This window comes from Zingiber officinale, chromosome 6A (assembly GCF_018446385.1).
Source record: "Zingiber officinale cultivar Zhangliang chromosome 6A, Zo_v1.1, whole genome shotgun sequence".
In the NCBI taxonomy this organism is placed as follows: domain Eukaryota; kingdom Viridiplantae; phylum Streptophyta; class Magnoliopsida; order Zingiberales; family Zingiberaceae; genus Zingiber; species Zingiber officinale.
This window is the reverse complement of record NC_055997.1, coordinates 103,333,597-103,621,954: the sequence shown is the minus strand read 5'-3', so window position 1 is coordinate 103,621,954 and position 288,358 is coordinate 103,333,597. Positions and strand designations below refer to the sequence as shown.

Below are 288,358 nucleotides of genomic sequence, written 5' to 3'. Positions count from 1 at the left end.
ACCTATATTACATCATTTCTTTTAAGAAGTTGTGGGGTGCATTGAACATTAAACATATGATAAGTCCACACGTGACGCTCAATTTGGACTCTTGTCAAATTTTGGCTCCGTTGTCGGAGAAGCTAGATAACTAGTGGTGTTTGTTTGTTTTTGGATTGTGTATAGTTTTATCTTTCTTAGTTTATATTTTTCCTGATTTTATTGTCTATTTACTTAAATTCTCACTTTAGATTTCGCATGCTTGACCAGGACTTCAAGTGACAAATTATTTGAACTTGATCCATAGATTGAAAGGAGTTTTAGAGCTTTGTGGATTCAGGAGAGAATATTAGAAGTTTCTGAAAGAGTTTCTTCTCACTTAAACACTTCCATGGCAGAGAATAACTGAACTATGAAGGAGCTTATAGCTCTAGATGAGGCCTACAAGTATTCTTGCATTACTTATCTAGACTTGGTAGGAGACTTCATGCTGAGATCTGGTTTGATTCATCTGCTTCCCAAATTCCAAGGTTTATCAGGAGAAGATCCCAACAAACATTTACATGAGTTCCATGTGGTTTGCTCTACCATGAAACTGCAGAGTATTTCAGAGGAAGACATCAAGTTAAGGGCTTTTCCATTCTCTTTATCAGGGACAACTAAAGATTGGTTGTATTATCTTCCAGCTAAATACATCATGAGTTGGATTAATATGAAGAATGTATTCTTGGAGAAATTCTTGCTAGCATCAAGAACTGCAACTATCAGGAAGAGTATCTGTGGAATTCAATAAGTGGTGGGAGAGACTCTTTATGACTACTAAGAGAGATTTAAGAATATATGTTCAAGTTGTGCTCAGTACCAAATCAGTGAATAGTTACTAGTCCAGTACTTCTATGAGGGTTTATTATCTATGGACAGAAGTATGATAGATGCAACAACTAGAGGAGTTTTAGTGAGCAAGCCTCCAGAACAAGCTAGGGAGCTTATTTCGAATATGGTAGAAAACTTGCAACAATTTGGGAGTAGATCACTTACTACAAGAGGAGTTGGAGAGGTTTAAATGGTTTCTAATGAGCAGAAGGAGAAGGAGATTAGGAATTCATTGTTGAAATTAACATCATTGGTCAAGCAATTGGCATTGAACAATACTAACCAAACCTCTACTTTTCCTATAGCTACATTTCCATGTCAAGCTATGAGAGTTTATAGCATATGTTCAAGTCAAGAACATTCTTCAGATTTGTAGTAGTTCCAGCACATTCAACAACCCACTCAATAGAATTTTCAACAACCTCCTCAACAGAATTTTCAACAGTAATTCCATCCATTTCAGCATTTTCAGCAGCAGTTCCAGCCATTTCAGCTTTCTAAGCAGTAATATCATCAACCATCTCAGTATTTTTAGCAGAATTTCCAGTCACAAGGTCAACAAATTAGTAATCAACAGTTCACATAGAATTTCTAGCCTGCATAATCTTCACATAATTTCCTGAACTTTCAGCATCCAATTCTTCATTTTCTTTTCAATCGAGGTCCTACACAAATCAAGGTAGCTATAATAGTTCAAATGCAGTAAGTGTACAACAACAACAGAAGATGGAGGATTTGACGCAATAAATTTTGCAATAGCAACAATTGGTTTTACAACAACAACAATATTAGCAAAGGACTGATTCAACTTTGTAAAACATTGAGAGAAAATTGGTCAGCTAGTAAGCAACATAAATCAGATGCAAGCCCAAGCATCAAGTCAATTGCCTTCACAAACAACTCCAAATCCTAAGGGAAATGCTAGTGCATTGACTCTTAGAAGTGGGAAGACAATTTCAGATGTGGTTTCAAGTTGAGCAAATTTTGCTGGAAAAATTCTAGCAACTCAAATTCCAGCTTCAAAGGGCACTGTTCTAGATTTTCCAAGAAACCAATTTTCTCCAAATTCATGCTCCAATCTGATTCATATTGATCTAATGATTTTAGTTCAAGAACAAGAGAAGAGTTGCATGAATCCAAAAAATTCTAGCAGGTCCATTCCAGTTGAATCAGTTTCAATTCCGGAAGCAATTCCAAATTATAGAAATTCCAGCACAGCAAAATTCTGAGCATGAAGGAGCCGAGACCTATATTCCTTTACTTTTTCCCCAATGCAAGGTTCAAGCTAGGAAGAATGTGCAAGAGGAGAAGGCTAGAGAGTTTCAAGATCTTGTGAATTTATTTAGCAAGGTGGAAGTCAATGTTCCTTTGTTGACAATGATTAAACAAATTCCAAAGTATGCAAAGTTTCTCAAGATTTATGTATGCATAAAAAGAAATTGAAGGGAAATGAATTGATTAGCATGGGAAAGAATGTTTCAGCACTTATTCAACCGGTTCCTCATAAATGTGAAGATCTTAAAATTTTTTACGGTGCCTTGTGAGATTGGGAGTAATTTATTTGAGGATGTCATGTTGGATTTAGGAGCGTAAATCAATGTCATGCCAAGATCAGTTTTTCAGACTCTTGGAATTGGACCCTTACAACCAACAGGAGTGATAATTCAGTTAGCTGACCACGGTTAAGCTCACCCAGCTAGAGTGATTGAAGACGTATTAGTAAACGCGAGAGAACTCATTTTTCCTAGAGATTTTTACATCCTAGATATGGAGGGAGATTTTCTTGCAAACAAATCCCCACTTATTCTTGGAAGACCATTCTTGAAGACTGTAAGAACAAAAATTGATGTTCATGCGAGCACACTTTCTATGTAAATAGGAGACACAGTGGTCCAATTCAGTATTTTTGATGTCATGAAGCACCCTAGGGAAGATCACTCTATTCTTAGTGTGGATATCTCAGAGGAGTTGACTAGCATGAAATTATTTTCTAATGTTGATTCATTTTTGGATCTTTCTGACTTTCATGAATGTCAGAATTGCTTCGAAGCTTTAGAGGATGCTATGGTACTGAGGGCAGATGATTCAAAACTTACTTGTAGTTTGTGTTCAGTTTAAAGAGAAAAGGATGAAAGTGTAGAGGATTACTTAGTGGAAGCATTACCTTAAGGATCACTAAGAGAAAAAGGATGAAAGTGTAGGGGATTTCTTAATGAAAGTACTACCCCAGGGATCACCATCTATTAAAGAGTCACAACTTAAGTTAAAACCATTGCATCAACATTTGAAGTATGTATATTTGGGAGATAATCAACAACTACCTATTATTATAGCTCAGAATTTAGAGCTTGAGCAGGAGAAGAGATTATTAGATATTATGAGGTAGCACAGAAGAGCCATTAGATGGACACTTGCTGATATTCTTGGTATCAGTCTTTCTATTTGCATGCACCGGATTTATTTAGAGGATCTAAAACTAGTGAGACAACCATAGAGAAGACTTAACCCATTGATACTCAATGTTGTGAAGAACGAGGTGACTCGACTTTTACAAGTTAACAACATTTACCCTATTTATGACAGTAAATGTGTCACGCCCCGGAGGAGTCATTGTCCGAAGAAATTTCGGCAGTATCTCCCCTGTACGGCAGACAATCTGAAACTTTTCTACATCCTCATATACCTTAGCCACATGTGGCTGGAATAAAAATAATAATAAAATACAACCACACAAACATCCACGTAGTTTATATAAATTTCAGCCTCTGGCTGACAAAACCACGCAGTTTAATAATAAGTAAACAAAACAGTAATACCATGACTCGAAAACAACCCTACTCCACTACACCCATAAAACACAAATCTGACAAACTCACATCTTCTGCCGTCCAGGTAGGCATGTAGTAGAACAAATCCAAACCATACGAAAATTCATCAATCATAAGAATCCATACAATATCCAAGTATCAAACAAACCAAGTCTAAATATAGTCAAATAAGAAGAAAAACTAAAAACAAAAAGTCAACAAGTCCTCGTGGTCTGCAGGGGACCAGCAATTGGAACTCTCTCCTGACAGCACCAACCTAAAAAAATAACAACAATGGAGGCGGGGTGAGTCCAACACTCAGCAGGTACAACTGATATACAAAGTAGGGAAATAACACCTCGCACTAATCATGCGTACAGTCTCCTGATATAAGAAAGATAAAAATGCAACTGAAGTAAACAGGAGAGAAATTGTACTAACCAGGACCTGGGTATAAGGACAAACAATCCGAGTGGTATAGAAATCCTGTATGCATGTCAAACATAGGTATCCAAACAATATGCAACATATAAATGCAGCAAACACAAACACAAGCAATAAATGCATCATGCATATGATGCCAATGATGCGTCCTGGTCACCCCTGACGCCAGTCAATCATCTCACACACAATAGTGAGGTCGAGTGGGTAGGGCTGTGACAACCGTGCACTCTGTCGTCACTACTCCTGATGAGTGACCGAGTGGACGGGATGCTGTCGGAGTACACATATCCTCCTACCCCAAATCATAAATGAGGGAGCGCAATGCTCTCATCTCCCGGTATACGATGACGGGGAGGAATCCCTGCCGGCTACTACGTTGCATCACGCTACCCATGAGCGGACCAACGGAGCCAAACAAAGTCCCTACTGCAACACACACTGCCTGAATCGACCACTAACCCATGAGTGGTGGTGTGTGCAGATCCATGTAACTGGCGATGTGCTCAACAATAATGGAGCGGACTATCACACAGCATGCAATCATGCAAATGGTGCATGACACTAACCATAAAATATCCTGAACTAATCCATATATATATAAAAGTGCGCCATAGGTCAACGAATCAAATCAAAGGTACACAGAAGGTATAAAACTTAGGTCATGAACATGATGAAGCATGGTATATCACTACCCCTATAAGCATGTATAAGCAGGTAAGGAATACATGAGATGCAAAACAAACAATCAATCAATCATGTAACGGGTATCGGGTAGTGATTAACCGAAACAAATAAGAGAATATAATTATTGCTACTTGTTAAATTCACTACTATGCATATCAAAGACATAAAGTCAAAAGTACCCGCCTCCAATAGGAATGTCCAAATCCGACATCGAGATACTCGTCTCGCGTCAAAGTCCTGTATCAATACGACATACAGGTTTAGCTAATGATATACAAATTAATTAGCTAAATCGAATCCCTGAAATCTAACTTAAATACAAACCCAATTTATAAACCCCAATTGGATCATCAATTAACTTATCCAAATGGAATACAACAAACTCATTTATCAATCTAATATCAACTAATCAACTAGTACTATCCATTACTATTAATGAAATTCAATGTAGAATGGAATCACCTCTAAACTCACCTAAATCTGGATGTATCACTATTAATCCAAGGTCGAAGAATTTCCAATTGACACGGCTGAAAACCTTGCTGCCGGAAACCAGAAACAATTAACACATGATCCAACTCCAACATCCAAAATCCAAACACCTCTTTATTTGCCTTACCCAACTCGATAGCCCTTGTTTTTCTCTCTGCCGGCAGCTGGTGGCGAAGCAGGAAGACCCGTCAGTGGAGTCTAAGGCACAGCAGATGGCTGCTGGACCTGGCGTCGGCAATGGACCAAGGCTAGGGCACAGAAGCAAGAAATCTCCAACGATGGTCGGCGCTGCTCCGTGCGGCGGCGACCACGCATCGGAATCTAGGGCACAGCGAAATGAACACACGGTGCCGGCGCGATCATCTGACAGAGAGATCAATGAAGGGGGTGCTCTGCCGAGGTGCGTCTGTGCGGAGATGGCCGAAGAAGAGAGGAGAAACGAGCGGTCAGCAATCGGGCGGCGCCAGCAGTGAAGTTGGCGTCGGTTGTTGAGTTCGGTGGCAGCACAGAGGGAAGAAAAAGGTTGGCTAGGCACGCGAGGAAGAGGAAAGATCCGGCGCAGAGGAAATAAGGCACGGCGTCGGGACTTAGGGGAAAGAAATAAAAGAAAAGGAAGAAGAAACCGCCCGCGACGGCGGTTAGGGCAAAGGAGGAGTCGGCCGCGGCGTCGAGCACACGGGGGAGGAGGCGGAAGAAAATAGGAAAAAGAAATAAGAAAACTAAATAAGAAAACATAAAAGAATTTTAGAAATTAAACTTTTCCTCACTTAAATGGGTAGCCTAAACAGGCTTTCCCGGAACCCAAATTTTATCCCCATTAACTCGTCCATACGAGCTCCGAAAAATTCCCGAAAATTTTTCAAAAATTCCGAAAAATTCCCTATTAAATATTTGCCTATTTTCGATATTTTACATTCTACCCCACTAATAAAAATTTGGTTCCCAAATTTCGGTATCTATCATCAGCAAGTACTAACAACAAATAGAAAGTATGAATGCTGAACGGTATATTAAATCACATATCTCAAGTGAAAAGATGGGGGTATCGAGCTCGGATAGTATCCTTGAGCTCCCAAGTAGCCTCCTCGTCCGAATGATGTTGCCATCCGACTTTAACCAGCCGGATAGTCTTGTTCCGCAACTGACGCTCTTTCCGGTCGAGAATCCGTACCGGAACCTCCTCATAAGTAATGTCAGGCTGAACTAGAACTGGGATATCTGCCAGCACATGTGTCGGGTCAGGTACGTATCTCCTCAGCATAGATACGTGGAATACATCGTGCACGCCTGACAGGGACGGTGGTAGTGCCAGTCGGTAAGCTACCGCTCCGATCCTCTCCAAGATCTCGAAAGGGCCAATGTACCGCGGAGCTAACTTACCTCTGAGGCCAAATCTCTTCACCCCTTTCGTGGGTGAAACTCGCAGAAATACATGGTCGCCAACAGAGAACTCTAGTGGTCTGCGTCTCCGATCAGCATAACTCTTCTGGCGGTCCTGCGCCTCTGACATCCTCCGTCTGATAGTACGGACCAACTCTGCATCCTGCTAAACTCTATGAGGTCCCAACAACTGGGCCTCTCCAACCTCATCCCAAAGGACGGGTGTCCGACAAGGCCTACCATACAACGCCTCAAACGGTGCCATCTGGATAGCCGAATGAAAGCTGTTGTTGTAGGCAAACTCTACCAACGGCAGATGGTCCTCCCAACTACCTCCGAAATCCATAACACATGACTTCAGCAGATCCTCTAAAGTCTGAATGGTCCGCTCTGACTGTCCATCTGTCTGTGGATGGAAAGCTGTACTGAGACGGAGCTGTGTGCCCAAGGCCTGCTGCAGACTCTGCAAGAAACGAAATGTGAACCGTGGATCTCTATCCGAAATGATACTCAATGGAACACCATGTAGTCTGATGATCTCTCGACAATACAGATCTGCTAATCGATCCAGGGAATCAGTCCTCCGGATCGCTAAGAAGTGCGCGGATTTGGTTAATCGATCAACGATTACCCAAATCGCGTCATGACCTCGTCGTGTCCTCGGCAAACCCACCACAAAGTCCATGGTAATGTGATCCCACTTCCACTCAGGAATAGGAATCCGCTGAAGTAATCCTGCAGGTCTCTGGTGCTCAGCCTTCACCTACTGACAGACAAGACATCTAGCTATGAAATCCATGATGTCTTTCTTCATGCCGTTCCACTAGTAGGAACGCCTCAAGTCTTAATACATACGGGTCCCGCCTGGATGGATCATAAATCGAGAGCGGCGAGCCTCCTGAAGTAGCTCCTGTAAAACCGGATGAGATTGAGGTACGCATAATCTGCCTCGAAAGTATATAATACCCTCCTCGTCTCATGTGAACTCGGTCTGCTGCCCGGAAGCTATCTGACTACCAATGAACTGAAAATGCTGATCACCGACCTGAGCCTCTCGGATCTTCGTCCTGATCGACGACTGAGCAACCATAGTAACAAGAATACCCTGCTCTGTCTGTCCCTCCTCCTCAAGGTCTAACTCAGAGAAGCCCTGAATCAAGTCCGTGACTGAAGTCCGGTGGCAAGCCAAAGTCCCTCTGGACTTCCTGCTGAGTGCATCGGCAACCACATTAGCTTTCCCCGGGTGGTAGCTAATGGTACAATCGTAATCCTTCAGGAACTCCATCCATCTCCTCTGTCGGAGATTAAGCTCCTTCTGAGTAAAAATGTATTTGAGACTCTTATGATCAGTGAGAATCTCAAATGTAATACCGTACAGTAGATGATGCTAAATCTTCAAAGCATATATGATGGCGACTGACTCCAGGTCATGAACTGGGTAGTTCTTCTCATGCTCCTTCAGCTGACGAGAAGCATAAGAGACTACTCTGCCGTGCTGCATCAGAATAGCACCCAAACCCTGTAGAGAAGCGTCGGTGTAAAGTACAAATCCGTCCTCTCCAGAAGATAAAACCAAAACTGGAGTCGACACTAATCTCCGCTTCAGCTCCTGAAAGCTGGTCTCGTAATCCTCGGACCACGTGAACTTCACGCCTTTTCTGGTAAGACGTGTCAGCGGCATAGCAATACGTGAGAAACCCTCGACAAAATGTCGGTAATATCCGGCCAATCCCAGAAAACTATGGATCTCCTGAACTGACTTCGGCTGCTCCCAACCGGTGACAGCCTCGATCTTCTGAGGATCAACTGAAATACCTCTGCTAGAAACCACGTGTCCCAGAAAACCGACTGAAGATAGCCAGAATGCACACTTGCTGAACTTCACGTACAGCTGATGTCGTCGAAGAGTCTCCAAAACTGTACGAAGATGCTGTGCATGCTCCTCCTCGGAACGAGAGTAGACCAATATATCATCGATGAAAATGATAATAAACTGGTCCAGATACTCCAAAAAGATGCGGTTCATCAAGTTCATAAACACCGCTGGAGCATTGGTAAGCCCAAATGGCATTACCAAAAACTCATAATGACCGTATCTGGTATGGAAAGCTGTCTTCTGAATATCTGAGTCTCTGACTCTTAGCTGATCAAACAAATCCTCGATCCGTGGTAGAGGATATTTATTTCTGACGGTAACTGCATTCAGCTGTCTGTAGTCAATACATAACCTCATAGTCCCGTCTTTTTTCTTGACAAACAGAACTGGAGAACCCCATGGTGAAACACTAGGGCGTATAAATCCCCTATCCAAAAGCTCCTGGAGTTGAACCTTCAGCTCGTTCAACTCTTTCGGTGTCATACGATACGGAGCTTTCGATGTCGGCGCGGTTCCCGGAATCAACTCAATAGCGAACTCCACTGGCCTTCTGGGAGGCAAACCAGGTAGCTCCTCAGGAAATACATCCGGGTACTCACGGACCACAGGAACGTCGGAGAGCTGCGAATTAGTGTTGTCTTCAGTACTAATCAGAGATAATAGAAAACCGTGACAGTCGTGAGACAGCAGCTTCTGCGCCTGAATCGCCGAAATATTCGAGATGTCGTCGTCTCTGATGCCAGTGAAACTCCACGAGGGTTGGTTCGGAGACCGGAAGGTGACCACCCTCATCTGGCAATCAACGATAGCATGATATACTGACAGCCAATCCATGCCAAGTATGATATCAAACTCGACCATCTCCAATACTAGAAGATCTACCGTAAGTATCATGTTGCCAAAGTCTAACGGGCAACCTCTGACCTCCTGGGTGACGTCTAAAGTATCACTGGACGGTAGAGAGACGGTCGGTCACTGGGGTTTGAAAGTGGTTAATCTACAAACCTCCCGCATAAAAGTACAGGATATAAAAAAATGCGAGCTACCAGTATCTATCAGTATATCAGCGGAAAATGCATAAATGGAAATCATACCGCGGAAAACGGATCCGTCGACTCGCTGCGCATCCCCTCTGGTAATCGCATGAATACGTCCAGTCTCTGGCGAAGGAGGAGGTGGTAACACTGCCAGCGGCTGCTGCGGCTGGGCAGAAGCCTGCCACTAAGGCGGTGCTGGATAATGTGCCAGAGAAGACTGAGAGGACGGTGACTGATACTGTGTAGATGGCTGGGACTGAGTCTGGTACTGGCCTAAAGGCTGAGGCTGCATCTGATACTGCCCCTACGTCGGATAATAAGGTCCTGGAACAGAACTCTAGGGTGCTATGGAAGCACTGGAGTACTCCTGTCCAAGCATGCCAAATGCCGCTGCTGCAGGTGAAGCTGTCCCCTGCTGACGATATGAAGACTAGGCTTTCTTCCCTCCTCGATATGCCCCCGTCTGACTAGACTGTCCCCTCTGACCTGACCCTTTGGAAGCCGTGTGCTGAGCCTTCATCTGACAATCTCGGCTCTGGTGCCCAGGCAGTTTGCAATAAAAGCAAACTGGCTGTCCCAGAGAGCAAGCTGGGGTGAGGTGATCTCTGGACCCATATCGGAAATAGTGAGTATCGCTGGGAGGTGTTTGCCGGTTCTGCTAAGAAAACCAGGAACGTCCTGAAGAAGACTGTCCTGACTTCTGAGGCCTACGAGATACCCTAGAAGTACCCTGACCTGGTTGACTGCGACCACCCTGCTGCTGTCTTGTCGCATGTGTCTGCTGGATCTGCCCGGATGCCTGACCTGTATGCTTCCTCTTCCTGTTCAGAAATGCTCTCTGCTGAGCTAACTCTATCATCAAGGCTTGATCCAGCGCATCTGAGTACGATGTGATCCATAAACCGGCAAGCCTTACTTGCAGATAACCATCTAGTCCCTGTATAAACTGCATCATGCGAGATCTGTCCTCCTCAACTAACTCTGGACAAAACTTAGCCAACTGATTGAATTCAGTATTATACTCTGTCACCGTGCGATTGTTCTGACATAGACTCATGAAATCCTGTCGGCGAGCCATCTGATATGCTAGTGGAAAGAAGCGGTTCTCAAAAGCCTCTCTGAACCTGGCCCAAGTAACGTTCCGCTCGCCGATGATGGAACGCTGGGTAATCCACTAGGCGTTAGCCTCATCCCGTAAATGGAAAGCAGCCAGCTTTGCTTTCTCCCACTCGGAGCAAGCCATATAGAAGAAGGTCTGCTCCATAGTCTCTATCCATGATAGAGTCATACTCGGATCAAGGTCTCCTTGGAAGAGTGTGAATCGAGTCTTCATCGACTCTGCTAATACTAGAATCCTAGCTCGTGCCGCGATAATGCCAGTGAGGTGTGTCGGGACGGCTGCAGGAACTGGCGGAACTACTGGAGCTGGTGCTATAGGTGGTACCGCTGAATAAACCGGAGGAGGTACTCCCGGTGCTGCAGTATAAACTGAAGCATAAGCCGTTGGTGGCTCTGTAGGATGAACATAGGTGGCCGCGACTGGAGGTACAGTAGGTAGTGATACCGGAGGTGGAGCAGCCGGCATCACTGGTGCAGGTGCTGCTGGGTATACTGTAGGTACTGGGGGCACAGGTGCCACTGGTGTCGGGTACACTGTAGGTCCAGGTGGCGGTGGTGCCGAGTACACCGTAGGCTGGGCCGGAGCAGATGCGGGGTATGCCGGTATTACCCCTGGTGGTACCGTAAATACGGTAGGGGTGGATACAGTCGGTGCAGCTGAGGTAGGAACCTCTAAAGGAGCCATCGGGATCTGAAAGCCCGATGCGCCCGCAGCATCCTGAGTCTATCCCTGACTAAAAGACTCAGCCCTAGTAGGCATCTCTGGCAAGTCCAAAGATCCCACGGTCCTCGTACGTGGCCGTCCAGCACCACGTCTCGCAGCAATACGTGTAGACCTCCTCATATCTGTTAAGTTATATCTGTAACAACCACCCTTCTTAACTATTCTATTACACTCTAAGGATGACCGTTACTTATCTACTAACTCTACTTAACCGGTATAATTAAAATCCTCGAAGAAACCCTACCGAAAAAATTCCGGCAGAGTCTCCCTTGTACCGGTGACCATAATCATTAATACATGACATAATATACACAGCCACAAGCGGCTGGAACACATATCAATCAACCACGCAGTTTATATATCAAAAAGAAGCACAATACCAAGGAAAAATCAACTCTAACAAATACACGACAAAACAAACCAAATAATAACATGCACAAGTTCTAAATACGTTAAACACTTAAACCAAAACATTCTAAATAAATTCTGGTTCAATCTCATAGTCTACTCCATAGTCCAAACATCACACACCATCCACGCCACCTTGTCGCCTTCCTTGCTATATCTTTTCCTTTCCTATATCTGCAGTAAGAGGAAGTGCAATCTATAAGCAAAATTTGCTTAGTAAGCGCTATCTAACTCACAAAAACACGAATATGCATGTATACAGAAAGAACTAGAAACTATATGCTCTAAAAAGAAATAAAGCATAAACATAACTGCTCATGTCAAACTAATAGCAAAGAAAAGCTAAGGAATCTACTCATGTAATTCTAATAGCTAATCATACTACTCATCTAATAGGTAAACATGGAAACTACTCATCCACTAGATAAATATGGTAGAATAAAGAACTGAACTTACTGATTTTTAGAACTATATGAAACTTTATTTCATTTGTTCTAACTTATTCTTTAATACTTTATGTTTATGTAAAACTCGTTTTACTTGTTCAAAAACTTATACTTATAATATTTCAAAATAATAATCAACTTCTTCTTGGGCCCAGGCATAGTACCATCTTATGCGCGTTCCCTAATAGGTTGGGGTAGCGAGCCACCAATCCTAAAAGAGCAGACCTCGGTCTACCAGGGCCAAGACCTCAGAATTGGACACCTGGATTTGTTTAACGACAACCTCGGAAGTCGGGTACTAGCCTCTTCTTAAAAGTAAAATACTTATAATCTTAATTACTTCTTCTTTAAATGTCTTGGCATTTTAATAGGCACCTTGTGTGCCAAAAATCCCTAAAGTCTTGACTTTGGGATCTACTTAAGGCCTTGGCCTTTCTCTTTCTTTTCTTTTTCTTTCTTATACTTTTCTTCATCTTTCTTATACTTTTCTTAAACCCAAAATACTGTTAGGGTATCTTTCGTATGCATCTATGAATGAAACTAACTATGTAACACATAATCATGCATAGAATACAAAAGAAATCTGCATACTAGCTTAATGAAAATCTACATAATAGCTTAACAGAAATCTGCATACAAGTTTAAACAGAAATCTGCATATTAAGCTTAACTAAAATCTGCATATTAAGCTTATCTAAAATCTGCATACTAAGCTTAGCTAAAATCTGCATACTAAGCTTAACAAAATCTGCATACTAAGCTTAACAAAATCTGCATACTATGCTACTAAAATTCTGCTTATTAATACTTTATAGAATCTACATTGATCAACATGTAAATCTCTTTTCTCATCTTCTAAACTAAACTTCTATTCTGAACTTATTACTTGCATAACTAAATCACTCACATACTTCTCACCTTTAGACTAAACTAACCTCAATAATCGGTACAGGAATTATCTTCCTAAATATAGAACCCACTTGATCTCTTGAATAAACTAGTATAACAGAATGTTATATCTTACAGACATCTGATCATATGTAGTGAAACCCCATTGAAATAAATCATATAATCTTCTACCCAGCAGCTCTAATGCATGGACTCTTAATCTAGAAACATAGCTTCAAGTTGTCCATCTGCTTCAAACCTTTTCAAAGCATAATCGATATCCTGCAAACAAAAGGATTAGGTTCTCTTCACTCTTCTTAATCCGCTGATTTAGTTCTAAAATCTCCATCAAAATACCAATCATCAAGCTAAATCCACCGACAGAATCTGTCCAAGATTTTGGAAGCTCTCTAAAGAACAAAACCTCAAACCATTGAATCTTAACCTACCAATAATCTGTACCTTCCACATTAATTCCAATCCAGCAAAACTTAAGCAAAGGATGCAGCAAATGCTAACAAAACTGGAAGGCTAAAACTGTGATACTAATTAAGGTAACAAGGAGATCTATGTTTGATACCATGTAAAACCTAAGTAAAACTTACACTTGATACACTTACCCATTCTAAATTAATCCTTACTAAGCAGAGCATAAGGAAAATTGCTGCTGTTATCACAAAATTAATACAGTGATGTACTAAAACATGCACCTAATGAATCTACACAATCTAATTCTTCCAACTACGCATAGCATAAAGAAAAGTTGCTCAATAATCTATACCATTACAGATTCATCAATTGGCAGCAAAAATTCTGAAACTTGCAAGGCTCAAATGATCTGAAAACAGAGAAAGCAAGAAACTCATGCAAAGCTTCAGGAACAAGGAGAAAATCAAGGATTAAACGTCGGAGCTATCTTACTGCAGGTGAGTAGCAACTTACCTATCCTTGGACTCAAAACCGAAGAAGAAACTCCTAGGGCTTCGAAGATGCTTGCGTTTTTTACTCTTCCTTGTGCCCACGGTCCTCTTCGGCAAGGAGGTCTCCTCTCAGAGAAGGACTCACGGAACCAGCCCTTCGCCAACCGCCGGAGACTAAACTAGGGCTTCGTTCTTCTCTTCTGCCCAAACCAAATCGCCGTCGCTGTTCGTGCGAGAGGAGAAAGGGTGAGGAAAGAATTTAGGTTTTTTAATTAATCCCTAAGTTCTTCCTTTTAATACTCTAAGGTTTCTGTTAACTAGTTCTACTTAAATATATTTCGATATAGGTTTAGTTAAGAAAAGTTCGGCTGGTCTGTTGGTGGGCTGCGTTATGCTTAAGGCCCAGCTTGTGGGTTCGAATCCCGGCTGCAACATATTTTCTTCTTATTATTTCTTACTATTAACTTCTATTACTTAAATAAAATTCTTCCTTTATTTGATCAAGTAACAACTGCTAGCCCAGTTGGTTAGTCGGGTTTTGCTTGGGTCAAGGGTTGCCGGTTCGAGCCTCGGCTTGGATATTTTTTGTCAAAACTTCTTTCTTTTGGTAAAAATATCAAACGACCTCCAAAAATTCCATAAAAATACTCTAAAAATTTCTAAAAATCTCTAGAATTTTTCTATAGCATTTAAAAATATTTTTGAATTATTTTTGGGGCTCAAAATGACGAAATTTGGGTCGTTATAATTCCCCACACCTTATAAAAAGTTCGTCCTCGAACTTAGAATAATTCTAGATCTCTCTGTCTCATACTGTCCTTACACTCCTAAATAATTTCCTCGTGCTTCTGGTTCTAAATAACTTTCACTAATAGTACTCTTTGTTCCTTAGTCTCTTAACTTCTCGGTCCTCTATCATTCATATCGAATCATATTCATTAATGGTCCTTGAAAGGCTCGTTATAAGTTCTCTGGAGACCATAGGTGCATTAGTCAAACCAAATGGCATGACTACAAATTCATAGTGTCCATATCGGATACTGGAAACTGTTCTGGACTCTTCATTCTCCTTTCACTTTCAACTAATGGTTCCTAGAACGCAGATCTATTTTAGAGAACACTATTGTCCTCTTTAGCTAATCAAATAGATTATCTATTTTGGGAAGAGGGTACTAGTCCTTAACTGCTACTTTGCTCACTGCTCTAAAATCTATGCACATAAGCATGGATCCGTCTTTCTTCTTAACGGACAACTCTGGAGCTCTCCGGGTTGAATGACTAGGGTGGATGAAACCCTTGTCAAGTAGCTCCTAAAATTGTTCTTGTAACTCTCTTAGCTCTGCTAGAGAAATTCAATACAGAGCTTTTGAAATTAGGCTGGTGTCAGGAAACAATTCAATTTCAAACTCTACTTCTCTGTTGGAAGATAGTCCAAATAGCTCTTCTAGAAATACCTCTGGGTATTCGCAGATTACCCGAACGTCTTCCTGCTTGGGTCTTTCTTGTTATCATTGTCCTTCTAGTTCTAATTACTTAACTGGGGCTTCTGACTCCCCACTGTCTTGTCCTCTATCTTAACATCTAGTTATGCCAAGTATAATACCTGATATCTTCTCTATCCTTTCTAAACATACTTATGTATATATGAATATAAGAGAAACAAAACTAAAATTGTCTGTATTCTTTCTAAGCATATATATCACAACATAGAAAATTAAAACATGAATTTTCTTCTTTCCTAAGCACATATAAGCAGATACTCTATACTGCAAATAATAAAGAAAGCATAAAAGAAAATTAAATACTTTCTTACTTGAAGACGGCAAGGATGATGCTGATGTGTGATGCTGGAGAATGGGACCTGCTCTGATACCAACAGTAACAACCACCCTTCTTAACTATTCTATTACACTCTAAGGATGACCGTTACTTATCTACTAACTCTACTTAACCGGTATAATTAAAATCCTCGAAGAAACCCTACCGAAAAAATTCCGGCAGAGTCTCCCCTGTACCGGTGACCATAATCATTAATACATGACATAATATACACAGCTACAAGCGGTTGGAACACATATCAATCAACCACCAAGTTTATATATCAAAAAGAAGCACAATACCAAGGAAAAATCAACTCTAACAAATACACGACAAAACAAACCAAATAATAACATGCACAGTTCTAAATACGTTAAACACTTAAACCAAAACATTCTAAATAAATTCTGGTTCAATCTCATAGTTTACTCCATAGTCCAAACATCACACACCATCCGCGCCACCTTGTCGCCTTCCTTGCTATATCTTTTCCTTTCCTATATCTGCAGTAAGAGGAAGTGCAATCTATAAGCAAAATTTTCTTAGTAAGCGCTATCTAACTCACAAAAACACGAATATGCATGTATACAGAAAGAACTAGAAACTATATGCTCTAAAAAGAAATAAAGCATAAACATAACTGCTCATGTCAAACTAATAGCAAAGAAAAGCTAAGGAATCTACTCATGTAATTCTAATAGCTAATCATGCTACTCATCTAATAGGTAAACATGGAAACTACTCATCCACTAGATAAACATGGTAGAATAAAGAACTGAACTTACTGATTTTTAGAACTATATGAAACTTTATTTCATTTGTTCTAACTTATTCTTTAATACTTTATGTTTATGTAAAACTCGTTTTACTTGTTCAAAAACTTATACTTATAATACTTCAAAATAATAATCAACTTCTTCTTGGGCCCAGGCATAGTACCATCTTATGCGCGTTCCCTAATAGGTTGGGGTAGCGAGCCACCAATCCTAAAAGAGCAGACCTCGGTCTACCAGGGCCAAGACCTCGGAATTGGACACCTGGATTTGTTTAACGACAACCTCGGAAGTCGGGTACTAGCCTCTTCTTAAAAGTAAAATACTTATAATCTTAATTACTTCTTCTTTAAATGTCTTGGCATTTTAATAGGCACCTTGTGTGCCAAAAATCCCTAAAGTCTTGACTTTGGGATCTACTTAAGGCCTTGGCCTTTCTCTTTCTTTTCTTTTTCTTTCTTATACTTTTCTTCATCTTTCTTATACTTTTCTTAAACCCAAAATACTGTTAGGGTATTTTTCGTATGCATCTATGAATGAAACTAACTATGTAACGCATAATCATGCATAGAATACAAAAGAAATCTGCATACTAGCTTAATGAAAATCTGCATAATAGCTTAACAGAAATCTGCATACAAGTTTAAACAGAAATTTGCATATTAAGCTTAACTAAAATCTGCATACTAAGCTTAGCTAAAATCTGCATACTAAGCTTAACAAAATCTGCATACTAAGCTTAACAAAATCTGCATACTATGCTACTAAAATTCTGCTTATTAATACTTTATAGAATCTACATTGATCAACATGTAAATCTCTTTTCTCATCTTCTAAACTAAACTTCTATTCTGAACTTATTACTTGCATAACTAAATCACTCACATACTTCTCACCTTTAGACTAAACTAACCTCAATAATCGGTACAGGAATTATCTTCCTAAATATAGAACCCACTTGATCTCTTGAATAAACTAGTATAACAGAATGTTATATCTTACAGACATCTGATCATATGTAGTGAAACCCCATTGAAATAAATCATATAATCTTCTACCTAGCAACTCTAATGCATGGACTCTTAATCTAGAAACATAGCTTCAAGTTGTCCATCTGCTTCAAACCTTTTCAAAGCATAATCGATATCCTGCAAACAAAAGGATTAGGTTCTCTTCACTCTTCTTAATCCGCTGATTTAGTTCTAAAATCTCCATCAAAATACCAATCATCAAGCTAAATCCACCGACAGAATCTGTCCAAGATTTTGGAAGCTCTCTAAAGAACAAAACCTCAAACCATTGAATCTTAACCTACCAATAATCTGTACCTCCCACATTAATTCCAATCCAGCAAAACTTAAGCAAAGGATGCAGCAAATGCTAACAAAACTGGAAGGCTAAAACTGTGATACTAATTAAGGTAACATGGAGATCTAAGTTTGATACCATGTAAAACCTAAGTAAAACTTACACTTGATACACTTACCCATTCTAAATTAATCCTTACTAAGCAGAGCATATGGAAAATTGCTGCTGTTATCATAAAATTAATACAGTGATGTTGTCACGCCCCCAGAAGAGTCCCTGTCCGAGAAAATTTCGGCAGCATCTCCCCTGTACGGTGGACAATCTGAAACTTTTCTACATCCTCAATACCTCAGCCACAGGCGGCTGGAATAATAACAGTAAATAAAATCAATCACCACGCAGTTTATATATGTATTCAGCCTCTGGCTGTCACAACCACGCAGTTAATAAAATAAACAACATAGTAATACTCTGACTCGAAATCAACCCTACTCAACTACACTCGTAAAGCCCAAATCCGATTTTTCTTACCTCTTCTGCCGTCCAGGCAGGCATGTAGTAGAGTACATCCAAACCATACTAAAAGTCCAAAACAAAACTAACACAAAGTCTGATAGCGAAAAGCTAAAATGAAACAACAACTCAAAAACCAGCAGCGGAGTAGCACTACGTGCAGTGGGGACTAGCGACTGGAACTCCCTCCTGACAGCATCAACCTGAAAATAACAACAATGGAGGCGGGGTGAGTCCAACACTCAGCAGGTACAATTGATATGCAAAGTAAAGAAACAACACCTAGCACTAATCATGCGTACAGTCTCCTGATAAGAAAGATAAGAATGCATCTGAAATAAACAGGAGAATACTGTACTAACCAGGTCCTGAGTATAAGGTCAAACAGTCCGAGGGATATAGGAATCCTGTATGCATGTCAAACATAGGTATCCAAACAATATGCAGCATATAAATGCAGCAAACACAAACACAAGCAATAAATGCATCATGCATATGATGCCAATGATGCGTCCTGGTCACCCCTGACGCCAGTCGATCATCTCATACAAAAGTGAGGCCGAGTGGGTAGGGCTGTGACAACCGTGCACTCTGTCGTCACTACTCCTGATGAGTGACCGAGTGGACGGGATGCTGTCGGAGTACACCTATCCTCCTACCCTAAATCATAGATGGGGGAGCGCAATGCTCTCAACTCCCGGTACTCAAATACGGGGAGGAATCCCTGCCGGATAACACGTTGTGTCACACTACCCATGAGCGGACCAACGGTGCCTAACAGAGTCCCTGCTGCAACACACTCAGCCTGAATCGACCACTAACCCATGAGTGGTGGTGTGTGCAGATCCATGTAATGTGTCAACAATAATGGAGCGGACTATCGCACAGCATGCAATCATGCAAATGATGCATGGCAATAACCATATAAACATCCTGACCTAATCCATGTATATAGAAAAGTGCACCCTAGGTCAACGAATCATATCGAATCAAAGGTACACAGAAGGTATAAAAACTTAGGTCCTGAACATGGTGAAGCATGGTATATCACTACCCCTATAAGCATGTATAAACAGGTAAAATATACCTGAGATGCAAAACCAATCAATCAATCAAGCATGTAAGATTTGGGTAGTGATTAACCGAAACAGATAAGAAACACCATTAATGCAACATGTTAATTTAATTACTAAGCATATCAAATGACATAAGTCAAAAGTACCCGCCTCCGAAAATAGAAAAGTCCAATCTGGTCCACGACGTCGAGATACTCGTCTCGCGTCAAAGTCCTGTATCAAACAATATACAAATATTTTATTTAGCTACTTCATAAGAACAGCTAAATAAAATCCCTAGGACTAAATATAGGGTAAAACTCTAATCACATATCCTCAATTTACCTTTTTAAATCTAATAGTTAATTAGGGTTAGCAACTAAATCCCCAATCAACCCATTAGATTAAATCCAAACCAAATTCCCTTAACACATAAACATCTAACTACAAAACGCATCAAATTCCTACCCTTACCTAAATTCACAGCCTTGATTGTTGATCCACACACACGGTTTGTTGTTGCCAGCAAAGGTATATTGCTGCTGTAAACAAATAAAACACCAATGTGATCAATTAACCCACTAACACAAGAATTTGCAAACACAGAACCCTACCTGCCTTACCCAAATCTTCTTCCTCTCTATCAATAGGCTATAGAAATCTGTTGATGCTCGAAATCTTGTGGCCGACGACAATACAGAGGGAAGAAGGCTTGTTTACTGACACTAGGCAGAGGAACAAATTGGCTACCGAATCTGGGCAATTGAAGTAGGGGTATGCACTACTCCGTCCGGCCTCAAGTGATGGCATCGCCTGGTGCGGCTCAGGAAGGAAGAGTCGGCCAGAGAACTAGGGCTCGACGGCGGCTCGGCGCTAGGGCAGAGAGGTACGACGGCCCGGCGCTAGGCAGAGAGGTGCGACGTCGGCACCTAGGGCAAGAAATCGCTCGGCTCCTGCTCGGTGTCAGCAACGGTGGCTAGGGCACTGAGACGGCGTCGCTGAGTCGGCAGTACTCCGGCGGCGTCGGCTGTGTGCTGTGGCGCTTGGCGTCCCGACGGCAGTGAAGAGGAAGGCGTCGGGAAAAAGTCGGCTAGGGCACTCGTGACAACGGCCGGCGCTGGGGTTCCTGGCGGCTAGGGCACAAGATCGGTGAGGAAGAAGATGTAGCGGCGGAGGAAACTGCCGTGGCCGGCGGTTAGGGCAAAGAGGAGAAGGAAGGTGTCGGGCGTGAGAGGAGAAGGGAAGAGAGGCGCGCGGGAGGTATAAGAGAAAAGAAAAAGAATAAGAAAATAAAAAGGAAAAGGATATATAAACATTTCCTCACTTAAACGGGGTAACCTAAACAGGCTTTTCCGGCCTCCGTTTTTGTCCCCGTTAACTCGTCTGTACGAGCTCCGAAAAATTCCCGAAAAATTTCCAAAAATTCAGGAAAATTCCCTTATTAATATTCGCCTCTTTCCGGTATTTTACAGATGTACTAAAACATGCACCTAATGAATCTACACAATCTAATTCTTCCAACTACGCATAGCATAAAGAAAAGTTGCTCAATAATCTATACCATTACAGATTCATCAATTGGCAGCAAAAATTCTGAAACTTGCAAGGCTCAAATGATCCGAAAACAGAGAAAGCAAGAAACTCATGCAAAGCTTCGGGAACAAGGAGAAAATCAAGGATTAAACGTCGGAGCTATCTTACTGCAGGTGAGTAGCAACTTACCTATCCCTGGACTCAAAACCGAAGAAGAAACTCCTAGGGCTTCGAAGATGCTTGCGTTTCTGACTCTTCCTTGTGCCCACGGTCCTCTTCGGCAAGGAGGTCTCCTCTCCGAGAAGGACTCACGGAACCAGCCCTTCGCCAACCGCCGGAGACGAAACTAGGGCTTCGTTCTTCTCTTCTGCCCAAACCAAATCGCCGTCGCTGTTCGTGCGAGAGGAGAAAGGGTGAGGAAAGAATTTAGGTTTTTTAATTAATCCCTAAGTTCTTCCTTTTAATACTCTAAGGTTTCTGTTAACTAGTTCTACTTAAATATATTTCGATATAGGTTTAGTTAAGAAAAGTTCGGCTGGTCTGTTGGTGGGTTGCGTTCTGCTTAAGGCCCAGCTTGTGGGTTCGAATCCCGGCTGCAACCTATTTTCTTCTTATTATTTCTTACTATTAACTTCTATTACTTAAATAAAATTCTTCCTTTATTTGATCAAGTAACAACTGCTAGCCCAGTTGGTTAGTCGGGTTTTGCTTGGGTCAAGGGTTGCCGGTTCGAGCCTCGGCTTGGACATTTTTTGTCAAAACTTCTTTCTTTTAGTAAAAATACCAAACGACCTCCAAAAATTCCATAAAAATACTCTAAAAATTTCTAAAAATCTCTAGTATTTTTCTATAGCATTTAAAAATATTTTTTGAATTATTTTTGGGGCTCAAAATGAGGAAATTTGGGTCGTTACAATATCACAGATATCACTACCAGTATAACAATCATAAAATAACATCATACCTATATGCCGTCTGAAAATGTTCGGTCGCTGTCCAGTCCCCAATTTTGACCTCAAAATTTCAAACGAGAAAATCACCGGAAATTCATATAAATCCGTAACTGAAGTCCGAAACATAACCATAACGGAAATCCGTACAAATCAAAATAAATATCCAAATATCCAGAACACCAAAAGCAGGTATCATAACCCGCTCTGATACCAATAAATTGGTATCAGATAAATCTCGAAAATCCAACACACGGAAATCAAACAAGTATCGCTAACCTTTGGCGCTCTGATACCATATAAATTGGTATCAGGTTATCCCAAATATCCAAAATATGAAAACAAAGATCGTAAAACTTAAGCTTTGATAAAATGGGTAAGTTTGACCCATGTGGTTCCAAAGAAGTCAAGCATCACAGTGGTAGCTAATGAGGATAATGAGTTGGTTCCCACTAGAGTTAAGAATTCATGGAGAGTTTGTGTAGATTATAGAAAGTTGAATCAAGCAAGCAGAAAGGACCATTACCCTTTGCCTTTTATTGATCATATGTTAGAGAGGCTAGCGGGCAAATCACATTATTTCTTTCTGGATGGATATACTGGTTACTTTTACATTTGCATCGACCCAGAGGATCAGGAGAAGACCACTTTCACTTGCCCGTTCGGTACGTTCGCTTATAGATGTATGCCATTCGGACTTTGCAATGCACCAGGGACCTTCTAGCGATCTATGGTAAGTATTTTTGGTGATTTATTATAGCATTGCATGGAGGTTTTCATGGATGACTTTTTAGTTTATGGTTCATCTTTCGATGTATGTCTAGAAAATTTAGCTCAAGTTTTGAGTCGATGCATTGAGACTGATTTAGTTTTAAATTTTGAGAAATGTCATTTCATGGTTGAGCATGTATTGTTTTAGGTCATATAGTCTCTAAGAGAGGAATTGAGGTAGATCCTGCTAAAATAAGTGCTATATCTTCTTTATCTTACCCCACACGCGTGTCGGATGTTCGAGCTTTCCTTAGTTATGTAGGTTTATACAGGAGATTTATTAGAGACTTCAGTAAGATTGCTCTTCCATTGCCTCAACTATTGCAGAAGGATTTAGTTTTCATTTTTATCTGAGATACAAGGAAGCCTTCAAGAGGTTCAAGGAGGCTTTGATTTAAGCACCTATCATCAGGCCACCAGATTAGGCTCTCCCTTTTGAGTTGATGTGTGACCCTTCAAACTATGCTATAGGAGTTGTACTTGCATAGAGAGTAGATGGAGCACCACATGTGATTTGTTATGCTTCAAAGACTTTAGATGCGACTCAAGCAAATTACACCACGATAGAAAAAGAGCTTCTTTATATTATTTTTACTTTAGATAAATTATGATCATATTTACTTTACTCTCACATGGTTGTATTTTTTGATCATGCAACGTTGAAGTTCCTCCTAAAGAAGCCAGATGGCAAGCCTAGATTGATAAGATGGATGCTTCTGCTTCAAGAATTTGACGTAGAGATACATGATAGGAGTGAAAAGGAGAATCTAATGGAAGATCACTTGAGCAGAATCAAGGGAGAAGTTGATTACACAGCTATTGATAATGATTTTAGGGATGAGTAGCTTTTTCAGTTGCATGGTGAGTCACCATGGTATGCAGATTTGGTCAATTATTTAGTAGCACGTATTTTTCCCATACAATTTCAAAAGTTCAAAAGAACAAATTAAAAAGTGATGCAAAATTTTATGTGTGGGATGATCCTTACTTGTGAAAATTTTATAGTGATCAAATCATTAGAAGATGCATACCTAATTATGAGTTTCAGTCTGTACTTACTTTTTACCATTCATCTGAGTGTGGGGGACATTTTGGACCACAAAGGACTGTGAGGAAAGTATTAGAGTGTGGTTTGTATTAGCTTACCCTTTTTTGTGCTGCCTATGTTTTTTATAGATCATGTGATAAGTGTTAACGAACTGAGAACATAGAACCTAGAAATGAAATGCCTCAACAATTCATATTATTTTGTGAGATTTTTTATGTTTGGGGTATTGATTTTATGGGTCCATTTCCTATTTCTTTCAGACTTGCATATATTTTATTGGCAGTTGATTATATTTCCAAATGGGTGGAGACCATTCCCACCAGGACTAATGATTCTTCTATTGTTGTTAGTTTTGTCAAGTCACACATATTTTATAGGTTTGGAGTACCTAGGGCAATCATCAGTTATCAAGGGTCTCATTTTTGTAATAGGAACATGAAAGCTTTGCTAAGTAAGTACGAGTTACACACAAGGTTTCTATGCCCTATCACCCTCGGACAAATGGGCAAGCTAAAATGTCCAACAAGGAGGTTAAAAAAATTCTTGAAAAGACTGTGGGACCTAACAAGAAGGACTGGAGCAAAAGACTTGACGATGCACTGTGGGCTTACAAAACTACTTTTAAGACTCCTATAGGAATGTCTCCATACAGGATGATATATAGAAAAGCTTATCATCTTCCAATAGAGATTGAACATAGGACTTATTGGGCAGTTAAGACTTGCAATTTTGATGCTAGTATAGCTGGAGAGGGAAGGAAATTGCAACTTTAAGAACTTGAGGAGATTAGGCTAGAGGCATATGAGAATTCACGAATCTATAAAAAAAAGACCAAAAATTTTCATGATAAGCACATTGTGGGTAAGGAATTTCATATTGGTGATAAAGTGCTTTTATATAGGTCTCGACTCAAATTGATGAAAGGTACATTGAGATCTCATTGGGAAGGACTATTTAGTGTGACTAACATTGTTCCTTATGGAGTGGTTGAGATTAGGGAGGAGTCGACTGGCCGGATCTTCAAGGTGAATAGGCATCGACTCAAAATATTTTATGAAAGTGTCAATAGAGTGGTGGTGCAAGAAATGGGCAACATCAATGCTATCTACCCAATTTGAAAGGGGAGTTTTGTTCTTTCTCATACTTAGTGGTCATTGTAGATGTCCATTTCTTTACTTCTTGCATGAATAATTCTCTTGTCCATTTAGGGTCTTTATGATTTCAAATAATTACTTCGATCATTGTGAATATCATTTATTTACTCGGTGGCATAAATAATTTTTTAGTCTTCTTAGTAATCATTTTGCTTTCACAAATAATATTATAGATTTTGGGAATAAATTTTTCAATGTAAATATCACTCCTTTAAGCTTGATCATCTCATTGTAAATATCATTGTATAGAACTTGGTAGCTTTGGGATTAGGAATAAATTGTACCTCCTTTGCAACTCTTTTTATCATTTTAGAGATCTTTAAAAATCAAGTTAAATTTGAGAGTTAAGTTTTGGGAACTTTGTTGCATGAATGGATTCTTGAATTGCGTAAGGTTAATACTTAGTGATGGATTCTAGATTGATAATTGAGATGATAACTTTTGCTTACCTAGTGAGGTTTGAGCCTAATTGTGTGATGCACTTGTGGTTTTTGTCACTCTAAAACTTGCTTTATGTCTCTTAAAATAACACTTGATCATGGATTGAGTCATTTTTATGAAGGTTATTTCATTTTCACATTTTCCCCACTTGTTATTGCTAATTTTCTTTTCAAGAATCATCATATCCTTTATCTTTTCTCATATTTTATTATTTTTAGATGTGGTTACTTTGGATGTTATGTGATGATTTTGTTTTGGCTGGGACATACAAAAGTTTAAGTGTGGGGGAGGAAACCTATTTGATTTTTAGAAATCTTGAAGATTTTGACAATGTTTCATGAAGAGTGGTTCATTTTATTGTTGTGACCTTGTTGGTTGAGTTGTGGAGCTAAATTTCTGATGCATTCTAATTTGTCTTGCTCTTGTTAAAGTTAAGAAAGTATTGAATACATTACTGTGATGATAAGCAACTATACTATTTTTGTGCCAATTCCAAATGCTATTTATGTACATTCTGTAGCAGTAAGGAATTTGGAAATTGACTATCACTGTCAGTTTGTGCCAAACTGATTAAAAGTAGTAAAAGATCAAGTGGAGTACTAGATTTTCCATTACCATTCAGTATAAAAGATCAATCCTTCTATGATTAAAGCATGAAACTACAATAGAAGTTCCTGAAATTGTTTAGCTCCACTGCAGTGTAACAAATCATCAAATTAGCATGATGATGGCACTGAAAAAGTTTTTCAATGTTAGTATGAGTTAATAGCATTTGGAATGAGGAACTCTAAATAGTGAACATTTGATTATCAAGTTGGAATTGAAATGATAAGAACAAAATTCAAGAGACAAGATTCGACTTATCCATGTGCTATTGCTTTGAGTATTGAAAGTTAAATTGTTAGTGTTGATTTTAAGGAGGGTGGTTGAGAGTGAAGTCTGATAAGAAGAAATGGAGAAGAATTGCTAGCAATTTGGTAAAACAGTGATGGAAGGTAGGTAGGAATGTAGAACTACATTTAAGATAGAAATGAATGGAAGCTAAGTGCTCTCTATGCAGAAATGGGTTGTACACAAAATGCTAATTTAATTTGATTGAAGAATGAATTGGTTGGCACCTTAACTACACTAAACACTAGAAGTTATCTTTGAGCTGATTTGAGGAAAAATAGTGTCAAGGAAAATGAAGAAACTAATTGAAAACAGGATTCAGTTTAGAGTCAAGTAATAGTGTACCAATTTATTATAATCAACTTTCAAGTAATGAGGGCAAACAGTGAATCTCTTACTTTCATAGTAACAAATGGTATGTAGTCTTTTCATGACTTCCATGAGCTAAATATACTTGAATTTAGAAGTTTTGAATTACTGAAACAGTGGAATAATGAAGGGAATTTTAGAAACTAAATTGAGGCAGCTGGACCCTAATCACTATGGATTAGAACTTGAGATTTAATTAGTGGCTATTATTGATTAAATGTTAATTGTGAAGTCCAACAGAAATGAAATGTTGAAGCTTGGTGAGAGGAATCAGTAACATCATATTAGGAAACCAAGTATGCCAATCCAAAAATTTAGAATTCTATGAGATTTAAATCTGAGCAGAAATGAAGTGAGTGCAGATTGCAGAATTGTAAAAGCTAAAAACTGTCCCATGCATTGAATCTATACTACTACTTTAATAGACATCAAGTGTTGAGAAAATGAAATGTGATGAGTGCTTTTGATAAACACAATGTGTAGTAATGCAGAATTCTGTTAACTCAATAGCAGGATGTTGATTAGAGTGCACAATGAATCTTTTCGATTACAGAGAATTGAATGGCAAGCTAACTGAGAGTGAATGTTAAGAAGATAGTCTTTTTGAGGTTCAAGTTAAAATTTTGGCCGAAAATTCAAAGAAGATTAGAAAAGGAACAAATGTAGAAATCCCTGCTAGTGAAGCATTTTTGTGCCATCTTGGAATGGGAGTTATGACCAGCTAGAGTTGTTAAAACCTGGGAATTTTTGGAGGATGAGCTGAGGGGGATATTAAGAAGCTAAGTGGAAAGGAATTGAGAATTTGTGGGGCTAAATGATGATTACTTGATCCAAAGTAAAAAAAAAAATAATTGTAGAAAATCAGGAATCAGAGCCTTCCTGTGCTTAATGGAGTTTAAATCCATCTTTTCACTGAAAAATTGAAAGTTAGTTGTTGATTTGATTGTTGATAGATGTTGGTGCAGGGAGCACCAGATGATCGAACATAAGTTTTGATTACGAAAAGGGTCCAAAGTTAAGGTTACTTGCTGTCTAACAAGGTTGAATGAGCTTGTAGGAAAAGTCTTAAGTGTTCTTAGGCAAAAGTCCTAGCTACGGTTAGACAAGTGGAAAACCCTAGGGGGTGGTAACCCTAGGTGGAAAATCTTGGCGGGTCGTATACTTTGGGTGAAATCCTAGAGTCGGAGATTCTAGGTGAAAATCTTGGTGGTCGCAGACCAGGTGAAAGTCTGGACGGGTCATGGAGTAGACTTCCAGCATGAAGACCTGAAGTCTCGGGCACTGAGCAAAAATCCAGTCGGTTTGGAGGACTAGACTGGCAAAAGATAAACTCTCCTGAGAGGAGTAGGTGAGGACGCGTTCCCTAAAGAGGGAACAGTAGGTGTCAGTTTGACCTAGGATTTTTGGAGGAAATCTGAAAGTCAGAACTAGACAGTCCGAACACTGTCAAAAGTTATTCTTTCTTATTGCTTTATTTACTATTTGTCTAACTCTATTTTACAAGAGACTAACACTTTTTGCAGGGTTAGATTCAACCTTGATCAATCGATCGAATGCCTCTGTTCGGTCGACCAAATACTCAAACAGAAGGATCAGATTTCCAATGAGCAGATCGGGTTCGACCAAGGGATCGGTCGACCGAAGCTAGGGTTCATTCGACCAAATAGTGGATAAGCATCAGCGTGGTTAAGCCGAGTTGATCGTATCAGATAAGTTGGGGATCATCGACCGAATGACGGAATCGGTCGACCAAACGAGGACTTATCCGAGCAGCAGAACCTGGACGAGAAGTCAGCTCGATTCAGGTAGGATCGGTTGACTGATCCGGGGGATCAGTCGATCGATCGAGGTTAGGTCCAACCTGATCCCAAGATCAGTGGATCTGGATCAGGCCTAAGGTGGCTATAAAAGGAGTGTCGACCAGTAGATTCAAACAACACTTTTTTGAGATTAAGAACAAACAACTACATGCACTTCAGAAACATCTAAACGCTGCTCCAATGATGATCAAGCCAGAAAACTGATTTCACCAAGTCGTCGATAACAAGTTATATTTTAGATTTGTAAGGCATCATATTTGTATTTTTCTTTTGTAAAGCTTTTCCGAACTGATAGTTAATTGCCTAACGAATGCGATCAATGATCGCGGGTCTTGGAGTAGAGTCGCCAAAGGCTCCAAACCAAGTAACCAAAAGTGTTAGCGAATGTTCTTGTGTTTCTCTCTATCTTCTGTTGTGTTTACTTTGTGTTTTCCGAAACGAGTGAAAAAGCCACAAGTGCTATTCACCCCCCCCCCCCTCTAGCACATCTCGATCCTATAATTGGTATCAGAGCGGGCCCGCTTCGAATTAGTGAAACCACTATTCAAGTAATTTTTTTCTTTTTGTGGTATTTTCAATAATTTCAGAGTCAATCAGAATCGGTAAAGTTTTCGTTCGCCAATCAGATTTATCGATCGAGTTTTTTTCGCTTCTCAAATTCAGTGCAAACACCACTCGAGTTTTACTATTTTCTCTCTCTCTCTCTCCCACACTACTAATCCAAGACCAAGTCTTGGAACATTTATCATTTTTTTTGTGTACGAAATTTCTCCTTAACAATGGCCCACAAAGAAGGCTACAGCACAGCCCACCCTCCACTTTTATTCGGTGAAGATTTTAGCTACTGGAAGGGTCGAATGGAATACCACCTCAAGACGCAAGTTGAGATGTGGATGGTCATCCAAACCGGCCTCACACTTCCACTCCACAACACTAGAAAACCAGTATCATGCGAGAGCTGGGATACATGTCTGATGAAGAAGATCGAGGTTGATGCTAAAGTGACACGCACTCTCTAATGTGGCTTAACAAAAGAGGATCTAAACTGAGTAGGCACATTCTCAAGTGCCAAAGACTTGTGAGAAAAGCTGATCGAGTTTCATGAAGGTCTTGTTGGATCGCAGCGGCCGGCTAGAAGGGGGGTTGAATAGCCTGAAAAATTAAACACAAAACCTTTCTTGAACTTTCTTAGACTAACACTTGCATAAATTAGCTAAGCAGAAAATAACAAAAAGAAGAGGCACCGGATTTGACTTGGTTACAACCGAGAAAGTTGTTAATTCAAGGAAGATGATCGCACTAAAAACTCCTTCAGGCGGAGAAGCCTCTTACAACGATGAAGAGCAGAAATAAAGAAGCTAACTAGAAACTGAGCGTACAAGTGTTGGAAGTGAATTGCTTGAGTTGTTGAAAAGCTTCTGGACCAAGGCTGTATTTATAGCCTTAGTCGGGGTGCCCCGAAGGGATTCCGGGCGCCCTGGGGGGATAAAACTTTATCCCCCAACGTTCATATCGTGTTTGACGCGATCTGGTCAAAAAGTCAACTCCGGACGCCCCGGAGGGAAAGTCAACCCCGTTGACTTTTTCCAGCCCGGGTCTTCTGCTCCGGCTTCGTTTGCCTCAGACCGAGTCTTCCGCTCACTTGAGTAATCTCTGCCATCCGGAATAGATCTCACCCGAACCCAACTTCCGGTCTTCTCGAGCAGGCTTCTGCTCCGACTTCTCGTCCCTCGAAATCGCCGCGTGATTCTTTCTCGTCCGCCAGCGTACTCATCCGCAGTCTTCGTCCCTCGGTCGCACCCCGTGCCGACCTTCTCGCTAGCTGCGTCTCTTGCTCCTCGAGCAGTCTTCCGCTTCGGCTTCTCGTCCCTCGAAACCACCGCACGCTTCCTTCTCGTTCACCGGTGTACTCTTCCGTAGCGCCTCATCCCTCGAACGCACCGCGTGCCGTCCTTCTTGCTAGCTGCGTCTTCCGCTCGACTACCTGTGCTCCTAAGCTCCTGCACACTTAGACACAAAGTTAAAAACACATAGGACCTAACTTAACTTGTTGATCACACCAAAACAACCTTGGGGTTCCAACAATCTCTCTCTTTTTGACGTGAGCAACCCAAGTTAAGCTAGGGTAACTAGACATAAAAAATAAACTAACTATTTTTGAAATAAAGTGCAAAAAGATAGAAAATTTAAATTTTGGTTTATCTCCCCCTAGACTTATACTTTTCTTTCTCCCCTTTGATTACAAAAAAAATGGGGTTCCGAAAAAAATCTAAGGGTAAAAAAAAAAATTTTCTAACTTTCTTAACATAAATTCTAAGTTAGAGTATTTGTAATAATTTTCAGCAACAATATTCTAAGTTAAAAAAAAATTCTAAGTAAAACTTTAGGTACGAAAATTTTCTAAGGAAAAACTCTAAGTATAAAAAATTTCTAAGTAAAGCTTTAAGTAAGAGAATTTTTTTAAAAAAATCTAACTTAAGAAATTTTACAAAAAAATTTTTGAAAATTATTCTAAGTAAAGGTTTCAAGCAGAAATTTCAGAAAAACTTTTAACTTTTATGTAAAAGTTTTATTAAAAAAATTTCTAAGTAAAAAAAATTCTTACTTAAGAAATTTTGCAAAAAATTTTTGAAAATTTTTCTAAGTAAATATTTTAAGCAGAAATTTCTAATTTCAGAAAAACTTTTAACTTTTAACTTTTATGCACAAAAAAAATTTAAAAGAAATGTTTAACAAACTTTTCAAAGCATTATTAAATTTTAATCTTAATGCTTTATCAGAAAATTAATTAAACATTTTATTTCAATATTTTGGCTTCCAGGTCATGGCGAGACACTAGACCTTCTTGGTTATTGGAGCAACAGCCACTTCCTTAGACAAAGCTTCATAGAGAAATTTTAATGTTTAATTTTCTCGCCGAAAGCTCTAAATTCGATTAAAGATTTAAGTTAAACAAGACTTAGGAACCCAATATAGGTTCTGGCCTACTGGATTAACTAGGAATTTCTTAGGGACATTTTTCTTTGAAATAATTCTAATCTATCCCTTATGATTTCGAAAATACCAATTTAAATTGTTGTATTTTCTAAAATATATTTTATTTGAACATGCATGATTTTTTAGACTATCTATTTGCATTTTCAAATTATTATTTTCTGATTTTAATTTTTCATTTCTAATTTTGATTTGTCTAAATCTTCTAGAGGGCAAGATTTAGCTAGTATTACTTTTAAAATTTTATTTTCTCTTTCTAATTTGCAGCAATCTTTTGTTAATAATTTAACAAATTTAAAAAGTTTATCGGAACGAAGAGGTCGTACCTGACTTACCTTCACTACAACAAAAATGACCTTTCGCAGCGTACAAATTTACTTTCCGCAGCGCGCATTGCATGCTGCACAATTAAAAGTTGTTGAAAGTCCTATATTATTAGCAGCGTGCTTTGCGTGCCATGAAAAATATTATCAGCAGCGCGCAACGCACGCTGTGAAAAATAATATCCGCAGCGTGTATTGCACGCTGCAGATAATATTTTCCGCGGTGCACAAAGCACGTTACAGATATTATTTTATGCGGCATGCTTTGCGCGCTGTTGATGGTTTTATCTATATTAAAAAAAATAAATTTTATTAAAAAAATAATAAATCAAAATTTTACAACAAATTTAATGCAAATCTAATCCACACAAAACTAATAAAAGCTGTCATTTTTAGTTATACCAAAACAAGGTCTGAAGATCCAAAACAAGATACAAAACCTCTGACAAACTAGCTATTATAGAATATTGTAATTCATTGTAGCACCCAACAGAAATACATCATTCCATAGACGTTTAGGTAGAAGATATCTCAATGCTAGCAGCACAAACCTGACGCTTCTCACCATCTGCTATCTGAGGAGATACTCCTAGGCTAACTGTGATCTAATATTTGGACCAATCACGCACCCGGAATGAAGCTAAAAAAACCTATCTCAGTAATTCACTTCATCGAGTATTCATTAGACAGACCAACACACTTTAATAACTGAAGACCAGTGTCAAATGTTCACAAGAAATGCCAAATGTGCCATCTGGGTTGAAGTGGATCAGAATAGTATGATTTTCAAGATCAAGAGGACAAGCATGATGAGGCACAATAAAATTAGCAGTGGCACACATGACCATTCCACCTTTTTTCTATGTTTTCTCTGCCTGCAGAAATCCACAACTGATTAGAGCAATAGAGTTGCTTATTCTATACGGTTGAACAACATCAAATTCATGTGACAGAATACAATTTCTATAAATGTAGGGAATGCAGTTTAAAACAAAGATGTAGAAGCAAAATTCGAACTGCATGTATGCTTCACTAAGCATGTATTAGAGGGTTCAAACATTAATATCTTCTCTAGTGTCCCAAAACATTAACTTGAAGAGTACATATAAAGAGGTGTATCTAATTGGTCAAGAAAAGATGTAGGCAATAACTAGCTTGTCATTTCTCTTGGTTCAGCTGACGTGCATGTTCTAGAGTCTAGACCATGAAATAGATGTCGAAAGTTTGTTGAGGTTTCTTTCTATCTATAGCTCACAGGACACTAAATGTTCACTCTTATAGACAGTTAATTTATCTTTTATTAGAAATAACAGTATATAAAGATAATACTGATGCACAATAATGCCATTACTTCCAAAAAGGCATCATTGTTGGGAGAAAAAGAACACTAATAAAATAGCAATTCATAAGAGTTAGGCAACTGATAAAACTTATAAAAGTGTAATATAGAGTCAAGATTCAAGAATGTGAAAATGAGTAGAACAATAAAAAGAGATGCACGGGCAAATATTTGCTCATGATAAAAAGCATAGAGCATGAACCAACCAAGGTATATGTTCCATAGTTTAAGTGAAAGGGCCACTATCTATTCATCTCCATTTGGCTCATGGACATCAAACAAATTCCTTTTATGGCATCAACCAAAATTTACTTCATAATCGCAAATAACCAGCAAAAAAGAGGTCATTTTAAAATATTTTCTATGACTAACATAACCAACTCACATCTTTTAGATATCTAGACAATTAAAGAATGACAAAGGACAGAGCATAAGACAAAAAAAAAAGAAGCAATAAGAGAGAGAACCTTCTTTAACTGTTTAAAGCCATCTTCCACTGAACTTGCAACATTATGTACATTGTAATCAATCCATCAAACATGGTTCCCTGTTAATATCACATGTATCATAACATGATGCATGGTATCCACATAAACTCCAGGTCACTAAGTATCATAAGAAAAGCTTACTTGATCTATGACAAGGACTGAGAGATCTTTCATGATTTGAACAAGTTCCTTCACTGATTCTACAATCTTTAACAAAAATTATCCATAAAGTCCTAAAACATTTAGATGATACTAATACGCATAGCCATTGAACCTCATAACACCAACCCACAAACGAATAAGATGGATTTACTGACCCAGGCAATCCAAATGTTTCAAAATATGTTACCTGTATAATCTCCCTTTCCTTCTCTCTTGTCAATGCTTCATTTTACTTCAGTGTGGAAATTTGAACATCACTAAAATCCTGCAAAAAGGGTCAAAACCAAAGAAAAAAAAGATCAGAATAGAAATTAAGGTATTAACATGTGAGATGGAAACAATCTTATGCTTAATCACGGAAGAAAAAAAAAATCCGCACACTTGAGTCAACAAATCATTAAGAAGTTTTGCACTAATAGTTGTCTAAGCTGCCCATTAGACATTCATTTCATACCTAAACTCAGACCTACTGACAAAGAAAAAGAAAGAATTACCACATCAATGAAGGCATCTTCTTTAGTAAATGGTGAGGAGGCGGCATTAAAGAAACACTAGCAGAGAAAGTCGAGGCGGCACTAGTGAGGAGGCAGCGAAGATGGATGAAAGTCGAGGTGGCGAGGAGGAGGCGCTGGTGAGAAGGAGGTAATGAAGATGGCTGAAAGTCAAGGCGACGAGGAGGCGGCGGCGAAGATGGCCGAAAGTAGAGGCCATAAGGAGGAGGCGGCGAGGCCGAAAGTTGAGGCGACGAAGAGGGCGGCGAGGAAGGAGGCAGCGAAGAGGGTGGTGAGGAGGGAGACGGCGAAGAGGACGGTGAGAAGGGAGGCGGCGAAGAGGGCGGTGAAGAGGGTGGTGAGGAGGGAGGCAACGAAGAGGGTGGTGAGGAGGGAGGCAACGAAGAGGGTGGTGAGGAGGAGGCGGCAAAGAGTAGGGTTTTGGGAAAGAGACAGAAAAAAAAACAAGGCAGAAATAACATCAGGAGGTAGAAAAAATAATAAAGAAAAAGGCGGAAAAAATAGAGGACGGAGGCGGAAAAATATAAAGTGCTCATTGTAATTCTATTTACAGCATACTGTATGCCGTAGATAATATCATTGCTATTAATTATTTATATCGCATGTTAATGTATATATAGTTAATAATAATATTAACAGCTTACTTTTAATATGCGCCTTTAATACATCTTTTTTCTCCAAATTTATACTATTAATAGTGCACATCAACATGCACGTCATTAATAATACTATTAACGACGTGCTTTTAATGTGCGTTGTTAATAGCACGCTCCGAAAAGCTATTTTTGTTGTAGTGTTTGTCGATCTCGTTGTCCGTGTCTCCCCCTGAACTGTTGCTATCTTCCGACGTGGCTCCCCCTTCATCGATGCTCTTGATGCTCATTTCGGAAGAGCTTGACTCGTAGTCGTCGTCTTGATGACTCGCCATTAATGCAAGTCCGGAGAACGCCTCGACTTCTGATTCAGACGATGTATCGTCCCACGTTGCCTTTAGGACCTTGCGCTTTTGGACAGGCTTCTTACCTTTATCCTTGTCCTTGTTCTATAGCTTGGGGTAGTTGTCCTTGACATGCCCTTCTTCGTCATAGTGGTAGTAGCGGATGATCCTTTTCTTTTTCCCCTGCGGATGGTTAGATTTCCTAGATTTACAAAGATTCTTAAACTATCTTACCATCATTATCATTTCTTCGTCGTCGAGAGAAGACTCTGACTGAGGTTCGTCTCTCGATGCTTTGAGAGCGACGTTGTTCTTGGGCTCCTTGGTACCTGCACATCTTGATTCGTGCACTTCAAATGTAGAAAAGAATTCTTCTAACGAAATTTTTTCTAAGTCTTTTGAAATATAAAAGGCATCTACTAGTGACACCCATTTTGAATTTCTCAGAAAGAAATTTAACGCGTACCTGAGTGAATCTCGGTTACTTACCTTTTCCCCGAGATTCGAAAGTCCGGTGACGATTTCTTTAATTCTCGAGTGCAGATGTACAACTGTCTCGTCTTCTCCAAGTCGCAGGCTGGTGAGCTGATTGTGAAGTAGATCTCATCTAGCGAGCTTGGCTTCGGATGCCCCTTCGTGTAGCTCGAGGAACTTCTCCCAAAGTTCCTTCGCGGAGTTGTAGTTGCTGATTCGGTTGACTTCTTGTGGCGGAAGAACGCTTAGCAGATGGTATTCTGCTTTTTCGTTCGCCATGTAGTCAACCTGCTCCTTTTTCGTCCATTGATATTTTTCTTTGCCCTCTGTAGCTACAAAATCAAATTCCATTATTAAAATTAACTCAAAATCTGTTGTAAAAAATACCTGCATTCGCTTTTTCCAGGTAGCAAAATCCTCTTCGAATTTTGGCAGGTAGACACTTGGTCCGGCCAATATCTTTGCTTCGATTGGCGGTTAGTCCTCCTGAAGCGCCTTGGCTCTGATACCATTTGTTGGATCACGACGGGCGGCTAGAAGGGGGGTTAAATAGCTTGAAAAATTAAACGCAAAACCTTTCTCAAACTTTCTTAGACTAGCACTTGCATAAATTAGCTAAGCAAAAAATAACAAAAAGAAGAGGCACCGGATTTGACTTGGTTACAACCGGGAAGGTTGTTAATCCAAGGAAGATGATCGCACTAAAAACTCCTTCAGGCGGAGAAGCCTCTTACAACGATGAAGCGCAGAAATAAAGAAGCTAACTAGAAACTGAGCGTACAAGTGTTGGAAGTGAATTGCTTGAGTTGTTGAAAAGCTTCTGGACTAAGGCTGTATTTATAGCCTTGGTCGGGGCGCCCCGAAGGGATTCCGGGCGCCCTGAAGGGATTCCGGGCGCCCCGAAGGGATTCCGGGCGCCCCGAAGGGATTCCGAGCGCCCTAGGGGGATAAAACTTTATCCCCCAACGTTCAGATCGCGTTTGACGAGCTCGGTGCGTCTGAGAGACGAGGTGCCGCGGAAGAGTACACCGGTGGACGAGAAGAATGTACGCGATGTTCGAGGGATGAGAAGCCAGAGCGGAAACCTACTCGAGGAGAAGGTCGGAAATTGGGTTCGGGTGAGTCCTATTTCGGTTGGCCACAATCACCCAAGCGAACGGAGTAGTGGAAGATCCAAAGGAAAGCTGGAGCTATTTATACACTATAGGTAGAGGGCGCCCTCCATGATATAAAGGGTGCCCTCCATAGAGGGCACCCTCCATGATGTAGAGGGTGCCCTCCATAGAGGGTGCCCTATGATATAGAGGGTGCCCTCTATAGAGAGCGCCCTATGATATAGAGGGTGCCCTCCATAGCATTGAGGGCACCCTCCATAGCCTTGAGGGCGCCCTCGACTTCGCCAAAGTGACCGTTCATAGCGGATAAAATTTTATCCATACCGCCTCACTGGAGGCACCCTCCATACCCTTGAGAGGCGCTCTCAAGTTATAGATACAATTTTCAGGAGCTATAAAAAAGCCCCTGGAGTTAGGAAATAATCAATCAACTCAAGAATTCAATTCCTAGTAATAGTCTGAGCGTTCAAAGATTGTAAGAGGCTTCTCCGCCTACACGAAGGAGTTTTTCTAGTGCTGTCATTGTCTTGGATTAACAACCACCCCGGTGTAACCAAGTAAAATTCCAAGTCTCTTCTTTTAGTTTTTTGTATTGTTTATTTCTATTATACTATTGTTGCTAACCCGAGTCCAAAGAACGAGAAAGGTCTTGATTTATTTTTTTTAGGCTATTCAACCCCCCTTCTAGCCGACCTACTCGGATCTACAATTGGTATCAGAGTCTGGATTGCTAGAAGGTTTAACCACCTACTGTGCACAAGAGAAATGGTCTGATTGAGCCATGTGGGTACAATATTGACCTCGAACAAAGAAAGTGGGGGCTCCTATGTTCTAATCAAGAGGATCAGACACCAGGAAGGAAGCCCTAGTTGCGGCTAGGCAAAGAAGTCCTAGTAGGTCGGGTGGACTGAGGGGCCGGAAGACCTAGTGGGTCGAAGATCGGACGTGGGAAGCCTGTGGTCCTTTGTTTGGGGGGGGGGGGATTGTTGGGGTTGCAAGGTTGCAAACATAGTTCCACATTGAAACACATGGCAAAGATCATAGGTTTATAAGAGAAAAGATATCTCCATTGGCATGATGCCTTTTGGGTAGAGCCCAAGAGCAAAACCATGAGTGCTTAGGCCCAAAGTGGACAATATCATACTATTGTGAAGATATCTAAATTCTTTTCGATCCTACACATTTGAGAATGGTTTTCTATATTATTTCCTTTATTGACATTTTGGGATTTTAGACTTGGTTATGTAATAATTTGACTTGGTTGTAATTTTATCCTTGTGGCTACCTGTATTTAGTTATGTGGTTTATTGTGTTAAGCTGAGTCGGCTCGCAGTCATTTATATTTTCTGTATTATGTGAGGATTGTGTAAATTCCTCTATTGAGATGTTTGATTATTTTATATCTTTCGTTGTATATTTATGTCCATGTTATGAACTCATATAATATTGTATTGTACATTGCCATTAGAGGATATCGTCTGATCTGTCAGATAAGTATACCTCTGGGGCGTGACAAGTATGATTCAACTGATGCATAATAATTTCACCTTTTAAATATTCAAACTGTTGGTTGAAATAAAATTTTATTTTGTTAAGATCTTTTAAAAAATAATTCTTTTTTCAAATAATTTGTTGTACTTTGAAGCTCTTCGAGAGTTATAATGATGTTCAAATCACCCATATATTTAAATTATAACAAATTAGTCTTCCAAATTTATTGATAAAGATACATGGATATATAGAATTACCTTTTTAACTTTTGTTCAATAAATATTTGATGAGACGATTATACCATACATGTTAAGATTATTTTAATCCATATAAATCTTTTTAATTTAATATTAGCTCTGAAAATATGAGTTACATGCTTTAGACATCTTAAGCCCTTCTTAGACTTTCTTATAGATAGTGTTATTGACTCGACGATATTGGCAATTTGTAACTATATCCATTAACTATAAATACAATTTTCACGTGCAATCAGTTTGATAAGATAATGAAATATAATTACATCAATTACAAGGAAATTGCCCTTATAGCCAATGCTAGGTATTTGTGAAAAATCTTATGCTAACAGTTTGCCTTGTATCTCTCAACCTCATTTTTCTCATTTTATGTTGACACAAGCATTCCCATTAGTAGTCCACTAGTTTAACAATTTCAAGTGTTTTGACTATGAGTCCAAAAACTTTACGCCATGTAATAGAATGTAAATATGCCTAAATTGCATCTTTCCATTTCATCCAATCAATTTTATGTTAACATTCTTCAGTAGATATAGATTCAAAATCCTCCTTTCTTTTAACATATTAACTATCACATTATATCTAAAGTTATCATCAACAATTTTTTTTTTATACCTTTTGCTTCCTATCAACACATTATTTATCAAAATTTCTAATTTTCTCATGTATTTCAGGTGCTTGTGCTTCTAGATGTTTATCTTTCAGTTATTCATTGGATCAATTTGTAAATATCTACATTATTTGCATCACTTTTCTTTCCTATATTTTTTTATCTTTGAACTAATTAGTATTCCATGGTCCTTCTAGAACATTATTCTCATAGGAGCATTTTCAACAAATACATATGATTTAGTTATTCTCTTAGAATCATAAAATACATTTTGGAGCAGTTGGTGTAATCCATTAAATAAATGAATTATTCATTGACTTCAAATTTGCAATCTTTTGAATGAAGATCCATGTAACTATCCAAGAGATGTCCTTGTTGCAAGTTGTGTGATAGCCATGGCTAGCTACTCCCTTATCATTGACTGTTCCTTCTATATCATTAATCAACAGAGTTTGTCTCCTTGATAGCTTGAATTTTTCTATGAATTTTTTTCTATCTTTTTTTTTCACTATTTATTTTCTTCTCTTATAGGAAATTGGGCCTTAATGTAGGTTTGAATGTGTTTCAAGATTCAACTAAAGATTTTTTTGTGTACTTAAGAAGATTTATTTTTTTTAACATAAAAAATAAATTAGTATGCTTAATTAAGAATATTTGTCTTATCATCAACAAGAGTTTAATCAACAAGATTAAAGATTCCATCTACTTAATTAACTAATATAATCAGGTTGATCATTGTAATCCCAACATTATTGTGTTCTACAAAATTTAACTGGATTCATGCATTATAACAAGAACAACTGGACTTTGATTAAACTTCTTGAAGAAGAACTAATTAAAATGTGTTTGTAATCATAACTAAATATTGTTTTGTAAATTTTGGTGCAACCTTGTTTTCAATTTAGGTATGTGGATTAGTTATAATTTGGCTCATGCATTCTACCACTAACTCCATAAAGTAGAATAATTTAAAATGTATGCAGTACTTTAATTAATTTCCTTGAAAATTTTAAGTTATGGTTGAATTGGTAACGGTATCGAGCTATTATTTTTTTCATAGATATGGAAGGTTGATTTGTAGTCCAATTCATGGTGGAAATATTACTTGAAGTGTTTGACAAGTAAATAAGAAAGTGATCAAATTCTTGTGGCTTACTATGATATGCCAACAACTAACATTTTTTTAGTGTTAATTAATCGCCACATAAAGCTCTTTAATAAATGCTCAATTGTCGATGCTATTTGGACGTTCTGGATGTAGTTAATGTAGACTCAATATGTTGAAAAATACTTCTATTTTAGACTTTTTGAAGAAACTTAATTAATATATATTTAATCATTTTTAAACAAAAATTAGAACTAAATGTCTAAGTTACCTTCCTTTCTTATCTTTCTATATTTAGGAATAAAAAAGAAATTTAACAGCCCCTATGGATAAATTAGACCAAGAGACATATGTCCGATGCATGAGATATTACCTTATTATTTGAGAATGACAAGTCTTTTCTTGCTAAAATGACTTTGAAATAGTTGGAATAATGGAAATCCTAATTCCATTACCACATAGGACTATAAAAATAAACGTGCTAAGTATTTCAAGTTATTGACGTATATGTTTTGGTATCGTAGTTAGTAAAAAGTAGCTGAAGATACATGCAATCATCCATATATAGACTTTCAAAAGGAGTTTTGTTTTTCTTTAGTATTGTGATAGTGTTGCATTATTGCATTTAAAAAGTATGAGATAAAAAAAAAGGGCATATATCTTAGAGAGGTAGAAAGCCTAAATAAATTGAACTAAAATTTGGCACGGTGATCTATCATTTTTATCTCCTTAGCTTGTTTTTTGATGGTGTCCCTCGAATATATGGATTTCAAATTATACCTGCTAAAACATCAATTAATTAGTAGAATTTGGCATGCTTGATTGAACGATATCTACTAACAATCAATTTGCACATCCATAGAAATTTGAAAGAAAAAGAACAATACTATTTAGTTTCATGATAAACTCTACTCAAATTTGAGAATGCGTTGGTCATGAGCTAGCATGATCTTTTTAGTTGAAAATTTTGACAATTCAAAGACACAAGTTTATGTATTTGAGGTGTCTTCAAAAACTTGAGGACTAGCTGAAAGTTGTCTCTTTCAAAAGGTTATTTATATGAAGTATAATTGGATAAGTAACCTAAGAGAAAGGGATATGTGTCATTTGCAATGAAGGCATATCTTTTTATTTTTAAAGTAGATTGCCATGCATGCTAGATATTGACTGGGTCCTTCAATCTAATTAAATGAAGATATTTAGTTAGCTAATTTCAAAATTGTATATCATGTTGAAAACAAAATAATTCTAGAAGCTCTGATGGATGAATAAGTCGGCCGGGCAGAAAAACAAAGCAGTCGAATGGACTGAGGCTTATGATGGTCACAATTTCCTTGAAATAGATTCGCTCTACCTTCGACTGTGCTTCGAGGTTTACTCGGATCGTCTGCTTCCCAGGATACAATGATTAACCATGATTCCCACCAAGCACTAATGATCACAGTGAGCTGAGCGGTACCCGACTGTTATCATGGGCACTCCGCCAAGCAAGAGTTGCACGACAGAGAAGGAGAGAAATGGAGGTAGTGAGCTACTTCTTCTTTTCTGTGTGTGTAACCTTTTCTACTAATGATCGTTGTAAGTACCTCGTGGTAGTTTTGATGTGATCAACCAAGTAAAGTTAGGTCCTATTGGTATTTAACCCCTGTGTCTAAGTGTGCAGGAACTTAGGAGTACAGGAGGTAGAGCGAAAGAGGCAGCTAGCGAGAAGGACGGCACGGGAGAGAGCCGACGGGCTCGATGCGTCCGAGGTACGAGGTGCTGCCGAAGAGTATGCAGGCGAACGAGAAAGAGGCGCCCGGAGTTTCCGAGGGACAAGAAGATTGAGTGGAAGTTTGGTCGAAGGTCGGAAGTTGGGTTCAGGTGAGCCCTATTCCGGATAGCTAAGATCACCCAAGCGGAGCTGGAGCCAGAGTGGAAGATCTGGACCCAAGTGAGCGAAGCCGAAGCCAAAACCTGGACTAAACAAGTTAACATGAGGTTAACTGTAACGACCCACCTTCTACTACTAAGCTGTAAGGCGAATCGCTACAATTCTGCTAAGCTATACTGCGCGGAAAGCTGGGCTAATTAAAATTTTTGCTAACTAATTGATTCTTATAAACTAATCGCCTTACAGACCGATCTACTGATACTGGTACGGTCACAAGACCCTGGATCGGTCTGCTGTCCGATCCTGAAGCTTCATTGCTTCTGTTCCTGGCTGGATCGGTCTACAGACCGATCGAGTGCACTGATCGGTCGGTGAGACCGATCGGTGGCTCGGCATTGGATCGGTCGGTGACCGATCCTTAAACTGGTCTGCGGTTCGCTCCTGCGTCTTTGGATCGGTCGGCGAGACCGATCGGCAGCTGAATCGATCGGCGACCGATCGGTATAACTGGATCGGTCGGTGGCCGATCCGTACTAATCTCTTGAGGCTCTTGTATCGTCTTTGGATCGGTCGGTGGCCGATCGAGGATCTGATATCTCTTATCTCCTGGATCGGTCGGTGGCCGATCCGATGCTTCTCGAGCGATCGGTGCAGAGACCGATCGATGTCTATTCGGCCGGAACTCGATTTGGGACTCGGTGTGCCAAAATACAATCCAACAACTACCTACTGCATAATAAACTATTCTAATAACAGGTAGTGGCAATTCTAAACTGGTTCATGGCATTTCACTCACTAAAACACATTTTAACAACTTAACGTGCATGAAAACGACAGTATCAAACTAATAAACTGAAAGTGCTGAAAGTAAATGCTAAAGAGTTCTAATGTATAAATGAAGCTCGTTAGATCCCTAAGATCTTTCATTCCAGTTCCTGCCACACACACCGTCTTCGCATTGCCCTCCAGCTTCCTCTGCTAGTCCATCTTTCCTTTACCCTTATCTGCAGTATAAGGAAAAATAGAATCTGTAAGCTTAAAGCTTAGTAAGAAACCATCTACCTCACAAAAACATGCAACGATGCAATCATGGATTTAAATCATGCTATTTGAAAACATGCACTGAAAAGCTAAACCATGGCATACTGAAATCTAATGGCATAACATATAAGCATGACATATACACTGGAATCATGGCATAGCAAGTAATAACACTAAGCTAATCATAAGTTAAGCTAACTGGAACTAAAGCTGTAACTGAAAACAAACTCCACTAGCATATCTGATTTTGAGTTTGAAACTAATACATAATAAGTGAAAATAATAAACATCTTGTTTGGGCTTTCTGTGCGCGCATCCCTACTAGACCGGGGTTGCAAGTCCCGAATTTAGCGGGGTTTACTAGGTTAGAACCTAGGGACGACGATGGGAGTCCAACCCAATGGATATCTAATCCAATGCAGGTGCCACTGAAAATAAAATACTAATATCTTTAGCTAACTGATATAACATGCTGATTCTAGGTTATCCGAACCTAGAGCTAGGTTATCTGAACCTAGAGGCGTCTGGGAGCCTACCCATTGGACCATAGTCCCATATAAGGTAGTGAGCAAAGTTACTAATTTAAATGCTACTAATGCATTTAGCGGGCTAATAAACATAACTGAAGGGTAATTAGCTAAACTAACCCCTTTTTCGAACACTTGGTGTGCTTCAACCCCTCTCTGCATTAGGAAAGACACCTCTAGGCACCCAACCGCGTCTATGATCTCCAACTGAAGGAGAATAAACGTGTCCGGCCCATCTAAAGGTGCTAACTAAATTCCTAATCTTCGAGAAGGGTTAAAACACATCCTAGGTGCCGGAAACTACACATATAGCTAATAACTAATGCATATAAACGAACGGAGCTATTATACCGCAGGTGAGGGGTTTCTTACCTCCTGATCTTAATTTCTTACGATTCTATTCGCTAGAGTTCCGGTGGAGATGATCCTCTCGATGATCCGATCACGTCTTCGCGTTCCTCTCGCGGAGGAGAGCCTCTTTCGTGTAGGAGTCGTCGCCGGAAGATGGCCCTAGGGACCTTGGGGCTTGGTGTGCCGTGCGTGAGGGAGAGGAGAGGGTGGCGTCGGCGTTGAGGGTTTGGAGAGGGAGAAGGTTGCCGAACCAAGCAAAAATAAACCAAACCCACTTAAACCTTCTATTTATATTAAGTGGTTAATTCGGCTAAACCCAACTTAAATATAATCGTTCCCCTCCTCTTTCAGCACAGCCCTGCTGGGTCAACTGGTTATGACATTGTCCCTCTAAATCATAGGTCTCGGGTTCAATCCCCGCCTAGGCCGTTTTACGCTTATATTTCTTTTTGCTACTTCCGCTACTCGGAAAATTCCGGAAAAATATCTAAAAATTCCAGAAAAATCCTAGAATATTTCTAAAATAAATTTGGGAATTTTTTTCGGGCTTTACATTAACTTTGGTCCGGGCGCCCGGAACCCTTCTGAGCGCCCGTAGTAGATTTTTATCCGGAACACGACGTGGGACGTTCTGTTGTGACAGGGATAAAAGTTTATCCCCCCAAGCGTCAGACACTCCGACCAAGGCTATAAATATAACTCTGGTCCCAAAAGTTTAGACAGAACACTTGTAATCATTTTTCTTTCGTTTAGCTTTCTGATCTAGTACGTTAATTGCTATAAAGAGGTTTCTCCGCCTGAAGGAGAGTTTAGTGTGCTTTCAACTTCCTTGGATTAACAACCTCCTCAATTGTAATCAAGTAAATCTCGTTGTGTCTCTTCCTTTCTTTAATTAGTCTCTTATTTTTTTATGCAAGTGTTAGATTTATTAAAGATGTAAAAGTTCAAGAAAGGTATTTTTGTGTTTTTTTTGTGCAGGCTATTCACCCCCCTTTAGTCGGCCGTCAAAGGGACCAACAAGTGGTATCAGAGCCCAATCGATTCAGGAGGACTAACCGCTAAACAAAGCACATGAGATGGCCAGACCGAGCATCTGCCCACCAAAGTTTGAGGGAGAATTCGCAAGCTGGAAGAAAAGGATGGAGGTATTCTTTAAAACATATTTCAATTTGCTTTTAGTAATGAAATTTAGTTTTATAGCACCTAAGGGTAAATAAGAATACCAATGGATGAAGAAGGAGTAGGCCGACTTCGTGGCAAATGGCAGAGCAGAGTTTCATCTGCTAAGCATCTTACTGCCACAAAAAGTCAACCGAATCGGAGCCTACGAGTCAGCAAAGGAGCTCTGGGAAAATTTCCTGGAATTACATGAAGAGACCTTATAGGTGAAACTTGCGAGACAGGATCTATTCGGGAACTAAATCAGCAACATCAAATTAGAAGAAGGAGAAATTGTTGGACATCTTCACTCAAGAATAAAGGAACTCATCACCGAACTCATGAATCTCGGAGAAAAGGTAAGCAACTGATATTCGCTAAGGTACGCGCTTAATGCATTTCCTAGGACTACTGAATGGGCATCATTAGTAGATGCTTATTATATATCTAAGAATTTAGAATCAAGTACTTTAAAAGAATTATTGTCAACATTTGAAGTCCATGAAACAAGATGTGCAGATCTGAAGAAGGAGTCAAAGCACAACATTGCTTTAAAGGAAAAAATGGACAAACGAGATTCTGAATCTTCTCTCGATGACGACAAAATGACACTAATGGTAAGAAAATTTAAAAAGTTATTTAAAACTAAGAAATTTAATCAAGTGCAGGGTATAAGAATAAAAAGAAAAGTAAGATGCTACTACTACAATGAAGAAGGGTGTGTAAAAGATAACTGTCCAAAATTAAAGGACAATGACAAGGAGAAGAACAAGAAGCCAACATAGACCAAGTATAATCGGAAAGTGACGTGGGATGAAATATCGTCCGAAATGGAGATATAAGCCCTCGCCGGACTTGCACTAGTGGCAAGTTACCAAGAAGATGAAGACGAAGCAAGCTCATCCAAAATGAGCATCGAAAGCATCGATGAAGGGGGAGCGACATCAGATGAAAATAACACTTCAGGGGGAGCTACAAATTATGGGATTGACAAGGTAAGTTAGGTACGGTCTTTTCCTCCTGACAAGTTATTTCAGTTTATAAAAATATATCAAAAAATTACTGTAAGTTAGAAAAAGAAAATAAGGAATTAAAATCAAACTTAGCCGGTTATTGTCGATTAGAAGACTTTGACAAAGTAAAAAAAGAAAATGACAAGTTGAAAACAAAAATAGAATATTCAACTGAGTAAGTCGTGCAGGGGCTAATTTTTGTCAAGTACTAACTGTGGAGTGGCTGAGTGATCAAAGAGTCCGAGCAGCAAAGTCTGAGTGACCGAGTCCATATGGACGAGAAGCCGTGCAAGCGATTCCAAGAAGATAAGTGTCGAGCGAGCAAGTGAACGAATAAGTCGAGCGGCCTAATGTCCCGGGCGACTGACAGGTCTAGCAATGGAGATTGCCGAATACCAAGTTTCAGTGGATGAGTGGAGCAGAGCGGCTGGGTGGACTAAAGGGCCAGGTGGGAAAGCAGTAGATTGGCCAACCAGGATGAGTGACTGACCAGGTTTATCATCCGAGCGACAAGGTTGGTAGAGCGGTCGAGTCACCTATCAGATTGAGTGACCGATCGGGCAGAGCAGCCAAAGGTAGAATGGTCGAGTGAGCATACGGTCGGACAAACATGCAGCCGTGTGGAGGAAGAGGTTGAGCGAGTGTGTGACCGGATGAGTGTGCAGTCGAGCGGACGAAGAGGCTGAGCGAGTGTGCGGCCAGACAGACGTGCAAGAAAGTGGCATGTGTAGGACCGTTGGGCCGGCTAGAAGGGGGTTGAATAGCCTAAAAAAAAATAAACAGAAAAGACCCTTCTCGAACTTTCAACAGAACACTTGCATAGAGTAAATTAGCAGTAAATAAAATGCAGAAAGAAGAGGCTCACAACTTGACTTGGTTACAACCAAGGAGGTTGTTAATCCAAGGAATGAATGTGCACTAAAATATCTCCTTCAGGCGGAGAAGCCTCTTACAGCAGTGAAAGCACAAAAGACAGAAGCTAAACTAGAACAGAAGTGCACAAGTGTTTGGAATGTAAATTTCTGAGTTGATTCTAAGCTTCTGGACCAAGGCTATATTTATAGCCTTGGTTGGGGCGCCTGGAAGGGTTCCGGGCGCCCTGGGGGTATAAATTTTATCCCCCAACGTTTAGATCGAGTCAAAGCTCGATCTGGTCAAAATTCAGGTTTCGGGCGTCCGGAAGGGTTCCGGGCGCCCCGGGCTGCTCAGGGCGCCCTGGACTGCTCTGGGCGCCCTGGGCTGGTCCGGGCGCCCCGAACAGTTCCGGGCGCCCCGAACAGTTCCGGGCGCCCTGGATGCTGAGTCAACTCTGGTTGACTTTCGTCCCGGTCCTCTGCTCCGGATCCGCTTGATTGGTTGATCTCTGCCATCCAGAAAAGGGCTCACTCGAACCCAACTTCCGGTCTTCTCGAGCGGGCTTCCCTCCTGCTTCTCGTCCCTCGGAATCATCGTGTGTTCCCTTCTCGTTTGCCAGCGTACTCATCCGCAGTCTTCGTCCCTCGGATGCACCGCATGTCGTCCTTCTCGCTAGCTGCGTGTCTTGCTCCCCGAGCAATCTTCCGCTCCGGCTTTCGTCCCTCGGAACCACCGCAGGCTTCCTTCTCGTCCGCCGGTGTACTCTTCCGCAGCACCTCGTCCCTCGGACTGTCGTCCTTCTCGCTAGCTACGTCTTCCGCTCGACTACCTATGCTCCTAAGCTCCTACACACTTAGACACAAGGTTAGAAACACACAGGACTTAACTTAACTTGTTGATCACACCAAAACAACCTTGAGGTTCCAACAATCTCCCCCTTTTTGGTGTGATCAACCCAAGTTAAGCTAGGGTAAAATAGACATTAAATAAAATTAAGTAAATTAACTTAATTTGCAATTAAGGGCAAAAATAAGTTAATATTTTGGTCTATCTCCCCCTAGACTTATACTAATCCTTCTCCTCCTTTGATCACAAAAAATGGGGTTTCAAGAAAAAAAAATCTAAGGGTTTAGAAAATTTTGAGATCTTTAAAAATTTGCAATAATTTTCACACAAAGAATTTCTGAAAAAAATAAGTAAAATTTTCTAAGGGAAATTATAAAAAAAATTCTAACTTAGGCATTTATAAAAAAAAATTATTTTCTAAAAGAAACTTGAAGCAGAAATTTTCAATTTCATTATAACCTTTAACTCAAGAAATCTTCTGAGAATTTTTCTAAGTGTTAAAGAGAATTTTTTAAAAAAATTCTAAGTAAAAAGAATTTTGAAAAAATGTTTGAAAAACTTTGAAAGCATTAATTAATTCTAATTTGAATGCTTTGACAGAAAGTTAATTAAACATTTATTTCAATATTTTGGCTTTCAGGTCGTGGCGAGGCACTAGGTCTTCTTGGTTATTGGAGCAACAACCACTTCCTTAGACAAAGCCTCATAAAGAAATTCATTGTTTAATTTTCTCACTGAAAGCGCTAACTTTTATTAATATTTAGATTAAGCAAGATTTAGGAACCCAATAAAGGTTCCAGCCTACTGGGTTGATTAAAAATTTCTTAGGGACATATTTTCTAGAGATATTCCTAATTTGTCCCTGGTGATATCTATAATACCAATTTAAATTATTAAATCTTCTAACATTAGTTTTAGATGAACATGCATAGTTTTTCAAGTTATCTACTTGAATTTTCAAATCATCATTTTCAATTTTCAATTTTTCATTTGCTAGTTTTAATTTATCTAATTCTTCTAAGGGACAAGACTTGGCTAGAATTACTTTTAAATTTTTATTTTCACTTTCTAATTTACAGCAATCTTTTGTTAAAAGTTTAACGAACTTAAACATTTTATCGGGAGGAAGAGATCGTACTTGACTTACCTTGTCGATCTCATTATCCATTTCTCCCCCTGAGCTGCTGGTTTCTTCCGACGAAGCTCCCCCTTCATCGATGCTTTCGATGCTCATCTCGGAGGAACTTGAATCGCAATCGTCGTCTTGATGACTCGCCATCAGTGCGAGTCCGGAGAATACTTCGACTTCCAATTCGGACAATGTATCGTCCCACGTCGTTTTTAGGGCTTTGCGCTTTTGAACAGGCTTTTTCCCTTTATCTTTATTCTTGTTCTTTAGCTTGGGGCAGTTGTTCTTGACGTGCCCTTCTTCATCACAATGGTAGCAGCGGATCATTCTTTTCTTTCTACCCTGTGGATGGTTAGTTTTTCTAGAATTATATAACTTCTTAAATCGTCTTACCATCATTACCATTTCCTCGTCGTCGAGAGAAGATTCCGACTCAGGCTCGTCTCTCGATGCTTTGAGGGCGATGTTGTTCTTGGTGTTAGAGTGTATACTAAAAGCCTAGCTTTTGGTATAAACATTTATCTAGAAATAAGAATCACATTGGTCAAATGTCTACATTTGTGATAAATGTAGTTGTTCAATTAATTTATATTGTAGATAACATGGTGTGTGGTGTCACACACAGAGGATCATGTTATCAGTACCTTATAAATTATAAACAGTAGCTCACGACCAAAATGGAAAGGAACAAACCATTAGAAGGTCGTAGTGTAATTAGGTATCAGTTTATCTTGACTGTATAATTACACTAGTACACTTAGAGTGTATTGAGTAGGACCATTTGAGGTCGTTTCTTTTATACTGATTTTATAAAGAAACAAAGACCTCGGTTATTATGGAAGTGTGTGCTCTTAATCCTAATATAATAACAAGCACATATATTTGATATTTATTTCTTTAATTTATCAATGGGTGAGATTTAGTTCGATGAATCAATAAGCCCGATAAGTTGGGAAATGGTATCACTTATAGTGTGTGTTGTTGATTATAGAAGGAAACTGTGTCCTAGAGATACTAGGTTGATAATGTCCTCAAGAGGAGCTCATAAGGATTGTCATGTTAAACCCTGCAGGTGGACCTAGTCCGACATGATGATAAGGTTGAGTGGTACTACTCTTGGACTAAGATATTAATTAAGTGAGTTGTCAGTAACTTACTTAATTAGTGGACATTTGTTATCTTAAACACAGGGAGACTAACACACTCATAATAAGAAGGAGCCCAAAATGTAATTTGGGATTGGTGCGGTAGTTCAATAATAGTTCTCTAGTGGAATGAATTATTATTGATAAAATTAAGTTGTGTGTTCGGGGCGAACACGGGATGTAATTTTATCGGGAGACCAAAACCAATTCCTCCTCTCGGTCCCTATCGTAGCCTCTAGTATATAGAGATTTATACCCACCGCATACCCACCTTCTTACCCATCCAATGGGGCCGGCCAAGCTAGCTTGGAACCCAAGCTAGGGCCGGCCAAGACCAAGTGGATGAGCCATGAAGGTGGCCGGCCAAAGCTTGGGTCCCAAGCTTAGGTGGCCGGCCACTAGAATATTAAAAAGGATTTTTATTAAAATTATTTCTTATGTGGATATCATGTTTTTAAAAGAGAGTTTAAAAATTAAAAATTTCCTTTTATAGCTTTCTACAAAAGATTAAGAGAAGAGATTAATCTCTTTCCTTATTTGTAGTTTAAAAGGATGGTTTTAATTTTTGGTAAAAACTTTCCTTATTTGTAAATCATCTACATGATTAAAAGAGAGTTTAAAATTTGAAATCTTTCCTTATTTGTTGATTAAAGGAGGATTTTAAATTTTAAGAAAACTTTCCTTTTTAAACATGTTCATGATTTAAAAGAGAGTTTAAAAATTAAATATTCTCTTTTATAAGTTTCTACAAAAGATTAAGAAAAGATTTGATATCTTTCCTTATTTGTAGATTGAAAGAGATTTTAATTTTTAGAGATAACTTTCTTTTTATCCACATGTTTAAAAGAAAGATTTTAATTTATTAAATTTCCTTTTTATAAACCAATCATGAAGGGATAAAATTATTGGAGAAATTTTTATAAATTTCCGGAAACAAATTAGGAAGTTTTAATTCTTGTTTAATTAAAACTCTCCTTGATTTGAGGAAATAAGTGGCCGGCCATGTTTTAGTGAGAAGAAAAATTATTTTAATAAAATTTTCCTTTTCATGGCAAAAGAATTAAGGAAGTTTTTTATTAAAATTTCCTTATTTGCCAAGACCAAGGATTATAAAAGAGGAGGTAGAGGAGCCTTCAAGGGTGAACAACCTCTATTATTTTCTCCCTCTTTTCTTCCTTGGTGTGGCCGGCCTCCTTCCTTTCTCTTCTCTCCATCTTGTGGCCGGACCTCTCTTCCTCCTTGAAGATCAAGTGGTGGCCGGATTTTAGCTTGGAGAAGAAGGAGAGAAAGCTTACATCCCTTGGAGCTTGATTGATGGAAAAAGATCTTCATCTCTTGGAAGCATAGTGCTTGGCCGAAACTTGAAGAAAGGAGAAGAAGGTGCTTTGGTGGTTTCTCATCTCGGAAGATCGTTGCCCACACAACGTCCGAGGTTAGAAGAGGAATACGGTAGAAGATCAAGAGGTTTTTCTATAAGGTATAACTAGTAATTTTTCTTTCCGCATCATACTAGTTATTTATGGAAATAATACCAAATACAAGAAGCTTACGATTCTAGTATTTCGAATATGTTTTTCGAAGTTGTGTTCTTTTATTTTTCTTTTCCTTGTGATTTGATTGTTCCTTTTGGTTGACCTAAAGTTATTTTAGGAAATTAAATATTAGCTTTCCATAAAAGGTTTTGTCTAGTCAGTGGTGGTTGTTCCCATATCCAAGAAGGCCATGTGCCTCGCCACGTCAGTACTGGGAACCAATTATGGAAATTAATATTTAATGGAATTAATAACTTAGGTGATTTGGATCAAACGTGTTAAGTTCCGCAGGAGATCCAAGTCTAAACCTTAAAGAACAAATAGATTAAGTTTTGGATCAAACGTGTTAAGTTCCGCAGGCGATCCAAAATTTAATTTAAAAGAACACATGGTAGCTAGGAAAAGGTTCAGACCTTTGTACAAAATTTTTGTACAGTGGAACCTCTAGGTTTTCCGAGTAGCAACCAACACTTGGGCTCCTTCGAACCTGCACATCTTGATTCGTGCACTTCAAATGTCGAAAAAAATTCTTCTAAAGAAACTTTTTCTAGATCTTTTGAAATATAAAAGGCATCTACTAGTGATGCCCATTTTGAATTTCTCGGAAAGGAATTTAAAGCGTACCTGAGCGAATCTCAGTTACTTACCTCTTCTCCGAGATTCGAAAGTCCGGTGATGAGCTCCTGTATCCTTGAGTGTAGATGTGCAATTGTTTCACCTCCTTCAAGACGGAGGTTGGTGAGCTGGTTGCGAATTAAGTCCCGTCTCGCAAGCTTGGCCTCAGATGTTCCTTCGTGTAGTTCAAGGAACTTCTCCCAAAGCTTCTTTGCCGAGTTGTAAGTGTCGACACGGTGGACTTCTTGTGGCGGAAGTACGATTAGCAGATGGAATTCTGCTTTCTTGTTTGCCATGTACTCGACCTGCTCTTTCTTTGTCCATGAATTTTTCGCTTTGCCCTCGGGAGCTTCAAAACCGAGTTCCATTGTTAGTAATAAATCAAAATCGATACCGAAAAATACTTCCATGTGCTTCTTCCAGCTTACAAAGTCCCCCTCGAATTTTGGTGGGTGGATGTTAGATCCGGTCATCTCGTTGCTTCGTTCGACGGTTACTCCTCCTGAAGCGTCTCGTCTCTGATACCACTTGTAGGATCGTTGGACCGGCTAGAAGGGGGGTTGAATAGCCTGAAAAAAAAATAAACAGAAAAGACCCTTCTCGAACTTTCAACAGAACACTTGCATAAAGTAAATTAGCAGTAAATAAAAAATAGAAAGAAGAGGCTCACAACTTGACTTAGTTACAACCAAGGAGGTTGTTAATCCAAGGAATGAACGTACACTAAAATATCTCCTTCAGGCGGAGAAGCCTCTTACAGCAGTGAAAGCACAAAAGACAGAAGCTAAACTAGAACAGAAGCACACAAGTGTTTGGAATGTAAATTCTGAGTTGATTCTAAGCTTCTGGACCAAGGCTATATTTATAGCCTTGGTTGGGGCGCCTGGAAGGGTTCCGGGCGCCCTCGGGGGATAAATTTTATCCCCCAACGTTTAGATCGAGTCAAAGCTCGATCTGGTCAAAATTCAGGTTTCGAGCGCCCGGAAGGGTTCCGGGCGCCCCGGACTGCTCCGGGTGCCCTGGGCTGGTCCGGGCGCCCCGGATGCTGAGTCAACTCTGGTTGACTTTCGTTCGGGTCCTCTGCTCCGGATTCGCTTGATTGGGTGATCTCTGCCATCCAGAAAAGGGCTCACCCGAACCCAACTTTCGGTCTTCTCGAGCGGGCTTCCCTCCGGCTTCTCGCCCCTCGGAATCATTGCATATTCCCTTTTCGTCCACCGGCGTACTCATCCGCAGTCTTCGTCCCTCGAACGCACCACGTGTCGTCCTTCTCGCTAGCTGCGTCTCTTGCTCCCCGAGCAATCTTCTGCTCCGGCTTTCGTCCCTCGGAACCACCGCACGCTTCATTCTCGTCCGCCGATGTACTCTTCCACAGCACCTCGTCCCTCGGACTGTCGTCATTCTTGCTAGCTGCGTCTTTCGCTCGACTACATGTACTCCTAAGCTCCTGCACACTTAGACACAAGGTTAGAAACACACAAGACCTAACTTAACTTGTTGATCACACCAAAACAACCTTTGGGTTCCAACAGCATGTTGGGCAGAGGAGCAGAGAGACCAAACTAGTGAACAGGCGGGCAGAGATGTCGAGCTAGAGAGTAGCCAAACGAGTGAGTGGCCGAGCGAGCGAGTGGACGAGAGAGTGAGCGGCTGAGCGAGCGAGTAGCTGAACGAGTGAGCGGGTAGCTGAACGAGTGAGCGGCCCAACGAGCGAGTGACCGAATGAGGATTCGGCCGATCAGGCAGAAAAATCGAGCAGCCCAATGGACTGAGGCCTATGATGGTCGCAGTTTCCTTAAAATAGATTCGCCCCACCTCCAGCTGTGCTTCTAGGTTTACTCGGGTAGTCTACTTCCCAGGATACAACGGTTAACCATAATTTACACCAATCACTGATAGTCACGACGAATTGAGCAGTACCCGACTGCTATCATGGGGCACTCCATTAAAAAAGAGTTGCACGACATTGGAGGTGGAGAGCTACTGCTTCTTTTCTATGTGTGTAACCATTTCTGCTAATGATCGTAGCCTCCTTATATAGGATCTCAGAACAATGACTAACGTTAATGATTAATTAATGATCATTACATGCCGAGTTATGAAACGCCAACGTTTCACTCAGTCATTTATATTATGCATTAATCTCTAATTTAATGCATCCGTTACACACTTAAATAAGTAGCAAAAAGGTTTATGTGGTAAAATGTTGGTTGTTCCACTTGGGCAAATTTTGTCCCGGTTGGTCTGGCATTCAGCGTGTGCAGGTCATGCTCACACAAGAGTCAACATGGTTCAGTGCAATCCAGGCCTTGAATTTGCACCCCCTACGCACCCACGCATGAGAGAGAGAGCTTCTCCTCATGCATTTGTTTACATCATCAATGCATGTGAATCAATATAAATCAACTAATATGCATTAAAGCTCCCAATGTGGGACTAAAGTCTCATTCATAATGAAGCTTCATGCCTCTTCCACCTCTTCTCCATTCACGTATATTCAACAATCCCCCGCATGAATGAAAATAGGATATGTGATAGCATTCAACAGTTGAGTCCAGTATAGGACATGTAGGTTTTATCCTTTGAACCTTCCCTTGTAAAGATATGTTTTCTTACTGGCTGATAGTAGATGCGATATCCTTAAACCATTCTGTTGTCTCTACAAACATTGACATATCTCACCCAAGTCTCTCCCTAATACAACTCAGTTCTCATGAGTGTGCTCATTATTGGCCATGAATGCCTGGTTATGTGAGAAATTCTAAGAATTATGCCTTCAATTCTGTTTGAAGCGACCCCACTTCTTTTTCACATATGTGATCTCTTAAGAGTATTCCTCATTACTCTACTTAGATCATTAAAAGTCGTATGCTCAATCTCTATCCTTCACTGATCCATTGGGTCATTCCCCCACAGTGAGCAACTTTGTTGATACAATTAGGTTGTCCCTTTGAACCTATTTCTTGGGATCTCCAGTCTGCCTAGGTTGGGTTTTCTTTAGACCAACATTTCTCATTGGCATCAAGCTCATCCCTCCCGATGAGCTTATAACTAACTCTCTGTTTAACCTTTTGGTTAGCAGATCCACTAGGTTATCCTTTGACTTCATATAGTCAACAGTGATGACTCTAGTTTAGAGTAGTTGTCTAATGATATTATATCTACGATGTATATGTCTAGACTTACCATTATATAGATGACTCTGTGTCCAATCGATTGTTGATTGACTATCGTAATGTATGCAAATTGTCGGCACATGTTTCAACCATCTTAGAATATCTTCTAAGAATTATCATAGTCATTCAGCCTCTTCACCACATTTGTCAAGAGCTATAAACTCAGATTCCATCGTGGATCTAGTTATTACAGTTTGCTTAGAAGATTTCTAGGAAATGGTTGCACCTCCTAGAGTGAATACATATCCACTCATAGACTTAGAGTCTTTTATATTAGATATCTAACTCACATCACTGCATCCTTCGATCATAGCAGGATATCTCGTATAATGCAGTCCATATTCCCGAGTATACCTTAAGTACCTTAGTACTCTTGTTATCCCTTTGCAGTTCTCAACACCAAGATTACTCGTGTATCTACTCAATTTACTTATTGCATAGGCCAAGTCTGGTCGTATACAACTTATCAGGTACATCAAACTTTCAATCACTCGAAAGTACTCTATCTGAGAGATACTTTCACCTTTATTTTTCAATAGATGTGGACTCGTATCTATCGACATTCGTGCCAACGTAGTATCACCCTTAGTGAATATTCTTAAAAAATTTATCCACATAATAGGACTAACTAAGAATAAGTCCTTCTATTATTCTAAGAATTTTGATTCCTAAAATCACATCAGCTTGGTCCATGTCTTTCATGTCAAATCTTGAGTTCAACATATCTTTAATAGATTTGATTATCTTATCATTACTTCCAATGATAAGTATTGTTGGAACCCCAAGGTTGTTTTGGTGTGATCAACAAGTTAAGTTAGGTCCTGTGTGTTTCTAACTTTGTGTCTAAGTGTGCAGGAGCTTAGGAACACAGGTAGTCGAGCGGAAGACGCAGCTAGCGAGAAGGACGACAGTCCGAGGGACGAGGTGCTGCGGAAGAGTACCCCAGTGGACGAGAAGGAAGCGTGCGGTGGTTCCGAGGGACGAAAGCCGGAGCGGAAGATTTCTCGGGGAGCAAGAGACGGTGCGTCTGAGGGACGAAGACTGCGGATGAGTACGCCGGCGGACGAGCAGGAAACACGCGGCGATTCCGAGGGACGAGAAGCCGGAGGGAAGCCCGCTCGAGAAGACCGGAAGTTGGGTTCGGGTGAGCCCTTTTCCGGATGGCAGAGATCACCCAAGTGAGCGGATCCGGAGGAGAAGAACCGGACCGAGGCAGGACTGAACCAGAGAAGAGGTCCCGGACGAAAAAGTCAACGGCTGTTGACTTTGGGCTCCGGGGCGCCCGGACCCAGTATTTTCACCAGATCGAGTCAAAACTCGATCTGAACATTGGGGGATAAAATTTATCCCCCCCAGGGCGCCCGGAACCCTTCCAAGCGCCCCGACCAAGGCTATAAATATAGCCTTGGTCAAGAAGCTTTTCAATAATCACGATCATTCTATTTCCAAACACTTGTATACTTTAGTTGTTAAGCTTCTGTTTTCTGTGCCTAAACGTTGTAAGAGGCTTCTCCGCCTGAAGGAGTTTTTGAGCTTAATCTTCCTTGGATTAACAACCACATCGGTTGTAACCAAGTAAACATCTGGTGCCTCGTCTTTTCTTTTATGCTTTTATTTATCTGCTTAATTCATTTTACAAGTGTTAGCTTAATCGTTCGAGGAAGGATTGTATGTTTTTAATTAACAGGTTATTTACCAACCCCTCTAGCCGACCCAACGGTCCTACAAGTATGTCATCTACATATAAGCAAAAGATCTAGAGGGGATGCAGCATGGAACGAGCAGCCGGTCCTGAAATAAGTTTTGGGCCCAAAGATCTAGAGGGGATAGAAATACCTCATGACGACGCATTGATAATCAAAGCTGTAATAGCCAACTACGCCATCGCTCGTACCTTCATAGACACTGGCAGCTCAGTCAACATTATATTCAAAAAGGCTTTTGATCAGCTGCAAATTGATCCAATGGAACTTCAACCGATTGCAACTCCTCTGTATGGATTCACAGGCAATGAAGTGCAACCTCTGGGGCAAATAAAGTTGGCCATTTCTTTGGGGGAGGAACCCCTGATGAGAACCAGGTGATCTTATTTTATGGTGGTAGATGCTCCATCTTCTTATAATGTGATATTGGGTCGGCCCGCCCTGAATGAGTTCAGGGCGGTCGTTTCTACTTTCTGTCAGAAGATTAAGTTTCTCGTGGAGGATCAGGTCGGAGAAGTACGAGGCGATCAAAAGACAACCCGAAAATGTTACGTAGAAATTATTCGAACTGAGGCCAACACCGCTCGGAAGATTCAAAGAATGGAAGTTAATGTCATTCGCGAAAAGCAGCCCGTCTTGGTTTATGAAGAAAAGGAAGAAGTTCAAATCCAAACTAGGCGGCCAGAAGCTACCACCTACGTTGCAGCCGATCTTGATCCTGATCTTAAAGCTGAGTTGGTGCAATGTTTGAAGAAGAATAATGATGTGTTCGCCTGGACTCCCAAAGAAGTTTCGGGCATTTCTCCTGCCGTCATGGAACATTCCTTGCATGTCTTCCCGGATGCCCACCCAGTCATGCAAAGAAAGAGGAGTTTTGGTGCGGAACAGAATCAGATTATCAAGGAAGAAATAGCCAAGCTTATGGAGGTCGGATACATCAGGGAAGTGCAATTCCCAAGCTGGTTGGCTAATGTGGTGTTAGTCTCTAAACCTGGGAATAAATGGCAAGTATGCATTGACTTTCGAGATCTCAACAAAGCTTGCCCGAAAGATTACTATCCTTAGTGTGATTGATCATGGTTGATTCTACTGCTGACTATGAATAATATCCATCTTTGGATGCATATCAAGGTTATCATCAAGTCCCCTTGGCCAAAGAGGATCAAGAAAAGGTTAGTTTTATAACATCTGAAGGCACTTATTGTTATAATGTTATGCCCTTTGGACTAAAGAATGCAGGAGCAACCTATCAAAGGCTTATGAATAAGGTCTTTTAGAAGCAGATTGGTAGGAATATGGAAGTATATGTTGATGACATCTTAATTAAGTCTCTTTAAGCTGCTGATCTGTGCAGGGATATAGAGGAGACTTGCAAGACATTAAGACAGTATGGGCTCAAGTTGAACCCAAGCAAATGCTTGTTCGGCGCGAAGGGAGGAAAATTCCTAGGATACATGGTGTCCGAACGGGGGATAGAGGCCAACCCGAGCAAGGTCAAAGCATTGCAAAGCATGGAGCCACCCCGCAACCTGAGGGAAGCTCAAAGATTGGCAGGTCGAATCACAGCCTTGTCTAGATTTATTTCTAGATCAGCTGATCGTAGTTTCCATTTCTTTAAAATACTCAGAAAAGCTAATAAGTTTCAATGGAATGAGGAATGTGATAAGGCTTTCCAAGAATTGAAAGATTATTTGGCTACCCTCCCTGTATTGGCTAAACCTATAACAGGAGAAACTCTGTGGGTATATTTGTCGGCTAATGAAAACACCGTAGGCTCTGTATTAGTCAGACAGGAGGGAAAAGAGCAACAACCTGTATATTTTTCTAGTCATTTATTAAAAGGAGCGGAGTGTAGATACACTACACTGGAAAAACTGGCCTATGCTCTAATATTGACTGCTCGGAGGTTGCGCCCATATTTCTTAGCACATGAGATTATTGTCTTAACCAATAGCACGCTCGGACGGGTATTGCTCAACCCAGAGGCATCAGGACGGTTAGTCAAATGGACAACCGAGCTTGGGGAATATGACATCCAATATCAACCCCGCTTGGCCATCAAGGCACAAGCTCTAGCAGATTTCATCATAGAGGTTCAAGGCCCAGAAGAAGAAGATTACTGGAAAGTTTATTTGGATGGCTCTGCAACTAGGCAAGGCAGTGGAATTGGTATTCTTCTTATATCCCCAAGAGAAGACAGACTTCAACTCTCCATTAGATTAAATTACAGAGCTACTAATAATGAGGCAGAATATGAAGCTCTAATAGCTGGTTTACAGGCTGCTCGGCATGTAGGAGCAGCTCGAGTCCTTATATATTCTGATTCTCAGCTAGCAGCTCAATAATTATCAGGTAATTTTGAAATCAATAATGACAGGCTCAAGTTATATGCTGAGGCATTCGATAAGTTGAAATCTCAATTTCAAGATGTGAGCATACAAAAAATTCCCCGATTGGAGAATCAGGTGGCGGATGAATTAGCTAAACTAGCCTCTGCTGTAGTACCATGGAGTCTTGATCGACCAGTGGAACAGACCCTGTTAATTTCCTGTATTGAAAGACAGACTGATCTAGAAATTCAGGGTGATTGGAGAGCTCAAATTATATTATATTTACAGCAAGGTCTTCTTCCGAGAGATACAGAACAAGCCAGGGTATTTAAGAAACGAGCTGCTCAGTATACCATGGTGGGGGAGCAATTATATAAAAGGGCTTTTTCTAGACCTTTGCTCAAGTGTGTAGGCACAGAAGAAACCCAATTTATTTTACAGGAGGTGCATCAAGGCTCTTGTGGTAGTCATATAGGAGGAAGATCTTTGGCTCGTAAAATCCTCTTAGCGGGATATTTCTGGCCCACTCTACATGAAGATGCCGCTAAACTGGTAAGTGTTAGGACCAAAAGTAGCTAGAAGGGGGGGTGAATAGCTCGTCGCGTTCGCTCGGTGCTCGGCGTTGCTTGTTCCTTCAAGAATATGCAGCGGAAATACAAAGAAACAATCACACAACGCTAACACGGTTGGTTTACTTGGTATCCACCTCACAAGAGGTGACTAATCCAAGGATCCACACCAACACACACACCCTCCACTAAATAAAACTCTCCTTTATGGTAACTACCAAGGGCGGAGAAGCCTTACAAGACTCAATACAAGAAGAGAGGGAAAGGATACAAGAAATACAAGCTTACAATGAGTATAAACCCTAACCCTAGCTTCTCTTCTTGGCTTTGATCCGCCTCTTGACTTGGAAAACTTCCAAGATCCTTCAAGAACTGGCGATCTGAGCTTTGTGAGTGCTGTGGAGGAGGCGAGAGATCCGGTGAATCGAGAGAGAGATGCTAACGCACGCCTGCAGCTCAAATACGACGCAGCGGTCGGATCCGATCGATTCGAATATTCCCATCGATCGGCGAGGCTTTGGATCGATCCACGGATCGATCCGGAGCGCCCCGGAACGATGCGGATCGATCCACGGATCGATCCGGAGCGCACTTCTCCCCAATCGATCCATCGATCGATTTGGACATCTGCTACGATCGTGGGAGGCCAATCCCCCGATCGATTCAGCGATCGATCCGGATCTCGATCGATCGATCCAGCACTCGGTTTTTGCCCAAAACCAAGTCCCAAGCCTCTCAAACCAACATCCGGTCAACCTCGACTGTTGATACATCATGCCTAGCATCCGGTCACTCCTTTGACTGCTAGAACTTCCCACCAAGTGTCCGGTCAATCCTGACCCACTTGGACTTTTCTATTCATGCCAAGTATCCGGTCACTCCTTGACCTACTTGGACTTCCATCGATGTCCGGTCAACCTTTGACTTCCATCAGATTTCCTCGTGCCAAGTATCCGGCAATCCTTTGACCTACTTGGACTTCCCAACACCGGATGTCCGATCATCCTCGATCCATCTGGATTTTCTGCCCGGCTTCACTCACGGGACTTTCACCTAGCTTCACTCACTAGGGTTTTCCATCCGCCTAGCTTCACTCACTAGGGCTTTCACCGGCTTCACTCACGGGACTTTCACTAGCTTCACTCACTAGGGTTTTCCTTCTGCCTGGCTTCACTCACCAGGACTTTCACCTAGCTTCACTCACTAGGGTTTTCACCTGGTTTCACTCACCAGGACTTTCACCTAGCTTCACTCACTAGGACTTTCACCTAGCTTCACTCACTAGGGTTTTCCTTCTGCCTGGCTTCACTCACCAGGACTTCCCTGTCAAGTATCCGGTCAACCTTGACCTACTTGACTCTTCTTCAATCAATTTCTTATTGTCAAACATCTAAACTCAAACCAAGACTCAGCTTGGTCACCCAGGTCAACCTTGACCTGAGGGATGTTGCACCAACAGTAAGAACTTGTATTTCTTGTCAAAAGCATCAGAATATATTACATCACCCTACCCAGTTATTAAGAACCTCTATAGTCTCGTGTCCCTTTGATCAGTGGGGTATGGACATAGTAGGTCCATTTCCTATGGCTGCTGCACAGAGGAGGTTCCTGTTGGTGGCCGTGGATTATTTCTCTAAATGGGTGGAAGCAGAACCACTTGCTAGAATCACAGAAGATGCGGTCATTAAATTCTTATGGAAAAATATAATCTGCAGGTTTGGCATTCCTCATAAGTTGGTCTCTGATAATGGAAGGCAGTTTCAAGGCGATAGAATCCTAGACTGGTGTCAGAGTTATGGGATTACCCAGGCCTTCACCTCTGTGGCTTACCCGCAAAGCAATGGTCAAGCAGAAGTAACTAATAGGGAGATTATTAGAGGACTGAAAACTAAGCTAGATCATGTCGGAGGTAGCTGGGTAGACGAGTTACCCAGTGTTCTCTGGGCATATCGTACTACGCCTCGTGAAGCTACAGGAATCACTCCTTTCCAGTTAGTCTATGGAGGAGAAGCAGTAATCCCCATTGAGGTAGGAGTAGAGTCTGACAGAAGACAATTGTATGATGAGGATAATAGAGACCGACGACTTATGGAGTTGGACCTGATCAAGGAAATAAGGGATAAAGCTGCTACTCGTCTTATATCATATCGACAAAGGATGAGACAGAATTATAACAAAAGGGTCATCCCCAGATTCTTCCAAGTAGGGGATTTGGTATGGAAACGAGTTAAGCCTGTGGGAGATGTTAGCAAGTTGGCACCACAATGGGGAGGGCCTTATAAAGTGATAGAAAGCTCGCGTCAGGCTCATACTATCTCCAAGATGCCGAAGGAAGAATGTTGGAACGCCCTTGGAGCGCTAATCATTTGCAACCCTATCGAGCCTGATTTGATCATATTACTTTAAATATGTTCACAGTTATTGGTATTCCCAGGCGAATTAAAATACTTGCAGTTTATGTACTTTGTTTCTGTGATGAGAGTCAAGCAAGATAAATATTGACACAGGAAATAAATGTGGTTCATACAAATTGATAAGTATCAGGAGAAGCCTCCTTTCTACTTTTTAAGCAGTAAAATAAGGGGAAATCATAAAGGCCTATCCAGTTTCCCTCAAGGAATTACAAGCCAACACGAGGTTAGCCCAAGTATTATACTTTCGTATGAATCAAAGTCGATCGAGAAAAGCCTATGAAGTAACCCGGTCGGGCCTTCGTAGGAAGACTCGGAGACTATAAACCAAAGTCGATCAGGAAGATTCTATGAAGTAACCCGGCGGGCCTTCATAGGAAAAACCGGAGACTATAAACCAAGACAGATCAAAGTCGATTGAGAAAAGCCTATGAAGTAACCCGGTCGGGCCTTCATAGGAAGACTCGGAGACTATAAACCAAAGTGGATCGGGAAGATTCTATGAAGCAACCCGGCGGGCCTTCATAGGAAAAACCGGAGACTATAAACCAAGACAGATCAAAGTCGATCGAGAAAAGCCTATGAAGTAACCCGGTCGGGCCTTCATAGGAAGACTCGGAGACTATAAACCAAAGTCGATCGGAAAGATTCTATGAAGCAACCCGGCGGGCCTTCAAAGGAAAAACCGGAGACTATAAACCAAGACAAATCAAAGTCGATCGAGAAAAGCCTATGAAGTAACCCGGTCGGGCCTTCATAGGAAGACTCGGAGACTATAAACCAAAGTCGATCGGGAAGATTCTATGAAGCAACCCGGCGGGCCTTCATAGGAAAAACCGGAGACTATAAACCAAGACAGATCAAAGTAGATCGAGAAAAGCCTATGAAGTAACCCGGTCGGGCCTTCATAGGAAGACTCGGAGACTATAAACCAAAGTCGATCGGGAAGATTCTATGAAGTAACCCGGCGGGCCTTCATAGAAAAAAACCGGAGACTATAAACCAAGACAGACCAAAGTCGATCGGCAAAGTCCTATGAAGCAACCCGGACGGGCCTTCATAGGAGAAGCCGGAGACTATAAACCAATATGAAGCAGAACCATCGGGAAATTATATGAAATACATCAGATGAGTCTTCACAAAAGAGATCAAAGATTCTAAATCCGTGCAAGATATAAATAATCAGAGAATCTCCTGGCTTCGAAGCCTAATGTCGAGAGGGGATTCCATAGAGGAGCCCAAATATGTGAAAATGAAAGTCTTTACTCAAAAGTCGTCCGGGATATTATATTCAGCTCGGAGGCCAATAGTTTTATACAATTTCATATCCAGTCTCAACTGAGATTATTCATCCTCGGGGAGATATAAAGCACGCAGGAGGTTACTTAAAAAAGAATCCACCAAGATAAGGCTCCGCTTTGAAGGATGAGCAAGGAATTTTTTAATAAAATTTATATTCAGCAAGCAATAGTATTCCAAAAGGGGTATTCTCAAATTGGCATGAAGAAGAAGCAAGTAAGTGTTAAAATTTCCTTATACCTTACAAATACTTAGTTACTCAGTACCAACTGCACCTTTTTTCTCATTGTCAATTCTTGCTTTACAAGTTTTTATGAATACATTCTTTAAACATTCGGGAAAGGGCCTTTCAAATCTGAGGGTAGTTCTTCATTAAGCCTGCGGCGATTTATGAAAGAGAGGGGAGGTTCCCTGGGTAGATATCCACCCTCTTTTAGTTGTTGAAGAACCCCCGATACGGAATGATTTAGCGCACCCACTATCCTGCGAATAAATTCCCGGGCAAATGTCGATGACTTTAAGTAAGCTTGCTGCCATTCTTCCCATCGACTCTTTTCCTGCTCCTTATAACGCTGGAAATCAGCTTGTAGTTTTGAATTTTGCTCTTTTAAAACATCCTTCTCCGATCTTAGCTGTTCCAATTCCTTCTGGAGCAGTGACAATTCGTTATCTTGAGCTTTCCTCAGCTCTTGTTCCTGTAGAATAGTGAAATCATGAGAAGCCAGGTCCTGAGCTTGGTCAGAAAGATAGGCATTATGAAGCTTCTCTACTTTCTCTAAGATAAGACTTTTCTGAGAAGCATCTAAAAGAGCTTTCTCTTTTAAAGCGATCTCCAATCGAAGACCTGAATGCAGTCGATCCACCTGTAATTCTAAGGTTTTTTTCGCAAGCTCTTTCTCTTTCAACAGTTGTTGACTTTCCTTCAATTCTTGCTTCAGGGTTCCCAATTGTTGATTTTGCAAGGCCACCTGCTCTTGCAACTGAGCCCTATCACTACTAGAAGAGGGCGAGGCAGCCTTCAATGTCTCTAGTTGAGCTTTCAACTTAGTGTTCTCATGATCTTTAGCTGTGAGTAGCTGATCGATGTGCAGACTTGTGGCTAGGAACTAAATGAAAGGATAATGTAGGTTAAAGATAAAGTTACAAAGCTAATAAACACATAACTAGGAATACTTACAGCCACTGCCTGACGACTATGGCGATCCGCTCGATGTGGGAGACTAAGGCCTCGTAATTGTTCATAACCTTGCGACCAAGATTCAGCCAATAAACCTTGCAGTTGCAAAGTGCTATAGCCAGGAGGACTAGAAGGTTGTCCCAATTGAGAAGGTAAGCCCGCAGCCACTCTAAATAAAGGAGGGGGACTAGAGGAAGCCGGAGATGGAGAAGAAGAGGAGGCAATGGAAGGAAAAGGGATAGTAGAAGCAGGAGGGGCAAAGTAGGAACTAGATGGAATAGAAGGTAGTAGTGTAGGAGGGGTTGTTGCAATTGTGGAAACACTAACGGCTGAAGGGCTGACAATGGTAGAAGATCTCCGGCAAGGCGTTCGTTTTGCTCGGGGCCTATAAGCCAAGGGAGGCAAGGTCAATGCCAAGGATGTAGAAGGCACAGGAGAGATAGCGGCCATCTCAGAGGCAGAAGCAGGAGAAGCTGAAACAATAGAAAAAGAAGAGATAAGCAGACCGGGCCTCATCAATCGAAGAGCAGGATTGGAGATGATATTGGTGGGAGTCATCGATGCCTTACCTCTTTCAAAAGAAATAGGCGCCGGAACAAGAGGAGTTTGTACAAAAGTACCAAAGAAATCACCAAAGGGAGAATCCTTGGTAAGATTTGGCTTTTTAACTAAAGTAACAAAAGGCTCTTCTTCTTCCTCTTCCATGAGTGCGACACCCTCTGCTTGTCGTTCTTCTTCGGAAAGCAAGCCCAAGGTAGAGGGATTGGGATCGGATCGGCGAGCCAACAACCATTGTTCTCCAAGATTATTGATAAAGGACTTGGTCATAGCAGAATTCCTGTACATAAAAGCCGGAAGAATAGCATCGGCTGAAAAACAGAGGTAAACATCATTACTATAGAGATATACTAATCAGCAAAGGCGAAGTAAAATAATTATACTCACCAAAGGAACTATCCAAAGGAGTGTTAATGTTGCCTATCCCGAAGGGAAACATTAAACCCTCTTCAATTAGATGTGGCAAACTGAATTTCGCTCCCTGCAATTTAGGTAAGGCAGAGGCAACAGAGGGATCATTGAGGAGACCTTGAGTGTCCGGAAGCAGAGGCAGATCATGTATCCATTGAATAGGAAACGGAGGTGGAGAAGGTAGACGCATATAGAAAAATTTACGATACCATTCGCCTTGAGGAGGAATGCAGTTAAACAGAATGGCCTTAGGATGAGACTGAAATTTAAAAACGCCCACATCTACTCGGCGAGGAATGAAGAAGTGATGAAAAAGACGGGGAGACAAGGGGAAATCTAACAGTTTGGATACTCCAATGAAGCCCACTAGAATGGAAAAGGATTGAGGGATGAACTGGTTGAGCGGGATAGCAAAATACCGGCTATCCTCACAAAAGAAAGGGTGAAGGGGAAATCTGAAACCTTGCAAGACTTGGTCCCTGAAGATGGAGATACATCCTAAGGGAGGAAGGTGAGGACCTTCATGAGGAGCAGGACGGACAATGTAAGAGGGAAAACCATAGGTTGCCTGTAAGTCCACTTCTTCTGTATCTATGAGGTCGGAAGAACACGAGAGAAACCATGCCGGAGAAGAAACCACCATGAAGAGAAGGGGTTAGAAGAAAAGGAATTGAGAAGCGAAAAGATGGACGGAGGGAAGCAGAAGAAGACTCCGTAAACCCTTGTCCCTTTTCCAGTTCTGTGCTAAAACCTCTAAACAGAAGAGACGAAAGGGAAAAGGAAAATAAAAGGTGCTCGGAGTATCAATCGTTATAAATAGATAATAATATTAAAGGATAAAATCAAGAGGAAAAAGCTACCTCGGAAACAGGTGTGAGTTTCCTCAGAAGTGTTCTTAGGAAATCCTGGCAAGGACAGATAGAAATTAGTATGATAAACTATAAGGAAGTCAAGCGTCGGATAGTAGTTAATAAAATGGAAGTCAAGCGTCAGATAATAGTTAATAGACAAAATCCGTGGATGAAAATCGGACGGTTTTGACAAACTGGCCGAACTAAAGATCGTTCAAAATATATTGACCAAAGGCTTATTATAATGAGGCAAATAATATACGTTATGATAAAACCCAGTGAGACTCAATTACTATGCGGAAAAAGACATATGAAGATACAATGATAAACCAGTCTAGCAGAACAAATCGACCAATATCAAGGATAGCATGACGCAGCCGTGTTAAATCGGACGGGATGTAACTAAGCTATAAAAAATCGGGCGGTATCTATCAATCTTAATATATATCGGGCGATCATTAAGAAAAGACTCATAGGGAAATCTCGCGCCATAATATCAGATACATTTGTAGAAAACAGATATTAATCCTGAGAAAGAGTAAAATTTACAACCCAAGAAGAGTAATCAAAGTCACACAAGCTTATCAGTACTGAATTACAATAACTCGAACTTAAGTTAGAGTCAGCTTGGGGTACAGATCAGGAGGTTTGTTTTCAATTAGTTTATGTTTGTTTAAGAAATTAGGAGGAGGATCGCGAGATAAATAATGCTCTTCTTTTAATTGTTGAATCACCCCTTGAGCTCCTGCAGTAAAAGCGGATAGAATGGACCTCACGATCGGTCTGTTGAACTCGGGGGATTCAATCATGGCTGTGGCTCGCTCCTTATAACGAACATCCTCACCCCCTTTGTAGACTACCAGCGCCATCTGAGAGGTTTTTAATTCATCTTTTCTGGCAGAAGCCTCGGCTTTAGCCGAATCAAGGGAGGTGGTCAAAGAGGCTACCTCGTCCTCTTTCAGCTGTAAGGCTTTGAGTTTCTCAGTCAATTCTGCTTCATAATTCTCCTTTAGTTTGCCAAGTTTTGAGGTCAGCTCTTGATTGAGGTCCGTAACCAATTTGAATTGGGCTTCAAGGTTCTCAATTTGAGTTTCAAATTGCTTCTCGGCGGCAGCGGAAAACTCGGCAGAAGACAATTCGATAACCTGCTGTCGCAACCCCTTGTTCTCCGATTTCAATTTCTCGTTCTCAGTGTACAGATTGTGCAATAGTCGGGAGAAACCCATTTTTTCTAGCCACCGCTGGGAGCATATTCAAAACCATAAGACGATACTTCATAAACAGAAAGCAGGAGTATGTAAACATACCTTATTCTCTTTATTAGAAAAGCGGTCAATCGCTTCAGGAATGGAAAGCCTCTCAAAGAGGGGACGCACCTCATCCCAGGAACTAGCGAAAGAACCCCCCAGTAATATGGGGAGAACAGGAATGGTAGAAGAGCCAGTTGAGAAGGAAGAAGTAGGGATAGATGGTGGAGCAAAAACCAAGTAAGAAGAAGGCGAAGAGGGTAGAGATCCTGAAGTCGGAATAGACAAAGGAAAAGTAAAAGAAACGTCGCCAGAAGTACTAGTTTTAGGAAAAGGAGAGCCAGGAAAATTCAAGGAAGGATAAAGTTCTGCTAATGTGGGCTCATCGGAAAGAAGGTCAGTTGACACAAAATCTTCTGAAGCAAGCTCATCAACAATAAGAATGAGCCTCCGTTTTGGAGGAGGAGCCCTGGTCAGCTTGCGTCCCGGACGCTTGCCCGTAGAAATCTCAGTTAGGGGTTTATCAGAACTACCAGGGAATGTAAGCTCAATAAGAGGAATAGAGGCAGATGGGGAAACAGTGACAACTGCGGAAGACGTAATAGCGGGAGCAGAATCAGCGAGGATCTGCGCAGCAGGATCCCTAGAAGAGCCTCCTGGAGTCTCATGAAGCCCAGAAGAGCTAGGTATTTCGGCTAAGGGAGCCGACTCTTCAATTGACGGTGGAGGGGCGATAGCGGCCAAAAATTCGGCCTCCTTGGCGCGAAGCAATTCTTCTTCCACGCGTATTTCTTCATCAATCAAAGCATCATAGAAACTCTCCACTGTATAGAATAGAGAAACAATTTAGGCAGTTATAAGCAAAAAGAAAAGAACAAGACGTTACCTAAGGAAATGTGAGTATCGGGTTTGACGGGGCTTAAACCAAATAGGTATAAAAGCTCGACCTTCAACCATTTCGGGATCGAGAGCCGGTGACCTAATAACTTCTCATAATAAATAGGAAAAGCAGGAAGGAGATGAAACTCTCTAACATCGGGTAAGGGAGGCAAGAAAGATTTCCAAGCATGAGACCAAGGAATAGGTCCCGGAAACTTTAAAAAGAAAAAACGAGATTTCCAGACTTTGAGAGACGATGGCATATCTCCAAAAAGGACCATTTTAGTTCTCGACTAGAATAAGAAGACACCAGGTTCCGAGAGCTTGGGGTAGGAAAACATGAAGAAATTTTGAGGAGTAGGAGGAATATCTCGTAGACGAAACAACATATAAGTACCGCATAGATAACGAAATGCATTAGGAGCAAATTGTTGCAAAGGAATATCAAAATATCGACTTATTTCAATTAAGAAAGGAGGAATGGGGAACCTTAAGCCCCCTATCAACTGGTCCCTGAAAAAAGTCACGTAGTTATCAGGGGGATGATGAGGTCGAGCATTTGGTGTTGGGAGTATGATTTTATATTCCTTAGGAATTTCATATTGGCGACGGATGGATAATCTAGCATTCTTATCAAAGATAGAAGACATATGGACATACCAAGGAGCAATTGCTTCTTCAGCCATGGACAAAGGTATGGGCTAGAGTAATAATGGATTACTTACTGAAGACAAGAAAGGGGATCGTCGTGAAACGGCGAGCACAAGGACTGGTTGAAGACAGCAACAGGAAAAAAGCTCTAGAGAAGGAAAAAGGAAGGACGAGGTTTAAAGAGGAGACGAAAGGTTTAGGGTTTGAAAAACGCAAGACGGTCGTCAGATTAGGACGTTGGTAGCTCAGCAGACGCTGAGGATTGCAATAGAAAGGCGAAAGGCCTATGTGACGTGGTGATCAGAAAAGGCATGTGTCAGAGGGCCGTTTATATCGGACGTGACGAATCGGATCGCGATGGGGTTGGTAGTGCCTCGAACATTCTCTCACCCGAAGGAGAGCCAATCACCAGTTCATAAACCTCGAAAGGAAACGTGATCGACTGGGCCTAATTAAATAGAAAGGACATAACTTTTTGACCATACTCAGGCTAAAGACAAAAATATTTTAAGGGTAATATTTTAGGAGAAGGATAAATTTTAATTTGGGCGTACGAAACATAAGTTAGTATTTGTTGAAATAACTTTATGTTTACAGAGATAATTGCGGGTATGAATGTTTCAGTCTAAGGAATAGCATCCGTTGATGTAGAAATACCGAACCATGCCAACAGGTAAGATAGTGTTAGCCATGATGAATAGCACATAAAATACCCGAAGAAATGATGAGTGCAACACAACATCTTGTAAATAACAGAAGATTTAGTAACAAGAACAAAGCATCTGATCAGATACACAATATTACATTCCCCTCAGGAACAACAAACCTCAAATAGAAAACAAATATTACAAGTACACACTCTTGGAGCACGCAGAAAATTTCAATCACCACTGGATTCAAACTTACCATGGAGCAGAGATGGACATAGCTCACTTCGTCCGAACTTGTCAAGGCACATAAGAGGCATTATTTTGCCCTGGACGAAGAAAGCAACAAAAAACAAAAAAGCTCAAGGGCAACGAGACAGGGGGAACATTGATTCATTCCATGATGGAAAAGTAAATGTAAAAACCACTTCCCCTCTCAAGTCGTATGAGCTCAGCGAGTGGAGCAGTCAAATTCAACCCAAGGGTAACATGTGTTGTGCCCTTCACACAACACCCAAGGGTCATTTGGCTGCCCCCCTATAAGTAGTAAAAATTTCTCTGAAGTTTCTTGGGTCCTTCAGAGTACCTGCATCTTTGGATAGAAGATTTGAACTGTGAAGCTTCCTCTCTTAAGACGATCCCTTGTACCCATGGAGTAACCGGAGCAAAAATCCCAATAAACTCGTATATAGATCTCACCTGGTCCAACAAAAGTTGCCTCCAGAGAGGAGGATCCACGACCATGGCCTTAGCAACAAAAAGTGGCAAGGAAGAAAAAAAACTGAGAAGGGTTGTGGGTGAAGAGAAGGTTGTAGGCTGGTAGCCCTATTTAAAGGAGAAAAAGGCTCACGGGATTGCTATACCTAATTTATTAAGACAGTGGCACACAAAATCTGTGATGTCATTTCAAAATCTAGAGCAGAGGCACGGGTAGGAAAAGACAAGACCATACTTATGTCTAGTCAGTCGTCTACACCTCCTTCGACTAGACTTAAGGGGAAGGCTAGTGATATGGGTTAGGTTTTAAGGGTATTCAGATGAGGAAAGAAAAGGAAGAAAGAGTCAAAGAAGGTAAACCAATAACGGTCGATACCTTCCTGCCGAACGAAGGTAGGCCAATATCGGTCGATGCATGTCTGCCGAACGAAGGTAGGCCAATATCGGTCGATACATGCTTATAAAGGTAAGTTAATAACGACCGATGCACACTCCAGAGCAAAGATAAACCAATATCGGTCGATACATGCCTGCCGAACGAAGGTAAGTCAATATCGGTCGATACATGTCTGCCGAACGAAGGTAGGCCAATATCGATCGATACATGCTTGCCGTATGAAGGTAAGTTAATAACGACCGATGCACACTCCAGAGCAAAGATAAACCAATATCAGCCGATACATTCCTGCCGAACGAAGGTAGGCCAATATCGGTCGATGCATTCCTGCCGAACGAAGGTAGGCCAATATCGGTCGATGCATGTCTGCCGAACGAAGGTAGGCCAATATCGGTCGATACATGCTTATGAAGGTAAGTTAATAACGACCGATGCACACTCCAGAGCAAAGATAAACCAATATCGGTCGATACATGCCTGTCGAACGAAGGTAGGCCAATATCGGTCGATACATGTCTGCCGAACGAAGGTAGGCCAATATCGGTCGATACATGCTGGCCGTATAAAGGTAAGTTAATAACGACCGATGCACACTCCAGAGCAAAGATAAACCAATATCGGTCGATACACACTCCAGAGCAAAGATAAACCAATATCAGCCGATACATTCCTGCCGAACGAAGGTAGGCCAATATCGGTCGATACATGCTTGCCGTATGAAGGTAAGTCAATATCGGTCGATACATGCTTGCCGTATGGAGGTAAGTCAATATTGGTCGGGACATACTTTCAGAACAAAGGTAAACCAATAACGGCCGATACATGGCCGCCGAACGAAGATAGACCAATATCGGCCAAAAAGGTTAATGAATACTTCAGAAACATGTTTGATAAAATATTATTCTGACACAGTAAAGATACAAATAGAAGTCACGTGAAGAAGAATCATACATGAATATATCGAATAGAATAATTCATGATAGAGAATATATATTTTTTGGCGGGAAATATGGTTTCAGCTTATCTTGCAGGCGCTAAACGACAAAGAAGGTACATCTGGGGTATAAAAAAGATTCCTTAAAAATCATCTTTCCGAAGTACGCAGCTGATGTCATAACGAACTCTAACAAACCGGGGTCCACTTCATGACTACGGAGGTTATATGAAGTGGTATAAAAGGGGGAATCCTCTCCGTTGGCTAGGTAAGTTCAGAACCCTAATTTTCTGGCTACTGTTCACCTTCTTTTCTTCTTTCCTTCACATCAAAGGAGATCACTGACTTGAGCGTCGGAGGGCCTAGCCAGGGATTCCCACCCCGGTCTTAGGTCGCTGACGATAGCGTTGGTTGGCCTCTTATGCGCAGGGAGCCGCAGGAGCTTTGGGAGTTCGACTTTCTCCTATCTGGACAGGGATTTCTTCCTACTTATCAGATTTCCTTCGGTGACTTTAGTTTTCTTCCGATCCGCTTTGGGTTTCTCGGGTCGAGGTTCTACCGGCATTATTCTTTATCAGTACGGTGGGTTTCCTTCTGTCGGATCTCCTTCACGGTCAGCTTCTCAGACAGGATCAACTGACAACAAAGAGATTTAGTAGAGATTTGATTGTCGGTTGTCAAAGCAATGTTACAGCATTGTCGAGAGCTTTTCAAAACAATGTTAAAAAGAGTGAAAGTCATTGGACTTGATGTACTAAAGCTATTTCTCCAAGGCCTTTATATAGGACCTCTCTGGGTGCCTGGAGTGTGTTGACATGGCTGCACCTTGTCGAAAGTTTATCCTATAAACTTTATCCACCACCGGGCGTCTGAACCGCTAACATGGGTTGGCCAGTCTAAGCGTGCAACTACAGCCCATCGTCTGGGTGCCTATCTGTTGGAACCCCAAGGTTGTTTTTGATGTGATCAACCAAGTTTAGGTTAGGTCCTGTTATGTTTTGATCCCTGTGTCTAAGTGTGCAGGAGCTTAGCAGCATAGGAAGTTGAGCGGAAGACATGGCTAGCGAGAAGGATGGCATGGGAGAGAGTCGACGAGATCGATGCGCCCGAGGGATAAGATGCTACAGAAGAGTATACCAGTGGATGAAAAGGGTGTGTGCGACGTCCAAGGGACGAGAAGCTGGGGAGGAAGACTGCTCGAGGAGAAGGCGGAAATTGGGTTCAGGTGAGCCTTATTTTGGTTGGCCGAAATCACCCAAGCGGAAGAGCAAGAGGAAGAGGAAAGAAGCTGAAGCCTTCTACTAGAAGGCGCCTTCACTGTGCATGGAAGGCGCCTTCAAGCCTTCATGGAAGGCCCCTTTCCTTACGCATGGAAGGCACCTTCAACTCATCATGGAAGGCACCTTCCATGGCTACGGAAGGCGCCTTCGACCAAGCAATTCTGGTCATTGCGAAAAAGGATAAAGTTTTATCCTTAGCCTCGCTGGAGGCGCCTCCCATCCCTATGGAAGGCGCCTTCAGCCTGCGGATAAAATTTTTCAGGAGCTATAAAAAGACCAATAGACCTAGAAAAGTAGTAACAACTTTTGTATTCATTTCCTAGCAATAGTCTGAGCTATTAACGAGTGTAAGAGGCTTCTCCGCCTTCACCAAAGGAGTCTTTTTAAGAGCTTTCATTTGTCTTGGATTAACAACCACCTAGGTTATAACCAAGTAATTTATGGTGCCTCTTTCTTTTGTTTCTTATTGTTTAATTTCATTTACTATTGCTGCTAACCTGAGTTGAAAGATCAAGAAGGTGTTTGTTTTAGTGTTTTAAGCAACTCAACCCTCTCCAGCTAGCCTACCCGGTCTAACACTATCCACCTGTCTGGGCACCTAGAGCACCTCTAGGCGCCCAGACCTTCAGGTGCCTAAAGAAGCTCTAGGTGCCTAGAGCCCCTTTTTCCAACCTTTGATTTTTTTGCAATACAAAGTTAGTTCTACAAGTAATAATATGTAAAGCATGATAATATTGGACAGTCTCCAGACTGTCCGGTCCTAATTTTGAGTTTCACTAAAACTCTAGGTCAGACCAACGCCTACTGTTCTCTCTAGAGGGCTTGCATCCTCATCTACTCCTCTTAGGAGAGTTTACCCTTTGTCAAACCGGTCCTCCAAATCGTTTGGACTTTTGCCAGCATCCGAGACCTCAGGACTTTCCACTGGACGTCTGAAACCTGACCCTGCTTAGTGTCCGCGACTTCTAGGACTTCCACCTAGTGTCCTTGACCCTAGGATTTTTGTCCGATATTCTTGACCTGCCAAGAATTCACCTAGTCAGCTAAGCTAGTCCTTCCTTGCCTAGCCACAACTAGGACTTTCCACCAGCCTAGTGTCCACTAGGACTTCTTTCCCTAGCCTCAATTAGAACTTTCACCTTGTCTAAGATCATTTAGGACTTTCCTACTAAATTCGGGACTTGCAAACCCAGGTCTAGTTAGGGATGCGCGCATAGCAAGTACAGTTGTCGGGCCCAAACAGCATGATTACTATTTTCACTTACTATGATATTAGCTTTCAAACTCTTAATCTAATCCAGTGATTATAGTTTAAGATCAGTTTTAGTGCAGTTCAGTTTCAGTTCAGTATCATGATCCAGTTTAGTTTTCCCCTGTGAATATGCATGATAACTTTATGTGCAGTTGTTATACATGTTTTTATGTTCAGGTTTAGATATGCCATGATTGTATGCTTATATGCCATGCCATGCTAGTTTATTCAGTATATCCAGCATATGTTTCAAACAGCATGATTTAAAATCATATTTGCATCGTTGCATGTTTTTGTGAGGTAGATGGTTTCTTACTAAGCTTTAAGCTTACAGATACTATTTTTCCTTATACTGCAGATAAAGGTAAAGGAAAGATGGACTAGCAGTGGAGGTTGGAGGTCAATGCAGATCAAGATGTGTGTGGCAGGAACTGGAATAAAAGATCCTTAGGGAGTTAGCAGATTAAGAACTTAGTTTTTGTTTTAAGATACTTTTATGCAGTTCTAGTGGTTTTAAATGCTATGAATTAATAAGCTTTGCACTAGATCATGTTAGAATGCTAGTTAATAGATATTAGAACGTTTTACATGCATTCTATAACTGTTGTGTGATGTTTTAGCACGAACAAGTGCTGAAATCAGAGTTCCAGGAGCGAAATCAGAACTCTATCGTTGTGGGAGACCGGATCGAGACAGCGACCGATCGGATGAAAGCGAGGTATGTGCGACGATTGTCGCTTGCTCGAGCTCAAGTGTGGAGGTTTTGCCCCGCTCGAATGAAAGATGTCGGCGTCCGGTGGGAGTCAGTGTAGTGGAGGTAGTAGATCGGGTGACAATCTCCATGTGACGACAGCCTATGGAGCGGTCAGCCGACCGATCCAGAGAGTTTTCTTCCATGCCAGTATCAGCTGGGTCGATCACGGGATCGATCCGACAGCCCAATCGATCTAGGGATCGATTGAAATGCCTGATTACAGCTAGCAGGTCATCTGAGAGGCATAGATTGTCTTCCCTAACATGTGTACAACCCTTAGGTACACCTAGAATGTTAAGTTTAGATTTTATAGAAATCAGTTTAATAAGATTTTCATCAATCCAGTTTTTCCGCATTAGTCATTTAGCACAGCATAACTGTAGCGATCGGCCTTACAACCTAGTAGTAGAAGGTGGGTCGTTACAGAGTGGTATCAGAGCAGTGTTCCATACTTCCTACACACACATCAGCATTGTACCTGCAGCTTCCAAGTAAGGATACCTCTACTCTCTTTATTGTTTCTTGCTTTCTAGTTACAGTTCATGTTTATATGTCTATTGCCTGTTAGTCTGTGCTAGTCTTTTAACATGATATCAGTAGTTATATAACTGCAATTACCTTAGTTATGTTATGTTCTCTATGTTGTTAGAAACGGCACGAGGACGCCCAGCTAGAAGGGCACTAGCTACTGAGCCCCAGCAAGAGGCAGGCAGTTCAGTGCCTCCTCCTGACCTTACAGCATTAGTGACTCAGTTACAGCAGCAGCTAGCTGAATAGCAACAAGAAATAGTCACCTTAAAGGCTAACCAGCAGAATACCCCCACAGTTACCCCGGAACTAAATCTGATGACTCCAGTAGTCTTAGAGGTTCCACCAGCTCAGCCTACAGCACCAGCACCAGCACCAGCAGCTCCAGCAGCTGAGCCAAGAAAGGAAGCCTATCTGATCCAGTGGCAGCGGGTCAAGCCAGAGAGCTTCTCAGGCACTAGTGAACCATGGGATGCACAAGCCTGGTTCAAAACACTGGAGAGCACGATGGAGCTTCTGGACTAGCCAGAACACGAGAAGGTGAAGTGTGCCTCCTTCTGCCTGACAGGAGACGCACGCATGTGGTGGGAAAGAATCAGAACGAAGCGCCCAGTGAACCAGATGACATGGGCTGACTTCGAGAAGGAATTCTTCGAGGAATTCTTTCATATGCGGGTTACAAACCGCCACTACGACGAGTTCACTGAGTTTCGCTAGGGCAACCTTTCAGTTGAGGAAGCCGTGAAGAAATTCAGGTTGGCTCGTCATGCCCGAGCTAGTCGGCCTGAGAGAAGGAGAGATCGGTTGATGCTCAAGATCTGAGGCCAAAGATAGCGATGAGCGTGGTGGTGGCATACATAGGCCACAAACCACAAAGGAGTTAGTGAGCAGTGCCTTGACCACAGCATAAGGCAGCAAAAGCAAGTCCCTCAGAGTCCAAAGGCCAAGGAAACTCTCACACTCAAAAGCAAGAAGGCCTAACTGGAAAAGGAACTCCAACAACAAGCGCAAATCGGGGAGTGACTCAAAAGGAGGACCATCTAGCAAGCGACCCGGTTATCCAAAGTGTGCCACTTGTGGAAATTCCACCAGGGGTTTGTCGCAGAGGCACACGAGGATGCTTTGAATGTGGACAAGAAGGGCACATGACCAAGCGGTGCCGAACAAGACCGGTCTTCCTCGGCCATAGCAGATTCAGATGCAGGCCAGCCGGCTCAGCTGATGCAGGCCGCTCTAGAGGGTCCACATATCGGCGGGCGGTTAGAAGCCCCTCGGCTATGGCGAATCGAGGATCTACTCACTCACCGAGAGGCGTAGCCAATGCCTCGGCAGTTGTCACAGGTCAGATTAGCATTTTTCAGTATAGTGCTACGGTTCTATTTGATATTGGGGCAACTCATTCATATATAGCCGGTGTTCTCCGAAAAATTAAAAATACCCTCAGAGGTACTCGGTGGTCGACGGCACTACCTTCAGAGAGGTCATGGCATCCACGCACTGGCTCAGGGTGTCATTATAGCAGGCAGGGAACTCTTTTGCGATCCGATCCGCTAGAAATGACCGACTATGACGTCATCCTTGGAATGGACTTTCCGATCGATAAGCAGAGTCGTATTCGACAACAATCACGGTTTGAATACCTCGAGAACCAAAGAGAAAAGCGAAAATTCCTCTCAGCAATGAAGGCACGGTTGATGGATTCGGGATGTACGGGTACCTAGCACATGTAGTCAATACCGGCCAGGACAAGGACTAGCAGAGGTCCGAGTTGTATGTGACTACCTAGAAGAGTTACCTAGCACCAGTCAGGGAGATTGAATTTGAGATAGAGCTTTTCCCCGGCACCAATCCTATTTCCAAGGCGCCTTACCGCATGGCTCCAACAGAACTGAAGGAACTTCATGAGCAACTACAGGAGCTACTTGACAAGGGTTTCATACGCCCTAGTCACTCACCATGGGGAGCGCCCGTACTGTTCGTGAAGAAGAAGGATGGAAGCATGCGGCTATGCATAGACTACAGAGCACTGAATCAGGTCACGATCAAGAATAGGTATCCTCTTCCCAGAATAGATGACCTGTTCGACCAGTTAAAGGGAGCAGCAGTGTTCTCTAAGATTGACCTCAGATCAGGATATCACCAAGTCAGGGTCAAGGAGGGTGATATACCGAAGACAGCATTCAGGACCAGATACAGACATTACGAGTTCGTAGTCATGCCTTTTGGCGTGACAAATGCTCCAGCTACATTCATGGATCTCATGAACAGAGTATTCAGGGAGTATTTAGATAAGTTTGTTATTGTATTTATCGATGACATTCTTATCTACTCAGGAACTCAGGAAGAACACTCAGAGCACCTGAAACTAGTATTGGAGACCCTTCAGCAGAACCAGCTATATGCCAAGTTCACGAAATGTGAATTTTGGCTAGACCAGGTGTCCTTCCTGGGTCACATCATCTCAAAGGATGGTATTATGGTAGATCCCAGTAAGATAGAAGCAGTAAGTAACTGGAAGAGACCTAAGAACGCCAGCGAAATCAGGAGCTTTCTGGGATTAGCAGGATATTACATAAAGTTTGTAGAGGACTTCTCCAGGATAGCCTCCCCACTGACAGCTCTTACCAGGAAGAACAGGAAATTTCAGTGGACAGAGGACTGTGAGAATAGCTTCAGCGAGCTAAAAAGGAGATTGACCAGTGCTCCCATTTTGGCTCTACCAGACAACACCAGCAGCTTTGACATCTATAGTGATGCCTCTAAGTTGGGACTAGGAGCAGTACTGATGCAAAATGACAAGGTGATCGCCTATGCCTCCAGACAACTCAAGGATTATGAGAAGAATTACCCTACTCATGACCTTGAGCTGGCAGCAGTAGTGTTCGCTCTCAAAATTTAGAGACATTACCTATATGGAGCTCAGTGCAGAGTGTATACAGATCATCAGAGTCTGAAGTATTTCTTCACTCAGAAGGATCTGAACATGCGACAGCGCAGGTGGCTTGAGCTGGTCAAGGACTATGATGTAGACATCCTCTACCATCCAGGGAAAGCCAATAAGGTAGCAGATGCACTTAGCAGAAAATCCAGTGCTACCTTATTATCTCTTACAGTCATGTCACCGCCCCTACAGAAGGAGATCGTAGATTTCGGTCTCGAACTCATCGTTGGACAGCTCTCTACTATGACTTTAGAGTCTACCTTGCTTGGTGATATTCAGTCAGCTCAGGAGCAGGACCCTGAAATTCAGAAAATCAAGCAAGGGCTAGCAGAATCAAAAAGTAGAGAATTCAGAGTGTCCGATAGCGGAGTGTTGTATTTTGGTGGCAGACTCTGTGTTCCAGATCAGGAGGAGCTACGGAGACAGATTTTAAATGAGGCTCACAGGACTCCCTACGCAATGCATCCAGGTTCCACCAAAATGTATCAAGACCTGAAGAAACGCTTTTGGTGGCCCGGGATGAAGCGAGACATCGCCAGATATGTTAGCATCTGCCTCACCTGTCAGAGGGTCAAGGCAGAACATCAGCGACCAGGAGGAGTTCGGCAGCCTATACAGATTCCAGAATGGAAGTGGGAGGATATCTCTATGGACTTCATAGTGGGTCTACGAACCACGAATGGTTTTGATGCCATCCGGGTAATAGTTAAGTTGACTAAATCAGTCCACTTTTAGCTATCAAGATATCCTACTCCATGGAGAAGCTAGCTCGGTTGTATCTCCAGGAGATCGTCGACTTCATGGAGTCCCACGTACCATTATTTCAGACAGAGGGAGTGTGTACAATCAGCATTGGGCACGAAGTTAAAGTTCAGCACAGATTCCATCCTCAGAAGGATGGTCGAACAGAGCGAGTAAATCGGTACTCGAAGATATGCTCCGAGTGTGTGCCCTAGACTTCAGGGAAGTTGGTGCAAATATCTGAGCTTAGCAGAATTTGCATACAACAACAGCTATCGTGCCACTATCGGCATGGCACCTTATGAGGCTCTCTATGGGCGGAGGTGTAGATCTCCATCTCTTGGTATGAGAGTGGTGAGCAGAAAGAACTAGAGCTTGAGATGGATCTAGTAGCGAGATACCACAGCGACCATACAGAGATTCGCCAGAGGATAGAGACGACCGAGCCGTCGAAGAGCTATCTTGATACAGCCTTGAACCCCTAGAATTTTCAGTTGGGGATTCGGTGTTCCTCGAGTAACTCCCATGAAGGAGTAATGCGTTTTGGGAAAAAGGGCAAGCTAAGTCCCGGATATGTGGGACCATACCTTATCGCCAGAAGAGTGGGCAAGGTAGCATATGAGCTAGAGCTACCCCAGAAATGTCACCGTCCACAACGTATTTCATGTCTTTATGTGAAGAAGCATACCCCGATGCCACCCAGGTGATTGAGGTACAGATCCGCGAAGACCTCGGCTATGATAGTCGGCCTATTCGGATAATAGATCGAGCAGTTAAGAAATTGCGGAACAAGGAAGTACCATTAGTCAAAGTCATTTGGCACGGTCACACAATGAAGAGGCAACTTGGGAGCGTGAGGACGAGTACCAGAATTATTCTAAGTTCAAGGACGAACTTTTTATAAGGTATGGGAGTTGTAGAAAATTCTCAAATTATTTTTAGAAATATTCTATGATTTTTCTGGAATTTTAGATATTTTTCCGGAATTTTCCGAGTAGCGAGTAGCAAAAATAATTGGAACCGTAAAATAGCTTAAGCGTGAATCGAACCCGAGACCTATGGTTTACTGATAAGTTTAGTAGTGAACCCAGCAGGGCCGTGCTGAAAGGAAAGGGAATCAATTATATTTATAATTGGTTTGGCCGAATTAATTATTTAGTATAAATAGGAAAACATAAGTTGGTTTGGGTTATTTTCTATTTGGTTCGGCAACTTCCTTCTCCTCACCCTAACTCACGTCGATTCCCTCTCCTCCTCCTCCTCTCGGCGCACCAAGCCAAGGCTCAAGGGATCATCTTCCGGCGATGACTCCAACACGAAAAAGATTCTTCTCCGCGAGAGGAACGCGAAGACGTGAGCGGATCGTCGAGAAGATCATCTCCACCGGAATTCTAGCGAATAGAATCGTAAGAAATTATGAATAGGAGGTAAGAAACCCCTCACCTGCAGTATAATAGCTTCGTTTGGTTTTCTACGCATTAGTTTTAGCTATATGCAGGTTTTTTCGGCACATAGGGTGTGTTTAAACCCTCCTTGAGGATTAGGGATCTAGTTGAGCACCTCTAGACGGGCCGGACACGTTGGTCTCCTTTAGTTGGAGATTCTAGACGTTGTCGGGTGCCTAGAGGTGATCTCCCTATTAGAGGAGAGAGTTGGAGCACACCAAGTGTTCGGTAAAATGTTAGTGTAGCTAAATACCACCTCAGTTATGTTTAACAGCTCAGTTAAATGCATTAGTAGCATTTAAATCAATATGTTAGTCTAGTTTCAGCTTACATGGGACTACGGTCCAATGGGTGGGCTCCCACAGTCGCCTCTAGGTTTAGATAACCTAGCTCTAGGTTCAGATAACCTAGAAACAGCAAAATAAGCAATTAGTAGCTATATTCAGTATTTTATTTTCAGTGGCACTGTACTGGATTAGATATTCATTGGGCTGGGCTCCCATAGTCGGTCCCTAGGTTTAGATAACCTAGTTCTAGGTTTAGATAACCTAGTTAACCCTACTAAATTCGGGACTTGCAAACTCGGGTCTAGTTAGGGATGCGCGCATAGCAAGTACAGTTGCCGGGCCCAAACAACATGATTACTATTTTCACTTACTATGATATTAGCTTTCAAACTCTTAATCTAATCCAGTGATTATAGTTTAAGATCAGTTTTAGCGCAGTTCAGTTTCAGTTCAGTATCATGATCCAGTTTAGTTTTTCCCTGTGAATATGCATGATAACTTTATGTGCAGTTGTTATACATGTTTTTATGTTCAGGTTTAGATATGCCATGATTGTATGCTTATATGCCATGCCATGCCATGCTATGCTAGTTTATTCAGTATATCCAGCATATGTTTCAAACAGCATGATTTAAAATCATATTTGCATCGTTGCATGTTTTTGTGAGGTAGATGGTTTCTTACTAAGCTTTAAGCTTACAGATACTATTTTTCCTTATACTGCAGATAAAGGTAAAGGAAAGATGGACTAGCAGTGGAGGTTGGAGGTCAATGCAGATCAAGATGTGTGTGACAGGAACTGGAATAAAAGATCCTTAGGGAGTTAGCAGATTAAGAACTTAGTTTTTGTTTTAAGATACTTTTATGCAGTTCTAGTGGTTTTAAATGCTATGAATTAATAAGCTTTGCACTAGATCATGTTAGAATGCTAGTTAATAGATATTAGAACGTTTTACATGCATTCTATAACTGTTGTGTGATGTTTTAGCACGAACAAGTGCTGAAATCAGAGTTCCAGGAGCGAAATCAGAACTCTGATCGGTCTACAGACCGATCAGAGTCTGTGCTGTGCCACTGGATCGGTCAGCCGACCGATCCAGATGCAAACAGAAGGTGGTATCTGCCACTGGATCGGTCAGCCGACCGATCCAGTCGCGAACAGAAAGTTGGCCTTCGCGAACAGAGGTTACCAAAGCTTGCTGATCGGTCTGCCGACCGATCAGTGAGCCACTGGATCGGTCAGCCGACCGATCAGTGCACTTCTGGATCGGTCGGAAGACCGATACAGCCACGTACAGAAGCGACAGCCTATGGATCGGTCAGCCGACCGATCCAGAGAGTTTTCTTCCATGCCAGTATCAGCTGGGTCGATCACGGGATCGATCCGACAGCCCAATCGATCTAGGGATCGATTGAAATGCCTGATTACAGCTAGCAGGTCATCTGAGAGGCATAGATTGTCTTCCCTAACATGTGTACAACCCTTAGGTACACCTAGAATGTTAAGTTTAGATTTTATAGAAATCAGTTTAGTAAGATTTTCATCAATCCAGTTTTTCCGCATTAGTCATTTAGCACAGCATAACTGTAGCGATCGGCCTTACAGCCTAGTAGTAGAAGGTGGGTCGTTACAACAGAGGCACTCTGGATCGATTGGTCAATTGATCCAAAGCCTCCCCAATCGATTAAGAGCAATCCAATCGATTGGGATTCGACCGTTGGCGTAGAATAAAGTCGTTGTCGAGCTCTTTGTCCGAAAAATGCTTGCACTATTCAGCTCCGATCTTCACAGCGATTCCAGAGCTTCTCCACAGAGTTCTCACCGCCAGATCTTGAAGGTTCTTGGAGGTATTTCCAAGTCAAGAGGCGGATCTACAGCAAGAAGAAGAAGCTAGGGTTAGGGTTTATTGTGTAAACCGTGTAAGCTTTCCCTTGTATTTGCTTCTCTTTGTTTCTTGTTGTATTGATGGTATTGTAGGGCTTCTCCGCCTTCGATAGCTACCGAAAAGGAGTGTTTACATAGTGGAGGGTGCATGAGTGTGTGGATCCTTGGATTAGTCACCTCTTCTTGAGGTGGATACCAAGTAAATCCCTAGTGTTAGCGTTGAGTATTGTTTCTTTGTATTTTTCGCTGCATTTCACTATAAGAAACAAGCAACGAAGAGCACGAGATCGCGCCGAGCTATTCACCCCCCCCCTCTAGCTATATTTCAGTCCCAACAAGTGGTATCAGAGCAAGACCGCTCTTCACCGGAATCGTCGCCGGAAGGGGCAACAAAGCTAGAGGGTGAAGAAGTTGAAGCAAATTCATCAAAGTCAAAGAATTCAAGAAGCTCAACTTTAGGATGGAATTCCGAGATGAACTCAGATTCGACACGAGGGTGCCTCCACCATTCACAATGATGAGCTTCAATCTTTGGAGATCAAGGATCAAAAATTTCTTGATGGTGGAGATAAAGCAATGGTTTGCTCTTATGGAAGGCTTCAAAGCTCCAACAAGTTCAAAGGGCAAAATTATCAAGAGGAGCAAGTGGAGCCAAGAACAAATTCAAAGGAGCAAGGCCAATGATAAAGTGGTCAAGCTTTTAGTCAATTTATTGCCTAGCCACATTTTGGAGCAAATTGGAGAATTCAAGGATGCCAAGGAGCTTTGGAGCAAATTGGCAACAATTCATGAGATCCCCTCCACTGTACCAGATCAAGAAGAATCCAAAGAGGGCGACTTCGTGGGTCAAGATCAAGAGGAAGAGGATTCTGAAGTTGAGAGATGCTCAACTTCCGAAGAAGAGGTCCAAGAAGCTTCATCTTCAAAGGAATACAATGAAAAGGACAAAGAGGGAGCATACTCTTTGTTTCATGTACAAAAGGAAGATGAAGAAGCCTCCACCTCTAGGATTGAGGGGGAGTGACCTTTGTTGACATCGGATCAAGAAGAAGGAGAAGCTTCTACATCCGGGTCAAATGGAGAAGAAGACATTGCATCCTCCAAAGATCAAGAAACATCAAATGGAGGATCAAGTGTCATCCCTACATGTGAAGGTAAAAATATTTCCATTAAAAATAAAAATCACATCATATGTTTTGAATATAGGGAACATGGGCACTACAAGAGCAAGTGCCCTAAATTGGCCAAGAAGAAGGGTCAAGTAGCACCAAAGGGTAAGGAGAAGCCCAAAGAAACCGCTCCCGGAACAAAGAAGAGCAAGGAGCACGTTGTGTGTTTCTCTTGCAATCAAAGGGGACACAATCGGAGTCAATGTCCTAAGGGGAAGAAAGCGGTCAAGCCTAAGGGAGGAAGCATGAGTAAAGGGGAAGCCTCAAAGGTAAAACGAAAGGTATCATTTATAGAACCTATTCCTTTAAATAATGGTAAAAAGCATGCTAATTCCAATTTTTATTATTTTAATGCTATTTACCATAAAAATAGGGAGCATGATAGCATTAAAGAAAAACATATGGCTCTCCATGCTAAGACTACCACACCTCGGGTTAGGAATGTAGGTAAAAGGTTAGGCAATAACACTAAGGACCATAATTATAAGCCTAAAAATAAAAATGCTCAAGGATTTAAAGAAAAATAAAAAATCTAGGGATTTATGGGAAGAAAATCAAGTCTTAAAGTCAAGGTTTGATAAAATGAAAAAGACCCTAAAAATGATCGAAAGTATCCTAAAAGGACAAAATGAGCAAAACCTAGGTTTAGCACTACAAGGGGTATCCACGGGACATAGGGGTTTGGGATACAAACCTAAAATTAAAAAGGATGTGCCTTATTACCATATGGTTCCATATGATTATGGAACCAACCCTAGGTCAAATGGTCAAGTCAAAAATACTAGGGAAGTTATTCCTAAGAGTATTTTTACAACGAACGTGACTAAGACTTCTAAGAAGTCTAAGAAAGTCACTAAGAAGATCATAAGGGAGGCAATCCCTAGAGTTGATCTAGGAAATGTAACTAAGGACTCTAAGAAGCCTAACAAGGTCACTAGGAAGGTATCTAGGGAAGTTATCCCTAGTGAATACCTAGAGGATTCAAGGAGCATCAATAAGTTTTGGGTTCCTAGGAGCATTTTCTCTACTCCTTAAATGGGTTAGAGAGTGTCAACTCTAATTAGAAGGGTAGTTAACCCAACTTTGATAAAGTTGACATTTGGAGAGCATTTTTAAAGTTATTGTTAACCTTTGAAAATGATAAGGATTAATGGCTTACTCTTGGAAAGAGTAAGATGTGCCATAATTTGAGTATTTGGATATAATTTTAATTGGCACAAAAAATTAAGTCTAAAGAAATGTCAAGTTGGGATGCTGGCATTTTATTGGGAAGTTAAAGGCAAGTCTAAGCTTTATTTTAATTTGTTACTCTTTAAAAGAGTAATATGTGTCAAAATTTGAGGAATATGCTTAATTTAAATTGGCACAAATTAGGAAAAGTAAAATAAATGTCATAATTGGGTTTTGGCATTTTCTTGGGACATTTTGGGCAATGTAGGGTTTAAACTTTAAGTTAGCTAAGGTTTAAGGATACTTAGATAGTTATTCTAGGTATTTTGTTTATGCTAATTTGTCATGCGTTGTTTGCCCATCATATGTCATGACATCATATTTATTCTTGCACTCATGATTTATTATGAAAAACACAAAAATATCATGTCATGGCATGCATACATCATGTAGTTCTAGGAAATTTTTCTTCTAAAAATTATTTATCTTTGATGTATGTCATATCGCATCATGCATAATTTTTAAATTCCTTGAAATCAAGGACAAATGGAATTTATTAACAAGTAACATCCTTGGTGGATGTTCATAACCTCAAAATGCCTAGATAGATATGCATGTTTCCTAGATTAGGGCAAAACCAAAGTTTACATCTCACTAAGAACTATAAGGTGACTTGTATGTGGTTTCATACACATTAAATAGAAATGAGATGTTAAGATGATAAACAAAACTCAAGATGTTGATTTAGTGCATTCTTTTGAGTTTTAAATTCATCAAAACACATAGTTTTGTGTTTTCCAATCATTAGGAAAACTAATGTACAAGTCATGTGCATTGAGCCCAAAGAATATGGTTGGATATCGGTTTTGAAAATGATTTTAAATATACTTTGGAAAATCTTGATGAAAGCTATCTTTTGATAGTAATCATCATTGAATAGTTGAGCACAAACTTAGAAGAAAACACTAAAGTTTTTACAAGTTCCCAAATTTGTGTCAATCTTTGAAAATAGAATGTATTTTCATAGAAAACTATTTTTCCTTGAAAGTATATACTCTAAGGATTGTCTACATGAATTTTCATGATTTTTAGAATTTTGTAGAATTTTCTAGAGGTTTCTGAAGTTGCTGAACCTTCAATCGATCACCCGATCGATTGAAGGGTCTCAATCGATCGGGTGATCAATTGAGAGTGAGCTTCTTGTGAACATAAGCTCACTGGATCAATCCACCAATCGATCCACACTAGCTGAATCGATCAGTGGATCGATTCAACAGGGTTCAATCGATTGAAACCCAACTCCAATCGATTGGGAATGCTGATTTTGGCTTGGAAAGCTTGATTTCAACATTTTGAACCACCTTTAGTCTAGGTAACCATTCCTTACCCCTCAAAACACATTTATATACATTTAGGAGGAGTTTTCATGATGAAAACAAGGACGGATTGGTTAAGGGAGACTAAGTAGAGGTTTAGGTTGAGGTTTGGTTTCAATATTGAATTTTTGAACCTCAAAACTTCTAAATTTGGGTTTCCTAAAGGTTTAGGGATTCCAAGTCATTGTTGGTGCAATGACAGAGGTTACGTGCATGTCTTTAGGGGGAGTTACTCTTTAAGGACATGAAAATCTTTTTTTTTTTTATACACCTTGGAAGGTGGTTAACCTTCTTTATCGAAAATGTTCAAGGTTGGGCATTCTGATGTAATGGAGAGTGGATATCTTCATTATTCAAGTGGTGTATGCTCAAGGATGAGTATTTGATGACAATGAAGGGTATGAGACCTTCATTTGAATCGTGTGTGAATATACCAAGTAGTATATGCTCAAGGATGAGCTGTGAGAATAATGAAGGGTATGAGATCTTCGTTATTGTGTTGTGAACAACGAGGGAAGTTGTAAACAACATTGGGTAACTCTTCAAGGGGAGAGTTTTTGATGTGTGCCAATAGGGGGAGAATGTGTGGTTAAGTTAGACCTTCATTACCTAAGAGGAAGTTTGCCCTCTAAAAAAGGAGGAGAATGAAGGAAACCATCACTCTTACATTGGCAAGAAGGGGAGTTGAGGCTATGAGATTAGCCTAACTTAAAGGTATTGTCAAACATCAAAAAGGGGGAGATTGTTGGTGCAATATTCCCTAGGTCAAGGTTGACCTGGTTGACTAAGCTTGAATTGGTTCAAGCTCGAGTCTTGATGTTTGAGTTTCGATGTTTGACAATACATGGAGACAAGACATGGAGATAAGACATGGAGATTGCAGGTGTAATTGTTCATGTGAGAGATTGTGAAGAAGAGTCAAGTAGGTCAAGGGTGACTGGATCTTGACTGGAAAATCCTGGTGAGTGAAACCAGGTGAAAGGCCTAGTGAGTGAAGCTAGGCAGTTGAGAAATCCTGGTGAGTGAAGCTAGGTGAAAGACCTAGTGAGTGAAGCTAGGTAGTTGGAAAATCCTGGTGAGTGAAGCCAGGTGAAAGACCTAATGATTGAAGCTAGGCAGTTGGGAAATCCTGGTGAGTGAAGCCAGGTGAAAGACCTAGTGAGTGAAGCTAAGCAGTTGGGAAGTCCTAGTGAGTGAAGCTAGGCAGTAAGGAAAGACCTGGTGAGTGAATCCAGGCAGTTGGGAAGTCCAAATGGGTCATGGAGGACCGGACACTTGGCACGAGGAGAAAAGTTCAAGTGGGTCAAAGGGATTGACCAGACACTTGGTGAGGAGTCTTGGCAGGTCAAGGATGACCGGATGTTAGGCATGATGTACCAATGGGTCATGGTTGACCGGATGTTAGTGTAGGGGACTTTGGACTTGTTTTTGGGCAAAAACAAGAGTTGGATCAATCAGCCGATTGATTGGCTCATGCCCAATCGATCGGCTGATCGATTGGGTGAGTCCCTGCGACAAGCCTCCGCCCAATCGATCAGTGGATCGATTGGGAGAATCGTCGATCGCACAGAAAGCCTCCCAATCGATCGATCGATCGATTGGGAGCCTCCAATCGATTGGCTGATCGATTGGGAGCTGCGATTTTGCGCGATAAGCCCTGGATCGATCAGCCGATCGATTCAGACGATTCCCAAGAGCACAGAGGCGCTCTGGATCGATCGGTCAATCAATCCAAAGCCTCCCCAATCGATTGGGATTCGATCGTTGGCTAGAATAAAGTCATTGTCGAGCTCTTTCTCCGAAAAACGCTTGCACTGTTCAGCTCCGATCTTCACAGCGATTCCAGAGCTTCTCCACATAGTTCTCACCGCCAGATCTTGAAGGTTCTTGGAGGCATTTCCAAGTCAAGAGGCGGATCTACAGCAAGAAGAAGAAACTAGGGTTAGGGTTTATTGTGTAAACCGTGTAAGCTTTCCCTTATATTTGCTTCTTTTTGTTTCTTGTTGTATTGAGAGTATTGTAGGGCTTCTCCGCCTTCGGTAGTTACCGAAAAAGAGTGTTTACATAGTGGAGGGTGTGTGAGTGTGTGGATCCTTGGATTAGTCACCTCTTCTTGAGGTGAATACCAAGTAAATCCTTAGTGTTAGCATTGAGTGTTGTTTCTTTGTAATTTCCGCTGCATTTCACCATAAGAAACAAGCAACGAAGAGCATGAGATCGCGCCGAGTTATTCACCCCTCCCCCCTCCCCTCTAGCTACATTTCGGTCCCAACACCTGTTAGATCTTTTCTTACATATAGATATATGTGATTGATAAAATCATGTGTCTGGATATACTTATTATTATCATACCAGTGCATTAATGATGATTGTGTTCGAGACATGAGTATTAGCATCATACACATCATCGCACTCCTTGCATGATGTCGATCATTGTTTCCCTTGTTGTGTGAGAGAGTCACCAGTCATATTCACTACCCACTATGCCACTCAGGGATAGTGGTAGCTGAAGTTGGGTGCAGCTTGTCATGTCATGCCCACTCAGCCATTCGGAGTAGTAGTAACAGAGTCGTGCAGATAGTGACCTCCTTATTGTGTAGCTAGATAGCTACTCTACATCATGCCCGACCAGCCACTCAAATGTAGTGGTAGTTGGAGTCCTGAGCAATTATCATAGTCCAGCCCACTCGGCCACACAGATGTCATGGTAGCATGAGTGGAGTGTAAGAATGACACATATATGGTCATTTGCATATGATTTGTAGTGCATATCTTGGACATATTGATTGCATATGCTTGTGATATATTGTATTTATTTGAGTTATGATTGTTGCATATACCTGACATTATTCATATATGTTCATTTATCATACATATATATGCTATCGTATGTTGCAAATGCAGTACGAGCAGATCTATTGTAAATCTCCAATGACTACTGATCATTATACCTTACGTATTAGATCGGATTGGGTATGTGAATTTATTATATCATTTATGGTTGTGTACATAATTCTTACCTGTGAGATTGTATACCTTGATCTCCATATTCTTATTTTGACCATGCATTATCACTGTCTATTACTCACTGAGTCATTTGGACTCACTACCCTATTTACTTTATTTCTCTCAGGTAGCATGTAGATGATTTTGAAGTCACTTGAGGGATCCTAGCTGCTAATCTCACATCATATTGAGATTTCTTCGTTTCTTTTATGCTGTTTCTTACTATTCTATTTGCAAATTGTTTTTCAGACTTGGTTATGTAGTGATTTGATTTGATCGTGGATTTTAGTCTTATGTCTACTTTTATTCGGTTATGTGTCATTCTTGTGTTAAGCCATGCTGGCATGTAATCAGTTTGTTTGTGTGGTTTGCAATTGTACCAGTCGTGTAAACTGTGTATTATTATCTTGTGTGGTTATGTTTGTACCTGCTATGTGAGCTTGTATTTATTATCTTGCATGGTTGTATTTATACCAGCCGTGTATGTTGTATCATATTGTATCAAATATTATCATAAAGGGGTACCGTCCATCCTGTCTGACAAATATACCTTTCGGGCGTGATATAAACAAGAAAAAATATCTTAAACTTTAGAAAATTAGTTTTTCGGTGATAAATTTTTTTGAAAGATTTCCAAATTCCAAGTAATAGAAAGCTTCCTCAAGAATATTTTGAATAAGTTTTACTAGTAATAGAAAAGATTTTCAGAAATATTTTCAAGGAATATCTACATAAGACAAAGAGAACATGAACTTTGAATACTTAAAGAGAATTAAGGCGAGCTATAATTAAAATTTTGCAATTAAAAGGACAAAATTAAGCTAAATATATGCATGGTTAAGTGGATCCTTAGAGTTCAAACATACGTCTCATCTTGACTTTTATCATTTTTCAACAATTAAATTTCAAAATAAGTTGATTGAATTTGGTTTACTCAAATTAGCTAGATTCATCTTGAGAATGAGTTTGATAGGTTTAAATTAATTGAATTAAAATAAATTGGTTATTCAGATAAATTAAGTTGATTAAATTCAAATCTTGAGTTTTTATTAATTTTATTTGATTATTAATTAAATTAAGATTTATTAAATTAGTTAAGTTAGAATTATTAATTATATTTGAATTATTTAAGTTAGAATTATTAATTACATTTAATTATTTAATTTTTAATTACATTTGGATTATTTGAGTTAGAATTTTAAATTACATTCAATTATTTAATTTAGAATTATTAATTGAGTGCGATTGTTTGAATTAGAATTTTTAATTAAGTTGAATTATTAACTAGATTAGGATTTTTAATTAAGTTTCGTATACATTAAATTAGGATTTTTAATTAAGTTTCAGATTAATTAAATAGGGAATAATTAGATTAGGATTAACTAATTTTTAGATTAATTAAATTAGGATTAATTAAGTTTCAGATTAATTAAATTAGGAATTTTAATTTAGCAATTAGATTATGATTAATTAAGTTTCAGATTAATTAGATTAGGATTAATTAAGTTTTGAATTAATTAGATTTAATTCTAAGGGTTTTTTTTTTACCTTGGGTTAGATTGAGATTTAACTGTCGATTAATTAAGTGCACATTTTAAGTCTCGGCTTCCAAGTCGTGGCTAGGCATAGTGGTGAGTATCGGAGCAATGACTACTTTCTTAGACAAAGACAATTTCAGAAATTAGCTAGACACTTACTAACCTATTAAAAAATCTTGGTCTAATTAGTTTAAGATGTCGCTAGATAGTTTCAATTAGTTCTCTTAGTTAAGCATATCCCACTTGACAAACCTAGATTAAGTGTCTCTTATGGACTATCATCTCACCGTATCCTAATACTATGTTGGCAAAGAGTCAACCAAACCTATGTCATGTCTAACCGATCTAAGTTAAGCAGTGATGACATGCATTTGAAATTAAAACCAAGGTAATTAAGCATGTAATTTTACTTAATTAAGACAATAGTTTTTCTATTAGCTTCCTTTAGATCATGGCTTACATAAGGTCAATCCTAGTATCAAACTTGATCTTTGGAGATCATAACTTAGATAAGGTCGTGTTTCATTATTATCAGCCAATTTATTCACATTGAGGTCATGTTTCATTACCTTTGTGTCTGTTGTTCCCTCTGTTTGACTAGCTTGTCCAGAGATCTTTTGTGCTAATAAAGGGGTTGACTCTATTAAGCTTCTTTTTGGTCAGACCACATTGCAGTGTTTGAGTTGCCTTCACGTCAGTTTCAATTTGCCTCTTAATTTAAGGGGTCCAGTTCTCATATCCGACTTTGTTGATTGATAGGGTATACTATGCCTTAATGATGATCCACGTGTCTATGTAGGTCTTCAAGAAATATTCCATTCAATCCTTCCAATAAACAAAATCATTTCCATTGAAAAGATGGGGGCAAACAATGTTGTAGCCTTCTTGGAGGGTCATTTAATTGGAAAAAATAAAATTTGAAAAATATTCCAAAACTTGATGTTGGATTAGTAGTGTTGGAGAAAAGAGAGAATAAATGAAAATAAATAAAGAAAACAAAAATATCTACTCGACTGACGGTTGCACCAATACAGAGTGCTCTCACCGATACTAATTGTAGGATTGGAGAAAGCGCTAGAGGGAGGTGAATAGCACGTGTCACTTTTTCATATTTTTTGAAAACTCTCTTTTCAGTTATTTTAAAGATAGTAGTAGAATAAAGAAACAAACACAGTACTAGGAAATAATTTTATTTACTTAGTTCACAACCTATGGCTATTAATCTAAGACTCGTGATCGTTGACAACTTTTGATGGATAATCCACTAATAGTCTTCTCCTTCGAACAACGATTCGGTGAGGCAAAAACTCGTATTTTACAAAAAAATCAAGGAATGGTATCACATTTACCATTCCTTTTCAAAATCCAATACAAAAGACGAATAACAAAAACAAGTTTTACCGACAACTTTAAGAATCTAAGGTCGAGCATGATTGTTGAAGTAGCACGTAGGGGTTATGTCAGAATTTCGAAGCGATACGTGAGTAGAAGTTGATCAGAGGTGTGTTCAAAGCCTTTGTTCAAAGAGCTTTTATAATATCCTTCCAAGCACTAGGACTAACCCTGGGTGCCCCCAACTCAGCCTTATCTGATCTAATTGTGTCACGGTTTATCCACATCCGGCCGCATGGACCCCTTTCGGATGCGTAGACTGATGACATGGCGCATTGTGGACGAAGCTCTATCTGACTTCTTAAGTCTTGACTTTTATTACAATGACAATCATGACAATGACGGATGTGATAAATTGGATGATAAATCTAAATTGAAGTCGGTAGCTAAGTGTCTAAAAACAAACTCAGATGGATGTCTTAAACGATGACGTCACTCAGAAGGTGAAGCTTTGATACTAGGAAACACAATGAGGGAAAAGGAGGAAGTTGATGAGGTCAGTCACTCATAAACACCATCTTTAGTTTGCCCGTGTAGTACTGGTACCCTCGATTGCAGATCCTTCACACGAAAGGAAGTGGGAAAAAATCAATAGAAGTTGGATATGCAAATTTTAGAAATAGAGATAAGATTTCTCTTCATAGTGGGGACACAAAATATTCTATACATTAAAATTATGAGAGGTGGTGTTTAAGATAGTAAAACCAGTGTGAGTGATATGTAACCCAGTACCGTCACTGATCACAATGTCATCAGGACCATCATATGGAGAATTCAGCAATAGGTTGTTGAGGGCTGAGGTAAGATGATGAGATGCACCACTATCAAGAAGCCAGGTAGGGGAGGTGGAGGCTGAAGTAGTGGCCACATTGGTATTCTATTGCCACTGCCTTTGTGGTGGCCAAGGCTGCCCAGTTGGAATTAGAGGGTAAGTAGCAGTCTATGATACAAAGGGAACATATACAATTTGAAAAAGCACTTTCCAAGAAACTAGTGTGGCAGACGCTCCTAAGAGTTGCCAGAAGAGACAGGATTGGACAAGGTAGACTGTTGTTGTGATGACTGCTAGTTTTGCCAAGAGAAAATTTGCGGATGTTGGATCGAGGCCAACCAGTTGCTATATTGGCCATGGCGGGAATAGGAGAGATTGAGGACTGAGAATGCTACAAGGACAGTTCTTGATTAATCAACTTTTCATGTAATTCATCAAAAGAAATTGATGTGTCCCGAGACCTTCGATAATGTCAACAATAGCTTTGTAATCATCGTCCAAGCCAACAAGAATTATTTCAATGAGGTCCTCATGATCTATCGGCTCACTAAGTATAGCAAGTTCATTAGAACGACATTTAATAAATTGCATATATTCTAAAATTGAACATGCATCTTTAACACCGCATTTGAGCTTATCCTTGATTTGTTTGATGTGACCACTAGACGGATGAACATACGTATTAGCAAGAATAATCCAAGCATCACGAAAGGTAGAGGCCACCTGTTGAATGAGAGGAATCAGAGATGAGATGGAGCCAACAAGAGCACCAAAAAGAAGTTTGTCATGTCAGATCCAAGGAAGGTAATTAATTTGGATTTGGCATGTCAACGTCGTTCACACGAACGCCGGATGACGGACACGGGTGAACCAACTGCCCTAGCCCATCAAGGCTTGATGAGAAATATTGACGAGATCGAGAGGGGAGGTCGGTTGGTAGAATTGTGGATAATCATTTAGTTTGATGAGTGGTTGTAGGGAGGAGGGAGAGAAGAAATTAGGATCTTGTTATAAAGAAGATACCGATGCCTATACCATAAAGCTAGGATAAAATAAATTGATAGAAAATGTTCTTGTGTCTTTTCCATTGAATTAGAAAACTATATAAAAAGTACAAATGTCTAAATGTGGAACTAAACTGTTCTAGTAAATTTACAATCTAAATTACAGAAAAATATAAATTATCATAATTACAAAATTTACCAGATTCTCCACTAAGACACAATATTTCAAGAGACTTTGCCTTTATTTATCTCAGTCTCCGGGCAATTTTTGGCAATGTAATTAAGACAACAGTAAGAACAAAATTTGCAACCCCAGATCCTGAATTTAAGCAATGGCCACAGAATTAAATCCAACTGTACAACAAACAATTTATAATATATTTATTTAATATATAATATTTATATTTATCAATTATTACTCCAAACAGTCAGTCAACAGTCTCATGTTGTCACTGTGCGTGCATGGGGAAACCCCCACCCGGCTCATCCGGCCGCCTGACCGAGAACCTCCTACTCAGTCAAACTCCATCTTGCGTACGTGGCCTCTAATCATTGGCCTACCGACATGGGCCTCTTCCACGTGTGGGAAGGGTGTTACATATGGATTCTGTAAGGCATGCACTCATATATAGAGAGATATATGCACACATGCATGCATGCATGCTTAAAGCTTGTGGTAGTATTAAAATTGTAGAGAACAAATTAAAAACTTAGATTTGATTTGGATAATTCAATTAGCTTGTGCTCGAAGGGTCGTCTTAGTTGGTAAAAGCTTCAACAACACAAATAATCTGCCAACCAAAATGCTTAAATCTAATTAGAGTAGTCTAGTCTTCTTGCCATAACTCATAACAAGCAAGGAGAGGGACAACTCTTTGGTCGTTTCTTCTTCCGATTTCCTGATCCCCAACTTCTTCATCAATTAACCTTTCTCAATATATTTCTTCCGTTTGGTAATTAACTGGTAAAGTGTTTCTTCTTTACGGTAGATCGTCCGTTCGATGCCATCTAGATTACTTTGCCTCCTTTCATCTTCTCTCCCTTAATTATTCCCTATAATTTGAAGATCGAGATGTGATAGCTTTGGATAACATGATTAATCACAAGTGTCTTTGCCTTTTGTGTGGCAATTTAGTTGATGATCTTAGGGGTTTTGTTTCTTGAGACAAATTTCTAGGGTTTTGATTCCTTTTTGATATTCTTATTATTATTATTTTTTCTTGAAATGATTGAGTCATGGAACTAATAGCATGTAGTTTACTCCATTTTCTTGATTTCGTCTTGATCCTCTCTTATGGAGCTAGATTCAAGAGCCAAGTTATGAAATCTCCTGCAATTAAACGTTAGTGATCTTGATGAATACTATTTTTCATGATTATAAATTCTGACTTTCTTTAAAAAGGACCAGGAGGGTGATATGATCTTCAAAGGTAGCTTTTTTATCATTTTCTATGCGATCCCAGCTTCGACACAATTAGGGTTTTTATTTCTAAATAACCTTCTCTTAGTTCCTTCCATTAATATTTTTGGTGTAATTATCTTATGTTTTTATCCACAAGAAATGACATCTTGTTGCTTGATTGACTGGACTGAATGTTTGCTTGACATTAGGGCTAATCAATTGAAGGAAGTAAGAGGAAAGAGCATAAACTTGATTACTATATACATATATATAATGGAAGAAGGGTTGAAAGATCAACATGTTCAACAACATCAACTACCTCCTGGTTTTAGATTCCATCCCACAGATGAAGAACTGATCGCCTATTATCTCACAAGCAAGACCACCGATGCCGATTTCGATGCTAGAGCCATTGCAGAAGTCGACCTCAACAAATGCGAGCCATGGGATCTCCCAGGTAATTAATTAATATTATTCCAAAGCATTCATTTTTATTTTTTCTAAATCTAGCTCATGCATATTTTTCAATTACTGTTCTTCGATTCGATCGCGCGCGCCAGAGAAAGCAAAGATGGGAGAAAAAGAATGGTACTTCTACAGCTTGCGGGATAGAAAATACCCTACCGGCCTTCGAACTAACCGGGCTACGAATGCCGGCTACTGGAAGACAACTGGGAAAGACAAGGAGATCTTTAGCACCACCGGTAGTTCGACGGTCCTAGAAATGATAGGGATGAAGAAGACATTGGTCTTCTACAAAGGGAGAGCTCCGAGAGGCGAGAAGACTAATTGGGTGATGCACGAATATCGCATCCATTCTAAATCCCCTTTAAAAGTCAGTAAGGTACTTATTATATATTCAATTAATTAGCTACTTAAAATTACATCGACGAGTTTTATTTAGTAAATAACAAAAATCTTTATCTCATGGTAGAACGAATGGGTTGTTTGTCGCATATTCGCAAAGAGTGCATCCACAACGGGAGGGAAAAAGTTGCAATCCACATCGAACCACCACCGCCCCAACCCCTACTACATGCCTCCGCCTCCGTTACTTCCTTCCGTGATGGTGCAAAACGAGTACCCTGTACATCCCTTTGCCTTACAACGTGGTTTCAGCCATCGCCTCCCCGAGGCCGAGCTCACCGAGCTCTCGAGGTTCTCCAAGGCCACCAATCAAGGCGGCCCCGGCGGGTTACTGATGAACATGCCGATGATCCAACCGTCACAAGGTAATTGCTTCCCTGGAGGTGGTTTCGCAGCTGCTACTCTCGCGAGCCTCAACTTAAACCTAGGAGGAGCACCACCACCACCTCAGATGTTGCCTCAGCTGTTGTCGTCTCCTGCCGTCGCGACCAATAGTAGTGGGCTTATGGGGGCGATGGATGGAGGGTTTCAAAACAATGTGGAGTCAGGTTGTTTGGAACTTGAGGGATTCTGGCCCTCTAATTACTGAAACATGCATGAGCTATCTAGGTTAAGAGATGTTGTAAAAATGATTATAACAATAATATAATAATGATCTACGCAATTAATTAATCATGTGTATTATGTAGTGTTGAGTGTACTGGGAATTTCTTGTAGTTTTTTTTTTCAAAGTGTTAGTTGGAGAAATTGGACGCACGCTTTGGCCCCGATTTCTAATTTTTGTGTCCAAGCAATTTGTTTCTTTTTAATAATGGATAACTTAGAAGGATTTGTCTCCTAATTTCCCCCCTTCTTTAAAAAATATATATTTTGATGAAATGAGTTACCAAGCATTTTTCACTCATTTTCATTGATTCCAGGTTGGGATTAGCAATGAAAATACAAAAAACTCCTTTGAAGTGAGTTTTAATTTTAAAAAAATAGTCAAGTCTTCATGTGTTGCATATTAAATTTAAATCATAGACTAGAGAATTATTTCATCCTTATTTATACCTAAGTTGGGAAGAAATCAACAAAAAATTTTATGTAGTTTTCAATCAAGATAAGCATAATTTAGATAATTCAATTAATTTAAAATTAATTATTGATCAAGATAATCTTAAAAATAATTTGAATAATTTAAATTTAATTAACAATTTAAAATTAATTAATAAATTAATTAATCAATATTTGTGCAGAGTGCAACAGATGATCGAACTTGTGTTTTGATATTGGCAAAGGTTCAAAGTTAAATTGTGTTATGATCTAACGAGTTGAACTAAGTATGCAGTAAAGTCCTAAGTGATCTCAAGCAAAGTGAAAGTCCTAATTGAGGCTAAGAAAAAGGTGGAAAGTCCTAGTTGCGGTTAGACAACGAAGTCCTAATCCAGAGGATTAGGCAAAGTCTTAGCAGGTTAAGGACGTTGAGCAAAATTCTAGGATCGACGACACTAGGTGAAAGTCTTGGGGGTCACGGACACTAGGCTGGAAATCCTAGGGTTGAAGACACTAGGTAAAAGTCCCGAGGTCTCGAATATTGAGCAAAAGTCCAAACGATCTAGAGGATTGACTTATCAAAAGGTAAATTCTACTAAGAGGAGTAGGTGAGTGTTGGGAAAAACAATCTGTTGCCGGAGATATACGGGTTATTAGCTGAATTTAAATACTCGAATTAAATTCAACTTACAGTTAAGATGACCTGAGCTGATAATCTCAGGTTGCCAGCAGGGGCTGGTTTCTGTCAGGTGATCAAGGCAGTCTGCACAATGTTGACAGAGCGAGCTGATCGGCCGAGTAGTAGAGCAACATGAGCGGGCGCAGCAGATCAGAAAGGCCGATCGAGCAGCACGATTGGGAGGTAGAAAGAGGCCGACTAGATAGTAAGGTCGATCGGGCAAAGTAGTCATCTGATCAAAGAGATAGAGAGCCGACCGTGCGAGTAGACAGGCCTAACAACAGGCCGATCGGCCGGACAGAGAGGCAAGTCGGGCGAGCTGGTGTCGGTCGAGCGGGCAGACAGATAGGTCGGGTGAAGCACGCAGGTCGGGCGAAGTAGACCGGCCGAGCGAGAGGCAAACTGGGCGGACAGATAGGTCTGTTGAGAGGCAGACCAAGCGGGCAGACAGGTCTGGCGAGAGGCAGACCGGGCAAACAGACAGGTCTATCCAGAGATAGACCAGGCGGGCAGACAAGTCTAGCGAGAGGCAGACCGGGCGGACAAACAGGTCTGGCGAGAGGCAGACCGGGAGGAAAGACAGGTCTGACGAGAGGTAGACTGGCAGGGCGAGTAGAGAGGTTGACCGAGAGGATGAAGAAACCGACCGGGAGAACTGACCGAGGCCTGTGACTAACGCAGTTTTCTTGAAACAGATTCGCCTGACCTTTGATTGTACTTCGAGGCTTACTAGGGTCATCTGTTTCCTAGGACACAATGGTTGATCGTGGTTCCACCAAGCACTGGCGGTCACGGCGAACTGAGTGACACTCGATTGTTATCACGTGCACTCCGCCGAGTGGGAGTTGCACGACAGAGGAGGAGGGAACATTGGTGGAGAGCTGTTGCTTTCTCTGTATTTTTTTCTTCCTATGATCGCAACCTCCTTACATAGGAGGTCAGATCAACGACAACGTTAATGGTCGATTAATGACCATTACTCACCGAGTAGTGAAACATCGACCGATTCTCTTCGAAGCAGCCCCACTTCTTTCTCACATAGGTGATCCTTCAAGAGTTGCCATATACTCTTCTTGATCATTAAAAGCCCATCGGCTTACCCTGGTCTAGTCACTGTTTTATTGGGCTATCCCCCACAGTTTGTCTAGTCAGTGCAGATTAGTTATCCCTTTGAACCTAGTTCTTGGAATATCTAGTCAGTATAGGTTGGGTGTCCTCTGCACTGATCACTGACAATGGCATCAAGCCCATTCCTTGTGATGAGCTTGCTACTAACTCTCAATTTAACCCTTTGGTTAGCGGATCCGATAAGTTATCTTTTGACCTCATATAGTCAACAGTGATGACTCCCGTTGAGAGTAATTATCTAATGGTATTATGTCTACGACGTATATGTCTAGACTTATCATTATACAGATGGCTCTGTGCCCGACCTATCACTGATTGACTATCGCAATGTATGTAAATTATCGGCACAAGTTTCGGCCATCGTGGAATATCTTTTAAGAATTGTCGTAGTCATTCAGCCTCTTCACCACATTTTTCAAGAGCTACAAACTCAAATTCCATTGTAAATCTGGTTATTACGGTTTGCTAAGAAGATTTTCAGGAAATGATCGCACCTCCCAGAGTGAATATATATCCACTCATAGACTTAGAGTCTTTTATGTCAGATATCCAACTTGCATCGCTGTATCCTTCGATCACGGCAGGATATCTCGTATAGGTCAAACCATATTCACGAGTATAACTTAAGTACATCAGTACTCTTGTTATCCCTTTCCAGTGCTCAACACTAGGATTACTCGTGTATCTACTCAGTTTACTTACTGCGTAGGCCAAGTTTGGTCATGTACAACTCATCATGTACATCAGACTTCTAGTCACTCGAGAGTACTCTAGTTGAGAGATACTTTCATCTTGATTTTTCGATAAATGTTAACTCGTATATATCGGCGTTCGTGCCAACGCAGTATCACCCTTGGTGAATTTCTCAAGAATTTTATCCACGTAATAAGACTGACTAAGAACTGTTGGGACCGAAAAGTAGCTAGAGGGGGGTGAATAGCTCGTCGCGTGCTCGTGGTCGGCGTTGCTTGTTTCTTCGAAGATGTGCAGCGGAAATATACAAGAAACAACACACACAACGCTAACAAGTAGATTTACTTGGTATCCACCTCCAAAGGAGGTGACTAGTCCAAGGATCCACACACTCACACACACCTCCACTAATAAACACTCCTTTTCGGTAACTAGCGAAGACGGAGAAGCCCTACAAGACTCTCAATACAGAAAGAAAGGAAAGGGAACAAAAGTATAAGCAAGACTTACAATGAATACAAGAAACTCTAACCCTAACTTTCTTCTTCTTGCTTTTGATCTGCCTCTTGACTTGGAAGAGCCTCCAAGAACCTTCAACAACTGGCGATCTGGAGCTTGGAGAGAGCTGTGGAGTTGCTGTTGAGGATCTGAGATGAATCGGTGAAGCGCTACCGAAGAAGACGCACGCCAACGACCTTTATCTGCGCCAACGGTCGGATCCCGATCGATTGGATTGCTCCCAATCGATCGGGGAGGCTTTGGATCAATCAGCTGATCGATCCAGAGCGTCTCTGTGCTCTGTGGGAAATGCCTGGATCGATCGGCTGATCGATCCAGCCTTTATCGCGTAAGAACACGCCACCCCAATCGATCCACTAATCGATTGAGGTCTCTGGATCGATCGACCGATCGATCCAGAGACGTTCTGTGCGCTCTGTGACTTGCCCACTCTAGGCTTGTCGCGGGGACCTTCCCAATCGATCGGCCGATCGATTGGGCATCAGCCACTCGATCAGCTAATCGATCTAGACATTGGTTTTTGCCCAAAACTAAGTCCCAAGCCCCCAAACCAACATCCGGTCAATCCATGACCTGTTGGTACATCATGCCTAGCATCTGGTCACCCTTGACCTGCTAGGACTCCCTCACCAAGTGTCTAGTCAATCCATTTGACCAACTTGGACTTTTCTCCTCGTGCCAAGTATCCGGTCAATCCCTTGACCTACTTGAACTTTCACCAGATGTCTAGTCAATCTTGATCCATCTGGATTTTCCCCATGCCTGGCTTCACTCACCAGGACTTCTCATCTGCCTGGCTTCACTTACCAGGACTTTCTCTCTACCTAGCTTCACTCACCAGGACTTTCTCTCTACCTAGCTTCACTCACTAGGTCTTTCACCTGGCTTCACTCACCAGGATTTTCATACTGCCTAGCTTCACTAACTAGGACTTCCACCTGGCTTCACTCACCAGGATTTTCTCCTGCCTAGCTTCACTCACTAGGACTTTCACCTGGCTTCACTCACCAGGATTTTCTCTCTGCCTAGCTTCACTCACTAGGTCTTTCACCTGGCTTCACTCACCATGATTTTCATACTGCATAGCTTCACTCACTAGGACTTTCACCTGGCTTTACTTACCAGGATTTTCTCTCTGCCTAGCTTCACTCACTAGGTCTTTCACCTGGCTTCACTCACCAGGATTTTCTCTCTGCCTAGCTTCACTCACTAGGTCTTTTACCTGGCTTCACTCACCAGGATTTTCTCTCTGCCTAACATCCTAGTTAGGACTTCCCAGTCAAGTATCTGGTCACTGTTGACCTACTTGACTCTTCTACAACCAAACCTGATCAAGCCCTGATCAGTGGAGAATTGCACCAATAATCTCCCCACATGAACAACTGCACCTGCATTGTTCATGTGTTGTCTGCATGTATTGACAAACATCGAAACCATGACCAAGACTCAAGCTTGGTTAGCCAGGTCAACCTTGACCTAAGGGATATTGCTCCAACAAGAACAAGTCATTCTGTTGTTCTAAGAATTTTGATTCCTAGAATTACATCAGCTAGGCTCATGTCTTTCATATCAAATCTTGAGCTTAACATACCTTTTGTGAATTTTATTATCTTATCATTACTTCCAATGATAAGTACTATGTCGTATACATAGAGGCACAAGATGACATAGTCACTCTCTGTGGCTTTCATGTAGACACATTTATCACATTCATTGATCTTGAATCCACATTCCTTCATGGCATTATCAAATTTTTCATATCACTGTTTTGGTGCTTGTTTCAAGCCATATAATGACTTCACTAATCTACATACCTTGTTTTTCTATCCTGGCACAGGAAACCCCTCTGGTTGCTCCATGTAAATTTCCTCTTCTAAATCCCCATTTAGCAAGGCAGTATTTACATCCATTTGATGTATTTCAAGATTTCATAAAGCGACAATAGCCAAAAATACTCTAATAGAAGTTATTCTCGACACCGGAGAATATGTATCAAAGTAATCGAGGCCTTTTCATTGTTGGTATCCTTTAATTACCAATCTGGCCTTATACTTATCAATCGTTCCATCTGACTTCATTTTCTTCTCGAAAATTCACTTGCAATATAGTGGTTTACTTCTCGGAGGAAGATCCACAAGTTCCCAAGTGTGATTTTGCAAGATATATTCTATCTTAGATGTAATTGTCTGTCTCCAGTGAGGTCCATCAAAAGAGACTACAACTTCTTAGTAACTTCAGGGTTCATTCTCCAACATGAAAGTGATAAAATCTAATCCATAGGATTTTTCTATCTGAGCTCTTTTGCTCCATCTAGGCTTAACCTCCACAGGTTCCTCATTATCATCTTCATCTTGTGTTTCATATGCCCGTTTTGAGGAGCTAGCATCGTCATGGGTCTTATACGGAAACATATGCTCGAAGAAAGAGACATTTCTCGATTCGATTATCGAGTTCTTGTGTATCTCTGGTATGTGTGACTTATATACATAAAATCGATACGCACTGCTGTTCTGTGCATATCCAATAAATATTCAATCAATAGTCTTTGTTCCTATCTTAATCCTTTTCGGATCAGGCACCAACACTTTGGCAAGACACCCCCACATTCGTAAATATTTATAGGACGATTGTCTTCCATTCCACAACTCATAAAGACTCTTATCTATTTTCTTCCGGGGCACCTTATTTAAAAGGTAATTAGCTGTTAACACAGCTTCCTCCCACATGGACTCTAGCAATTCAAAGCTCAAAGAAGAGCATTCATCATCTCCTTTAGAGTTTGATTCTTTCACTCAGCAACTCCATTTTGCTAAGGAGTATAGGGACCTATTGTTTCATGTTTGATCCCATGTTCATCACACAACTTAGCAAATGGTGATACATATTCACCGCCTCGGTCACTTCGAACCACTTTAATCTTTCTATTAAGCTGGTTTTCAACCTCAGTCTTATAGAGAGCAAATTTCTCTATAACTTCATCCTTACTTTTGAGAAGATACACATAACAGTATTTTGTGTTATCATCTACAAAAGTGATGAAGTATTTATTACCACCACGTGTTGGCGTACCGTTTAGGTTGCACACATCAATGTGGATTAGGTCAAGTGGTTTGTTACTTCTTTCAATATGTTAAAAGGATGACCTTGTCATTTTTACTTCAACACAAATCTCACACTTGTATTTTAGGTCAAGGTGGAATGCAGGTATACTTTGCATGTTTATTAATCTATGCAACACATCGTAGTTAACATGTCCTAGTCTACCATGTCACAAACATGAATACTCAAGCATATAAGTGGAAGAGCTTTCATTTTTATTTATCTTGGGTCTAATGGTCATTACATTGAGCTTGAATAGCCCATCAGATACATATCCCCTTCCTACAAACATTCCATTCTTGGATAATACAACTCTATCCGACTCAAAAATAATACGAAAGTCATGTTTGCTTAACAGTGATCCGGATATTAGATTTTTCCGAATCTATCCAGAACATACAGCACATTGTTCAGAGTAAGGTCCTTACCCGAGGTCATCTTCAGCACCACCTTTCCTTGGCCCATGATGTCCGAGGTTGCTGAGTTCCCCATGAACAACTTGTCTCCAATGACTTCTTCAAAGTTGTGGAGCAGCTCCTTATTACAGCAGACATATCTGGTGGCTCCAGTATCGATCCACCATTGCCGTGGGTTTGAACTGATCAGGTTTAACTCAGAGACTACAGCGTAGAGGTAACCCATTTCTGGTCTCTCGTTCAGGTTGGCCTCCTACTTCTTCTTTGGCTTCCTGCACTTCGAAGATTTGTGACCCACTCGGTCGCAGTTAAAGCACTTCCCAAAGAACTTCTTTTTATTGATGCCTCCTCTGGGTCCCATCTTGGAAGACTTAGGGTTCTTTCATTTCGAGCTTTGACCGTGCTCGACTACGTTGGCTTTCACAGTAGCTTGAGAAAATAATTTTCTCTTTAAACTCTTGTTGTCTTCTTCGATGCGAAGTTGAACAATGAGTTCTTCCACATTCATCTCCTTCCGCTTGTGCTTCAGGTAGTTCTTGAAATCCTTCCAACCGGGAGGCAGCTTCTCAATGATAGCAACCACTTGGAAGATTTCACTCAGAATCATCCATTTTGAGTGGATCTCGTGCAAAATCACTTGAAGTTCCTAGACTTGGCTAATCACTGTCTTGGAGTCAACCATCTTGTAGTTTAGGAATCGATCTAAGATGAACTTCTTGGCCCCTGCATCCTCTGTATTGTACTTCTTGTCCAAGACTAACACAACTCCTTAGCCGTTCTATTCATGCTATACACAGTGTATAGCGAGTTGGCAAAACAGTTGAGGATGTAGTTTCGGTAAAGGAACTCAGAATGAGTCCATGCCTCCATTGCACTGATGGTCTGCGCATCAGCATCCTCAGCATGCTTGGGAGAGTCCTCGGTCAAGAACCGAGCTAGATTGAGCATGGTCAGGTAGAAGAGCATCTTCTGCTGCCACCTCTTGAAGTTCAATCCACTGAACTTCTCTAAATTTTCCCCATGGTTGATTGGCACAGTTCCAATCCGGGCTGAGGGGGCCTACACGTGTTGAGTCTGTTGTACCTCAACATTTTGTTCTGTGGCCATCTCAACAGAATCAAGTTTGTTTCAAGATTGTTGGGAAAAATAATCTGTTGCCGAAGATATACAGATTATTAGCTGAATTTAAATACTCGAATTAAATTCAACTTACAGTTGAGATGATTTGAGCTGATGATCTCATACTACCAACAGGGGTTGGTTTTTTCCAGGTGATAAAGGCAGTCTACACAGTGTTGATAGAGCGGGCTAATCGGCCAAGCAACAGAGCAGCATGAGTGAGTGCAGCGGATCAGAAAGGCCGACCGAGTATCACAATCGGGAGGCAGAAAGAGGCCGACCAGACAGTAAGGCCGACTGGTCAAAGTAGTCATCCGATCAGAGAGTCAGAGAGTCGGTCGTGCGAGTAGACAGGCCTAGCAACAGGTCGGTCAGGCGAATAGAGAGTCAAGTATGGTGAGCTAGTGTTGGTCGGGCTGATAGATAGGCAGGTCGGGCGAAGCAGGCAGGTCGGGCGAAGCAGACTGGCCGAGCGAGAGGCAGACTAGGCGAACAGATAGGTCTAGCAAGAGGCAGACCAGGCGGGTAAACAAGTCTGGCGAGAGGTAGACAAGACGGGCAGACAGGTCTGGCGAGAGGTAGACCGGGCGGACAGACAAGTCTAGCGAGAGACAGATCAGCGGGCAAACAGGTCTGGCGAGAGGCAGACCGGGCGGACAAATAGGTCTAGTGAGAGGCAGACCGGGCGGACAGATAGGTCTGGCGAGAGGTAGACCAGGCGGGCAAACTGGCAGGGCGAGTAGAGAGGTCGACCGGGCGGATAAAGAGACCGGCCGGGAGAACTAACCGAGACTTGCGACTGACGTAGTTTCCTTGAAACAAATTCATCCCACCTTTGGCTGTGCTTCGAGACTTACTCGGGTCGTCTGTTTCCCAGGATACAACGGTTAACCATGGTTCCACCAAGCACTGGCGGATACAGTGAACTGAGTGGCACCGGATTGCTATCACGGGCACTCCGCCGAGTAGGAGATACACGACAGAGGAGGAGGGAACACTGGTGGAGAGCTGCTGCTTTCTCTGTGTTTTTTTCTGCCTGTGATTGCAGCCTCCTTATATAAGAGCTCAGATCGACGGCAACGTTAATGGTCAACTAATGACCATTACTTGTCGAGCAGTGAAATGCCGACCGTTTCACTCATTATCACTTGATCGTTTTGATTCTGCATTAATTTCAAATTTAATGCATCCGTTACACAGCAGCAAAAGGTTTACATTGCAAAATATTGGTTGTTCCACTTGGACAAATTTTGCCTCGACCGATCCGACATTCGGCACGCGTAGGTCGTGCCCGCGCACGAGTCAACATGGTTCAGTGCAAATCCGGGCCCTGGATTTGCACCCTCCCTGCGCACCCACATGTGAGAGAGGCCTCTCTCCATACATTTGTTCGCATCCTCAATGCATGTGAATTAATATAAACCAACCAACATGCCATGAAACTCTCAATGTGGGACTAAAGTCTCATTCACAATGGAGCATCTTTCCTCTTCCACCTCTTCTCCATTCACATCACTTATATCCAACAGTGAGGACGCGTTCCCCATTGAGGGAGCAGTAGGCGTCGGTTCAACCTAAGATTTCATTGGAAATCTGAAAGTCATAACCAGAGAATCAAGAGACTGTTAAAGTATTCATATTTTATTATGCTAACTTTGTTGTGCAAAGTATTATTAGTATAAACCCTAAGAGTCAATCAAGAGTTAATTGACTTAAAACATATTGTATCATATTTCATTAATAAAATGCAATGGTTATTATATTTACTTCAACTCTGTGCTAGATGAATAAGTATAATAATATCCTAGTGTAATAGGTTCTAGTCTATAACATATCAATTGGTTGAATTAATAGTGGGAGCTTGTAGATATATATATATATATATATATAGACACTACTCTTAACTATTCCTAATCAAGTATTAATATGCAAGGACAATATTAATGCATTGAGACTAGCATGTAGGTCAATTGATGACTTAATCTCACAAGTCATGGATATGAGATATCATGTTGATACATGAGTATATATTAGAGAATATGTATTGAATCAACTCACCATGAGATGTTTCATGGATCATTATATGAGTTTCATAAATATTTTATAGTGGCTATTAGTATGAATAGTCCTTAGACCTGAAATCATTACGGTTTTCTACATAAGGAACTGTGTACTTTGGTATCGTTAAACGTCACCTGTAATAAGGTAGATTATAAAGTCGATCTCTAGATATGTAATAAGTTATGCGGAGGGATGCCAGTGATGTAGATGGGATCTATCCCTTCCAAATGACGGAAGTGATATCTATGGACCCCCTTGATTAAGTATGACACAAGAATGCATGGTCATGCTCAAATTAGTTAATATGAGATATTGAGCTTATTTGATTAAGTGTGTCTACTTACGAATTAAGAAACACAAAGATTGATAAGGAAATGACACGACCTATGTCTCATGGATCATATAAGATAATAGTCACAGAAAGATTAGGTCGGATCTTGACATTCTCGTCACTTGGGTAACAATGATGCATTACAAGATGTCACTCATTGCTTATGTATCTAAAATAGTTTTAGATACATTGACAACATTATGAGAGTCTATTAGGTCACACATAAAGAATATGTTGATTTGGAGATGGATTATAGGGTTAAGTCTAATCTGAATTAGACACATTGAGTTTGACTCAAATGAAATTAGATTAGATTCATTGAGTAATGGGTTAGATTCATTGGTTTATTGGGTTAATGGTTAATCCAATATACTAAATCCAACCCATTAAGATTAATCAATATTAATAGAGATTAATACATCATTAATCAAAAGAAATATCAAGAGATAAATTTTTTTTTATATTTATTGGATAAGTACAAAAGTCATTTGTAAAAGTAACCTTTAGGTGAAGTAACCTTTTTGGTAAAGTAATCTTTTGGTGAAGTAACCATTTTGGTAAAGTAATCCTTTTGTGAAGTAACCTTATATTGGTGAAGTAACCTTTTGGGTGATGGTTATCCATTTGTTTTTTTTTTTGCTTCTTCTTCCTATTCTTCTCTTAGCCAAAACCAATCTTGTGTAGTTGCTAGCACAATAAAGGTTGTTTCTTCTTCAAGTTGTGAGTTTGCGAGACGGACAGAGAACGTGTTCGTGTGGATACCGTAGAGGTGCGGACATGATGATCATGTTGAGATCTGCATTCGAATCAAAGATGTTATCAGGAGTACCAGTTCATGCAACAAAGGTAACTATTCTATCTGATATAATACGAGAACGTAGTATATAGTATTCGCAAGGATCTCTGAAGGAATCATTTTTCCGCTGTGCTATGTGTTGTTTTGTGCATAAGATCCCTACAAGTATGTTTGGTATTTTGAACTAACATATCTTGCAGAAAGTGAAATGCACAAAAAAGCTTAAGGTGAACAGTGCTCGATGTGCCTCCAATGGTGTTGGAGGCGCCTCAAACACCTTGGTTGAAGTTCCCGCTTAGGAGGGCACGGAGGTGCCTTCCAGGCAACTAAAGGCACCCTGGAGGTTGGCTTGGGGGCGCATTTGACTGCCTTCATAGAATGCAGAGGTTATCAAGTCCAAGGATAAGGGGATCAAATCTACACCTAGAGGCGCCTTAGATGGTGTTGAAAGTGTCTTCAACAGTCTATAAAAGACGGGTTCGAGTAGCTAACAGGAGACATCAATTGAAACAACTTCCGCTCCTATGCACTGCTCTGAAAAGGTCTCTACGACGCCTGAAAGCTGCTCCGACAATAACTACGCTAAAGATCTCTTCCTCTAAGTCATCGGTATTTCTTTTATTATTCAAGTTAATTATACTCAAATTATAATTGTTTTTGTAACATTTTAATTGATTAGTGGTTGCCCAACGAAAACACTCTCACATGCGAGCCTTGGAGTAGGAGTCGTCACAGGCTCGGAACTAAGTAAAACTTAGCACTGTTAGCGTTGTGTTTCCTTTTGCTTTTATTATCTTAATTCCGATGTGCTTTACTCAATCGTGTTTTCCGAAAAGTGAAAACTACAAACGTTATTCGTCCTCCTAGCGGAACGATCCTATAATCAAGATAATCTAAAAAAGATAAATTCAAAAGATAAGTCTACAAATGTAAAAATTATAACCTTAAAACTATAAATATTAAAAATTAAAAAATAATTCTTAAAAAACAGAAAAAATAATTTGTTCATTCTACTCTTCACATTGGCGCTCAAAAGAACATGATGTGAAACTCTACATCGGGAGAAGTTCTAGGAAGGGTGCATTATAATCTGGAATTCCGAATCTACTCTGAAATTTATTTGTGTTTTTATTTACAAGCCTCGTACCTTATTTCATATTCTTGTTCTTGTATTTAAATTGTAAGTAGTTTTGCCGCCGCCGAAAGAGTTCTGAATTGGAAAAAATCTAGCTAACGAGCCCTACCAATAATTGGGCCTTGGATATACTGACCTGAGGGTTGGGAACGATGTCAACTACCAATGACTTTTCTTTTTGTTTATTTATATATTTCACTATATACTAACTCTGATAGAAAGGTAAACGAATGATGAAATGATCACAAAAGTAATGATCAATATTCACTCTACCCCCTTTTATCGATGCTTACTGGTCCTACTGAGCTTTCCTGGTTATGCTCCTTGCATACTTGATTAACATCGTTAGATCATGTCATACCTTAATTTTGTATGTTTTTCAATATCTAAACTTAAATTTGATTATATGGTTCTTCCTGTATAATAATCTATGGTTCAGAGTCAAAGAAAACCAAAAGGTAAAGAAATATAAGTTGTTAGTTTCAAAACAAGGCTCCCCTTAATTTTATCTCTCTTTCGGTATTTAACATGGAGTTTATCTTTTAAGCAAGGCAAAGATTTTAAAAAACACTTAACTCTCTTTAACCTTAACATCAATTTTCTCCCCATTTGTCAAATATCAACAGAGAATTTTGAGAGATATAGACAAACATTTTAAACAGAATGTTTTTAAAAGGATAAAACGATTTTTAACACAAATTTTAAAAGGAATTTTGAAACAGATTAAAGAAGTTTTAAAAGGCATTTTAAAACAAATTTTATAAGGGAATTTGAAATTAATTTAAAAAGTTTCAAAAGATTTTTTAAACTAGTTTTGAAGAAAAAATTAAATAAGTTTTAAAACAAATTTAAAAAGGAATTTTGAAAAAGAGACGAATTTTAAAAGGAATTAAAAAAAATATTTTGAACTCTCTATCCATTTAGCACCTACAGTCACATTTGTAATGAAAGTTAAATTGGACTCTGAAGCTTGCAAAGAAAGAATTAAGCAACTTACGTAGTAAAAGGTGAGTCGCTCGTTCTCAATATTTCCATTAATTTGTTCCTAGATTAATAGGAAGGAGATAAATTGTAATACTTTAATTTTGAGATTTTAGTTAAATATGGTTTAAAAAAGTTAAATGATATTATTTTTATCATCAAGATGTACCTTCCTTTTCGGAAGCTCAAACTTAAGAACTCCAAAGTTAAGTGTGCTTGGCTTGGAGAAATCTGAGGATAGGTGATCTCATGGGAAATTTTCCAGGGTGCGTGCGAGTGAGGACAAAGTACGCTGAAAGGACCTCCGGTGGTCTGTAGAGCTAGTCGTCAACCCGATGGGCAATTCTGGTAGTGTTCCCGGTTCGGTCCGGGTGGGGCCCGCCCGGGTCGGGGCGTTACAGATGGTATCAGAGCAACCTTGCGACCGTGAGTGTGCCTGTGTCAGGAGCACCCAGGGCACCACCTAGCGAGGGAGATTCTGGGATTTGTCTGTGGTGTGATTGTTGGGATTTTCGGGCCGTAAAAAATCGCCTTTTGCGTTGCATAAACCCCGAATCTCATGCCACCGGATCCGTGCGAAGTTATAAAACAAAATTTCTACATGTAGGAGTTTCTCTAACCTAGATCTACACTAGATCTACCAAGAAAAAGAGTTTACCCTTGATGCGATGCCCTTCACAAATCCCGCTCGTCCAAGGTTCGTCGGATCTCAAGGTTGTCAAGTGTACAACCCTCTATGTGTATCGACATGAACAAATCGATGAAGAGAACCTCTAAAGATGTGCTAGCAACCTTAGAGGATCAACAATGGTGGAGGAGAGGGAGAGAAGAAAGGTAGAGAGGAAGAAGAAGGAGGTTACAAAACCAAAATGAAACTCACCATTGAGTTAAAGTGGTCGACCACATTTTGAGGCTTATAAACCTCCATGGGATTTCAAGAGTCACAACTCTTATCTCCCTCATGAGGTGGCACACACATGTGCTAGCTTTGATGATGTGACACATCATCATTAGTCCACTTAATGTCAACTCACAAATGAGGTGGCAATGGTTAAGTCAAACTTGATCTTTCATCTTCCTCTCAAGTCAAGTCAAACTTAACCACTTGTCTCCCATGGTTGATCAAATCTAACCATTGGTTCAAGTCAATTTTAATTTAATGAATCTCTATTCATTGAATTAAATTGGCTCAATGAGTCTAAGTCCAAATTAGACTCATTTAACACATGAACTAAATTGAGTCCAACTCAATTAGTTTACTTTGGATTACTCTTAATCAAATTTGGTTCATCACATGAACCTAATTCTCTTAGTTCATCAAATGAACATAATCTCCATCTAATTGTCCTTTGTGTGTGACCCTATAGGTTCTTGTAACGTTGGTAATGCTCCTAAACTCATTTAGAAGCATAAGTAATGAGCAGTATCTAGCAACACATCATTACTACCCAAGTTACAAGAATGTTGAGATCCAACATCACCTTGTGACTACTAATTGTGACTCTTCACAATATATGACAATGTCCTTCTATCCTAGACATCTAGATTGATCAATGTGAGGCATAGACCGTGTCATCCTCTAATCAATATAAACCTTGAACTCTAAGTAGACTCACTCAATCAAATGAGCTCAACATCTCATATTGACTCATTTGGGCATGGTCATGCACTTAGTGGTCTCACTCTATCAAGAATAATGATGTCACTCCCGTCATATAGGAGGGATAGATCCCATCTACATCACTCACATCCCTCCGCATAATTTGTTACATACCCAGTAATCGCCTTTATAGTCCACCTAATTACGGGTGACGTTTGACGAAGCCAAAGTATGTAACTCCTTATGTAGGGAACCATGGTGACTTCAAGTCCAAGGACTAATAGTCATACTAATAGCCACATGAGAAAGTATATGACACTCATATATCGATCCATGATACTTTCTCATGGCGGGTCATTCAGTATACATTCTCCAATGCATACCCATGTGTCAACTTGATATCTCTATATCCATGACTTGTGAGATCAAGTCATCGAGTTGACCTACATGCTAGTCTCATCGCATTAACATTGTCCCTGAATGTTAATACTTGACTGGGAATGATTAAGAGTAGCATTCTCTATATCATCTCACTATCGATTCAACCAATCGATTGATATAGGTAAGAACCTTCTACTCAAGGACGCTATTATACTTAGTTATTTGACACCAATACAAGTAAGCATAATAACCATAAACAAATGCCTTTATATATACATAAGAATATGATACAACGAGTCCATACAACAATCATCAAATGATTGGCTCTAGGGCTCTAACTAACAGTGATTCGTGGTTACATAACGAGAACGTTGTGTCATTTAGTGGGGGTGATTGTAATACCCCGGTTCTGAGATTCTGGTTAAGTATGGCTTAAAAAAGTTAGATGGTACTATCCATATCACTAAGGTGTACTTTTCTTTTCGGAAGTCTAAACTTAAGAACTCCAAAGTTAAGCGTGCTTGGCTTGGAAAAATCTGAGGATGGGTGACCTCTTGGGAAGTTTTCCAGGGTGTGTGCGAGTGAGGACAAAGCACGCTGAAAGGACCTCTGATGATCTGTGGAGCTAGTTGTCAACCTGATGGACAATTCTGATGGTGGCGTTCTCGGTTCGGTCCGGGTAGGGTCCACCCGGGCCGGGGTGTTACAGAGATAAATTATGAGTGATTACTAGTCATTATTGTGAGTAGCCAAGGTATGGATGGAAGGTATGCTCGGACATATTGAATTTCGACCCCAATCGTCATATGATAATCTCACATATCTTAACCACCGCACCATCCTGAAAGGACAAAAATTAAATAATTTGAAAACATAAGAAAGAAAATTCTAGACTCCAAGCATGCATGATTTTAATTGAGACTACTCCTAATTGTATTATTTGGTTAAGTCAAGAAAACGACTTCAATTAAGTCAGTACTAAGTCAATGTACGTCAACAAAAACTAGTCTCAAAATATAGAATAAACAAGTCAAATATAGTAAAAACCAACAAGTCAAACATAGTCAACAATCAGTATTCAGTACAGAAGATATTTCAATCTTGCTGGGATATACTAGTCTACTTAGAAGGTGGAGGAGGGTGCCTCATGCTCCAAGATTTAAACATCTTCATCATCATCTGAAGATGTCGAACTTGCTGCTCCTATAGTCTCTAAAACTCATAAACTACAGTCTATCTAAGATTAATGATTGAGTCCTCAAGTCTAATCACTCTATCATTTAAAATAAGGATAGCTGGAGATGGAAGAAACTGTATCTATAAAGTCAAAATCAAATAACTCCTCTATTATTGTTAGTACAGGCTGAGGCTGGTATCCTCTTCTCCATGACATGACCCCATTATTATCTATATGTATTCTAGTTATGAAAAGTTTCTAACACCTAATATGTGAAACTCATTCAGGAATGTGACACATTAGGTAAGGTTATCAATCTTAACCAAGTCATTCTACAACTCAACACACAATCCTATGTTAACCGAGCCAGTATAATAAATTAAGTTACTTAAAGCATAGTAATCAATCACCTCTATAGTCGGTTTGCATGATCTCATAAAAAATAACCTACAAAGATATCTACTATGTAGAGATATGCATGATGTAGATACAAATTTAATCCTAAGTTCTTTTGTAGGAAATCTATTATCAGTTCTAGGGGTGCTAAAAGTACCAACTTCAGTTGTCTTCCTCTTAATCCTATCAACATAAATAAAATATTTTATTTCTAGAAACAACCTTAATATTGACGGGTAAAATGCAGGATGTTTCCTAGGTATTTTTAGGATGATTAACATGACAAATGATAACTTAGCATGCTTAGGACTTGACCAGAACCGCGAATGGAGAAAAATGGCTTCAAAAACTCCTGTTGAGGCGCTTGAGGTTGAAGCTTGAGCGCCTTAAATAAAAGAACTTTGGCCTCCTGGATCTAGTCTGGATGCCTGAGATGTCTTTTTAGCCTACCATATCATGAAGTTTCGGGGCCCCTTGCGGTGGTCTGGATGCCTTTAACCCAAATCAGATGGGAGTTTTACCGCCAACATTTAGGGTGCTTGGAGGTCGTTCGGGCGCCTGGGTTCATTTGGTTCAGGGCACCTAGATCTATTCCAAACACTTGGGTTAGTAAAAAAATATATTAAAATTAAACAAATTTTAATTTGACTTATTCAAATTTTAATTAAGTCTCAAATTAATTAAGTTAAGATTTTTAATTGAATTTGAATTATTTGTGTTTGAATTGTTAATCGAGTTTAAGTTAGAATTGTTAATTAAGGTTAATTTAGAATTATTAATTATGGTTTAAATATATGATTTAGAATTGTTAATTAGGGTTAATTATTTAAATTAGAATTATAAATTAAGTTTAATTACGTTGGATTTATTAATTAAGTTTAATTAAGTTAGAATTATTAATTAAGTTAGAATTATTAATTAATTATAATAGATTTATTAAGTTTAATTAACTTAAGTTATAAATTGATTTGGAATTAATTAGAATTTTAATTTAATTTTAAATTTTAATTTAACTTTGAATTAATTAGGATTTTGAATTTTAATTTCGGATTAATTAATTCAGGTGTTGATTTAATTTCAAATTAATTAATTATGTATTATTGATTTTAACTTAATATTTCACCCATTTTAAATTTTCTAACATGTTGGGCAAATGTCAATCAAGCATATATTATTATTTAACCATTCTAAATTAAGCAAAAATAAACTAAATGTTCATAAAACAAATAAATTAAACAATCATGCATTTTAATTAACAAGTAAAAAATATTTTTATTGACTCCCCCTAGTCATAACTTCGATAAAGTATATCTACGTAGTAAATTTGATTCTCAAAGATCCAATATTGATTTGGACCATCTTGATTAACCAAGCTTGATTTAAGGACCCATGTTTGGATTCAATTTTTAACATTTCAATTTCCTAAAGATAGATACGCCTTGAATCGAGTTTTAACCTTATATCCGAGTCTGGATTGATTGTATAAGACCCTTTGAATTCCAAGCATCATATCAAGGTACTGGGAGTCCGAAGTGAACTATTCCAATGACCTTTTAAGTTCTTTGAATTAAACTTTCAAAGTAGAATTTTCTTCCTCAAGTTATTGGACTTGAGTTGAAGTTCTAATTTGAACTTGTTCAATTAAAGAGCTTGGGTCAGTTTTTTTCCTAAGGGTTTTTATCTCCTTTTAGAGTGACTTAACTCAAATATTGAATTTGGCTAGCTCTTGAGTCCGATCATAAATTAAAGTATATAATTTGTTAACTAAAGGAGAGTCTACCTCAGATTTTGGATCGTCTAAAACATATATGAATCTGTGGCTAGTCTCGAACTCAATTTTGGATTCAGATCTGGACTCAGGCTTGATCTCAATCTTGGCCACTTGTTCTCGCGCCATTAGTACTAGAAAGCTTGCTTGAGCTTGTTCTTCCTCATTTGACTATTCTGATGATAACTCATCCCAAGTTGCTTTTAGTGCTTTCTTTCTTCATTGCTTCTTGTCTTTCTTCAGGTTTGGACATTCTGCCTTGAATGTCCCTTTTCATTGCACGTGTAGTTGTTCATCTCTGATTTTTCCTTCATCTTTAGTTGGATCACTTTTTTGATTTCATGCTTGGTGAACTCCTTCTTTTTTAACATTTTTTGAACTGGATTAACTAGTTTGGAGGTGATCTCCTCATCGTCTTTTGGATATGATTTGTCTTTGGATTTGTTTTGGTTCGGCACTTTTGCTTTAGCTCTTTAGTCTTTCTTTTATTCGTAATTAGAGCAATACCTTTCTCGGCGGGTGTAGCATTAGATTGTTTATATTACTAAAACTTGTCTAATCTAATAATTGAAAGGTCCTTGGAAACCTTATCGGCATATACCATAGATGCCCATAGGGTATTCCTAGAAAAGATTTTGTGCACATACCTAATTACATCCTGGTTCTTGATTGGTTGTCCGATTGAGTGTAGATTGTTAAGTAGTTCTTGGATCCAAGCCTGGAGCTGGCTTGTTAATTATCCATCATTCATTTTGATATTATATAACTTATTTAAAAGTAAATCTCTTTTACATACCTTCGTATAGAAAGCCCCTTCATGTAGCTCAATCAGCTTCTCTCATAGGTCCTTTGCGCTGATAAACGGTCCAACCCTATTTAGTTCCTCCTTGGTCAAATCGCACTGCAGGATTAGAGTGGCTTTAGTATCGCCCTTGATCTTCTTCTTTATTTGGGATGTCTCATTTGTCACATTCTAGTGGTATTCCTTCTTCATTGGCGGGGATAGTGAATCCTATTGGAGCAGCGCGACCGGCAAGAAGTGGGTGAATTACTTGTACAAAACAAAGTTGCACCATTCTCGATCTTTTAATTCAGATTAGTAGCACACTTAAAAAAAAGAAATTGAACAATCAATAAAATAAAAGAGACTAAGAAATTACTTGGTTACAATCTAGGTGGTTGTTAATCCAAGGTAAAAGAAAGCACTAAAAAGATCTCCTTCGTGTAGGCGGACAAGCCTTTTACACTCGTTGAATGCTCAGAAATGTGCTAGGAAATAAGTACAAAAGTTCTTGTATATTCCCTAACTCCAGGGGTCATTTTATAACCCCTAAAAAATATTATCCGCAGGTTGAAGCCGCCTTCAAAGGAGTCAAAGGTGTTTTCCATCAGATAAACTTTATCTCCCCCCCCCCAAAGGATAAAACATTATTCTTGGGTAATGGCTAGGGAAGGCACCTTCCATGGGCAGGAAGGCGCTTTCGCATTGTTAATTGAAGGTGTCTTTCAAAAGGTAGAAGACAAATCAACTCCCATAAGCTGATTTCTTCTTGTGTGGGTGATGCTCCGGCTATCCGGAGTTGAGCTCATCCGAACCCAACTCCGAGCTTATCCTCGAGCAGACTTCCTCCATGGCTTCTCATCCCTCGGATGTCGTGTCTGTCCTTCTTTTCCACCGGTATACTCTTCCGTAACATCTTATCTCTCAGATACACCGAGCATGTCGACTCTTTTTTCCGTATCATCTTTCTCGCTAGCTACGTCTTCCACTTAACTTCTTGAATTCCTAAGCTCCATCACACTTAAACACAAGGATCAAATATACATGACCTAACTTAACTTGGTTGACCACATCAATGCATATACATGGCAAGTATGCATGTGTCAAACAAGTCAAGCAATTTATAATTGATTTCTAAGGATGCATCAAATTCTCGATTTGATACATTTTGTATGAACCCATAAGTGTGTCACCCACTTTGACACATTTTAATTATTTCATTGGGTAAGATTTATTAATTAGTTTTGATTTAACTTTTGAATATATACTTGCTAAAAATTTGTTGGTTTATCGGGTTGAATTATGAAAATTAATTTTGAATTTTAATCTTTATTTTTATAGCTCTATTATACTGAGTTAATGTATTTAAATTATAATTAAAATTTAAACTTTTATCTTCTAAATTTTTAAGATTTGTTTTCAAATTTTTAGTTTTAATTTTGAATTAAGATGGGAATTAATCAAATTATATTTAGATTTATTTTAATTAAAATTTTATCTTCGTTGGTTAAACCATTAGATTAGTTTTATCTTGATTGTTGAATAATATAATTTTTAATAATTATATCTATAGATTTAATTTCAAAGTTATTGTATTTAAGTTAGAGTTTATCATTTGATTTGAATTTATCAAACTTTTATTTATTTTATTATTATGTTCAATTTTAATTTTGGTTTACTTTGTAAAAATTAGTAGATTCTATTTCTTAATTTTTTATATTTAAATTTAAATTTATTATTCAATTTTAATAATTAAATAGTACACTATTATAATTTATTAGGTTCGAATTTTTTGCAATTAAATTATAATTATTAATATTTGAATTTTTAGTTCCTAAATTTTTAAAATTTAATTTTGAATTTTTAAGACTTAAATTATTAATTGTTTCATAATTAAAAGGTACTTTATTATATTTAATTAAATTTAAATTTTTACCATTCACATTTGAATTAAAATTTATAGATTTGATTTCTGAATTTTTGAGTTTTAATTTAGAATTTTTAAGATTTAAATTTATAAGATTAGAATTTATCTTATCTTTTAAATTGTTATCTCCAAGATTATCTTGATTATTAATTAATTTAATATTTAACTCTGAATTATTAACTAAGTTTGATTTATTCAACTTATATTTATCTTGTTTAGTTGGAATGTTAATTAAGTTAGAATTTGAATTATCTTCACCAAATAAATTAAAAATTTTATTAAGATTTTGTGTAATCTTATCTAGTTCAAGATTAACTTGGTCATTTTCTTGATTAAATATTTTTTTATTTTTTAATATTTTTATTAATTAATTTATTTGAATTTGTTAAGTTAATTAAGTCTGAATTTTTAGATTTATTAATTAAATTCTCCTAATTAATAATTGAATTTTTAGATTTATTATTAATTTTCAGAATTATTATTTAAATTTTTAGAATTATTATTTAAATTTTCAGAATTAATAATTAAATTTCCAGAATAATTATTTGAATTTATAGAATTATTAATTTAATTTTCAGAATTATTATTTAAATTTTCAGAACTAATAATTAAATATTCAGAATTATTGTATGAATTTTCAGAATTATTATTTAAAAAATTATGATCAAGATCATAATTCATGTTGTTAAGATTTGAGGTTTTATTTTCTTAAATTTTGATATTTAATTTTAAATTTTTAAGATTAAAGTTGATCAAATTATTTTTAGGATTATCTTGATTAATTAATTCATTATTTAATTCCAAGTTATTAAAATTTTTAAGATCAGAATTTGAATTAATTAAAATTTTATCTTGGTTGGTTGAATTATTAATATTTATTAGGTTAGATTTATCTTGATTATTAATTAAGCTATTTGAATTTTTCAAACTAAATTATCTTCATCATTCTTAGTTGAATTTTTAATTAAATTTGAATTAATTTTATTACTTAAATTTGAGTTGTTTAGATTAACTTTTTTTTAAAATGTTTCTTTAGATTATTTGAATTAAATATTTTATTAAGTATTTTGTCAATTTCATCAATATTAATTTGGTCATTTTCTTTAGTTGAGTTTTTAATAATTTTAATTATTTCTGAATTTTAAATATTTGATTTTAAATTTTTAGGATTAAAATTTTTATTAATTAAATTTAATTTTGAATTATCACAATTATATGAATTTAAATTTTTCATGTGAATATTTTTATTAATTAAATTAAATTTTAAATTATCAGAATTATTCAAAATTTTTAAATCTAATTTATCATGCACAATATTATTTAATTTATTGCAAAAATGATTCTCTAAATTATGATGTATAGGGGTAATTTTAGAAATAATATCTTCATGCAAATTTATTAACCTATTTTCGAATGTACGACGATTGAAAAAAATCGGATTTACATGAAATATAAAATTATTAACCTTTTTCATAATTTTCCTTATCGGGCAGCGGTTCTTATAGTATCCAAACTCTTAGCACTTGAAACATTTGATGTGATCTTTGCTCCTTCGAACTCCGAGCATCGATTCCTCCATTATCACCGGTGGTGTTGTTCAATTCTTACGAGTAGGACACTTATTTTTATAGTGTCCTCTCTCCCTGTACTTGAAGCATATAATATGTAATTTAAAATTTGACATTAAATAAAATTACCTGTTTACCCTTCTCCCCCTCAAATCGTGGTCTGCTTGCTCTGTTAGCGATTAGTCCAATCAGAGCCTCTTGCTCTGATACCAATTGTAGGATCTGTGTGGTCGAGAGAGGGGGGGGTGAATCTCGACTTGTCGTATTTTTGATTTCGTCCATTCTTCATATCAAAGTCGTTAGTAGCAGCAGAATATAAAATAAAGTACAGAAAAAATAATACTCGCGAGATTTACTTGGTTCCCAACCCCCCAGGGTCAGTACGTCCAAGGCCTACCCACTCAAGCATGATTCGATCCGGAAACTTTCCGGAGGCAGAGAAACCCGTCTTACAGTTTATCAAATACAAGCATAAAAGAATGAAAGTAAATACAACTTGTAATAAAAGAAACACAAACAAAAACTTTGTTGAGTCGATTTGGAAGTCCTGAGCGCAGCGCATCCTTCCTAGAGCTTCCCCGGTAGCAAAGCTTCGCGTTGTAGCCTTCCTTTTGAGCACACCGAATATGAGTAGTAGTAGAAGCGATGTCTTGAACGTAGAGCCTTCATCTTCTTTTATAGAGTTGGATCAGATCCTTATCTGGATCAACTCTTATCTAGATGAAGCATATCTGGATAAAGCAATATATGAATCAAGCCTTATTTCTATTCAAATCATCTAGCTTATCCTTATCCTCAATCAAATCATAAAGATAAACCAGATCTTTTACCACATCATCTTCCATATCAATATTTCACAACTCAACAATTTTGGACCAAGCCCAGTCGTTCTACCAAATCGCTGGTTCGGTCTATTGAACCGATTTGGGTCCGGTTCGACCCGAGTCAGGTCTGGTTCATCCATTTATGTTTTTCATCTCTCTGTTTTGCTTCCAGCTACAGATTCTTACAAAACAATCATACAAACATAAATAAATAACCTAGCATATATCTGTAAGTCTATCTGACCCAATAGACTTACCTTTTGCTTGGAGGTCCCTCCTCCAAGTCTACCACCTAAGGGTCAATCCCTTAGGATTAAGCCACACTCTTGTAAGTTTACCCAACCTACTAGGCTTCATACTTGGACAACATCCAAGACTTTACCTTTACCTAGGGTTACCTGCTCCTAGGATTTCCACTGCCTAGCTTCACTCACTAGGACTTCCACCACCTAAGGTCACCTCCCCTAGGATTTTCACCAACTAGCTTCACTCACTAGGGCCTAGCTTTACTAACTAGGACTTCCACCACCTAAGGATACCTCCCCCTAGGATTTCCACTGTCTGGCTTCACTCACTAGGACTTACCCTTGCCTAAGTTAGGACTTTTGCTAGTCATCTAGTCCTGACTAGACTTCTCTCTTCCAAACATTAAGTTCTGTTTGGATAAACCCTTGGTCAAACTGACCAGACTTAGGTATATTATCAAACATCAAAACCCTGGAAGATGATTGCACCAACATAAAGTTATAGAGGAACATGAATATCAAATAGAGGAGTATTTTTAGCACGTGAATGCCTCAACCATTTGGAGTTCACTACTTAGTAACTTCTCTAACTTCAAAACCTCCTCCATACTATATTTCTTATTTTCATTGGGACAATGAAAAGTTTAAGTCTAGGGGATGTGTTGGTTTGTAGTTTAGTTTTCAATTAGTTTTCTATTTGCATAATAAAAAACCTTCCTCCACACTATATTTCTTATTTTCATTAGGACAATAAAAAGTTTATTTGGAAGATGTGTTGGGTTATAGTTTAGTTTTCAGTTAGTTTTTTTTTTTGCATAATAATTATTGTGTAGTTGCATCATTCATCACATTATGATTGTTTATTTCTTAATGTAAAAATAGTAGCACACTTGTTCTAGATTTTATGTGGTTTATTGCTGACTTATGGTGATAGTATGTTTAGTGATCTATCTTTTTCTATCTATGTTAGCATGAAGTGAGCAATATTTTTACTGTAAGAGTTTGACTATGGGTTTTATTTTCAGATCTCTATGCCTAATTTTGACGGTAGATAACTCTGAAAATAGTCATGTTTCATAAAACTAGACTAGTACTTATGTTTTTGAGGTGTCCTCCCAATTACATTTTGGTTACTGGATGATTTCAGATTATGGCAACTCACTTGGAAAATTTAAACCCTTGCATTTGTAGTTTTATATTTACATTTGTATTAGTACTACACTTTTAAAGTACCAAAAAGAATTATCATTTGAATAAGGGATAGAAAATAGCTATTGTGAGTGAAAACTAATAATTTACCCTTTTGAAATCGAATTAGGTTACTGGGAAAATAAATGTTAGGTTTCTTTTAATTCCAAGTCCTTTGAGACCTTATGTAGTTTGAGAAATATAAACCATGTGTGTGACAGGTAAGTTTCTATTACTAGAAGCATAAGGAACACAGTCCTATGATGAGTTGACTAGGCTTAGGGATTAAAATTTAAAAATTTTAGGTCACTTATTACACTGAGCATGGAGAACTATTTCTTAGGTCATATTCAAACTATTTTTTGTATCTTACTTACCAATAAAATTATTTGATAGAATTAGATTGATTCACTAGAAATTACGAAGAACTATTTAACCATATAAGCTTATATTACAGTTTTTGCTTGAGGATAAGTAAGAGTTTAAGTCTGGGGGTGTGATGTACGTATGTTATATATATTTTTAAGCATTATTTGATGCACATCTACTTTTATTTCATCCATATAATCTGTGTTTATTTCATCCTATTGCATTATAATGTCTTACTTCTATTCTATTTCTTTATAGATGTTCTCTTTTCTTGTTTTGATTGACAAGACGCAATTTGGAATGAAGAATGGAGCGGAAAAAGACTCAACATGAGCTAGCCAAACACACAAAATATACATGAAGGAAAAGACTTTTAAATTGAAGTTTTAATCAAGAAATGCACTCTAATCATGTTCCTTGACACATGCATGTTCCTACAGAAGAAATTCGATGGGAAATGAAGCTAAAATAGAGTTTAGAGCCTCCAAAATGTCTGGGTCATGCTTATGTGGCATGGCCATGTGAAATCTGGCATAACCCAAGGCTTGGTCGTGCCTCTTAGGCATAGCTGTGTCTTTTTTTTAGACACGGTCGTGTCAATTTTTTATATTATGGACTGAAAGTAAAACGGTCATAACCTTTTGCTCCATTAGAGTTATGGGTTATTCCAAACACTAAAATGTAAATAACTTCAAGATCTAAAACTTTTCTTCAAACTTCAACCAAAGAAACCACATTTAGATGAGCTAAAAGACGTTTCCACGAGACATAGCCATGTCTACTTTACCAAGGGCATGAGATACGACCATGTCTTTTACCAGGGACATAAGACATAGCCATGTCTTTCACCAGGGCCATGAGACACAGCCGTGTGTCTTCCAAGGAGCAAGTTGTACCTCCACTAATAGCTTTTCATATGGGGATCGTGTGAAATCACATAGTCGTGTCTCCTTTCTAGAGTGGATTCATGCTCTGGTTGTGCCCAGAGGCACGGCTGTGACACGACCCAGGCAGGGGTCGTGCCCCTATCTATAAAAGGGGTTTTCTCCCCTTTTTCACTCATCTTTAGCTTGGGGCGCTGCCCCTTTCCTTAGAGAAGGGTTCTCCCCCATTGGGGGAACCCTAGAGTTTCCATCTTCGTTAATCTACATCATCTGTCCACTTCCAGAGCAAGAGAACACCTCTAAAGACATCAGGCTTCAAGGATAAGTATTCTCTTCTCTCTATTTCTATATATTGAGTTGTAGTTTGCAATTTTCTTCATCCTTTGGTTGTACTCCCTTGTAATGGAGTATATTCTCCCATTCTTAGGATATAGGGAGTATTTATAATATGTTGTTGATGTATGAACTATATATTTGGACATTTCCTTATTCAATGAAGTGTTTATGCTATGTTCTATGTGTGTTTTGCCTAGTACATGTTTGACGAAATGTGTGTATGGTATATGCATATGGATTGTGGTGGATTGGTCATCCAATAGAGAAGTACTAGATTCTATGACCAGGGAGTCCTATAATAGGGGATAAACCTTTAAGAAGACTTTCTATAATGATCCTCTTATAAAAAAAACTGATTCATTACAAAAGAGTATCTAATTAGAGTTTAAAGGGTTTCTCACAAATTAATGTTAGGAAGTGACGTGTATAATCTAGATTTGTATGACTGGAGGATAATCATTTAATCGGACTTTCTAGGTTACCTCTTCTACTTAGTTGTGTTAATCTACCATTAGGAAGTAAAGTGGATCACTCTAGGATTGTATGACTGGGGGGACTTAGGATAACCCTTTAACTGGACTTTCTAAAGTTGCTTCTTTATTTGATAGCGTTAGAACTTCGATAAACTTTCTAGTACATTCTTAGTAGGATTGAGCCAAACTTTAGTTAGAAATCCTATAAAGTATAGGCATGGAGGTAATGAGATGAACAATGCATTGGAACATTAACTAGCATCATAGTGAAATCGAACTCTTAGAATCATTCCCCCAAACTAACTTCTCTCTCTCTCTCTTATTGATATCTTAACTCTCTCTCTCTCCCAACTCTCTCTCTCTCTCATTCTCTCTTGCCTTCAAGCTCTTAACCAATCTTTCAACCATCTAGATAGCTCATCTTGCGAAGTTAACTAGTGTTTAACTAACAGTCCATGTGGGATCGATATTTTTATTGCTTGACGATAACCATGCACTTGCAGTAGTGTAACAAGATGAAACATTTGAAACCTTTAGTAATTTTTATAAACAAATAGAAAATAAAAAAATTAAAAATCAAAAGAATTAGGAGTGATAATTGCGGTGAAATTAAAAACTATAGGTTTAATAATTTTTTCATGAAAAATGGTTATCATCATGAATTTTCATGTCTTAAAACACCTCAACAAAATAGAATAGTGAAATGGAAAATTAGAACCCTACAAGAAGCCACTAGAATAATGTTTAATGAATACCAACTATCCAAGTACTTTTGGGTTGAAGTTGTTAGCACAACTTGCTATGTCTAAAATAGAACAACTATAAATTAAAAAACATAATAAACCCTCTTATGAAATTTATTATGATAAAATACCTAACATTAAATATTTTAAAATGTTTCGATGTTCAGTATATATATTAAATACAAGAGAATACTTACTTATAAAGTTTATAATAAAATACACTAAGGATTGAAGAAACAATAAATATAAAATTTTATAAAATTCTAACTCTAAAGAACCTAACCAAAATCAAACTCAATATCAACCAATAGACTTTGTTAGATCTAACACTGATCAAGAGGGAGCTAGTAAAAACCTAAACCAAATAGAAGATCAAGAAGATGAACAAGATCAACCACAAGAGAATCAACAAGAACAAACTGATTCAAGAATAATAAGAGTTAGTTTTGACCATCCAATTGAACAAATATTAGGTAACCCATACCTAAGGGTTCAAACTACATCATCATTTAGAAACCTAAGTTAAATTATATTAATATCGAAAATTGAATCTAAAATAGTAGAAGAGTCACTACTTAACCCAGACTGGATTATAGTCATGCAAGAAAAATTGACTCAATTTGAACGAAATAAGATTTGAGACTTAGTACCTTTGCCTAAAAATAAAAAATTCATAGAAAAAATGGATATTTAGAAATAAACTGTAAGAAATAAAATAAGATTAGTAGTTAAAGTATTTAGTCAAGTAGAGGGACTTAACTATGATAAAACTTATGCTTCAATAGTCAGACTTGAATCCATTAGAATGTTATTGAGTTATGTAGCCCATAAAAGATTCAAACTCTACTAAATAGATGTTAAATCTTCTTTCTTGAATGGACTAATCAACGAAAAAGTTTATGTAGGTTAATCACTTGGGTTTGGAAGTATAGATCATCTTGACCATATATTCAAATTAAAAAAAAGTATTATATGGTCTAAAATAAGCACTTAGGGCCTAGTATGAAAGATCATCTACATATCTGATATCCAAAGAATTCAATCAAGGATGAGTTGACTCAACTCTTTTTATAAAAAACTTTGAGTCAAATATTTTTATAATCCAAGTATATGTAGATGACATAGTTTTTGGATTAACAAACTCAAAATTTTTACAAAAAATTATAACTTTAATGGAACAAGAATTTGAAATGAGTCTAGTGGGTGATGTAACATTTTTCTTTGGTTTACAAATCAAACAAACTAAAGAAAGTAATTATGTATATCAACAAAAATACACAAAAGAATTACTTAAAAGGTTTGGAATGGAAAATACTATGGAAATCAAAACACCAAGGATAACCAATATAACATTAGATAATGATCCAAATGGAAAATTAGTTGACCTTAAATACTACAGAAGTATCATAGGTAGCCTCTTATACCTAACTACAAGCCGACTCAACATTTTATTTACGGTTAATATGTTTACAAGATACCAAACTTGTGCTATGTAATCTCACCTAACTAATGTTAAAGGAATCTTTAGATATTTAAAAGGCACAATTAATGTAAGAATGTGGTACCCTAGGACAACATACTTTGAACTTATAGAATTTTCATGACTCAGATTATGCCGGCTATAAATTGGATAGAAAAAGTACAAGTGGTGATACCAACTCCTTGGACCACCACTTGTTAGCCAATTTAGTATAAAATAGTGCTATATTGATTTATCTACTACTGAAGTAGAATATATAATAATGGGCGAATGCGTAGCACAATTATTATGGATGACACAGACTAAAAAACTTTAACTTGGAATATAAAAATATAATTAAAACTTAAAAACTTAATTAACTTAAACTTAATTAAAACTTAAAAACTTAATTAAATTAAACTTAAAACTAAAAATTAAACTTAATTCAATCTAATTAAACTTAATTAAACCTATTTAAACTTAATTAAACCTAATTAAACTTAAATTAAATTTTAACTAGACTTAAATTAATTAAATCTAATTAAAACTTTTTAAAAAAAAAGTTGAAGGCACCTCGAAAGATCAAAGGTGTCCCCCCATCAAAACAGTAAAATACATCGCATGTCTATTCGAAGTGCCTCGGAACAACCAAGGCACATCGTAAAGAGGTGGCAAAATTCTCGTCGAAACACAACTGAGGCACCTCCAAACATCGAAGGCACCCTAGTTCCATGATTGAAGGTTCCATCAAACAGAGGCACCTCCAATCAGATATAAACTACGAACAGAACCGAAACTTTGTCATTTCTATTCTTCATCGAAGGCGCCTTCCAGCCATCCAAGCCCACATTTTCACCACTCTTTCATGTGTTCCTTTCTTTTTAGCCTACAATGACTCCTAGGTAATCCCTAAATTTGAATATTTCCATAATGTTTTTCGTATTTGCAATGTTTCTTGAATTTATTGTACAATATCTATTTGTTTAGGAAAAAAATGGATCGTTAATCCGCCTATTGCTACTATTAGTGATCCCCCCTCCAAAGATAATAAATTTCCTATTGAGCAACTTAGTCTAAGATTTTTTAGATCATACATATGCTCCTCTTAAAAATAAGTATCTAAATAGGGCTTATTTCACTAGTCATTACACGAGTATTATTGAGATTATTGCATACTATCGTTTAGATAGACTGGTTTACTATAACCAGTCGGTTAATATAGCCCTATATGTATAATTTTATAATAATTTAGTTAGGGTAGATGACTTGTCCTTCTCTACCAGAGTAGCTGGTAAAGATTTTAGCTTTTTCCCTACTCTACTAGTAGATCACTTAGGACTGAGGCAATTTACATGTCTATTTTTATGTTACCCAAGTAGGGAGCTGTTATTTGGTACACCTTATTCCCATATTACATTGGATACTATCCATTTATACTTTTTTTTTTGTAGAAGACAGTGTAACGACCACCCTTCTTACTACTACTACTCTCTAAGGATGACCGTTACTTAACTACTAACTCTACTTAACCGGTGTGATTAAAAACCACATGGAAACCCTACCGAAAAATTTCGACAGAGTCTCCCCTGTACCGGTGACCATATTCAACAATACATGCAGTATATATACTCAGCCACAAGCGGCTGGAACACATAACTAACAACCACGCAGTATAATAAATCTAACTCAGCAACAATAAAGGAAAACTAATCCACAACCACAACTGAATAGCAAACACAGTATCAAGTGTTCTTATAAACAGTTATCAAATTTTCTTAACACATAAAGTCTTAATTAACTCAAAGAACAAATCATAATTTATCTTATTCGCAAGGATCCCTAGAACATCCATAGTGCAGACATCACACACCCCTCTTGCATCTCCTTGTCGCCTTCCTTCATATTAGCTTTCCTTTTTCTTTATCTGCAGTAGGAGAAAGTGTAGTCTATAAGCATAAAGCTTAGTGAGCGCTATCTAACTCACAAAAACTCGATATGCATGTATACAAATAAAAACATGCTAAAACTGAATGCTAATCTGTAAAGCTACTCATGCTCATAAATAGCAAAGAAATCAACTAACAGAAAAGATAACTTGTATAACTACTCATGCTCATAAACTAATAAAGAAAGCAAACTAACTGGAATGCTAACATATAAAGCAAAACATGCTCATCAACTAGCAAATAAATAACATGTAAGAAACTAAACATGTAAAAGCCGCTAGCATAAAAGAAAGCTAAACTTGCTGATCTTTAAAACAAAGTGAAACTTACTTCTTTTACTCTAATCTTATTCTTTTATTTCACTTGTTTAAAATTTATACTTTAATTCTTAAAAATAATAATCAACTTCTCTTGGGCCCAGGCATAGTACCATCTTATGCGCGTTCCCTAATAGGTTGGGGTAGCGAGCCGCCAATCCTAAAAGAGCAGACCTTGGTCTACCAGGGCCAAAACCTTGGAATTGGACACCTGGATTTGTTTAACGACAACCTTGGAAGTCGGGTACTAGCCTCTTCTTAAAAGTAAAATACTTTTTATCTTAAATACTTCTTCTTTAAATGCCTTGGCATTTTAATAGCATCCTATGTGCCAAAATCCCTAAAGTCTTGACTTTGGGATTTACCTAAGGCCTTGGCCTTTTCTTTCTTTTCTTTAGTTATACTTCTCATACTCCTTGATTAAAGCTTATTAAAATCCTGTAGATATATCTATCAAGTGTAGAATTACAACCAAACAAGCATGCTATATAAAAATAACATAAGGGAAACAGATCTGAACTCTCTAAGCATGTTATAAAACAAAGCAAAGGAAAGCAAATCTGAACTTACTAATCATGCTATAAAATAGAGCAAAAGAAAGCAACTTTAAGCTTCCTAAACATGCTGCAAAATAGGGCAAAAGAATGCAACTTAAAACTAGAAAATCTGTTCATGTACATCTATTGCTACACAAACAGAAATGCAAATAAAGAAAGGTTGTTCTAGGCCCTAAAGGAAATTGTTCTTGCTTGCGAATATTCGATAAAAGAGAAACTGTTCTAAGCTCTAAACAGAGCTGTTCATACTATGATACGCAAGGAAACTAATACTACATATTTTGAACAAGGACTATTCTTGCTCATCAAGGGAATGGTAACTTCAAATCTGTACACTCGAAAATAGGAATGACACCAAACTGCAGCTAAGAGAAAAATGAAACTTCGTGCTTACTGGAATAACCAATAGAATCCGTAAGGGTTAATATAAGTTCACAGCAGTAACTAAGGCTCTAAACAAAAACATCTAATGAAATTGTTCTTATCAATTTTAAGCTATCAGAGACTTGGTTCGGGTGGTACCAATTGGTAAGTCTCCATGGCAGCAAACTAATAAAGTTAAGTTATAACCACTAATACTCTAAACATTGCTTATCTAATGATTTGCATTCTTAAACTCATCTCTTGCAAACTGCTACACTCCCAATCAGATAAAATGCAGCCACCCACTGCTGTACAGAAGAAAAGACCCGAAATCCAAATCCTGAAGAACCCAATGAACACAAAGCAATGTGTGCGATTACAAATGGTATAGAATTTGCTACTGGAAACCTAAAACCCTAATTGTTCTTCATGCTCATTGCTTAGAACAGCAAATTCTGAACTGCACAGCAACTCACGGCAGCAATATAAATTCCTTGCTCCCTACTTCATGCTTCGGAAAATAAACCACATGCTTAACTATACATCCTGATCAAATCTGAAACAAGCAACTCACGGCAAAAACCCTAAACCGACAATCATCACAAAAAAAATTCGAAACAAAAGGAAAAGAACCCGGAACTATCCTACTGCAGGTGAGTATCGACTCACCTCGCTGTTTTGAACTTACAACCGGAGGAAGACCTAGGGTTCGGATGAGCCCCTAACCGAAGGAGGAAGAAGGTTCTAGGGTTTGGAAACTTGCAACTCTCGGCCTCTTCTTGTGCCCGCGCGCTCTCCTTGCCGAGAGAAGCTCGGACTGGTGAAGAATCCGCGGAGGAGGAAGCTCGTCGGCCGCCGGAGTCGCCTAGGTGCGTGCTGTGAATTTTCGCCGAGAAGGGTTGGCGCCGTCGCGAGTGAGGAGGAAAGGTTCGGTGAGAAACTTTTAGGGTTCGGGAAAACTTAAACCCTTTTCTTATAACTCAGATTTTTTATTAGTTACCATACCTTAAATATATTTATTCCCATATTTAGTTAACAAAACAAGCTTAGCTCGATTGGTCGGGCCGGTTGTGCTTGGGTCCGAGGAGTTGGGTTCGAACCCTAGCTTCTACAAACCTATTTTTCTTTTATTTTATTTTATTTTTTAAAACTTCTTCCTCTGGATAAAAATACCAAACGAACTCCAAAAATTACGTAAAAATACTCTAAAAATTTCTAAAAATCTCTAGAATATTTTAAAGGTATTTCCAAATATTTTTATGGATTTTTAGAACTTGAAATAGGGAAAATTGGGTCGTTACAATCCCCCATACCTTATAAAAAGTTCGTCCTCGAACTTAGAATAGCTCTGGATACTTCTGTCTCATACTGTCCTCCCGCTCCCAAGTGATTTCCTCGTACTTCTGGTTCTGCCAGACCACCTTCACTAGTGGTACTTCTTTGTTTCTTAGTCTCTTGACTGCTCTGTCCACTATCTGTGTAGGTCTGCTCTCATAACTAAGATCCTCTTGGATCTGCACTGACTGAGGCTGAATCACTTGGCTCGGGTCATGGAGACACTTCTTCAGCATGGAGACATGAAATACATTGTGTATTGCTGACATGTCTTGTGGTAAGTCGAGCTTGTAAGCTACTTTCCCAATCCTCTATGATCAGGTAAGGTCCTACATAGAGAGGACTTAATTTGCCCTTCTTGCCAAATCTCACCACTCCCTTCATAGGAGCGACCTTGAGAAAGACTGAATCCCCTACTTGGAATTCCAGTGGCCTACGGCGTGTGTCAGCATAACTCTTCTGTCTACTCTAGGCAGTCTCAATTCTCTGTCTGATCTTCTGAATAGCCTGAGTTGTCTCGTCTATCAGCTCTGTCTGAATGCCCAGTTCCACTTCCATCTCTCTTCTTTCACCTGCTTCTTGCCAGCAAATGGGTGATCTGCACTTCCTACCATACAGTGCCTCATAAGGTGCCATCTTGATGGTGGCCTGATAGCTGTTGTTGTAGGCAAATTCAGCTAAGCATAGATACTTGCACCAACTTCCTTTGAAATCTAGTGCACAAGCTCTGAGCATATCTTCTAGAATCTGATTTACTCGCTCTGTTTGTCCATCAGTCTGAGGATGGAAGGCTGTGCTGAACTTGAGTTTGGTGCCCAGTGCAGTCTGAACACACTCCCAAAAATGAGAGGTGAAGCGCCCATCTCTATCAGAAACAATAGATTTAGGAACTCCGTGAAGTCTGATCACCTCTTTAACATACAGCTGTGCTAACTGCTCTATAGAATGAGACACCTTGATGGCTAGAAAATGAGCAGACTTGGTCAATCTGTCCACTATCACCCATATCGCATCATATCCATTTGTGGTTCTTGGGAGACCTGTTATGAAGTCCATGGATATGTCTTCCCACTTCCACTCTGGTATAGGAAGAGGCTGTAGAACTCCTCCTGGTCTCTGGTGTTCTGCTTTGACCCTCTGACATGTCAGGCAGGTACTGACATATTTAGCTACATCTCTTTTGAGTCCAGACCACCAGAATCTCTGTTTCACGTCTTGATACATCTTGGTAGAACCAGGATGCATGGAGTAAGGTGTACTATGAGCTTCTTCTAAAATTTTCTTTCTCAGCTCTTCATCATTGGGAACACACAGGCGACTTCCTTGATAAAGAATTCCACTGTCTGATACTCGAAATTCGGAATTTTCTTCTTCTCGTATCCCTTGCTTAATCTTTTGGATATCAGGATCTTCACTTTGCTTTCTCTGTATATCCTCAAGCAGGGTTGACTCTAAGGTCAATGCAGAGAGTTGCCCATAAATAATTTCCATTCCAAAATCTGACAACTCCTTCTGCAGTGGTAGGGCTAATGATGACAAAGACATCAGGGATGCACTGGATTTTCTGCTTAGTGCATCTGCCACTTTATTAGCTTTGCCTGGGTGGTAGAGGATTTCACAGTCATAGTCTTTGACCAACTCCAGCCACCTACGCTGTCTCATGTTTAAGTCCTTCTGAGTGAAAAAGTACTTAAGACTCTGATGGTCTGTGAAAATTCTGCACTGAATGCCATACAAATAATGTCGCTAGAGTTTTAGTGCAAATACCACAGCTGTCAGCTCAAGATCATGAGTGGGGTAGTTCTTTTCATAATCTTTGAGTTGTCTGGAAGCATAAGCTATCACTTTTCCTTCTTGCATGAGTACAGCTCCTAGACCCATCTTGGAAGCATCACTGTAGATGTCAAAACTCTTGTCACTCTCTGGAAGGGAGCACTGGTCACTCTCTTCTTGAGCTCTTGGAAACTCTGCTCACATTTATCCGACCATTCAAACTTCTTATTCTTTCTGGTGAGGGCTGTTAGTGGAGAGGCTATCTTGGAAAAGTCCTCCACAAATTTCTGTAGTACCCAGCTAAACCGGAAGCTCTGATCTCCCTGGCGTTCTTGGGTCTACTCCAGTTGTTGATCGCTTCTATTTTGGCTGGATCCACTTGAATGCCTTCTTTAGAAATTATGTGACCTAGAAATGCCACCGATCTAACCGTAACTCGCACTTGAGAACTTAGCGTAAGTTGCTTTTGTCAAGAGTCTCGCAGACTATCCTCAAATGCGTGTCATGCTCCTCCGGGTTCTGGAATAGATTAGAATGTCGCCGATGAACACAATGACAAATTTGTCAAGGTATTCTCTGAACACTGCTCATCGGTCCATGAAACTCGAGTGCATTAGTCACACCAAAGGCATGACTACGAACTCAGAGTGTCCGTATCTGGTCCTAAGCCGTTCGGATATGTCTCTTTTCTTCACTTTTAGTTGATGGTACCCAGAGCGCAGGTCTATCTTTGAGAATACTGTCGCCTCTCAACCGATCAAATAGGTCATCGATCCCGGGAGGGGTACTTATTCTTGATTGTCACTTGATTTAGAGCTCTATAATCTATGCACATCCGCATAGATCCTTTCTTCTTGACGAACAACACGGAGCTCCCATGGTGAATGACTAGGCGGATGAAGCCTTTGTCAAGCCTCAAGTTGTTCCTGTAGTTCTTTCACTCTGCTGAAGCGAGATGGAGCTTTTGAAATTGGACGGGTACCATTCAATCTCAAACTCCACTTCTCTGTTGGGAGGTAGTCCGGTAGTTCTTCCGGGAATACCTGATACTCACAGACTACCCGAACTTCCTCCCGCTTGGGTCTTTCTTGTTCTTCTGCACTCCAGTGCTGAAAAAACCAGACACCCTTTAGCTAACATCCGGTGAGGTCAGAGAAGAAAGGAACTTCGGGTCTTCTTCCTTGGCACCCCTGTGAACTCAAAGGATGATTCATCTGGACTAAAGATCACTTTCCTTCTGCGGCAGTCCACTGAAGCACTGTAGTTGCCGAGAAATCCATACCCAAAATGATATCGAAATCCTGCATGGCGAGGACCACCAGATTTATACATAGCTCACGGTTTACAGCCCGAAGCCACTGGTCGGATTCCATGACTTTCCCAGAAGGTAGGGTCGTCAGGAACTTGGAGTTCATGTTTTCTGTAGGTACCTGTAATTCTTTGGCAAAAGGTATGGATACAAAAGAATGGGTCGCCCCAGTATCAAATAGTGCAGTAGCTATATGCTGAAAAATAACTACTTGACCTGTTACGACCGTGGAGGCACTAGCAGCTTCTTCTTTGGTGAGGGAGAATACTCTGGCACTGGCTGGAACTGGTGGGGCTTCCAACCTTCCCTGACTGATCTGAGGTCCTTCTAGAGTTGCAGGCATATAATGTAGCTGAGGTTTGCCTCCATATTGTATTGGCTGTGGCTGAGGTGCTTTGAGCTTGTTAGGACATTCTCTAGCCATGTGTCCTTCCTGCCCACATGCATAGCATCCAGTCTTACCCAAAAGACAGGCTCCTGGATGTGTTCTTCCACATTTAGAACAGAGAGGAATCTTGGTCTGCTTATTTGCTGGTCCTCCTTTCTGGTTACCTCCGTTCCAGTTTCCTTTTGTTACCCTTGCCTTTCCAGTCGCTTATTTGCCGAGGTTTCGACTCCCACTGTCTTATCTTCGATCTTGATCGACTTTTGCTGCGGTGCTCGATGTCGAGATAGTGCTCAAGAACTAATGCTCTCGACCGCCTCTTCGCCACCGAGCCTCGATGAGCTCCACTACTCACGTTAAGTGCTATCACTGGCCTCATCACGAGCATCGTCCGACTCGTTCCTTTTCCGTGCTTACTAGCTCCGGGAGACGAGCTAGCCTATTGAATTTCTTCTTGCTTCTTCCACCGACAGTTCACCTTGTCTGAATTCTATGAACTCCTCATAATGCTTATTGGTGATCCGATGGAAGAATTCTCATAAAACTCGCTCAAAGTCACCTCATCCGATTAATCGCTCTCTTGCTTTTAACTCTTTCCCACCACATACGAGCATCTCCAGATAGGCAGAATGAGGCACACTTGACCTTCTCAACTTCTGGCCAGTCAAGAAGCTCCATGGTGCTCTCCAGTGTCTTGAACCAAGCCTGGGCATCCCAGGGCTCAGTCGTGCCTGAGAAGCTCTCTGGTTTCAGTTTCAGCCACTGTATCAGATATGCTTCTTGTCTTCTAGGTGCTGTGGGGACTTCCAGGACGGCTGGTGGAACCTCAGTCACCACTGGAGTCTCCACAGTGATTGTTGGAGGAGTGGGAGGAACTGGCTGCTGAGTCGCCATCAGATTGACGATCACTTGCTGCTGCTCCGCTACCTGTCTCTGGAGTTGAGCAACAACTTCAGCGAGATTTGGTTCAGCTGCTCTGGGCTCTTCGTTCTCCTGAGCCTGGTCCTCAGTACGAGCGGTACGGGGGCGTCCTCTTCTTGACATCTAATTATGCAAAGAAAAGAAAAACTTGATATATTCTTTATCCCTTCTAAACATAATCCTTTCTAAACATACATATGTATGAATAAAGAAAATCAAACTTTTATCTTACTAAAGTGCATACAAGCAAATACTCTATACTGCAAATAATAAGGAAAGCATAAGAAAGAAAACTTAAATACTTTCTTACTTGAAGACGGCAAGAATGATGCTGATGTGTGTGTGATGCTGGAGAATGGGAACTGCTCTGATACCAACTGTAACGACCACCCTTCTTACTACTACTACTCTCTAAGGATGACCGTTACTTAACTACTAACTCTACTTAACCGGTGTGATTAAAAACCACATGGAAACCCTACCGAAAAATTTCGACAGAGTCTCCCCTGTACCGGTGACCATATTCAACAATACATGCAGTATATATACTCAGCCACAAGCGGCTGGAACACATAACTAACAACCACGCAGTATAATAAATCTAACTCAGCAACAATAAAGGAAAACTAATCCACAACCACAACTGAATAGCAAACACAGTATCAAGTGTCCTTATAAACAGTTATCAAATTTCCTTAACACATAAAGTCTTAATTAACTCAAAGAACAAATCATAATTTATCTTATTCGCAAGGATCCCTAGAACATCCATAGTGCAGACATCACACACCCCTCTTGCATCTCCTTGTCGCCTTCCTTCATATTAGCTTTCCTTTTTCTTTATCTGCAGTAGGAGAAAGTGCAGTCTATAAGCATAAAGCTTAGTGAGCGCTATCTAACTCACAAAAACTCGATATGCATGTATACAAATAAAAACATGCTAAAACTGAATGCTAATCTGTAAAGCTACTCATGCTCATAAATAGCAAAGAAATCAACTAACAGAAAAGATAACTTGTATAACTACTCATGCTCATAAACTAATAAAGAAAGCAAACTAACTGGAATGCTAACATATAAAGCAAAACATGCTCATCAACTAGCAAATAAATAACATGTAAGAAACTAAACATGTAAAAGCTGCTAGCATAAAAGAAAGCTAAACTTGCTGATCTTTAAAACAAAGTGAAACTTACTTCTTTTACTCTAATCTTATTCTTTTATTTCACTTGTTTAAAATTTATACTTTAATTCTTGAAAATAATAATCAACTTCTCTTGGGCCCAGGCATAGTACCATCTTATGCGCGTTCCCTAATAGGTTGGGGTAGCGAGCCGCCAATCCTAAAAGAGCAGACCTTGGTTTACCAGGGCCAAAACCTTGGAATTGGACACCTGGATTTGTTTAACGACAACCTTGGAAGTCGGGTACTAGCCTCTTCTTAAAAGTAAAATACTTTTTATCTTAAATACTTCTTCTTTAAATGCCTTGGCATTTTAATAGCATCCTATGTGCCAAAATCCCTAAAGTCTTGACTTTGGGATTTACCTAAGGCCTTGGCCTTTTCTTTCTTTTCTTTAGTTATACTTCTCATACTCCTTGATTAAAGCTTATTAAAATCCTGTAGATATATCTATCAAGTGTAGAATTACAACCAAACAAGCATGCTATATAAAAATAACATAAGGGAAACAGATCTGAACTCTCTAAGCATGTTATAAAACAAAGCAAAGGAAAGCAAATCTGAACTTACTAATCATGCTATAAAATAGAGCAAAAGAAAGCAACTTTAAGCTTCCTAAACATGCTGCAAAATAGGGCAAAAGAATGCAACTTAAAACTAGAAAATCTGTTCATGTACATCTATTGCTACACAAACAGAAATGCAAATAAAGAAAGGTTGTTCTAGGCCCTAAAGGAAATTGTTCTTGCTTGCGAATATTCGATAAAAGAGAAACTGTTCTAAGCTCTAAACAGAGCTGTTCATACTATGATACGCAAGGAAACTAATACTACATATTTTGAACAAGGACTATTCTTGCTCATCAAGGGAATGGTAACTTCAAATCTGTACACTCGAAAATAGGAATGACACCAAACTGCAGCTAAGAGAAAAATGAAACTTCGTGCTTACTGGAATAACCAATAGAATCCGTAAGGGTTAATATAAGTTCACAGCAGTAACTAAGGCTCTAAACAAAAACATCTAATGAAATTGTTCTTATCAATTTTAAGCTATCAGAGACTTGGTTCGGGTGGTACCAATTGGTAAGTCTCCATGGCAGCAAACTAATAAAGTTAAGTTATAACCACTAATACTCTAAACATTGCTTATCTAATGATTTGCATTCTTAAACTCATCTCTTGCAAACTGCTACACTCCCAATCAGATAAAATGCAGCCACCCACTGCTGTACAGAAGAAAAGACCCGAAATCCAAATCCTGAAGAACCCAATGAACACAAAGCAATGTGTGCGATTACAAATGGTATAGAATTTGCTACTGGAAACCTAAAACCCTAATTGTTCTTCATGCTCATTGCTTAGAACAGCAAATTCTGAACTGCACAGCAACTCACGGCAGCAATATAAATTCCTTGCTCCCTACTTCATGCTTCGGAAAATAAACCACATGCTTAACTATACATCCTGATCAAATCTGAAACAAGCAACTCACGGCAAAAACCCTAAACCGACAATCATCACAAAAAAAATTCGAAACAAAAGGAAAAGAACCCGGAACTATCCTACTGCAGGTGAGTATCGACTCACCTCGCTGTTTTGAACTTACAACCGGAGGAAGACCTAGGGTTCGGATGAGCCCCTAACCGAAGGAGGAAGAAGGTTCTAGGGTTTGGAAACTTGCAACTCTCGGCCTCTTCTTGTGCCCGCGCGCTCTCCTTGCCGAGAGAAGCTCGGACTGGTGAAGAATCCGCGGAGGAGGAAGCTCGTCGGCCGCCGGAGTCGCCTAGGTGCGTGCTGCGAATTTTCGCCGAGAAGGGTTGGCGCCGTCGCGAGTGAGGAGGAAAGGTTCGGTGAGAAACTTTTAGGGTTCGGGAAAACTTAAACCCTTTTCTTATAACTCAGATTTTTTATTAGTTACCATACCTTAAATATATTTATTCCCATATTTAGTTAACAAAACAAGCTTAGCTCGATTGGTCGGGCCGGTTGTGCTTGGGTCCGAGGAGTTGGGTTCGAACCCTAGCTTCTACAAACCTATTTTTCTTTTATTTTATTTTATTTTTTAAAACTTCTTCCTCTGGATAAAAATACCAAACGAACTCCAAAAATTACGTAAAAATACTCTAAAAATTTCTAAAAATCTCTAGAATATTTTAAAGGTATTTCCAAATATTTTTATGGATTTTTAGAACTTGAAATAGGGAAAATTGGGTCGTTACAGACAGGTTACCTATTGTGACTGACTTTAGAACTCTCTCCTTGAGGGTACAAGACTATATTCTGTATCAAGTTTTTACTACTTGTATCCTGCCAGCCACATCTCGCGATGTTCTTATGATGCATCTATCTCATTCTTGTTTTCTATATACCTTATGTCAAAGGTTGGACATAGATATTTCACTTCATGTGTTTTATAACATTATTTATGCATCTAGTATTGTCACTGAGGATAAATCCATCTGTCATATTTCCATGTGTTGACATCTATGTTTTCAGCCATAGGAGTAAATGTCACCCAGGGTACACTCACTCCCCTTAGTGAGTATGATGTGTTTGGTCAGTAATTTTTATCATTAGTCCATATAAAGGTTGCTGCTCAAGGGGGTCTAACCTGGAGAGGGGGTATCTCGCCAGTTGTCCTAACCGAGGTCGATGAGGTAGCCGAGGCAACGGAGGACGAGATGCTGGTCTTCACCTTTCCCGATATTTCTATATATCTTCCATCTCCTACCCCTCCTTCAACTTTCTAGTTCTTGGAGGAGCAAGTTGCTAGACTAGAGGAGTCTTTCTCTCATATCGAATAGTTAGTTTCTAGTCTTCGTGAGAAGGTGACTACTAGATTTCAATGGATGGAGTACATTCTTCGTGTCTTAAATTTGACTCACCCTCCTCCACTCCCATTAGTTGATGAGCCTTAGACATTATTGGTACTTTGGATTATGTTACATTTTGGATATGTTTGTATTTTTTGATGGATTCTTTTTCATCAGTATTTACCAGTTACTTTTGATTATATTTATCTATTACTTTGGATATTTGTTGATTGCTTCCTCTTGTTTACTTGTACTCTACATATTTTGATAAATGTTAAAGGGGGAGGATAACGGGTTACGATAACTAAAGAAAAAATCATAAGATAACTAAAGAAAAATCATACTCATGTTGTTATTTTCCTTTATTATTATTTTTTTAATTTTAACCTGAATTGTCATTACACAAAAAAGGAGAAGATTGTCAGTGTTGTTAGCACTAATAATTAAACTCGGGTTTTGATATATGCCAAAAGTTAAAACTAGATTATATGTGATCTAATATATTTACCAAGTGTGCAGGCTAAAGATCTTGATGGGTCTAGAGGACTTGACATTAGACTGAAGTCTAGTTAGGTTAGGAGGACTTGATAACTGGCAGGAATCCTAGATAGGTCAAGAGAGAACCTGATATATAGTAGGAAGTCTAGTTGGATATGCAGAACCTGATAATTAGCTAAAGTCCAGATGGAGCATCTGGTAGGAAGACTTAGTAGGTCAATAAATCAGATGTCAAGTAAGTCTGCATATGGTAAGTTGAGGTAAGTAACTGAAAAAGAGATCTAGTGAGCACGAGTCCCAGTGGGACTATAGGCATTGGTCCAACTTAGATCTATTTTGGAAATCTAAGTTGAGACTAAGACTAAGTTCTAGTCTTGGTAAGACAAAATCTAATTCATAAATTTATTTTATTTTATTATGTGCTAATTCTTTTTTGCAGGGAATTTTATTATTTAGGCTAACACACTTTTACATGAGTTAAATGTAAAAAATAAGTATGGGATGAATAATGCCAAAGGTGCCTTGGTTGATTGGAGGCACCTCAGCTAAGGCATTGGAGGTGCCCTAGATGGATGGAGGTTCCCTCGTGAAAATAAACTTTGAGGATGAAGTTTTGCTAGTTGGAAGTACCTCAGAGCTAATTGGAGGCGCCTCGAAGTGGACTGGAGGCATCTTAGAGCTGATGGAGGCACCCTCAAATAGATAAAAGCCGACGCTTAAGAAGAGGATTAGCTTTAATGGAGGTTCCCTAGAGACATTGGAGGCACCTCCAATATCCTTTAAAAGGAGGATTCGACCAATGCATTCAACACAACTTTCATAGAAGCTTCTTCGATCATTCTGCTACACCGCCCTCTTGTTACCATTCTGCTATTACTCCACTACACTCAATTGCTGCAATGAGAGCGACATCGACCTCGAGCTACGATCTTCAACCTACTGAAGTGTTGGTAATGATTTAAAGTTATTTTTATTGCATCAAAAAGTGTAGTTTGTTACACTTTCTTCTTTTTCTAACAGAGATTCAATTTTTTAGTGAATTGCCCATCGAATATGTCCCAAAGGGGCATGGGCCTTGGAGTAGGAGTCATCAAAACTCCAAACCAAGTAAAACCAAAAACGTACTCATTTTACGCTGTGTTTTATTTTCCTTTTTTTTAATCTTTTCACTGTGTATTTAATTTTCCAACTATTTTTTAAAACTAAAAAAGAAAAGTTTTTTAAAACATGATTCACACTCCCCTCTCATGTTCTATACGATCCTACACTTGTAGGATGAAAAGAGCGATAGAAAGGGGGGGGGGGGTTCAATATCACTTGTTGAAAAATCTTTCTTTTTTGTGAAAACAGAGATAGGCAGCAGAAAGTAAAACAAGATAATAAGAACTTGACTAGTTTACTTGGTTCATAATCAGCGACTACTACTCTAAGGCTCATGATTTTTTGGACCATTTTCGAAGGGGCAATCAATAAAATCTCCTCTCTAAAAAGCTTTCGGAGAAGGAGGAGAACATACAAAGATGAAGGTTTTTTTCCCTCGAAGAACATTATCTTTGAACACACACACTTAATTAAACTTCATTCGACTTTACTCTTCAGTCTGACTTGAAGGAGGGGCATCTTATGGTAGCCAGGTTTACTCTGAGGGATACAACAGGTTCTTCTGAGTAAAATAGCTGAGTTTCTCCTCGTTGGCGAAATAAATGTCGCTGAGCAATAATGTCAAGATTCAGCAGAGCAATCACATGAGGTTCATTATGCAATAATGTCAAGATTCAGCAAAGCAATAATATTAAAAGTCTGTCAAACAATAATATTAAGTTTTTGTTGAGCAATAAGTTCTATAAAGCAACCACATGAAGGTTTACAGAGCAATATAACCAAAGTCCTGTAGAACAATGTTATCGAGCTTTGCCGAGCAATCATTCTTAGTTTCATAGAGCAACCTCATGAAGGTTCATTGGGCAATAATTGTTGGATATAATTATCCTTATTAGGTGGGCTTATTTGTAAGTTGCACACGTGAATACGATCCGAACCCTTTAAAGTGATCTAACTTATGTCTAGTGGGTTTCGGATAATTGGATATGGATCTCATATGTGTAGAACCTATAGTCCCGCATCTATTATTATCGATGGGTTGATAATAAATGTGTACTATATAATAGGATTAAGGTAATCTTTGAGACGTCTCTTTGTTCCCCATTGACGAAGAGAATTCGGCGCCGTCAACCCTTAACTCCTTCGAAAGACCTACCTTTTTTCCATTCATTGTTTGTTCTTATGACGCTAAAGGACAAAGATATGACTTTTCAATCAGGCTATTTGTCATTATGTTTATGTATTATTTACTTTCTTATACCATATTCTCGATGAAACGAAGATCCATGCTCATATGTTCTTGTTTTTCCTATACGAATTCTTATTTTGATTATCTAGAATTCATACAGCTTAGGTTTTTACGAGAACCATCAATTAGTATCAGAGCCAAGTTTTTGTTTCTTCATTTCATTGGCAATAAAGTTTAAATGTTTCATCGATTTATTGTTTGTATACTAGATTAATTTTTCCTAGTATAATACAATTATTTGATCGTTAAAATCTTTTATATAGAAAATTTAGGAAAGGCTTGATCTTCTATGTAGTAATGGTTTAATGGATTTGTTTGGTCGACCAATCGATTACTAAGCCTAAAACATCGAACAGAATCGATAGAAATTGATTAAGAATTTTTCTTAAATAATTTCTCAGTCTTAAACTCGTGACTACGTTAATTATTTTCTGTTTCAATTATGTTTTTTTAATCCATTCGATTAAGTTTACTGTTAATCGATTACACGGTTTCAACGAAATAGTGTTCGTTAAAAAAACTAAGACTCTTTCAAACATGAAACGATTAAAAGAAAGAAAAAAAAAACCATTTTGTTGAAACAGTAAAAGAAAAAAAAAAGGAAAAAAGGAAAAGCATCTGTTTCATTTGAAATAGTAGAAAAAGAAAAAAAAACTATTTCCGTTTGTTATTTCAACAACGTGAGACAAAAAAAAAAATAATTAAGGGATTAAATAGTATTAAATAATACTATTTAATTATAAAACTTAAAAGAATCATAAGCTTCTTAAGGGAGAATTCTATATATAATTATATAGTCACATATAATAGGCTTTCAAATTGATTGCAATAATCGATTGGATCATACCAATTGACTATCATAAGGTATCAATCGATTAATAAGTCTAATTTTATGTTGTTAAGGCTGATTAAGTAATTTCTGTTCAAATTAAGTTCCTAGAATTTTCTTGAGTCTATCTACACAACGTGCTACTAAGTTGAACTAATGTGTCGGCCCAAAGGAAGGTACCTTAGGTAGGTTTAGTGTATTTTGTGTTGGTAGATGTATATATATGCTAAAAGTAATTAACCCAAAGGAAGGTTACTTTTATGCCAGATATATGCATAAGGTACCTTACAACTATAGAACAAAATATTATTTTGTTCAGATCATGCACACAATATGTCGGCCCAAAGGAAGACATATTATGTGACCGATTAAGGTTGTTGTAAACTATGGATCAAAATATAACTCATATAAAGTATCATATTATGCACACAATAGGTCGGCCCAAAGGAAGGCACATTGTGTGACCAATTAAAGTTTGAGTTATATTAGAGAGTATCGCTAATAATGTCACGCCCCGGAGGAGTCCCTGTCCGAATAAATTTCGGCAGCATCTCCCCTGTACGGCGGACAATCTGAAACTTTCTACATATCCACATACCTCAGCCACATGCGGCTGGAATAATAACAGAAATAAAATACAATACACAGACATTCCACGCAGTTTATATAACAAGTAAACGGAAGAATAATACTCTGACTCGAAATCAACCCTACTCCACTACACTCATAAAGCTCAAATCCAACAAACTCACCTCTTCTGCCATCCAGGCAGACATGGAGTAAAACATATCCAAACCACAACAAAGTTCATCAACGATAAGAATCCATACAAGATCCATAAGTAAAACAATCCAAAACATAACAAGTTCAAAACATAGTCTAATAAAGAAGAAAACCAAAAGATCAATAAGTCCTCGTGGTCTGCAGGGGACTAACAACTGGAACTCTCTCCTGACAGCATCAACCTGGAAAATAACAACAATGGAGGTGGGGTGAGTCCAACACTCAGCAGGTACAACTGATATACAAAGTAGGGAAATAACACCTAGCACTAATCATGCGTACAGTCTCCTGATATAAGAAAGATAAAAATGCATCTGAAGTAAACAGGAGAGAAACTGTATTAACCAGAACCTGGGTATAAGGACAAACAGTCCGAGTGATATGGAAATCCTGTATGCATTCAAACATAGGTATCCAAACAATATGCAGCATATAAATGCAGCAAACACAAACACAAGCAATAAATGCATCATGCATATGATGTCAATGATGCGTCCTGGTCACCCCTGACGCCAGTCAACCATCTCACACAAAAGTGAGGTCGAGTGGGTAGGGCTGTGACAACCGTGCACTCTGTCGTCACTACTCCTGATGAGTGACCGAGTGGACGGGATGCTGTCGGAGTACACCTATCCTCCTACCCGAAATCATAAATGGGGGAGCGCAATGCTCTCAACTCCCGGTACACAATGACGGGGAGGAATCCCTGCTGGATACACGTTGTGTCACACTACCCATGAGCGGACCAACGGTGCCTAACAGAGTCCCTGCTGCAACACACTCTGCCTAAATCGACCACTAACCCATGAGTGGTGGTGTGTGCAGATCCATGTAACTGGCGATGTGCTCAACAATAATGGAGCGGACTATCGCACAGTATGCAATTATGCAAATGGTGCATGGCACTAACCACAAAATATCTTGACCTAATCCATATATATATAAAAGTGCATCATAGGTCAACGAATCAAATCAAATCAAAGGTACACAGAAGGTATAAAACCTAGGTCCTGAACATGGTGAAGCATGGTATATCACTACCCCTATAAGCATGTATCAACAGGTAAGGAATACATGAGATGCAAAACAAGCAATCAATCAATCATGTAACAAGTATCGGGTAGTGATTAACCGGAACAAATAAGAACATAATTAATGTAACTTGTTATATTCACTACTATGTATATCAAATGACATAAGTCAAAAGTACCCGCCTCCTATAAAATGATCTAAATCTGACTCCGAGATACTCATCTCGCGTCAAAGTCTTGTGTTATCAAACATACATTTTATTTAGCTACAAATGAAAGGAATAGCTAAATAAAAATTCTTAAGAACAATTTAGGGGAAAACCCTAAACCATAATCTCGACCTTCCTAATTAAATCCAACGATTAAGTAGGATTAATTTCCTTTAACCCTAATCATAACATTGGATTAAAAAAAAAATCTAAATCTAATCCAATCTACCAATTCCCAACATAACCAAATCAATATACACGAAGCTCAAAAACCCTAAACCTTACCTTACTTCTCAGCAGGGATGTTGTTGCCGAAGAAAGGTAGCCGCTGGAAGGTGGCTGCCGGATCCAAGAGCAGAGTTGCTGCTGGAAAGCAGAAACAAATATGATCAACTAATCCACCAGCACGAAAATTTGGAAAACAAAACACCACCTGCCTTACCCTAGTCTCTTTTCCTCTCTGCCAGTAGACAGTAACCGGTTGAAACCAAAAACGGGTGGCCGACAGATAGGGCACAGAACTAGCAGACCTGGGGGTGCTCGATTTCTGTCAGCTACACCTTGGCTGGCACCGCCAATCAAGTGGACCCAAACTAGGGCACGAAGCTAGGGCAGATGAAAAGAAGCTTCGGTTGTTGCTCAGGTCAAGAGTCGGCGGCGGCGGCAAAGCACAGTGGTAGTCGAGTGATGATGGCCGACGATTGGGAGGTAGAGCAGTCGGTCGGCTCTTGCTCTGCCAGAAGAAAGGAAGAGAGGTGGCGGAGACCTAGGGCACAGGGAGGAGTGGCTGGCGCTCGGCGCCGTCGCTCGGCGAGGATGAAGAGAAATTGGCTAGGGCACGGCAGGGGAAAGAAAAAGGAATGGGCGTCGACTTCTCCCCTTGTCACGGCTTAAGCACGCGGGAGGAGATGGAACCGCCGAGTGCGGTTAGGGCAGGGGATCGCGACGGGGAAGAAGGGCGGCGTGGGGTTCGGCGAGGAAGGGAAAAGAAAGCAAATAAAGAAAATAAAGAAAAGAAAATAGAAAAGGAAATTAAGAAAATAACATTTCCTCGCTTAAATGAGTAATCTAAACAGGTTTTTCCGGAACCCCGTTTTATTCCCGTAAGCTCGTCCATACGAGCTCCGAAAAATTCCCGAAAAATATTCAAAAATTCCAGAAAATTCCCTTATTAATATTCGCCTATTTTCGGTATTTTACATTCTCCCCCACTAATTAAACTTTGGTCCCCAAATTTTGTTATATACCATCAGCAAGTACTAATAACAGGTAAAGAATATAAATGCTGAACGGTAAATTAAATCACATACCTCAAGTGAAAAGATGAGGATATCGAGCTCGGATCGTATCCTCGAGCTCCCAAGTAGCCTCCTCGTCCGAATGATGCTGCCATCCGACTTTAACTAGCCGGATAGTCTTGTTCCGCAACTGACGCTCTTTCCGATCGAGAATCTGTACCGGAACCTCCTCATAAGTAATATTAGGCTGAACTGGAACTGTGATATCTGCCAGCACATGCGTCCGGTCGGGCACGTATCTCCTCAGCATCGATACGTGGAATACATCGTGAACGCCTGACAGGGACAGTGGTAGTGCTAACCGGTAAGCTACCGCCCCGATCCTCTCCAAGATCTCGAAAGGGCCAATGTACCACGGAGCTAGCTTACCTCTGAGGTCAAATCTCTTCACCCCTTTCGTGGGTAAAACTCGTAGAAATACATGGTCGCCAACAGAGAACTCTAGTGGTCTGCGTCTCCGATCAGCATAACTCTTCTGGCGGTCCTGCGCCTCTGACATCCTCCGTCTGATAGTACGGACCAACTCTGCATCCTGCTGAACTCTATGAGGTCCCAACATCTGGGCCTCTCCAACCTCATCCCAGAGGACGGGTGTCCGACAAGGCCTACCATACAACGCCTCAAACGGTGTCATCTGGATAGCCGAATGAAAGTTGTTGTTGTAAGCAAACTCTACCAACGGCAGATGGTCCTCCCAACTGCATTCGAAATCCATAACACATGACCTCAGCAGGTCTTCTAATGTCTGAATGGTCCGCTCTGACTGCCCATCTGTCTGTGGATGGAAAGTTGTACTGAAACGAAGCTGTGTGCCCAAGGCCTGCTGCAGACTCTGCCAGAAACGAGACGTGAACCGTGGATCTCTATTCGAGATGATACTCAACGGAACACCATGTAGTCTGATGATCTCCCGACAATACAAATCTGCCAATCGATCCAGGGGATCAGTCCTCCGAATCTCTAAAAAGTGCGCAGATTTGGTTCATCGATCAACGATTACCCAAATCGCGTCATGACCTCGTCGTGTCCTCGGCAACCCTACCACAAAGTCCATGGTAATGTGATCCCACTTCCACTCAGGAATAGGAATCCGCTGAAGTAATCCTGCAGGTCTCTGGTGCTCAGCCTTCACCTGCTGACAAACAAGACATCTAGCTACGAAATCCGTGATGTCTTTCTTCATGCCGTTCCACCAATAGGAACGCCTCAAGTCTCGATACATAAGGGTCACGCCTGGATGGATCGCAAATCGAGAGCGGTGTGCCTCCTGGAGTAGCTCCTGTAAGACCGGATGAGACTGAGGTACGCATAATCTATCTCGGAAGTATATAATACCCTCCTCGTCGCGTGTAAACTCGGTCTGCTGCCCAGAAGCTATCAACCGCAATGCGATCACCACTTAGGCCTCTGATCCTCGTCCCGATCGACGATCGAGCAACCATGGTAACTGAATACCCGCCTGGCCGGCCTCGCCTCAAGATCTAACTCGAGAAACCACGAATCAAGTCTCAGAATCGAAACTCGGTGGCAAGCCAAAGTCCTCTGGACTTCCGCCGAGTATTCGCAACCACATTAGCTTTCCCCGGGTGGTAGCTAATGGTACAATCGTAGTCCTTCAGGAACTTCATCCATCTCCTCTGTCGGAGATTAAGCTCCTTCTGAGTGAAAATATATTTGAGACTCTTATGATCAGTGAGAATCTCAAATGTAATACCGTATAAATGATGCCGTCAAAGCTTCAGAGCAAAGATGATGGCAGCTAACTCCAAGTCATGAACTGGGTAGTTCTTCTCATGCTCCTTCAACTGTCGAGAAGCATAAGAGACTACTCTGTCGTGCTGCATTAGAACAGCGCCCAAACCCTGAAGAGACGCGTCGGTGTAGAGTACAAATCCGTCCTCTCCAGAAGGTAAAATCAAAACTGGAGCCGACACTAATCTCCGCTTCAGCTCCTGAAAGCTGGTCTCACAATCCTCGGACCACATGAACTTCACGCCTTTCCTGGTAAGGCGTGTTAGCGGCATAGCAATACGCGAGAAACCCTCGACAAAACGTCGGTAATATCCGGCCAATCCCAGAAAACTACGGATCTCCTGAACTGACTTCGGCTGCTCCCAACCGGTGATAGCCTCGATCTCCTGAGGATCAACTGAAATACCTCTGCTAGAAACCACGTGTCCCAGAAAACTGACTGAAGATAACCAGAATGCACACTTGCTGAACTTCGCATATAGCTGATGTCGTCTAAGAGTCTCCAAGACTATACGAAGATGTTGTGCATGCTCCTCCTCGGAATGCGAGTAGATCAATATGTCATCAATGAAAACGATAACGAACTGGTCCAGATACTCCAGAAAAATGCGGTTCATCAAGTCCATAAACACCACTGGAGCATTGGTAAGCCCAAATGGCATTACCAAAAACTCATAATGACCGTATCTCGTACGGAAAGCTGTCTTCTGAATATCTGAGTCTCTGACTCTCAGCTGATGATATCCGGATCACAGATCAATCTTAGAATACACTGATGTACCTCTGAGCTGATCAAATAAATCCTCGATCCGTGGTAAAGGATATTTATTTCTGACGGTCACTGCATTCAGCTGTTTGTAGTCAATACATAACCTTATAGTGCCGTCCTTTTTCTTGACAAATAATACCGGAGAACCCCATGGAGAAACACTAGGGCGAATAAATCCCCTGTCTAAAAGCTCCTGGAGTTGAACCTTCAACTCGTTCAACTCTTTTGGTGTCATACGATAAGGAGCTTTCGATGTCGGTGCGGTCCCCGGAATCAGCTCAATAGCGAACTCCACTTGCCTTCTGGGAGGAAAACCTGGCAGCTCCTCTGGAAATACATATGGGTACTCCTGGACTACAGGAACGTCGGAGAGCTGCGAACTACTGCTATCCTCAGTACTAATCAGAGATAATAAGAAACCATGACAGCCGTGAGACAGCAGCTTCTGCTCCTAAATCGTCGAAATAATCGAGATGTCGTCGTCTCTGATGCCAGTGAAACTCCACGAGGGTTGGTTCGGAGGTCGGAAAGTGGCCACCCTCGTCTGGCAATCAACGGTAGCATGATATACTAACAGTCAATCCATGCCAAGTATGATATCAAACTCGACCATCTCCAATACTAGTAGTTCTACCGTAAGTATCATGTTGCCAAAGTCTAACGGGCAACCTCTGACCTCCTGGGTGACGTCTAAAGTATCACCGGATGGTAGGGAGACGGTCAATCGCTGTAGTCTAAAAGTAGGTAATCTACCAATCTCCCGCATAAAGGTACGGGATATAAACGAGTGCGAGCTACCAGTATCAATCAATATATCAGCGAAAAATGCATAAATGGAAATCGTACCGCGGAAAACGGATCCATCGGCTCGCTGCGCATCCTCTCTGGTAATCGCATGTACACGTCCGCCCGCGAGGAGGAGGGGTATCGCCAACGTGGCCGCCGCGGTAAGTTTACCACCGAGGCGGTCCGGATAATGAGCCGAGAAGACCGAGAGGACGATCGATATCAGGTACCGTTGGGACCGAGTCTGACATCGCCTAAAGGTCGAGGTCGATCCGACATCGCCTCGTCGATAATAAGGTCCTGAACATAACTCGGGTGCGAAAGCACCGAGTACTCTGCCCAAGCATGCCAACGCCGCTGCAGCGGCTATCCTCGACGATGTGAAGATTGGGCCGCCTCCTCGATATGCCCTGATCGACTAGACTGCCCCTCCGACTGACCTCTTGCTGCAGGCCGAGCCTTCACCGACAATCTCGGCCTGTGCCCAGCTTGCAATAAAAGTAAACCGGTCCCCAGAGCAAGCCGGGTGAGGTGATCTGGATCAACATCGGAAATGGAGTATCGTTGGAAGGTGGTTGTTTGCTCACGAGAAAATCGGAACGCCCCAAGAAGACCGCCCTGACTTCTGAGGCCTACGAGATACCCTAGAAGTACCCTGACCTGACCAACTGTGACTACTCTACTGCTGTCCTGTCGTCGGTGTCTGCTGGATCTGTCCGGATGCCTGACCCGTATGCTTCCTCTTCCTGTCCGGAAATGCTCTCCACTGAGCTAACTCTATCATCAAAGCTCGATCCAGTGCATCTGAGTAAGATACGATCCCTAAACCGGCAAGCCTTACTTGCTGATAACCATCTAGTCTGTGTATAAACTACATCATGCGAGATCTGTCCTCCGCAACTAACTCTGGACAAAACTTAGCCAACCGGTTGAATTCAGTATTATACTCTGTCACCGTGCGATTATTCTGATGCAGACTCATGAAATCCTGCCGGCGAGCCATCCGATATGATAGTGGGAAAAAACGGCTTTCAAAAGCCTCTCTGAACCTGGCCTAAGTGTCACGCCCCAGAGGAGTCCCTGTCCGAGAAAATTTCGGCAGCATCTCCCCTGTACGGTGGACAATCTGAAACTTTTCTACATCTCACAAATACCTCAGCCACAGGCGGCTGGAATAATAACAACAAAATAAAACATCACCACGCAGTTATATATAATCTATTCAGCCTCTGGCTGTCACAACCACGCAGTTAAGATAATTAAACAGTAAAATAATACTCTGACTCGAAATCCACCCTACTCCACTACACTCGTAAAGCTCAAATCCGACGAACTCACCTCTTCTGCCATCCAAGCAGGCATGTAGTAGAATAAAATCCAAATCCAAATCCATCGCAATAATAAAATCCATACAACATCCATAAGCAGAAATAATCCAAAACATATCATGTTCAAAACAGTCTAGAATAGAAAAGAAATCAAAGAAAACCAAACATATCCTGGAGGTCTGCAGGGACCAGCACTACGTGCAGTGAGGACTAGCGACTGGAACTCCCTCCTGACAGCATCAACCTGAAAATAACAATAATGGAGGCGGGGTGAGTCCAACACTCAGTAGGTACAATTGATATGCAAAGTAAAGAAACAACACCTAGCACTAATCATGCGTACAGTCTCCTGTACTAACCAGGTCCCGAGTATAAGGTCAAACAGTCCGAGATAAGGAAATCCTGTATGCATGTCAAACATAGGTATCCAAACAATATGCAGTATAAATGCAGCAAACACAAACACAACCAATAAATGCATCATGCATATGATGCCAATGATGTGTCCTGGTCACCCCGACGCCAGCCGATCATCTCACACACAATAGTGAGGCCGAGTGGGTAGGTCTGTGACAACCGTGGCCGTCACTACTCCCGATGAGTGACCGAGTGGACGGATCTTGTTCGAGTACACCTATCCTCCTACCCTAAATCATAGATGAGGGAGCGCAATGCTCTCAACTCCCAGACACGATGACGGGAGGAATCTCGCGGATAACACGTTGTCACACTACCCATGAGCGGACCAACGGTGCTCAACGAGTCCCTCGCAACACACTCATCGAATCGACCACTAACCCATGAGTGGTGGTGTGTGCAGATCCATGTAACTGGCGATGTGCTCAACAATAATAGAGCGGACTATCGCACAGTATGCAATCATGCAAATGATGCATGGCAATAACCATATAAACATCCTGACCTAATCCATATATATAGAAAAGTGCACCCTAGGTCAACGAATCATATCGAATCAAAGGTACACAGAAGGTATAAAAACCTAGGTCCTGAACATGGTGAAGCATGGTATATCACTACCCACTATAAGCATGTATAAACAGGTAAAATATACATGAGATGCAAATCAATCAATCAATCAATCAAGCACGTACCAAGATTTGGGTAGTGATTAACCGAAACAGATAAGAAACACAATTGATGCAATATGTTAATTTCATTACTAAGCATATCAAAGACAAAAAGTCAAAAGTACCCGCCTCCAATAGGAAATGTCAAATCTGGTCCGAACACGACGTCGAGATACTCGTCTTGCATCAAGGTCCTGTGATACCAACAGAGATATATTTTGTTTAGCTAAAATTCCAATGAATTGCTAAATAAAATTCCCAACACAACTTAGGACAAAACCCTAAGTCATAATCATTAACCTACCTAATTAAACACATATAATTTAGTTACTCAACCTGTATCAAATAACTAAATCAAACTCTTAATTCAATTAGGGAAAACCCTAATTATCGATTAACCTTAATTAATTATCAATTAACTTGTGCACATCAAAACCTAAATCCATAAACATTAAACAAGAACCTTACCTTTCACTGCTCTCTAGGTTCTGTCTGTATCGCCAACACCTGCAATTATTCCAGCCAACATAAGGATTCTAGTGAAGTTAAAATGATCACACAAGAGATCGAATCCACACTTACCCCTAAGTGTCTACTGACGACTCTCAACAACCCAAAATTTCCGGTAGCCAGAACCAATAAACAGCAACACTCAGCTAATGCTCACGGCAACCAGTGCTAGGGCTGAGGCTTAGTCGACAAGGGAAGAAATCACTAAGCAGTGGCGTCGGCACTGAACAGAGGTGTGGCGGGTCGTGAGCACAGGGAGAAGAGGAAGTCGGGTGTCGGCCTGACCTAGAGCGGAGGAATTCGCGGCGGTGCAGGCTGTGGCTAGGGCACGAACATCAGAAGGGAACTCGGACTGCCGGCGGTGGAAGGAATTCGGCTAGGGCAAAGTGGCGGCGGCTGTGGCCCAAATCTAGGGCAGAGGGCGTCGGTGGCGTCGGCACCTAGGACTCGGCGCTGCTCAGCGCCGGGAGAAGGAGAGAAATCGACTCGGGGAGGAAGAATGAGAAGAGAAGAAGAAGTGCCGAGGGGGACTGGTATGCTCGGGGAGAAGGAACCGCTGGCCCGGTGGTTAGGGCACGCCGGCGGCTTGGTTGCGCGAGGGAAGGAGAGAACAGAAACGGCGTCGGGGAAAAAAATAAGAGAAAAAGAAAAGATAAAGGAAAAAGAAAAAGGAAAAGAAAATAAATCTTTTCCTCATTAAAACAGGGTAGCCTAAACAGGCTTTTCCAGACCCCGTTTTTATTCCCGTGAACTTATCCGTACGAGCTCTGAAAAACTCCCGAAAAATGTCCAAAAATTCTAAAAAATTCCCTTATTCATATTCGCCTATTTCCGGTATTTTACATTCTCCCCCACAAAAAAAAAATTTGGTCCCCAAATTTCGTTATCTACCATCAGCAAGTACTAACAATAGACAGGAAGTATAAATGTTGAACGGTAAACTGAATCACATACCTCAAGTAAAAAGATGGGGATATCGAGCTCGGATAGTATCCTCGAGCTCCCAAGTAGCCTCCTCGTCCGAATGGTGCTGCCATCCGACTTTAACCAGCCGAATAGTCTTGTTCCGCAACTGACGCTCTTTCCGGTCAAGAATCTGTACCGGAACCTCCTCATAAGTGACGTCAGGCTGAACTGGAACTGAGACATCTGTCAGAACATACGTTGGGTCATGTACGTATCTCCTCAACATCGATACGTGGAATACATCATGAACGCCTGACAGGGACGGTGGTAGTGCCAGTCGGTAAGCTACCGCTCCGATCCTCTCCAAGATCTCGAAAGGGCCAATGTACCGCGGAGCTAGCTTACCTCTGAGGCCAAATCTCTTCACCCCTTTCGTGGGTGAAACTCGTAGAAATACATGGTTGCCAATAGAGAACTCTAGTGGTCTGCGTCTCCGATCAGCATAACTCTTCTGGCGGTCCTGCGACTCTGACATCCTCCGTCTGATAGTACGGACCAACTCTGCATCCTGCTGAGCTCTATGAGGTCCCAACAATCGAGCCTCCAACCTCATCCCAAAGGACGGTGTCCGACAAGGTCTACCATACAACGCCTCAAACGGTGCCATCTGGATAGCCGAATGGAAGCTATTGTTGTAGGCAAACTCTACCAACGAGATGGTCCTCCCAATCGCCTCCGAAATCCATAACACATGACCTCGTCCTCTAAAGTCTGAATGATTCGCTCTGACCGCCCATCTGCTCATGGATGGAAAGTCAGATCAAACGGAGCTGTGTACCCAAGGCCCGCAGACTCGCCAAACGAGGCGTAAACCGTGGATCTCTATCCAAATGATACTCAATGGAACACCATGTAGTCTCGATAATCTCTCGGCAATACAGACCGCCAATCGATCCGTGGAATCGGTCCTCCGAATCGCTAAGAGGCAGCGATTTGGTTAATCGATCTACGATTACCCAAATCGCGTCATGGCCTCGTCGTGTCCTGCAACCCTACCACAAAGTCCATGGTAATGTGATCCCACTTCCACTCGGGAATAGGAATCATTGAAGTAATCCCCGGTCTCCGGTGTTCACCTTCACCGCCGATGCACAAGACATCTAGCTACGAAATCGTGATGTCCTTCTTCATACCGTTCCACCAATAGGAACGTCTCAAGTCTCGATACATACGGGTCCCTTTGGATGGATCATAAATCGAGAACGGTGTGCCTCAAGTAGCTCCGTAAGACCGGATGAGACCGAGGTACGCATAATCGCCTCGAAGTATATGATACCTCCTCGCTCCTCAGAAACTCACGCCTTAAGCTATCTCGATCGCTAATGAACTGCAATGCTGATCACCACTGGCCTCTGGATCCTCGTCCGATCGACGATCGAGCAACCATGGTAACAAGAATACCGCCTGCTTGCCTCGCTCCTCCGTGTCTAACTCAAAAACTCAATCAAACCAGAATCAAATTCGGTGGCAAGCTAAAGTCCCTCTGGACTTCTGCTAAGTGATCGGCAACCACATTAGCTTTTCCCGGGTGGTAGCTAATGGTACAATCGTAGTCCTTCAGGAACTCCATCCATCTCCTCTGTCGAAGATTAAGCTCCTTCTGAGTGAAAATATATTTGAGACTCTTATGATCAGTGAGAATCTCAAATGTGATACCGTAAAAATGATGACGCCAAAGCTTCAGAGCAAATATGATGGCGGCTAACTCCAAATCATGAACTGGGTAGTTCTTCTCATGCTCCTTCAGCTGACGAGAAGCATAAGAGACTACTGCGTCTTGCATGAGCATCGTATCACCAAAACAGAGACGCGTCGGTGTAAAGTACAAATCCATCCTCTCCAGAAGGTAAAACCAAAACTGGAGCCGACACTAATCTCCGCTTCAGCTCCTGGAAGCTGGTCTCGCAATCCTCGGACCATATGAACTTCACGCCTTTCCGGGTAAGACGTGTCAGTGGCATAGCAATACGCGAGAAGCCCTCGACAAAACGTCGGTAATATCCGGCCAATCCCAGAAAACTGCGGATCTCCTAAACTGACTTTGGCTGCTCCCAACCGGTGACAGCCTCGATCTTCTGAGGATCAACTGAAATACCTCTGCTAGAAACCACGTGTCCCAGAAAACCAACCGAGGATAGCCAGAATGCACACTTGCTGAACTTCCCGTACAGCTGATGTCGTCGAAGAATCTCCAAGACTGTGCGAAGATGCTGTGCATGCTCCTCCTCGGAACGAGAATAGACCAATATGTCATCAATAAAAACGATAACAAACTGATCTAGATACTCCAGAAAAATGCGGTTCATCAAGTCCATAAACACCGTTGGAGCATTGGTAAGCCCAAATGGCATTACCAAAAACTCATAATGACCGTATCTGTTACGGAAAGCTGTCTTATGAATATCTGAGTCTCTGACTCTCAGCTGATGATATCCGGATTGCAGATCAATCTTAGAATACACTGATGTACCTTTGAGCTGATCAAACAAATCCTCAATCCGTGGTAATGGATATTTATTTCTGACGGTCACTGAATTCAACTGCCTGTAGTCAATACATAACCTCATGGTACCATCCTTTTTCTTGACAAACAGAACTGGAGAACCCCATGGTGAAACACTAGGGCGAATAAATCCCCTGTCTAAAAGTTCCTGGAGTTGAACCTTCAACTCGTTCAACTCTTTTGGTGCCATACGATACGGAGCTTTCGATGTCGGCGCGGTTCCCGGAATCAGCTCAATAGCGAACTCCACTGGCCTTCTGGGAGGCAAACCTGGTACTCCCGGACTACAGGAACGTCGGGGAGCTGTGAACTACTGCTGTCCTCAGTACTGATCAAAGATAGCAGAAAACCATGACAGCCGTGAGACAGCAGCTTCTGTGCCTGAATCGCCGAAATAATGGAGATGCCGTCATCTCTGATGCCAGTGAAACTCCACGAGGGTTGGTTCGGAGGCTGGAAGGTGACCACCCTCGTCTGGCAATCAACGGTAGCATGATATACTGATAGCCAATCCATGCCAAGTATGATATCAAACTCGATCATCTCCAATACTAGAAGATCTACCGTAAGTGTCATGTTGCCAAAGTCTAACGGGCAACCTCTGACCTCTTGGGTGACGTCTAAAGTATCACCGGACGGTAGGGAGACGGTCAACCGCTGCAGTCTAACAGTAGGTAATCTACCAATCTCCCGCATAAAGGTACGGGATATAAAAGAGTGCGAACTACCAGTATCAATCAAAATATCAGCGGAAAATGCATAAATGGAAATCGTACCGCGGAAAACGGATCCGTCGGCCCGCTGAGCATCCTCTCTGGTAATCGCATGAACACGACCAGTCTCTGGCGGAGGAGGAGGTGGTAACACTGCCTGATCGCCGGGCGAAGCTCGCCACCGTGCTGGGCCGGACTATGTGCTAGATAAGGCGAGAGGATGGTGGCATCTTGCGGTGGTGGGACCGAGTCCGACACGCTTGAGTCGGATAATAAGGTCTGAGCAAAACTGGGTGCTACTGAGCCTTGGAGTACTCTGTCCAAGCATGCCAAATCTTTGCTGAGGGAGTCGCTGCTCGCCGACGTGAAGATTGGGCCGCCTCCTCGATATGCCTCGATCGACTAGATTGTCCCCTCCGACCGACCTCAGGAGGCCGAGCCTTCACCGACAATCTCGGCTCTGGTGCCCGGGTTGCAATAAAAGCAAACCGATCGGCCCAGAGCAAGCTGGGTGAGGTGATCTCGGATCCACATCTCAAACAATGAGTATCACCGAAGGTGGTCGCGGCTCTCTGAGAAACCGGAACGTCCCAAGAAGACCGCTCGATTCGAGGCTCACGAGACGCCTGTACCTCGACCGACTGTCTGCGACTACTACGAGGTTGTCTGCCGCTGAGTCTGCTGGACCGCCTCGATGTCCGACCTATGCTTTCTTTTCCGTCCGGATATGCCGTCACGAGCTAACTCTATCATCAAAGCTCGATTCAATGCATCAGAGTAAGATGAAATCCCTAATCCGGCAAGCTGTATATGCAGATAACCATCCAATCCCTGTATAAACTACATCATGCGAGTTCTGTCCTCCGCAACTAACTCTGGACAAAACTGAGCCAACCGAAGGAATTCAGTATTATACTCGGTCACTGAGCGATTATCGAGACTCATAAAATCCTGTTGGCGAGCCATCTGATAGGACAGTGGAAAGAAACGGCTCTCAAAAGCCTCTCTGAACCTGGTCCATGTGACGTTGCGCTCACCAATAATAGAACGCTGAGTAACCCACCAGGCATTAGCTTCATCCCGTAAATGGTAAGCAGCCAGCTCTACTTTCTCCCACTCGGAGCAAGCCATATAGAAGAAAGTCTGCTCCATAGTCTCTATCCATGACAGAGCCATACTCGGATCGAGATCTCCGCGGAAAAGAGTGAAACGAGTCTTCATCGACTCAGCCAATGCTGGAATCCTAGCTCGTGCAGCAACAATATCAGTGATCTGTGTCGGGACGGCTGCAGGAACTGGCGGAAACACTGGAGCTGATACTACAGGTGGTACCGCGGAATAAACCGGAGGAGGAACTCCCGGTGTTGCTGTATATACCGGAGCATAAGCCGTCGGAGGTACTGCCTGGGGAATAAAAGTGGTCGCAGCAGGGGGTACGGTAGGTAATGGTACCGGATATGGTGCAGCTACTGCTACTGTAGGCACTGAGGGCACAGGTGCCACTGGTGTCGGGTACACTGTAGGTCCAGGTGGCGGTGGTACTGAATACACCGTAGGCTGCGCTGGAGCAGATGTCGGGTACGCCAATGGTACCCCTGATGATACCGTAAATACGGTAGGAGTGGATACCGTCGGTGTGGCCAAAGTAGGTATCTCTACAGGAGCTATCGGGATTTGAGAGCCCGATGCTCCCGCTGCATCCTGAGTCTGTCCCTGACTGACAGGCTCACTAACAGTGGGCATCTCTCCCGTGGTCCTCGCACATGGTCGTCCAGTACCACGTCTCGCAGCAATACGAGTAGATCGTCTCATATCTGTTAAATTAAATTACAGATATCAATACCAATATAACAAACATAAAATAACAACATACCTATTTGCTGTCTGGAGATGTTCTGTCGCTGTCCCAAATTTGACCTCAAAATTCGAGCGTATATCACGGAATCCAAATAAATCCAAACGGAACCAAACATAACCATATCGAAAATCCGATAATGCCAGTTTGACTCACAAACCGGCTAACCTAAATATCCGTAATACCAATAAGTATCCAATTAATCTCGAACACCAAAAGGTGTATCATAACCCACTGATACCAAATAAATTGGTATCGATAAAATCCGAAAATCCAAAATACGAAACAAAAGATCGTAAAACTATGCTACGATACCACTAAATTGTCACGCCCGAGAGGAGTCCCGTCGAGAAAATTTGCAAGATCTCCCCACGGTGGACAATCAAACTTTTCTACATCTCACAAATACCTCACCACAAAGTGAAATAATAACAACAAAATAAAACATCACCACGCATTTATATATAATCTATTCAAAGTCACTACTACCTTATGATAATTAAACAAGAAAATAATACTCTAAATCCACCCTACTCCACTACACTCGTAAAGCTCAAATCCGACGAACTCACCTCTTCTGCCATCCAAGCAGGCATGTAGTAGAATAAAATCCAAATCCAAATCCATCGCAATAATAAAATCCATACAACATCCATAAGCAGAAATAATCCAAAACATATCATGTTCAAAACAGTCTAGAATAGAAAAGAAATCAAAGAAAACCAAACATATCCTGGAGGTCTGCAGGGACCAGCACTACGTGCAATGAGGACTAGCGACTGGAACTCCCTCCTGACAGCATCAACCTGAAAATAACAACAATGGAGGCGGGGTGAGTCCAACACTCAGCAGGTACAATTGATATGCAAAGTAAAGAAACAACACCTAGCACTAATCATGCGTACAGTCTCCTGATAAGAAAGATAAAAATGCATCTGAAGTAAACAGGAGAATACTGTACTAACCAGGTCCTGAGTATAAGGTCAAACAGTCCGAGAGATAAGGAAATCCTGTATGCATGTCAAACATAGGTATCCAAACAATATGCAGCATATAAATGCAGCAAACACAAACACAAACAATAAATGCATCATGCATATGATGCCAATGATGCGTCCTGGTCACCCCTGACGCCAGTCGATCATCTCACACACAATAGTGAGGCCGAGTGGGTAGGGCTGTGACAACCGTGCACTCTGTCGTCACTACTCCTGATGAGTGACCGAGTGGACGGGATGCTGTCGGAGTACACCTATCCTCCTACCCCAAATCATAGATGGGGGAGCGCAATGCTCTCAACTCCCGGTACTCAAAGACGGGGAGGAATCCCTGCCGGATAACACGTTGTGTCACACTACCCATGAGCGGACCAACGGTGCCTAACAGAGTCCCTGCTGCAACACACTCAGCCTGAAACCCATGAGTGGTGGTGTGTGCAGATCCATGTAACTGGCGATGTGCTCAACAATAATGGAGCGGACTATCGCACAGCATGCAATCATGCAAATGATGCATGGCAATAACCATATAAACATCCTGACCTAATCCATATATATAGAAAAGTGCACCCTAGGTCAACGAATCATATCGAATCAAAGGTACACAGAAGGTATAAAAACCTAGGTCCTGAATATGGTGAAGCATGGTATATCACTACCCACTATAAGCATGTATAAACAGGTAAAATATACATGAGATGCAAATCAATCAATCAATCAAGCACGTACCAAGATTTGGGTAGTGATTAACCGAAACAGATAAGAAACACAATTGATGCAATATGTTAATTTCATTACTAAGCATATCAAAGACAAAAAGTCAAAAGTACCCGCCTCCAATAGGAAATGTCAAATCTGATCCGAACACGACGTCGAGATACTCGTCTCGCGTCAAGGTCCTGTGATACCAACAGAGATATATTTTATTTAGCTAAAATTCCAATGAATTGCTAAATAAAATTCCCAACACAACTTAGGACAAAACCCTAAGTTATAATCATTAACCTACCTAATTAAACATATATAATTTAGTTACTCAACCTGTATCAAATAACTAAATCAAACTCTTAATTCAATTAGGAAAAACCCTAATTATCGATTAACCTTAATTAATCATCAATTAACTTGTCCACATCAAAACCTAAATCCATAAACATTAAACAAGAACCTTACCTTTCACTGCTCTCTAGGTTCTGTCTGTATCGCCAACACCTGCAATTATTCCAGCCAACATAAGGATTCTAGTGAAGTTAAAATGATCACACAAGAGATCGAATCCACACTTACCCCTAAGTGTCTACTGACGACTCTCAACAACCCAAAATTTCCGGCAGCCAGAACCAATAAACAGCAACACTCAGCTAATGCTCACGGCAAACGGTGCTAGGCTGAGGCTTAGTCGACAAGGGCAGAAATCACTAAGCAGTGGCGTTGGCACTGAACAGAGGTGTGGCGGGTCGTGAGCACAGGGAGAAGAGGAAGTCGGGTGTCGGCCTGACCTAGAGCGGAGGAATTCGCGGCGGTGCAGGCTGTGGCTAGGGCACGAACATCAAAAGGGAACTCGGACTGCCGGCGGTGGAAGGAATTCGGCTAGGGCAAAGTGGCGGCGGCTGTGGCCCAAATCTAGGGCAGAGGGCGTCGGTGGCGTCGACACCTAGGGCTCGGCGCTGCTCAGCGCCGGGAGAAGGAGAGAAATCGACTCGGGGAGGAAGAATGAGAAGAGAAGAAGACGTGCCGAGGGGGACTGGTATGCTCGGGGAGATGTACCGCTGGCCCGGTGGTTAGGGCACGCCGGCGGCTTGGTTGCGCGAGGGAAGGAGAGAACAGAAACGGCGTCGGGGAAAAAAAATAAGAGAAAAAGAAAAGATAAAGGAAAAAGAAAAAGGAAAAGAAAATAAATATTTTCCTCATTAAAACAGGGTAGCCTAAACAGGCTTTTCCAGACCCCGTTTTTATCCCCGTGAACTTATCCGTACGAGCTCCGAAAAACTCCCGAAAAATGTCCAAAAATTCTAGAAAATTCCCTTATTCATATTCGCCTATTTCCGGTATTTTACACTAATTAACGTTCTGCTCGCCGATGCTAGAACGCTGTGTAATCCACCAGGCGTTAGCCTCATCCCGTAAGTGGAAAGTAGCCAGCTCTGCTTTCTCCCACTCGGAGCAAGCCATATAGAAGAAAGTCTGCTCCGTAGTCTCTATCCATGACAGGGCCATACTCGGATCAAGGTCTCCTCGGAAGAGTGTGAATCGAGTCTTCATCGACTCTGCTAATACTGGAATCCTAGCTCGTGCCACGGCAATGTCAATGAGGTGTGTCGGGACGGCTGCAGGAACTGGTGGAACCACTGGAACTGGTGCTACAAGTGGTACCACGGAATAAATCGGAGGAGGTGCTCCCGGTGCTGCTAAATAAACTGGAGCATAAGCCGTCGGTGGTACTGCCGAGTGAACAAAAGTAGCTGCGACTGGAGGTACAGTAGGTAGTGATACCGGAGGTGGAGCAGTTGCTGCTACTGTAAGCACTGGGGGCACATGTGCCACTGGTGTCTGGTACACTATAGGTCCAGGTGGCGGTGGTGCCGAGTATGCCGTAGGCTGCGCTGAAGCAGATGTCGGGTATACCAATGGTACCCCTAGTGGTATCGGGAATACGGTAGGGATAGGTACACTCGGCACAGCCGAGGTAGGTACCTCTATAGGAGCCATCGGGGTCTGAGAGCCCGACGCACCCGCAATATGCTGAGTCTGTCCTTGACTGACAGGCTCATCAACAGTAGGCATCTCTGGCATATCCAGAGATCCTGTGGTCCTCGTACGTGGTCGTCCAGCACCACGTCTCGCCGCAATACGCGTAGATCTCCTTATATCTGTTAAGTTATATTATAGATATTACTACCAGTATAACAATCATAAAATAAACATCATACCTATTTGCTGTCTGGAGATGTTCCGTCGCTGTCCAGTCCCCAATTTGACCTCAAAATTCCGAACGAGAAAATCGTCGGAAATCTATATAAATCCGAAACGGAAATCTGAAACATAACCATAATGAAAATCCGAAAATGCCCAGTTTGACTCGCAAACCTGGCTCTGATACCAAATAAATTGTCACGCCCCGGAGGAGTCCCTGTCCGAAGAAATTTCGGCAGCATCTCCCCTGTACGGCGGACAATCTGAAACTTTCTACATATCCACATACCTCAGCCACATGCGGCTGGAATAATAGCAGAAATAAAATACAATACACAGACATTCCACGCAGTTTATATAACAAGTAAACGGAAGAATAATACTCTGACTCGAAATCAACCCTACTCCACTACACTCGTAAAGCTCAAATCTGACAAACTCACCTCTTCTGCCATCCAGGCAGGCATGGAGTAAAACATATCCAAACCATAACAAAGTTCATCAACGATAAGAATCCATACAAGATCCATAAGTAAAACAATCCAAAACATAACAAGTTCAAAACATAGTCTAATAAAGAAGAAGACCAAAAGATCAATAAGTCCTCGTGGTTTGTAGGGGACTAGCAACTGGAACTCTCTCTTGACTGTTAGGATATATACTAAAAGCCTAGCTTTTGGTATAAACATTTATCTAGAAATAAGAATCACATTGGTCAAATGTCTACATTTATGATAAATGTAGTTGTTCAATTAATTTATATTGTAGATAACATGGTGTGTTGTGTCACACATAGAGGATCATGTTATCAGTACCTTATAAATTATAAACAGTAGCTCACGACCATGATGGAAAGGAACAAACCATTGGAAGGTCGTAGTATAATTAGGTATTAGTTTATCTTAACTATATAATTATACTAGTACACTTAGAGTGTATTGAGTAGAACCATTAGAGGTCGTTTCTTTTATACTGACTTTATAAAGGAACAAAAACCTCAGTTATTATGGAAGTGTGTGCTCTTAATCCTAATATAATAACAAGCACATATATTTGATATTTATTTCTTTAATTTATCAATGGGTGAGATTTAGTTCGATAAATCAATAAGTCCGATAAGTTGGGAAATGATATCACTTATAGTGTGTGTTGTTGATTATAGAAGGAAACTGTGTCCTAGTGATCTAGGTTGAGAATGTCCCCAAGAGGAGCTCATAAGGATTGTCATGTTAAACCCTACAGGTGGACTTAGTCCGACATGACGATGAAGTTGAGTGGTACTACTCTTGGAGCTAGATATTAATTAAGTGAGTTGTCAGTAACTTACTTAATTAGTGGGCATTCGACATCTTAAACACAGGGAGACTAACACACTCATAATAAGAAGGAGCCCAAAAATGTAATTTGGGATTGGTGCGGTAGTTCAATAATAGTTCTCTAGTGGAATGAATTATTATTGATAAAATTAAGTTGTGTGTTCGGGGCGAACACGGGATGCTTAATTTTATCGGGAGACCAAAACCAATTCCTCCTCTCGGTCCCTATCGTAGCCTCTTATTTATAGAGTACTATACCCACCTATACCCACCTTCTATACCCACCTAAAGGGGGTCGGCCAAGCTAGCTTGGGAATCAAGCTAGGGTCGGCCTAAGCTTAGTTTATGGGTGGTCGGCCCTAGCTTGAACCCAAGCTAGAGGGGGCCGACCATAATAAAATTAAAAAGAATTTTAATTTTAATTTTTATTATGTGGAAGATATAATTTATTAAAGAGAATTAAAATTAAAATATCTCTCTTAAAAGGGTCTACAAAAGATTAAAGAAAGAGATTATATCTCTTTCCTTATTTGTAGATTGGAAAGATATTTTATTTTCTCTTTGAAAATTATTCACATGTTAAAAAATTAAAATTATAGAAATTTCTTTTTATCAACCATGAAGGGATTTTTGAAGAGAAATTTTATTTTTAAAATTTCTGGAAACAAATAAGGAAGTTTTAATTTGTTGATTGAAACTTGTCTAATTTGTCTCTCTATGATGTGGCCGGCCATTATAAGTTTAATTGGAAAATTTTATTTTTCTCAATTAATTCATGTCAAGGAAAATTAAGAAAATTTTATTGTAATTAAATTTCCTAATTTACCAAAGCCAAGGAATATAAAAGAAGGGGTGGGGGTGCCTTCAAGTGGAACAACTCTATTCGTTTTCTTCCTCTCTTTTCTTCCTTGGTGTGGCCGGGCCCTAGAGGTTCCCCTTCTCCTTCTCTCTTCTCCTTCTTGTGGCCGAGACTTCATCATCTCTTGGAGGCATAGAGTGGTCGGATCTAGCTTGGAGAAAAGGAGAGAAAGGAGTCTTGTTTCTTGCATCCCTTGGAGCTTGGTTGGTGGAAAAAGATCTTCATCTTTTGGAAGCTTTGTGCTTGGCCGAAACTTGAAGAAATGAGAAGAAGGTGCTTTGGTGGTTTCTCATCTCGGAAGATCGTTGCCCACACAATGTCCGAGGTTAGAAGAGGAATACGGTAGAAGATCAAGAGGTTTTTCTAAAAGGTATAACTAGTATTTTTCTTTTCCACATCATACTAGTTATTTTTGGAAATAATACCAAATACAAGAGGCATACGATTCTAGTATTTCGAATTTGTTTTCGATGTTGTGTTCTTTTATTTTTTTCTTTTTCTTGTGATTTGATTGTTCTTTTCGGTTGACCTAAAGTTATTTAAGAAAATTAAATATTAACTTTCCTTAAAAGGCTTTGTCTAGTCGGTGGTGGTTGTTCCCATATCCAAGAAGGTCATGTGCCTCGCCACGTCAATACTGGGAGCCAATTTTGGAAACTAATATTTAATGAAATTAATAACCTAGGTGATTTGGATCGAACGTGTTAAGTTCCGCAGAAGATCCGAGTCTAAACCTAAAAGAACAAATAGATTAAACTTTGGATCAAACGTGTTAAGTTCCGCAGGCGATCCAAGTTTAATTTAAAAGAACACATGGTAGCTAGGAAAAGGTTCAGACCTTTGTACAAAATTTTTGTACAGTGGAACCATTAGGTTTTCCGAGTAGCAACCAACACTGACAGCATCAACCTGGAAAATAACAACAATAGAGGCGGGGTGAGTCCAACACTCAGCAGTTACAACTGATATACAAAGTAGGGAAATAACACCTAGCACTAATCATGCGTACAGTCTCCTGATATAAGAAAGATAAAAATGCATCTGAAGTAAACAGGAGAGAAACTGTACTAACCAGAACCTGGGTATAAGGACAAACAGTCCGAGTGATATGGAAATCCTGTATGCATGTCAAACATAGGTATCCAAACAATATGCAGCATATAAATGCAGCAAACACAAACACAAGCAATAAATGCATCATGCATATGATGCCAATGATGCGTCCTAGTCACCCCTGATGCCAGTCAACCATCTCACACAAAAGTGAGGTCGAGTGGGTAGGGCTGTGACAACCGTGCACTCTGTCGTCACTACTCCTGATGAGTGACTGAGTGGACGGGATGCTGTCGGAGTACACCTATCCTCCTACCCCAAATCATAAATGGGGGAGTGCAATCCTTTCAACTCCTGGTACACAATGACGGGGAGGAATCCCTGCTGGATACACGTTGTGTCACACTACCCATGAGCGGACCAACGGTGCCTAACAGAGTCCCTGCTGCAACACACTCTGCCTAAATCGACCACTAACCCATGAGTGGTGGTGTGTGCAGATCCATGTAACTGGCGATGTGCTCAACAATAATGGAGCGGACTATCGCACAGTATGCAATCATGCAAATGGTGCATGACACTAACCACAAAATATCTTGACCTAATCTATATATATATATAAAAGTGCATCATAGGTCAACGAATCAAATTAAATCAAAGGTACACAGAAGGTATCAAACCTAGGTCCTGAACATGGTGAAGCATGGTATATCACTACCCCTATAAGCATGTGATCCGGTAGTAGGAACAGGGGACCCCACCCTGTGGAGTCAACGCCACGTAGAAGTTACAGTGGCAGTTGTCCATCCGGAGAGGGTCGGGTCCGACCGGACGACAGGGCCGGGTCCGACCGGGCGGCAGGCCGACCGTCCGGTGGAATTGAACGTCCCGATCGGACGATAGTCGGCTGATGGTTAAAAGGCACCCTGTCGAAATCAGGGTTCCGGCGCTCGGTGGAAAAGGTCGTGGTGCCGAGCGGACCTCACGCTCGGCCAAAGCCATAAGGTAACACTGCTAATAGTCTCCACAAAGTATATGATGGAAAATCTCCCCAAGTAAACCACCACATATGTCCGGCCGGATGTTGAGGTTGTTGTCCGCCCGGACGCCAGATCTGGAGCAATGGGGAAAAGGACAGGGGACGTCTTTTTCTGACAGCAGGTATGTTTCACGTGTAGGCCATGCTCCAAATCCTGTGACAGGGGATTTCGCTGTCCCTTCTAGGATATGCCGAGACTGTAGCAGTATGGGTTAGGGAAGCTCACTGACAAGTCCTTACTGGGGTATGGGCCATGGACACGTGTACACCTCGGCAGGTGTACACTCACTTCTTCGCTGCCCTATATAAAGGCCCTCATTCTTCGCCGGAGGTATGCATTCTACGCGTTTTGAAGCCATTATTTATTCCTTAAGCTTCGCCTGACTTGAGCGTCGGAGGGTCGCCGCCGGGAACCCCTTCCCGGCTCGACTTCTGTGCAGGTTCGTCGGAGCTTCGTGCCGCCGTCCGAAGATCCACACTAGCAGCCAGGAAGCGCCACGTGCCCAGCGTCCATTGAATCAGCGTTCGGAAAGGATCAATTTGGCGCCATCTGTGGGAACGTTCCTGTATCCGAGCGGAAACAATGGACGAGGCTGGACGACAACACCTGGTGACGCTTTCGAACGAGGAACTCGACGCTCTGATCGAGATAAGGGCCGCCAAGCTTGTGGAGCAAAAACAGAAGGCAACAGCCGAGCGGCCAGAGCAGCAAGCCACGTCAGCATCGGGTGGCCGAGCGGAAGCACCACCTGCGACAGTACCATTCCATCGGGCTCTTTTCCGCACTCCTGAAGCCGTAGCAACTAATCGAGAACGGGGATCATCTTCGGATGAAATACCGAAATGAGACAACAGAAAAGGGAAAGCCCCCCGAGCGGACTCTTCTCCCGAGCGGATCAATCGCCAATTTTCGGAGGCTATTCTACAAGACCCTCTGCCCAAGCACTATGTGCCTCCGACGATCGGCGAGTACAATGGGACAACCGACCCGGATGATCATCTGGGTAAGTTCGATAACACAGCCACTCTCCATCAATACACAGATGGAGTAAAGTGCCGAGTTTTTCTTACCACTCTCTCGGGATCGGCTCAACGGTGGTTTCGGAGGTTGCCAGACGGATCTATCACGAGTTTCAAGGACTTCCGAACGGCCTTCCTCCACCATTTCGCAAGCAGCCGACGCTACCAGAAAATGAGCGTGAGCCTGTTCGCCATCAAGCAAGAAGCCTGTGAATCGCTCCAAGCTTACATCCAGCGATTCAACAAAGTGGCGATGGATATTCCAACGGCCACTTCGGAAACCATGATGAACGCCTTCACACAAGGCCTAGTGGATGGGGATTTCTTCCGCTCGCTAGTTCGAAAGCCGCCTCGAGACTATGACCATATGCTGCACTGAGCCAACGAGTACATCAATGTGGAGGAGGCCCAAGCGGCTCGAAGAAAGGAAGCTCCGGCTGATCGGGCTCGACCTGCCGAACGGAAGCCCCCCACCACTCAACCACCAAGGTGACCGAGGGCTGAAGCAATCCGCTCCCCTCATGTGAGGTCCCACGTGCAAGAGGTAGCTGCCACCCGGCCAAAGCCAAAGAAGAGATGGACCCCGATGTTATGCTCCTTCCACCGGACGGATACACACAACACAAGGGATTGCCGAAGTCTTCCCTTCGTGACTCATCCCGTGCCCCGGAATGCCGGACGGCGGTCTCCATCAGTCGACAGGCGACAGAGACCTAATGAAGCCGACCGGACACGAGTTGATAGGCGACAGCCACAGACGCTCGATCGGCGTCCTTCTCCAAGGCAGGAGAATCGCAGAGCGTCCAGAGAACGGTCTCGACCGACCGCTCGGGAAGAGGAAAATAGAAGCAATACTTCCCGAGGCGAGATCAACGTTATTGCTGGCGGGCCGACCGGAGGAGACTCCAACCGAGCTAGAAAGGCGAGCGTCCGGCAGCTCCAGATTCATGCGGTTGGCTGTAGCCAGGAACGAGCGGAAGGACCCGAAATTAGTTTCGGGCCCAGGGACTTGGAAGGAGTTGAAGTGCCCCACGACGACGCTTTGCTCATCAAAGCGGTAATAGCGAATTATACTATCCACCGCGTTTTTGTAGATACAGGAAGCTCGGTCAACATCATCTTCAGGAAAGCATTCGATCAGTTGCAAATTGATCGAGCCGAGCTGTTACCCATGACAACTCCGCTCTATGGGTTCACTGGTAACGAAGTTCAGCCGGTCGGACAGATCCGGCTGGCTACCTCGCTGGGAGAAGAGCCGCTCAGGAGGACTAGGACAACAAACTTTGTGGTGGTCGATTCTTCCTCGTCCTACAACGTTATTTTGGGACGACCGACTCTCAGCGAATTCCGAGCGGTCGTCTCAACCTTCCACCAGAGGATCAAGTTCCCCGTAGAGGACAAAGTGGGAGAAGTACGGGGAGATCAGCTAGCAGCTCGACGATGCTACATCGAGATGGTCTGAGCAGAGGCCTGTTCCGCTCGGATGGCGCCCCGGATCGAGGTAAACGCCATCACCGAAAAGTCACCCTCTTTAATTTATGAAGAAAAAGAGGAAGTGCAGATTCACCCAACCCGATCGGAGGCCACAACCTTTATAGCGCCCGATCTGGAAGAGAAGCATAAAGAAGAATTGATCCAAAGCCTCCGAAGAAATCATGATGTCTTCGTCTGGTCGACACATGAGCTGACCGGAATTTCACCAAGTATAGTGCAGCATGAACTACACGTCCGACCGGACGCACGACCCGTGAAGCAGAGAAAAAAAGATTTCAGCGCCGAGCAGAATGCTATCATCCAAGCGGAGGTGGAGAAACTCTTGGAGGCCGGCCATATCCGCGAGGTACAGTTCCTGAGCTGGTTGGCTAACGTAGTATTAGTCTCCAAGCCGGGCAACAAGTGGAGAGTATGCATAGATTTTCGGGATCTCAACAAAGCTTGCCCGAAAGACTTTTATCCTCTGCCTCAGATAGATCAGCTGGTGGACTCTACGGCCGGCTGTGAATTAATCTGTATGCTCGACGCTTACCAGGGCTATCACCAAGTGCCGCTCGCCCGTGAAGATCAAGAAAAGATCAGCTTCGTGACGGCCGACGGCACTTATTGCTATAATGTAATGCCGTTCGGATTGAAGAATGCGGGGGCCACATATCAGCGCTTGATGAATAAAGTGTTCAGAGAGCAGATCGGACGGAATCTAGAAGTTTATGTGGACGACATTCTCATTAAGTCCGTCCGAGCAGCCGATCTCTTCAAGGACATGGAGGAAACCTTCCGAACGCTGCGCAAATATGGAGTCAGGTTAAATCCCCAGAAGTGCCTGTTCGGAGCAAAAGGAGGGCGCTTTCTGGGGTACATAGTGACCGAGCGGGGTATCGAAGCAAATCCCAGCAAGGTGAAAGCTCTACAAGATATGCCGCCTCCAAGAAATACAAGGGAAGTGCAGCGTTTGACCGGTCGGATAACCGCTCTGTCCCGGTTCATCTCCAAAACCGCCGACCGGAGCCTTCCGTTTTTCAAGATCTTACGCAAGGCTACAAAATTTCACTGGGACGAAGAATGCGATCGGGCGTTCGAAGATTTAAAGGCATATCTGAATTCGCTCCCGGTATTAGCCAAGCCGACTATTGGCGAGCCGCTCTGTATTTATCTATCCTCGACCGAGCAGGCAATTGGCTCGGCACTGGTGCGGGCGAGCGGAGAAGAGCCTGTGTATTTCCTTAGTCACATTTTAAAGGATGCTGAATCTCGCTACACTGGGCTCGAAAAGCTAGCTTTTGCTCTGGTCCTTGCCGCTCGGCGCCTTCGTCCATATTTCTTGGCACATACTATCATTGTCAAAACCAACAGCCCGCTCGGACGTGTTCTGCTAAATCCAGAGGCATCCGGATGACTCATCAAATGGACGACGGAGTTAAGTGAATTTAATATCCAATACCAGCCCCGCTCGGCGATAAAAGCGCAATCCTTGGTCGATTTTGTGACTGAGGTGTAAAGGCCGGAGCCAGAAGCTATGTGGAGAATATATGTGGATGGGTTGTCCACTCGGCTCGGGAGCGGGATTGGGATATTGTTACTCTCCCCTCAAGAAGAGAAGATGCACTTATCCGTCCGGCTGGATTATAAAGCTACCAACAATGAAGCAGAGTATGAGGCCCTCATAGCCGGCTTACAGCCAGCTCGGCATGTGGGAGCCGGTCGGGTAATGCTTCACTCGGATTCGCAGTTGGCCGCTCAGCAGCTCTCTGGTACCTTCGAAATCAATAGTGCTCGGCTCAAGCTCTACGCTGAAGCCTTCGAGAAGCTCAAAGCTGACTTTAAAGAAGTTACTGTCCAGAAGATACCCAGAGCAGAAAAGCAAGCAGCCGATGAGTTAGCCAAGCTCGCGAGCTCAATAACGCCGGTCGCCGTTCAGCAATCAATTGAAAAAGTACTGTTGGTGGCGCACGTCGACCGGATGGAAGGCCTCACATTTCCTAGCGACTGGCGGACACCCATCATAGAGTTCCTCCGCTCGGGAGCCACGCCGTCCGACCGGAACGAAACCCAGCTGTTAAGAAGGAGGGCCGGTCGGTTCACACTCATCGGCGATCAGCTTTACAAAAAGGCTTTCTCACGCCCGCTGTTGAAATGCGTGAGCTCGGAAGACTCGGCTTACATCCTCCAAGAGGTACATCAAGGATCATGCGGAGGACATCCGGGCGGACGATCGTTGGCCAAGAAGATCCTCTTGGCCGGGTACTTTTGGCCAAGTTTACAAGCAGACGCCGCTCGGACAGTATCTGCGTGCCTTTCGTGCCAGAAGTATCACAACTTCTCCCATCGACCGGCAGAGGAAATGAAGGCATCGACCGTTTCATGTCCGTTCGATCAATGGGGAATGGATATTGTCGGTCCATTTCCGATGGCGACCGGGCAACGGAAATTTCTGCTAGTGGCGGTGGATTATTTTTCCAAGTGGGTGGAGGTCGAGCCGCTAGCCAAGATCACCGAATAGATGGTCAAAAAATTTATCTGGCAACACATCATCTGTTGGTTCGGCATCCCTCGCCGATTGGTGTCCGATAATGGGCGACAATTCACAGGGAAGATGCTAGAGGATTGGTGCAAAAGCTACGGCATCGAGCAACACTTCACGTCCGTGGCTTATCCCCAGAGCAACGGTCAAGCCGAAGTAACCAATCGGGAAATTCTTCGCATTCTGCGCGCCCGGCTCGACCATTTGGGAGGAAGTTGGCCGGATGAAGTGCCGGGCGTCTTATGGGCCATCCGAACGACGCCGAAGGAAGGGACGGGTGTCACGCCGTTCCATTTGGTGTACGGTGGCGAGGCGGTCATTCCGGTCGAAGTCGGCGTCGAATCCGCTAGGATCCAACATTACGATGAGGACAATGCCGAGCGGAGGAACATGGAGCTGGATCTGGTCGAAGAAGAAAGAGCCAAGGCGTCCGTCCGGCTGATGGCGTACCGGCAACGGATGAAACAAAGTTACAACCGCCGTGTAATCCCCAGATCATTCCAAGTCGGCGATCTTGTCTGGAAGAAAGTCAAGCCGGTCGGCGACGTCGGCAAACTGGAGGCACCGTGGGCGGGCCCCTTCAAGGTTATTGAAAAGCTCCGCTCGGGCGCATATTATTTGGAGGATGAAGACGGGCGGCAGCTAGATCGACCGTGGAGTGCAAATCATCTCCAGCCTTATCGAGCTGGATGAAAGGTGCACGAATGTAACTCATTTTTGTGTATATGATAGTAGCTCGTGTCCTTGCAATGCAGGAAGCAAAATTAATTTAAAGGATGGCCAAGGGTTACGCCGATCGGCAATATCTAAGTTAGCCGTGAAGACCGTCGAGCTCCGACGTTAAATATCGAGAGACGAGCCGGCGTCTATAAACGTCCGAGCGGAAGACCGTCGAGCTCCGACGTTAAATATCGAGAGACGAGCCGGCGTCTATAAACGTCCGAGCGGAAGACCGTCGAGCTCCGACGTTAAATATCGAGAGACGAGCCGGCGTCTATAAACGTCCGAGCGGAAGACCGTCGAGCTCCGACGTTAAATATCGAGACGGCGTCTATAAACGTCCGAGTAGAAGACCGTCGAGAGACGACTCGGCGTTTATAAACGCATCGATCGGACAGTAGTCGAGCTCCGAAGGTAAAATTCGACGGGCGACCGAAGCCTATAGGGCCGTCGGATGGAAGGTTTTCTGCAGACCGTCGAGCTCCGACGTTAAATATCGAGAGACGAGCCGGCGTCTATAAACGTCCAAGCGGAAGACCGTCGAGCTCCGACGTTAAATATCGAGAGACGAGCCGGCGTCTATAAACGTCCGAGCGGAAGATCGTCGAGCTCCGACGTTAAATATCGAGAGACGAGCCGGCGTCTATAAACGTCCGAGCGGAAGACCGTCAAGCTCCGACGTTAAATATCGAGAGACGAGCCGGCGTCTATAAATCATCCGAGCGGAAGACCGTCGAGCTCTGACGTTAAATATCGAGAGACGAGCCGACGTCTATAAATCATCCGAGCGGAAGACCGTCGAGCTCCGACGTTAAATATCGAGAGACGAGCCGGCGTCTATAAACCCACCGAGTGGATTAAAGCATCTAATGTCCCGAGGCACGCGATTTCGATGTCGTTCGATCGTCTATACACGCTTCGAGCGGCCCAGTATCCAAAACTACTTGGCATTTGGTAAATGAGCTATGCCCGCAAAGAACGCGATGTATTTTGCCGAGCGAGGAGATCACAGCGATCACTTTGTTAAGATCCCTTATGGGGGAGCGCACAAAATAATTATGGGCGAGCGGATAAACACACATCTCGGTTATGAAAGGAGACAGCAAATACAAGGAAAACATTGCATTAAAGTTAGAGTTTTAAGCCGAGCGGCCCAATTACACAAAAAAAGAAAAAGATGATATCCTGGCGAGTGGCCGAAATACAGAAAGCTACTCAATATAATCGTAAAGGTCCCTGGGAATGTTATTCAGGAGTGCCACCTGATCGCCGGCCGGAATAGCAGCAGACTCCGGAAGAAGACCCTTCGACTTTAGATAAGTGGTAGTGGCGGTCATAGCCAAGTCGAAGGCTGTGTACATCCGCTCGCATATCTTCTCTGAGAATTCGGGCGAGCGGATGTAGCTCTGTCTTAAGGCTGCGACTCGACTTGGTTCGGCATCTTGATATTCTTTGAACGCCGCCTGGGAGCCAGTAAGAGCCTCATTCAGATTCTGAATCTTAGCCGCGTCGGCCGAGCGGCCGACCTTCTCCCGGTCGAGCTGCTCTGTCAATTCCTTTATCTTCAGCTCCAGGCCCCGAGCCTCAACGTTCTTCTTCTCCAGATCGGAGATAGCAGTATTCTTCCGAGTGGTGGCCAGAGTTATTTTTGTTTCAAGCGACTTGACTTGCCGCTTGGACTCGGCCAGGGCATGGGCCTGGTCGGCTGTCTTCTTCTCCTCGGCCGCCAGAAGAGTTTGAGCTTTCTTCAGCTCCTTTTGCAGCTCGGAATAGGAAGGGCCCTGAAGGCCGGACGGACCAACTGCGGCCTTCAGTTGTCGTAGCTCTTCATCCACCAAGGCCAAGCGGTTGGAAACCGCAATTTCCTCCACCCATCTCTGGCAAACGAAAATTATAATTATTATCGGCCAATCGGAAGGAATGCATACAAAGCTTAGAAGCATAAATTTACCCCAGTGGCCTCCCGCATGTGGCTATTGGCTAAATTTCCAAGGGGTATCAGCATTGTGCGTGCCCGAGCATCGGCCCACATCTCAGCCAGGGGCCCTTTCAAGGTGATGGTGTGCTCGGGCGCAGATGGACGGTCGGCTTCTGGAAGCAGCTCTTCAGTCGGTAGATGAAGAGTGACCCGAATCGTGTGGCCATGACCGGGGGTCGTCCGACCGGCAGTCGGAAGGGGATCAGAAGCCGGCGTAGAAAACTAGGAATGAATGGTCGAGCGCTGGGCTGAATGGCGAGTGGGCGGAAGGGTGCTGATTGGAATAGCCTCCACTGGAGCAGCTGGCTCGTCCCAATCCGAAGGCGTCCGGTCGACGAGATAATTTCGGTCTCTGGCGCCTTGCCCCAAGAAGTTGCAGTGACCCGCTCGGAGGGTAGGACAGCTGAGGTAGCCGAGCGTAGGGGAGTCTCCACTCGGCGCCTCTTTTGTAAGGGCTGCTCCTCCTCCCGAGCGGAACCTTCCTCGGGGGCAGTTTGTTCTCTTGAGGGGGTGGCGCCGCTAGCCACATTTTGTTGGGAAGCTTGAGCGACCGACTCAGCTTGAGTTCCTCTCTCTCCTTCATGGGATCCGACCGGCTGTATACCCAGTGCTTCCATCTCCTTGGCGGCCGCGGCCTCTAGCGTCGCCGCCTTTCTCTTCAAAACACCGGTCATGACCGAATCCATGACGATGTCCGCTGCAGGAGAAAGAAAAGAAATCAGTTAGCAATTAAAGCAAATGCCCAAGCAAAGTCCTTACCGAAGCCGGTCGGAAGAGGAGTCCGTATAGGACTCAGCCCGAAGATGTACATCACTCCCTCGTGGAGAAGTTTGTTGATGTCAAGTCGCAGACCGGCCAGTATATTTGCAGCGTGGAGATAGTCCGGTCGGGTCTTGAACTTCTTCAACTCGGGAGTGGGGGGTAGGCTGACTTGCCATTGGGTCGGGAAGTTGGCCCGAGCGGGCATGCGGATGTAGAAAAAATAATCCTTCCAATGTTTATTGGAAGTAGGAAGCTTGTTGAAGAAAACCAAGCTGGGTCGAGCTTGGAACATGAAGGTGCCCGGCTCAGCTTGCTTAGGGTAGTAGAAATAAAAAAAGACCTCCGGTTGGAGGGGGATGTTGTGAATCTTAAACAAAACAACTACGCCGTAAAGGAGACGGAAGGTGTTGGGTACTAAACTGCCGAGCGGCACACCAAAATAGTTACAAACATCTATTATGAAAGGATGTACAGGAAAACGAAGACCGGCGGTAAACTGGTCTCGGAAGACACAGAAAGCTCCGCGCGGCGGCCTGTGAGGCCGGGCGGAAGGACCAGCTAAGCGAATTTCGAAATCCTCTGGGATTTCGAAATTGTCTGTCAAAATATCGAAGTCCCGCTGTTCGAATCGGGACTGCATGGTGGTGTACCATGGGCCGAGCGACTGATCTTCGGGATTGGAAGAACTAGCCATGGGCCGATCGGAAGGAGTCAAAAGGCAAGAAGGCAGAAGAAAAACACCAGAAAACGAAAGGAAGTTTCAAGGATCGAAACCGAGGAAGAAATGCAGAGGAAACACCGGAAAGGAGGGAGGAAAGATATAAAACCTTGCTGCGAGGAAAGGGATCAAGGGAAAGGCGCCGGAGAGCATCGGAGAGCAGAAACAGGATCGCCGGAGCTCTAAAGCGCAGGGGGCAGTGGTCGAGATCGCGGAGGCAAGTGAGGGGATAGAAGAGAACGAAGAATTTATAGGGTGAAGGTCGGGCGGCCTCCACCGTTGGATCCAGGTCACGGGAATCCAAGCATGCATCGAGCCGTCTATTTCGAATCGCGTCGATCACATCAAAACATCATGCCACCGCCGTCGTACGCCGATGGCATTGCTCCACATGGCATTCAATCATTCGGAGCATTTAATGAAAGCATGCTCGACCTTAATGTCGAAGATTGGCGCAGAACACGAGGAGATCCGGTGAACGCCATTGTGGATTCGCTCAAGGCTACCTCTATGGTCGGCCGAGCGGGAGATACAAGCACGGAGGAACTGCTCGGCTAGATTCTTAGTCCAGTCAGTCGGACTGTTCGCCTCCTTCGACTAGACTTGAAGGGAAGGCAAGTGATCCGGTAGTAGGAACAGGGGACCCCACCCTGTGGAGTCAACGTCACGTAGAAGTCACAGTGGTAGTTGTCCATCCGGAGAGGGTCGGGTCCGACCGGACGACAGGGCCGGGTCCGACCGGGCGGCAGGCCGACCGTCCGGTGGAATCGAACGTCCCGATCGGACGATAGTCGGCTGATGGTTAAAAGGCACCCTGTCGAAATCAGGGTTCCGGCGCTCGGTGGAAAAGGTCGTGGTGCCGAGCGGACCTCACGCTCGGCCAAAGCCATAAGATAACACTGCTAATAGTCTCCACAAAGTATATGATGGAAAATCTCCCCAAGTAAACCACCACATATGTCCGGCCGGATGTTGAGGTTGTTGTCCGCCCGGACGCCAGATCTGGAGCAATGGGGAAAAGGACAGGGGACGTCTTTTTCTGACAGCAGGTATGTTTCACGTGTAGGTCATGCTCCAAATCCTGTGATAGGGGATTTCGCTGTCCCATCGAGGACATGCCGAGACTGTAGCAGTATGGGTTAGGGAAGCTCACTGACAAGTCCTTACTGGGGTATGGGCCATGGACACGTGTACACCTCGGCAGGTGTACACTCACTTCTTCGCTGTCCTATATAAAGGCCCTCATTCTTCGCCGGAGGTATGCATTCTACGCGTTTTGAAGCCATTATTTATTCCTTGAGCTTCGCCTGACTTGAGCGTCGGAGGGTCGCCGCCGGGAACCCCTTCCCGGCTCGACTTCTGTGCAGGTTCGTCGGAGCTTCGTGCCACCGTCCGAAGATCCACACTAGCAGCCAGGAAGCGCCACGTGCCCAGCGTCCATTGAATCAGCATTCGGACAGGATCAGCATGTATCAACAGGTAAGGAATACATGAGATGCAAAACAAGCAATCAATCAATCATGTAACAAGTATCGGGTAGTGATTAACCGGAACAAATAAGAACATAATTAATGCAACTTGTTATATTCACTACTATGTATATCAAATGACATAAATCAAAAGTACCCGCCTCCGATAAAATGATCTAAATCTGACTCCGAGATACTCGTCTCGCGTCAAAGTCCTGTGTTATCAAACATACATTTTATTTAGCTACAAATGAAAGAAATAGCTAAATAAAAATCCTTAAGAACAATTTAGGGGAAAACTCTAAACCATAATCTTGACCTTCCTAATTAAATCCAACGATTAACTAGGATTAATTTCCTTTAACCCTAATCATAACATTAGATTAAAAAAAAAATCTAAATCTAATCCAATCTACCAATTCCCAACATAACCAAATCAATATACACGAAGCTCAAAAACCCTAAACCTTACCTTACTTCTCAGCAGGGATGTTGCTGCCGGAGAAAGGTAGCCGCTGGAAGGTGGCTGCCGGATCCAAGAGCAGAGTTGCTGCTGGAAAGCAGAAACAAATATGATCAACTAATCCACCAGCACGAAAATTTGGAAAACAAAACACCACCTGCCTTACCCTAGTCTCTTTTCCTCTCTGCCAATAGACAGTAACCGGTTGAAACCAAAAACGGGTGGCCGGCAGATAGGGCACAGAACTAGCAGACCTGGGGTGCTCGATTTCTGTCGGCTACACCTTGGCTGGCACCGCCAATCAAGTGGACCCAAACTAGGGCACGAAGCTAGGGTAGATGAAAAGAAGCTTCGATTGTTGCTCGGGTCAAGAGTCGGCGACGGCGACAAAGCACAGTGGTAGTCGAGTGATGATGGCCGACGATCGGGAGGTAGAGCAGTCGGTCGGCTCTTGCTCTGCCAGAAGAAAGGAAGAGAGGTGGCGGAGACCTAGGGCACAGGGAGGAGTGGCTGGCGCTCGGCGCCGTCGCTCGGCGAGGATGAAGAGAAATTGGCTAGGGCACGGCAGGGGAAAGAAAAAGGAATGGGCGTCGGCTTCTCCCCTTGTCACGGCTTAAGCATGCGGGAGGAGATGGAACCGCCGAGTGCGGTTAGGGAAGGGGATCGCGACGGGGAAGAAGGGTCGCGTGGGGTTCGGCGAGGAAGGGAAAAGAAAGCAAATAAAGAAAATAAAGAAAAGAAAATAGAAAAGGAAATTAAGAAAATAACATTTCCTCGCTTAAATGAGTAACCTAAACAGGCTTTTCCAGAACCCCGTTTTATTCTCGTAAACTCATCCATACGAGATCTGAAAAATTCCTGAAAAATATCCAAAAATTTCAAAAAATTCCCTTATTAATATTCGCCTATTTTCGGTATTTTACAAACAAATAATGTGTCGGCCCAGAGGAAGACACATTATGTTGTACATGGTATCTCATAAAGAGCCCATTCATATGCATTTAAAATTTTATTTTATTTACATAATTTTATATTACTTATATGTTCTTGGCTTTAGTTAAATTGTGAGCTTAAATAAATTTTCTCTTTAATTTCAGTGCAATCTATAACTTCCAGCATTAACAATATCCCAACACTAACTGGTTCGAATTTTACTTAATGGAAAGAATACGTGACTGTAGTCTTAGGCTGCATGAACTTAGATTATGCATTAAGGAATGATCGCTCCGCACCTCTGACTAGTGCTAGCACTATAGAGCATAGGGTTGAATTTCAGCTGTGGGAGAAATCAAATCGCATGTGTCTGAATATCATGAAGCTTTCCATACCGACACCAATAAAGGGCTCAATAACGGAGGGAGAAACTGCTAAGAGTTTCCTGGACCAATTAGCAGACCGATTCACCTCAAATGAAAAGATCGAGACTACCACACTTCTTACAAAGTTGGTAACCATGCGGTATAATAGTAAAGGAAACATAAGGGAGTATATTATGGAGATGCCCAATATAGCGACAAGTTTGAAAGTACTAAAACTCGATATGTCTGAGTGTATGTTAGTGCATTTCATCTTGATGTCTTTGCCTACACGGTTCACTCCTTTTAAGATATCGTATAACACTCAAAAGGAAAAGTGGACATTGAATGAGCTTATTGCCCAATGCGTGCAAGAGGAGGGGAGACTAAAGATTGAGACATCTAAGAGTGCTCACTTAGTATCCGGTTCTCAAAGTGTGAGCAAGAAATGAAAGAGGATCAATAAGAAAGGAAAAGAAAAACAAACTACACATTCTAGAGGCAATGGCCATAAGAAGCACAAGAAGCAGGATAAGGAATCCACTTGTTTCTTTTGCAAGAAGAAATGTCATATGAAGAAAGACTGCCTCAAGTACGCTAACTGGCGTGTAAAGAAAGGTAAACTTCTCAACTTTGTTAGTTCAGAAGTCAATCTAGCTATTGTGCCCACTGACACTTGATGGATAGAAACCGGTGCTACTACTCACATAAGTGCCACTATACAGGGTTGTCTCAGGAGCCGACTTCCGCTTGATGGTGAAAGATACATTTATACATGAAATAGAAAGAAGACTAAAGTTGAGTCGATTGGTGTTTTTAGGCTTTGTTTAGAAACTAATATTTTTCTAGATTTAGAAAATACATTTATTGTACCATCTTTTCGACGGAATTTAATTTCAATTTCTTGTTTGGACAAATCAGATTATTCTTGTTCATTTAGAAATGAAATTTTTAGTATTTTATTTAATTCAGTATTGGTTGGCAATGGTTCCTTGGTTGATAAGCTTTATAAATTGAACACCGTTACTCCTACGGTTGACAACGTAATAATGCATAGTATAGGTACGAAACGTAAATTGACTAACGAGAATTCTTCCATGTTGTGGCATAGGTGTTTAGGTCATATATCAAAACAACGCCTAGAAAGGTTAATGTCACATGGAATTCTCAATTCCCTTGGCATGTCAGACTTTGATGTCTGCATAGAGTGTCTCAAGGGAAAGACCACTAACAAAAGGAATAAGGAGGCTAACCGTTGTAGTGATGTTCTGGAGCTAATACATACTGATATTTGTAGACCATTCCCTAAGGCATCTTGGAATGAACACACATATTTTATTAGCTTCATAGACGACTATTCCAGATTTGGCTATCTGTACCTTATTCATAAGAAATCGTAATCTTTGGGTATGTTCAAAATTTTCAAAGCCGAAGTTGAACTTCAACTAGGTAAGAAAATTAAAGTTATCTGATCTGACCATGAAGGTGAATACTACGGTCGATATGATGGATCAGGTGAACAACATCCAAGACCTTTTGTGAATTACCTTGCTGAGTGTGGAATTGTGCCTCAGTATACCATGTCTAGTACACCCAGTCAGAATGGTGAATATTACACCATTCTGACTGGGTGTACCAGACATGGTATAGCTGAGCATCGCAATCGAACCCTAAAAGACATGGTAAGAAGTATGATGACTTTCACTTCTCTACCAGAGTCCTTATAGGGTGAAGCACTCAAGACTGCAGTTTACCTACTCAATAGAGTACCTAGTAAGAAAGTAACTCAAACCCCATTTGAGATGTGGACGGGTAAGAAGCCTAGCATTAGGCACTTACACATCTGGGGTTGTCCAGCTGAAGCTAGGCCTTATAAGCCTAATGAAAAGAAATTGAACTCAAGAACGGTTAGCTGTAATTTTGTAGGATACTCTGAGAAGTCAAGAGGGTATAAATTTTATAATCCCTCTAATAGATCCTTCTTCAAAACGGAAATGCCAAGTTCATTGAGGATAGTGGAGTGATAAAATCAGGGAAATATCTTTTGAGCAATGCGTTGGCAATCCTCCTATGATTACTACTAGTGCGATCAGTAGTGGTATGATTACCATACCGTACATTATGTGTATCACACATCCAGTAAGCGTAGTGAACTAAGATATTCTCATGACATCTCCAATGCAATTGGAGGAATCTGCCACTGAAATTGAAGTATTGCCTCATATTGAAACAAGTGTCTTTAAGGCGATCCACAAGGGAATGGAGAAGCACAAATTCTCGTGATTACGTTTATCTCCAAGAGCATGATTTTGACATAGGGTTAGAAGGTGATCCTACATCTTTCCAAGAAGTCAAACAATGCTCTAATCCTGAAAGATGGATTAACGCCATGCAAGAAGAGTTGAAGTCTATGGCGGACAATGATGTTTGAGAACTTGTTAAATTACCTGAAGGTAAGAAGCCCGTTAGTTGTAAATGGATATTTAAAATCAAGTGGGATTCAAGGGGTAATGTCGAAAAGTATAAGGCTCTTCTTGTTGCCAAGGAATTCACTCAGAAAGAAGACATTGATTAAGGAGACTTTCTCTCCTGTGTCGACGAAAGACTCCCTTAGGGTAATCATGACACTTGTAGCTCATTATGATTTAAAGCTACATCAAATGAACGTAAAGACTGTATTCCTCAATGGAGACATAGAGGAGTCTATATATATGGTGTAACCAAAGAACTTTGAGTCTAAGGACTCAAAGCACCTAGTATGTAGATTAAAAAAGTCCATTTATGGTTTAAAGCAGGCATCCCGTTAGTGGTACCAGAAATTTGATCAAGTGGTTACCTCATTTGGATTTAAAGAAAACCCTGTTGATCAGTGCATATATGTCAAGTTCAATGGAAGTAAGTTTGTTATACTTGTTTTATATGTGGACAATATATTGCTTGCGAGCAATAATAAGGATATGCTGCTTCAAACTAAGTCATTTCTATCTGGTAATTTTGAAATGAAAGATCTTGATGAAGCATCTTTTATTTTAGACATTCAGATCTATCGTGATCATTTAAGAGGTATTCTTGGACTTTCACAACAGACATATATTGAAAAGGTACTTATAAGGTATGGTATGCAGAATTGTACACCCGATGACACACCTGTGTCAAGAGATGACAAGTTTAGCTTGCAGCAGTGTCCACGACTTGAACTTGAAATAAAGGAGATGGAGCAATTCTCATATGCGTCAACAATGAGAAGTCTTATATATGCACAAGTTTGTACTCGACCAGATATAACATTTATAGTGGGGATGTTAGGCAGATATGTTAGTAACTCAGGACCGTCACACTGGAAAGCGATAAAGAGAGTGATACATTATTTGTAAAGAACTAAATGACATATGCTCACATATCGGATATTAGATTACTTGGAGGTGATTGGATATTCAGACTCTGATTTTGCTGGATGCTTAGATAGTAGGAGATCCACTTCGGGCTATATCTTTATGCTTGTTGGAGGGGCTATATCTTGGAAGAGCGTTAAGCAGACGCTAGTAGCCACTTCTACTATGGAGGTAGATTTAGTAGCATGCTACGAAGCATCCAATTATGGGATTTGGCTGCGGAACTTCATCACAACATTACAAATTGTTGATGGCATTGACATGCCACTGAGGATCTACTGTGATAATAAAGCTGCAGAACTTTATGCCAAGAACAACCGCAGTTCGTCGAAGTCCAAACATATCGACATCAAGTTTCTAACGATTAAAGAAAGAGTTCAGAGTTGTCAGATTATGGTAGAGCACATCAGCATAGATTCTATGTTGGCCAATCCACTCACCAAAGACTTGGTGCCTAAAGTGTTTCATGCGCATGTTGTGGATATGGGAGTCCTTCTTATGGAAGAAGAACTCATCTAGTGGGAGTCTGTATTTATCTTATTGCTCTATATTTGATAATAAAGATAAATATTTTGTTTTGATTATTGTACGTGCTTAAAGTTCAAAACACTAATGGGAATTTATATGTTTGTTTGACAATCTGACTGTGATATCATCATTTACTACTGCTGTTTAGCATTTGGTGTTTGTAAATATGATAAAGATTCCTTTTGAAATCATAAAGTTGATCATGATTTGCTATTGCAGTTTAGCATAAAGTATTTTGTAAATATGATCTGACCTCTTTTGAGGTCATCTTAGGATCAGTTGGAAATTGACATGTATTGATTACATTTCATGTAATTTCCATTCTACACATCCACATCTTGATTTATATTATTAATGGCATTGGTATTATGATTATTATTAGGGCTTGTTATGATCATATACAGTAGTTATGACCTCTTTAGTCCTATACCGATGAAATTAATGAACCAGATTGTTTATAGAGGTATTTTGTACTTTATCCAATAAAGTTTGATATCAACTAAAGTTTTACTTGTATTTCACATACAACTCACATATAGCCCAAGTGAGAGATTGTTGGATATAATTATCCTTATTAGGTGGATTTATTTGTAAGTTGCACACGTGAATACGATCCGAACCCTTTAAAGTGATCTAACTTATGTCTAGTGGGTTTCGGATAATTGGATGTGAATCTCATATGTGTAGAACCTATAGTCCCGCATCTGTAATTATCGATGGGCTGATAATAGATGTGTACTATATAATGGGTTGGTCCCCAGAGGATTATGGTAATCTTTGAGACGTCTCTTCGTTCCCCATTGACGAAGAGAATTCGGCACCGTCAACCCTAACTCCTCCGGAAGACCTACCTTTTTTTCTTCCGTTGTTTCTTCTTCCACAGGATCTTCTTAACGACACTAAAGGACAAAGATATGACTCTTCAATCAGGTTTTTTATCATTATGTTTATGTATTATTTACTTTCTTATACAATGTTATCGATGAAACGAAGATCCATGCTCATATGTTCTTGTTTTTCCTATACGAATTCTTATTTTGATTATCTAGAATTCATGCGGCTTAGGTTTTTACGAGAATCGTCAATAATGTCAAGATTAGCAAAGCAATCTTATGAAGGTTCACTAGGGAATAATGTCAAGATTCAACAGAGCAATAATACTAAAAGTCATTGAACAATAATGTTAAGTTTTCGCCAAGCAATAAGTTACATGGAGCAACCGTATAAAGATTTGTAGATCAACATCACTAAAGTCTTGCATAATAATGTTATCGAAGTCCACCAATCAATAATGCTTAGTTCCATTGAGCAACTGCATGAAGGTTTGTAGAGCAATATCACCAAAAGTCTTGTAGAATAATATTATCGAGGCCTGCCATGGAATAATGCTTAGTTCCATAGAGCAACTACATGAAGGTTTGCAGAGCAATATCACCAAAAGTTTTGTAGAATAATATTATCAAGATCTGCCATGTAATAATTCTTAGTTCCATAGAGCGACATCGTTAAGTTTCACAGGGTAATAACATTAGGGTTCGTAAATCAATACTATTAATCGAGTCTTTCACCATGAATCTTCTAGTTAGCAGCATGTGGTGATGATTGAATGTAGAAGCGTCAAAGGCGATTCCTTTGATCCCTTCCCTATTTTACAGGGCAATTAATGATTAGAAAGGCAAGTAATAGATACCCTAAGCAGTTTCCTTGATTCCTTCCTTATAATACATGTTAATCAGTAAATGGGGGATGAGTAATGACGGCTAGAAGCGGTTCCCTGGGAGCCTTCTTCACTTTACTTGACATTCAAGGATTGGAAGCATGGTAACGGATCATCAGAAACTACATCCTCACCAAGTCAGATGGGAAGAAGTAAAAAAATGCACGAAGGCAGGTAATGTGGAGATTTTCTTCTAACAATTATACAAGCATCTCAGATGATAGCTTTTAGGTACGATAGTCTTTTGTTCATAACTAGCAGAGACAACCCTTTCTTCTTTAAGTTCCTCTTCTTCCTTTGCATTCTCTATCTCTACTGATTACTAACTTGAGCATCAAAAGGGTCGCGCTGGAGGAGTCGGTCTGACGCTAATCAATGTTACTTTCTCATATCCACAAGGTGATACAAGAGAAGAGGACTTGCTAAGAAGGAAGAGCCCAAGTGAGTAGGGAAAGGAGGCATCAAATTGACGTTGTCTATAAGAAATTCTTACAAAAAGCTACTATGACTCGATCCGATAAAGTGAAAATGTAAGACCAACCAAAATATTCGGTTGGATCTTCCTAAGATTCATTGCCCAACCCCAACGAAGGTGGTCGAGATTTAAGGTTACACAAGAAAATCTTTTCCAATCTGATTTGATCTTTTCTTACTAACTATGTTTGGTCGACTTATCACATGTTCGGTTGACTGAACTTTGTTATTTCCATTTTCATGATGGGGGCGGATCGACCCACCAAAATCCCATCATATGTGGGGCGGGACGGAGCGGCCCGCTATTTTGACCGGTTGGGAAATCCCCAACTCAAGGTGGGTTGTGGGTTACACGGCTCGCTCACGAGCTCGACAAAAAATATATATATATATGGAAAATGTTATAATTTTTAAGTTTGGATTGTGGACTAAGCAGGTCAAGCCCACAAGCCCATTAAGTTTTCCATTTTAGTTTTTAATTTTAGGAAAAAATACCTTTAACCCCCTCTATTTTCTATCAAGTAACATTTTGCCCCCCTATATTTTAAAAATAACATTCAACCCCCTTTGACCAAAGTCAAAATGTGAAAAAAGTTTGTAAAAATAATTATGTTCTTGTCTTTTTGATATTTTTTTGATAATCTTCCTAGAAAAAAATCATATTGAATTTATTGATAATTTATGTCCACTTCTATTTTTTTTGTTGATATTTGAACTAATTCTAGATAATTCAAGGTCCTAATTGACATTTTCAACATGTGCATGGCTGTTAATTATTAATTACAATCAATAAATTATATGTAATCTCCAACAATATATAAAGATTAATACTTAATTATATGAATAAAATAAAATTAAGTGGTTTAAAATGTATATTTTCATCGTCCCGGCTGTGCAGCCTTCGAATATAATGTATAATAATTATTTTCTTCGCTTCCCTATAAATTTAAAATTTTAGATTCACCTCTATCCATGATTATACAAGGTTCTGCGAAAATAAGTGAAGGTATAATTTTCTTTTCTTACGCAAAAGTAAATTTTTTTCATCTTCTTCGAGCTCTTTTGTTTTTTCATGTATGCACGCGATCCTCACATCTCAGTTGATCACTGACTTGCTCATCAAAGAGGGTAACATTGACAATATCAACCCTTAGTTGATAAGTTTTGCTTTGTAGGACACTAAGAGCGGACGCATCGATAAACCGACATCAACCACAGATCCGAGCGACTGACAAAAGGCACTATCACTACTATCATTGGATGCTTCTATATATATATTTTTTATTTTTTAATGTATATTTTTCTCCCTATATACATCATCGATTGAACTAATAAATAATTAAAGAGCCTATCCCAAAGACATATGTAATTACTTTCCATATTAATTTTATATTTTTTTCCCTTTTAATATTATCAAAAAATATAAAAAATATAAGGATATAATTGTCTTTTACCAATTTTTTCACATTTGACTGGGTAAAAAAGGTTAAATGTTATTTTTTAAAATACAAAGTTAAAATACAATTTGATATAAAAAAAATAGAGAGGGTTGAAGGCATTTTTCCCCTTAATTTTATAGAAAAATAATTTTTCAACTTGTGGGCCCACCTGAGCCCACAATAGGCAAAGCCGTGTGGGTCGCAAATCTAAGTGAGTCGGCCATCGATTTTAACTCAAGCTAGTTGAATTATTTCGTTGAGTGGACCTACTACAACTCTAACTGGGCAGTTAGATTAGATTCGTTTATATCAGGAGGAATGAAATAAGAATAATGAAACTGCAAGAGGCGTTTTAAAATTTCAATAAAAGTTCGCGACAAATATTTTTTTAATCAAATTCTGGGCCAAGACCAAGCTTACCTTCTTTTAGTCTCTTGGCCCGGCCCATATATTTGTAAGTAGAGGAACCCTAATTATATTTCTCTCCGACTCTTCACTTTCCTCTCTCTCGACTCCATCCGGATTAGGTAGGGGTCGTTGTTACTCCCTCCCGCGACGAATCCGTGCTTGTCTGCCGGTCGTAGCTCGGCTCTCTGATCTCTGTTCTCAACGCGATTTTATTCTCATCCTCCGGCGATCTAGCGTTTTGGTAGATCAGATCTTTCTATGCCATCATCTTTTTGTTTATTTAATTACCAATTGTTTTATTCTTGATATGCAACTATGCACCCTGGATATCTTGTTCTCGGTCTTAACTATAGAAGCTTGATCAGGTGTGGATCTAAGCTAGCATAAAATATAGAGTTTTGTTTGCTTCCCTAGTATGAATGCGAGCTGCTACTGGTGGCCTGCGATTTATTTTGTCTCGTTATGGTGTTCAGTTTTATTTTCTCTTATTAGGTAGAACGCAGTTAGGTTATCATGTGATTGATACAAACTGCTTTTTGGGTGAACTATTAGTTTCTCTCGCTAGGATGTAATAACCCATCCCAAATAGTCGCGAGACAGGGATTGTCTTTATACAACTAGATAAACATGATGTATGCCCTCTTATTTAGCTATCTAAAACCTTGTTGGTTTCTTCAACCTTCATATCAATTTTTTTTCTGCGACAGTCAATGTATTGGCATCTTTGCGTTTTCTAGTTTTGCTGTAGTTAAATTTAAGTGGGTCGACACTTAAAGTATTACAAAATCCACCATGTTTTCTAGTTTTTTCTGTGGTTAAATATTGGCAACCAATATTTTTCTAGTTTTTTCGGATTTAAATATGTCTAATCTTCAATCCACCATAATACGCAAAATGACTCCAGTAGATCCTACTTTGCACTCTGAATTGGCTTTACCTCATCCATGTTTTATTTTGACCATATATTTGTGGTTTTTTTGGTGGTGTCTATTAAACATATGAAACAACTCTCTTGCTTTCATAAATGGAAAGATAAAATGTAAAACATTCTCCTCATTTCTGTGTAGGATTTGATGATTTATATTCAGTGTTAAAAGTTATTATAAAATGTTTGTTAATTTTATCTGATGTACTTTTTCTCTTGGTTTTCCGGTATATTGATGTTTCCTCTATCTCTCTTAGACTCTGTAATCTTTGTTGATTTAGTGTCATTGGTTTCTGTTTCCTGCTTATCTGGATTTTGATAAGGTATTGCTCAAGTTCTATTGAGTTTTCCTCAATTGGTGCTACTTCCCTTTATCTTTTATTCTGTAGATATGGCTGGATTGACACCAGAAGGATCGCAGTTTGATGCTCGTCAATATGATGCAAAAATGAGTGAACTGTAATTTGTTACTTTTCAGTGGATCCTTTTTTCCCCATTGTTTTGACAACCCTTTTTGTTTTCTGTTTTTCCTGAATATGACACTGTGCATGTCTATTCACTTTTTGGTGCTACTAATAAAACTGTCTTGTTTTGCAATTCTCTTTGGTTGCTACAGGCTAAATACTGATGGGCAGGAATTCTTCACAACATATGATGAGGTCTATGAAAGCTTTGATGATATGGGACTTCAGGAGAATCTTCTTAGAGGCATTTATGCCTATGGTATGGCAACAGAACAATAGTTTTCACTTATTCACTTATTTTGCAGACTTGATTGAAGATAACTGCTTTACTTTCTAGGTTTTGAGAAGCCCTCTGCAATTCAGCAAAGAGGCATAGTCCCCTTCTGCAAGGGACTTGATGTTATCCAGCAAGCACAATCTGGAACTGGGAAAACTGCCACTTTTTGTTCTGGAATTTTGCAGCAGCTTGATTATGGTTTGGTTCAATGTCAATCTTTGGTTCTTGCTCCAACTAGAGAACTGGCCCAGCAAATCGAAAAGGTCATGCGAGCACTTGGTGATTATCTTGGTGTAAAAGTTCATGCTTGTGTTGGAGGAACGAGTGTTCGTGAGGATCAGCGGATACTTTCAAGTGGGGTCCATGTTGTGGTTGGCACTCCAGGTCGTGTCTTTGATATGTTGAGAAGGCAATCTCTTCGCCCTGATTATATCAGAATGTTTGTCTTGGACGAGGCAGATGAAATGCTTTCACGTGGTTTCAAGGATCAGGTTCGTCACTTACTCTTCATTTCTATTTTTCTTTCATCGTGAGACAAAACTTGTTCCGTTTAGATTTCATCCTTGTTGAATAATTTTGCTTGTTTTTATGAATCTACTCTTCTTGTTTAGCTTGCTCTTAACACACATCTTTTAGTTAGTCATTAGTGATATGGAGAACACATCAGTTATAAATCATTCTAAATGAATTCCAAGGGTTGAAATTTGCTCTGAGTCAACACACAAGGTGTGCTGTTCAGGATGCTAGGTGATAGTGTCAATGGTTGTGCCAAGCATCAACCTTAAGAGAACAAGGTGAAGGAAGAGGAGAAAGAGGCAGAGGAGAACAAGGAGTTGTACCTTGCTGAACCCTTTTGTGTCAAGGTAGCTTTGGAACCCTTAGGGAAGCTTTACCTTTTCAGGCTACCTTGCTAAAGCCTTGTCAAGCCAAGACCTTCTCAGGAAGCCTTGCCTAAGCCTCACCGTTGAGAGAACTAAGCCCGGCTAATGTATCTAAATGTTTAAGGACTAAGTACCATGTGCCATTATAATTTATAGATGTGGCTTTTCTACATCTTTGGCTAATGTGTTGTGCATATAGTGTTCTATTAGGCTAAAATAAACAAATACATATAGCTGACTACAAGGCTCGAGTAAACAAATCTTGAGGTGCTTTAGGGTCTACAAGTTCATCAGAAAGTGTATACCTCATCATAGAGGATGGTGATCTTTGACTGAGATTATTTTTTATTATTTTATCCTTGTATTGATGCACACTATATCTCCTTTACTTTTTTATTAATTATATGACATTACAATAATCCATATTTACTACTTTCCTAGGAAACAATATGGTTTTTGGATTATCTAAAAGATGTGGAAACAATTGTAGCTGATGATTTATTGCACTATATATTCTGCATATGCTTTCATCTGTGACTTTGTTGTAAATAATGATTGGAAACTTTGTTTGGAGCTTTTTAATAATGTGGTCTCTTCTTTCTATTTTTTTTAAAAAATAATTGTTTAAAGTTGATGATATGCTTTTTGTCTTGTAGTTTTTTTTCCTGAATTATGATTAACTTTTCATTCAAATTGAAGAAATTTTCTGCTTAATGGCGATGATACTTATTTTTTTGTTGCAGATATACGATATCTTCCAACTACTTCCTTCAAAAATCCAGGTTGGTGTCTTTTCAGCCACAATGCCACCTGAGGCCCTGGAGATTACCAGGAAGTTCATGGATAAACCAGTTAGGATTCTCGTGAAGCGAGATGAACTTACCCTGGAAGGTATAAAGCAATTCTATGTGAATGTTGAAAAGGATGAATGGAAACTTGATACACTATGCGACCTGTACGAGACATTAGCCATCACTCAAAGCGTCATCTTTGTTAATACCCGACGAAAGGTGGACTGGCTCACTGACCAAATGAGGGGCAGGGATCATACTGTCTCAGCCACACATGGTGATATGGATCAAAACACCAGGGACATTATCATGCGTGAATTCAGATCTGGCTCCTCAAGAGTTCTCATCACTACCGATCTCCTTGCCCGTGGTATTGACGTCCAGCAAGTCTCCCTGGTCATAAATTATGATTTGCCAACTCAGCCAGAGAACTACCTCCACAGGATTGGACGTAGTGGACGGTTTGGTAGAAAGGGTGTTGCGATAAATTTTGTTTCCCATGATGATGAGAGGATGTTGTTTGATATCCAAAAGTTCTACAACGTGGTCATAGAAGAGCTGCCTTCCAATGTGGCTGATCTTATCTGAGTAGGTTGTTTTGTATTGTTGGGTATTTATGCGCCACTTTCAGGCCTCGTTTTATTAAGTAATCATTAAGCATAACTGTTCAGTGGAAAGTGTTGGACCCTTCTCTATATGAATTTGAAACAAGTTATCGGCATGTCTTACTGCTAATCTTTGAAGCTTTTTTATCAGTCTTGTAAGACCTATTGAGAATTCTGTTTATGCTTTTTTGAATAATTTTTAGTGGAAGCTTTTTGCAATCATCTCAGAGGTATGTGCCACATTGGAGAGCATCTACTTTTTGGGTGTATGTGTTATCCATGTTGATGCAATTGTGCTAGGATTTATCCTGTATACACCAGCTTACCAGATTAAGTTAATTAATTAGTTGGTCAAAAAAATTAACAATTATACCTTCTAATCCCCATTTTATTGCAAGGTTTCTTGTGCAAAACATTTGATTTTTTGTAAATTCGAAGGTTTTTTTTCAAAGGTAAAGAATTAGGTGTGTTTTTTTATTTTTGAATTACTAGAGTGTCCTATCTAATTCTCATGTCAAATTAAATCGGTGTAGATTTATGTGTTTATTTCAATCAAAATCGTTATATAACTTATAAAAAATATAATTGTTAAAAAAAAAGTAAAGCCATGTAAATTTTAAAAATCTTATATCCTACTATTTAATTAAAAATTTAGATATTTAATAACTAATTTTAGTAAGTGTAAAATTAAAATCTAGATATTTAATAACTAATTTTTTGTGAAGTGTAAACTTAAATTATGTTAATATTTTTTATATATATTAAAAATAATTTTAAAAATTATTAGTAATTTTTTTGATTATTTTTTATATAAAGCATATGCATTGTCATAGTTCTATTTAGTCTTACATCGTAGGATTAGAAACATCGCGAGCGGAGAAACTTCTATAAATATATTGGGTCGACGACGTTAGAAAGTATATATTTCTTGACCTTTTGGCTAAGATTAAGTATAGAATTTGTTTTTATTAGTTTAATATCTAATATAAAAAATTGAATTAATTTTTATGAAGAAGAGTCTATTACAATATCTTACTGTTGGATTTTCAAGCGTCACCCTTACGTTACACTATTGCATGGGCCTAACACACTTTTATCAAGTCTAGTTTATAAGAGCACTAATTTATGTATATTCATGTATTATATTACACAAGTGCACGATGGTTAGTAAATATAAAGAATTTAAAAAATATCTTTTTTTAACTCCCCAGTCATAACCTAAATTTTGCATGCAGTCTCATATCCTAAAAACTTTATTTCCACTCTCTAACCAAACATAATAGATACCAATTTACCTAATTGTCCCTTATATCTTTTAGATAATTCAGCACATTAAATTAGAATATAGTACATTTTCTATCATGAGTACGACTTTGTTTCCACCTCAATTGAATAAAAAATATACTAGATTTCTTTAAATAGTGTTCAATTGGATGGAAAATATACTAATTTTTTTTAAAAAAAATTGTGTTGAATTTAGGAGGAATTATATTTGTACTTAATTTGATAGAAAATATACTTGATTCTAATTTAAAATACTGAATTTAAAAGAAATTATACTATTTTTGGACTTTTTTATCTGAAAAATATAAAAGATAATTAGATTACGAATATTTACAGGAGATAATTGAAGCAAATAAAATTTTACATATAGAGTGTAGAAATAAAGTATTGTGGAGATGGGGACGCATGTAAAGTTGAACTTATTGTTTGAGATTTTCCTCCAATTTACTCTTTTTTTTCTTATTTATTTTAACAATAAAATCTAAATACTTTTAATTAGATTACGAATATTTACAGGAGATAATTGAAGCAAATAAAATTTTATATATAGAGTGTAGAAATAAAGTATTGTGGAGATGGGGACGCATGTAAAGTTGAACTTATTCTTTGAGATTTTCCCCCAATTTACTCTTTTTTTTCTTATTTATTTTAACAATAAAATCTAAATAATATAAATTTTAAGAGTTTTATTTTTTTTTAAAAAAAATAAAATACCAAATAAAAATATGATAAGTGATAGTTTGATCAGGATTATTAAATGTTAAATTTAAATAAACGAATACATTTTTAGTGTTAGATTTCATGTATATACTTTGTAATTTAATTATATAATAAATTTAACTAAAGGTATTAGATAACCATTTGAATGAAATTGTAGGTACATTCTAGATATTTTTAAATTGACTAAAAGACTTTTTAAAAAAATTATGTAATAATTCTGAACTATTTTTAGTTAATTTTTAAATCTGAACAAGAGTTGAGTCTTTACTTTTATCTGTAAAAAGTTCTAATCCAAGTTACTAAATAAATTTAATATTTTTAAATAAAAAACGATATCATTAATTGTGATCAAAATGCTTACTTTTTAATTTATATTTTATTTATTAAAAATTATAAAGTTAAAAAACTTAAAGACTCTATATTTATTTTTTATTTAATATAATATATATGTAAATATTAAATTAAATTTGTCACTAATCTAGAAATCTAAATTTGAAATTAGTAAATTTTTGTCTAGATAAAAAGTAATTTTTTTATCTAGTTTAGGTAAACGTTGAACTATAATGAAAAAAGTAATTGTTGAAATATATTAAAAAAATGAAAATGATAACTTCTGAATATTTAAAAATGTTTGCACTAGGTGTTATTAATTTTTTTTATAATTACATTATAGTGCTTTACAAGTGTTTAAGAATTTCAAAGATTTTTCAGTAATTTTTTAAAGGCGCGCACCCAAAATTCCAGATTTTCCAAAAGACACACTATGATTTTAGAATTTTCAAAAAGCATATCTAATTTTCATTTTACCCCTCTACAAAACTTTCCATTTCCTATCTACTCTTCCCTCTTATATTAAATTAAACTTTAATAAATAATCCTCTAAATTTATTTTATTTTTATTTTTAATTTTATAACTTTAATAAAAAATATAAAATATAAAAGAAAGTTAATAAAAAACTAAAAAATTATTTTTTAATATCTTCTAATTTTTAATATCTAATTATAAAAGAATTTTAAAAAATTAAATTAAATCAACCACGAGAGCTAATTTTTATTTATAATTTTTTTTTAAAAAAAAATGCTTTGGAACTAATTTTTAAAAACTAACACCACAACCTAAATATCATAATCGTTTTGGTCTTGATTTTTCAAATTTAACCAGCACCATAGTGGTTATAGTGTTTAAAAAATAGTACCAAACCAGCATATCACAGCTGATAGGGTCTATTTCTGAAGGTCATAACTTTTAATTTAGATATCATAATGAAACGTTCTACATGCCAAATCAAAGCTCGTTCAGAGATCTACATTGTTATGGGGTGGAACCCATAACATCCAAGGTTTAGAGCCTAAAACTTCATTTAAAATATTTTCAAAGGCTCCAAATAATTTCATCATTGTTTTGACATTTAACACATACACATAACTTATCATAGGGATGCCAAAACCAAGCATGGACACCATAAATATCTTCACTGTACTATTCTCTTCCATTACATGTCAACTTTTTAAAAATTCAAATCTCCTAGGTCTATCAATGGATTTATGTCAAAACTCATTGATGAACTTAGAAAGTTCCAATCAAACTCATCTAAGTGGTACTAGTTTCTGAAGTGCTCCGGATGCTATATGTGCCCAGAGATATTAGCTTGATGTCATTAACAAGAGTGATAAAAAAAGTTTTCAATATTTATAACTTTAAGACAATTAGCACAATCACATAAGTTATCATATGAATGTCAGAACCATGCATGGGCATTATAAATACCTTCGTTGTACTACTCTCTTTTAGTACATGTCAACTTTTCAGAAATCCAAATCCCCTAAGTTCATCAATGAATTTTAGTCAAAACTCATTGATGGACTTAGAGAACTATAATCAGACTCATTCCAATTATTATAGATTTCTGAAGTACCTTGAAATCTATATACCCATATATATTAGCTTGAAGTTATTAACAATAGTGATTAGAATGTTTTCAAAGTTTATGACTTTAAGGCAATTGACACATACAAATGACTTATCATAGGGATGTTAAAACTATATATGGGCACCATAAATACTTTCACTGCACTATCATCTTCTATTACATGTTAACTTTTTAGAAATCTAAATCTCCTAGGTCCATAAATGAGTTTCGATCAAAAGTCATTGATGGACTTAAAGAATTCTAATTAAACTCATTCCAAGTGCTATAGATTTTTGAAGTGTTATGAAATCTATATATGCCCCTAGATGTCAGTTTGAAGTCATTAATAGTAGTGATTAGAAAAAAATTATAGTTTATGACTTTAAACCAATTGACATATACACATAACTTATCGTACGAATGCCAAAACCTAGCATGGACACCATAATTTATTGTAGGGTGAAGTAAAGATATTTATGATATTCATACCTGATTCTAACATCTTTACAACAAGTTATGTATATGTGTCAATTGTCTTAAAGTTATAAACATTGAAAATATTTTGATCACTACAAGCTAATATCTCTAGGCAAATATAGACTCTAAGCACTTCAAAAAACTATAGTACTTGGAATGGTTTCTATCAAAGTTCTTTAGGTCAATTAATAGATTTTGATTGAACCTTATTAATGGACCTAGAGAATTTAGATTTCTAAAAAATTGACATGTAATGGAAGAGGATAGTGTAATGAAGGTATTTATGGTGTACATGTTTGGTTTTGACATCCCTACGATAAGTCATGTGTAAGTGTCAATTATCATAAAGTTATAAACTTTGAAAACCTTTTGATCATTGCTATTAATGACTTTAAGATGATATCTTTGGGTATATATAGACTCTGGGGTACTTCAGAAACCTGTAACACTTAGAATGGATTCAATCAAAGCTCTCTAGGTCCATCAATGGATTTTGACTGAAACACATTGATGTACCTAGAGAATTTGAATTTCTAAAAATTTGACATGTTATGGAAGAGGGTAGTACAATGAAGGTATTTATTGTTGGTTGGGCCTAGGAAGATCGTACCGATTCCACTGTACAAAAATTTTGTACAAGTGTCGAACATTTCCTAAACAACCTATTGTGTTCTTTAGAAATTAAATTAGGAATTACAAACGGAACATAACATTATTGATTTCAAATTTAACTTATCTGTTCTTAATGGTTTAGATTTGGATCGCAAGCGAAACTTAACACTATTGATCCAAATCAACCTATGTTATAAAGTTAATTAAATATTTATTTCTAAAATCGGCTCCCAGGTCAAACATGGTGAGACACTAGGCCTTCTTGGGTATGGGATCATCCACCACTGTCTCGACAAAGCCTTTAATAGAAATTCAATATTTAATTTCCTAAAATAACATTAGGTTTAATCGAAAAGAACAATCGAATCACAAATTCGAAAAATAGAAAAAAAATACAACTCGAATTACAAATTCGAAAAACTAGAATCTAACGCATCTTGTGTTTGTAATTCTTACAAAGAAAATAACTAGCATGATGCGGAAACCTCGAGATATATGCAGAAGATCTCGAGGTTATTAGCATTCCTCTTGTGCTAATAACCTCGAGATCTTCTGCCATATTCCTCGCCTCCTCTTGAACGTCGTGTGGGCGACGAACCTCCAAGATGAACACCACCCAAAAGCTTCTCCTCCTTCTCTAGTATTCGGCCACCACCACCACCAAGGAACCAAAGAGAGCAAGGGGAAAGGAAAGGGGAGAGATCCGGCAACACAAGCAATAGAATAAGAATAGATTCTATCCCTACTTCTCTTCTTCTTCTCCTTCTCTTTGTATCCGGCCACACAAAGTATCCACAAGAGGTGACCGACCCTAGCATGAAGAGAAGCAAGGGCCGACCCTTAGGAGAAGACTAAAAAGAAGAGAGAAAATAATAGAATTGATACATGAGGCCTCTCCTCCCCTTCTTTTATATTACTTGCCCAAGACAAATAAGGAAAGACTTTTTACAAAAATTAAAATCTTCCTCTTGTTTTTCCTTTTCTCCTTTTATTTTTCCTTTTCTTTCCTCTTGATTGATTCAATCATCAATCTTTGATTGGTTAATTGATTGGCCGACCCCTTGCTTGGGCACCAAGCAAGGGTGGCCGGCCACTTAAAGAGGAATAAAAACTTTATAAAAATTTTATAAGCAAAGAAGGAAAGCTCTTATAAAATTTTACAAGCTCTCTTTTAATTTCTTAATGTGAATGTTAAAAAAGGAAAGTTTTAAAAATTAAAACCAAGTTTTAAAATTTAAAACTCTTCTTCTAAAATTTCCTTTTTTTAACATGATTACAAAAATAGAAAGTTTCAAATTTAAAACTCCCTTCCTTTTTTCCAACAACCATGAGGATGGTTAAAAAGGAAAGTTTTAAAACTTTTAAGCTTTCTTTTAAACCATGTGACCTAATTCAAATAAGGAAAGTTTTATAAATTTAAAATCCTTCTTTTAAACTTGTAGTTATCAACAAAGAGAAGATTTTAAAAATTCAAAATACCCCTCCTAATTTGAAATATAGTGGTCGGCCCCTCCTTTGCTTGGGCACCAAGCATAAGGCCGACCCTCTTGAGGAGATGGTGGTCGACCCTTGGCTTGGTCACCAAGCCTTGGGTCGACCCCCTTCTTGGACACTAAGATGGGCTTATGGATGGACTTGAAGCTTTAATGAGGCTACGACAGAGACCTAGAGGAGAAATTGGTTTTGGTCTTCCGACGAGCTTAAGTATCACATGTTCGCCCCGAACACACAACTCAAGTTCATCAATAATAACTCATTCCACTAGAGAGTTATTATTGCACTACCGCACCAATCCCAAATTACATTATGGGCTCCTTCTTATCATGAGTGTGTTAGTCTCCCTATGTTTAAGATATAGAATGCCCACTAATTAATTGAGTTACTGACAAATCATTTTAATTAATGTCTTAGTCCAAGAGTAGTACTACTCAACCTTATTGTCATGTCGGACTTGTTGGTGCGGTTAGCACTAACGATTTAACCCAGGTTTTGATGAATGACAAATCAGGTTAAGTTAGTTTGTTTTTGTCTGACACTTTGATCGAGTGTGCAGGAGAAGTCCAGACAGGTCGACGGGCTGACCGGATGTCTGGCACGAAGTCCAACTAGGTCGACGGGCTGACCGGATAGCTGGCGAGAAGTCCAGCTAGGTCGACGGGCTGACCGGATAGCTGGCGAGAAGTCCAAGCGGGTCGACGGGCTGACCGGACGCTTGGCGAGAAGTCCAGCTAGGTCGACGGGCTGACCTGATAGCTGGCGAGAAGTCCAGACGGGTCGAAGGGCTGACCGGACGTCTGGCAGGTAAGTAAGGTAAGTAACTGGAGGGGAGTGACTGCGAGGACGCGTTCCCGGGAAGGGAACATTAGGCGTCGATCCGGCTTAGATCCATTTCGGATATCTAAGTCGAGATCGTGACTAGATTCCGGTCTCGGAAAGACGGAATCTAACTCATACTCCTTTTTGCTAATTCATACTCACTTTGCTTTTGCTAACAATCTGTGTTGCAGGGTAAATTTGCCTCCGGACTAACGTTTGTCTTGCAGGACGGATTCTGCGGGAAAACAGGGTTCGAGCGTTCGGAAGGGATCCGGGCGCCCGGGAGGGAAATTTCATCCTGATCGCGCGTCGCCACGTGGAGCTCGCTGGTTGGACTTGCCACGTCTCACCAGGGCGCCCGGAAGGCATCCAGGGCGCCCCGAGCCTCATATAAAGGAAGGGTCAGAGGAGAGCTTCAGAACAACAACGAAAAGAAAAGTCTTCCACTGCTCTGCACTTCTGCGACGCGAACAAAGCTCCGACACTACGCTCCTTTCTTGTCTTTATTGTCGGTATTTGCTTTTCATTTTCATTAGCATTCATTGTACTATTTTTTGTAATCATTATTTTGAACTGCTAGTGAATTGCCCAACGAAAGTACTCACAGAGTACGGGCCTTCGAGTAGGAGTCGTCACAGGCTCCGAACAAAGTAAAAAACACTGTGTCTACTTTACTTTTCCGCTGCGCTTATACTTGATATTTTCGAATCGATATTCACCCCCCCCTCTATCGACTCTAACGGTCTTACAAGTGGTATCAGAGCAGGTACTGCTCTGATTTGGTGCAACCACCAGTCAGGCAAAGGGGGGACTTTTTGAAAGAAAAATTAGATATCGTTTGTCTTTAAAATAAAACCTTACGCCTTTCGTTTTTTCCCTCCAAAATTATTTTTGAAAATTACATCGCCATCTCTTCACCATTGCTTAGTATTGACAAGATATTACATTTTCAAAAATTTGAAATAATATTTTTTATTAATATTTTATTAGTTTTTTTTTTTCGAAAATAGTGAAATATTATTTTTTTTCAGCACTACTAATCCAAGAACAAGTCTTGGGATCTTTTGTTTGTTTCTTTGTGTGCAAGAAATTATGACTCTTCTAGAAGGACGGAACCCCTGCGAACGACCACCATACGATCATGAAGACTTCAACTACTGGAAGCGATTAATGGAATACTTCTTAGGAAGCGTAGACATCGATTATATGTTAATTTTGAGGAAACCTTCTCAAAACTCGGAACTGAACAAAAAGGTAAGTAACATTATTTGTAATGTTTTACCTAACAATATTTTATGCAGATTAGAAAAGTACAAGAATGCATATGAGCTGTGGACCCAGTTGATCAAGCTTCACGAGACGCCGATGGAGCTAGAAGATCAAGTTAAAGTCAAATATGGGCTCGAGTCAAATCTAATGGAGAAGCCTACTGAATTAGGGGTTGCGCTCAAGGTGAGTAATATTTACCAAAATACCCCTACTAATAGTAGCTTAAATAATCAGCATGATGATAAGTATGAAATTAGTCCAAGTATGGTGCATGATAATCTAGATTTAAATGATTTAAATTCAAAATCACAAAATAATCTAGACTCTGATCAAGTCAATCAAGACTCTGATCAATTTGGCATCAACCTTGACTTGGTCAAACAGAACAATGACCAAATCAATTCAAATAATTTAATTAACTCAGAAAACTTAAAATTAGGTGAGCATTTAGACATAAATAAGTCAAACATTAAAATAAATTTGAATTTAAATGCTAAAAATGAGAAAATGGATAAAATCAATAAATACCTTGATAAAATATTTAATAGTCAAGATAAAATCAGTCTAGAAAATGCTATCCAAAACCAAGATAAGTTAATTAATAAAAAATTAAACTTTAAAGATAAAACTAATCTAATAAATTCAATTAACCATATCAATTTAAAAGGCAAAGAAAATATAAGGATAAAATCAAGCACTTTGATAAAATCAAAAACCGAATTTAACAAACTTAAAATTTAATGTTAAAGATAACATATTAAACAAAAATAATCTAGAAATTTCAAAATTAACAATTAATAAAAAGCTAAAAGATAAACCGTTAAGAAAATATAATTCAAACAGTTTAGTTAATTCAAATTTAAAAATAAATAAAAACTTTAAAAATAAGCTATTAAAGAAAGATAATTCAATTAACTCAATAAAATTGAAATTAACAGAAAATTCAAATATTAAAAACACTCTCTTAAAGAAAGATAATTTGACTAATTTAATTAATTCAAAATTAAAAACTTAAATTTAAATTATAAATTTTAACCAAAACTTAACTATAATAAACCTAGAACTAAAATCTAAATTAATGGCCAATAATTCAGGGGGAGGCTTCAGAATAGCTGGCACCTCCAAAACTAACCTACCCGAAAGGGTAACCCAAACCAACCTACCTGACAGGGTAATTAGGACTAGTTAAAGAGGGTTCAAGTTTAACTTGAAAAATGGTACTGGTGAAGTTTTGGATGATAGTACGTTAGGGAAGCTTAGTCTATGCATGTCTAGGAAGATATGGCTTCGACCTGGTGCATCTGGCTAAGTGGAACTGACCGAAGCTACCCTTAATGAATCCTAACCGGTTAGACCAAAGTTTAGTACTAAGCTCCGTGGATAGGACTATTCGGAAAACCTCGAAGGGTTGGTTACTTCTAATTATGTCCAGGTGACTCACCAAGCTTAGAAGTTTATCCGAAAAATGCCTATTTGTTGAGACCAAAGCTAAACCTGAATCTAACACAAGTTAAACCAAACTCTGTAATTAAATCTACTTCATCTCACAAAATTATAAGATTCCCTGATTGATAATCTAGATCGGGTGAGATGAATAAGGATTAAATTAATTATTTTTCAAATCAAATTAAAATTAATTAAAATTAAATTTCAAATTTCAAATTGAATTTCAAATTAAAATTAAATTTCAAATTAATTAAAAATTAAATTTCGAATTAAAACTAAATTATTTTTTGAAAATTAAATTAACTTTAAAAATTATTTTTAAAATGAAATTAACTACAAAAATTATTTTAAACATTCTTTTAAAAATTCTATTAAAAACATTTTAAAAATTATTTTAAAAAAAAACTCTTTTAAAAGACATTTTCAAAACTTTAAAAATTCTTTTAAAACATTTTAAAAATTGTTTTAAAAAACTCTTTTAAAAGTCATTTTCAAAACTTAAAAAATTCTTTTAAAAATTCTTTTAAAACATTTTAAAAATTATTTAAAAAAAAAACTCTTTTAAAAGTCATTTTCAAAACTTTAAAAATTCTTTTAAAACATTTTAAAAATTATTTTAAAAACTCTTTTAAAAATCATTTTCAAAACTTTAAAAATTCTTTTAAAAATTATTTTAAAAACTCTCTTAAAAATCATTTTCAAAACTTTAAAAAATTCTTTTAAAAATTATTTTAAAAACTCTCTTAAAAATAATTTTTAAAACTTTAAAAATTCTTTTAAAAATTATTTTAAAACATTTTAAAAATTATTTTAAAAACTCTTTTAAAAATATTTTAAAAACCATTTAAAACTTCTTTTAAACCATTGTAATTTTTTTTTAAAAAAAAATTATTCTTAAACTTTAAAAAGTATTATTTAGATTTTAAATTTTTTTTCCTTAAACATTATTTTTCTTAAAATTATTTTAAAACTTAATTTAACCTAACTGAATATTAAAACTTAAATTAAAACTTAATATTGAAATTACAATTAAAATTTAAAAAATTGAACTTAAACTTAAAACTGAAACCTAAATTAATCACTAATATTAATTTAAATCTGAAATCAAAACTGAATTGAACGTATGTTAATTGTCATTAAATAATTATAAAAATCATTTTAATCCTTTTAAACACTATTTTAGAAATCCTATTAGAAATCCCTTAAAAATATTAATAATAATAATAATAATTCTTTTAAATCCATTTAAAACTTAAATTTAAGACTTAATATAACTTAGAATTAAAACTTTAAATTCATACCTAAGATAAAACTTAAAACTAAAATTTTGACTTTAAACTTAATCAAGTAATTAATAAGTAAATAACTAATTCTTTAAATCTAACCTTATTTGAGAACTAAGCTTGATTTGATTAGAACCTATGTTTAGTCTTATTAAAAATATTAAAATTACTCTAAGTCATTTTTCTTAATCAACCTTTAAAATATTAATTATTTTTATTAAAACATAATTAAAGTTTGACTTAAATTGAACCTTACTTAACCTTGTTTAATAACGAGTTTAACTTCAAATTACCACCAACTTTAAACTAAGTCAATCCAACTTTAAAGGAAGTAAATGAAAAGTTAAATTATAACTAACACCTTCATCAATTAATACAAAATTTAATCAATAAATTATTAATATTGATCAATTATTGAATTAATAACAACTTATCTTACTTAACATTACACTAAAGGTTAATTTATTTCAACTTAATCTAACATTAATTACGGTTAGTCAAATTTAAATGAACAATTTTATAAAGATAATTATACAATCGTCTAAAACACTTAGGTACGAAAATATGTTATGGTTGTAAAATTTTATATTAAGGGGAAGTAATAAATAAGGAGGATTAATTAAAGGAGTATCAAATTAAGGGGGAGATTTATTTTTTTAATTATCTCCTTAAGTGTTATTTTTTAATCTTCTCTTTAAAATCTCTCTAGAAAATTCTACCTCAATTTAAATATATATATATATATATATCTACTTTGAATATTTTTAGCAAATATTTTCAAATTTTATGTCAGGTTCAGGAGGAGGAATTAATTAAAAATTTCCCTTTATATAAAATATTTTAAATTTTGTTTGAAAAATGTTTTCTTAAAAATTTTCTTAAACCTACTTTTGAAAACTAACTCTTATAAAACTAAGTTGTTTTTAAGAATTGGGTTTTACTTTTTATTGAAAATTGATTTTGAAAATTAGATTTAACTTAGTTTTGAAAATTGTGGAAATTAGATTTTTCAAAACTTAAGTTTACAAACTAAGCTTCTCAAAATCATTTTCCTTAATTTTGAAAATCAAAGTTTAAAAATCAATCTTCAAAATCAACTTGCTTAAAATTGTGAAAATTTTTTAAATCAACTCAAAATTGTTTGTTTTAAATCACAAACTTTTTATCCTTTTTTACTTAGTCTTTGAAAACTCAACTTTTCAAGTATTTTAAACAATGGTTTTGAAGCTAGTACTTTTAAACTTTAAAATTTTGATTTTTGAAAATTAGATTTAATTATTTTACTTTATCAAAGTTAGTTCTACCAAACTCCTTTGAAAACTAAAAGTAAAGTTCAAAATCAATATTTGCAAACTGAAATTTGATTTGCAAAAACTCAGTGTTGAAAATTATGAAAGTTAGATTTTTCAAACTTAAATCATTGTCAAAACTTAAGTTTTAAATTAAATCATTTACAAACTTAGTGTTGAAAAATAAATCAGTTTTTGGAAAAATAAATTTTTCAAACTTAGTTTTGGAATTTTGGTTTTTGAAAACTTATGTTTAAAAATGAAAGCTAAAAGCTAATGCTTTAAACAAATTTTCAAAAGCTTAAACTCCCCCAGATTAACTTGACATTTTTTTACTTTGTCTGAAGTCTATAATTACTTAATCCATGCTTATTTTTGATGAATGCCAAAGGGGGAGGGTTAGGTGGTTAAGTTAGGTTAAGTTAGCTGAACCAAACTGAAAATTCAAACTAACTTAAAAATCACATAAATGCATGGTTCTTGCATATGTTTTCACTAACTTAACCAAGTTGTCATTCCATCAAAAAGGGGGAGATTGTTGGTGCGGTTAGCACTAACGATTTAACCCAGGTTTTGATGAATGACAAATCAGGTTAAGTTAGTTTGTTTTTGTCTGACACTTTGATCGAGTGTGCAGGAGAAGTCCAGACAGGTCGACGGGCTGACCGGATATCTGGCACGAAGTCCAGCTAGGTCGACGCGGATAGTGGCAGAAGTCCGGCTAGGTCGACGGTGAAGCTGGCGAGAAGTCCAAGCGGGTCGACGGGCTGACCGCACGCTTGGCGAGAAGTCCAGCTAGGTCGACGGGCTGACCGGATAGTTGGCGAGAAGTCCAGACGGGTCGAAGGGCTGACTGGACGTCTGGCAGGTAAGTAAGGTAAGTCATTGGAGGGGAGTGACTGCGAGGACGCGTTCCCGGGAAGGGAACATTAGGCGTCGATTCGGCTTAGATCCATTTCGGATATCTAAGTCGAGATCGTGACTAGATTCCGGTCTCGGAAAGACGGAATCTAACTCATACTCCTTTTTGCTAATTCATACTCACTTTGCTTTTGCTAACAATCTGTGTTGCAGGGTAAATTTGCCTCCGGACTAACGTTTGTCTTGCGGGCTGGATTCTGGAGAAAGGTGGTTGGGCGCCAAAGGGGATCCGGGCGCCCGGGAGGAAAATTATCCATCGATCGCGCGTCGCCACGTGGAGCTCGCTGGTTGGACTTGCCACGTCTCACCAGGGCGCCCGGAAGGCATCCAGGGCGCCCCGAGCCTCATATAAAAGAAGGGTCAGAGGAGAGCTTCAGAACAACAACGAAAAGAAAAGTCTTCCACTGCTCTGCACTTCTGCGACGCGAACAAAGCTCCGACACTACGCTCCTTTCTTGTCTTTATTGTCGGTATTTGCTTTTCATTTTCATTAGCATTCATTGTACTGTTTTTTGTAATCATTATTTCGAACTGCTAGTGAATTGCCCAACGAAAGTACTCACGGAGTACGGTCCTTCGAGTAGGAGTCGTCACAGGCTCCGAACGAAGTACAAAATACTGTGTCTACTTTACTTTTCCGCTGTGCTTATACTCGATATTTTCGAATCGATATTCACCCCCCCTCTATCGACTCTAACGGTCTTACAGGACTATGTCCACCTACAGGGTTTAACATGACAATCCTTATGAGCTCCTCTTGGGGACATTCTCAACCTAGATAACTAGGACACAGTTTCCTTCTATAGTCAACAACACACACTATAAGTAATATCATTTCCTAACTTATCGGGCCTATTGATTTATCGAGCTAAATCTCATCCTTTGATAAGTTAAAGAAATAAATACTAAATATATATGCTTATTATTATATTAGGATTAAGAGCACACACTTCCATAATAACTAAGGTCTAGTTCTTTTATTAAGTCAGTATAAAAAGAACTTACCTAAATGGTCCTACTCAATACACTCAGAGTGTACTAGTGTAATTTATTAGTCAAAATAAACTAATACCTAATTACACTACGACTATTTCAATGGTTTGTTCCTTTCCATCTTAGTCGTGAGCTATTGTTTATAATTTATAAGGAATTGATAACATGATTTTCTGTGTGTAACACGACACACCATGTTACCTACAATATAAATCAATTGAACAACTACACTTAGCATATAAATGTACATATTGACCAATGTGATTATTTTTATTTCAAATATAAATGTTTACAAAAAGCTAGGTGATCCTATCCGAATCGTCGAACCAAAGGACGCTGGGCACGTGGCGCTCTCCTAGTCGATGACGCGGGCCTCCAAAGCTCCGGTGATCCTGTACAAAAGTCAGGCCGGGAAGGGGTTCCCGGCGGTGACCCTCCGACGCTCAAGTCAGGTAGGCGGACAGAAAAAAGGTGACTCTGAAATGCGTAGAATGCGTACCTCCGGCGAAGAGGGAGGTCCTTTATATAGGGCAGCGAAGAAGTGAGTGTACACTTATCGAGGTGTACACGTGTCCATAGCCCATACCCCAGTAAGGACTTGTCAGTGAGCTTACCTGACCCATACTGCTACAGTCCGAGCATGTCCTCGATGGGACAGCGGAATCCCCTGTCACAAGATTTAGAGCCTGGCCCACACGTGAAACATACCTGCTGTCAGAAAAAGACGTTCCTTGTCCTTTTCCCCTTTGCTCCAAATCGGGCTTCCGGGCGGACAGCTCCCTCAACATCCGGCCGGACATATGCGGTGGTTTACTTGGGGAGATCCTCCCTCACGTGCTTCATGGAGACTATTAGCAGTGTTACCTTATGGCTTTGGCCGAGCGTGATGTCCGCTCGGCTCACTACCTTCTCCACTGAGCGCCGGAACCATGATTTCGACAGGGCGCCTTCGACCCTCAACCGAATATCGTCCGGTCGACAAGCCAATCAGACCCCACCCCTCTCCGGGCGTACGAATCCATCAGCCGGCCGGTCAGCCGATCGGACTCGGCCCTCTCCGGACGGACAACTGCCAGTGTGGCTTCACGTGACATTGACTCTACAAGGCGGGGTCCCCTGTTCTTACTACCGGATCACTTGCCTCCCCCTCAAGTCTAGTCGAAGGAGGCGAATAGTCCGACTGACTGGACTAAGCATCTGGACGAGCGGCTCCTTCGTGTTGGTATCCTCCGCTCGGCCAACCATAGAGGTATCCTTCAAGCGAATCAACAATGGCATTCACCGGATCTCCTCGTGTTCTGCGCCAATCTTCGACATTAAGGTTGAGCATGCTTTCATTAAATGCTCCGAATGATTGAATGCCACGTGGAGCACTGCCATCGGCGTACGGCGGCGGTGGCATGGTGTTTTGATGTGATCGAAGCGATTCGAAATGGACGGCTCGATGCATGCTTTGATTCCCGTGACCTGGATCCAACGGTGGAGGCCGCCCGGCCTTCACCCTATAAATTCTTCGTTTCCTTGTCTCCATCACTTGCCTCCGCGATTTCGACTACTGCCCTCTGCGCTTTGGAGCTTCGGCGATCCTGTTTCTGCTCTCCGACGCTCTCCGGCGCCTTTTCCTCGATCCCTTTCCCCGCAGCAAGGTTTTATATCTTTCCTTCCTCCTTTTCGGTGTTTCCTCTGCACTTCTTTCCCAGTTTCGATCCTTGAAACTTCCCTTCGTTCGCTGTTGTTTTTCTCCTGCCTCTTTTTTGCCTTCTGACTCCTCCCGATCGGCCCATGGCTAGCTCTTCCAATCCTGAAGATCAATCGCTCGGCCCCTGGTACACCACCATGCAGTCCCGATTCGAACAGCGGGACTTCGATATTTTAGCCGACAATTTCGAAATCCCAGAGGATTTCGAAATTCGTTTAGCTGGTCCCTCCGCTCGGCCTCACAGGCCGCCGCGCGGAGCTTTCTGTGTCTTCCGAGACCAGTTTACCGCCGGTCTTCGTTTTCCTGTACACCCTTTCATCATAGATGTCTGTAACTTTTTTGGTGTGCCGCTCGACAGTTTAGTACCCAATACCTTCCGTCTCCTCTGCGGTGTCGTCGTTTTGTTTAAGATTCACAACATCCCCCTCCGACCGGAGGTCTTCTTTTATTTTTACTATCCCAAGCAAGCCGACTCGGGCACTTTCATGTTTCAAGCTCGACCCGGTTTGGTCTTTTTCAACAAACTTCCTACTTCCAATAAACATTGGAAGGATTATTTTTTTTACATCCGTATGCCCAATCAGGCAAACTTCCCAACCTAGTGGCAGGTCAGTCTGTCTCCCACTCCCGAGTTGAAGAAGTTCAAGACCCGACCGGACTACCTCCACGCTGCAAATATACTGGCCGGTCTGCGACTCGACATCAACAAACTTCTCCACGAGGGAGTGATGTACATCTTCGAGCTGAGTCCTATACGGACTCCTCTTCCGGCCGGCTTCGGTAAGAACTTTGGTTGGGCATTTGCTTTGATTGCTAACTGATTTCCTTTCCTTTCTTTGAAGCGGACATTGTTATGGATTCGGTCATGGCCGGTGTCTTGAAGAGAAAGGCGGCCGCTCTGGAAGCCGCAGCAGCCAGAGAAATGGAGGTTTTGGGTATCCAGCCGGTCGGATCCCACGAAGGAGAGAGCGGGACTCAGGCTGAGTCGACCACTCCCGCTTCTCAACAAAACGTGGCCAGCGGAGCCACTCTTGGAGAACCAACTTCCCCCGAGGAAGGTTCCGCTCAGGAGGAGGAGCAGCCTCTACAGAAGAGGCGCCGAGTGGAGGCTCCCCTGCGGTCGGCGACCTCTGCGGTCCAACCGTCCGAGCGGGTCACTGCAACCGCACGAGGCAAGGAGCTAGTGACCGAAACCATCTCGTCCGACCGGACACCTTCTGAATGGGATGAGCCGGTCGCGCCAATGGAGGCTATTCCAATCAGCACCCTTCCGCCCGCTCGCCATTCTGTCCAGCGCTCGACCATTCATTCCCAGTTTTCTACGTCGGCCTCTGATCCCCTTTCTACCGCCGGTCGGACGACCCCCGGTCATGGCCGCACGATTCGGGTCACTCTTCATCTTCCGACTGAAGAGCTGATTCCAGAAGCCGACCGTCCATCTGCGCCCGAGCACACCATCACCTTGAAAGGGCCCTTAGCTGAGATGTGGGCCGATGCTCGGGCCCGCACTGCGATGATACCCATCAGAAATTTGGCAAACAGCCATATGCAGCAGGCCACTGGGGTAAGTTTAGAATCTACCAACTTTGGTGTTCATTATTGTCGATCGGCCTCTAATAACTATAATTTTCTTTTGCCAGAGATGGGTGGAGGAAATTGCGGTTTCCAACCGCTTGGCCTTGGTGGATGAAGAGCTAAGGCAACTGAAGGCCGCAGTTGGTCCGTCCGGCCTTCAGGGCCCTTCCTATTCCGATCTGCAAAAGGAGCTGAAGAAAGCTCAAACTCTGCTGGCGGCCGAGCAGAAGAAGACAGCCGACCAGGCCCACGCCTTGGCCGAGTCCGAGTGACAAGTCAAGTCGCTTGACACCAAAATAACCCTGGCCACCACTCGGAAGAATACAGCTATCTCCGATCTGGAGAAGAAGAATGTTGAGGCTCGGGGCCTGGAGCTGAAGATAAAGGAGTTGACAGAGCAACTCGACAAGGAGAAGGCGGGCCGCTCGGCCGACGCAGAAAAATTGAAGAATCTGAACGACGCCCTCACTGGCTCCCAGGCGGTTTTCAAAGAATATCAGGATGTCGAGCCGAGCCGAGTCGCCGCTCTACGACAGAGCTACATCCGATCGACCGAATTCTCGGAGAAAATCTACGAGCGGATGTACACAGCCTTCGACTTGGCCATGACTGCCACTGTGACCTATCTGAAGTCGAAGGGCCTTCTTCCGGAGTCCACCAATATTCCGGCCGGCGACCAGGTGGCGCTCCTAGATACCATACCCAAGACCCTCTATGATTATATCGAGTAATTTTTGTAATTTGGCCGCTCGGAGAGATATGATCCCTTTTGTACTTAGGCCGCCCGGCCTGAGATTTTATTTTTAATGCAATGTTTTCCTTTCACGCACTCCATCTTTTTGCACCGTCCTTTTGCTAATTAATATGTGTGTTGCCCGCTCGCCTATTATCACACCTCTGGCATTCGAAAGGCATTTTTGCAAATACTGGGTGATGTCCTTCCGCTCGGGCAAACATTCCGGACGCGTAGCATTCCGCTTTACTAGCAAGGATCGCTCGCTATAAGCCGACAAGAACCTTTGGGGCCCTGGGACGAGCGGAACGTAGAGTCGGTCGAACGATATTGGCGGCGAACTCGGACACTTGCAGTCTTTTCTCCCCTTTTTTTTCGCTCGGAATATTTATAGACGCCGGCTCGTCTCTCGATATTTAACGTCGGAGCTCGACGGTCTTCCGCTCGGATGATTTATAGACGCCGGCTCGTCTCTCGATATTTAACGTCGGAGCTCGACGGTCTTCCGCTCGGATGATTTATAGACGCCGGCTCGTCTCTCGATATTTAACGTCGGAGCTCGACGGTCTTCCGCTCGGATGATTTATAGACGCCGGCTCGTCTCTCGATATTTAACGTCGGAGCTCGGCGGTCTTCCGCTCGGATGATTTATAGACGCCGGCTCGTCTCTCGATATTTAACGTCGGAGCTCGACGGTCTTCCGCTCGGATGATTTATAGACGCCGGCTCGTCTCTCGATATTTAACGTCGGAGCTCGACGGCCTTCACGGCTAACTTCTACACCGCCGATCGGCATAACCCTTAGCCATCCTTTGAATTAATTTTGCTTCATTAATTTTGCTTCCTGCATTACAAGTATATAGGCGACCCGCATATACACAAAAATGAATTACATTTGTGCACCTTTCATCCAGCTCGATAAGGCTGGAGATGATTTGCACTCCACGGTCGATCCAGCTGCCGCCCGGCTTCATCCTCCAAGTAATATGCGCCCGAGCGGAGCTTTCCAATAACTTTGAAGGGGCCCGCCCACGGTGCCTCCAGTTTGCCGACGTCGCCGACCGGCTTGACTTTCTTCCATACGAGATCGCCGACTTGGAATGCTCGGGGGATTACATGGCGGTTGTAACTTTGTTTCATCCGTTGCCGGTACGCCATCAGCCGGACGGACGCCTTGGCTCTTTCTTCTTCAACCAGATCCAGCTCCATGTTCCTCCGCTCGGCATTGTCCTCATCGTAATGTTGGATCCTAGCGGATTCAACGTCGACTTCGACCGGGATGACCGCCTCGCCACCATACACCAAATGGAATGGCGTGACACCCGTCCCTTCCTTTGGCGTAGTTCGGATGGCCCATAAGACGCCCGGCACTTCATCCGGCCAACTTCCTCCCAAATGGTCGAGCCGAGCGCGTAGAATACGGAGAATTTCCCGATTGGCCACTTCGGCTTGACCGTTGCTTTGGGGATAAGCCACGGATGTGAAGTGTTGCTCGATGCCGTAACTTTTGCACCAATCCTCTAGCATCTTCCCTGTGAATTGCCGCCCATTATCTGAGACCAATCGGCGAGGGATGCCGAACCGACAGATGATGTGTTGCCAGATAAATTTTTTGACCATCTGTTCGGTGATCTTGGCTAGCGGCTCGGCCTCCACCCACTTGGAAAAATAATCCACCGCCACTAGCAAAAATTTCCGTTGCCCGGTCGCCATCGGAAATGGACCGACAATATTCATTCCCCATTGATCGAACGAACATGAAACGGTGGATGCCTTCCTTTCCTCTGTCGGTCGGTGGGAGAAATTGTGATACTTCTGGCACGAAAGGCATGTAGATACTGCCCGAGCGGCATCTGCTTGTAAACTTGGCCAAAAGTACCCGACCAAGAGGATTTTCTTGGCCAACGATCGTCCGCCCGGATGTCCTCCGCACGATCCTTGATGTACCTCTTGGAGGATGTAAGCCGAGTCTTCCGAGCTCACGTATTTCAACAGCGGGCGTGAGAAAGCCTTCTTGTAAAGCTGATCGCCGATGAGTGTGTAACGACCCACCTTCTACTGCTAGGCTGCAAGGCGGACCGCTACAGTTTCTTTGCTAACTGCAGCTAAATTTCTAATGCGGAAAAACTGGGCTGAATAAAAATTTTACTAAACTATCGTAGTTGCCTCTGTTAACTCTGTGAGAGTGAGATTTCATGTCCCACTACCTTCTAGATATTTATAGCTAGGCTGAGGAGGCAAAATTGGAGCTTTGGATCGGTCCGTGGAACGATCCATTGACCCCCACGCGAACACTGGCTGGATCGATCAAGAAGCTGGATCGGTCGGCGGACCGATCCAGAACCGCAATCACGGGTTCGCCATCGTCCGTGATGGATCGGTCGGCATCGATCCAGTATGTCTGGATCGGTCGGTGGCCGATCCGTGCACTGAATACAGGATCGCTCTTATCAGGATCGGTCGGTGGCCGATCCGAGGAGATCTGATAACATCTTATCTCGGATCGGTCGGTGGCCGATCGATTAACCAGACTCGATCGGTGCGAGACCGATCGAGTCCGATTTCACCCTAAGTTCTGATTTCAGCACTTTGGCGTGCCAAAACCTCACACAGCAGTTCTAAATCAATTGAAGCTACTTCTAACATGCATTAACAAACATTCCCATAGTGACTACTAACAATCTAACTCATTCTTTCATAGTTTAGTACGTTCCAAAACTAAAGGTGCATAAAAATGAAAGTATTAAACCATAAACTGTAAAGTGCTAAGGTAAACATGCTAAAGAGTCTAATGTTCATCCTGCTAAGTCCCCTAAGGACCTTTGATTCCAGTTCCACACACACACACCATCTTCGCATTGTCCTCCAGCCTCCTCTGCTAGTCCATTTTCCTTTTACCTGTATCTGCAGTATAAGGAAAATAGTATCTGTAAGCTAAAAAGCTTAGTAAGAAACCATCTACCTCACTAAATCATGCATACGATGCAAATATGCTTTTAAAACATGCTCTTGGAAAACATACTGAATATGCAAGCATGGCATGACATAGCATCATACAAACATGGCATAGCATAAGCTGAAACATAGAGTTAACATGGAAAATTACACTGAAGCATAATGCTGAGCTAAGCTAAACTCTACTGAAGCTGCAATCAAACTCAACTGGTATAACTGATTTTTGAGTCTTGAAAACTAATACGTAGTAAGTGAAAATACTAAACATGCTGCTGTAGGGCCCTGGCAACTGTACTTGCTATGCGCGCATCCCTACTAGACCCGGGGTTGCAAGTTCCGAATTTAGCAGGGTTTACTAGGTTATCTGAACCTAGGGACGACTGTGGGAGTCCAACCCAATGGATATCTAATCCAGTACAGTGCCGCTGCTGAAAGTAAAATACTGATATGCTAGTTAGCTGAATCTAAGTTATCTGAACCTAGAACTAGGTTGTCTGAACCTAGAGGCGACTGTGGGAGCCCACCCATTTGGACATCTAGTCCCGTATAAGCTAGAATAAACTGATTTACTGATCTAAATGCTTCTAATGCATTTATCTACGCTGTTTAAAATGCCTAAGTTGCATTTTATCTGGTCTAGTCATTTTATCGAACACTTGGTGTGCCTAAACCCTCCTTTCCCTTAGGGAAATCACCTCTAGGCACCCAACAGCGTCTATGACCTCCAACTGAAGGAGAATAAACGTGTTCGGCCCATCTAAAGGTGCTAACTAAATCCCTAAATCTGAGAGGAGGGTTAAACACCCTACATGTCAACAAAAATCTGCATATTACTAATCTAATGCATAGAAAGTCCAAATGGAGCTATTATACTGCAGGTGAGGGGTTTCTTACCTCCTATTCGTAATTTCTTACGATTCTATTCGCTAGAACTCCGGTGGAGATGACCTTCTTGACGAACCGCTCACGTCTTTGCGTTCCTCTCGCGGAGAAGAACCTTCTCCGTGTTGGAGTCGTCGCCGGAAGGTGCTCCCTTGAGCCCTTGGGGCTTGGTGTGCCGAGAGAAAAAGGGGAGGAAGAAGGTGTCGGCGTTGAGGGTTTGGAGAGGGAAAAGTTGCGTGAGGTGAGGAGGTGCCGAACCGATTACTAAACCCAAACCCTACTCAAGTTTATATTTATATTAAGTGGTTTAATGAACCCAACTCTAATATAAATATATTTGGTTCTCCTTTCTTTCAGCACAGCCCTGCTGGGTCAACTGGTTATTGGCCTTGTCCACTAAACCATAGGTCTCGGTTCGATTCCCGCCTAGGCCGTTTTACGCTTATATTTATTTTTGCTGCTTCCGCTACTCGGAAAATTCCGGAAAAATATCTAAAAATTCCAGAAAAATCGTAGAATAATTCTAATGCAAGTTTGAGAATTTTCGGGCGTTACAGAGTGTGAACCGACCGACTCTCCTTCTTAACAGCTGAGCTTCGTTCCGGTCGGACGTCGTGGCTCCCGAGCGGAGGAACTCTATGATGGGTGTCCGCCAGTCGCTTGGAAATGTGAGACCTTCCATCCGGTCGACGTGCGCCACCAACAGTACTTTTTCAATTGATTGCTGAATGACGACCGGCGTTATTGAGCTCGCGAACTTGGCTAACTCATCGGCTACTTGATTTTCTGCTCTGGGTATCTTCTGGACAATAACTTCTTTAAAGTCAGCTTTGAGCTTCTCGAAGGCTTCAGCGTAGAGCTTGAGCCGGGCACTATTGATTTCGAAGGTACCAGAGAGTTGCTGAGCGGCCAACTGCGAATCCGAATGAAGAGTTACCCGACCGGCTCCCACATGCCGTGCTGCCTGCAAGCCAGCTATGAGGGCCTCATACTCTGCTTCATTGTTGGTAGCTTTATAATCCAGCCGGACGGATAAGCGCATCTTCTATTCTTGGGGGGAGAGTAACAATATTCCAATCCCGCTTCCGAGCCGAGTGGACGACCCATCCACATATATTCTCCACATAGCTTCTGGCTCCGGCCTTTGCACCTCAGTCACGAAATCGACCAAGGATTGCGCTTTGATAGCCGAGCGGGGCTGGTATTGAATATCAAATTCACTCAACTCTGTCGTCCATTTGATGAGCCGTCCGGATGCCTCTGGATTTAGTAGAACAAGCCCGAGCGGGCTATTGGTTTTGACAATGATCGTATGCGCCAGGAAGTATGGACGAAGGCGCCGAGCAGCGAGGACCAGAGCGAAAGCCAGCTTCTCAAGCCCAGTGTAGCGAGATTCAGCGTCTTTTAAAATGTGACTAAGGAAATACACAGGCTCTTCTCCGCTCGACCTCACTAAAGCTGAGCCGATTGCATGCTCGGTCGAAGACAAGTACATATGAAGTGGCTCACCCGCAGTCGGCTTGGCTAATACCGGGAGGGAGTTCAGATACGCCTTCAAATCTTCGAACGCCCGGTCGCATTCTCCATCCCAATGAAATTTTGTAGCTTTGCGTAGGATCTTGAAAAAAGGAAGGCTCCGGTCGGCGATTTTGGAGATGAACCTGGATAGAGCGGTTATCCGACCGGTCAAACGCTGCACTTCCCTTGTATTTCTTGGGGGCGGCATGTCTTGTAGGGCTTTCACCTTGCTGGGATTTGCTTCGATTCCCCGCTCGGTCACTATGTACCCCAGAAAGCGTCCTCCTTTCGCTCCGAACAGGCACTTCTGGGGATTTAACTTGACTCCATATTTGCGCAGCGTCCGGAAGGTTTCCTCCATGTCCTTGAAGAGATCTGCCGATTGGACAGACTTGATGAGAATGTCGTCCACATAAACTTCTAGGTTCCGCCCGATCTGCTCTCTGAATACTTTATTCATTAAGCGCTGATAGGTGGCTCCAGCATTCTTCAATCCGAACGACATCACATTATAACAATAAGTGCCGTCGGCCGTCACGAAACTGACCTTTTCTTGGTCTTCACGGGCGAGCGGCACTTGGTGATAGCCCTGGTAGGCGTCGAGCATACAAATTAATTCGCAGCCGGCCATAGAGTCCACCAGCTGGTCTATCCGGGGCAGAGGATAAAAATCTTTCGGGCAAGCTTTGTTGAGATCCCGAAAATCTATGCACACTCTCCATTTGTTGCCCGGTTTGGAGACTAATACTATGTTCGCCAGCCAGCTCGGGAACTGAACCTCGCGTATATGGCCGGCTTCCAGAAGCTTGTCCACCTCCGCTCGGATGATGACGTTCTGCTCGGCTCTGCTTTACCGGTCGAGCGTTCGGTCGGACATGTAACTCGTACTGCGCTATGCTCGGCGAAATTCCGGGCAGCTCATGTGTCGACCAGACGAAGACATCGTGATTTCTTCGGAGGTATTGGATCAACTCTTCTTTCTGTTCCTCCTCCAGATCGGACGCAATAAAGGTTGTGGCCTCCAGTCGGGATGGGTGAATCTGCACCTCCTCCTTTTCTTCATAAATTAAAGAAGGTGGCTTTTCGGTGATAGCGTTTACCTCGATCCGGGACGCCTTTCGAGCGGAATTGGCTTCTGCCCGGACCATCTCAATGTAACATCGCCGAGCTGCTAACTGATCTCCTCGTACTTCTCCCACTTTGTCCTCCACGGGGAACTTGATCTTCTGATGGAAGGTTGAGACGACCGCTCAGAATTCGCTGAGAGCCGGTCGTCCCAAAATAACGTTGTAGGACGAGGGAGAATCGACCACCACGAAGTTTGTTGTCCTGGTCCTCCTGAGCGGCTCTTCTCCCAGCGAGGTAGCCAGCCGAATCTGTCCGACAAGCTGAACTTCGTTACCAGTGAACCCATAGAGCAGAGTTGTCATGGGTAACAGCTCGACTCGATCAATTTGCAACTGATCAAATGCTTTTTTGAAGACGATGTTGACCGAGCTTCCTGTATCTACAAAAACGCGGTGGATAGTATAATTTGCTATTACCGCTTTGATGAGCAGAGCGTCGTCGTGGGGCACTTCAACTCCTTCCAAGTCCCCTGGCCCGAAGCTGATTTCCGGTCCGTTCGCCCGTTCTTGGCTGCATCCAACAGCATGGATTTGGAGCTGCCGGACGCTCGCCTTTCTAGCTCTGTTGGAGTCTCCTCCTGTCGGCCCGCCAGCAATAACGTTGATTTCGCCTCGGGAGGTATTGCTTTTATTTTCCTCTTCCCGAGCGGACGATCGAGACCGTTCTCTGGACGCTCGGCGATGCTCCTGCCTTGGGGAACGGTGCCGATCGGGAGTTTATCGCTGTCGCCTATCGGCTCGCGTCCGATCGACCTCTTGAATTCTCTGTCGCCTATCGCCTGAAGGAGACCGTCGTCCGGCATCCCGGGGCACAGGATGAGCCACGAAGGGAAGACTTCGACAATCCCTCGTGTTGTGCGTATCCGTCCGGTGGAAGGAGCAGAACATCGGGGTCCATTTCTTCTTTGGCTTGGGCCGGGCGGCGGCTACCTCTTGCACGTTGGACCTGGCATGGGGGGATCGGATTGCTTCGGCCCTTGGTCCTCTGGGCGGCTGATGTGTGGCGTGTGGTTTCCGCTCGGCCGGAGGGGCCCTCTCGGTTGAAGTTTCTTTTTTCCTAGCCGCTTGTGCTTCTTCCACGTTGATGTATTCGTTCGCCCGGTGTAGCATATGATCATAGTCTCGGGGCGGCTTTCGGATGAGCGATCGGAAGAAATCCCCATCCACCAGGCCTTGTGTGAAGGCATTCATCATGGTTTCCGAGGTGGCCGTTGGAATGTCCATCGCCACTTGGTTGAACCGCTGGATGTAAGCTCGAAGCGATTCCCGGGCTTCTTGCTTGATGGCGAACAGGCTCACGCTCGTTTTTTGATAGCGCCGACTGCTTGCAAAATGATGGAGGAAAGTCGTTCGGAAGTCCTTGAAGCTTGTGATGGATCCGTCCGGTAACCTCCGGAACCACCGTTGAGCCGATCTCGAGAGAGTGGTAAGAAAAACTCGGCACTTTACTCCATCTGTGTATTGATGGAGGGTTGCCGTGTTATCAAACTTACCCAGATGATCATCTGGGTCGGTCGTCCCATTATACTCGCCGATCGTCGGAGGCACGTAATGCTTGGGCAGTGGGTCTCGCAAAATAGCCTCTGAAAATTGGCGATTGATCCGCTCGGGCGATGCGTCCGCTCGAGGGGCTTTCCCCTTCCTGTCATCTCGTCTAGGCATTTCATCCGAAGAAGATCCCCTATCTCGGTGGACTGCCACGGCTTCAGGGGTGCGGAACAGAGCCCGATGAAAGGCGACGGTGGCAGGTGGTGCCTCCGCTCGGCCGCCTGACGCTGAAGTCGCTTGCTGCTCGGGCTGCTCGGCTGCTACCTTCTGTTTTTGCTCCAACAGCTTGGCGGCCCTTATCTCGATCAGAGTGTCGAGTTCCTCAGTCGAAAGTGTCACCGCGTGTTGTCGTCCAGCCTCGTCCATTGTTTCCGTTCGGATGCAGCAGTGTTCCCACAGACGGCGCCAAATTGATCATGTCCGAATCGTCGAACCAAAGGACGCTGGGCACGTGGTGCTCTCCTAGTCGATGACGCGGGCCTCCAAAGCTCTGGTGATCCTGCACAAAAGTCGGGCCGGGAAGGGGTTCCCGGCGGCGACCCTCCGACGCTCAAGTCAGGTAGGCGGACATAAAAAAGGTGGCTCCGAAATACGTAGAATGCGTACCTCCGGCGAAGAGGGAGGTCCTTTATATAGGGCAGCGAAGAAGTGAGTGTACACTTATCGAGGTGTACACGTGTCCATAGCCCATACCCCAGTAAGGACTTGTCAGTGAGCTTACCTGACCCATACTGCTACAGTCCGAGCATGTCCTCGATGGGACAGCGGAATCCTCTGTCACAAGATTTGGAGCCTGGCCCACACGTGAAACATACCTGCTGTCAGAAAAAGACGTTCCTTGTCCTTTTCCCCTTTGCTCCAAATCGGGCTTCCGGGCGGACAGCTCCCTCAACATCCGGTCGGACATATGCGGTGGTTTACTTGGGGAGGTCCTCCCTCACGTGCTTCATGAGGACTATTAGCAGTGTTACCTTATGGCTTTGGCCGAGCGTGAGGTCCGCTCGGCTCACTACCTTCTCCACTGAGCGCCGGAACCCTGATTTCGACAGGGCGCCTTCGACCCTCAACCGAATATCGTCCGGTCGACAAGCCGATCGAACCCCACCCCTCTCCGGGCGTACGAATCCATCAGCCGGCCGGTCAGCCGATCGGACTCGGCCCTCTCCGGACGGACAACTGCCAGTGTGGCTTCACGTGGCATTGACTCTACAAGGCGGGGTCCTCTGTTCTTACTACCGGATCACTAGGCTTTTAGTATACACTCTAACAATCTCCCACTTATACTAAAAGACTAAGCTGCCATATCTGCTGCCATACATCTGATTCTCAACCCTTAAACAGACCCATCAAAATCTCTTGCCTTAAGGGCCTTAGTGAAAGGATCTCTCAAGCTATCATCTGATGCAATCTAGGTGGAAACAACTTCTCCTCATTATACGATGTCTCATATTGGGTGGTACTTGTGCTCTATTATGTTTACTTGCCTTATGGACTTATGGTTCCTTCGAGTTTGCTACTGCACCACTATTATTACAAAAATTGTAATAATTTTGGACAAACCAGAAATTATGTCTAAGTCTATCATGAAGTTTCTGAGCCATATAACTTCTGTGACTGCCTCAGAGGCTGTCACATGCTCAGCTTCTATGGTGGAGTCTGAAAAAGCACCTATGCTTAACACTCCTCCATAGATATGGCTTCACCTCCTAAAGTAAACACAAAAACCCCGAGGTCGTCTTACTATTGTCGCTATCTAATTGGAAGTCAAAATCTGTATAACTCAAAGGGATCAAATCATCTGCCTAGTAAACTAACATATAATCTCTAGTCCCTCTAAGGTACTTTAATATATGCTTTACGGCAGTATAGTGTCTCGGTCCTGGGTTACTTCGATATCTGCTAACTATTCCCTGGGCAAAATAGATATCCGGTCTCATGCACAACATATCATACATTAGGCTTCCGACGGCCGAAGCATAAGGAACTGCCTTCATGTCCTTTTATCTCCTTTGATGTCTTTAGAGATATCTCTTTAGATAAAGTTACTCCATGCTGAAAAGGTAAGAAACCTTTCTTGAAGTTTTGCATGCTAAATCGAGCTAGAATTGTATGAAGCTCGGGATTAGCACAACATTCTTTTCTTGTGATCACTTTGATCCCGAGAATATGTGTGCATTCTCCCAAGTCTTTCATATCGAATTGTTTGGACAACCATACCCTTACTTCCGATAACACTTTGATATTATTTCCAACTACCAAAAATGTCATCTATGTATAGTACAAGAAATACCACCACGTTTCCATCACACTTCTTATATACATAAAACTCATAGGGTCACTGAATAAATCCATAGGTTTGGATTACTTCATTAGATCAGATGCCCAAGACCTTGAAGCTTTGCTTCAGTCCATAGACTGATTAAGCTTTCACACAAGATGCTCTTTGCCATTTGTAATGAACCCTTCTGGTTGCTTTATATGGATGTCTTCTTCAAAACTTCCATTAAGGAAAGCTGTCTTGACATCCACTTGCCAAATCTCATAGTCCAATAGATAAAAGAATCTAGATAGACTTGAGCATGACTATCAGTGAGAAAGTTTCCTTTTTCAACAAGCCTTGCTTTGAAAGTTTCCACCTTCCCATCTATCCCTCTTTTCCTATTGTAGACTCAATGGCTTTTACATCATCTGGTGGCTCTACAAGCTCTCAGACTTTATTAGAATACATATATTCTAATTCTGTATTCATTGCTCTTTGCCAAGATATTGTATCCTTATCTTGGAACGCTTCGTCATATGTCCAGGGATCAGGTTCATATTCGCTAGGGATCAAGTCCAAAGACTTTCCCAAAACATGAATCTTCCAGGTTGCCTAACAACCCTCCCACTACGATGAGGCACTGTCTGTAATTGTGTATCATTTGTGATACGTGTTGCAGTTTCTTGTGATATTTCATCTTGTACAGTTGGTACTAGATTAGACGTGCCCTTTATTATTTCTTTAAAAGCAAATTTACTTATGGGCTTGTGGCTCATTACATAATCCTCTTCTGAAAAATTGGGCATTTGTGCTAACCATGACCTTCTAATATTTAGGACTATAAACCTCCTTTTGTTTCCCTAGGATAACCCTCAAACAAGTGAACTCCTACCCATCTTATCAGTGTCTCCCTTCAGCACATGTGCTGGACTACCCTGAATCCGAATATGCTTAGGCTTACGCCTATTATGCAATTCTATGTGAGTAGAGAGTTCTGACATAGGAGGTACTATGTTCACTTTCGTTTCCAGAATATATCCTTAAAATGAATTTTGATAATTTTCTGAATGACTTATCGATCTAATCATTTCCATAAGGGTCCTATACCTTCTTACTACACCATTCTGTTGGGGTATACCAGGTGTAGTTAGTTGGGATTGAATCCCGACTTCTGCTAAGTGACTCCTAAACTCTCGCAAGAGGTACTTGCCACTACGATCCCAGCGTAGTGTCTTGATACTTTTACCTTGACGTTATTCCACATCAGCCTAATATTCTTTGAACTCATCAAAACACTTAGACTTGCGGCGCATCAAGTAAATGTACCCTTTATTTTAAATAGTTGTCTATAAAATAGATGAAATATTCGAAACCACCTCTTTCCTGGATAGTCATAGATCCACACAAATCAGAATGAACTAATTCCAACACATTTTTGGCTCTATACCCCTTAGACTTAAAAGCTTCTTGGTTATTCTTCCTTCCAAGTAAGACTCACAGGTTGGAAAGGTTTCCACTACCAATGAACCCAAAAGTTCATCGACTATTATCCTTTGAATCATACTTAAGTTAATATAACTTAGTCTTAAATGCCAAAGATATGATTGGTTCATTTGTGAAGGTTGCTTTCTCTTATTAGAGTTAGAAGATGTGTTATTTGTTGCATCATGGAAGTTATAAATTGCTAACCAACGTACCAGAATAGATAACTTCTCTCTTTTTCTTGATAACAACTTTGTTATCAAAAGAGACAGTATATCAATCCTTAAATAGTTTTAGAAACTAAAATCAAGTTATTTCTAAAACTTAGTACGTCAAGACAATCAATGTTTTATTCCTTTCAAAGGATAAACATCTCCCACTACAACAGCTGCTACTTTTGCAGCGGTGCCCATGTAGACGGTATTTTCCCTTTCATATAGTTGTCAGGTTTCTTAGAACCCCTGTAATGAATTGTATACATGATCAGTGGCTCCCATATCTACACATCAGGTACCAATATATAACACCACTAAACATTTTTCAACAACTAAGGAATAAAATACACTTTTATTGTTCTCATTTCTGAGAGGACAGTCCACCTTAGAGTCCAAGTTTTGTTTCCAATCATAATTGAGACTACTAAGTCTATTCTATAGTATAACAGCTAGGGGATTGACAAATATTTGAAATCCTAAGAATCACAAAAATATTTGGTTAAGACCAACACCTTAAAATCCTCGTGAATTTTGTATGCCACGTTAGTGTGGACGTATACAAATTCAAACTTTAATAGAAGATTTTATCCATTAATTTTATTATCTTGTCAACCTATCTTTTATGACAAATAAAATTAATAATTGGTCTTTCTTTGATCAAATATTTGGTCAAAACTTTATAATAATATTAATTCCTCAAACAATATTACTAAAATTCACCAACACCTCAAACACCGGGAATTATGCATGCCACGTTAGTGTGGACGTATACAAATTCAAATATTTGTAAGAGGAGGGTTTAACCCATTAATTATCTTGTCAACCTTAAATTACCTCAAGTACCATGAATTTTGTATGCCACGTCAGTGTGGATGTATACAAATTCAATTTTTTGTAAAAGGAGGTATTACCCATTTTATTTTGTCAACCTAACTTTATGACAAATAAAATTACCTCAAACACCGTGAATTTTGTATGCCACGTTAGTGTGGACATATACAAATTCAAACATTTGTAAGAGGGGGGTTATACCTAACTTTATGACAAATTAATAGTTGGTATTCTTTTGGTCACGCAAAACAATAGCAGTGACTCCGTTGGGGAGGATACTATTGAATGCGTCTAAGTATATACCATTACTTGATACTTAGTCCAATAAATAAGATTGTGCCCCTTCAGTTGGAGAAGATCACACGCTCCTAAATAATTTTCTATAATCATCCATAAAGGAAGTTTGGTCTAGTGATCCGCAACAAACTCATTCGTTGTGGAGGGAGGCACTTAGAGCCAACACGCAAGCTTGTTGCATCACTTACAAACCAGTAATGGAGACCATGGAATTTATTTAAAAATCCCTCTCCCACTTAGTTATTTAAGGTGAGGAATTTTAACTATAATAAGCACATATCATAAGCACACACACATCACAATAAATAAAGCAATAAATATGAGAATTATTTTCCAACTATTATGACATTTTCCATCACTATCCTTCGTGTGCTGCCAGCCCTAGGGTTCATGTCGTCGGGTCCATCGAGCTTCCTTTTCTGCTGCGCCTCTAGTCCTCCAATAGCACCACACCTCGCAAGGATACGATCCGCGACAAAAATAAAATCAAATTTTACATACATCGATCCTATATTCCACAAGGGAGTGTACATCAAGTCTAGATCGAACATAAATGTAAAATCTTAGGGCTAATACAACTCCTGCTGTATTTAATATTACAATTATGCACACACAAAAATAATGCCCTTGACATGTCCAAGGATCCAATCACACACAATATCTATATGTCATAATAGTTGGAGCCTGTAACCACAAAGTTAGCACATCCTACTATTATCCTGCCTAAATTATGTATGACTTGTGCATAATCTATTTGAAAACCAAAACACACAGAGGCAAAACCTAGCTCTGATACCAATTGTTGGTTAGTCCTAGGAAGATCGTACCGGTTCCACTGTACAAAAATTTTGTACAAGTGTCGAACCTTTCCTAAACAACCTATTGTGTTCTTTAGAAGTTAAATTAGGAATCGCAAACGGAACTTAACATTATTGATTTCAAATTTAACTTATCTGTTCTTAATGGTTTAGACTTGGATCGCAAGCGAAACTTAACACTATTGATCCAAATCAACCTATGTTATAAAGTTAATTAAATATTTATTTCTAAAATCAGCTCCCAAGTCAAACATGGCGAGGCACTAGGTCTTCTTGGGTATGGGATCATCCACCACTGCCTTGACAAAGCCTTTAATAAAAATTCAATATTTAATTTTCTAAAATAACATTAGGTTTAACCAGAAAGAACAATTGAATCATAAATTCAAAATATAGAAAAAAAATACAACTCGAATTACAAATTCGAAAAACTAGAATCTAACACCTCTTGTGTTTGTAATTCTTACAAAGAAAAATAACTAGCATGATGCGGAAAACAATTACTAAGTATACCTTTTCTTTGTATGCTAATAACCTTGAGATCTTCTGCCGTATTCCTCGCCTCCTCTTGAACATCGTGTGGGCGACGAACCTCCAAGATGAACACCACCCAAAAGCTTCTCCTCCTCTAGTATTCGGCCACCACCACTACCAAAGAACCAAAGAGAGCAAGGGGAAAGGAAAGGGGAGATGTTCGGCCACACAAGCAATAGAATAAGAATAGATTCTATCCCTACTTCTCTTCTTCTTCTCCTTCTCTTTGTATCCAGCCACACAAAGTATCCACAAGAGTTGACCGGCCCTAGCATGAAGAGAAGCAAGGGCCGACCCTTAGGAGAAGACTAAAGAGAAGAGAGAAAATAATAGAATTGATACATGAGGTCTCTCCTCCCCTTCTTTTATATTACTTGCTCAAGGCAAATAAGAAAAGACTTTTTACAAAAATTAAAATCTTCCTCTTGTTTTTCCTTTTCCCCTTTTATTTTTCCTTTTCTTTCCTCTTGATTGAATCAATCATTAAACCTTGATTGGTTTGATTTGGCCGACCCCTTGCTTGGGCACCAAGCAAGGGTGGCCGACCATAATAGGAAAGGAATAAAATCTTTTGTAAAAATTTTAAAAGCAAAGAAGGAAAGCTCTTATAAAATTTTACAAGCTCTCTTTTAATTTCTTAATTTGGATGTTAAAAAAGGAAAGTTTTAAAAATTAAAATCAAGTTTTAAAATTTAAAACTCCTCTTCTAAAATTTCCTTTTTTAATATGATTACAAAAATAGAAAGTTTCAAATTTAAAACTCCCTTTCTTTTTTCCAACAACCATGAGGATGGTTAAAAAGGGAAAGTTTTAAAACTTTTAAGCTTTCTTTTAAACCATGTGGCCTAATTCAAATAAGGAAAGTTTTGCAAATTTAAAATCCTTCTTTTAAACTTGTAGTTATCTACAAAGAGAAAATTTTAAAAATTCAAAACACCCCTCCTAATTTGAAATATAGTGGTCGGACCCTCCTTTGCTTGGGCACCAAGCATAGGATCGGCCCTCTTGAGGAGATGGTGGCCGACCCTTGGCTTGGTCACCAAGCCTTGGGTTGGCCCCCTTCTTGGACACTAAGATGGGCTTATGGATGGACTTGAGGCTTTAATGAGGCTACGATAGGGACCTAGAGGAGAAATTGGTTTTGGCCTTCCGACGAGCTTAAGTATCCCGTGTTCGCCCCGAACACACAACTCAAGTTCATCAATAATAACTCATGTAACGACCATCCTTCTTACTACTACTACTACTCTCTAAGGATGACCGTTACTTAACTACTAAACTCTACTTAACCGGTATAATTAAAAATCACATGGAAACCCTACCGAAAAATTCCGGCAGAGTCTCCCCTGTACCAGTGACCATAATCATTAATACATGACATAATATACACAGCCACAAGCGGCTGGAACACATATCAATCAACCACGCAGTATAATAAATCCAAAATAAAGGAAACAATACCACAACTCATCACACAATATCACAATTCTTCTACTATGTCCTAATCACATCAAAATAACAAATGTTATCTCAAATACTCCTAACATAGCAAAAGACAATGGAGACTAAAATAAAACTTCTTTCCTAGTCCCAAGGCTTCCATAGTCCTGGCATCACACATCCTTCAAACACCTCCTTGTCGCCTTCCTTTCTATATCTTTTCCTTTCCTGTATCTGCAGTAAGAGGAAGTGCAGTCTATAAGTAAAATTTGCTTAGCAAGCGCTATCTAACTCACAAAATCTCGATATGCATGTATATAAATAAAAACATGCTAAAACTGAATGCTAACATGTAAAGCTACTCATGCTCATACATAGCAAAGGAATCATATTAACTGAAATACTAAACATGTATAGCTAATCATGCTCATAAATAGCAAAGAACAGTAAACTAACTCATGCTCTTCTATTAGTAAAGAAACATACTGAAAGGCTAAACATGTAAGGCAAGTTTATACTATCATGCTTGCATAAAGAACTTAACTTACTGAATTCTAAACACCTTCTGTATCTTATTTCACTTGCTTAAAGCCTTATTCTTTAATATTTATGTGAAACTTATTTTTTTCTTGTTCAAAAACTTATACTTTTAATACTTCAAAATAATAATCAACTTCTTCTTGGGCCCGGCAACTGTACTTGCTTTTACTTTTGTAACGACCTGACCCATTTAGCGGCCCATTTGGCGACCCTCAGGTCGTCGACCGTCGACCGTCGGCCGTGCCGTTACTACTAGGTTATCTGAATCTAGGGACGACTATGGGAGCCCAACCCAAGGACAACTGAGAGTCCAATACAGTGCCACTGATAAAAGTAAAATACTTGTTATCTTTTAATACTTCTAATATATAATGCCTTGGCATTTTAATAAGCACCTTGTGTGCCAAAATCCCTAAAGTCTTGACTTTGGGATCTACTTAAGCCTTGGCCTTTTTCTTTCTTTTCTTTATCTGTCTTATACTTTTCTTTATCTTTCTTATACTTTTCTAACCCAAAATACTGTTAGGGTATCTTTCGTATGCATCTATGAATGAAACTAACTATGTAACACATAATCATGCATAGAATACAAAAGAAATCTGCACATACAATACTTATCAAAAATCTGCACAAATGCTTAACAGAAATCTGCATACTAGCTTGATAAAAATCTGCATAATAGCTTAACAGAAATCTGCATACTAGCTTAACAAAATCTACATATTAAGCTTATCTAAAATCTGCATACTAAGCTTATCTAAAATCTGCATACTAAGCTTATCTAAGATCTGCATACTAAACTTATCAAAAATCTGCATCTTAAGCTTATCTAAAATCTGCAAGCAATACTTATATAAATCTACATACCATACAAGATTAAACTAAATCTAAAACTTGTTGGAATTAAAACCTATACTGCATGCTTCGAATTATGAAAACTAAACTAACTGACTCTAAACTTATTTGAAGCTTGCTGGAATAAATGGTAGAAAGGAAACATATCTAAACCTCATGCTAGCATAAAGAACCTCAAATCCATATACTTGAATGGAAGTAGCATATCTAAACCTCAAGCTCAGATTTAACATAAGCAAATTATCTAAACCTCATGCTCGGATTTAACATAAAAAAATTCTGGAATTGAAACTACACTACTCAAACAATGGCTCATACTACAATCCGAAATGAAATGCTTTAAAAGAAACATGACTATTCATGTTCATCAATGCAAGGAAATTGAATTTGCCATGCTTAAAGAAAACTGATCATGCTTCCTAAGAACCGTAATAAGAACATCTAAACAGAAACTCAAAGTGGGGTTGTTTGTGCCCATTTCATAGCGAGAAAACTAATACTTATACTTTACACAAGAGGGTTGTCCTTGCCCATTAAATAACGCTAAAAAAAAGGTCTAAACTAGTTAGAACTTGAAACTCTCTTAAACTTATACCTTTATAAAGCATCAGAAATCCTTAAACATGCCATATCAGAACTCTACACTAATTCCTTATGGAAACATGCACTGTTCGAAAATCCAAATTCCGGATTTCAATTCACAAAATCGAAGCAAACATTTACAAATTAAACAACCGAAACAAACCGAATTTCATCACATGCATTTCTCCATTTTCTACAGTCCTGTCCAAAGAATCCTATAAAACTCCATATAAACTGATCATTCACATAAAAATTCATGAACACAAGGACCTGAACCCATATCTGTCAATGAATCAAAAAAAAACACCTTGGTGTAAAACATTTCTTTAAAGCTCACAGAAAGGGACTAATCTACCAGAAATTTCATCCACTACAGAACAACATCCATAAGAATCTACAGCTATTCCGAGAAACAATATGTTAATGAATTAAACCTCCACCTTCCGAATCTATTCAACATTTTTGAAGCAACAGGACAGCAAGAACACCAACGATCAAGGATTAAAGCTCCAATAAAGCAAATCAACCTTAAAATTCAAATCTCCACTGGACTCAAAACACCATTCAATCCTCAAGAATTAAAGCTCCAATAACTTCTCGATCAGGCATTTGATCAAACAGGTATTATGCAGAAATCTCACAGCCTCAACAACATAAAAGAAATCAAATCCAAATTCGTTCTTAGCCATGTGGAAGCCATGAAAATCGCGAACAGAACCCCACTTGTAAATCCGAATCCCTCAACAAGACTTAAGCAGAATACAAAGCTTTAAATCTGAAAAAAAAAACTAGGGTTCTATGGCTAACTCAATCTTTACAACTACAATAAGGGAGAAAGACACGGTAAAACTCAAGAAAACAAGAAAACACCAAAGCAAAAATCGGAGCAACTCTTACCGCAGGTGAGTAGCAACTTGCCATGCTTTCTTGGACCTACTGCCGAGAGGGAGAGGCTGCTAGGGTTCTGGGTGCTTGCAAGCTTCCGACCTCTTCTTGTGCCCGTGCGGTCACCGTGCCAAGAGGGGCTCGGATCCGTGAAGGACTCGCGGAGGAGGGCGCTCGCCGGCCGCCAGAGTGGAGCCCTAAGTCGTCTTCGTTTCCACCCGAGCGAGAGTCGTCGTGCGGCATCGTGAGCGTGAGAGAAGAAAGGGAATTTCGGGAGAAATTTTAGGTTTAGGGAAAAGGATTTAAAACTTATACTCAAGGTTATTTTCGTTTCTAACTATAGCTTAAATGGAATTTTTCTCCTTCCTTAATAACAAACGATCGCTAGCACACTTGGTCAGCTGCTCCGCTTAAATCCTTGCTTCGGGTCCGAGGTCGAGGGTTCGAACCTCGGCCGAAACATTTTTCCACAACCTTTTATAAACTTAAGATATTTCTATATCCACTATCCCTTAAATATGATTTCGCCCATTACTTGATCAGCAATAACCGCCGGCCCACTTGGTTAGTCGAGTTTTGCCCAGATCAGAGGTTGCTGGTTCGAACCTCGGCTTGGACATTTTTTTGTCAAAACTTCCTTCGTTTAGTAAAAATACCAAACGACCTCAAAAAATTACATAAAAATACTCTAAAAATTTCTAAAAATCTCTAGAATATTTTTATAGCATTTCTAAATATTTTTGAATTATTTCTGGGCTCAAAATGAGGAAATTTGGGTTGTTACAACTCATTCCACTAGAGAGTTATTATTGCACTACCGCACCAATCCCAAATTACATTATGGGCTCCTTCTTATCATGAGTGTGTTAGTCTCCCTGTGTTTAAGATATAGAATGCCCACTAATTAATTGAGTTACTGACAACTCATTTTAATTAATGTCTTAGTCCAAGAGTAGTACCACTCAACCTTATTGTCATGTCGGACTAATTCCACCTACAGGGTTTAACATGACAGTCCTTATGAGCTCCTCTTGGGGACATTCTCAACCTAGATGACTAGGATATAATTTCCTTCTATAATCAACAACACACACTATAAGTAATATCATTTCCCAACTTATCGGGCCTATTGATTTATCGAGCTAAATCTCACCCTTTGATAAGTTAAAGAAATAAATACTAAATATATATGCTTACTATTATATTAGGATTAAGAGCACACACTTCCATAATGACTAAGGTCTAGTTCTTTTATTAAGTCAGTATAAAAAGAACTTACCTAAATGGTCCTACTCAATACACTCAGAGTGTACTAGTGTAATTTATTAGTCAAAATAAATTAATATCTAATTACACTACGACTATTTTAATGGTTTGTTCCTTTCCATCTTAGTCGTGAGCTACTGTTTATAATTTATAAGGAATTGATAACATGATTTTCTGTGTGTGACACCACACACCATGTTATCTACAATATAAATCAATTGAACAACTACACTTAGCATATAAATGTAGATATTGACCAATGTGATTCTTTTTATTTCAAATATAAATATTTATAAAAGCTAGGCTTTTAGTATACACTTTAACATTTATGATGTCAATTTGTGGTTCAGACATCTCTATGATAAGTTATATGCATGTGTCAATTGTTTAAAGTCATAAACTTTAAAAACCTTCTGATCATTATGTTGGTGCGGTTAGCACTAACGGTCTAACCCAAGTTTTGATGAATGACAAAATAGGTTAAGTTTGTCTTGTTGTTGATCTAACACTCTGATTGAGTGTACAGGAGAAGCCCAGACAGGTCGACGGGCTGACCTGATGTTTTGCACGAAGCCTAGCTAGGTCGACGGGCCGACCGGATAGCTGACACGAAGTCTAAATGGGTCGACGAGCTGACCGGATGTTTGGCACGAAGTCCAGCTAGGTCGACGGGCTGACCGGATAGTTGGCAGGTAAGTAAAGGTAAGTCACTGGAGGGGAGTGACTGTGAGGACGCGTTCCCGGGAAGGGAACTTAGGTGCTGATCCGACTTAGAACCATTTCAGAACTCTAAGTCGAGATCTTGACTAGATTCCGGTCTCGGAGAGACGGAATCTAATTAATAATCTTTCTGTTAAACTATGAACTGTACTAATAATCTGTTTTACAGGAGACATAAGTGCCTCAAACTAACGTTTTCTTGTAGGAAGGAAGCTGCTGGAAATCAAGGTCCGAGTGCCCGGAAGGTACCCGGGCGCCTGGAGGTCCAGGCGCCCAGGAGGTACCCGCGCGCCCGGAGGTACCCGCGCGCCCGGAGGTAAAGTTTTATCCCCAACGTCGCTGTGCCACGTAGAGTTCGCTGGTTGGCTCGGCTACGTCACTTCAGGGCGCCCTGAAGGGCTGCGGGTGCCCTGAACCTCCTATATAAGGAGGGTCAAGGCTGGAGCCAGAACATCAACTCAAAAACTGAAGAACTATTCTTCTGTGCTCCTACGACGTTGAAGCTTCTCCGACAACGTGTTCTTTCGTTTATTTTTATTATCGGTACTTCATTTCTTTTAGCATTTCCTGTACTTTCAATTTGTAAAAAGTTATTTAAATTGCTAGTGGATTGTCCATCGAAAGCACCCTTGTGTGCGGGCCTTGGAGTAGGAGTCGCCAAAGGCTCCGAACCAAGTAAAAAGAACTTGTGTTAGTCTTGCTCTTTTCTTGCTTATTCTTTTTCCACTGTGCTTACTATTTATGAAAATTTTTATCGATATTCACCCCTCCCCCTCTATCGATTCTTCACGATCCAACACATTATTGTTAAAGACTTCAAGCTGATATCTCTAGGCATGTATAGACTCTAGGGCACTTCAGAAACCTATAGTACTTGAATGGGTCCAATCAGAGCTCTCTAATTTCATCAATGGATTTTGATCAAAATTTATTAATGGACCTAGAAGATTTAGATTTCTAAAAAGTTGACATATAATGGAAAAGAGTAGTGTTTTATAATGCCCATATCTAATCTAATATCCCTACGATAAGTTATGTGTATGTGTCAATTGCCTTAAAGTTATAAACCTTGAAAATCTTCTGATCACTATTGTTAATGACTTGAAGCTGATATCTCTAGGCACATATAAACTTTGGGGGTACTTTAGAAGCTTGTAGTACTTGGAATGAGTTTGATCGGAGCTCTCTAGATCCATCAATAGGTTTTGATCAAAACTCATTAATAGACCTAAGAGATTTGGATTTATGAAAAGTTGACATGTAATGGAATAGGGTAGTGTAGTAAATGTATTTATGGTGTCCACATTCGGTGTTGACATCCCTACAATAAGTTATGTGTATATGTTAATTGTCTTAAAACCATAAACTCAAAATCTTCTGATCATTACTGTTAATAACTTCAAGTTGATATCTCTAGACACATATAAACTCTAGGACACCTCAGAAACCTGTAGCATTTAAAATGGATTTGATCGGAGTTCTCTAAGTCCATCAATGATTTTTGACCAAAACTCATTGATGGATTTAGGATATTTAGATTTTTGAAAAGTTGACATGTAATGGAAGATGATAGTGAGTGAATGCATTATGGTGTCCATACCTAGTTTTGACATCTCTATAATAAGTTATGTGTATGTTTCAAATGCCAAAACAATGATAAAACTATTCGGAGTCTTTGAAAAGGTTTTATATGATATTTTTTGGGGTTAAAACATAGTTCTTTATAAGTTTTATTTCATAACAAATATAGATATCTAAACAAACTTTGATTTGACATATAAAACATTTTGTTCTAATATCTAATATTAAAAACGAGCACTCTAGTGGTGTTGTTTTTTAAAATCAGCACCAAATTAATTTTTTATATTTTAAAATTATTTTTATTAATAAAATTGTTCTCTTTATTATTTTTTTTATTTTATAATTTGATATTAAAAATTAAAATAGCCCCCTATAGTACCCCCTTATAATATCCCCATGCCATATAGGAAGATTCAACAGGAGCACAGGTAGTAAGCGCATGGCAGGGTGTCTGCGCGTGAGGAAATCCCTAGTGATCCTGTCTGCCAATGCTGATGAGTGACTCATCGGTGAGTTGGCTTTGTTGGCAACTTAATGTAACGCCCGAAAATTCTCAAACTTGCATTAGAATTATTCTATGATTTTTCTGGAATTTTTAGATATTTTTCAGGAATTTTCCGAGTAGCGGAAGTAGCAAAAGTAATTAGATAAGCAAAATGGTTTAAGCGGGAATCGAACCCGGGACCTCTCGGGTCCGCTAAACCTTTAGTTAGCCTTAGTAACCGGTGAACCCAGCAGGGCCGTGCTGAAAGAAAGAGGAACCAATTATATTTATATTAGAGTTGGGTTCAATAATCCACTTAATATAAATTAAAAACTTAAGTAGGTTTTGGTTTATTTTTGGGTTCGGCACCTTCTCAACCCTCACCACCGAAACCTCTCACGCCACCTCTCCCTTTTCTTCCTCCTTCTTTCGGCGCCACACCAAGGAAGACCTAGGGTTCTTTCTCTAGGGCCCCAAGGACACTTTCCGGCGACGACTCCAACACGAAAAAGGTTCTTCTCCGCGAGAGGAACGCGAAGACGTGAGCGGATCGTCGAGAAGGTCATCTCCACCGGAACTCTAGCGATTAGAATCGTAAGAAATTACGAATAGGAGGTAAGAAACCTCTCACCTGCAGTATAATAGCTACCGTGTGATTTCCTGTGCATTAATTTAGTTATATGCGTATGTTTTCGACACATAGGGTGTATTTAACCCTCCTCGCAGGTTTAGGGATTTAGTGAGAACCTTTAGATGGGCCGGACACATCTTTTCTCCTTCAGTTGGAGGTTTAGGTGCTGTTGGGTGCCTAAAGGTAGTCTCCCTGATAGAGAGGGGAGTTAAAGCGCACTAGGTGTTCGATTAAAGAACCAACTTAGAAAAGAATGCAACTTAGGCATTTTTATTAGCACAGTTGAATGCATTAGAAGCATCTAAATTAGTAAATCAGTTTATTCTAGCTTATATGGGACTACGGTCTAATGGGTGGGCTCCCACAGTCGCCTCTAGGTTCAGACAACCTAGATCTAGGTTCAGATAACCTAGAAACAGCAATTTAGAACAGTTTAGCTATACTCAGTATTTTACTTTTCAGTTGGCACTGTACTGGATTGGGCTGGGCTCCCATAGTCGGTCCCTAGGTTTAGATAACCTAGTAGCTCTACTAAATTCGGGACTTGCAACCCCGGGTCTAGTTAGAGAGGCGCGCATAGCACGTACAGTTGCCGGGCCCTCAGCAGCATGTTTAGTATTTTCACTTACTATATGTATATGGTTTTCAACCTTTCAGAAATTAGTTCGTGAATTCAGTACAGTTCTAGCAGTAGATCAGTATTAGCGTAGCTCAGTTCTTAGTATCAGCTTAGTTTTTCCCTATGAATATGCATGATGACTTTATGTTCAGCTTTAGATATGCCATGATTGTATGCTTATATGTCATGTCATGCTTAGTTTATTCAGTATATCCAGCATATGTTTTCAAACAGCATGATTTAAAATCATATTTGCATCGTTGCATGTTTTTGTGAGGTAGATGGTTTCTTACTAAGCTTTTTAGCTTATAGATACTACTTTTCTTATACTGCAGATAAAGGTAAAGGAAAAGTGGATCAGTAGCGGAGGCTGGAGGGCAATGCTATCAAGATGTGTGTGGGCAGGAGTTGGAATAAAGATCTTTGGGATCTAAACAGTTTTACTTCAGTATTAGCACTTTGCGTTTTTAGTTCCATTATTCAGTTTTGGTTGTTAAGTGTTATGAAATAGTAAACCATGCACTATGTAGTATGCCAGGTTTAGTTTGTTAGTAATTATGTTAGAATGCTGGTTAATAGTTGTTAGAATGTATTTCCATTGATTTTAGAATTGTTGTGTGAGATTTTGACTCGCCAAAGTGCTGAAATCAGAGTTCAGGGCTGGAATCAGAACTCTGATCGGTCTGGAGACCGATCAGAGTGTAGATTGTGCCGTTGGATCAGTCAGCCGACCGATCCAGACAGATACAGTATGCTACTGTATCCTCCTGGATCGGTCAGCCGACCGATCCAGCACGATACAGTAGCGAGTTCCAGGTGTTTCGGGTGCCTGGATCGGTCAACCAACCGATCCAGACATACCTGGATCGGTCTACCGACTGATCCAGCCACACCTGGATCTGTCTGCCGACCGATCCAGTTGGGAACAGAATGTTCCCCAGCTTCGATCGATCTGCGGATCGATCGGCAGGTCAGTAGGTAGTTGGGAAGTTCAGTTTCTAGTCCCTAGCTCAGTTGGGATGTTCAGTTCCCCTCCTTAGCATATGTATACCAGCAAAGAAGGTCTTTAGACCTTTCTTATCAGTTGTATCCGTCATTAGTAGAGTAAAATTTTAATTAGCCCAGCTTTCCGCGCAGTATAGCATAGCATAACTGTAGCGATCGGCCTTACAGCCTAGTACCCAGAAGGTGGGTCGTTACAGAGTGGTATCAGAGCAGAATTTCATACTTCCTACACATACATCAGCATTGAACCTGCAGCTTCCAAGTAAGAATACCTCTACTTTATTTATGCTCCTTGTTTTGTTATTACAGTTCATGTTTATAAATAAACTACTGCATGATAGTATGTGATAGTATATAACATGATAACGATAGTTATACAATTATGATTGTAATAGTTATTCATGTTCTGTCCTCTATGTCTTTAGAAATGGCACGAGGACGCCCAGCTAGAAGGGCACTAGCTACTACCCCAGACCTTACAGCATTAGTGGCTCAGTTACAGCAGCAGCTAGCTGAACAGCAACAGGAAATAGCCACCTTAAAGGCTAATCAGCAGAATACCCCCACAGTCACCCCGGAACCGAATTTGACGACTCCAGTGGTCTTAGAGGTTCCACCAGCTCAGCCTACAGTACCAGCACCAGCACCAGCAGTCCCAGCAGCTGAGCCAAGAAAGGAAGCCTATCTGATCCAGTGGCAGCGAGTCAAGCCAGAGAACTTCTCAGGCACTAGTGAACCATGGGATGCACAAGCCTGGTTCAAAACACTGGAGAGCACGATGGAGCTTCTGGACTGGCCAGAACACGAGAAGGTGAAGTGTGCCTCCTTCTGCCTGACAGGAGACGCACGCATGTGGTGGGAAAGAATCAGAACGAAGCACCCAGTGAACCAGATGTCATGGGCTGACTTCGAGAAAGAATTCTTCGAGGAGTTCTTTCACATACGGGTTACAAACCGCCACTACGACGAGTTCACTGAGTTTCGTCAGGGCAACCTTTCAGTTGAGGAAGCCGTGAAGAAATTCAACAGGTTGGCTCGTCTATGCCCAGAGCTAGTCAGCACAGAGAAGGAACGCATCCGGTTGATGCTCAAGATGCTGAGGCCAGAGATAGCAGTGAACGTGGCTGGTGGCATACATAGGCCACAAACCACAGAGGAGTTAGTGAGCAGTGCCTTGACCACAGAGCATTACCAGAACAGCATAAAGCAGCAGAAGCAAGTTTCCTCAGAGTCCAAGGGCCAAGGAAACTCTCACACTCAAAGACAGCAAGGCCACAGCTCTAACTGGAAAGGGAACTCCAACAGCAAGCGCAAGTCAGGGAGTGACCCAAAAGGAGGACCATCTAGCAAGCGACCTAGTTATCCAAAGTGTGCTACTTGTGGGAAATTCCACCCAGGGGTTTGTCGCAGGGGCACACGAGGATGCTTTGAATGTGGACAAGAAGGGCACATGGCCAAGCAGTGCCCGAACAAGACCGGTCTTCCTCAGCCACAGCAGATTCAGTATGCAGGCCAGCCAGCTCAGTTATATCAGATGCAGGCCGCTCTAGAAGGTCCACTTATCAGCCAGGGCAGATTAGAAGCCCCTCCAGCTATGGCGAATGCGAGGATCTACTCACTCACCAGAGAGGACGTAGCCAATGCCTCGACAGTTGTTACAGGTCAGCTTAGCATTTTTCAGCAAGTAGCAACTGTTCTATTTGATACTGGGACAACCCATTCTTATATAGCTAGGGCGTTCGCCGCAAAGTCAGCAATAGCTCCAGAGGTACTCAGTGGTCAGTTTCTGACGACACTACCTTCGGGAGAAATTATGGCGTCCACGCACTGGCTCAGGGCAGTGCCAGTCATTATAGCAGACAGGGAACTCTTTTGTGATCTGATCCTGCTAGGAATGACTGACTACGACGTCATCCTTGGAATGGATTTCCTGATCAGATACGGTGCTTCCATAGAGTGCCATAAACAGAAAGTCGTGTTCCAACCCGAAGCAGAAGCACAGTTCGAGTACATCGGAGAACCAAAGAGAAAAGCCAGAAAATTTCTCTCAGCTATGAAGGCACAGAAGTTGATGGATTCAGGATGTACGGGGTACCTAGCACATGTAGTCAATACCAGCCAGGACAGGGACCAACAGCTAGCAGAGGTCCGAGTTGTATGTGACTACCCAGCAGTCTTCCCTGAAGAGTTACCAGGCCTAGCACCAGTCAGGGAGATTGAATTTGAGATAGAGCTCTTCCCCGGCACCAATCCTATTTCCAAAGCGCCTTACCGCATGGCTCCAGCCGAGCTGAAGGAACTTCATGAGCAACTACAGGAGCTACTGGACAAGGGCTTCATACGCCCTAGTCACTCACCATGGGGAGCGCCTGTACTGTTCGTGAAGAAGAAGGATGGAAGCATGCGGCTATGCATAGACTACAGAATCAATCAAGAACAGGTATCCTCTTCCCAGGATAGATGACCTGTTCGACCAGTTAAAGGGAGCAGCAGTGTTCTCTAAGATTGACCTCAGATCAGGATATCACCAAGTCAGAGTCAAGGAGGGTGATATACCGAAGACAGCATTCAGGACCAGATACGGACATTACGAGTTCGTAGTCATGCCTTTTGGCGTGACAAATGCTCCAGCTACATTCATGGATCTCATGAACAGAGTATTCAGAGAGTACTTAGATAAGTTTGTTATCGTGTTCATCGATGACATCCTTATCTACTCAGGAACTCAGGAAGAACATGCAGAGCACTTGAAAATACAGCAGAATCAGCTATATGCCAAGTTCACGAAATGTGAATTACGGCTTGATCAGTGTCCTTCCCGGGTCACATCATCTCAAAGGATGGTGTCATGGTAGACCCAAGCAAAATAGAAGGAAAAGACCAAGAATGCCGGTGAAATCAAGCTTTACGGGATTAGCGAGTTATTCTGAAAGTTTGAGGACTTCTCCGGATAGCCTCCCCAGCGGCTCTCACCGGGAAGAACGAAAATTTCGGTGGGCGGAGGATCTGAGAACAAATTGAGCTCAAAAGGAGATTGACCAGTGCTCCTATCTTAGCCTTACCAGGAAATACAGATAGCTTCGACATTTACAGTGATGCCTCTAAATTGGGATTAGGAGCAGTGCTGATGCAAGACGGAAAGGTGATTGCCTATGCCTCCAGACAACTCAAGGATTATGAGAAGAATTACCCTACTCATGACCTTGAGCTTGCAGCAGTAGTGTTCGCTCTCAAGACTTGGAGACATTACTTGTATGGAGCCCAGTGTAGAGTATATACAGATCATCAGAATCTGAAGTACTTCTTCACTCAGAAGGATTTGAATATGCGACAGCGCAGATGGCTAGAGCTGGTCAAAGACTATGATATTGATATCCTCTACCATCCCGGAAAAGCCAATAAGGTAGCAGACGCACTCAGCAGAAAGTCCAGTGCTACCTTATTATCTCTTACAGCCATGTCAGCGCCCCTACAGAAGGAGATCATAGATTTCGGTCTCGAGCTTATAGTGGGACAACTCTCTACTATGACCTTAGAGTCTACCTTGCTTGGTGATATTCAGTCAGCTCAGGATAAGGACCCTGAAATTCGAAAAATCAAGCAAGGGCTAACAGAATCAGAAAGTAGAGAATTCAGAGTGTCCGATAGCGGGGTGTTGTATTTTGGTGACAGACTCTGTGTTCCAGATCAGGAGGAGCTACGGAGACAGATTTTAGATGAGGCTCACAGGACTCCCTATGCAATGCATCCAGGTTCCACCAAAATGTATCAAGACCTGAAGAAATGTTTTTGGTGGCCCGGGATGAAGCGAGACATCGCCAGATATGTTAGCATCTGCCTCACCTGTCAGAGGGTCAAGGCAGAACATCAGGGAGGAGTTCTGCAGCCTATCTGATTCCGAAATGGAAGTGGGAGGATATCTCTATGGACTTCATAGTGGGACTACCCGAACCACGAATAGTTTTGATGACATCTGGGTAATAGTCGACAGGTTGACTAAATCAGCCCACTTTTAGCTATCAAGATATCCTACTCCATGGAGAAGCTAGCTCGGTTGTATCTCCGGGAGATCGTCAGACTTCATGGAGTCCCACGTACCATTATTTCGGACAGAGATTTACATCACTTCTGGGAGTGTGTACAGTCAGATTGGGCACGAAGTTAAAGTTCAAAGAAGATTCCATCCTCAGACGGATGGTCGACGGAGCGTAAATCATGTACTCGAAGATATGCTCCGGCGTGCGTGCCCTAGAAAGGAAGTTGGTGCAAATATATGAGTCTAGCGAGTTTGCATACAACAACAACTATCGGGCCGCTATCGGCATGACACCTTCGAGGCTCTCTATGGGCGGAGGTGTAGATCTCAATCTGCTGGTATGAGAGTGGTGAGCAGAAAGAACTAGAGCTTCAGACGGATCTAGTAGCGGATACCACAGCAGCAGCCGATCCGCCAGAGGATAGAGACAGATCAGAGCCGCTGATACACGGCGCAGACCCTTAGAGTTTTCAGTTGGGGATTCAGTGTTCCTCAGAGTAGCTCCCATGAAGGGAGTAATGCGTTTTGGGAAGAAGGGCAAGCTAAGTCCCAGATATGTGGGACCATACCTTATCAGCAGAAGAGTGGGCGAGGTAGCATATGAGCTAGAGCTACCCCAGGAAATGTCAGCTGTCCACAACGTATTTCATGTCTCTATGCTGAAGAAGCATACCCCAGATGCCACCCAGGTGATTGAGCCCCAGTCGGTACAGATCCGCGAAGACCTCAGCTATGATAGTCGGCCTCTTCAGATAATAGACCGAGCAGTTAAGAAATTGCGGAACAAGGAAGTACCATTAGTCAAAGTCATTTGGCATAGTCACACAGCAGAAGAGGCAACTTGGGAGACAGAAGCCAACATGAGACAGAAGTACCCAGAATTGTTCTAAGTTCAAGGACGAACTTTTTATAAGGTATGGGGGATTGTAACGCCCGAAAATTCTCAAACTTGCATTAGAATTATTCTATGATTTTTCTGAAATTTTTAGATATTTTTCTGAAATTTTTCGAGTAGCGGAAGTAGCAAAAGTAATTAGATAAGCAAAATGGTTTAAGCGGGAATCGAACCCGGGACCTCTCGGGTCCGCTAAACCTTTAGTTAGCCTTAGTAACCGGTGAACCCAGCAGGGCCGTGCTGAAAGAAAGAGGAACCAATTATATTTATATTAGAGTTGGGTTCAATAATCCACTTAATATAAATTAAAAACTTAAGTAGGTTTTGGTTTATTTTTGGGTTCGGCACCTTCTCAACCCTCACCACCGACACCTCTCACGCCACCTCTCCCTTTTCTTCCTCCTTCTTTCGGCGCCACACCAAGGAAGACCTAGGGTTCTTTCTCTAGGGCCCCAAGGACACTTTCCGGCGACGACTCCAACACGAAAAAGGTTCTTCTCCGCGAGAGGAACGCGAAGACGTGAGCGGATTGTCGAGAAGGTCATCTCCACCGGAACTCTAGCGATTAGAATCGTAAGAAATTACGAATAGGAGGTAAGAAACCCCTCACCTGCAGTATAATAGCTACCGTGTGATTTCCTGTGCATTAGTTTAGTTATATGCGTATGTTTTCGACACATAGGGTGTATTTAACCCTCCTCACAGGTTTAGGGATTTAGTGAGAACCTTTAGATGGGCCGAACACATCTTTTCTCCTTCAGTTGGAGGTTTAGGTGCTGTTGGGTGCCTAAAGTTAGTCTCCCTGATAGAGAGGGGAGTTAAAGCGCACTAGGTGTTCGATTAAAGAACCAACTTAGAAAAGAATGCAACTTAGGCATTTTTATTAGCACAGTTGAATGCATTAGAAGCATCTAAATTAGTAAATCAGTTTATTCTAGCTTATATGGGACTACGGTCTAATAGGTGGGCTCCCACAGTCGCCTCTAGGTTCAGACAACCTAGCTCTAGGTTCAGATAACCTAGAAACAACAATTTAGAACAGTTTAGCTATACTCAGTATTTTACTTTTCAGTTGGCACTGTACTGGATTAGATATCCATTGGGCTGGGCTTCCATAGTCGGTCCCTAGGTTTAGATAACCTAGTATCTCTACTAAATTCGGGACTTGCAACCCCGGGTCTAGTTAGAGAGGCGCGCATAGCACGTACAGTTGCCGGGCCCTCAACAGCATGTTTAGTATTTTCACTTACTATATGTATATGGTTTTCAACCTTTCAGAAATTAGTTCGTGAATTCAGTACAGTTCTAGCAGTAGATCAGTATTAGCGTAGCTCAGTTCTTAGTATCAGCTTAGTTTTTCCCTGTGAATATGCATGATGACTTTATGTTCAGCTTTAGATATGCCATGATTGTATGCTTATATGTCATGTCATGCTTAGTTTATTCAGTATATCCAGCATATGTTTTCAAACAGCATGATTTAAAATCATATTTGCATCGTTGCATGTTTTTGTGAGGTAGATGGTTTCTTACTAAGCTTTTTAGCTTATAGATACTACTTTTCTTATACTACAGATAAAGGTAAAGGAAAAGTGGATCAGTAGCGGAGGCTGGAGGGCAATGCTATCAAGATGTGTGTGGGCAGGAGTTGGAATAAAGATCTTTGGGATCTAAACAGTTTTACTTCAGTATTAGCACTTTGCGTTTTTAGTTCCATTATTCAGTTTTGGTTGTTAAGTGTTATGAAATAGTAAACCATGCACTATGTAGTATGCCAGGTTTAGTTTGTTAGTAATTATGTTAGAATGCTGGTTAATAGTTGTTAGAATGTATTTCCATTGATTTTAGAATTGTTGTGTGAGATTTTGGCACGCCAAAGTGCTGAAATCAGAGTTCAGGGCTAGAATCAGAACTCTGATCGGTCTCCAGACCGATCAGAGTGTAGATTGTGCCGCTGGATCGGTCAGCCGACCGATCCAGACAGATACTGTATGCTACTGTATCCTCCTGGATCGGTCAGCCGACCGATCCAGCACGATACAGTAGCGTTCCGGAGAGCTTCGGTGCCTGGATCGACATACCTGGATCGGTCTACCGACCGATCCAGCCACACCTGGATCGGTCTGCCGACCGATCCAGTTGGGAACAGAATGTTCCCCAGCTTCGATCGATCTGCAGATCGATCGGCAGGTCAGTAGGTAGTTGGGAAGTTCAGTTTCTAGTCCCTAGCTCAGTTGGGATGTTCAGTTCCCCTCCTTAGCATATGTATACCAGCAAAGAAGGTCTTTAGACTTTTCTTATCAGTTGTATCCGTCATTAGTAGAGTAAAATTTTAATTAACCCAGCTTTCCGCGCAGTATAGCATAGCATAACTGTAGCGATCGACCTTACAGCCTAGTACCCAGAAGGTGGGTCGTTACACTTAATCACCAATCGCTTTATGACATGATGTGCGTAGATTATATATACTTTTATGTATATTTTAACACACATTCACTTGTTTTTTTTTGCGTATGTTCTATGAATTTTCACCCCTCTTTATTATATTTTTAGCAAATTATTCCCTTTGTCAGACATCTGTTCTTGTTTGATTTTCTATTGACAGGATGCATTTTCGGAGTGAAAATAGTGTTGAAGCGTACTTCAGAGAGACAAAAGAAAAAGAGCAGAGCCCAGTCGTGTGGTTTCACACTACTGTGGCTCTTCGCCCATGGACAGACAAAGCATGGTCGTGCTTAGGGGTGAGCAGTCAATCCGCTAAATCGACCAACCTGCTTATACCGACTCGAACGGAACCAAAAAATAAAAATTCGTCGGATATAGGGTCGCATGTAGGGCCCTGATATTGCATTATCCGATCTAGTAGGACCGGATAATTTTTTATCCCAATAACCGAACTAACCCGATCTACGATCACTCCTACTTGTAGCAACTACTGTCGATAAGTTGCTACACGTTGTAGTAGTTACTGCCGATAAACTGCTACACGTTGTTGCGGCTACTGGCGATTAGCTGCTGCAACGTGTAATGAATAATGCCTATTATCATTTTAAAATATTTTATTTTTTTATTATTTTATATTTATATTTTATATTTCATTGGATATAGGGTCGGATATCAAAATAACTAACAATCTGTCAGATATCTGATACATAATAACCGCCGAATATAGGACCGGATGTAGGTGCTAATATTGTATTATCTGATCTAGTAGGGTCGAATAATTTTTTACCCTAATAATCTAACCAACCTGATCCGCGATCACCCCTAGTTGTGCTAAAGGGCATAGTCGTGCCACTCAAGCAAAGAAGAGCCAAGCTTGGGTTGTGTGGTTTCACATGGTCGTGCCAAACTATTACGCAACCGCAAGTGCACGGTTTCATCGTCAGTAATAAAAAGATATCGTATCCACAGGGACTATTGATTAAGCACTAGTTAACTTCGTACGGTGAACTATCTAGACAAACATAAAATTGGTGAGAAAAGAAAGTAAGAGAAAGAGAAAAGGGAAGAGAGAGAATTGATCTTAAGAGGGGTTGAGCTAAGAGGATGTAAAAGATAATAGATTCTAGGATTTCAGTTTCCTTGTAATGCTAGGTGATGTTGTATAGATTGCTTAGTTCCTATCTTCTATGTTCATGCTCTTGTAGGAAGTTAGATGCATTACCAGCTCTCCCCTGCAGTGGACAAGTCGGCATGATCTCCTACTCCATGTCCTATGCTACTAAATGGAAGTGATTGTTATGAAGTCCATTAGCGGGGCAGTCCTGTCACGACACCCCTCGGTCATACAACATAGAAACACACTAACACATAATAACATAGAAATAGAAATAGTGATTATGCCTGATCCCCTACTTCCTTGTGGAGATTTGCTTCTCCTTTCAAGGTGATACCCTAGACGTCCGTTAGCGGGGCAGCCCTGTCACGACGCCCCTCGATCATATGATCTAAGATATCCCCCCCTACGGGATTAATAATTCTACACAACTATTTGATAAAATATGCAAAAGATATATATAAGCATTCAAACACACACACATAATCAAACATGAACAAGGCATTAACAAGTCATTGAATAGAAACATGACAAATCCACATAGTTTTGTAGGTTAGTCCTAGGAAGATCATACCGGTTCCACTGTACAAAAATTTTGTACAAGTGTCAAACCTTTCCTAAATAACCTATTGTGTTCTTAAGAAGTTAAATTAAGAATCGCAAATAGAACTTAACATTATTAATTCCAAATTTAACTTATCTGTTCTTAATGGTTTAGACTTGGATCGCAAGCGGAACTTAACACTATTGATCCAAATCCACCTATGTTATAAATTCAATTAAATATTAATTTCTAAAATTGGCTTCCAGGTTAAACATGGCGAGGCACTAGGCCTTCTTGGATATGGGAGCAGCCACCACTTCCTAGACAAAGCCTTTTAAGGAAAGCTAATATTTAATTTCCTTATATAACTCTAGGTTTAACCAAAAAGAACAATCGAATCACAAATTTGAAAAACAAAAAAAATACAACTTCGAAACAAATCCGAAAAACTAGAATCTAATGCTTCTTGTGTTTGGAATTCTTACAAAGAAAAATAACTAGCATGATGCGGAAAATAATTGCTAATTATACCTTCTCTTTGTATGCTAATAACCTCGAGATCTTCTGCCGTATTCCTCGCCTCGCCTTGGACGTCGTGTGGGCGATGATCCTCCAAGATGAACACCACCCAAAGCCTTCTTCCTCCTCCTCTAGAATTCGGCCACCACCACCACCAAGGAGCAAAAGAGAGCAAGGGGAAAAGAGAGGGAGAGAGGGTCGGCCATAAGAAGAGTCTCCACTAAGAGAATAAGAATTGTTGTATCATGTGGCCTCCTCCCCTTCTTTTATAATACTTGCCCAAGGCAAATAAGGAAAGACTTTTTACAAAAAATTAAAATCTTCCTCCTCTTTTTCCCCTTTTATTTTTCTTTTTCTTTCCTCTTGATTGAATCAATCATCAAACCTTGATTGGTTTGATTTGGCCGGCCCCTTGCTTGGGTACCAAGCAAGGGTGGCCGGCCATAATAGGAAAGGAATAAAATCTTTTGTAAAAATTTTAAAAGCAAAGAAGGAATGCTCTTATAAAATTTTACAAGCTCTTTTTCAATATCCTAAAGTGGGAGTTAAAAAAGGAAAGTTTTAAAAAATTAAAACCAAGTTTAAAACATCTCTTCTAAAATTTCCTTTTTTAACATGGTTACAAAAAGGAAAGTTTTAAATTTAAAACTCTCTTTTAAAAAAACCATGAGGATGGTTAAATAAGGAAAGTTTTAAAACTTTTTAAAAACTCTCTTTTAAACCATGTGGCTAATTCAAATAAGGAAAGTTTTATCAATTTAAAATCTCTCTTTTACAACTTGTAGATTTCTAAAAAAGAATATTTTAAAAATTTAAAATAACCCTCCTTGTTTTCATTAATGTGGGCGACCCCCTCTTGCTTGGGCACCAAGCAAGGGGCCAACCCCTTAAGAGGATATGGTGGTCGGCCCTTGGCTTGGTCACCAAGCCTTGGGCCGGCCCTCTCTTGGACACCAAGATGGACTTTTATTTGGATGGACTTGAGGCTTTAATGAGGCTACGACAGGGACCTAGAGGAGAAATTGATTTTGGCCTTCCGATGAGCTTGAGTATCCCGTATTCGCTCCGAACACACAACTCAAGTTCATCAACAATAACTCATTCCACTATAGAGTTATTGTTGCACTACCGCACCAATCCCAAATTACATTATGGGTTCCTTTTTACCATAAGTGTGTTAGTCTCTCTGTGTTTAAGATATAGAATGCCCACTAATTAAGTAAGTTACTAACAACTCACTTAATTAATATCTAGCTCCAAGAGCAGTACCACTCAACTTCATCGTCATGTCGGACTAAGTCCACCTGCAGGGTTTAACATGACAATCCTTATGAGCTCCTCTTGGGGACATTCTCAACCTATATTACTAGGGCACAATTTCCTTCTATAATCAACAACGCACACTATAAGTAATATCATTTCCCAACTTATCGATCCTATTGATTTATCGAACTAAATCTCATCCTTTGATAAGTTAAAGAAATAAATACTAAATATATGTGCTTGTTATTATATTAGGATTAAGAGCACGCACTTCCATAATAACTAAGGTCTAGTTCTTTTATTAAGTCAGTATAAAAAGAACTTACCTCAAATGGTCTTACTCAATACACTTAGAGTGTACTAGTATAATTTATTAGTCAAGATAAACTAATACCTAATTACACTACGACTATTCCAATGGTTTGTTCCTTTCCATCTTAGTCGTGAGCAACTGTTTATAATTTATAAAGAACTGATAACATGATCTTTTATGTGTGACACCACACACCATGTTATCTACAATATAAATTAATTGAACAACTACACTTAACAAATAAAATGTAGACATTTGACCAATGTGATTCTTTTATTTCATAATAAACGTTTACAAATGCTAAGCTTTTAGTATACACTCTAACAATCTCCCACTTATACTAAAAGACTAAACTGTCATATCTGTTGCCATACATCTGATTCTCATCCCCTCCATATGCCGATCAAAAGCTTTCGCCGGAAGGGCCTTAGTGAAAGGATCTGCTAGGTTATCCACTGATGCAATCTTGGCGATGACAACTCCTCACTTCACGATGTCTCGTATCAGGTGGTACTTGCGCTCTATATGTTTACTTGCCTTATGGGCTCTTGGTTTCTTCGAGTTTACAACTGCACCGCTATTATCACAATAAATTGTGATGATTTTGGGCAAACCAGGAATCACATCTAAGTCCATTAGAAAGTTCCTGAGCCATACAACTTCTTTGGCTGCCTCAGAGGCTGCCACATACTCAGCTTCCATGGTTGAGTCAGAAACGCATTTCTGCTTAACACTCCTCCATGCAATAGCTCCACCTCCTAAAGTAAACACATAGCCTGATGTAGACTTACTGTTGTCCCTATCTGATTGGAAGTCTGAATCCATGTAACCCACAGGGAGCAAATCGTCTGCTTGGTAAACTAGCATATAATCTCTAGTCCTTCTAAGGTACTTCAATATATGCTTTACAGCAGTCCAATATCCTTGTCCAGGGTTACTCTGATATCTGCTAACCATGCCCAAGGCAAAACAGATATCAGGTCTCGTACAGAGCATTGCATATATTAGGTTTCCCATAGCCGAAGCATAAGGAACTGCCTTCATGTCCTCTATCTTCTTTGATGTCTTCGGAGACATCTCTTTAGATAAAGCTACTCCATGCCTAAAAGGTAAGAAACCTTTCTTAAAGTTCTGCATGCTAAAACGAGCAAGGATTGTATCTATATATAAAGCTTGAGATATGCATAACATCCTTTTCTTGCGATCCCTTATGACTTTGATCCCAAGGATGTGTGCACATTCTCCTAAGTCCTTCATATCGAATTGTTTGGACAACCATACCCTTACGTCCGATAACACTTTGACATTATTTCCAATTAACAAAATATCATCTACGTATAGTACAAGAAATACCACCACGTTTCCGTTACACTTCTTGTATACACAAGACTCATCCGGACACTGAATAAATCCATATGACTGGATCACTTCGTTAAACCGGATGTTTCAAGATCTTGAAGCTTGCTTCAGTCCATAAATAGACCAATTCAGCTTGCACACTAGATGCTCTTTGCCCTTTTCAATAAACCCCTCTGGTTGCTTCATATGGATGTTTTCTTCAAGACTTCCATTAAGGAAAGCTGTCTTGATATCCATTTGTCAAATCTCATAATCCATATGAGCAGCAATGGATAAGAGTATCCAGATAGACTTTAGCATAGCTACCGGCGAAAAAATCTCCTCATAATCGATTCCCTCTTTCTGAGTATACCCTTTCGCAACAAGCCTTGCCTTGAAGATTTCTACCTTCCCGTCTGCCCCTCTTTTCCTTTTGTAGATCCACTTACATCCAACAACTTTTACACCATCTGGTGGTTCTACAAGCTCCCAGACCTTATTAGAATACATAGACTCTATTTCAGAATTCATTGCTTTTTGTCAAGATACTGCATCTATATCTTGGAGTGCTTCGTCATATGTCTGGGGATCAGGTTCATGTTTAGCCGGGATCAAGTCCGAAGACTCTCCCAAAAATATGAATCTCTCAGGTTGCCTCACAACCCTCCCACTATGACGAGGCACTGTCTGTGGTTGTGTATCATGTGTGACACGTGTTGCAGTCTCTTGTGGTACTTCATCTTGTACTGTTGGTACTGAAGTAGACGTATCCTCTCTCATCTCTTCTAGAAAAATTTTACTCATGGGCTTATGGTTCATTACATAATCATCTTCTAAAAATCGAGCATTGGTGCTAACAATGATCTTTTGATTTTTAGGATTATAAAATAAACCACCTTTCGTTCCCTTAGGATATCCCATAAACAGACAAACTTCTGTACGTGATTCCAATTTGTCAGTATCTCCCTTTAGTACATGTGTTGGACTACCCCATATCCGGATATGATTTAGACTAGGCTTACACCCATTCCATAATTCCATGAGAGTATAAGGAACTGTTTTAGAAGGTACCATATTCAAAATGTACACTGCTGTTTCTAAAGCATATCCCCAAAACGAATTTGGTAATTCTGAATAACTCATCATCGATCTAACCATCTCCATAAGAGTCATATTCCTTCGTTCTGCCACACCATTCTGTTGGGGTGTACCAGGTGCAGACAATTGGGATTTAATCCCGACTTCTGATAAGTAATTCCTAAACTCTCCTAAGAGGTATTCGCCACCACGATCAGACCGTAGTATTTTGATACTTTTACCAAGACGTTTCTCCACATCAACCTTGTACTCTTTGAACTTATCAAAGCATTCAGACTTGCGACGCATCAAGTAAATGTATCCGTATCTCGAATAATCGTCTATAAAAGAGACAAAGTATTTGAAACCACGTCTTGCCTGGATAGACATAGGACCACACAAATCAGAATGAACTAGTTCTAACATATCTTTAGCTCTATACCCCTTGGCCTTAAAAGGTCTTTTGGTCATTTTACCTTCCAAGCAAGATTCACAAGTTGGAAAGTTTTCCAACTCTAATGAACCGAAGAGTCCATCGGCTATAAACCTTTGAATCCTACTTAAGTTAATATGACCAAGCCTTAGATGCCAAAGATATGTTTGGTTCATTTCCGAAGGTTCTTTTCTCTTATTAGAGTTAAAAGATGTGTTATTAATTTCCATATTTTACATTGTGGGAGAAATTGGATTTAAAGTATATAAATTGTCAATTAATGCACCTGAATAGTTAATAACCTTATTTCTCTTTATAACCACATTGTTACTAAAAGAAACAGAATATCCATCCAAATACAGTTTAGAAACTGAAATTAAATTCTTTCTAAAATTGGGTATATAAAGACAATTCCTTAAAACCAAACTTCTATTCCTATCAAAAGATAAGTAGACGTCTCCCACTGCAACAGCCGCCACCTTAGTAGCATTGCCCATGTAGACAGTTATTTCTCCTTCAAATAGTCATCGGGTTTCCTGGAACCCCTGCAAAGAGTTGCAGACATGATCAGTGGCTCCTGTATCTACACACCAGGTACTGGTAGATAACACCGCTACACATGTTTCAACTACTAGAGTATGAGATATATCTTTATTGTTCTGATTCCTATGAGGACAGTCTACCTTCCAATACCCTGACTGCTTGCAGATGAAGCACTTGCCCTTCGGCTTCTTCATTCTAGCTTTCTGTCCTATATCCTAAGGTTTATTCACCTTCTTTGCTGAAAAGACATGTTTCTTCTTCTTCTTGCCTTTCGACTCAAAAGTAAAACCATTTTCAGCATAGTGAATCTGAGAACTGTGACGAAATATTCCTTCTGCTGCCTGTAGTTCTGTCAGAAGTTCCGCCAACGTATACTCCCTTTTATTCATGTTATAGTTCAGGCGGAACTGCTCAAAATTTCTAGGTAGCGTTTGGAGAATTATATCGACCTGAGTTTCTTCATCGATTTCTTCTCCAAGGACTTGTATTTCGTTCAGATAAGCCGTCATTTTGAGGGTATGATCCCTTATGGGTGTCCCCTCCAACATGGTGGCTGTCATTAACTTTCTCATTGCCTCTTACCTAGCAGTCTGACTCTGGTGCCCAAAGAGTTCTTTGAGATTGTTCATTATATCATAAGCAGTTGGTAAATCTTGATGCTGATGTTACAATACATTTGACATTGAAGCCAAAATGTAACACCGCACCATCTCATCTGATTTTACTCATTTCTTATGATACTCAATCTCCTCTGGGGTAGAGTCACCATTAGGTGTATCTGGGCATACCTCTGACAGTACAAACTTATAGCTTTCAGCAGTAAGAACAATGCCCAGGTTTCTTTTCCAATCAATATAGTTGGGGCCAGTAAGTTTGTTCTCTTTCAGTATAATGGCAAGTGGGTTGAAAGTCATCCTATGAATCACAAAAATAAACGGTGGTCAATACTCTAAATTTAGAATAATATTGATTCCTCAAACAATACTATTTTAAATTAACCAACACCTCAAATCACTATGAATATTGTATGTCACGTTAGTGTGGACGTATACAAATTCAACATTTGTAAGAGGAGGGTGTGACCCATTAATTTTATTATCTTGTCATCCTAAATTTATGACAAATAAAATTAATAGTTGGTTTCACTTTGGTCACACAAAAATAATAGCAGTGACTCCGTTGGAGAGGATACTATTGAATGCATCTAAGTGTATACCATTACTTGATACTAAGTCCATTAAATAGGATTGTGCCCCTTCAGTTGGAGAAGATCACACGCTCCTAAATAATTTCATATAATCATACATAAAGGAAGTTTGATCTAGTGATTCACAACAAACTCATTCGTTGTGGAGGGAGGCACTCAGAGCCAACATGCAAGCTTGTTGCATCACTTACAAACCAGTAATGGAGACCATGGAATTATTTAAAATTCCTCTCCCACTTAGTTATTTAAGGTGAGGAATTTTAACCTATGCTAGCATACATCACATGCGCATATACATCACAGTAAATAAAAGCAATAAGTTAGAAATTAATTTTCCAACTATTATGGCATTTTCCATCACTGTCTTCAGTATGCTCCAACCCTAGCTGCTGTCATCTTTAGCCACCGCCATCGGGTCGAGTTGTCACATCTATCTTGCTTCTTATTCCGCTGTGCCTCTGGTCCTCCAATAGCACCACACCTCGCAAAGATACGATCCGCGACAAAAATAGAATTTTACATATATCGATCCTATATTCTATAAAGGAATGTACATGTATTCTAGATCGAACAAAAAAATAAAATTCTAAAGCAAATACAGCTCCTACTGTATTTAATACATACAATCATGCACACACAAAATAATACCATTGACATGTCCAAGGGTTCAATCACACACAATATCTAAATGTCATAATAGATGGAGCCTGCAACCACAAAGGTAGCACATCCTACTATTATCCTGCCTAAATTATGTATGACATGTGCATAATTAATTTGAAAACCAAAACATACAGAGGCAAACCCTAGCTCTGATACCAATTGTTGGTTAGTCCTACGAAGATCGTACCGGTTCCACTGTACAAAAATTTTATACAAGTGTCGAACCTTTCCTAAATAACCTATTGTGTTCTTAAGAAGTTAAATTAAGAATCGCAAACAGAACTTAACCTTATTGATTCCAAAGTTAACTTATCTATTCTTAATAGTTTAGACTTGGATCACAAGCGGAACTTAACACTATTGATCCAAATCCACCTATGTTATAAATTTAATTAAATATTAATTTCCAAAATTGGCTTCCAGGTTAAATATGGCGAGGCACTAGGCCTTCTTGGATATGGGAGCAACCACCACTTCCTAGACAAAGCCTTTTAAGGAAAGCTAATATTTAATTTCCTTATATAACTCTAGGTTTAACAAAAAAGAACAATCGAATCACAACTTCGAAACAAATCCGAAAAACTAGAATCTAATGCTTCTTGTGTTTGGAATTCTTACAAAGAAAAATAACTAGCATGATGCGGAAAATAATTGCTAATTATACCTTCTCTTTGTATGCTAATAACCTCGAGATCTTCTGCCGTATTCCTCACCTCGCCTTGGACGTCGTGTGGGCGACGATCCTCCAAGATGAACACCACCCAAAGCCTTCTTCCTCCTCCTCTAGAATTCGGCCACCACCACCACCAAGGAGCAAAAGAGAGCAAGGGGAAAAGAGAGTGAGAGAGGGTCGGCCACAAGAAGAGTCTCCACCAAGAGAATAAGAATTGATGTGTCATGTAGCCTCTTCTCCCCTTCTTTTATAATACTTGCCCAAGGCAAATAAGGAAAGACTTTTGACAAAAAAAATTAAAATCTTCCTCTTGTTTTTCCTTTTCCCCTTTTATTTTTCCTTTTCTTTCCTCTTGATTGAATCAATCATTAAACCTTGATTGGTTTGATTTGGCCGGCCCCTTGCTTGGGCACCAAGCAAGGGTGGCCGACCATAATAGGAAAGGAATAAAATCTTTTGTAAAAATTTTAAAAGCAAAGAAGGAATGCTCTTATAAAATTTTACAAGCTCTCTTTCAATATCCTAAAGTGGGAGTTAAAAATGGAAATTTTTAAAAAATTAAAACCAAGTTTTAAAATTTAAAACATCTCTTCTAAATTTCCTTTTTAACATGGTTACAAAAAAGAAAAATTTTAAATTTAAAACTCTCTTTTATAAAACCATGAGGATGGTTAAATAAGGAAAGTTTTACAACTTTTTAAAAACTCTCTTTTAAACCATGTGGCCTAATTCAAATAAGGAAAGTTTTATAAATTTAAAATCTCTCTTTTACAACTTGTAGATTTCTACAAAGAGAAGATTTTAAAAATTCAAAACAACCCTCCTTGTTTGCATTAATGTGGTCACCCCCCTCTTGCTTGGGCACCAAGCAAGGGGCCGACCCCTTAAGAGGATATGGTGGCCGGCCCTTGGCTTGGTCACCAAGCCTTGGGCCGGCCCTCTCTTGGACACCAAGATGGACTTTTATTTGGATGGACTTGAGGCTTTAATAAGGCTACGACAGGGACCTAGAGGAGAAATTGATTTTGGCCTTCCGATGAGCTTGAGTATCCCATGTTCGCCTCGAACACACAATTTAAGTTCATCAACAATAACTCATTCCACTAGAGAGTTATTGTTGTACTACCGCACCAATTCCAAATTATATTATGGGCTCCTTCTTACCATGAGTGTGTTAGTCTCCCTGTGTTTAAGATAACGAATGTCCACTAATTAAGTAAGTTACTGACAACTCACTTAATTAATATCTAGCTCCAAGAGTAGTATCACTCAACTTCATCGTCATGTCGGACTAAGTCCACCTGCAGGGTTTAACATAACAATCCTTATGAACTCCTCTTGGGGACATTCTCAACCTATATAACTAGGACACAGTTTCCTTCTATAATCAACAACACACACTATAAGTAATATCATTTCCCAACTTATCAGGCCTATTGATTTATCGAACTAAATCTCACCCTTTGATAAGTTAAAGAAATAAATATTAAATATATGTGCTTGTTATTATATTAGAATTAAGAGCACACACTTCCATAATAACTAAGGTCTAGTTCTTTTATTAAGTCTGTATAAAAAGAACTTACCTAAAATGGTCCTACTCAATACACTTAGAGTGTACTAGTGTAATTTATTAGTCAAGATAAACTAATACCTAATTACACTATGACTATTCCAATGGTTTGTTCCTTTCCATCTTAGTCGTGAGCAACTGTTTATAATTTATAAAGAACTGATAACATGATCTTCTGTGTGTGACACCACACACCATGTTATCTATAATATAAATTAATTGAACAACTACACTAAACAAATAAAATATAGACATTTGACCAATGTGATTCTTTTATTTCATAATAAACATTTACAAATGCTAGGCTTTTAGTATACACTCTAATAAGTTTTACATCTTCATCACATTACAAATACTTTCTACATCCTGGATCTAGAGATCTACTCCATTGCAAAGGAAGAACAACCCCAAAACATAAAATAAAGTATACTTACAACCCTATATGTGAGGAGAAGGGGAAGAAAAGATGCTTGTCGATGTTTCCGATGTTTTAGAGATGCCTCCTTGCTCCGGAGTTGGACGGATCGTGATGGGATGGAGGTGAATGAAGCTCTAGAATTTCACCCTAAGGGGAGAACCCTTCCCCAAGGAGAGGGACGAAGTCCCAAACCCAAGATGAGTCAAAGAATGGGGATCTTAACCCTTTTATACCTCCTCCAAATTGCCCAGGAAAACTAGGATTACAGGGGTCCGGTAAACTGAATTTTTCACCAATTAAACCAGATTTCTCATGATTCACCCTGAACCAAAGTTGTAGCTCTTGATATTATCTATAATCTGATACTTGGATCGAGCCCTGGCTCTAATCAAACCGAAAGTTATGGTAGTTCAAAGTTTGGTCTGCAGTCTGGGCGGAAGTCCAGATGAACCCGCGGTTGGGAGGCATGACCGTGTCATTTAGCACGGGAAGATAGTGCTATCTCTCTGTTGGATCTGAAGCAAAGTTATATATCTTGAAGTCAGCTACGTTTCGGTATAAAGAACATCCTGAAACTCCAATGGAACGTAAAGTTATGGTCATTTTATGATCGGTCCACAATCTACCCAGAATTCAACACAGCTCTATTTTGGCGTGGCACGGCCCGTGCTCTTCGTCACACGACCGTGTGGAATCCACATGGCTTCCTCTCGGGTTGAGTCACATGGTCGTGTGGCTCACACGACCATGACCTTCTTCTCCTCTGCCAAAGTCACATGGCCGTGACCTTCCTCGCCTCTGGAAACTTAGCACGGTCGTGCCATTTGGCACGACCATGTGCTGCTTGGACACGGCGCGAGGGGGGGAGGGCTGACACGTCCGTGGCTTGATTTGCTTGGGATGGCCACACGCCCGTGTGACCTACACGACCCCAACTTGATTTCTTCCAATGTTGCTCCCGTGTGCATTTTATCTCCATTTTTGCTCTAAATAGCGTCCTATTAATCAAAACAAACAAAGAGCAGATCTCCGAATAGAATATAATGGAAGTATGACATTATAATGAAATAGGGTACAATAAACATAGATTATGATAATAAAATACAAGTATATATGCATCTAAATGTGAATAAAATTGTATATAATTTACGCACATCACAAACTTCTAGAGGTGAAGCAAAGGCGAGTCATGCCTAAAGGCACAATCATGCCAAATTTCCAGAAGCAATCCAAGGTATAGTTGTGTTATTCCAATAGAGCGGCTTCATACTCTTGCTTTGCCAATTGGCATAGCTGCGTCATTTCAATAGAGCATTTTCAAGCTCCGACCATGCCAAAAGGCACAACTGATGAATACTCTTTGGATTTACTAATTTCATATTCATATGACATGTTATGTCTTGTATTCATTTGATCTTATGTGTGTGATGATTTTATGCTTAGATCTCATGTTTGATAGAATGATTATATTATGTTGTTCATCCTGTAGAGGGAATGCTCTAGATTATATGACTAGGGAGCCCTAGTGACAGAGGTATCCCTTTAATCGAACATCTAGAGTACTGTCTTGAAAGGGAGGATAATTCCCTATAAGGAAATATGGAATTAGGCTTACTACTTATTTCTATATCTATGTTATCAAGTTTTTAGTGCATCATTGTGAATATATGTCCGGGGGTGCCCTAGTAATAAGGGTATCTCTTTAACCGTACTTCCTAGGGACTACTTCTGTTCGGCAGCATTTGATACAAATAGAAATAACATTCCATCACAGCTGTCACAGGATAGTGTCAGAATTGAATTAAACTTCTTACATGTGTATAGGGATAGAGGATAGGTATTTGGTGTTTCTTAATACATTGACTAGCATCACAACGAAACTGAGCTCCTAGAACTCTTTTCTTAACCAAATTTTCTCAACCAAACTCTCTTTACTTTCTCTCTCTTTCTCTCAACTTATTTCTCTATACCTTAAATGCATAGATTCTCAACTCCCAATCATTTAGCTACTTCATTATGATTGTAGTGCTTATATCCAGTCTTTGTAGGTTAGATATCTTTTATTACTTAATGACAACTATACACTTGTGGATTGTACACATCAAGTTTTTACCGCCATTGCCAAGGATTGTCCATATAACATTAGTAGGTAAACACTAGAGTTAGTCTAAACTTTTTTTTTTTGCCTTTTCTTTTTGTAAATATTTTCTGTCATTTTCATTCTTCATTTACTTTGCATTTATTTCTTATTTCTATTTCTATAATTTCTTTCCTGCACTTTAATCCCACAATTTGTATCTTGCATTATGAATTCTTGCTTTTAAGATTTGCACTTTCATATTAGCAAATTAAGCAGCTGATCCTGTCTGAAATCTGCAAATGAGCACTGGCTCCGATGAATAATGATGATGACCTCCAATGAAGATGAACTCCGAAAATCCGACGAAAACTCCTCAACGCTCCTACGCACAGTGAGACGAGCCAACAAAGAGTTAGTGACCTAAGACCAGGGTGGGGATCCCTAGCTAGGCCCTCCGACGCTCAAGTCAGTTCTTCTCACAGATGGAAAAAGAAGAAGAACAGTAACTGAAGTGGAACAGAGTTTAAATGCTAGAACTTGTGTACCTTGCCAACAGAGAGGATCCCCCTTTTTATACTACCTCACGTGACCTCCGTAGTCGTGAAGTGGTCCCCGGTTTGTTAGGGTTTGTTAGGAGATGAAGTCATCTTTTATACTTCGTGTAATAATCATTTAAGGAATCTTTTCTATACCCCAGATGTACTCATTTTGTTGTTTATGATTTGTATTTATAATGGGGACACGTCATTATAACTGAAGAAGCTTCTAGAAGATATTTCCTGTCAAATATTCTGTTAAGCATGTCTTGGCCGATCATTTAAACTGGTCATATATACTATTAAGAGTGCCTCCTATTGAATGTGTCTCGGTCGGTCGTTCAAGCCGGTCGTATATACTGTTGAGAATGTCACTTGTTGAATATGCCTCGGCTGGTCATTCAAGCTGGCCGTGTCTTAGGAATACCTTCTGTTGAACATGTCTTTATGGTCAAGTGGGCTTTACCCTGCCGAGCATATATGAGCACGTGGGTGCTTGCTCGGCCTGCGGTTGGCTGGTAATATGCAGAGAATCATATATAAGGTCAAATGCCTTTATGCTCAGGCGGGCATTGCCTGGCCGAGCATATATGAGCACGTGGGTGCTCGCTCGGTCTATGATCGACCGGTAATATGCGGAGAATCATATATAAGGCCAAAATACCTTTATGCTCTGGCGGGCCTTGCCCAACCGAGTATATGTGGGCGCGTGGGCGTTCGCTCAGCCTGCGGTCGACCGATAATATGCTGAAAATCATATATAAGGCTAAATGTCTTTATGCTCGGGCGGGCTTTGTCCGACCGAGCATATATGAGCACGTGGGTGCTCGCTCGGTCTGTGGTCGGTCGGTAATATGCAGAGAATTATATATAAAGCTAAATGTCTTTATGCTCGAGCGGACTTTGCCTGACCGAGCATATATGAGCACGTGGGTGCTCGCTCGGCCTACGGTCAGCCGGTAATATACGGGGAATCATACATAAGGCTAAATGCCTTTATGCTTGGGAGGACTTTGCCTGACCGAGCATATATGAGCACGTGGGCACTCGCTCAGTCTGCGGTCGCCCGGTAATATGTGGAGAATCATATATAAGGCCAAAATGCCTTTATGCTCGGGTGGACCTTGCTCGACCGAGCATATGTGGGTGCGTGGGCGCTCGCTCGGCCTACGGTTGGTCGATAATATGCTGAAAATCATATATAAGGCTAAATGTCTTTATGCTCGGGCGAGCTTTGCCCAACCGAGCATATATGAGCACGTGGGTGCTCGCTCGGCCTACGGTCGACCGTTAATATGCGGAGAATTATATATAAGGATAAATGCTTTTATGCTCAGGTGGGCTTTGCCCGACCGATCATACATGAGCACGTGGGTGCTCGTTCGGCCTGCGGTCGGTCGGTAATATATGGAGAATCATATATAAGGTCAAATGCCTTTATGCTCAGGTGGACTTTACCCGACCGAGCATATATGAGCACATGGACGCTCGCTCGGCCTGCGGTCAGCCGGCAATATGTTAAGAATCTTATATAAGACTAAATGTATTTATGCTCGGACAGGCTTTGCCCGGCCGAGCATATATGAGCACGAGGGTGCTCGCTCGGCCTGCGATCGACTGACTATGCTGAGAATCTTATATAAAGCTAAATGTCTTTATGCTTGGGCGGGCTTTTCCCGGCCGAGCATGTATAAGCACATGGGTGCTCACTCGACCTTTATTCGACTAGCTATATACCTTTCCTATCTCTCTTGACCTAAACCCCTCCTTCACTCGCTCGACCGATTTATCATAACCTGTATCACTAGTCTCCCCCTTCAAGTCTAGTCGAATGAGGTATAGCCGACTGACTGGACCTAAGTCTATTTCTACCTCTTTTAATATCTACTATAGTGATCCCGTGACACCCTCTACAATAATCCCATAACACCCCCAGCACATATCTTGTAACCAAGTTAAATAGAGGTGTGGTCCTAACTTCTGCAACATCAACATTTACTCTTTCTCACTTTACTTTCCTTTAGAGATATTATTAAGAGTCATGACTTCGGATCTCCCCCTCTGGGATCAACTATTATCCGAGAAGGAAAAGTCTTTGGCTGAGGCTATGCAAGCCTTAGACCTACATCATTTGCATTAAAGAGAGCTAGTGATATAGTCAGTACCCATTTTGTCTGAATGGTGCAACATGGAATCAATAACATCCTCGAGCAACTAGTGGAGAATGGAAAGCTTCCTACTTACTCCCCCTCCTAGTTATCGACTTATTGAAGATCAATGAGAACATCCTTGATAAAGATGTCACTGATTTTTAAGATGTACTTATGTAGGATTCATCCTTGGTAATTGTTTCTTTCGAATGTGATGAAAGTTTAGGAAATTTATGTTTCTTTCCACTATGCTCGTAGGGGTGAGGATCGGGTGTCCACTACAATGGGGAGCTTGCTACCACAGCCTAGAAGATCTTGATCCCGACTATGTATGAGTCAAGGAAGTTTGGGCCATAAAAAGGGCAAGGTGATATGGTACTTGCTCGACCCTTATATCAAGAGAAGTCCGTTATCACAGCTTAGAAGATCTCGACCTCGACTATGTCCGAGTCAACAAAGTTTGGATCCTAGAAAGGATAAGATGATATAGTACTCTCTCGACCCTTGTGTTGGTGCAGGAAGTACCAAATAATCAAGTCCAAGTTTTGATAATGGAAAAGAGTTCAAAATTATGGGTTATTATGGCTTAATAAATCTGACTTAGTGTACAAGAAAGTCCTAAGTAAGCTTAAGTAAGGTAAAAGTCCTATTGAATACTAGGCATGTGGAAATTTCTAGTTGTGGCTAGGCAAGAAAGTGTTGGTCTGAGAGACTGGGTAGAAGTCTTAGCAGGTCGAGGGTATCAAGCGGAAAATCCTATTGGCCGAGGATAGTAGGTAAAAGTCCTGGAAGTCATGGATACCGGGCAGAAGACTAGATGGTCGAGGATCAAACGCCCAACGAAAAGTCCGGAAGTATCGAATGCTGAGAAAAAGTTCAAATGGTCTAGAGGACTAGTTTGACATCAGGTAAACTCTCCTGAGAAGAGTATGTGAGGGTGTATTCCCTATTGAGGGAATAGTAGGCATCAGTTTGACCTAGAATTTCATAGAAAATCTGAAAGTCAGAACTAAACAGTCCCGAGACTATCAAACTAATTAATTAATACTATTTTATATTGTGCTAATTCTGTTTTACAAGGTATCTTTTGTATTTGAACTAACATGTTTTGTAGGAGTTGAAATACACAAGTTAGCCTTAGGTGAACAATGTTTGAAATGCCTCAGAGCTGCTTGGAGGTGCCTCAGAGCTGCGCGAAGGCGCTCTGGATAGGGCAAAGGAACCCTCTAGGGGAGGCACCTTGGAGCGCATAGAGGGCACCTCAGGGTGAATTGAAGGTGTTGGCTGTTACTCGGAATACCGTCCTAGTTCCCCTATACAAAAATTTATGCAAGCATCGAACTATCCTAGCTACCCATGTGTTCTACTAAAGTTAAATTTGGATTGCAAATGATGCTTAATATTATTAATCCAAATTTTCCCTTTAGAAGTTAAACTTGAATTGGGAATGAAACTTAACATTCTTACTTCAAGTTTAACCGATGTGATCTTCCTAAGTTAAACCATATTACAGAAGTTGATCAAATATCTATTTCAAGGATCGGCTTCCAGGTCAAACGTGGCGAGGCACTAGGTCGTCTTAGGTATGTGATCATCCACCACTGCCTAGACAAAGTCTTTCAAAGAAATTGGATATTTAAACTTCTCACAGTAAACTAGGTTTAACTGTTAGCAATTCGAGCCGCAAAAATCGTTTTTTGCATTACGGAAACCCCGAATTCTAGCCACGGATCCGTGCGAAGATATATTTAAAATTAAATCATGTACATGTTTCTACACTAGATCTACCTTAGATCTACATGAAAAGAGAGTATACCTTTGTAGCGAAGCCCTTCGCTTATCCTGCTCGTCCAAAAGTTATCAGATCTCGTCGAGTGTCAAGTGAACACTCCTCTACAAGTATCCACACAGACAAAAGGTGGAGAAGAATCACTTAGAGTGTGCTAGCACTCTTGGGTGGCTTGGCAATGGAGGAGGAGAGGGAGAGTAGTGAAGAGAGGAGGAAGAAGATGACTTCAATTAGCACACAAAAATGCTTAATGCACACAATTAAGTGGTCGCCCACTTTTAGAGGCTTTTAAACCTCCATGTAATACCAAGAGTCATGACTCTTGGTCTTCCTCATGAGGTGGCACACAATGATGTGGCCTTGATGATGTGGAACACCATCATTGGCCGGCCCATGCCAAGTCACAAATGAGGTGGCATTTGGTCAAGTCAAACTTAACCCTTCATCTTCCCTCTCAAGTCAAGTCAAACTTGACTCATTTTATCTCCCATGGTTGATCAAATCTAACCAGTGATTCAAGTCAATTTGATTTAATGAATCTCTATTCATTGAATTAAATTGATTCAATGAGACATAATCTAAATTAGACTCATTCAACACATGAATCAAACTGAGTCCAACTCAATTAGTCTAATTTGGATTACTCTTAATCCAATTTGGTTCATCATATGAACCTAATCCTCTTGGTTCATTATATGAATCTATTCTCCATCTAATTTCCCTTTGTGTGTGACCCTATAGGTTCTTGTAACGTTGGCAATGCTCCTAAATCTATTTAGAAGTATAAGTAATGAGCGGTATCTAGCAACACATCATTACTACCCAAGTTACAAGAATGTTGAGATCCAACATCACTTTTGTGACTACTAATTGTGACTCTCACAATATGTGACAATGTCCTTCTATCCTTGACATCTAAATTGATCAAATGAGACATAGACCGTGTCATCCTCTAATCAATTTATATCTTGAACTCCAAGTAGACTCACTCTAAAGAAATGAGCTCAATATCTCATATTGACTCATTTGGGCATGACCATGCACTTAGTGGTCTCACTCTATCAAGAATCATGATGTCACTTCTGTCATATAGGAGGGATATATCCCATCTACATCACTCACATCCCTCCGCATAATTTGTTACATACCCAGTAATCGCCTTTATAGTCCACCCAGTTACGGGTGACATTTGACGAAGCCAAAGTATGCAACTCCTTATATAGGGAACTATGGTGCCTTCAGGTCCAAGGACTGATAGTCATACTAATAGTCACATGAGAAAGTATATGACACTCATATAACGATCCATGATACTTTCTCATGGCGGGTCATTCAATATACATTCTCCAATGCATACCCATGTGTCAACTTGATATCTCTATATCCATGACTTGTGAGATCAAGTCATCGAGTTGACCCACATGCTAGTCTCATTACATTAACATTGTCCCTAAATGTTAATACTTGACTAGGAATGATTAAGAGTAGTATTCTCTATATCATCTCACTATCAATTCAACCAAGCGATTGATATAGATAAGAATCTTCTACTCAAGGATGCTATTATATTTAGTTATTTGGCACCAATACAAGTAAGTATAATAATCATAAAGAAATGTCTTTATAAATATATATAGGAATATGATATATCGAGTCCATACAACGATCATCATATGATTGACTCTAGGGCTCTAACTAACAATCTCCCACTAGCACTAGTGCCAAATAGTGTAGGCTCTAAGGCCCAATGACCTAGTGTGACCATCATGCTTTCTCCGTGCCAAAGCCTTGGTCAAGGGATCAGCGACGTTAGCCTCTGTGGGTACTATGCAAATCTTCACATCTCCTCTATCGATGATCTCTCGAATGAGATGGAAGCGCCGTAGTATGTGTTAGGTCCGCTGGTGTGAGCGAGGTTCCTTAGCTTGTGCAATTGCTCTATTGTTGTCACAATAGAGCTCTATAGGGTCGACTATGTTAGGAACCACCCCAAGCTCAGTAATGAACTTGCGGATCAAAACTGCCTCCTTTACTGCTTCTGATGTAGCAATATACTCGGCCTCTGTTGTAGAATCAGCAACTGTCCTGCTTCGAACTCTTCCAGCTCATAGCACCACCATTCAAGTAAAACACGAACCCAGACTGTGATATATAATCATCCTGGTCAGTTTGAAAGCTGACATCACTGTAACCCTTTACAGCTAGCTCGTCATCGCCTCCAAATATCAAGAAATAGTCTTTAGTCCTTCTCAGGTACTTAAGAATATTCTTGACCTCTATCCAGTGACGCTCACCTGGATCTAACTGGTATCTTCTTGTCATGCTCAAAGCATACGAAACATCAGGACGAGTACATAACATGACGTACATGATAGATCCTATGGCTGAGGCATAAGGGATCTTATCCATGCAGACTCTCTCCTCTCTAGAAGAGGGACTTTGAGTCTTCGAAAGACTCACACCATGTGACATCGGCAGAAATCATTTCTTGGAATTCTGCATGGCAAACCGTAGTAATACCGTGTCAATATATGTACTTTGACTTAGGCCAAGCAATCTCTTAGATCTATCTCTATAGATCTTTATGTCTATAATACAGGCTGCTTCACCTAAGTCCTTCATTGAGAAACAATTCCCTAGCCAAGTCTTTATAGACTGTAGCAAAGGGATATCATTTTCAATGAGTAGTATGTCATCCACATACAATACTAGGAAGACAACTGTGTTCCTAACAACCTTCTTGTAGACACAGGGTTCATCTTCATTCTTGATGAAACTAAACTGTTTGATCGCACCATCGAATCGAAGATTCCAGCTCCGAGAAGCTTGCTTTAGTCCATATATGGACTTATGCAGCTTGCATACTCTGCCAGTATGCTGTGGATCTACAAAACCCTCAGATTGTGTCATGTACACATCCTCGATCAAGTTTCCATTCAGAAACGTGGTTTTGACATCTATCTGCCAGATCTCATAATCGTGGTATGCTGCAATAGCAAGCATGATCCGAATGGACTTAAACATCACTATTGGAGAAAATGTTTCATCATAGTCAATACCCTGAATTTTCTTGAAACCTTTAGCTACTAAATGACCCTTATAGGTAATAAGTCCATCCATGTCAGTCTTTCTCTTAAAGACCCACTTACACCCAATGGGTTTAACGCCTTCAGATGGATCAACCAAAGTCCATACTTGGTTGGTGTACATGGATTTCATCTCGGATCTCATGGTCTCTAGCCATGACTCAGAATCTGGTCTCATCACAACTTCCTGATAGGAGGTAGGCTCATTCTCAACAAGCACAATGTCATCATGGTCAGACAAGAGAAATGAGTATCTCTCAGGCTGACGACGTACCCTATCAGACTTGCGAAGAGGTAGGTCTACTTGAATTGGTTGTTGTTCATCAACTCCTTGTGGAACAATCTCATCATCCACAATACTTTGTGGTTCCAGTTCAACTTCCATCAAGGCTTTAGTGTTATGGTCCATATCTTGAATTTCTTCAAGATTGAACGTACTCCCACTAGTTTTTCTAGAAACAAAGTTCCTTTCTAGAAATATCCCAGTCTTATCCACAAACACTTTGTGTTGATTGGGAATGTAGAAGTAATATCCCTTCGTTTCATTGGGATATCCTATAAAATAACACTTATCAAATTTGGATCCCAATTTGTCCGAGACTTGACGTCGAATATAAGCCTCACAACCCCAAATCCTCATAAAAGACATCTAGGCATCTCTCCCAGTCCATATCCTATATGGTGTCTTTATCATAGCTTTGGATGGAACATGGTTAAGTGTGAAGGTTGTTGTGTCTAGAGCATATCCCCAAAAAGATATAGGAAGATCTGTGTGACTCATCATATATCGTACCATATCTAGTAGGGTACGATTCCTCCTTTCGGATACACCATTCCACTGTGGTGTTCCAGGAGGAGTGAGTTGGGATAGAATCTCACACTCAGCTAGATAGTCACAAAACTCATGGCTAAGGTATTCACCACCTCGATCAGATCGGAGTATCTTAATACTCTTGCCTAGCTGGTTTTGTACTTTATTCTTGAATTCTTTGAATTTTTCAAAGGATTGTGACTTATGTGTCATCAGATACACATAACCATATCTACTGAAGTTATCAGTAAATGTAATGAAGTACCTATAACCACCTCTGGCAGCGACATTGAAAGGGTCACATACATCACTATGCATAAGTCCTACAGGCCAGTCACTCTTTCGCTGTGTCCACTAAAGGGAGTCTTGGTCATCTTGCCTAGTAGGCATGACTCGCATGTATCATATAATTCAAAATCAAATGAGTCCAGCAAACCATCTTTATGGAGCTGGGATAATCTATTCTCATTTATATGACCTAAGCGATAATGTCAGAGATAAGTTTGGTTCATATCATTTGACTTGAACATTTTAGTATTTATGTTATAGATGAGGTTCTCTAAGTCTAGAATATAGAATCTGTTCATCAGAGGTGCACTACAGTAGAACATATCTTTTAAATAAACAGAACAACATTTTTTCTTTATTACAAAAGAAAAGTCTTTCTTGTCTAAACAAGAGACTGAAATGATGTTCTTAGTAAGAGCAGACACATAACAACATTCATCTAATTCTAGTACAAGCCCAGAGGGCAGAGATAGATAGTAAGTTCCTACAACAACAGCAGCAACCCGTGCTCCATTGCCAACTCGTAGGTCCACCTCGCCCTTCGTCAATTCCCTGCTATTTTAAACAAAATTAAAATATCTCTTTTAAAATCCCTTTTTTGGATAGTTATAAAAGGAATATTTTATAAATTAAAATCTCTCTCTTTTAAATCCTTTTATGGATTTCTATAAAAGATAAGATTTAAAATAAAAACATGCTTTCATAAAGAAAAGTTTTATAATTAAAATCTTTCTTTCACATTATAGATAACTACAAATAAGAAAAGATTTCAAATCTCTCTTTTATTCCTTTGTAGAAATTTATAAAAGGAAAGATTTTAAAATTTAAAACTCTCTTTTAAAACCAACATAAAAGAAAAGTTTTTAACAAAATAAAAACTCCCTTTTATTTCTTTTTATGACCGATCTAAATAAGGAAAAATTTTATATTAAAATTATCCCTATAAATCTTTTTTATGGATCTCTATAAAAGGAAAGATTTTACAAAAAATAAAACTTCCTTCATAATCATGGTGTGGTCGACCCCTTGCTTGGGCACCAAGCAAGGCTTGGCCGACCCTAGCTTGGGCTCCAAGCTTAGCTTGGCCAGTCCCTTGCTTGGTCACCAAGCAAGGCTAGGCCGACCCTAGCTTGGGCCTTAAGAAGCTAGGCTTTGGGTGAATATAAGGCTTTATATAAGAAGCTACAATAGGGACCGAGAGGAGGAAGTGGTTTTGGTCTCCCAATGAACTTGAGCTTCCTGTGTTCGCCCCGAACACTCAACTCAAGTTCATCAATAATAAATCATACCACTAAAGAATTATTATTGTACTACAACACCAATCTCATATTACAATATGAGCTCCTTCTTATCATGAGTGTGTTAGTCTCCATGTGTTTAAGATATTGAATGCGCACTAATTAAATGAGTTACTGACAACTCACTTAATTAATATCTAGCTCCAAGAGTAGTACCACTCAACCTTATCGTCATGTCGGACTAAGTCAACCTGTAGGGTTTACATGACAATCCTTATGAGCTCCTCAAGGGGACATCATCAACCTAGATTACTAGGACACAATTTCATTCTATAATCAACAACACACCATATAAATAATATCATTTCCCAACTTATCAGGCATATTGATTTAACGAGCTAAATCACACTCTTTTGATAAATTAAAGAAATAAATATTAAATATATATGCTTGTTATTATATCATGATTAAGAGTACACACTTCCATAATATTAGAGGTATTGTTCTTTTATATAGTCAGTATAAAAAGAAACTACCTCAAATGGTCCTGCTCAATATACTCATAGTGTACTAGTGCAATTTATTAGTCAAAATAAACTAATACCTAATTACACTACAACCACTCCAATGTTTATCCCATTCCATCTTGGTTGTGAGCAACTGTTTATAATTTATAAGGAACTGATAACATGAACTTCTGTGTGTCTCCCCACACCATGTTATCTACAATATAAATTAAATGAACAACTACACTTAGCATAAATGTAGACATTTGACCAATGTGATTCTTATAAATGTTTACAAAGAACTAGACTTTTAGTATACACTCTAACAATCTCCCACTTATACTGAAAGACTATGTTGTCATATATTCTGCCATATATCTGATTCCCAACCCCTCAACATGCCCATCAAAAGCTTCTTACCTTAACAACCTTAGTGAAAAGATCTTCCAGGTTATTATCTAATGCAATCTAGGCGACAATAACTTTTCCTCGTTATACGATGTCTCGTATTGGGTGATACTTGTACTCTATGTGTTTACTTGCCTTATGGGCTCGTGGTTCCTTCGAGTTTGCTACTGCACCACTTATTATCATAATACACTGTAATACTTTTTGGGAAAACCAGGAATCACATCTACGTCCATCATGAAGTTTCTAAGTCATACAGCTTCTATGGCTGTCTCAGAGGCTGTCACATACTCAGCTTCCATGGTGGAGTCCGAAAAGCATCTATGCTTAACACTCCTCTATTGTTATGGCTTTACCTCCTAAAGTAAACACAAAACCCCGAGGTTGACTTACTATTGTCCCTATCTGATTGGAAGTCAGAATCTGTGTAATCCACAGGGATCAAATCATCTGCTTAGTAAACTAGAATATAATCTTTAGTCCTTATATGCTTTACGGCAGTCCAATGTCCCTGTCATGGATTACTTTAATATCTGCTAACCATGCCTCCGGCAAAACATATATCCGGTCTCATTCACAACATAGCATATATTAGGCTTCCTACAGCTGAAGCATAAGGAACCACCTTCATTTCTTCTATCACTTTTTATGTCTTCGGAGATATTTCTTTAGATAAAGATATTCCATGCCTAAAAGGTAGAAAACCTTTCTTGGAGTCTTGCATGCTAAAACGAGCTAGGATCGTATCAATATATGAAGCTTGGGATAAGCACAAGATTCTTTTCTTACGATCCCTTATTACTTTGATCCCGAGAATATGTGCACATTCTCCCAAGTCCTTCATATCGAATTGCTTGGACAACCATACCCTTACTTCCGACAATAGTTTGATATTGTTTCCAACAAACAAAATGTCATCTACATATAGTACAAGAAATACCACCACATTTCCGTCACACTTCTTGTATACACAAGACTCATCCGGTCACTGAATAAAACCATAAGACTGGATTACTTCATTAAACTGGATATTCCAAGATCTTGAAGCTTGCTTCAGTCCATAAATAGACCGACTGGGCTTACATACAAGATGCTCTTTTCCCTTTGCAATGAATCCTTCTGATTACTTCATATGGATATTTTCTTTAAAACTTCCATTAAGGAAAGCTGTCTTGACATCCATTTGTCAAATCTCATAATCTATATGAGTAGCAATAGATAAAAGAATCTGGATAGACTTAAGCATGGCTACCGATGAAAAGGTTTCCTCATAATGGATACCCTTTTTCAACAAGCCTTGCTTTGAAAGTTTCCACCTTCCTGTCTGCCTCTCTTTTTCTATTGTAGACCTATTTACACTCAATGACTTTTACACCATTTGGTGATTCTATAAGCTCCCAGACTTGATTAGAATACATAGATTCTATTTCTGTATTCATTTCTCTTTGTCAAGATGCTGCATCTTTATCTTGAAGTGCTTTGTCATATATCCGGGAATTAGGTTCATGTTCACCAGGGATCAAGTTTAAAGATTCTCCCAAAACATGAATCTTTCAGGTTGCCTAACAACCCTCCTACTACGATGAGGTACTATATGTAATTGTGCATCATTTGTGACACGTGTTGCAGTTTCTTATGGTATCTCATCTAGTACTGTTGGTACTAGATTAGACGTATCCTTTATTATTTCCTTAAGAACAATTTTACTCATGCGCTTATGGTTCATAACATAGTCCTCTTCTAAAAATCGAGCATTGGTGCCAACAATGACCTTCTGATTTTTAGGACTATAAACCTCCTTTCGTTTCTCTAGGATAACCCACAAACAAGTGAACTCCTGTCCAACTTATCAGTGTCTCCCTTTAGCACATGTGTTGGACTACCCCAAATCCGAATATGCTTCAGACTAGGCTTACTCCCATTCTATAATTCTATGGGAGTAGAGGGTTATGACTTTAGAAGGTACTATGTTCATTGCCGTTTCCAAAGTATATCCCAAAATGAATTTGGTAATTCTGAATAACTCATCATCTATCTAACCAATTCCATAAGAGTCCTATACCTTCGTTCTGCCACACCATTCTGTTGGGGTGTACCAGGTGCAGTCAATTGGGATTGAATCCCGACTTCTGATAAGTGACTCCTAAACTCTCCTAAGAGGTACTCGCCACTACGATCTCACCGTAGTGTCTTGATACTTTTACCATAACATTTCTCCACATCATCCTTGTACTCTTTGAACTTATCAAAGCACTCAGACTTGCGGCGCATCAAGTAAATGTACCGGTATTTCGAATAGTCGAAATATTCGAAACTACCTCTTGCCTGGATAGTCATAGGTCCACACAAATCAGAATGAACCAATTCCAACACATCTTTGGCTCTATACCCCTTAGACTTAAAAGACTTCTCAGTCATTTTTCCTTCCAAGCAAGACTCGCAGGTTGGAAAGTTTTCCACCACCAATGGACCCAAAAGTCCATCGGCTATTAACCTTTGAATCCTGCTTAAGTTAATATGACCTAGCCTTAGATGCCAAAAGATATGTTTGGTTCATTTTCGAAGGTTGCTTTCTCTTATTAAAATTAGAAGATGTGTTACTAATTTCCATTTGTTGCATCGTGGGAATATTATGTACTAGAACAGATAACTTCCCTATTTTTCTTGATAACAACTTTGTCATAAAAAAAGATAGAATATCCATTCTTAAATAGTTTTAGAAACTGAAATCAAGTTATTTCTAAAACTTGGTACGTAAAGACAATCAATATTTTATTCTTATCAAAAGATAAACATCTCCCACTGCAACAGCTGCTACTTTGGCAGCAGTGCCCATGTAGACGATGTTTTTCCCCTTCATATAGTTGTCGGGTTTCCTGGAACCTCTGCAATAAATTACAGACATGATCAGTGACTCCCGTATCTACACACCATGTACCGGTAGATAACACCACTAAATATGTTTCAACAACTAATGAATAAAATACACCTTTATTATTCTCATTTCTGAGAGGATAGTCCACTTTAATGTCCAAGTTTTGTTTCCAATCATTATAATTAGGACTAGTAAGTGTATTCTCTAACATCTAGGGGATTGAAAATATTTGAAATCCTAAGAATCATAAAATATTTGGTCAAGACCAACACCTCAAAATCACCGTGAATTTTGTTTGCCACGTTAGTGTGGACGTATACAAATTCAAACATTTGTAAGAGGAGATTTTATCCATTAATTTTATTGTCTTGTCAACTTATCTTTATGATAAATAAAATTAATAGTTGGTCTGTCTTTGATCAAATATTTGGTCAAAACTTTATAATTTAAAATAATATTGATTCCTCAAAACAATATCATTTAAATTCACCAACACGTCAAATATCATGAATTTTGTATGTCACGTTAGTGTGGACGTATACAAATTCAAACATTTGTAAGAGAAGGGACTTACCCATTAATTATCTTGTCAACATTAAATTATCTCAAACACTATGAATTTTGTATGTCACGATAGTGTGGACGTATACAAATTCAATCATTTGTAAGAAGAGGTTTTACCCATTAATTTTATTTTGTCAACCTAACTTTATAAAAAAATAAAATTACCTCAAACACCATGAATTTTGTATGCCACGATAGTGTAGACATATACAAATTCAAACATTTGTTTGAGGGGGTTTTACCTAACTTTATGACAAATTAATAGTTAGTTTTTCTTCGGTCACACAAATAACAGCAGTGACTCCGATGTGGAGGATACTATTAAATGTGCCTAAGTGTATACCATTACTTGATACTAAGTCTACTAAATAGAATTGTGTCCCTTCAGTTAGAGAAGATCACACACATCCTAAATAATTTCCTATAATCATCTATTAAGGAAGTTTGATCTAGTGATCTGCAAACAAACTCATCCGATGTAGAGGAAGGCACTCAGAGCCAACACGCAAGTTTGAATGCATCACTTACAAACCAGTAATGGAGACCATAAAATTTAATTAAATTCCTCTCCCACTTAATTATTTAGAACGAGGAATTTTAACATGCATACAAGCACACAAACACAAGCACACACAGTATAAAAGGCAATAAATAAGAAAAATAATTTTCCAACTATTATGGCCTTTATCCATAGCTGCCCACCATGTGTCATCAACCCTAGCTATTGCCATCTTTAGCCACCGCCATCAGGTCTAGTTGTCGCTTCTATCTTTCTTCTTTTTCCACTGCACCTCTGGTCCTCAAATAGTCCCACGCCTTGCAAAGATACGATCCGCAACAAAAATAAAATTTTATATTTATCGATCCTATATTCCACGAAGGAATGTACATATAATCTAGATCGAACAAAATGTAAAATCCTAAAACTAATATAGCTCCTACTGTATTTAATAAGTACAATCATGCACACACATAAAATGCCCTCGACATGTCCGAGGGTCCAATCACACATAATCACAATAGACCATAATAGTTGGAGCCAGCAACCACAAAGTTAATCTATTTGCACATCCTACTATTATCCTGCCTAAAATATGTATGACATGTGCATAATTAAACTGAAAACCAAACACACAGAGGCAAAGTCCTAGCTCTGATACCAATTGTTGGTTGCTACTCAGAATACCGTCCTAGTTCCCTTGTACAAAAATTTGTACAAACATAGAACTATCCTAGCTACCCATGTGTTCTACTAAAGTTAAATTTGGATTGCAAACGATGCTTAACATTATTAATCCAATTTTTTTCTTTATAAGTTAAACTTGAATTGAGAACAAAACTTAACATTGTTACTTCAAGTTCAACCGATGTAATCTTCTTAAGTTAAACCATATTACAGAAGTTGATCAAATATCTATTTCAAGGATCGACTTCCAGGTCAAACGTGGCGAGATACTAAGCCTTCTTAGGTATGGGATCATCCACCACTGCCTAGACAAAGTCTTTCACAAAAATCGGATATTTAAACTTCTCACAGTAAACTAGGTTTAACAATAGAGACCTCAATAGAAACACATTATCGAAACATGAAATCGAAACAAATATCGAAAATAAAAACGATAATTAAAATCGATAACCTCTTGTATTTGGTTTTACAAGATCTATACAAAAGAATGCACTAGTTATGATGCAGAAACTTATAACTAGTTATACCTCTTGATTTTCTATTGTATTCCTCTTCTTATCTAGGACGTCATGTGGGTGACGATCTACCAAGATGAGAATCCACCCAAACCTTCTTCTTCCTTCCAAGTTTCTACCACTAACTTTCTCCAAGAGATGATGAAGTTCGACCACCAACTTTCCTCCAAGGGATGCTAGACAAGAGAACCTCCTTTTCTTCTTCTTCTCCTTCAAGCAACCGGCTATCAATGGATCTCCACACTAATATGTCACCGACCACCAAGAGGGAAAACAAAGGAGAAGAGAGAAATAGTAAGGGCCAGCCACCACCAAGGAAGAGAGGAGAGGAATAGAAGATGTATTGTTGGGTGAGTCACCCCCTCCTTCTCTTTTATATTCCTTGGTCTTGGCAAAAAAAGAAAGTTTTGTAACAAAAAATAAAACTTCCTTTCTTATCTATGACATGGCCAACCACATGCTTATTCTCTAAGTAAGGAAAGATTTTAAACAAAATTAAAATCTCTCTTTAAAAATCCCTTTTGTGAATAGTTATAAAAGGAATGTTTTATAAATTAAAATCTCCCTCATTTAAATCCTTTTATGGATATCTATAAAAGATAAGATTTAAAATAAAAACATGGTTTCATAAAGGAAAGTTTTATAATTAAAATCTTTCTTTCAGATTATAGATAACTACAAATAAGGAAAGATTTCAAATCTCTCTTTTATTCCTTTGTAGAAATTTATAAAAGGAAAGATTTAAAATTTAAAACTCTCTTTTAAAACCAACATAAAAGGAAAGTTTTTAACAAAATAAAAACTCCCTTTTATTTCCTTTTATGACCGATCTAAATAAGAAAAGTTTTATATTAAAATCATCCCTTTAAATCCTTTTTATGGATCTCTATAAAAGGAAAGATTTTACAAAAAATAAAACTTACTTCTTAATCATGGTGTGGTCGGCCCCTTGCTTGGGCACCAAGCAAGGCTTGACCGGCCCTAGCTTGGGCTCCAAGTTAGCTTGGCGGGCCCTTGCTTGGTCACCAAGCAAGGCTAGGCCGGCCCTAGCTTGGGTCTTAAGAAGCTAGGCTTTAGGTGAATATAATGCTTTATATAAGAGGCTACAATAGGGGTCGAGAGGAGGAATTGGTTTTGGTCTCCCAATGAGCTTGAGCTTCCCGTGTTCGCCCTAAACACTCAACTCAAGTTCATCAATAATAACTCATACCACTAAAAAGTTATTATTGTACTACCGCACCAATCCCATATTACAATATAGGCTCCTTCTTATCATGAGTGTGTTAGTCTCCCTGTGTTTAAGATATTGAATGCACACTAATTAAATGAGTTACTAACAACTCACTTAATTAATATCTAGCTCCAAGAGTAGTTCCACTTAACCTTATCGTCATGTCAGACTAAGTCCACCTGCAGGATTTACATGGCAATCTTTATGAGCTCCTCAAGGGGGCATCATCAACCTAGATTACTAGGACACAGTTTCATTCTATAATCAACAACACACCATATAAATAATATTATTTCCCAACTTATCGGGTCTATTGATTTAACGAGCTAAATCACACCCTTTTGATAAATTAAAGAAATAAATGTTAAGTATATGTTGTTGTTATTATATCATGATTAAGAGTACACACTTCCATAATAACAGAGGTATTGTTCTTTTATATAGTCAGTATAAAAAGAAACTACCTCAAATGATCCTGCTCAATACTCATAGTGTACTAGTGCAATTTATTAGTCAAAATAAACTAATACCTAATTACACTATAACCACTCCAATGATTTGTCCCATTCCATGTTAGTGTTAGAGTGTATACTAAAAGTCTAGCTTTTGTAAACATTTATTTTTGAAATAAAAGAATCACATTGGTCAAATGTCTACATTTATTTGCTAAGTGTAGTTGTTCAATTAATTTATATTGTAGATAACATGGTGTGTGGTGTCACGCACAGAAGATCATGTTATTAGTTCTTTATAAATTATAAACAGTTGCTCACGACTAAGATGGAAAGGAACAAACCGTTGGAATAGTCGTAGTGTAATTAAGTATTAGTTTGTCTTGACTAATAAATTACACTAGTACACTCTGAGTATATTGAGTATGACCATTTAAGGTAAGTTCTTTTTATACTGACTTAATAAAAAAACAAGACCTTAGTTATTATGGAAGTGTGTGCTCTTAATCCTAATATAATAACAAATACATATATTTAGTATTTATTTCTTTAACTTATCAAAGGGTGAGATTTAGCTCGATAAATCAATAGACCCGATAAGTTAGGAAATAATATTACTTATAGTGTGTGTTATTGATTATAGAAGGAAACTATGTCCTAGTAATCTAGGTTGAGAATGTCCCCAAGAGGAGCTCATAAGGATTGTCATGTTAAACCCTGCAGGTGAACTTAGTCCGACATGACGATGAAGTTGAGTGGTACTACTCTTGGACTAAGATATTAATTAAAATGAGTTGTCAGAAACTCAATTAAATTAATGGATATTCGATATCTTAAACACAGGGAGACTAACACACTCATGATAAGAAGGAGCCCATAATATAACTTAGGATTGGTGCGGTAGTGCAATAATAACTCTCTTGTGGAATGAGTTATTATTGATAAACTTGAGTTGTGTGTTCGGGGCGAACACGAGATACTTGAGTTCATCAGAAGGTCAAAACCAATTTCTCCTCTAGGTCCCTATCGTAGCCTCATTAATGTCTCAAATCCACTCATGAAAAACTCATCTTGGTGTCCAAGAGGAGGCCGGCCCATGGCTTGGTGACCAAGCCATAGGGGTCGGTCACTTCCTTCTCAAAGGGGTCGGCCCTATGCTTGGTGCCCAAGCAAGTAGGGGTCGGCCACCATAATTCAAATTAAGAGGGGTGTTTTGATTTTTTAAAATCTTCTCTTTGTAGATATCTACAAGTTTTAAAAGAGAGATTTTAAATTATAAAACTTTCCTTATTTGAATTAGGACACATGGTTTAAAAGAAAGTTTAAAAGTTTTAAAACTTTCCTTTTTTAACCATCCTCATGGTTTTTATAAAGGGAGTTTTAAATTTGAAACTTTCCTTTTTTGTCACCGTGTTAAAAAAGGAAATTTTAAATGAAAAGTTTTAAATTTTAAAACTTGATTTTAATTTTTAAAACTTTCCTTTTTTAACATCCTCATTAGGAAATTAAAAGAGAGCTTGTAAAATTTTATAAGAGCTTTCTTTTTTTGCTTATAAAATTTTTACAAAATATTTCCTTCCTCTATTAAGGGTCAGCCACCCTTGCTTGGTGCCCAAGCAAGGGGGCCGGCCATACTATCAATTAAAAGGAGAAAAGGAAAATTAAAAGGAGACAAGGAAAAACAAGAGGAAGATTTTAATTTTTGTAAAAATCATTCCTTATTTGCCTTGGGCGAGTATTATAAAAGAAGGGGAGGAGAGGCCTCATGAGATATCAATTCTTATTCTCTTGTTGGTGCTCTCTCTTATGGCCGACCCTCTCTCCCTTCCCTTTCCCCTTGCTCTCTTTTGTTCCTTGGTGGTGGTGGTAGCCGAATATTAGAGAAGGAGGAGGAGTTTTGCGTGGTGTTAATCTTGGAGGATCATTGCTCACATGACGTCCAAGAGGAGGCGAGGAATACAGCAGAAGATCTCGAGGTTATTAGCATACAAAGAAGAGGTATAACTAGTAATTATTTTTCGCATTATGCTAGTTCTTCTTTGTATGAATTCCAAACACAAGAGCCATATGATTCTAGAGTTTCGGATTTGTGTTTCTTTTGTTTTGTTTTTCGGATTTGTGATTCGATTGTTCTTTTCGGTTAAACCTAATGTTATTTTAGGAAATTGAATATTGAATTTCTATTAAAAGCTTTGTCGAGGTAGTGGTGGATGATCCCATACCCAAGAAGGCCTAGTACCTCGCCATGTTTGACCTGGGAGCTGATTTTAGAAATAAATATTTAATCAACTTTATAACATAGGTGGATTTGGATCAATAGTGTTAAGTTCCGCTTGCGATCCAAATCTAAACCATTAAGAACCGATAAGTTAAATTTGGAATCAATAATGTTAAGTTCTATTTGTGATTCCTAATTTAATTTCTAAAGAACACAATAGGTTGTTTAGAAAAGGTTCGACACTTGTACAAAATTTTTGTACAGTGGAACCGTTACGATCTTCCTAGGACCAACAAACAGTTGGTTGTGAGCAACTGTTTATAATTTATAAGGAACTGATAACATGAACTTCTGTGTGTCTCCTCACACTATGTTATCTATAATATAAATTAAATGGGCAATTACACTTAGCATAAATGTAGACATTTGACCAATGTGATTCTTATAAATGTTTACAAAGAACTAGACTTTTAGTATACATTCTAACAAAAGAAACCTTGGAGTGCCAAGATGGCGCCCTCGGGCGGATAAAAATCATAATTTGAGGAGGTTATTAAGTCTGAAGCTCATGGGATCAAATTCAAGGCCGGAGGCTCCTCGAATAAGATTGGAGGCACCTCCAATGCCCTATAAAAGAGGCTCTCGGCCAGCCACTTGAACAATACTTCAAAATCAACAAGCTACAACTTCTATGCTCAAACGCTCACCGCGCTACTCTAACTTTCGACTACAACGCTACAACGCTACTCCGATAACTAGGCTCTATAATGGATTTTCATACTATCGGTATAATTTATTTTACACAAAGTTGTAATAATTTCTTTTATAAAATCTTTGTAATCATCAAATTGTTAGTGAATTATCCAATGAAAGTGATCGTAGATCACGGGCCTTGGAGTAGGAGTCATCACAGGGTCTGAACAAAGTAAAACTAAAAGTGTTAGAATTATTTTTATTTATTTTTGCTACTTTTATTACTCTGAGTATTTTTACAAAAAATGAGAAAAAGTTATGAGCGATATTCACTCCTCCCCTCTTGCAGTTTTTGATCATACACCTTGTATGAAGGGGATTCCTCTACTATAATCGAGAGGATCTCGACTCTGACTATGTCCAAGCCGAAGGAATTTGAACCTCGAAAAAGACAAGATGATACGATACTCGCTCGACTATTATTCAAAGGGGAGTGTACTACCGCAGTCTGGAGGATCTTGACCCCTACTATATTCGAGTCGGGGGAGTTTATGCCTTGAAAAGGATAAGAAGATACAGTATTCTCTTGACCCTTGTATGAAGGAGAGTCTGTCGCACCCCAGAGGAGTCCCTGTCCGAAGAAATTTCGGCAGCATCTCCCCTGTACGGGTGACAATCCAAAGCATTACTATATACAAAATATACCTCAGTACACTCGGCTGGAATATATATACAAAATATAAACAACATGACACGCAGTTTAATATACTCAGCCTACCCGGCTGGACAACTGAACGTAAACACACAGCAGCGGAAGACATAAAGCGATACGACCGTAAAACTAACAACGACACTAACAAAAATACCTGTCATCACAGACTTGACCCAAAATTCACATCGACTTATTGAAAAACAAAATACACAAAATCAATATACCACCCCAAACGATAACAAAACCAAAACGAAAACTATCCTCGAGTGTGACGTAAGACCCAGGACTGGCAGCCGGCATCTCTCCAAGCATCCATGACTCATCTACCTGTTACCTGACGAAAGAAGACCAATTTGCGAGGTGGTGAGTATTGGAACTCAGCGGGTAAGGAAATAGATAGTGCATGAACATAACATATAAGTAGAGAGTGTCAACAGTATACAGTCTCATAAGAGAAATAGCAGATACTACAATAAAACCAAAATAAATGCTCATACCTGAAACCATATCCTACACTAGGTATAGTAGGTCAGAACTGGTACTAATCTGCTACAGTACTGCTCATACTACGGAGGTAATAAGCAAGGTATATACAAATTTCCAATAACTACACAGCTACAATGAGAATATATCTCAACATAAGTAAGCATATCAGCATATGTGAACAACAGCAGTAAGCAATAACCACATATACATAGACAGCAGCAGCCAAAGCAAATATAATAACAGCGTATGCACGTATGGTCACTCTCGCCCACCTCTCCGCACCATGACCCCTGTATGATCGAGAGGCCGGGTCAGTGACAGACTGTATACCACTCCAGCTACCACTCACACAAGTGGCTGAGGGGATAGTTGCATAGTAGCTAACTAGCTACATCTGCGATAGGGTCCCTGCTGCTCGTACTCCAGCTACCACTCACACGAGTGGCCGAGTGCGGCACGACAGGACAAGCGGCATCAACTCCAGCTACCACTCTCTCGAGTGGCCGAGGATGCGGCATGCATGCAATGACATGATGCGAACAATGCAACAGTCATCATATATATATATAAACAGAAACAGGTATACTACATGAAGCCAGCATGCTCAATATAGTACATAAATAAACAACAGTCTGTAACGACCCGCCTTCTAACTACTAGGCTGTAAGGTCGAATCGCTACAGTTATGCTGTGCTGTACTGTGCGGAAAACTGATCTAATTTAAATTTTTGCTAAACTATTAACTTCGGATCGATCCACAGACCGATCTACTGATACTGGTACGGTAGGAAACTCCGGATCGTTCAACCGACCGATCCATAACTAGGCTGTAATTCTGTACGCTGCTGGATCGGTCTGCCGACCGATCCAGCCGGTCCCTGATCGGTCTGCTGACCGATCAGTGAGCCGCGATCCAGCTCCTGATCGATGCACGGATCGATCAGGGAACGAACAGAAAGTTTCTGTTCGCAGAAACCAGATCGCTGATCGGTCTACCGACCGATCAGAGGCTTCCCAGCTCCTGATCGATCCACAGATCGATCAGAATACGAACAGAAAGTTGCTGTTCGCAGAAATCAGGTCCCTGATCGGTCTACCGACCGATCAGAAACCCCTGATTGTTGTAACGCCCGAAAATTCTCAAATTATTTTTAGAAACATTCTATGATTTTTCTGGAATTTTTAGATATTTTTCCGGAATTTTCCGAGTAGCGGAAGCAGCAAAAATAAATAGAATCGCAAAATAGCTTAGGCGGGAACGAACCCGAGACCTATGGTTTAGGGATAATGTTAGTAACCGGTTGAACCCAGCAGGGCCGTGCTGAAAGGAAAGGGGATCAATTATATTTATAATTGGTTTGGCCGAATTAATTATTTAGTATAAATAGGAAAACATAAGTTGGTTTGGTTTATTTTGTGTTGGTTCGGCAACTCTCCTCACAAAACCTCACGCCACCTTCTCCTCTCAAACCCTCACCGCCGCCTCTCCCTCTCCTCCTTCTCACGGCACACCAAGCCCCCAAGGGCCAAGGGAACTTCTTCCAGCGACGACTCCAACACGAAAAAGGTTCTTCTCCGCGACAGGAACGTGAAGACGCTAGTGGATCGTCGAGAGGATCATTTCCATCGGAAAACCAGCGATAGAATCGTAAGAAATTACGAACAGGAGGTAAGAAACCCCTCACCTGCAGTATAATAGCTTCCGATTGAGTTTTTATGCTTTAGTTAGGATGTATGCAGATTTTTATCGATATCTAGGGTGTGTTTAACTCTCTTCGCAGATTAGGGATTTAGTTGAGCACCTCTAGATGGGTCGGACACGTTTTCCCTCTTCAGATAGAAGGTTAGACGTTGTCGGGTGCCTAGAGGTGGTCTCCCTAATAGAGAGGAGAGCTAGGGCACACTAAGTGTTCGATAAAATAGCTAGTTTAGTAAAAATGCACCATATGCATCTTTAACAGCTCAGTTAGATACGTTAGAAGTATCTATTCAGTATTCTCAGTTTATTACAGCTTATATGGATCAGATATCCAATGGGTGGGCTCCCACAGTCGCCTCTAGGTTTAGATAACCTAGCTCTAGGTTCAGATAACCTAGAAACAATAGAATAAGCAAGTATTAGCTATTTCAGTATTTTATTTTCAGTGGCACTGTACTGGATCAGATATCCATTGGGTTGGACTCCCACAGTCGTCCCTAGGTTTAGATAACCTAGTTAACCCTACTAAATTCGGGACTTGCAAACCCGGGTCTAGTTAGGGATGCGCGCATAGCAAGTACAGTTGCCGGGCCCAAACAGCATGATTATGTATTTTCACTTATTATGAATTAGTTTTCAAAACTCAAAATTAGTTATGTTAGTTGAGTTTGAATTCGGTATCAGTTTAGCTCATTATATGTTCAGCCCAGTTTTTCTATGATTTGGGTATGATACTTTATGTTCAGTTCATGTTCACATGCTTTAGATGATAGTATGCCATGACTAGTTTTGATTGCTATGTATTGTATGATAGTATGCCATATTTTAGTTCAATCAGTACATATTTCAAACGGCATGTTTTAAAAGCATATTGCATCGAATGCATGTTTTTGTGAGGTAGATGGTTTCTTACTAAGCTTTAAGCTTACAGATTCTATTTTTCCTTATACTGCAGATAAAGGTAAAGGAAAGATGGACTAGCAGTGGAGGCTGGAGGACAATGCAAAGGATGGTGTGTGTGGCAGGAACTGGAATGAAGATCCTAGGTATCTAGTTTTATTTTACTACGCATTAGAACTTGTAGCAAGTATAGTTATTAAAGTCTTGTCTCTTTTCCCTTATGCTTCGCATCCTGGTATGGTTAATGGTATGAACTAGTGAACATGCTTAATATTATGTCTTGAATGTTACCCAATGCATGATAGAATAGTTATTAGCATTTGTAGAGTGTTTCACTGATTTTGGCACGAAATCTGCTGAAATCAGAGTTTCAGCCTGAAATCAGAAACCCCTGATTTCTGCGAACAGCAACTTTCTGTTCGTATTCTGATCGATCTGTGGATCGATCAGGAGCTGGGAAGCCTTTGATCGGTCGGTAGACCGATCAGCGATCTGGTTTCTGCGAACAGAAACTTTCTGTTCGTTCCCTGATCGATCTGTGGATCGATCAAGAGCTGGATCGCGGCTCACTGATCGGTCAGCAGACCGATCCAGCAGCGTACAGAATTACAGCCTAGTTATGGATCGGTTGGTTGAACGATCCGGAGTTTCCTACCGTACCAGTATCAGTAGATCGGTCTGTGGATCGATCCGAAGTTAATAGTTTAGCAAAAATTTAAATTAGATCAGTTTTCCGCACAGTACAGCACAGCATAACTGTAGCGATTCGACCTTACAGCCTAGTAGTAGAAGGCGGGTCGTTACAGAATGGTATCAGAGCAGTATTCCATACTTCCTACACACACATCAGCATTGTACCTGCAGCTTCCAAGTAAGGATACCTCTACTCTCTTTATTGTTTCTTGCTTTCTAGTTACAGTTCATGTTTATATGTCTATTGCTTGTTAGTCTGTGCTAGTCTTTTAACATGATATCGGTAGTTATATAACTGCAATTACCTTAGTTATGTTATGTTCTCTATATCTTTAGAAATGGCACGAGGACGCCCAGCTAGAAGGACACTAGCTACTGAGCCCCAGCAAGAGGCAGGCAGTTCAGTGCCTCCTCCAGACCTTACAGCACTAGTGGCTCAGTTACAGCAGCGACAGGAAATAGCCACCTTAAAGGCTAATCAGCAGAGTCACCCCGGAACCGAATTTGACGACTCCAGTGGTCTTGGAGGTTCCACCAGCTCAGCCTACAGCACCAACACCAGCACCAGCAGCCCCAGCAGCTGAGCCAAGAAAGGAAGCATATCTGATCCAGTGGCAGCGAGTCAAGCCAGAGAACTTCTCAGGCACTAGTGAACCATGGGATGCACAAGCCTGGTTCAAAACACTGGAGAGCATGATGGAGCTTCTGGACTGGCCAGAACACGAGAAGGTGAAGTGTGCCTCCTTCTGCCTGACAGGAGACGCACGCATGTGGTGGGAAAGAATCAGAACAAAGCGCCCAGTGAACCAGATGACATGGGCTGACTTCGAGAAGGAGTTCTTCGAGGAATTCTTTCATGTGCGGGTTACAAACTGCCACTACGACGAGTTCACTGAGTTTCGTCAGGGCAACCTATCAGTTGAGGAAGTCGTGAAGAAATTCAACAGGTTGGCTCGTCTATGCCCAGAGCTAGTCAGCACAGAGAAGGAATGAATCCGGTTGATGCTCAAGATGCTGAGGCCAGAGATAGCAGTGAACGTGGCTGGTGGCATACATAGGCCACAAACCACAGAGGAGTTAGTGAGCAGTGCCTTGACCACAGAGCATTACCAGAACAGCATAAAGCAGCAAAAGCAAGTCTCCTCAGAGTCCAAAGGCCAAGGAAACTCTCACACTCAAAAACAGCAAGGCCACAGCTCCAACTGGAAAGGGAACTCCAACAACAAGCGCAAATCAGGGAGTGACTCAAAAGGAGGACCATCTAGCAAGCGACCCAGTTATCCAAAGTGTGCCACTTGTGGGAAATTCCACCCAGGGGTTTGTCGCAAGGGCACACGAGGATGCTTTGAATGTGGACAAGAAGGGCACATGGCCAAGCAGTGCCCGAACAAGACCGGTCTTCCTCAGCCACAGCAGATTCAGTATGCAGGCCAGCCAGCTCAGTTGTATCAGATGCAGGCCGCTCTAGAAGGTCCACTTATCAGCCAAGGCAGATTAGAAGCCCCTCCAGCTATGGCGAATGCGAGGATCTACTCACTCACCAGAGAGGATGTAGCCAATGCCTCGACAGTTGTCACAGGTCAGATTAGCATTTTTCAGTATAGTGCTACTGTTCTATTTGATACTGGGGCAACCCATTCATATATAGCCAGGATATTCTCCGAAAAGTTAGAAATACCCTCAGAAGCACTCAGTGGTCAATTTTTGACGACACTACCTTCAGGAGAGATCATGGCATCCACGCACTGGCTCAGAGCAGTGCCAGTCATTATAGCAGACAGAGAGCTCTTTTGTGATCTGATAGTGCTAGAAATGACCGACTATGACGTTATCTTTGGAATGAACTTTCTGATCAGATACGGTGCTACCATAAACAGAAAGTCATCTTCCAACCTGAAGCGGCAGTGCAATTTGAATACAGCGGGGAACCAAAGAGAAAGGCCAAGAGGTTTCTCTCAGCTATGAAAGCACAGAAGCTACTGGACTCAGGGTGTACAGGATTCCTAGCACATGTAGTCAACGCCAGCCAGGACAAGAACCAACAGCTAGCGGAGGTTCGAGCCGTATGTGACTACCCAGCAGTCTTCCCTGAAGAGTTAGGTCTAGCACCAGACAGGAGATCGACTTTGAGATAGAGCTCATTCCGGTACAAATCCTATCTCCAAGCGCCTTATCGCATGGCTCCAGTAGAACTGAAGCTATAGGAGCTGCTCGACAAGGGTTTCATACGCCCGAGTCACTCGCCATGGGGAGCGCTTTGTTCGTGAAGAAGAAGGATGGGAGCATGCGTCTGTGTATAGACAGATCACTGAAACAAGTCACGATCAAGAATAGGTATCCCTTCCCATGATTGATCAGCTAAAAGGAGCAGCGGTGTTCTCTAAGATAGATCTCGGATCAGGTTATCATCGGTGAAGGTCAAAGAAGGGACATACCGAAGACGACCTTGACCAGATATGGACACTACGAGTTCGTAGTCATGCCCTTTGGCGTGACCAATGCTCCAGCTACATTCATGGATCTCATGAACAGAGTATTCAGGGAGTATTTAGATAAGTTTGTTATTGTGTTTATCGATGACATTCTTATCTATTCAGGAACTCAGGAAGAACATTCAGAGCACCTGAAACTAGTATTGCAGACCCTTCAGCAGAACCAGCTATACGCCAAGTTCACGAAATGTGAATTTTGGTTAGATCAGGTGTCCTTCCTGGGTCACATCATCTCAAAGGATGGTATTATGGTAGATCCCAGCAAGATAGAAGCAGTAAGTAACTGGAAGAGACCTAAGAACGCCAGCGAAATCAGGAGCTTTCTGGGATTAGCAGGATATTACAGAAAGTTTGTAGAGGACTTCTCCAGGGTAGCCTCCCCACTGACAGCTCTTACCAGAAAGAATAGAAAATTTCAGTGGACAGAGGACTGTGAGAACAGCTTCAGTGAGCTAAAAAGGAGGTTGACCAGTGCTCCCATTTTGGCTCTACCAGACAACACCAGCAGCCTTGACATCTATAGTGATGCCTCTAAGTTGGGACTAGGAGCAGTACTGATGCAAAATGGCAAGGTGATCGCCTATGCCTCCAGACAACTCAAGGATTATGAGAAGAATTATCCTACTCATGACCTTGAGCTTACAGCAGTAGTGTTCGCCCTTAAAATTTGGAGACATTACCTATATGGAGCTCAGTGCAGAGTGTATACAGATCATCAGAGTCTGAAGTACTTCTTCACTCAGAGGGATCTGAATATGCGACAGCGCAGATGGTTAGAGCTGGTCAAAGACTACGATATAGACATCCTCTACCATCCAGGGAAAGCAAATAAGGTAGCAGATGTACTTAGCAGAAAATCCAGTGCTGCCTTATTATCTCTAGCAGCCATGTCACCAACCCTACAGAAGGAGATCGTAGATTTCGGTCTCGAACTCATCGTTGGACAGCTCTCTACTATGACCTTAGAGTCTACCTTGCTTGGTGATATTCAGTCAGCTCAGGATCAGGACCCTGTAATTCAGAAAATTAAGCAAGGGCTAACAGAATCAGAAAGTAGAGAATTCAGAGTGTCCGACAGCGGGGTGTTGTATTTTGGTGACAGACTCTGTGTTCCAGATCAGGAGGAGCTACGGAGACAGACTTTAGATGAGGCTCACAGGACTCCCTATGCGATGCATCCAGGTTCCACCAAAATGTATCAAGACCTGAAGAAACATTTTTGGTGGCCCGGGATGAAGCGAGACATCGCCAGATACGTTAGCATCTGCCTCACCTGTCAGAGGGTCAAGGCAGAACATCAGCGACCAGGAGGAGTTTTGCAGCCTATACAGATTCCAGAATGGAAGTGGGAGGATATCTCTATGGACTTCATAGTGGGACTACCCAGAACCACGAATGGTTTTGATGCCATCTGGGTAATAGTCGACAGGTTGACTAAATCAGCCCACTTTTTAGCTATCAAGATATCCTACTCCATGGAGAAGCTAGCTCAGTTGTATCTCCAGGAGATCGTCAGACTTCATGGAGTCCCACGTACCATTATTTCAGACAGAGACAGCAGATTTACATCACACTTCTGGGAGTGTGTACAGTCAGCATTGGGCACGAAGTTAAAGTTCAGCACAGCATTCCATCCGCAGACAGATGGTCAGACAGAGCGAGTAAATCAGGTACTCGAAGATATGCTCCGAGCGTGTGCCCTAGACTTCAAGGGAAGTTGGTGCAAATATCTGAGCTTAGCAGAATTTGCATACAACAACAGCTATCAGGCCACTATCGGCATGGCACCTTACGAGGCTCTCTACGGGCGGAGGTGTAGATCTCCAATCTGCTGGTATGAGAGTGGTGAACAGAAGGAACTAGAGCTTCAGACAGATCTAGTAGCAGATACCACAGCAGCTATACAGCAGATCCGCCAGAGGATAGAGACAGCTCAGAGCCACCAGAAAAGCTATGCTGATACACGGCGCAGACCCTTAGAGTTTTCAGTTGGGGATTCAGTATTCCTCATAGTAGCTCCCATGAAGGGAGTAATGCGTTTTGGGAAGAAGGGCAAGCTAAGTCCCAGATATGTGGGACCATACCTTATCAACAGAAGAGTGGGCAAGGTAGCATATGAGCTAGAGCTACCCCAGGAAATATCAGCTGTCCACAACGTATTTCATGTCTCCATGCTAAAGAAGCATACCCCAGATGCCACCCAGGTGATTGAGCCCCAGTCGGTACAGATCCGCGAAGACCTCAGCTATGATAGTCGGTCTATTCAGATAATAGACCAAACAGTTAAGAAATTGCGGAACAAAGAAGTACCATTAGTCAAAGTCATTTGGCACAGTCACACAGCAGAAGAGGCAACTTGGGAGTCAGAAGCCAGCATGAGACAGAAGTACCCAGAATTATTCTAAGTTCGAGGACGAACTTTTTATAAGGTATGGGGAGTTGTAACACCCAAAAATTCTCAAATTATTTTTAGAAACATTCTATGATTTTTCTGGAATTTTTAGATATTTTTCCGGAATTTTCCGAGTAGTGGAAGCAGCAAAAATAAATAGAACTACAAAATAGCTTAGGCGGGAATCGAACCCGAGACCTATGGTTTAGGGATAATGTTAGTAACCGGTTGAACCCAGCAGGGCCGTGCTAAAAGGAAAGGGGATCAATTATATTTATAATTGGTTTGGCCGAATTAATTATTTAGTATAAATAGGAAAACATAAGTTGGTTTGGTTTATTTTGTGTTGGTTCGGCAACTCTCCTCACAAAACCTCACGCCACCTTCTCCTCTCAAACCCTCACCGCCGCCTCTCCCTCTCCTCCTTCTCACGGCACACCAAGCCCCCAAGGGCCAAGGGAACTTCTTCCGGCGACGACTCCAACACGAAAAAGGTTCTTCTCCGCAAGAGGAACGTGAAGACGCTAGTGGATCGTCGAGAGGATCGTTTCCATCGAAAAACCAGCGATAGAATCGTAAGAAATTACGAACAGGAGGTAAGAAACCCCTCACCTGTAGTATAATAGCTTCCGATTGAGTTTTTATGCTTTAGTTAGGATGTATGCAGATTTTTATCGATATCTAGGGTGTGTTTAACTCTCTTCGCAGATTAGGGATTTAGTTGAGCACCTCTAGATGGGCCGGACACGTTTTCCCTCTTCAGATAGGAGGTTAGACGTTGTCGGGTGCCTAGAGGTGGTCTCCCTAATAGAGAGGAGAGCTAGGGCACACTAAGTGTTCGATAAAATAGCTAGTTTAGTAAAAATGCACCATATGCATCTTTAACAGCTCAGTTAGATACGTTAGAAGTATCTATTCAGTATTCTCAGTTTATTACAGCTTATATGGATCAGATATCCAATGGGTGGGCTCCCACAGTCGCCTCTAGGTTTAGATAACCTAGCTCTAGGTTCAGATAACCTAGAAACAATAGAATAAGCAAGTATTAGCTATTTCAGTATTTTATTTTCAGTGGCACTGTACTGGATCAGATATCCATTGAGTTGGACTCCCACAGTCGTCCCTAGGTTTAGATAACCTAGTTAACCATACTAAATTCGGGACTTGCAAACCCGGGTCTAGTTAGGGATGCACGCATAGCAAGTACAGTTGCCGGGCCCAAACAGCATGATTATGTATTTTCACTTATTATGAATTAGTTTTCAAAACTCAAAATTAGTTATGTTAGTTGAGTTTGAATTCAGTATCAGTTAGTTTCAGTTTAGCTCATTATATGTTCAACCCAGTTTTTCTATGATTTGGGTATGATAGCTCTATGTTCAGTTCATGTTCACATGCTTTAGATGATAGTATGCCATGGCTAGTTTTGATTGCTATGTATTGTATGATAGTATGCCATGTTTTAGTTCAATCAGTACATATTTCAAACGGCATGTTTTAAAAGCATATTGCATCGAATGCATGTTTTTGTGAGGTAGATGGTTTCTTACTAAGCTTTAAGCTTACAGATTCTATTTTTCCTTATACTGCAGATAAAGGTAAAGGAAAGATGGACTAGCAGTGGAGGCTGGAGGACAATGCAAAGGATGGTGTGTGTGGCAGGAAATGGAATGAAGATCCTAGGGATCTAGTTTTATTTTACTACGCATTAGAACTTGTAGCAA

At 40.5% G+C, this 288,358-nt stretch overlaps 2 protein-coding genes and 1 pseudogene across 3 annotated transcripts; all 3 read left to right on the top strand.

The window, feature by feature from the left end:
• Positions 1 to 95,732: 95,732 nt before the first annotated feature.
• LOC121997211 (NAC domain-containing protein 79-like) lies at positions 95,733 to 97,844 on the top strand. Of its 2 annotated transcripts, XM_042551502.1 has the most exons (4): positions 95,733 to 95,871; positions 96,519 to 96,766; positions 96,870 to 97,153; positions 97,244 to 97,844. In XM_042551502.1, exons 2-4 carry the CDS (start codon positions 96,583 to 96,585, stop codon positions 97,763 to 97,765), a joined length of 990 nt encoding a protein of 329 aa, XP_042407436.1. In that variant the 5' UTR covers positions 95,733 to 95,871; positions 96,519 to 96,582; the 3' UTR covers positions 97,766 to 97,844. The 2 variants fall into 2 exon arrangements, with proteins under 2 accessions (XP_042407436.1, XP_042407437.1); XM_042551503.1 differs by having other exon boundaries at positions 95,750 to 96,766.
• Positions 97,845 to 188,118: 90,274 nt separating this feature from the next.
• LOC121997210 (eukaryotic initiation factor 4A-11-like) lies at positions 188,119 to 192,200 on the top strand. The gene is made up of 5 exons (XM_042551501.1): positions 188,119 to 188,276; positions 189,350 to 189,419; positions 189,577 to 189,683; positions 189,762 to 190,192; positions 191,326 to 192,200. The coding sequence occupies exons 2-5, from the start codon at positions 189,352 to 189,354 to the stop codon at positions 191,959 to 191,961; spliced, it is 1,242 nt and encodes a 413-aa protein (XP_042407435.1). The 5' UTR covers positions 188,119 to 188,276; positions 189,350 to 189,351; the 3' UTR covers positions 191,962 to 192,200.
• Positions 192,201 to 192,901: 701 nt separating this feature from the next.
• LOC121999012 lies at positions 192,902 to 193,074 on the top strand (annotated as a pseudogene).
• Positions 193,075 to 288,358: the final 95,284 nt, after the last annotated feature.

Excerpts from the sequence above, each read along its gene's own strand:
- LOC121997211 (XM_042551503.1), top strand. The coding sequence starts at position 96,325 with ATGATCTTCAAAGGTAGCTTTTTTATCATTTTCTATGCGATCCCAGCT. Across the intron at positions 96,767-96,869 it reads CGAGCCATGGGATCTCCCAG|AGAAAGCAAAGATGGGAGAA; the intron begins GTAATTAATTAA and ends CGCGCGCGCCAG. Across the intron at positions 97,154-97,243 it reads CCCCTTTAAAAGTCAGTAAG|AACGAATGGGTTGTTTGTCG; the intron begins GTACTTATTATA and ends ATCTCATGGTAG.
- LOC121997210 (XM_042551501.1), top strand. The coding sequence starts at position 189,352 with ATGGCTGGATTGACACCAGAAGGATCGCAGTTTGATGCTCGTCAATAT. Across the intron at positions 189,420-189,576 it reads GATGCAAAAATGAGTGAACT|GCTAAATACTGATGGGCAGG; the intron begins GTAATTTGTTAC and ends TGGTTGCTACAG. Across the intron at positions 190,193-191,325 it reads CACGTGGTTTCAAGGATCAG|ATATACGATATCTTCCAACT; the intron begins GTTCGTCACTTA and ends TTTTTGTTGCAG.